The 283,316-nt window shown below is 40.8% G+C and overlaps 3 protein-coding genes and 1 long non-coding RNA gene across 25 annotated transcripts; all 4 read left to right on the plus strand.

The window, feature by feature from the left end:
• Positions 1–5,654: 5,654 nt before the first annotated feature.
• Positions 5,655–58,856, plus strand: LOC124150816 (switch-associated protein 70-like). 8 transcript variants are annotated; one of them, XR_007222581.1, is made up of 11 exons: positions 5,655–5,765; positions 24,080–24,679; positions 28,642–28,788; positions 39,979–40,090; positions 41,488–41,672; positions 44,196–44,258; positions 48,913–49,079; positions 52,192–52,390; positions 56,285–56,884; positions 56,952–56,991; positions 57,059–58,856. XR_007222581.1 is itself a non-coding variant. In XM_048401229.1 (9 exons), exons 1-9 carry the CDS (start codon positions 5,670–5,672, stop codon positions 56,495–56,497), a joined length of 1,782 nt encoding a protein of 593 aa, XP_048257186.1. In that variant the 5' UTR covers positions 5,655–5,669; the 3' UTR covers positions 56,498–56,936. The 8 variants fall into 8 exon arrangements, 1 of the variants encoding a protein (XP_048257186.1); XR_007222576.1 differs by having other exon boundaries at positions 56,925–58,856; XR_007222578.1 differs by having other exon boundaries at positions 56,952–58,856.
• A 55,651-nt stretch (positions 58,857–114,507) lies between these two features.
• Positions 114,508–165,479, plus strand: LOC124150815 (potassium voltage-gated channel protein egl-36-like). Of its 15 annotated transcripts, none has more exons than XR_007222593.1 (4): positions 114,508–115,531; positions 159,521–160,456; positions 162,255–163,832; positions 164,876–165,479. XR_007222593.1 is itself a non-coding variant. In XM_046522892.2 (3 exons), exons 1-2 carry the CDS (start codon positions 115,019–115,021, stop codon positions 160,454–160,456), a joined length of 1,449 nt encoding a protein of 482 aa, XP_046378848.1. In that variant the 5' UTR covers positions 114,508–115,018; the 3' UTR covers positions 162,255–164,840. The 15 variants fall into 15 exon arrangements, 1 of the variants encoding a protein (XP_046378848.1); XR_007222596.1 differs by having other exon boundaries at positions 162,255–163,513; positions 164,847–165,478; XR_007222584.1 differs by having other exon boundaries at positions 162,255–164,817; positions 164,876–165,474.
• An 11,935-nt stretch (positions 165,480–177,414) lies between these two features.
• LOC124150804 lies at positions 177,415–184,060 on the plus strand. Its single transcript, XM_048401060.1, has 4 exons — positions 177,415–177,960; positions 180,241–180,715; positions 182,709–182,825; positions 183,829–184,060. Exons 2-4 carry the CDS (start codon positions 180,277–180,279, stop codon positions 183,990–183,992), a joined length of 720 nt encoding a protein of 239 aa, XP_048257017.1. The 5' UTR covers positions 177,415–177,960; positions 180,241–180,276; the 3' UTR covers positions 183,993–184,060.
• An 18,131-nt stretch (positions 184,061–202,191) lies between these two features.
• Positions 202,192–209,606, plus strand: LOC125382895. The gene is made up of 3 exons (XR_007222555.1): positions 202,192–202,305; positions 207,797–207,940; positions 208,189–209,606. It is a non-coding gene; the product is annotated as an uncharacterized LOC125382895 (long non-coding RNA).
• Positions 209,607–283,316: the final 73,710 nt, after the last annotated feature.

Below are 283,316 nucleotides of genomic sequence, written 5' to 3' on the forward strand. Positions count from 1 at the left end.
CCACCGTTGCCGAACGAGGCTGGAATTTCTGGGATCGATCGTAGCGCCACCAATGCTATTACGAGTTATTTCCCTTGTACGCCCCCCTAAGTTTCCACCTCTCATATCACTTACATTTGCTTCAAACAATATGGCGGCGCCCAGTCAAGACGATCTGATCAATAATCAAGATTTAGATTGTGATAAACGGGTCTTGCTTCACGAAGTGCATTAAATCTCGTGAGCACATTGATTAAAACATGAAAAGATTTGAAAAATATCTGTTAACGCCGAGTTGGCGGTACACATGCCTTGCAAATCTTGCAAGCGACCGAAATCAGCATGGCGGTTTACGAACCGGATGCCCAGTTCGTAACGCGATTTTGATTGGACAATGCATAGACTCCTTAGTCCAACCAAAATACAACACCATAATTCCATCCTAGTTCGGCAGGGGTGGAAACTGGACTTTTATAGTCAGTTAACTCCCTTGTCTCGGAAAGATGTTGTAATTGTGGATAGTAAAAATACCTAATGAGCTGTCTTGATAACCTGCGCTGTTCTACTCTGCGAGTTCATTATTTATAAGGCTGTAAAACTAATTATCATTATATTAATACTTGAACGAGTTGATAAAGGACAAATGTGAGTCTAGGCAATTAATATTAGCCACAGTTGATCCTAGTTAGTTTTTAGTCCTTGTGTCATCAGATAATTTCTTTATAGTTCAAAACATATCACATCTGAGCTCAGTGGGAGACCTTAAATGACCAATAAATATGAATATTGATGTAAAAGCAAACATACTTAAAAAATAATGTCAGTCATTCGACATCGACATCCACGACATCTCACGAGAGAGAGCGAGAGAGAGAGAGAGACAGAGGGAGAGAGAGAGAGAATGAGAGAGAGAGAGAGACACACACAGAGAGAGAGAGAGAGAGAGAGAGAGAGAGGTGTAACGGACAGACCAGGGGTCATAATTGGGCGATGGGATTCGAACCCAAGTTCATGGTGCAGTTGATTGACGTTAGCATTGTTGTCTTCGAAAAGAACCGACTTGTCCGCACTGTAGGGATATGTTACAATATGTATAAAAATAACCAATTTGTTGTTACCAGATGTAGGCCAACAGAAGACACACCCTTTCTTTAGTGATGATGGTGACGGTTTCGAACCGAAGGCAGGTCATATAATGTTGTGTTGGTTTTTTTTATATAGTCTTTTCAAAATTAGTTGATCTTAAACCCTGGTGTTTTGTGTTTTGCTTGGGGTTTCCATGGCAACGTTGTTTACCGGAGTCACGACGTGTTTGCTTGATATATGGTATCAAATATACATGAGGGAGCATCCACTTGTTTTGTGGTGGGGTGTTTTGTTTTCTCAGACAAATCGTTTCTTCCCAGCTGCACCCAACAAACTATTCATTTACTGAGCACAATCCAACTATCAAACACAAAAAAAACATGTTCACTATTAACACAAACATGTTGACATTTGGGTATTTTCCACAAAGCAAACTATTGATTTTTAAACAATCAAATTTAAAACAATGTCTGCGTCAAAAGAAATTGAATGATTTATGACCCTATTTAGGAGATTTATGTGATCATCACGCCGAATGTGCGTGGCGGGTCAAGACAATAATCTAAATTTTAAAGTTTGTTTTCGTGTTTGAATGATATATTGTTCTAAAAACCGTGATGTGGAAATAGAGAGTTGTTTGTTTTTATATTCAAGTTGATATTTCCGCTATTCAAAGTCTGCAGTGAGGCCGTCTTATCAACAGTCATTTCTGATATATAGATGCAAAGAGTAATTGATTAGGTCCACTCGCATTTTTTGCATTTAATTAACTTTCGCGCTAATTTCAAGATTACAGTATATACTATTCAAAAAAGTTAAAGAACTCGATTCTTTCATATGACAATGGTTAATCAGTCGTGAGAGATGCGATAGAGCGAGAAAGCGACAGAGCTAGAAAGTGATGATAATTCTCTATCTATTAAACTGTATGGTGTATCAATTGTGTGTTCTGATGAGGTACGTAATTATCTACCTTATATATACACAGACAGTGAGTCATGCATGCATGCATCCATCCATCCATCCATCCATCCATACCTACATACGGACAACAGTATTATGACATTAACACTGAAACATCATATTCTACTCACTCACTCAGAACACTCACAAGTATAAGATTGTGTTTTTGATACAATCAGCCATGACTGATTAACCATAGTCACGTGAAAGAATCGGGGATTCTTTAACTTCTTTTGAAAACTATGTATTCAGATTTTAAACTGATTTATTTAGAGCGTCTTGCCATGACCGGCCACGCGCTTTCGGCGTGATGGTGACTCCTAAATAGGGCCATTAATCAATTACATTTTACGCAGAAATCCGTGGATTGTTTTTGGAATTAAAATCACCTACGTCTGTACATTTAAATTATTTTAAAGTAAATAGTGAGAAGATTTGAACATTACCTCCCAATTGAAACAGATAACACATGCGACCCCTACAGTGGTCAAGAGGGGCACCGCCAGAATGAGCGAGTGAGTTGGGTTTAACGCCGCTTTTAACAGTATTCCAGTTATATCACGGCGTGTCAGCTTAATGTGGGAGGAAAACCCGAAGTGATGCAGGTCTCAGACGCTTACCACTTCAGTGAAACCCACTAGCAAGGGTATGGTGCTGACAAACCTAGAAACATTATCGGGGCGAACCGGTATTCGAACCCAGACTCATAGGTTGCTGGCGTGCCCAAGGGACGCAACTCTGAACAGCGAATCACGGCGCCTTAGACGACTGGGCCACCCGTGCCCCCTTTACCGCCATAAAGCGACAGAGCGAGAAAGCGAGAAAGCGTTGTCCCCTCTCGTCCACGAAGGTCGAGGGAATTATGAGCATAGACTTGCTAGGGAGTTAATCATACCCATGCTAGCTCAAAAGAAACTTTGATATATTTTTAAAGTATCCCCAAAATATGTATGATTAAACTGATTAATTAAGATGAAATAAAGCTGAATTACATTTACTGTTTACATATCAAAGATTGCTATATTGTTAAAAAAATGTAAAAAAAGCCACAGCAAGGCTACTCATTCTCAACATGCTGGGCACAACATAACATCAGTTAACAATATACCGTATGGCGGAATGAGGGCAGCAAGTTGATGTGACAAATGTGACACAATGCCATATAGAAAGTGGTCAACTGTAACAAATGTCATATTTGGGATAACACTTTCCGAGTAAAGTACAGCTTCTCGTACTTTTTGGGGTTGAGTCCCGTCCGGGATTCCAGAATCTGTACTTTACCAGGAAAGTGTTATCCCAAATATAACATTTGTTACATTTGATCACTTTCTAAAAGGCATTGTATGTTGACAGCCTTCAGCCATGGGAGCCGTGCCAATTTATGCTTGTCACAAGGGGTACACAAGGTACGTGATCTGGACTACCAGTTGTCGGACTTTCACTGTGGAAGCCTCGGTGGCTGAGTGAGTTAGATCGCTAACTTTGTGTGCTGGTGATTAGGTGCCTCGCTCTGGCAGTGTGGGTTCGAATCCCGGACGGGACTCAACCCCCAAAAGTACGAGAATCCGTACTTTACTAAGAAAGTGTTACCCCAAATATAACATTTGATCACTTTCTAAATGACATTATGATGGTACAGATAAGAGAGACAATTTTACAATTCAAATCCTTATCCCCCAAAGTATAGAGGGCGTCATTGGAAAGTATAAATATAAAATTCTTTGGAATAGGCCCATATACAGCCTCAGGCGTATCCAGGCCAACAAAACTGACTTTTTAAAAAACCCATTGAAATCATTTATATCATTTATATCATTTAAATCATTTATATAATTTATACGAATTATCTGTTCCCTTTGGCACGATTCAGAAAAAAAACATGGCAAAAATGCGGACCTCGCCTATTGCAAAATGCCAATCGGTTATATTTACCAGTTATAATGGGAGGGCGTGGTTTGATTAAAGTGGAAGCTTTCCATGATATAATTTTATTGTGCACTTTCATGTATTTATTTGTCTTATGATTCTCTTGGGAAGCATGTCAAGACTCATGATGAAAACAAGGCATTCTTCGGTTTTCTTAAATTTTGTTGACGGTTCTTTACTGCTGGATTGTACAGACAAAATGCCATAGCAAATCGCCCCAGACTCAGTTTTTTCAGGGAGAGGATATATGAACGACCACTGCATCGAGTTCATGTGCAGTATGTTGAGAAGATCAGCAACCCTGCAATGAATTTAATGAAATTGTCCAACACATTGTCAGTGGATGCCCAGCTTTGGCAAAACCAGAGCATCTTAAGCGACACGATAGAGTGACTCGATCATCGCCATGCTTGTGGTTTTGACACTGAGGTCCATCCATGGTACGACCCAGAATATATTATGAAGGGGGCACCATGGAAAATGATAAATATTTGTACAAGTATCACTTGTCCCCAACTTGATTCAAATAAAACTAGTTCCTGTAAAATAAAATATCAAGGGGGGGGGGGGGGGGGGGGGGGGGGGGGGGGATTGCACAACCACCAGTAGCTTAATTGATAACAAATCCTGCTGATGTATCATGCATGAAGTACTGTAAGTCCCCATGATCCCCAGCGAGGTGGCCTAGCTTTGGTTTTTTAGCCGTGTTTTAAAACTGTATACATGATATCATGGACCCTAAATATAGTGTTAAGTGTCCATGATGATATGCGTATGCCCAAATACGTTTGATAAATTATTTTTGAATATAACTTTGTATTCATGTACAAATTGTGTATGTATCAACTTGGTCTCGTCGCTATATGGCAGAAATAATGCCGGTGCGACGTTAAATTTGAACTCACTCACTCGCTAGCATCATCCGCCGCCCGAGGTACGAATCCCAGATTCAACTCGATTATGTTTCTTGATCTGCCAGCACCATATATGTTATTTACCGCTCGTGTGTGTTTCACCTAAGTGGTAAACGCCTGCCACGTCATAATTCCGTTTGCAGAGTTGCTGACCTTAGCGACGCCAGGAAAAGGGTGTGTGTGCACACATATTTCGGGAAACAATTTGCGTTTATTGCCATACATTTGTCAAGAATTTGCTAATTTTATTGAAAATATTTCACAAAATGATTTATTGATATGTCTTTTTACTCAAGAACATAATTAGTATGATTGAAAGGGAGCTCAATTGGGCGCACCCCTAACTTCCCTGAGGGGGCCCCTTGATCAGCGCATGTTGTGACACGAGTAAAATGACACATTCGTGTAATAATATTTTTGTAGGTTGACAATACGTCGTCGTTCAAAACTCAGACAAGTAATGGCCACAACACCTATCAATTCTCCATTATCCGATCACGTACTTTCAAGTCAGATATACTCATAATAATTTTAATATATATCATCTTAAATTCTCTTTTGAATCACTTCGCCTCTTTCTATACCTTTCTTCTCCTTTAAAAGTGAAGATTAAGTGTTTTCATATCTTCGATAATCCTTATTAGCCATAACGTATTTTCTATATTGTTATGGCCCAGTGCTGTAATTACGGTTACTTCCGCGACGCGTCACCGCCACATTAACGTTTTTGTGTGCAAGTGGGCGAAAGTATCCGGGGCATTGTTACCGGTGCTAGAAGTCACATGATCAAAATATGTCAAGATGGCGACAACTGGCGAAGTCCAGAAAAGTTTGTGGCACGCATTCAATGCTTTAGATGCCCAGCAATCAGGGGATGTACAAAAATCACGTCTAAAGGTTTGATTCTTTAATTTGTTTTTATTTAGGTTCGATTGGCGTCGATTTTGAAAATGTTTAATCGCGTTGACGTTACTCTTCAATGCGTGGGAGGCCCTGTTTGGGTTGGATAATGTTTTCGCACGCCGAAGAGAACCAAATACGCCGTGTGTTGCATTGTTTTTCAATGTCGGTCTTGTTTTGTCTAATGTGGTTTGAAATTGATGAATCGATGTATTTTACAAATGCATGAAGTTACCGAATAGGTACAAATAACACCACATCTACGTTCAAGCAACAAGTGAGGCCATGTTACACTGTACTTAGCCTGTTAGCTTTTGTGTTCTATCCATGACCCAGTTTGTCGGATGAAAAAAACGTTGTCACTTTTAAACTGTATTCTAACCCCATGACTAAATGTTTAGTGAATACTCACATGACCGTTGCCCAGTCAGTAATCTACCATTGGAAGTTTAACCGCGTGATTAAATGCATTAGAATTACTATTTTTATTGCTTATTTTATACATGATGAGCCATATCAAGATTTTGTTGCTGAAAACAGCAACATCAAGACTCAAGCAACACTGTACTTTTCGGTTGTCATTAACGTAACTTATTCGTGGCTAGAACCCCAGCCGTGTCATAGCAAAAGACATTCAAAGAACCTATGGGTTGGCTACTTGTTGTTACCCTGCCTGGTGCTCTGCATTAATTAAAGGGATACAACAAGGCCTGGTCAGCTCAGCGTCAGTTAGGCTAACACTTAGTCAATGAAAACATGTCTTTAGAATAATAAAAAAAATTCAAAGAACCTTAATTTCCACATAGTGGAATGAAGCAAACTAGACTTGGTTTAACTTCTTTGATAGGCATTTAAATACTACATCTGATATCTACTCTACTGTATAAACATTGCCTCCTACCTGTATATATACTTGTCAACCACACTCTGTATATCACTTGCTTGATAACAGTGTTAGAACCTACAGGGGCGGTCGGGTAGCCTAGTGGTTAAAGCGTTCGCTCGTCACGCTGAAGATCCGGGTTCGAATCCCAACATGGGTACAATGTGTGAAGCCCATTTCTGGTGTCCCCCGCCGTGATATTGCTGGAATATTGCTAAAAGCGGCGTAAAACCAAATTCACTCACTCACTAGAACCTACATCGAAACATCGCTCTTAATTGTAATAAAGAAGTTGTTCATCCATACATTCTTATCCTTACTTAGACTTGGTTAGTTTGATCTAGACTTGCCTAGGGTTTTAGTTAAAAAAAAAATACCTAAAAAATATAAATTCCACAGTCATGGTGCAGGACTAAGTGTCAGTATGCTGTGTCTGAGTTGAAAGTCCATGTTAAACTGTGGAATGGTATCTCGGTGGGCTAGCGCTATAAAACTGGCATTTAAAATATCCTGGACTAGTACATGCAGACCCCCACACAAACAACCCACTCAGATATGCATGCAGGTTGCTGTATACGTACAATAAACTTGAATGCACCCCATTTCACCTCACCTTTAATATTTACCCCCCTGATTGAGGTTTCCTTGCATCAGCAACAGTTTTGTCATCACACCAGGAACACTTTTTTTGACAATGTGCACAACAAGTAAACTATGCAGGGCTCCAGATAAGAAATAAATCACAATAACCCAATTAATTTCGAGTTGCTTGCGTACAAATGTGATTGACCAATATTCCATTAGTATAGTGTTCAAAACCCTGTGTAATTATAATGTACGGTATTCGACGTAATAAGCCCCCCGCTCTAATAAGCGCCCACGGCGATATTTGCTAATATATTGGCTCGTGAACAATCCCAATTAGCACCCTTTCCGATTGATCAATGTACACAATACGTATTTATTCGCTGATAATACGCACTCTTGTGTTATATGCACCCTTAAGTATGGGCAATTAAATTCTGGAAAAATATATCTCTCCTATATAAACATTTCAGGCTGTCAGCATAAACCACGACATTTATCTTTCAACTCTTTTTTTTTCGACAAAATAATATTCTAATAAGAGCCCCCTATTTCTAATTTTGAGAGCGCCCTAGGCGCTTATTACATCGAATACGGTATATAACAATAATGATAATAATAGTTCACTTATATGGCGATGTACTCCATGCATAAGCATGCTCTAAGTGCTTAAACATTATTACCCCAATCAATGGGTCAGTGTGAACTCAACAATCATTTAGGGGCACAGGTGGCCCATTCGTGTCAGGCGCCGCGATTCGCTGTGTAGAGTTGTGTCCCTTGGGCACGCCAGAAACCTATGATTGTGGGTTCGAATCCCGGTTCGCCCCAATTATGTTTCTAGCTTTGTCAGCACCATACCCGTGCTAGTGGGTTTCACCAAAGTGGTAAACGTCTGAGACCTGCATCACTTCAGGCTTTCCTCCCTCATTAAGCTGACACGCCGTGATATAACTGGAATACTGTTAAACCCAACTCACTCTCTCACTATTATGAGGAGCACAACATTTCGGAGTGCATGCTTACCTGATGAAGGAGTAAGCATGTACTCCGAAACATTGTGTTCCTCATAATAAAGAAGTTGACATCCATAAATTCTCTTCATTAAGTGTTATACAACTTGTTCTTTAATAATTTCAAGCAGCTTCAAATGTATTGGTTTATTATGGGTATTCTGTATTGTACGCAACTACAGCTTATCGGGGGGAACCGTCTAGACCTGATCTGGGGCAGATATTCACCTCCATGTTTGCAGCAAATGTCCATCAAAATTCTCGCATTGCAATAAAAATTCCAGTATATGATTATTTTATTTTTTATTTCTTTGTTAATGATGGTGATGATTATGCTTAATTTTACATTTAAATCATTACATTTAATGAAATGTAAAAATACAATTTTAAAATACCTCTGAAATTGCAAAAATAAAGCTTTAGAAAAGCCCCAATTTTGAACAAATTACGATTGTGTCCCTATTTTGCCTGCCAAGGGTGCGAGGTTGGAAATTCTAACTGTTTTAAAAGCTGACTGAAACTAACATCCCCCATGACCTGGCCTTATTATCACAGCTTTTAAACGATTGCTCCTTTATCTTTGACTGCGCATTTACTAACTGTCAATGACAGGACTTCCTTTTTCCCCCATGTCATTTGCCTTGATAGAACAATTTCACAAAAAATGTGTGTCACCAGTGGAATTTGAAACAACAAATCTGCATAGAAGCTAATGAATGTGTTCTCTGGGATGTTAACAAGGAAGAAATTTTATGAAAAACAACTACCGTATTCGACATAATACGGGCCCTGCTCCAATAAGCACCCACGCCATTATTTGCTAATATATTGGCTTGTGAACAATCCCAATTAGCACCCCTTCCGATTGATCAATGTACACAAGACTTATTTATTCGTGTATAATACGCACTCGTGTGTTATATGCACCCTTAATTATGGGCAATTAAATTCTTGATAAATATATATGTCGTGTATAATACACACAGACTTTTATTTTGTATCATTTCAGCCTGTCAGCATAAACCACGAAATTTACAATCTTTCAACTCTGTTTTTTTTTTCTCCAAAATTTTATTCTAATAAGAGCCCCCTATTTCTAATTTTGACAGTGCCCTGGGCGCTTATTACGTCAAATACGGTAAATATAAACTTACATCAGAGCTCATAGTTTATCTGTTTATAAATGATGAAATATGTGTTTTATGCTGTACGTTTTCTGTTACAGGCCTCAAAGCCTCAAATCTTTTACCAAGTAGTTATATGGCTACAAGTATTTTTTTCCAGGTAGCCAGTGGTAAAATGAAGAAGTCAAGCCAATAGTGTAGGTAGCCAAAAGCATTTGAAATGATCTTTTATCAAATAACTATTATAATATATACAAGTTATAGCTCAAGTCTTGGAATTGTATATTAGTGGAAACTGTACTTGAATTTTGTTACTTGTGACTCGAACGATGATACAATTTATGTTACTAGATTATATCGGTATATCCTTGCTTATCCAATGAGCATTGTCAACTAAAATAAAGTACTAACTACATTATTATTTATATATTTGAGTTCATTGTCGACTTTAGGAGGAATTATTTGCGAGTACAATTATTAGCAGACATATTTTCCCAGATCAGCTGTTTTTTATTTTTGTGTCTACAGATGTGTAGCAATAGAATTTAGTCACCACAAGATATTTTTCAAGGTAGTCATTTGGCTAGCTCTGCATTATAGGCAGTAGTAATTATATTTAGGACGCATTGGCAACAGTATTGGTCGCAACTTTGAGGCCTGTGTTATTCTGTATAATGTACATACTTGTGATTTGGTTGTGTTTTACTCAAAGAATCAAACATAGAAACAAATTACTCTTATCTTGATCTCTATTACTTAACTCACAGGAACCTAACCACGGGCAAGCAGTATTTCGGTGATTGATAAATGTGCTTGTGTTGGTCCTATATGGATTGTATACCGTATTTTCTTGAGTATAGCAGAGCTCCAGATAAGCTGCGTATCTGCGTGAAATACGCATCAGAAATGCAGAAATACACAGTAAAATATAAAATAAGCATATCAAATACGCACCGAACATTACAGATACGCTACAATAATAAAACTTGTGCGTATCATCAAAATATTGTGAAGTAACCCTGCGTATTCGATTAGCAAATCAACAACTTATTTTGAAATTATAAAGGGGCATTCCGTCAACCTTGCCAAACTCAACGATGACAGTTACATCATGATCATTTGCCATCACACTTTCTTGTGGAAGTATCGTGGTGTTTTTGAGTCCTATAAAGCTCTCGAACCCACACGACACCAGTTTGCAGGGACCAGATGAATAGTGTTTTTAAATATTTAACTTAAATACCCACATGTGTAAAAACTAGTGGGTAACAGAAATTTGAATACGCAGGTAGAATTACTGATACCCAATGATTTTAAAATGCATGGGTAAAATACCCACAACACCAAAAGCTTATCTGGAGCTCTGGTATAGTGTACACTTTTTTCCCAAAAAACACAGCTGTGTAATAGGGGTGTGCCTTATACACTCCATAATGAGTTTTGATATTTTTCACCTAACGCAAAGACATTACCGTGAACGTAACTACGGAATTGCCATGTCAACAAATCCATACTGGAGTACACAATGTAATCTTGTAATTACACTGTCTGGTTATAAAAAGTGTTCATTGTATATCTGGACTTATGTTTGTATCGTATTTCACTAATTTTATTCAAAATTTCTTTTAAATTAATTTTTGTTAAATTGTGTGTGAAGCGATCGTATAACTCACCTTAATCCCTGCATGTAAAACAATGCCTAGCAGAACCAAAAATACAATTTAAACAGTAAATTAACATGTCTGGTGAATTTTTATCTCAAATTTGAAATTTGTACTGACCAAGTTTCTTACCCCCCGTTTGTTTTCCGGAATTCGCTGAGGGGGTACAGTGTAATTTTTTTCTGTGCATATTATTCGAAAAAATTTTTTTTTCCAAAATACTAAATCTGTTAGAGGGGGGTGCGCATTATACTTGGGTGCGAACTATACTAAAAAAAATATGGTACTTGCCCCAGAAAGTGCATGTTAAGAGTCGCAAAAGAGCGAGATGCATGTGCAGAGGCTATATTTCTCAAGCACCACAGGCTCTCATTGTGTTCTCACAGTTAAGCATAGTTTTTGCATATCTTTTTAAAATACGGTTATCAAGACAATGTTGAAATTTTAGTTGCTAATGTTCTTCGAATGTTGGGCATGGTTCAAGTAGGTACAAGAGCACTCAGAACCTGATGTCTACTCATTGAAATGGTTAGTTAAAAGTCCTTTCCACTCCATGCCTCGCATTCTGACGAACCATTTCAACGATTAAACACCAGGTCCTCATGTTCAAGCCTATGCATAGTGTGTTGTTACACCTTGACAGCACGGATTAGCTTGTCAACCACTAATTTGTTTGTAAGGCTTACCCAGAAACGACTAATAGTTCTGAGGACAAGAAAAATCCAACGATTGGACTTGTAATCCTCATTGACTAGAGACCCGTGAAGATCCGGGGTAGAATAGGTCTTCAGCAACCTATGCTTGCTGTAAACGGCGCCAGTGCTTGTCGTAAGAGGCGACTAATGGGATTGGGTGGTCAGTCAGCGAGACTTTTTTCAGAGCTCTAGATAACTTTTTGAGCAATTGAGTTTTTACTTGAAGGTTTCTATTTTAATTGGGTTATTACATTTTTCATTTGGTAACAAATATTTTTTCACTCATCTTATCAAAAAAATGAAATAATGTTTTAGATGTATATAATAGTTCTGAATATAGGCTTGACTCTGAAAATATATTAGCTCGTAATTGTGTTTCGGAAATTAGATCCATTTTATGCATGCTGAAAAATCTTCATTGGGTATTTATTGTTTTCAAACAGTTGAGTTTTCAGTTAATGCTTGAGTTTCTGTACGCAAGTTAATTGAAAGTAATTAGGTTTTGAATATTTTGGGGGGGTATTTTACGCATATACGCAGCTTGTCTGTATCTCTATTGGTTGATGCACATCATCGTTCCACAGTCATGGTGCAAACATCATATTCCAATCGCTTGGATCGATGCTCATGATGTCAATCACAGTATTGTCTGGTCCAGACTTGATTGTTTACAGACTGCCGTCATATAGCTGGAATATTGCTGAGTGTGGCGTTAAACAACAAACAAAGAAGCATTTGGAGACAATGATTATGAACTAGTTTCAATGCTTCAATTTATTACAACTGAATAAAAATGACAAAATGTAAATACCAGACATTTTGTTCTTGTTCAAGCAGGACTAGCTTCAAACATTGAAGAAACATGGTGATGCTACCGGTTATGCTAACAAGCTTATTCTGCAGATAATCAAGACTGGTTATTCTCTGGCATTGGCATTTTATTTTTATTTGCACTCGTCCTCGGGACTTGTCTTATTAACAACGAATTTCTGAGGCTGCTTATTTGTTTGTCCCAAACAGAATGACCTGTATGCTTTAGAGATGGATTTTGCAGGTTTAACTTGTATCACAATATTTTCCGATGCACAAGGCCGTATTGAGATATATCACGTTATGTTGTATAATCCTAAGTTTTTATTCAGAAGCAATCTGATACATCATGTACATTAGGTATGAATTAGACTAACATTTAGTCTCTGAAATCTTATATAACACAATATCCTTCTTGACTCTAAAAATAAAAAAATATTCCCTATGCTGATTTCAGGGAATAGCTTGAGCTGGCTAGACTTGCTTTTGTATGCATTTCTAGATTATTTTTTTGTCATAAAATAAATATATTCCACGGTCATGGTGCAGGACTAGGTATGAGTTGAAGTTCATAGATGGAACAAAACAAGATGTTGGTACAACATAATGTGTACTCATTCAATAAATACGCAGCCATCTTGGGGCCCGGATACATGCTGCAGGGCAGTGAAGGTATTTGGCATGTGTATGACCTTAAACACATGATATAAATCGTTAATTGAAATCACCCGACATATCGAGCAGGAAAAAATGATATTGTGATTCATGTCGTGGAAAGAATGAACCTCAGTGTGCCAATATACTGATAATACCACACAACCTTAGTAGGTGTGTTCCTGTCTGCAGCAAAAAGCACCAGTAATTAATGAATAGGAAATGACTGGGTCGATATAACCTACAGGAAAATTGTGGCGCACTTGTTTTTTATCTAATCTTTAAGCTAATCTGTGGTCACATGACTGCTAACAATTGTAAGGCTTAAGGCCAGGGGTTTTATATTTTTCGGATTACCAATTACGGACCCGCCGACTCTAATTTTTTAGAAAATGTAAAAGTAAATAAATAAGATTTCCATTTTTTTCCCCCGCCAATCGCCGCGTAGTCAGTTATTTTATTTGTTATCATCACCTTTTTGTAAAAAACATATGAATTTACCATTGTAAACTAGTAAAGAGATACATAGTTGATCTTTGTTGATCTCGAATCCGAACATGAATAGCCTCCCTTGACAATTGTCTGTGTTGTAAGTGGTAGAATGTTTATTGTTACAAGGGGCTTTATCGTCACAAATGGCGGTCTTTTGAGTACAGTGTATGTTCACAAAGTATGCCAGAGGCATTCTGCATTAAAAAAAAAAGGTATCTGGCTTTTTTTTCTTTTTTTTCCCCCTTCCTCCAACTCTGGACTTTGGGTTGAAAAATCCGTAATCCTAACAATAAAAAAAGCCTGGCCTAAGCTGCAAGCACAATTTCATGATACATGTATTACAAACAATAAGTAACTGAAAATTTGAAATACATGTATGTATGTATGACCTACCAGATGCTTTTATGTAATTTGAAGCCGGAAATATTAAAAGAGTATCAGGAAATACCAGTGAGTTGATATGGTTATAATAGCAGGTTCAGTAGGAAACTATATGTAAGTAGGCACTTATCATCCTTATCAGTGTAGTGGACCCTTATTGGACCGCTCAATGTAACTTAGCAACTGGACTGTTGACTAAATATCGCTGTTGTAGATCCTTATTGGCCCACAGAGTGTAACATAGGAACTGGTCTGTTGAATAAATATTGCTGTTGTAGGTCCTTATTGACCCACACAGTGTAACATAGCAACTGGACTGTAGAATAAATAGCGCTGTTGTAGGTCCTTATTGACCTACACAATGTAACATAGCAACTGGACTGTGGAATAAATATTGCTGTTGTGGGTTCTTATTGACCCACACAGTGTAACATAGCAACTGGACTGTTGAATAAATAGCGCTGTTGTAGGTCCTTATTGACCTACACAGCGTAACATAGCAACTGGACTGTGGAATAAATATTACTGTTGTAGGTCCTTATTGACCCACACAGTGTAACATAGCAACTGGACTGTGGAATAAATATCGCTGTTGTAGATCCTTATTGACCCACACAGTGTAACATAGGAACTGGACTGTGGAATAAATATCGCTGTTGTAGATCCTTATTGACCCACACAGTGTAACATAGCAACTGGACTGTGGAATAAATATCGCTGTTGTAGATCCTTATTGACCCACACAGTGTAACATAGGAACTGGACTGTGGAATAAATATCGCTGTTGTAGATCCTTATTGACCCACACAGTGTAACATAGGAACTGGACTGTGGAATAAATATCGCTGTTGTAGATCCTTATTGTCCCACACAGTGTAACATAGCAACTGGACTGTGGAATAAATATCGCTGTTGTAGATCCTTATTGACCCACACAGTGTAACATAGGAACTGGACTGTGGAATAAATATCGCTGTTGTAGATCCTTATTGACCCACACAGTGTAACATAGGAACTGGACTGTGGAATAAATAGCGCTGTCGTAGATCCTTATTGACCCACACAGTAATGTCAGACACAGCAACTGGACTGTTGAATGAATATCACCATTTGGTGGAGCTGTGATGGTGTTTATATGGTTGATGACTTTACAATGTTCATGAATCCAGTCCTCATAATTCACGCTAACCTGCTTTCCCGACACTACTGAGGACAAGTACAAATCGAATGATAGCAGTCCTCATTGACTGAATATTTGAAGGCTATAATTCTGAACCTGTTCAGAATGTTTCAATACTTCAATTTTACTACCAAATGGAACGGAATAAAACTGATAGCAAATGTAAACATAGTAAGCATATTTGTGTCGTTCAACAGGACTGGCTACAGACTCAATCTCATTAGAATCAGATCTTAGTTTTCGCTACCGCTAAACAAAGATCTGAGGACATCCCATTACGGGTCACGTCAGGATGACCTTTCGCGAATTTTGACCGACCAATGAAATGACTGACAAGAAATCGACATTAGCAAGTCAGAAGGCAGCTCTCTCAAGCTTTATGACACTAGTTTCAAACTGGCGACTATGCTTCGAAACATATTTTGACGTATTCTCGATTAAAAAATTAAAACTGATAAGAAGAACATTCTGGAACGGCTTACAGATGGCTTAGATTGTATGGATTTAATCATAAAACCCGTGACTGTCGTTCAGAATACCCCGTGTTAAATATTTTGTGGTTGCATGATAAGAAAACACATTCCGACAGTCACTTTCATGATCTGGTAAGCGACGCTCTGATTGGTTGGATGAAAGGTCGTTCTGACGTGACCCTTGATGGGATGTCCTCAGATCTTTGTTTAGCGATAGCGAGAACAAAGATCTGATTTTAATGAGATTGCTACAGACTCTTGAGGACGAGTGAAATAAGTTTAACAGTAGTCCTGTGGACTAACATGAAAAAAGGAATTGTTTAGGCAGAAGTGATATTTTTTCAAACTGAGTTATTTTACTTGTCTTTTTTTTTTGTAATATGGAACAAGGGCAACTCAGTCGACTATAAGGACTGCAATGTACTGAGTTGTATCTCTTGGCAATACCAGAATTTGCTCAAATATGGCATTTTGGTTGTTCTTGAATCATTGTAGGATCCTGTTTCCAAGTAGGATTGGGCCAAGAAAGTCTCAGGAGTCGACTATGAGGACCAGTTCATGAGAAGGTCCGGTCAGATCGCCGATTGGGTCGGGTCCGAGGGTCCCTTTTTTCGCAATCTTTTGTTTCGTTATACCGAGTTTAAAGTTTATGAAGCCTTTAATCCGTCCTCTGTTTCATTGCAGTAACTTAGCAGCAAACTGTGAAATGTTATAAAATTATAATACCAGACGCCATCTTGTTTTCTGGCAGACGAGTCAATATTCATCCTATGACTGGTCAATGCTGATCACATGACAAGTCAATATTTGAGGTCAGTGTCAGATACATTATTTGGGGGTCAACATTGAAATGGTTTGTTTCGTCATGTGGTACGGATTAATACGTACAGATAGGAAAAGCGTATTACAATAATCTGGTAATCCCATTCACACGGTGCAGTCCTAGTGTGTATAGGCCTGGACACCTGCCACTCACATTCAGGAATGCATTTCCTTTACTCGCTTCCTCAGTAATTAGCATGACTAAGATCCCACTGACAGCTGCAAAATAGGATTCCCATTAAAATGCTAGTTCATTCATGCACACATGCATGTATTCATGCATACTGAAAAATTAAGTATGTCTGCTCAACTTTCAGGAAGAGAAATGACTTTATGCAAGTGTGCCACAGAGCTCTCATTATGATGTTTAAGTGAGGCCTTTAGAATTAGTGTTTTAAGAAATAGAATAATTATCAACCTTCTGTGAACTCGTTGAATGTCTTTTGTCAATATAATAAGCAGTTGTAATTTTGAAAGTTTATCCTCTTCCTCCTCATTGAGCATATGTTGAGGAAAGTAATTAAGGTCTGGACTTGCCAGGTTTATTCAGTCAGTTTAAGCCGGATCTATGGCAGATCCATGGAGGGACACGGATCTATGGTAGACTTTCACATCTATGGCAGATCCATGGTAGGACTCCAATCCATGGAAGATTCTCACATCTATGGCAGATCCATGGTAGGACACAGATCCATGGTAGACTTTCACATCTATGGCAGATCCATGGTAGGACTCCGATCCATGGAAGATTCTCACATCTATGGCAGATCCATGGTAGAACACGGATCTATGGTAGACTCTCACATCGATGGCAAATCCATGGTAGATCCATGGTAGGACATGGATCCATGGTAGATTCTCACATCTATGGCAGATCCATGGTAGATTCTCACATCTATGGCAGATCCATGGAAGGACACAGATCCATGGTAGATTCTCACATCTATGGCAGATCCATGGAAGGACATGGATCCATTGTAGATTCTCACATCTATGGCAGATCCATGGTAGGACTCCGATCCATGGTAGATTCTCACATCTATGGCAGATCCATGGTAGGACACGGATCTATGGTAGACTCTCACATCGATGGTAGATCCATGGTAGGACTCCGATCCATGGAAGATTCTCACATCTATGGCAGATCCATGGTAGGACACGGATCTATGGTAGACTCTCACATCGATGGTAGATCCATGGTAGATTCTCACATCTATGGCAGATCCATTGAAGGACATGGATCCATGGTAGATTCTCACATCTATGGCAGATCCATGGAAGGACATGGATCTCACATATGTTTCTCAACCATTTTCTTTAAAAATGTAATGGTATTTGGTACAGTATATCAGGAATATTGCGAGTATGGCATTTAAAAACAAACAAACACTCATTGATCATAAGTTAAATCAGTTAATATTCAATGTTTTCATAAAGGTTGTTGTTACATTCATAGCAATGTTCTGGAAGCATGCATTTTTCAGGCAACAAACTTTCTTCTTCACTATAAGTTGATTGTTTTCCTACATCATGAGCCTTAAAGGGGGCACAGGTGGCCGTGTTGTCTGAGGTGCCGCGATTCACTGTGCAGAGTTGCATCCCTTGGGTGCGCCAGAAATCTATAAGTGTGGGTTCGAATCCTAGGTTCACCCCGATAGTGTTTTTAGTTTTGTCAGCGCCATGCATCACTTCAGGCTTTCCTCCCACAACGAACGAACGAACGAACGAACGAACGAATGAATGAGTCTTAACTTGATGCACTATTGATTTACATTGTACTGAACCTTATGGCTATTATAGTAATGAATATAGTGAATGTCTGGTTAGTTTTAGTTGAAGTTAAATTACATCCATGATATATATATTGTGGAGGTATGTCGGGTTGCAGATAATTGTTTGAGACATTGAGTATTCACTCACACGCCATCATTCACATTGGGTATTGATCGTTTTCTATGGGTATTCAATATATTTTACTCCCTTAGGTCATGTCTATTTAGGGTACATATTTTAAAACCAGTAAGTAAACATTTAAAAAAAAAATGAGTTTTTATTGCAATAAGCTGGATGTAGCACTATAGTGCTAGCTCACTGAGATACCGTGCCGCAGTTTAACATGAACACCCCACTCAAACACAGAGTATACTGACTCCGAGCCGACCAGTCCTTGTTTTAGCCCCTTAATGCCGAGCACCAGACAGGGTAACAACAAGTACCGGTACCATCTTTTAACGTCTTTTGGTATGATGCGGTCGGGGATCGAACCCCGGACCTTCCGCTCTCCGGGCGTACACTCTATCACTAGACCACGGAGGCAGTCTTTGTACAGGTGATGTATGTATAGGCGGCATAGTAGAAATAAAAGACAAAAGTACGCAATAATTGTCAAATGTTACAAAAAGACAACATAATGAAAAAAACACCAATGTGTACTAAAGAACATCAGTCTGCCTGAAAGGACACTAAACAAGTTTAATCAACTTGTTCCGCTGTGTATATAATAACTGCATCCCGAGGTGCACAATGTATTACATTTTCATAACATCGGAAAAGTGAATGTTGTGCGAGAACAAGCTAATTTACAAAACTCAGAATGTTTTACGAATTGCAGCACCATCTGGCATTCTTTATTGTCAACGTCCTTTAGCAGCTTAGGATCCTTTCGTGCGTACTGACGTTCTTTATGTATTGGAGAAAACATGCTCACAAGGTTTTGGTAGACAGAGCATGCCCTGGGGAGAGGGAAAAACCAAGGGGGCGAAGCTCCCGCGTTTTTTCCCGACCCCCAGGGCATGCTCTGTCTACCAAAACCGAGGGAAAGAGTTTTTCCATGCTTATAAACCGAAAAAAGAAACTTAAAACAACATTTATCAACATTTTTATGTTTCGAACATACCTTCCATGAATCTTAGGAAACGTGCGTAAAATATCTGTTGCTGGCGTACGGATCTTGAAAAGGACATTCTAAAAACCAGTGAGGCTTATCAACACCTCTGTAGCCTCGTGGTACACTCACTGGGCTACAGATATGAAAGTTGCGAGTTCGATCCTCGGGAATATAAAGAAAACATTTGTCATTTGATTTTACATTTCATTACATGTTACAATCTGAACGGAAGTTATATTAATAAAATACCCAGGACATTATATAAAATCCCTGGGATATTATATAATATCTCTGGGATATTATATAAAATCCCAGGGACATGAGATTTATTTATTTATTTATGTTTATGAGATTTAACCCGACTGGAAAGTAAAACCGAAAGAAGTCTCTTACTTAATAGCGATCCCAATGAATAGGTTTATAATACACATTATTTTTTCTTTTCATTATGACGTCTTTTCGTAACATTTGACTATTATATTGCATACTTTTGACCTTTATTTTGGACTTTGTATTTTTTAACCAGCGTAAATGTACTCGGGTTTGCAAGCTGAAAAGACAACTTTGGGTAATTATGCAATGAGTTGTTACACTAGTAAAGTTTTGAAATTGATCAGCATGTTTTTATGCACGCAGCTCCAAATTAATTGGTTTATGATGATTTATTTTGCGTATTTTTACACAAGTTCACAGCGTATATGGAGCTCTGTATATTTCCTCAGTGCTGGGGACAGATTTATAAGCATACCTATAGGTTAATCCATGGATATATTTATCAATAAAAAAATCAGATATGAAATTTTTTAATTGTCTCAAACCTTATAAATGTAAATGCAGAAACAGTTTGAGAAATTAACGGCCATTCGTGTGTAATTGAGGTGTTTATCTATGAACCTAAGCACTTTCATTTAACCTTAGGGAAAAAACTCCTAAGATTTTAACATCCCAAGCTATGTTTTGTAGACGGAAGAAAAAATAAATTCTCCAGTCTTACTCGGGACAGGATCAGTGAAGGTCAAAGGTCACTTCCTTTACTTGTGTGTGTGTGTAGATGTAAGTCTTGTAAGAGGGTATTAGCATTAGGCAAAGTCTGTGTAAACAAGAGCTGCTTAGACTGACTGACTAATACATGTTCTCCAAGCAGGTTAATGGTGGGCCAAGAGCTTGCAGCTTAAGGATGTAAAGGTCTAGGGTTTTACTTGCAGTGTTTGAAATAATTTTAAAACCCAACAAGACAGTCGGGCAGATGATCCATAAATGTTGCCTGTCCATCTTTAAAGTTACCTGCCCGCATTCAGACATTATAAATTTGGAAAATCACAAAAAATAAGAGACAAATCGCATCTTGATTCAGTTGAAATAATGCAAAACAGTCACTTTAGAATCTACGAGGTAGGGGTGACTATTGGTCTGGAAATCACTATTGCGATAACTATTGATATTGAAAGAAACTATTGCAATAACTAGGGCTGCAACGATACAGGAAGGTCACGATACGATACGTATCTCGATATTCTGGTCACGATACGATACGTATCGCGATACGCAATGATAAAAAAAGATTACTCCAGTACTCAAGCATATATTGAATTTCAAGGCTTGAAGCATGTCAGGATGGGACCTTTCATGATTTTGGAACAGTCAAAATTATTATATAATAACAAGACTACTTGTCAAGCTTCAAAGTGGAGCGTTCGGTTCCAAATTCAATTTAGCGGGGTTAAATCTACAGGTAACCTAGCTCTACATTGAACACAGTATGTTTATCTCCTTAATATATATATATAAAACTGATTGTACATACAGATGCTATTTTCTTCATACTAACGTAAATATTACTCATATTACTCGGCATGGTCAGTTGCCACCAGTTTGTAATCATAGATGCAGGGAGGTTTCAACAATGTGAGAGAAAAACTCACGACTGCGTTTCTGTCGTATTGTCAATTTCGAAGTGAAACATCATTTGTGAATGAAAGATTTTAGGTTAAACGATACAAATAATAACAAATTTTTCTTTACCCTATATACCGGAACAGATGAAATACTGCCATACGTATCGTATGAAAGGTGTATTACATACATAGATGTATAATGTTCTATTTATTGCAAAAAAAGATGTCTACATACAGAGGCAAATTTTAGTGTTTAACTATAAGGACAGCAAGTTGCAACAGCAGCGGAACCACAATTTGTAGAATGACGTCAACAGCTATGACATCGTTTCTTGTGCGACGTCATTCCGACCTCACGTCACACTAAGATTTGAATGATGTCAACAATGCTGTCTGGATGACGGAAACAATACACTGTTGCGTGAGTGAGTGAGTGAGTATGGTTTTACGCCGCTTTTGGCAATATTCCAGCAATATCACGGCGCAGGACACTAGAAATGGGCTTCACACATTGTACCCGGGAATCGAACCAGGGTCTTCCCCATGACGACCAACCGCTTCAACCACCAGGCTACCCGACCGCCCCTCTCGTGATGTGATATGACCCTAGGATGCATATGATTTTTATGAACCAGGATATGTTTCCTTGTGGGTAATAAACCAGAATACCAGTAAATCTGTGCAGTCAAGTGTGGATAATGGCAGATGTATTGCATGCAGGATACTTGATACAGTAGTGAGACGGACATCCTGGTGGTCAGGGAAACTGTATGGTTAATCAGAGCTCCAGATAAGCTTTTGGTGTTGTGGGTATTTTACGCATGCATTTTAAAATCATTGGGTATCAGTAATTCTATCTGGGTATTCAAATTTCAAATTTCTGTTACCCACTAGTTTTTGCACATGTGGGTATTTAAGTTAAATATTTAAAAACACTATTCATCTAGTCCCTGCAAACTGGTGTTGTGTGGGTTCGAGAGCTTTGTAGGATTCAAAAATACCACGATACTTCCACAAGAACGTGTGATGGCAAATGATCATGATGTAACTATCATCGTGGAGTTTGACAGGGTTGATGGAATGCCCGTTTATAATTTCAAAATAAGTTGCTGATTTGCGAATCGAATACGCAGGGTTACTTCACAATATTTTGATGATACGCACAAGTTTTATTTTTGTAGCGTATCTGTAATGTTCGTTGCGTATTTGATACGCTTGGATTTTATTTTACTGCGTATTTCTGCATTTCTGACGCGTATTTTACGCAGATACGCAGCTTATCTGGAGCTCTGGGTTAATGATGCAGAACTGTTCCCAAATATATTTTCAATCACTCGATACTTTCACAGATGTCATCATAGCTAATGTCTGACACTTTTAGCTCACCTGGCAGAGAGTCTAGTACGATTATTTTGTGGTTCTGCATTGTTTATCATCTGTTGTCTGTGAGTGAGTGTTTGAGTGAGTGATTGAGTGAGTGAGTTGGGTTTAACGGCACTTTTAACAGTATTCCAGTTATATCACGGCGTGTCAGTTTAATGTGGGAGGAAGGCCTGAAGTGATGCAGGTCTCAGACGTTTACCACTTCGGTGAAACCCACGAGCACGGGTATGGTGCTGACAAACCTAGAAACATAATCTGGGCGAACCGGTATTCGAACCCACAATCATAAGTTTCTGGCGTGCTCAAGGGACGCAACTCTGCACAGCGAATCGCGGCGCCTTAGACGACTGGGCCACCCGTACCCCGTGTTGTCCGCCATAATCATATTCCCAGGAACCATTGGACCAATGAAGCTGAAACCTCTCTAAATTGCTCCAACCAATAATGTGTTTTTCCGGTAATTACCATTTTGTTACTGATAAAATTAGAATTGGACTGTTAATTCATGTGATTTTCCATCCCTGGACCAACAAATAAAGTACCCTATAAATCTTTGTTGTTGAATATAACTGGAATATTGCTGAGTGCAGCGTTATACAACAAACAACAAACAACAACCAATCATTTGATTGCATCAATGATCATGCCTGAAGATATTTATGTCTTGCAAGTTTGTATGCAGTAGTCAGATGACATGTACACATGAACAATTAAATATTCATTTGATCGTGTCTGAAGCTATTTCATACCAAATGGAAAATGTTAAGCTTCAAGTTTCTATTCAGGTTGTTTGAAAAAAGAATCGGCATAGTTTTTTGCTTTTGTATTTTGTGGACACAGACATATACAGATTCATGAGACAAAATGTTCACAGTTTTTATATACATGTATATATTTGCCAGGCTTCCATCAGGACCTACAGACTTTAGCTGCAGGCCCTGACTAAACTCAACTGGCCCTCATTTAAAATAGATCTTCAACAACCCATGCTTGCCGTAAAAGGCGACTATGCTTGTCGTAAGAGACTTACGGGATCGGGTGGTCAGGCTCGCTGACTTGAATGATGCGACATCGTACCCCAATTACGTGGATAGATGCTCATTATGTCAATCACTGGATGGTCTGGCCCAGACTTGATTATTTACAGACCTCTGTCATATAGCTGGAATATTGCTGAGTGCGACGTTGAACAACAAACAAACAAACAAACAAACAAACAAACAAAACATTTGACAATAGGTCATCAGTCATGACCATGACAGGATAACTACCGGTATATTCATAAGAAAATAGGGTGTTCTTTACCTTCTTTCGAGTAGTATACTTTTAAAATCCACAATTTTAACTGACTTATCAAACGTTTGTTTTTATAGGTGTTAACGAACAATATCGGCCGGGTGTTTGATGTGGAGAAGGCCGAGGAGCTGCTGGACAACATCGAATACTCAACATCGCGGCAGTCCTTGACCTTCACCAAGTTCTATGAGGTCATCGAAAACGACTTACTGTTTCAACTGAACGGCAACCTCAGCAGCAGCTCCACATCGCACATCTTGGAACAAATAGACAATATCTGCTGGATGCTATGCGAAACAAAATACGTGAAAAAGAACAACAATGACACTGGACAGGTGCAGAAGTTGTACGACAAGGAAATATTCAAGCTGGTCAAAGTGTTTAATTTCTGTGTGGAAGTGAGCGAGGATGACCGTAAAGTTATTTTTCCACTGACAATTGACGTAGAGGAGGCTCAGCATGTGTGCTGTATTATGTCCCGAAGCCTGGGGCTGTGTGTCGATCGCAAGCGGGAGTTTTCCAGGAAGGGAGATAATCCACAGCTAGGGGATCAGTTGGTTGGTTTTCCTGCTTTCCTTGATGGACTAGAGGCTTGTTTTCATGATCTGAGTGCGATGGACCTATCACAGGGGATACACGAGGTGCACGATATGATTATTGGAGATACGCTAAAAAAGGTATGCACACTTCACGTTTTTCATATTGTACTGATACTGTTTTAACTTGGTTGGTTTGTTGTTTTACGCCACACTCAGCAATATTCTGGCTATATGACGGCGGTCTGTAAATAATCGAGTCTGGACAAGACAATCCAGTGATTGACATGAGCATCAATCCGTGCAATTGGGATGGATGAAATGTAAACAAAGTCAGCGAGCCTGACCACCCGATCCCGTCAGTCGCCTTTATGACAAGCATAGTCGCCTTTTACGGCAAGCATGGGTTGCTGAAGACCTATTCTACCCAGGATCTTCACAGGTCCCTTTTAAAGTGAAATTATAGCTTGAATGATGCTAAGTGTGGTGTTAAACAGAGAAACAGACAAGGAAATAAAACTTTGTTGTACAATAAAGATCCTGTGAAGATCTGGGTAGAGAATAGGTCTTCAGCAACCCATGCTTGCTGTATGAGGCGACTATGCTTGTCGTAAAAGGCGACTATGCTTGTCGTAAAAGGCGACTAATGGGATCGGGTGGTCAGGCTCGCTGACTTGGTTGTTGTCATTGTTTCCCAATTGCAGGGATTAATGCCTCTTTATGTCATCACTGGATTGTTTGGTCCAGACTCTATTATTTACAGACCGCTGTCATATAGCTGAAATATTGCTGAGTGCGAAGTTAAACAAACAAATAAACAAACATTAATTAATTACATTGTCTAGACTGAGACTGAAAATGGAAACCATATAGTGGGAAATTGTATCTCTTTCAGAGTTAGATACCGTGAGTGACATCTAGCTTGTCTGTTTGTCACATCAGAATTGTTGTTTATGTAACTTTTATGGTGAAAGTTACTGGTCCTTATAGATAATCACTTGTCTTGGATTAGTGCTAGATAGTTGTGTTCATTTTTAGCTCGCCTGGGGGCGGTCAGGTAGCCTAGTGGTTAAAGCGTTCGCTCGTCACGCCCAAGACCCGGGTTCGATTCCCAACATGGGTACAATGTGTGAAGCCCATTTCTGGTGTTCCCTGCTGTGATATTGCTGGAATATTGCTAAAAGCGGCATAAAACCATACCCACTCACTTTAGCTCGCCTGCCTGAAAGTCAAGTGAGCATCTGTCATGGCCTGTCTGTCTGTCATGAACACTGGACCAGTGAAGCCGAGTCAATACGGTACTCGGTACCCACAATGATAACACCCAATTTGTTCAACTGTTTCTTTACAGACTGCCATCTTATAGCTGGAACTGACTTAACTCTACCATGTCTACAGGCCCTCATTTAAAGTAGACCCATGAAGATCCGGGGTAGAATGGGTCTTCAGCAACCCATGCTTGCCGTAAAAGGCGACTATGCTTGTCGTAAGAGGCAAAGAACGGGATCGGGTGGTCAGACTCGCTGACTTGATTGATGCATGTCATCGTATCCCAATTGCGTGGATCAATGCTCATGATGTCAATCACTGGATGGTCTGGTCCAGACTTGATCATTTACAGACCGCTGTCATATACATGATATAGCTGGAATATTGCTGAGTGTGGCGTTATACAACAAACAAACAAACAAACAAACCTTGCATATACAACTATTTTATGATCACACCAGGAACACCCATGTCAGTGTACTTCTCAAATATAATATGCAGGGCTCCAGTTAAAAAAAATCCATTACACAGTTAAGTTAGAATTGCTTGCACACTTGGGCTGGTATGAGTCCAAAATTACTACCAAGGTACTCGACCCCCAATTACCCGAATCTACCTAGGAACCCAGTGTAGGCCTCAAGATTTAGCTGCAAATTTCCGATTGGGAACTGTTTTACCAGGGCACTGGCAAAAAAATATTTAGATACACATAAAAAAAGATCTGATCATAAATACACAGAAGTTGACTCAAGCTTAATCTTTACTCAAACGTCAGTAAACACTTCACTCGACAAGATTTGGAAGGAATGTGTGCATAGTCAGAAAGAAATGCAAACATTAGCGCCTTGTTATGTAACCATGGAGTTTTATTGTTATTGTCATTGAACAATATATCACATGATTAACCATGGGTTTGGGTAGTCCTGTGGGTACCTGGGTCCTACTTAAGACCAGCCGACCCCAGTTACCTGTCCCAGCCCTATTGCATACAAATACACCTTTGAAGATCCGGGGTAGAATAGGTCTTCAGCAACCCATGCTTGCCCTAAAAGGTGGCTATGCTTGTCGCAAGAGGCGACTAAAGGGATCGGGTGGTCAGGCTCGCTGACTTGGTTGATGCATGTCATCGATCCCAATTGCGTGGATCGAAGCTCATGATATTAATCACTGGATTAAACTTGATTATTTACAGACCGCCGTCATATAGTTGGAATATTGCTGAGTGCAGCGTAAAACAACAAACAACCAACCAAGCATACAAATATGCATGTAACATAATCTTGAACACAATAATCTTGACTGTAACCATGGTAACGTTAAACCCCATTTTACCTCACCATCTGCATCCTAATACCTGAAACCATGGAAACAGTTCAACCACCTCTGTGGTCTAGTGGTAGAGCATCCACCCTGAGAGCATCATACCAAAAGACGTTAAAAGATGGTACTTGTTGTTACCCTGTCTGGCGCTAAGTTATTTCTCTATTCAACCATATGAAAAAATCAGAAGGAATGGGTGCATAGTCAAAAAGAAATGCGAACATTAGTGGCTTGTAGTGTAACCATAGAGTTCAAGATAATTTTGGTCATTAAACAATATATCACCTGACTCAGCACAGGTCCGGGTAGTCCTGTGGGTACCTTGGTCCTACTCAGTACCCACCGGACCCGGGGTCCTACTTGCTACCCACCCGACCCGGGTACCCAAGTACCCGAGTTACCCGTCCCAGCCCTAGTACAAGCAGCCACACACACACACACACACACACACACACACACACACACACACACACACACACGTGCATGCACATCGCTATATAAGTTACCCGAGTTACCCGTCCCAGCCCTAGTACAAGCAGCCACACACACACACACACACACACACACACACACACACACACACACACACACACACACACACACACACACACACACACACACACACACACACACACACACACACACACAAACACACACACAAACACACACACACACGTGCATGCACATCGCTATATAAGTGCAATAATCCTGGACGCGACGTTTAACCCAATTTCACCTCACCTCACCTGAAACAGTTCATGATTCATGAACATCTCAGGTAAAGGTGTTTTGAAAAGGTAATGAGTCCTTGGCCCAATTGTGACGGAGACTAGCATGTCACTGAAAACAAATAAAAGATAAAATATTATCAGTTCCATCCTGTATAGTGTTATCCATGACCATGCTGTGGCTTGTTATCAGTGAAATAAGAGTCTCTAAGTATCTCTAAGATAAGCTCACTTCAGTATTTTTTTCTGAGAAAACTTGCCCCCATTTGCAGACACTTCGTGATTTGATGCACTTCGCGATGTAAACCCGTTTTATCACAATATAGATCATAATTATCGATCAGATCGTCCCAACCGGGGGCCACCATTTTGTGTGAAGCAAACGCAAGTGATATGAGAGGTGGAATCTGATTGGTCCATAGGAGAGGCTCAGAAGGGACATAAATGGTAATAGCCACTGGTGGCGCTACGATCGAGCTGAGTAATTCCAGCCTAGTTTGGCAAGGGTGGAAACTGGACTTTTAAAGTCAGTTAACTCTCTTGCCTTGGGAAGATGATCTTAGAGATACTTGTCAAGACTGAAATTTTGTTCTAGAGAAGGGACCTTTAGTGTTTTTTTCACATTTAATCAGTTTTTCTGATGAGGTAAAGCAGCCCAAGTGGCCATCTCTTTTTAACGCTTTAAACGACTTTTTATAGTTAATATTCACTACTATATGAACAAACAAAATTCTAATGTGCTCCATGGCGGGGGATAGTGATAACGCTGTTTTCTTGTTCCCACAGGGTCACATGGTCAAATTTGGCAACCGACTGACAAGTTGGAAGGAGCGCTGGTTTGTGCTGACTGCCCAGGAGTTGCGGTACTACACGGGGTGTGACGAGCGAGAACTAAAGGGGGCCATTGATGTCACAAAGGCCTGCAAGGTCGAGGTAAGCACCGTGTGCGAGATTCGCTAAATGTAATTTATTACATGCGGAAAGCGCACGTTAAATCCCAGAACGAACGAACGGTAAGCACGGATCTTGTTTCACATACCGTATATCGCCATCTATGAAACGACTCCACGTGTAAGGCAATCCCCCTGTAAAAGCCTTCAAAATCGATGCTAATTTATATACCCCATTTATAAACATATGTTAAACATATATGTTGACATATAATTTTCAAACTACAACAGATATGATTTGTTTGTTTCTCACAACAAATATGACTTTCAGCGAGTCAATGTATGGCATTTATGATATATATATATCCATTCTCTATCCACTAAAGTTCGTTTCAAGGCATCAATGGCGGTAATCTGACTGTGGTTGCTATAAATTATGGTGTGTTGTGTGATCTTCCGATCACTTCACATACGATTTCGCCGAAATTAATATAAACTATATTGAATGAAATTTGGAATAAAATGAATAAAATAGATCACAAACAATAGTCCAGATATAAAATGAACATTTTTTATGACCAGACAGTGTAATAACATGATTAGTTTGCAACAGATTTGCTGACATGGTAATTCCGGTGTTACATGCTCTCAGTAATATGTCTGTTTTGGGGAAAAAAACATCAAAACTCTTCATCCTTATGATAAGACGACGCCCCTTGAAAGCCCCCTAATTCTAGGTACGAAAAACTTGCCTTATACACAGCGATACAATAGTTTATATCATAGATATCATGGATATATGGATTTAAAAACAAGTTTTAGTTCATGCAATGATAAATTGATGCAAGTTTTTGTTTCGGTTGCTTGTGTGCTTTTCGGTGATGTAGATATTGTTTTTGTGTTAATTTGATGTTTGTGGACACGGTAGACTTGCATTCTTTTTCATTGAATTTTCTTTGTGTTTTACATGATGCAGAAATCCTGCACCTCTGATTCTAAGTTTGACAAACTACTTGTAGTTATATTTGCTATGTGTCATTGTCGATGCAACATTTTTAACAAAGACTGGTTATTGATCATGAAGTTTGTGAATATTTCGCAAATTGTATGGTACATAAATTACAATTACCATTTTAGTAACAATTCTGACAATCCAGCACATTCGGACTTCTCTACAATCTTTTGAAAATGATATTAGATCTGAATTAAGAATTCTTCTGCTTGAAAATCCTGATATCGATAAATAGATATCTTATATTAATATGCTAGCCAATCACAGAAGAGCATTCTATTCTTCCTTGGACTCTGTGTATTGCATTCAATAGTGTTGCTGAGCATTTGCTAGGCAGTAAACATGACCAAGAAAAAACCATTTGAAATGTGTTGCATTTTGTTTACCATTAACAAACATAGCTGCAAGCAAGTCAAAATTACAGAATGCTTCTAATTCCGATGCACAGGTGTCAACGCACCTAAACATCCGGTAAAACCTTAATTAGCAAAATAAAACAGAGGTTAAGCATGTTAAGGGACCCACCATTAGATATTCTTGTGGGTGAGAAGTCGGGGTGGGGTGGGGTCGGGGCGTGGCGGGGCATGGTGGTGGTGGTTAGCCTAAATATATTTTTTTTAAAAACTCTTGCAACAGTGTTTTTTTTTGTGGTAAATTTTTTTTTTAACATGTATTTTCTGGGACTGTTTATTTTCTTTGATAAAATCCCAGCCCCGCTGAATACCAAATGGTCGGTCCCTAAAGTAGGATCATGAGTGGGAGGTGATGGCCTTGAACAGCTTGAATAGCTGGCAGAAATAATCTGTTTGCGAGTGTTATTGCTACATGTTTTCACAACAATCAGTAGTAGGCCATGAATACTTTCATATTTCAAAGGCTATGTGAAAACCATTCTTTTGTTGTTTTGTGCATTGCATGTTCAGCCCATTTGAACCAGCGGTTCATGTGAGCGGTTGTTGTGGCATGCTGTTGTGGCATGCTGTCTGGCAAGGTGGCAGGAATTGTATATTAGCTGCAGTGCAGGCAGTCATAGTACCATATGAATCACAATGTCAGTCTGGGACTTCAGCCACTAATCGACCGCCTCCGTGGTCTAGTGGTAGAGCATCCACCCGGAGAGCGGAAGGTCCGGGGTTCGATCCCTGGCCGCGTCATACCAAAAGACGTTAAAAGATTGTTACCCTGTCTGGCGCTCGGCATTAAGGGGCTAAAACAAGGACTGGTCGGCTCGGAGTCAGTATACTGTGTCTGAGTTGGGTATTCATGTTAAACTGCGGCATGGTATCTCAGTGAGCTAGCACTATAAATCGGCATCAGTCCGGACTAGTACAAGGAGCCACACAAACACACACACGTACATGCACGTCGCTATATAAGTGCAATAATCTTGGATGCAACGTTAAACCCCATTTCACCTCACCTCACCTCAGCCACTAATCTGAAGCCCAAGTCAAGTAAAATCCTTTTGAAAGCCAAATGTATGTTTAAGGCAGTGAAATTGACTGAGAGAGGATTGGAAATTTTGGACACCTCCCTTTTAAAAATGCTGGATCTGCCTTTGACCTTTGATAGGGATAATCAAATATGTCCGATATATTTATATATTCACTTGTATGAGCATGAGATTTGTGTATCATGGACAGACAGTATCTCACTCAGAGTGAAAGTATCACAGTCCTCGGTCTTGGGACCATTATTGTTTATCATTTATATCAATGATGTTGTTCAACGCATATATCGTGGTATATTAGACAATATGAATACGCTAATATAGACTGAAAATGACGCTAAGAGCTAAGTTCAGGCAATTAGCCACAAAATGTTTTGGCACAGGCTGCGGTAGGATCAACGATATACAAACAAAAATAAGATCAGAGTTGCCTCCTTTGGGCACACCCGAATCCTATGATTGTGGGTTCGAATCCTGGTTCGAACTGATTATGTTTCTAGGTTTGCCAGCACCATAACCGTGCTCGTTGGTTTCACCGAAGTGATAAACGTCTGAGACCTGCATCACTTCGGGCTTTCCCCCCACACTAAGCTGACATGCTGCGATATAACTGGAATTATGTTAAAAGCGGCGTTAAACCCAACTCACTCACTCACTACCCCGATTCTGACAGTGCGTGGCGGCACATGGTCCTATGCACAATGCACAGGTCACAAATCAGGTGAAGTTAAGCAACGTCGGTCTCGGAGGGTCCTTAGATGGGTGGCAGTGTTTGGCAGCTTGGCTCGTGAGAGTTTCTAGGACCTCGGTCCTGCCCCACCCTTGGAAAAGTGACTTTGTTTTAAATGTGCCTCTGTTCACCCAGCAGTGAATGGGTACCCGGTAGGATGGGATGACAGTGTGATTGTTAACCTTCTAGCGCCTAACAGGCAACTTGGGTTGTATACTCCCCAGGGAGCTGAGAATGATTGTTGGGTGCACACTGATCCAGTGACCGGGGTTATAGTAGCGCTTTGAGCATGTCCCTGTGTGGTGTGGAAATATGTGCAATATAAATGGCCTATTATTATTTTTTCAGCACTGCCACCGATTCACTCGAACACTGTGTGAGGGACAATAAATAATATATAAAAGTCGATATTGAACAGACTGATCACATTATATGGAGCCACCATTCTCAGACTGAATAATGGATTGATTCCATGTGATAAGACCAAACAGTTGATAAGCAGCTGTTTGTAGACCATTCATTGTGCACACACACGTGCATGCACGTCGCTATATAAGTGCAATAATCTTGGACATGACGTTAAACCCAATTTCACCTCACCTCACAATTCATTGTGCTCAATTTACATCCAATTTAAAATATGTACCAATAGAGAATGAAGTATGAATTATTTTTGAGTTTAATAAAATCCAATTATTGATGCACTTTTGCATTGATAGATATAAGAACTAGGGTTGTTACTACACATCATAGACCAGTGAAGATCCGGGGCAGAATAGGTCTTCAGCAACCCATGCTTGCCGTAAAAGGCGACTATGCTTGTTGTTAAAGGCGACTAACGGGATCGGGAGGTCAGGCTCGATGACTTGGTTGATGCATGTCATCGATCCCAATTGCGTGGATTGATGCTCATGATATCAATCACTGGATTGTCTGGTCCAGGTTCGGTTATTTACAGACCGCCGTCATATAGCAGGAATATTGCTGAGTGCAGCGTTAAACAACCAACCAACCAACCAACCAACTGCACATCATCAGCTGATCATAGATGTCTTGCTTGACAACGGTATATGGATCTATACTGAAATTTCACTTTTTACAATATTAAAGAAGTTGTTATCCATACAATTGTGTCTACTTTAGCATCCATCAACTTCTAAGTAATGCCTATCAAACAATGAAGCAGTGATATAAAAATAATAACAGCCTCGTCCAAAAACTTTGAGTCTGCATTCTCAGAAGTTCAGTTAATTTGCCCTCTAGTGAAACCCACGATGCCGGGTATGATGCCGACAGACAATAAACGTAATCAGAGGAAATACCTTCAGGATGAATGAAATGGAAAAACACTGGGAGAAAAATAACGCATGGATGTATAACGCATGGACGTATAACAGATGGACATATAACAAGTGGACGTATAACACATGGACGTATAACACATGGACATTTAGAACATGGATGTATAACACATGGACATATAGCACATGGACATATAACACATGGACATATCACACATGGACGTATAACACATGGACATTTAGAACATGGATGTATAGCACATGGACATATAGCACATGGACATATAACACATGGACATACACGGCATGGACATATAACACATGGACATATCACACATGGACATATAACACATGGACATATCACACCTGGATGTGTAACACATGGACATTAAACACATGGACAAATAACACATGGACATATAACACATGGACATATAACACATGGACAAATAACACATGGACATATAACACATGGACATAAACACATGGACATATAACACATGGACATATAACACATGGACATATAACACATGGACATATAACACATGGACAAATAACACATGGACATATAACACATGGACATATAACACATGGACATATAACACATGGACAAATAACACATGGACATATAACACATGGACATTAAACACATGGACAAATAACACATGGACATATAACACATGGACATATAACACATGGACATATAACACATGGACAAATAACACATGGACATATAACACATGGACATAAACACATGGACATATAACACATGGATATATAACACATGGACGCTTAACACATGGAAGTATAACACATGGAAGTATAACACATGGACATATAACACATGGACAAATAACACATGGACATATCACACATGGACATATAACACATGGACATATAACACATGGACAAATTACACATGGACATATAACACATGGACATAAAACACATGGACATAAAACACATGGACATATAACACATGGAAGTATAACACATGGACATATAACACATGGATATATAACACATGGACATGTAACACACGAATGTATAACAAGTGGACATATAACACATGGACTTAAAACACATGGACATATAACACCTGGATGTATAACACATGGACATATAACACATGGACATGTAACACACGAATGTATAACACATGGACATATAACACATGGACATAAAACACATGGACTTAAAACACATGGACATATAACACATGGACATATAACACATGGACATATAACACATGGACATATAACACATGGACAAATAACAGTTGGTGAAATAGCAAGGGGCAGATTACCAGTGGAATAATACCATGGACATAAAACAGGTGGATATTGGACATAGGTTGTTTTGAAATGTTTTCAGAGTTGTTGCAGAACAGCGTTGTTTCCCTGGACTCCCTGGCTGTGTGTGAACAGCTGTATATTGAAGGAAGCACTCATAACATAAAGGGAAGCAAACAGTTGCAATGAATTTGAATGAAGCTCTCATTTTTGTAATTTCTGTAAGATTATAAATATGCGCACAGTTCACAATTCCTACCAAAACCATAACATGATTGAGTGGCAACATGGTAGTTGGCAGGCAATCAGTTAAACAAATTCATATGACGCAAAGTTTGTGGTTTCTGATGAAACGACTTATCCTACAGGTGAGCTTATAATTCTTCTCTTCAAAGGCAAAAAATAAAAAACTTAGTTTTGTAAAACAAGCCAGTGGCAAAGGATTGTGTTGTTTGCAAATAGTGTTGCAATAGCAACTGTTATGTCAGTGCTTGAATTGATGGCACAGCGAAGTGTGCATTGTTCGATTATTGATCAGGTGTACGCAGTGTCTTCAGGATGTGTGTCCTGTTTCTTATGTTGTCTTACATCTCTATTGATTGGTGTTTCTGACAGTCTTACTGCAACCAAAGATGCTACATTGCACTCAGCATCACAGTTGGATGCAGAAACCTGCCTTGTTTGTTTCCTATACAACTGGTACATGGCTGGTATTGAGGGAGTGTGGTTTACTGCTTCATTGTAATTATCACATACTGTGTTCAAATTGACACATACTGGCACCTGATTGACACTTACTGTGACCTGATTGACTCATACTGTGACCTGATTGACACTTACTGTGACCTGATTGACACATACTCTGACCTGATTGACACATACTGTCACCTAACTGACACATACTGTCACCTGACTGACACATACTGTGATCAAATTGACACATACTGTCACCTGATTGCAGACACTGTCACCTTATTGACACATACTGTCACCTGACTGACGCATACTGTCACCTGACTGACACACACTGTCACCTGACTGACACACACTGTCACCTGACTGACACATACTGTCACCTGACTGACACCTGACTGACACATATTGTCATCTGATTGACACATGCTGTCACCTGACTGACACATACTGTCACCTGACTGACACATATTGTCATCTGATTGACACATGCTGTCACCTGACTGACACATATTGTCATCTGATTGACACATACTGTCACCTGACTGACACACACTGTCACTTGACTGACACATACTGTCACCTGACTGATACATACTGTCACCTGACTGACACATATTGTCATCTGATTGACACATACTGTCACCTGACTGACACACACTGTCACCTGACTGACACATACTGTCACCTGATTGACACACACTGTCACCTGACTGACACATACTGTCACCTGATTGACACATACTGTGATCAAATTGACACATACTGTCACCTGATTGCAGACACTGTCACCTTATTGACACATACTGTCACCTGACAGACGCATACTGTCACCTGACTGACACATACTGTCACCTGACTGACACATATTGTCATCTGATTGACACATACTGTCACCTGACTGACACACACTGTCACCTGACTGACACATACTGTCACCTGACTGACACATATTGTCATCTGATTGACACATGCTGTCACCTGACTGACACATATTGTCATCTGATTGACACATACTGTCACCTGACTGACACACACTGTCACCTGACTGACACATACTGTCACCTGACTAACACATATTGTCATCTGATTGACACATGCTGTCACCTGACTGACACACACTGTCACCTGATTGACACATACTGTCACCTGATTGACACATACTGTCACCTTATTGACACATACTGTCACCTGATTGACACATACTGTCACGTGACTGACACATATTGTCACCTTATTGACACATATGTTTATTTGGTTGAGCCATACAGCCACAAATTGTTGAACCGCCCCAATACAGCTGGAATATTACTGACTGCAGCATCAAACAACAAAGAAAGAAACAGACAAACGTCTTGTTTATCCATCAAGTTAATGACTTATTCAGTGACCCAATGTGAACAATATGTTCCTGAAAACAGAACATAGTGGAACACTGAGCTTTTTCATCAAACTAATGAGTTGAACCTCTCAGGACCAGTCCTTTGTTGTTGTGTTCTTTCCATTTCACTGCACAAACTGCACCATGTTGACATGATGTAATTACTTCTTCAGCATCCTTGTTAATAAGTGTGCTATGTTATGTTTTGTTGCCAGTGACAATCTTAACACGTTTCACTTTAAGATTTCACAGGCATTTGCAGTCTCAGGCCAAATTAATTGTTTTTTCCTCATGTTTAGTTTAAAACTGAGGAGTTAAAAATATATATAAATATTAACGTAATGGCTATATGACCACCTTGTAATGTATTATGAAGTCTTGTTTTCCAATATTGCGACCATGTCTGCAATCTGTATATGTGGAAAGCATGTCTATAACATTGCTTCTTATTGCCTTCCCATCCGTGAGGCTGCGGGGCAGAATAGATCTTCAACAACCCATGCTTGCCGTAAAGCCGACTATGCTTGTCGTAAGAGGCGACTAACGGGATCGAGTTGTCACGCTCACTGTGTTGGTTGGTGCATGTCATCGATCAGACCTGTGAAGATCCGGGTCAGAATAGGTCTTCAACAACCCATGGTGCCGTAAAAGGCGACTATGCTTGTCGTAAGAGGTGAATAACAGGATTGGGTGGTCAGGCTCGCTGTGTTGGTTGGTGCATGTAATTGATCAGACCTGTTAAGATCCGGGGTAGAATAGGTCTTCAACAACCCATGCTTGCCATAAAACCAACTATGCTTGTCGTAAGAGGTGAATAACAGTATCGGGTGGTCAGGCTCGCTGTGTTGGTTGGTGCATGTCATCGATCAGATCTGTTAAGATCCGGGGTAGAATAGGTCTTCAACAACCCATGCTAGCCGTAAAGCCGACTATGCTTGTCGTAAGAGGTGAATAACAGGATTGGGTGGTCAGGCTCGCTGACTTGGTTGGTGCATGTCATCGATCAGACCTGTTAAGATCCGGGTCAGAATAGGTCTTCAACAACCCATGGTGCCGTAAAAGGCGACTATGCTTGTCGTAAGAGGTGAATAACAGGATTGGGTGGTCAGGCTCGCTGACTTGGTTGATGCATGTCATTGTATCCCAATTGCGTGAATTGATGCTCATGATGTCAATCACTGGATTGTCTGGACCAGACTAGATTATTTACAGACCGCCGTCATATAGCTTGAATATTTCTGAGTGGGGCGTTAAACAACAAACAAACAAACTATATAAGTACAGTAATCTTGAATGTGACGTTCATCCCCATTTCACGTCACCTTCACATGCTGCAAACTTTCGTACTTTGAGGGGCGGTCAGGTAGCCTAGTGGTTAAAGCGTTCGCTCGTCACGCCGAAAAACCGGGTTCGATTCCCGACATGGGTACAATGTGTGAAGCCCATATCTGGTGTCCCCTGCCGTGATATTGCTGGAATATTGCTAAAAGCGGCGTAAAACCTCACTTTCGTACTTTGATCTACGGATTTGAACCATTTGATCCAATAGTTATAATCCAAAAATATAGATATATTTATTTACCCAAGCTCTCTAAGATTATGAACTGCATATCTTCAGGCTGTCCTGCCACATGAAGTTGACACGCCACGATATAACTGGAACATTGTTCAAACGGCGTTAAATCCAACTCACTCACTTCCTTTATGAACTAGAAAAATAATTAGAGTTAAATGTTTAAATCTAACAAAAACAAATTGAGGAAATGCATGGATCACTGGACTGTCTGGTCTGGACTTGATTATTTACAAACCAACGTCATAATTGCTGGAATATTGCTGAATCATGGCATTGAATAAAGCAACAAAACCCTTTCCATATTCAATAGAAATCTCTGCATAAAGCAGAGTTGTCTGTACCATTCTGACTATATCATGAGCACATGTTTATGAATCACTATCAAATATCAAATATTATAAGGAATTTTGAATAAAACCAATGAAATAAGTTACAAACATAAGTCCAGATATACAAAGAACACTTTTTATAGCCAGACGGTGTAATTACATAATTATTTTGCGTACTTCAGTATGGATTTGTTGACATGATATTCCCGGTGTTTCGTGCTCACGGTAATGTCTTTCCATGGGGGAAAAAAACATCCAAACTCATAATTCGTGTATAATGCGCACCCCCTTCTACACAGCTGTGTTTTTTCTAAAAAAAGTGCGCACTATACTCAAGAAATTACGGTAGTAATAATACCAGGTGTTCGCGAAAAGGTCAGCGTGTCCTGCCCCACTGGTGGCACCTGTCATTTCGATATTTTGGTATTATTTTAAAGCAAGATTGATAAGGTTTGTGTGATATGTCTTATTGGCTGATCATGTGTGAACAGTTGACGCTGTATCAGAGCTCCAGATAACGTTTTGAGCAATTAAGTTTTTACTCGAAGGTTTCTATTCTATTAGGGTTATTACATTTTTCATTGGGTAACTGATATTTTTTCACTCATCTATTCATCACTCTTTTGGGTTTTTCCCAAAATGAGTAAGCATTTTGAGATTTAAAAAAAAATGAAATAAGGTTAATATGTATATAACGGTTTTAATTATAGGCTTGACTCGGAAGTAAATTGGCTCCAAATTGTGTTTCGGAAATTAGCTCCATAGTACGCATGCTGAAAAAGCTTCATTGGGTTTTCAAACAATTGAGTTTTTCATGTAATGCATGCGTTTCTGTACGCAAGTTAATTGAAAGTAATTGGGTTTTGAATAGTTTTGGGGGCATTTTATGCAGAGACGCAGCTTATCCGTAGCTCTGGCTTTATGGATCACTACATCACTGAACAATTCAGTAAATGTGTCGGAACATCTGCAGAGAGGGCAATTAAGTTTCCTGCATCTTCTGGAATTTTTTTTTTTTTCAAAAGTCCCATTTTTCCATCTGGAACTCTTAGATCGAATGCAAAGAGCAGTATTAGGATGTAGGACATCAACTTAGCATCTTCCACAGGCTCACTCACTCACTCACTCACTCACTCACTCACTCACTCACTCACTCACTCACTCACTCACTCACTCACTCACTCACTCACTCACTCACTCACTCACTCCAGGCATGTATATTCTGATCTTACTAATATAAAATATTATTTTAGACTGAATTATGTAAAACAGGTGAGCTTCTGCTTTAATTTGAACTGAAAAATGTAATATTACAAGATATTTGTTTTTGATAACAAAGGTAGTTCCACCTATGAAAGGTGAGCTGCATTGCCATTTTGGCACATCATATATTTTCCTGAGTTGTTTTGATGTTGTTTCCAAATGCATGGATGTTGTTTGATGTTGCATGAACTTTCTTCCTCCTCCAGCCATTGCCAGATAAGATCGGCACCAAAACCAACCGTTTCATCCTGCACACCTCCGGTAAACAGTATGAGTTGTCTGCCCCTGATCTCAAGTCCAGAAATGAATGGATATCAGGTACAATAACTTGCAATGACTCCGTTAGTACTGACTCCAGTTAGTAATGTTTTGTGTTGTCAGTGTGAACTAACAGAGTCAAGAGTGTTTGTCTTATCTTTAAAAAACATGTTGAGGTTACTGGTGTTTGTTTGTTTTCTAACCCTCCACCTACCTACCTACGTACCTACTAGGGGTGTCATGATAAATCAAAATATAGATATATCGCTATTGGTAAGCACTTAAAGTCAATAAATCGATTGTTAAATCAGTTTCCGATCAATAGTATCGATTTCAATTAGGAATATCGATAGTTTCGATTGTTTTACAGTTTCAATAAAATACATGCAATACTGTTCAAATTTGTTTTTCATTTGATCATGAGTGGTAGTAATTTACACATGGTAATGTCGAAATTTCTTTTTCTTAAATTATTAGGGTAAAGAAAAAACAAATCAGTCATATCTCAAACTTTACTTTTTATTTGTTGTTATGGTTATCACATTTAAAGGAAACTTCAGTTCCAAGGTTTAGTTGAACTCTAAAATCCATCTAAAACGATACACTGAAAACTATCGATATTTATCGCAATAGTTGCTTGCAATATCAATAGTTATCACAATAGTGATTTCCAGACCAATAGTCACCCCTAGTACCTACCAACCTACCCTTTTATCTCCACACTTCACTTCAGATGCTCCCAGTGTGCTTTGATGCCAAGGTGATCTGACATATCTTAGTCCCTTTATATCATGCTTGGATGCAGACGGGAGTATAGTTCACCATGGTCCAGTACACTTGAAGATCCGGGGTAGAATAGATCTTCAGCAACCCATGCTTGACGTAAAAGGCGACTATGCATGTCGTAAGAAGTGACTAACGGGATTGGGTGGTCAGGCTTGCTGACTTGGTTGATGCATATCATCGATCAGACCCGTGAAGATCCGGGGTAGAATAGGTCTTCAACAACCCATGCTTGCCGTAAAAGGCGACTATGCTTGTCGAAAGAGGTGAATAACAGGATTGGGTGCATGTCATCGTATCCCAATTTATTAGATTGATGCTCATAATGTCAATCACTGGACTCTCTGGTTCAGACTGGATTATTTACAGACCACCATCATGTAGCTTGAATATTGTTGAGTTTGGCATCAAACAACAAACACACACACCATGGTCACATATGCTTAAAGATACCAGGTGATCTGTCATCCAGTGTGCACAGATACCAAGAGGACATCAGCGCTATGTGGTCCTTTCTCATGGGCTTGTATGCAGATGGGAGATGGATGGATAGATAGATGGATGGAATACACTCATGAAAGGCCTTTTCTATGTTTCTGGAATATTAAGCAGGCAAAAGGGGACAAAGCACAAAATCCCCAGTTCACTTACATGCCACTTGTCTCTGTCACCAGCAATACAGAAGGCCATTGACCACTCGTACGCCAGCAAGGACGAGTCCATCCAGCGGCTGTCATGGTGGGAAAGAAGGAAAGAGAGAGCAGCAAGGCGGAAAGAAGCAGATGAAGAAGCCAAGAGGAGGAAGGAAGAGCAGGAGCTCCTTGTGAAGCAGCAGAAGGAGCTGGAGGAAGAAAAGGAGGTAAGGCGTCTTGGAATTAGCTTGTGCTTAAAACTAACAGATGTCCCTGTGATCTAAGGCACTGCAATTTGATGTGCAGAGTTGTGTCCCTTTGGCTTGCCAGGAACCTATGTCTTTTTGTTCCAACCCAAAATCGGCCCGATTATGGTTCTAGGTTTATCAGCACCATATCTGTGCTTGTGGGTTTCACTGAAGTGGTAGACGTCTAAGACTGCATTACCTCGGGATTTCCTCACACGTCAAGTTGGCATGCTGTGATATAACTGGAATACTGTTCAAACCCAACTCACTCCAAACTGTGTGCTAGACAGTTTCTGTTTCTTAATTTCAGTGGTATTTTAGAATACAATTTGCCTAAAAAAGTAAGTCTTTGTTGCCTGACGCCACACATCAGTACTCCTTTCATGCAACAAAGGCCTGTAAACAAACCAGACAATCAAATGATCAATGGACCAGAAAATCCAGTGACATGATAGTGCACTTACTGACTTTGTTGAGACTAAAACGATGTCAACTAAGGTTCGTTTCACGGTGTCAATGGTGGTAATATGATCTTGGTTGCTGTAGATAACAGTGAGTTGGTAAAGCGGACTTATGGAACGGGGCAAACGGAAGTTGTAAGTCCCGGAGGGACACACGATTTCGCCGAAATTAAAGTAAATATTATTGAATGAAAGTTTGATTAATATTAATGAAACAGATTATGTAGATTACAAACATGAGTCCAGATATACAAATAAACACTTTTTATTACCGATGGTGTAACGACACGATTAACTTGCGACTTGTTGATATTCTATTTCCAATGACAGATCATGATAAGATGTAGTTTTATGTTTGGGTCTGGCTTATCTACCGCATGTAATATTTTGATACAGATTTCTCGGCTTATCTATGAGATCGGCTTATCTATGGTCATATACGGTATGTAAATATTGGATTCAAGAAGGTTACCATGGTACAAGAAGTGGGGATGCAGCTGCTGAAGGTGCAAGGAAGGACACTACCACTTCACTTTTGATGCATCCTCTATCTCCAGGGCTTGCCACTGAACCTACATAACCCCTGGATCCATTTGTGTGGTGTCCGCTTTCTCAGTGGCGGTGTGGTAGCCTAGAGGTTAAAGTGTTCACTTGTCTTGCCGAGTGATTAAAGCGTTCGCTTGTCAATACCTGGGTTTGATTCCCCACCTGGGTACAATGTGTGAAGACATTTCTGGTGTCCCCCACCGTGAAATTGCTGGAATATTGCTAAAAGCGGTGTAAAACCATACTCACTCACTCACTCTCTCGATCTCACATTACTTGGCCTAGATGTTCCTTGACATTTTACCGACCATTCACAGGTTAAAATAACAAAGAAGAAAATGGGTAAGGGAGGTAACTTGAAAACAAAGCCACTGCTGGTTTTATTGGAAAGGAAGGCATCCTTTTTCAGGCAGAATATTTTTTAGGGATTTCTTATGTGTATTAGTTGTTCAGTGTTGAATTTCTTGCAGATTCTATTGAAATCAATGGGACTAGTCGCTATGTTTTTGATATCGCCAATCCATCATTGAGGCTGGTTTGTAGTTCACATTCTGATTGGTCCGTTAGACTGAGTAGCGTAGCCAGTCAAACTGCCAAATGAAAATCAAGTCCAGGTAATTTAGAATTGCGAGAACCTCGAGAATGGACCCATAGGTTAGTGTAGGTTTACCGAAATGCAAGCCCTGTGGATATCGAGGATGCATTTGATAGCTATATGTTGTATCTTCCCATGACACACACAAGTGATTCTCATAACCTATATACTGTAAAACGTGAAATTAATGCGTCTCCAAGAGAATGCGACCGCTGGCCTCCAGCCAAAAATGCGACTCAGTATGAATGCCACACCCCCTCCTCTCAAGCTTCAGTGGATTTATATCTAAACAAATTGTCCTCTGTCAGATTTACAGGCGAATCCTCACATTAATCCAACCTTACATTAATCCAATCACTCACCAAATAGCACCGCTTATTAGCGCTGAGTAGGGTACTTCGCTAAAACAATACATGTGTGCTGGCTCGTGTAGGCCTTTGATGCAGTCGCAAAGAACAAAGACACTGTGTTGGGTAGGTTGCGTCTGTCTGGACTTGCAGGTGTGATCAGTGATGACAAATATGAGTGACAATACACAGGATGTAATTAGCAATTAGTGTTTGAATGACATTGTTTATATACTTGTTATAAGTGCTGCTCAATAAACAGTGTTGTGGAATACATGGTTGTTTTTGTTTTCAGCGTATGTCTATGTTGGTATTTCTGCTATCCAAAATGTCTTATTGTTGATATAAATGCGATGTTTAATAATGTGAGCAAAGACCACTCGCAGCTATCGCATTTAATTCATGCTTGCGTTAATTTCAAGATTTACAGTATTTGAACAGGATGGCACAAGTGATTATTCCTGTCCGCTGATCAAGTGTTGGGTAGTGTATATGAGGGTGTGTTTATATGCATTCTTCAAGCTTGGTCCTACCGCATGTATTTATATTGCAGCGGAACAACAGAGATAAGCTCCTTCTTGAACAACAGCTGCAGGAACTGGAGGCAGAGAGACAGGTCAGTATGGGGTCAGTGGTGATGAGAGAGAGATGAGAGAGTGACAAGAGAATGATGAGAGAGTGACAAGAGAATGATGAGAGAATGACAAGAGAATGACAAGAAAGTGATGAGAGAGTGACAAGAGAATGATGAGAGAATGACAAGAGAATGATGAGAGAGTGACAAGAGAATGATGAGAGAATGACAAGAAAGTGATGAGAGAGTGACAAGAGAATGATGAGAGAGTGACAAGAGAATGATGAGAGAGTGACAAGAGAATGATGAGAGAATGACAAGAAAGTGATGAGATAGTGATGAGAGAGTGACAAGAGAATGATGAGAGAGTGACAAGAGAATGATAAGAGAGTGACAAGAGAATGATGAGAGAATGACAAGAGAATGACAAGAAAGTGATGAGATAGTGATGAGAGAGTGACGAGAATGATGAGAGAGTGACAAGAGAATGATGAGAGAATGACAGGAAAGTGATGAGATAGTGATGAGAGAGTGACAAGAGAATGATGAGAGAATGATGAGAGATTGACGAAAGAATGACAAGAAAGTGATGAGAGAATGATGAGAGAGTGATGAGAGTTGCAAGTGATAAGAGAGTGATGAGAGAGTGGCAAGTGACGAGAGAGTGATGAGAGAGTGGCAAGTGATGAGAGAGTGATGAGAGAGTGATGAGAGAGTGGCAAGTGATGAGAGAGTGGCAAGTGACGAGAGAGAGAGATGAGAGTGATAAGGGTAATAAGAGAGATGAGAGAGAGAGAGAGAGAGAGTGGGAGTGGTGCAAGTGATGAGAGTATGATTAGAAACTATCAAGTGACAAGAGAATGATGAGAGAGTGACAAGAGAATGATGAGAGAGTGACAAGAGAATGATGAGAGAGTGACAAGAGAATGATGAGAGTGACAAGAGAGTGATGAGAGAATGACAAGAAAGTGATGAGATAGTGATGAGGTAGTGACAAGAGAATGTTGAGAGAGTGACAAGAGAATGATGAGAGATTGACGAGAGAATGACAAGAAAGTGGTGAGAGAATGATGAGAGAGTGATAAGAGAGTGATCAGAGTTGCAAGTGATAAGAAAGTGATGAGAGAATGATGAGAGAGTGATAAGAGAGTGATCAGAGTTGCAAGTGATAAAAAAGTGATGAGAGAGTGATGAGAGTTGCAAGTGATAAGAGAGTGATGAGAGAGTGATGAGAGAGTGGCAAGTAATGAGAGTGATGAGAGAGAGAGATGAGAGTGTGATAAGGGTAATAAGAGAGACGAGAGAGAGAGAGTGGGAGTGGTGCAAGTGATGAGAGTATGATTAGAAACTATCAAGGGACAAGGTAATGGTTAGGGAGTTGCAAGTGACGAGAGTGATGAGAGAGAGATGAGAGAGAGACATAGAGTGATCAGAAAGTGATGAGTGACAAGAGAATGGTGAGTGTCATTAGAGTGAGACAAGAGGGTAAAACATTCTAAAACATAAAACATTGATAAGACGTTTCACTTTACAATTTTCCCATGTTTCTGTTTTACTGCCTCTTAGATACTTTCATATTTTTTCAACAGAACATCAAATATTACTATCAGAAAATAAGATAAGACTAATGTGAATTTACTTTTGTTTGCCAAACAGCTGTATCATATTTGATAGATAAAACTATACACCTTAAACAAAAGGTCATTGGTTAGAAAGATTTGATGAAATGCATTGCACATACAGTGGTCCCTCGCTACAACGCTACCAATGGGGTCCAAATAATTGGTGGGCGTTATAGACGATGAGCCGTTTAACCGAGGCCGAGGCGGGGGAGCGCGCTCGGCAAATCTCAAATCATCAATATGTGTTTATCTCACGTCACGTCAAAATAGTATATATTTTTATGGACCTAGATCTACCTGTAATATCATTCATTTATTAAATGTGTCACATTTCACAATGTCTGAAATACGTATTCCATTTCAATTTATCATTTTTTATGTTTTCAAACAGATTATTAGAACTCCTTTCAGCGATAAACGGTTGATTATGCAATGAGAAGCGTTATGTGCAAATGAACAACGAACAATAATACAATTATGTCTGTGTAAAACTCTCAGTAATAAAAGTGTACATAAATTTTGGGAGCCATGCGTTACCGCGCGTAGTAACCAAGGTAGCGCTTTATCGAAGAGCGCAATAGCGAGGGATCACTGTATATTCTTTCCTCTTCAGAGACATTATAAGAGCACTAAACCTTTTCAGACATCAGCGATAAACGAAAATTAATTTACATCACTGTTAAAATATTAACTATCGTTCTCTTTAACTATAACAAAAATCTCTGTTTTCTCACTAAGCTGACTTTAAAAAATGTATGCCAAATATAATTTAATCGATTGTAAGCTATACACATTTATTTTAATGTTTGTTTCCACCTACACAATCTTGATGAGGAAAATATTCTTACCTCTTTAGCTGTAGCCATATTTCTTTTTCATCAGTATGCTGTAAATCTAGAAAGTTTTGTGCCATGATACTGCAAGTGGCTATCAATAGCCTTTACTGTTTGACCACCTCCGTGGTCTAGTGGTAGAGCGTCCGCCCAGAGAGCGGAAGGTCCGGGGTTCGATCCCCGGCCGCGTCATACCAAAAGACATTAAAAGATGGTACTTGTTGTTACCGGGTCTGGCGCTCGGCATAAAGGGGATAAAACAAGGACTGGTCGGCTCGGAGTCAGTATACTGTGTCTGAGTGTGGTATTCATGTTAAACTGCGGCATGCACGTCGCTATATATAAGTGCAATAATCTTGGATGCGACATTAAACCCCATTTCACCTTACCTTTACTGTTTCTGGAATGTTTTGCGACACCCTGTTAAGATTACCAAATATCAAATCTGGTTCTATTTATGTCAACTTCATTATTATGAGAAACACAATGTTTTGGAGTATATACTTACTTACTAACTGTATTTGATGTAATAAGCGCCCCGCTCTTATAAGCTCCCACAGCGATATTTGCTAACATATTGGCTAGTGAACAATCCCAATTAGCAATCTCTTCCGATTGATCATTGTACACAAGACTTATTTATTCGCGTATAATGTGCACTTGTGTGTTATATGCAATTTTAATTATGGGCAATTAAATTCTGGAAACATATGTTTGTCGTGTATAATACGCACAGACATTTATTTTGTATCATTTCAGGCTGTCAGCAGAAACCACAATATTTACAATGTTTCAACTCTGTTTTGTTTTCTCACCAAAATTATATATTTAATAAGAGCCCCCTATTTCTAATATTGAGAGCACCCTGGGCGCTTATTACGTCAAATACAGTATTTGTCATGTGAATTATCACTAGGAAGAAGAGCATGTCAATCTCATTCAAATCAGATCTTAGTTCTCGCTACTGCTAACAAAGATCTGAGGACATCCCATTACGGGTCACATCAGACTTTGACAGACCAATGGAATGACTAACAAGAAGCTGACAATATCCAAGGCAGCTTAATCATGCTTTACGGCACTAGTTTCAAACTGTCCACTACGCAAAACATATTTTGTCATATACTCCATTAAAAAATTAAAGTCTGAACAAAAGAACATTCTGGAATGGCTGATGGATGGTCTAGATTGTATGAATACAGACATAAAGTCCATAACTGTCGTTCGGAATCCCCTGGGTTTTTTTTTCGAGGTTGCAAGATCAAAAATCACATTCCAACTGTCACTTTCATGATCTGATAAGCGATGCTCTGATTGGTCAGATAACTGGTTCTTCTGACATGACCCGCAATGGGATGTCCTCAGAGAACTAAGATCTGATTTTAATGAGATTGGAGAGCATATGTACCTGTAAATTCAACAAAAGTAATAAGATTACAAAGGTAAAACTTGGTGACTAGCAATGGACAAATGGAAGCCAACACATAATAGTTAATTGCAGTAAAAATTCCCCATTAGAAATAAAAAAGTTCCCAATTCCTCAGAATTGACGTTAATAAGAATATTACACAAAAACTTTTTTTTTAATAATATCACAATTTTCCCCCCAAATTTGTCTGCCAAAGGCATTTTGTTTGAAATCCAAGTAAATCCCTGCAGCCTTGATTTATCGCTGTATGAGCAGTGTAATGAGATGGTAGATGCTGGAGGGTATCTTCATGTCTTGACAGCTTGGATTATTCCTCATGGTGACCCGTGAAGATCCGGGGTAGAATAGGTCTTCAGCAACCCATGCTTGCCGTAAAAGGTGACTATGCTTATCGTAAGAGGCAACTAACGGGATCAGATGGTCAGGATCGCTGACTTGGTTGATGCATGTCATCTTGCCCCAATAGCATGGATCGATGATCATGATGTCAATCTCTGGATTGTCTGGTCCAGACTCAATTATTTACGGACCACTGTCATATAGCTGGAATATTGCTGAGTGTGGCGTTAAACAACAAACAAACAAACAAACAAACAAACAAACATTCTTCATGGCTGGGAAAAACTTGCTTTTTTACAGCTATGCAAAAGCTGGAATTTTTGCTGACTGCATACAAAACAACATTCACTTGTATTTTTTGCTTGATTTTAGGAGACCAGACACATCAACGTATATGATACCTTGTTATGGCAATCCTGGTGATACTAAATTTGAGATCATATTTCCTCAGTGACCTCATGATCTCGTTGCAGGCGCGAGCTGAGATCGAGGCTCAGCTTCGAGAGCAGGCTGTGCTCCGAGAAGCAGAACAACAACGACTCAAAGAGTTGGAGGAGATCCGACAACAGATGGAGAAGCTCCTGGAGGAGGAACGCCAAGCCAAGCGGGACGAGGAGATTGTCCGCAACCTGCAAGCAAGGTACCCGCAAGGAGCCGTCCCACTGCCCATTAGGTCGGGGAGAAGGGAAGGGGGTGAGGGGGGTCAGAGTCTGCTGCTGCATCGTCCCCGGCGGAGGCGGCGAGTGAGGCGGGAGGTTGAGGAAATGGAGGAGATGGAGGATGAGCATTATGATACGGAGGACATTGGGAAGAAAGGGAGGAAGAAGCCGTGTGACAACATGCCTCCGTTGTGTAACTGTTACTGCACTCTGATGTAGACACGAGACACACGTCGTGCAAACATGCGCCATCACTGAGGGCAGATTGTTGAAATGATATGTGTGTTAATGGCTGTGTGTTGTATTTATACAGTCATGTCTTTGTTTCTTACTTGGGAAATGGCATCTTTTATATTTTTGTACTTTTTATGTATTTGTTCATCTATATGTCTGGATAATTGGTCTATATTTATCGTATTTCATAGTTGTTGTTGTAAATAATGTGAAATGGAAAACATGTAATGATACAGATACACATGGAATGATACAGACATGGACTGATACAGACATGGACTGATACACACATGGATTGATACAGACACACTTGAAATGATACATGGAATGGTACACACATGGACTGATAAACACATGGATTGATACACACATGGAATGATACACACATGGATTGATGCACACATGAAATGATACACACATGGAATGATACACACATGGATTGATACGCACATGGAATGATACACACATGGATTGATACACACATGGAATGATACACACACAGACTCATACAAACATAGAATGACACTCATGGATTGATACATGGAATGATACACATGGATTGATACACACATAGAATAAAAGACATGGATTGATACACACATGGATTGATACAGACACTTGAAATGATACATGGAATGATACACACATGGATTGATACATGGATTGATACACACATGGACTGATAAACACATGGATTGATACACACATGGAATGATACACACATGGATTGATGCACACATGAAATGATACACATGGAATGATACACACATGGAATGATACACACATGGATTGATACACACATGGAATGATACACACACGGACTCATACAAACATAGACTTACACTCATGGATTGATACATGGAATGATACACATGGATTGATACACACATGGATTGATACCTACACATGGACAGATACAAACAGAGAATGATACACAGGGATTGATACCTACACATGGACTGATACAGAGAATGATACACATGGATTGATACCTACGCATGGATTGATACCTACACATGGATTGATACACATGGACTGATACACACAGAGAATGATACACATGGATTGATACCTACACATGGACTGATACAAACAGAGTATGATACACAGATGGAATGATACACACATGGATTGATACAATCATAGAATGACTCACATGGATTGATACATGGAATGCAACAAGCGTGGAATGATACACACATGGACTGATACAAACATATGATGACACACATGGACTGATACAGTCACACTTGGATAATTACATGGAAAGATACACACGTAGAGTGATGCAGATGTCCACAGAATGATACAGACATGGAATTATACCTACACATGGAGTGATATAGACATGGACTGACACACATGGAATGATACAATGTGGACTGATACATGGAACGATACATGGACTGATACACACATTGAGTGATACAAACATAGAATGAAACACATGGAATGATACCTACACATGGAGTGATACACACATATACACACATGGAATGATACACACATGGAATGATACACACATGAAATGATACACGTGGAATGATACAAACATAGAATGGCACACATGCATTGATACCTACACATGGATTGATACACACATGGATTGATACACACATGGAATGATACACACATGGATTGATACAGACATACTTAGAATGATACAGACACACTTGGACTGATACATGGAGTGATACACACATGGAATGATACATGTGGAATGATACAAACATAGAATGACACACATGGATTGATACAGACACACTTAGAATGATAGACACACTTGGACTGATACATGGAGTGATACACACATGGAATGATACATGGAATGATACACTTGGAATGATACACACATGAACTGATACACACATGGACTGACACACACATGGATTGATACACACACACTTGGAATGATACACACATGGATTGATACAAACAAGGAATGATACAAACAAGGAATGATACACACATGAACTGATACACACTTACTAATGACTGCAATAAGAGGAATGAAGACAAGCAATAATGTATGACATATTGTACTCATTAATGATGTGACCCGTGAAGATTGCGGGGTAGAATAGGTCTTCAGCAACCCATGCTTGTCGTAAAAGGTGACTATGCTTGTCGTAAAAGGTGACTAACGGGATCGGGTGGTCAGGCTCACTGACTTGGTTGATACATGTCATCGATCCCAATTGCGTGGATCGATGCTCATGATATCAATCACTGGATTGTCTGGTCCAGACTCGATTATTTACAGACTGCTGTCATATAGCTGGAATATTGCTGAGTGCAGCGTTAAACAACAAACAAACAAACAACATTAATGATGTGGATGCCTTAACTGTGGGAAATGTCTGTACATCATAAATAGTTTAGCATTTTGTGTGTCTGTGTATCTGTATTATTGATGTTTGCATATTGTATTTAATAACCTTATAAGAATCAAGGGATAGCGTTACTAATTTGCCTGGCTATCTAACCATTGCAAACATGTCAAAGATGTGATTCAACTTATAGTCCAGCTTCATAACTTGTATTTAGTTATATCAAAACTAGTCTAGATAATAAATTAGGCTAATATAGCATCAACGTCAACATTTGGGAAAGATTTATTCTTTCTAAACAGAAACGTATTTGATTTAATAAAAGATTTCATAGGCTATATGTTTAATCTAAGTGAGTTCAGCCACATATTCAACTTGCTTGTGATACTGATGATGACGTCAGTGATTATATGCATCTTGCACACAAATAGCATGTCATGGGGCAGTCACAATTGCATGTAATCTGGTATCCTTGGTAACACCTCCTGGGCGTGGTCCCCCCCTCATGTGGCTGGTGTGGCTGTTGCAGGATCTTGGAGGAGGAGTTTGAGAAGAGGACGGAGTTGGAGAAGCTGAAGGAGCAGCAGGAGGTGTTGCTGGAGGAGGAGCGCAGGCACCGGGCAGGCATGGAGAAGGCCCGGGTAGAGGCCGACTCACAGCTCATTGAGGCCAGAGATAGGCTGAAGGAGCTGGAGCTGGAGGGGAAGCAGGCTGAGAGCCAACTGACGGTGAGTGTTGGAGTTGCTGTTCTCTGTGTACAGTGCTGGAGTTGTTGTTCTCTGTGTACAGTGCTGGAGTTGTTCTGTGTGTACAGTGGTGGAGTTGTTGTTCTGTGTGTACAGTGGTGGAGTTGTTGTTCTCTGTGTACAGTGCTGGAGTTGTTGTTCTCTGTGTACAGTGCTGGAGTTGTTGTTCTCTGTGTACAGTGCTGGAGTTGTTGTTCTCTGTGTACAGTGCTGGAGTTGTTGTTCTCTGTGTACAGTGCTGGAGTTGTTGTTCTCTGTGTACAGTACTGGAGTTGTTGTTTTCTGTGTACAGTGCTGGAGTTGTTGTTCTCTGTGTACAGTACTGGAGTTGCTGTTCTCTGTGTACAGTGCTGGAGTTGTTGTTCTGTGTGTATAGTGCTGGAGTTGTTGTTCTCTGTGTACAGTGCTGGAGTTGCTGTTCTCTGTGTACAGTACTGGAGTTGTTCTGTGTGTACAGTGCTGGAGTTGCTGTTCTCTGTGTACAGTGCTGGAGTTGTTCTGTGTGTACAGTGGTGGAGTTGTTGTTCTCTGTGTACAGTGCTGGAGTTGTTGTTCTCTGTGTACAGTGCTGGAGTTGTTCTCTGTGTACAGTGCTGGAGTTGTTGTTCTCTGTGTACAGTGCTGGAGTTGTTCTGTGTGTACAGTGCTGGAGTTGCTGTTCTCTGTGTACAGTGCTGGAGTTGTTCTGTGTGTACAGTGGTGGAGTTGTTGTTCTCTGTGTACAGTGCTGGAGTTGTTGTTCTCTGTGTACAGTGCTGGAGTTGTTCTCTGTGTACAGTGCTGGAGTTGTTGTTCCCTGTGTACAGTGCTGGAGTTGCTGTTCTCTGTGTCCAGTACTGGAGTTGTTGTTCTCTGTGTACAGTACTGGAGTTGCTGTTCTCTATGTCCAGTACTGGAGTTGCTGTTCTCTGTGTCCAGTACTGGAGTTGTTGTTCTCTGTGTACAGTGCTTGAGTTGCTGTTCTCTGTGTACAGTACGGGAGTTATTCTCTATGTCCAGGGGAATATGGCAATCACCATGTATGTCCGTCCGTCCCTTCATCTGTCCCTCTGTCCATGCCTCTGTCCATCTCTCCTTTATTTTATGTTTTTGAGTTTTTTACGTTTCAATAATGACATGGTGGACTTACACTGAAGATGAGGGTAGTGCTCGTTTTCCTGAATGGAACTCCCAAAATGTTTAATATTTCTTTATGAAACCTTCTATGGAGATCAGTCTGGTGATGAACTGGTGCATTTTGATGATTTGGGATATCAGAGCTCGAAAAATCCACCTGTCCGCTCGTATTGAAGAGCGGTAGCATTTGCAGTAAACCAACAATCGTCCTACCGGGGGAGTACATATTTCAGTCATATCAATTCATCTCTAATCAAATTCAATAAGGGGCGGTCGGGTAGCCTAGTGGTTAAAGCGTTCGCTGGTCACACCGAAGACCCGGGTTTGATTCCCGACATGGGTACAATGTGTGAAGCCCATTTCTGGTGTCCCCCGCCGTGATATTGCTGGAATATTGCGAAAAGCGGCGTAAAACCATACTCACTCACTCACTCACTCCCTCAAATTCAATAAAATACTGTATTGCATTGGCACACGCCCCTCTAGGTTATTCAGTATTTTTGAAAAAAATATTCAAGTATTATGCACAGAAAAAAATTACATCATATCCCTTCAGCAACTTCATCAAACGATCGGGTGATAACAAACTTAAAATTTGAGATAAAACGTCACAAGACAGTATTATTTACTGTTTACATTGTATTACCTGTTGCTAGGCATGTTTTATATGCAAAGATTAAGATTACTGTGGGTATTTTCTTGTAAACGAAGCCAGAAACAGCACTCAGCTGTACACACTGTTTCACTCAATCTACCAGTGATTCGGTTAGAAGTTACCCAATAATGAAAAAAAAGGATTTTGATGCAATGATCAGCAGAATTGTATCTGAAACTACTTTTTATCAGAAATAATATATATTCCAATATAGTTTCATTTTAGTTGCAGCTTTACTATGTATATTTGAAATAATAATAACCATAAGTGAAGCACTTTCATAGGACTGATTGCTATTGCCGGATATTTTTACGTATGGACAAGTCACTGTCGTGGCTCCTGCCATTCTGATGGAGAAAACCTTATGTTGACATAGTAATGTCAAACTACAACAAATATGCCTTTGAACGAGTCAAAGTATGACATTTATGATATAGATATCCATTCTCTGTCAAACAAAGTTCGTTTCAAGGCATCAGTGGCAGTAATCTGACTGTGATTGCTGTAAATATTGGTGAGTTGTGCGATCTACTGATCACTTCACAAACCATTGTGTCGAAATTAATGTAAACAAAAGTGAATTAAATTTTGAATACAATTAATGAAATAGGTTTCAAACATGAGTCAAGATATACAGTGAACAATTTTATAACCAGACAGTGTAATTACATAATTAATTTGCGTACTTCAGTATGGATTTCTTGACATGGTGTTACGTGCTCACGGTAATGTCTTTGCGTCGGGAAAATAACCATCACAAATTATGATGATGTGTATTTGTAATCCATCACTGGAATCCTTTGTTCGTCTGATGTCATCCAATCATAAACCTACTATTGTACAGCTATCAAAATTCATATTGAATGCAATGAAATCGTGTAAGTTACTTTATCAGTAATTGTATTCCTGTAATGTTATGTTCTATGGGGCTGTGGCCTCTAACTTGAAATAAAGGTGTTGTAGAGAACATGAAACTTTATAAAATTTATAAGGGCAAGTGAAAACATCGCAGGACGAGTACAAAATAATATCTACTTGCCCTGTAGGACAAGTTATGTTTGTGAAATTTTTCAAGCCCTGGTTATTGAAAAATACTGAACAGCATTATTTTGTTCTTCACTTAACTGAAGGTATTCAATTGCAATGAACCAAAAGTGGGTTGTAAATAGCCAAACTCCTTTTCCGTGTTGCACTATTTCGGGTGGATAAGGTGTCTCCTGATGGAGGAGGGGCGGTCGGGTAGCCTAGCGGTTAAAGCGTTCGCTCGTCACACCGAAAACCCGGGTTCAATTCCCGACATGGGTACAATGTGTGAAGCTCATTTCTGGTGTCCCCTGCAGTGATATTGCTGGAATATTGCTAAAAGCAGTTTAAAACCATACTCACTCACTCCTGATGGAGGAATGGATGAGTCAAACAAGTCTTTTTATAAAACAATTTACTTTTCGGACCCTCCAGTTTGTCCAGTAATCAATTTATTGTTTGTGTAAAACCTGAAGACATGTTAGCTTTTAAATCATTTTCAGGAACAGAATACCTGTTTAAACATAAGCAAAAACATATAAAACTTTTTGGCCCCCCCATTATGTCTAAAGGAGGTGTTACTTACAGTTGTAGACTTGCACAAGTTGCCAAGGCAATAATCAAAACTTGAATTCATATTTTCTTGATTTTTTATAATAAGAATAAGTTGTCCCAAGAGACTGGCATCCTGACTGTCTACTTATCTGGACTTGCTTATTATTAGGATAGAATTACGCCCGTGAAGATCTGAGGTAGAATAGGTCTTCAGCAACCCATGCTTGCCTTAAGAGGCGACTATGCTTGTCGTAAGAGGCGACTAACGGGATCGGATGGTCAGGCTCGCTGATTTGGTTGATGCATGTCATCGTGCCCCAATTGTGTGGATTGATGCTCATGATGTCAATCACTGGATTGTCTGGTCCACACTCGATTATTTACAGACCGCTGTCATATAGCTGCAATATTGCTGAGTGTGGCGTTAAACAACAAACAGAGAGAGAGATAGAATTACTATCATCCATGGATTTATCATTTCGTACAGACCTATAGCAAAACTACAGTTGGTACCCTCTGCATTGCAGGAAGCAACCAGCAAGTTAAGACTTGCGGAGGAGGAGCGGGTCAAGCTGGAGGCAAGGCTGAAGGTGAAGGAATCTAAGACCATCGGGCTAGCCAGACCCACGTGTGTTCCTGATCCCGATCCCTTCACCACACACAGGGGCAAAGGTGCATTTGTACAGGCAGACTTCCAGGCCAAGGCTGCCCACATTGCAAACACCACCACACAGCTATAGTGAAGAGCATGCTTGGAGGTCATTGGCAGAGACATTGGCAGAGATATTGGAAACATGGTTGTGGGCATAGAGGCACCTGAGCACTGGACCAGAACATGTTTGATGCACTTGATATATTCACGGTTGTTGAGACCCCCAAACGCTATAGACCAATACACAGTTGTAGTTCAGACACCAGAGCACTATAGACCAATACACAGGTGTAGTTGAGACATCAGAACACTATAGACCAATACACAGGTGTAGTTGAGACATCAGAACACTATAGACCTATACACAGGTGTAGTTGAGACATCAGAACACTATAGACCAATACACAGGTCAGAACACTATAGACCAATACACAGGTGTAGTTGAGACATCAGAACACTATAGACCAATACACAGGTGTAGTGAAGACATCAGAACACTATAGACCAATACACAGGTCAGAACACTATAGACCAATACACAGGTGTAGTTGAGACATCAGAACACTATAGACCAATACACAGGTCAGAACACTATAGACCAATACACAGGTGTAGTGAAGACATCAGAACACTATAGACCAATACACAGGTGTAGTTGAGACACCAGAACACTATAGACCAATACACAGGTGTAGTGAAGACATCAGAACACTATAGACCAATACACAGGTGTAGTGAAGACATCAGAACACTATAGACCAATACACAGGTCAGAACACTATAGACCAATACACAGGTGTAGTTGAGACATCAGAACACTATAGACCAATACACAGGTCAGAACACTATAGACCAATACACAGGTGTAGTGAAGACATCAGAACACTATAGACCAATACACAGGTGTAGTTGAGACACCAGAACACTATAGACCAATACACAGGTGTAGTGAAGACATCAGAACACTGTAGACAAATACACAGGTGTAGTGAAGACATCAGAACACTATAGACCAATACACAGCTGTAGTTGAGACATCAGAACACTATAGACCAATACACAGGTGTAGTGAAGACATCAGAACACTATTGACCAATACACAGGTGTACCAAGTTAAATATGTATGTTGTCGATGACTCCCATCTGGGAAACACTGTGGTTTATATGTTTATATGACCTGTGACATCCCCTGAGTACCTGACCAGGTAAGGTGAGGATGCTGTTTATATTTAGATGTCCTTTTAGTCTGTGGATGCTGAGGATACAGCAATTGTGATGACATTATATTTTATATCTTTTACTGTTACTGTTTATTATAAATGATATGGCAGTCTGCCAGGACTTCATGTTTGGGATATATATTTATGTAAATAGATTCTGTTCGGATACTTTACCGTGAATGACTTTGAAAAAGTGTGTGATATGTTATATTGAGTGTATATTAATGAATATACATTTAAGTTTTATGTTGTAGACTTTTGTGGTTAGATCAACATTTTGCCCACAATCCCGAAGAATAGGGTCATCACTGAAGGCACTTGTACTTAAGATTGTTTGTATTTTTCCAAGTGCTAGAAATTAACGATGGTCCGTGATGTTCCCTCTGTGGTACATGTATTTTATTCAGGAGATTCCTCAAGTTTTATTTTGTTAGATGACGTTTGTGTCACGGACCCATCAACATTTTTATCCTTAGTTACAAACATTGTTTCAAAGAACATGATCTTTTGAGAAAGTCAAGAAATATTTTATGTAAGTGTGGGATGTTAACACAGGTTAACATTTGGCAGGGGTTACAATATCTGTGATTTCTAGAATTGGAAAAATATTATACTTGTGTGTTTTTTTCATTTGCTGTGTTTAAAAACACTTGTCTTAGCATATAGCATCTCCTTGTATGGGACTGATCATTTATTATAGAAAGGGGTGGTCAGGTGTGATCAGACAAAGGACTGTATTATATTTTGCTGACCATAACCTTTAACACATCCCCACACCCCCCACACACCCAAACATTTCCCCAATACATGCACCAGTTTGTTAGGCCCCTCCTCCTCTAGTAAATGTCCAGCCCCTCAATAATGTTCAAATATATTTTTTTAATATATTTTCATCCACCCTCAGGGGCGGTCGGGTAGCCTAGTGGTTAAAGCGTTCGCTCGTCACGCCGAAGACCCAGGTTCGAATCCCGACATGGGTACAATGCGTGAAGCCCATTTCTGGTGTCCCCCGCCGTGATATTGCTGGAATATTGCTAAAAGCGGCGTAAAACCATACTCATCCACCCTCAGCCCCCTGCCAATATTTGTGTCCCTCCTCTTCTGCTGTGGGGGCGGTCGGGTAGCCTAGTGGTTAAAGCGTTCGCTCGTCACGCCGAAGACCCGGGTTCGAATCCCGACATGGGTACAATGCGTGAAGCCCATTTCTGGTGTCCCCAGCCGTGATATTGCTGGAATATTGCTAAAAGCAGCGTAAAACCATACTCACTCACTCACTCACTCTTCTGCTGTGTCATCATCACCCCCCTCCACACACACACCTTAATGGTCCTTCATCCCTCTATAATAAATGACCAGTCCCTGATGACCTGAATGTGTGCATGATAGTACCACGGTAATGGCCCTTGGTGTATACCCTATGTATGTTGCTGGGGTGCGGGGTTCTTAGACTCTGTTAAGCATGCTGTGTATGTGGGGGACAACACTATAATGGCAACCAGTAATCTGAACTGTCGTTTATTTGTGACAAAAGTCTTGTACAGTGTTTGAAGGTTTGAAGGGTTATTCTTTTATCATGTAAAATGTAAAGTGATGATGATGATGATGATGATGATGATGATGATGATGATGATACGAGTGCTTCCAGAGGACCCAACTTTGCACCCGGAAGTCAATTATCATAATGTTTTTATAATTTTTAATTTATTTTAGCAATAATTAGCATAATTATATCAAAATTAGACTACAATATGTGATATTGCCAGGTGCAGCTGTTAAGTAGTTTCAACCAGATTAAAACTAGAGATCATTGAAATAATTATAAAGCTATGTAAGGTGTTACCATCTCACAAATTACAACTGCAACACCTGTCCAGCATCGGCCATGTGTGAAGGACGTGGCAGTCTTTGATCAGTAATGTATATTGCCGAAAGAAATTTGACACTGAATCAAAGAAGAATTCTATTCATAATCAACATAGTCAGTTTCACTGTCATTACCAACTTCATAATAACAATATGGTTATGTGAACATCCATCCACGCCACCTGAACTTTGATCCTCCACACACACATCCTCACTCACCCACACCGTTCCAAACACATGCACACTCACCCCCAACTTTCTACATATCCCTCCCCCAACCCTATACAAACAGCAGACATAAGATATTCAGTCCCCCAGCAGGGAAGGCCGTTCCCCCCCACCCCGGATTTTTTTATAGAAAACAGTTTTATTTGAATCATGAAAATACAAGTTGGTGACAAGTGATACTTGTACACATATTTGCCCCCCTGTCAAAAAAGGTTAACTACGGCCTTGGCTGTAGGTACAATGAATATATTGTGCATCCCATGTTTTCTGTGTCCATCCATTCTCTACTTTTGTATCTTGTAAAATCCTCCTCCTCTCTCCCCCCCCATCCCCCCCCCCCCCCTCCAACACCACCACACACACACCCAACCCTCTAAACACACACATACACCAAACACAGTACTTTGTTTTACCTTGTGAATGCTCCAGAGAAACAGGAACTAGTCATTATATAACACAGCTTTTGTTGATAATAGGCGAAGGTGACCAACGTTACTCTTGTCACGTGATAGTAAGGTTGAAGCAAGTCATCGATTCGCCACCATATTTATACACTATATGCTTCCTGCTCCATTGATTCAAACCGTTTCACAAATGTTTGGGGGCCATTCTAACAAGGTGACCAAGTCTTGTAAGGTGTTGCTATGTGCTGCGCAGAGTTGCTTCCCTTGGGCATGCCGGAAACTAATTCATCATGGGTTCGAATCCCGGATCTACCATGATTATGCTTCTTGGTTTTCAGCACCATACCCGCACAATTTTCAAAACAAACTACAGACACTTATATCATATACACTTGTTCATTTAATTTAAGCTCAACTACGGTATTTATACATTGACCGCCTCTGTGGTCTACCATCCGCCCGGAGAGTGGAAGGTCCGGAGTTCGTCCCGGTCACGTCATAATAAATGATGTTAAAAGATGTTATTTGTTGTTACCCTGCCTGGCGGTCAGCATTAAGGACCAATCAAGGACTGGTCGGCTCGGTGTGTACTACTGTGTCTGAGTGGGGTATTCATGTTCTTCTATTCCTGTGGGGTATCTCAGTGGGCTAGCACTATAAAATCGGCATTTGACGGGACTAGTACAAGCAGCCACACACAGGTCTATGCACATCACTGTATGAGTGCAATTTTCTTGAACGTTTCATCTTACCAGCTCATAAATTGATAATCATTTTTTAACAAACATTAAACATTTAGAATCTATGGAAGCAATTTTTTAGTAACATGATTATGAAGAACAATATAGTTATTATACTGTATCCCATTTGTAGAAACCATTTTATTTTATATGGATGAAATATGAGCACAACTATAAATAATAAAGACACTTTTTTCTATTATGTTGATAAGGAATACAAGATGTTTGTATCAATTGTGAGGATATATATTATGTATTTATCAGACGGTTTTCAAACAGATATTTTGTGTTTATCAAAGTCGTTATTTGTTTATAATAGCAGTAGGAAGATAACGCCAAGTGACTTTTTGGCGATAAATATGATTTATTCAAGGTAGTTTACTCCAACCTGTGTATTGTGATAGGTGTCGTGTTACAAACCTTAATGTAAAACTTACTCTGAATGTATAAAGAAATACATTAAGGGTTGAAGTGATAGATAATATTTATTTATATTAAGGGTTATCACTATAACATAATACTTATCGAACATTCATGAAACATCGCAGAATTAATTGATCGTTACTTTGTCAAGATGTGAAAATGGTCAGGCTTCATAAAGGGTTTATGACCCCTAACCCTTTACCGAATTTTATCAAACTTACTGTTTCTGTTTTACAAAGGTTATTTTTCGATACTCTGCAAGGTAACCTCGTTACTATCCTCATACCGTAACGACGGAAAGGAGAACTCAGCCCAAGCAGGTCAGAGAAAGTTGCAGATGGTGGTGGGTTGTTAGAATGGTCCATTAACAGAGTTTTAGGCATAAAACAAGGGCTTGTGGTGCCTTATTAGGGATATGACAGTTAAGCATACACGGAAATCATATGCTATTACAAACAACAGGAATTCCAATGCAATGATGTTTGGTTGAAAAAACACCCGTAGGTTTCCCAAGTACCGTACCTAGTCAAATATAGCCACTTTAAGTATACTTTTTCGGGTATGAAGTCTATACCTTTTCTATAGCAGTTTGGGGCGGTTGGGTAGCCTAGTGGTTAAAGCGTTGGCTTGTCACGCCGAAGACCCAGGTTCGAATCCCGACATGGGTACAATGTGTGAAGCCCATTTCTGGTGTCCCCCGCCGTGATATTGCTGGAATATTGCTAAAAGCGGCGTAAAACCAAACTCACTCACTCACTCTATAGCAGTTTAGCACATCCTGTAGTAAGACATGGATTGTGAATAGATTTCGCATGACGGATGACGCACGCCGCACAAAGACGGATGGCAATACGTCACACAAGCCTTTCGGACATCTTGAATGTATTAATTAAATTAAATGTAAAAATTAAGCCAAAACTTTGCCTTAGATGGCTATAACCTAGAAAAATAAACAAAAAGTGTTATTCATTTTCGATATGATTTAGGTTACAAACTTTACATTTTCTAAATTCACAGGGGCGGTCGGGTAGCCTAGTGGTTAAAGCGTTCGCTCGTCACGCCGAAGACCCGGGTTCGATTCCCGACATGGGTACAATGTGTGAAGCCCATTTCTGGTGTCCCCCGCCGTGATATTGCTGGAATATTGCTAAAAGCGGCGTAAAACCATACTAACTCACTCTTTATTCACAAGGAATATTGAAATGTCGTCCACGTTCAATTTCTATATTGTGAGAACTGAGCCGAAAACGAGTCAATGTGGTCCTGAATTAATTTACAGTTATACTTCTCAAATAATTCTCACATGAAAAGGATGTTTTAAACTTTCATAATAGCCCATTTGGGGGCTTTTGCATAGATCACAATGCCAAACCTGAAAAAAAGTTATAACCGCTGACGTAAATAATTTAAAAATGCGGTTTCATTACCACATGTTTGAAAGCACCAAATCACCAAATCCTAATCTGAAAATAACAGTTTTAAGTTTCGTTACCCAACTTACGTGGCCTTGTTCATCGTACAACTGCAGCATATTGTAACATTTTGGGGCCAAACGAGATTCCGGTATATTATAAAGAGACAGCCAATATTTGACACATTTCAAAACAGCGGGCGACTGAAAAGAACATCTGCCAGTCTCGGTTCTATGTCACCGAGCCCCCAAATTTCAGCCCCGTACAAAAATATTGGTGACTTGTTATCTTTGTATCAAAACATTTGAAGTGAAGGTGAGGCGAGTATGGTTTCAAGGAATGTGTACTAATTAACAGGACCATGAACACCTTTCTTGCCTGAATTGCATTATTATTTAAGCAATCGACCTCAGTAATCTATTGCTACAATACAAGCCAAGATATGCTCGTGGGTTTCACCGAAGTGGTAAACGTCTGACACCTGCATCACTTCGGGCTTTCCTCCCACATTAAGCTGACACGCCGTGATATAACTGGAATACTGTTAAATGCGGCGTAAATCCCAACTCACTCACTCACTCACTCACTCACAAGCCAAGATAACTGTATCCAGTAACTACTTCATACGCATTTCCACCATAATACCATAATAATAACGTGATAACCCTCCCTTATTTTGGAAAAAACAACAATCATATAAAGCAACAATGTCATTTTCAGATACAAGAGAAACAAAGCCAATGTCGGACAGTTTGTTGGTTAAATCTTCGATATTCCTTGCAATGTAAGATATGCTTTTGCATAACCTTTGACCTTGACGGCAGCACCCGCTCCTGATCCACAGTTGACTGTGTTCCACTTGAGACGCGATCTGGGACTGGAGCCGACAACTGATACTGTGTGGCTAGTACTAGCTGGCATGTCCTCAATAACGAGTGTCGCTTATTACGAATAATTGCATGAAACCGAGCAAACACAATAAAAAAAACGTGAAAATAGCAAAATGTATCCTATATTTCCAATCAAACTTTGTTTTTAAGAATATTTTACATTAAGGGGCGATATGTACGATATTAACCCTTAACGTAAAAAAAATTACATTAAGTGTTGCGGGTTGTTACTAAATTCTTAATTTTTAATTACTTACATTAAGAGTAATTTTACATTAAGGGTTGTAACTGTCGTATCAGGACGCCGGTGTACAGTTTCATCCCTGGATCAATGTGATGTGATGTGATCTGTTTTTCGGAGGAGAGAAATACAGACAATTTCTGGGGAAGGGGGGAGGGGGTGTTGTGAGGCAAAACACAGTTTAGGGGTCTTCAAATCATCCAGTGACAAATTTTGTGTGTGTAAAACCCAAGAACTCACTGTTTTCCTGCATTCTTGGGAACATTTGATAAAGGCTCCTTCAAAGGCTCGTTTTATTATTATCCACATCAGTCCACATAGGGATGTTTGTGATATTAGTCGTTATATCTTGCATACTTTAATATAGAGTTTCCATAGTCATGCCCAGGGTTGCTCAGACGAATCGCTTGTGTGTTGGGGAGACATTTACTTTTACCGTTACATTTATCTTTTACTATGATAGTCGAAGGTATACTGATATATTTCAATATATTTTAATACTTAAGCAGGGTTTACAGTTGGGAATATTTTGGGATAGATAAGAGAGGAGAGCTATTGCTTTTCCGGTCAAGGTGGCCTGTTGCTTGTCTGGTCAAGGTGACCTATTGCTTGTCCGGCCAACATATACACGACTTTTGATAGAGATATTTTTTTATTTTTCCATGGTACACAAATCTAATTTTTATAATATGTCAGATGTATATTTAAGTATGTCTGACATGTCTCATATTCCCCATGAAAAGTTGAGTAGTATTTATATTAACCTTGGGATAACAGAACAATATCATAGACACTCCAAATTACTTGATCACAAGATGTTATGGCTATTGAGTGTGTGTTTAATTGACATGTCTTAGAATCTCCGCGCCATACTAGTGCTTTATTTATAACATGAAATCAAAATATATAAATGTAGTTTGAATTAATTTAATTTAATTTAATTTAATATCGAATTGAATTGAATTAAAATATATTTAATTATTTAGATTAAGTTAAAATTGAAGGCATTTCTGGTCGAACAGTCTTATTTGGCAAGTTGATTGATAGGAATGTGTTGCTGAAATCAATTGAAACTAAGAACCACTCGGATTAGTGACATTTGATGTTATTTTGTGGCATTATTACTCACAATTAGTTCTAAAATTACCCTTACTAACACTCATTTCATTGTCGGAAATGTTCCTCGAACCAATGACCTAGATGAATTTGTATTGTGTTGTATATATATTTCACGGCTTTGTGCAATTTATGTCTAAGCATTAAACATTACACGGATGGTGGCTTATTTTTGTTTGATGACATATTATCTGTGTATGACACCATGCAAGGCCTTGAATATTTCGAAGAGCATCACACGACCACATCCAGGTGATGGTGGTCTGTAAATTTCATATTCAGTGAGTGGGTGAGTTGGGTTTAGCGCCGCTTTAAACAGTATTCCAGTTATATCACTGCGTGTCAGCTTAATGTGGAAGGAAAGCTAGAAGTGATGCAGGTCTCAGACGTTTGCCACTTCGGTGAAACCCGCGAGCACAGGTATTGTGCTGACAAACCTAGAAACATAATCGGGGGTAACCGGGATTTGGACCCACAGTCATAGGTTTCTTGCTTGCCCAAGGGACACAATTCTGAACAGCCAATCGCGGCGCCTTAGACGACTTGGCCACCCGTGCCCCCTCCTGTTCAAGACAACCCAGCGATTGACATTATGAGAATTGATTCGTGCAGTTGAGGTACATGTATACAACACTCCATCAACCAAGCAACCGAACCGAACCACCCGATCCATTTGGTTACAACCAGCATAAGTTGTCAGTGACCCTACCCGGAATCCCCACATGTAGGTTCCAAGGCAAAGAGGAGCAGGCGATGCCTCAATCACTCCCTGGTGGAGCCAAAGGCGAGTCTTTATCAATGTCTGAGGCACATTTTGTGTCAGGTTCCCTGATATTACTAAGATAGGCCTAAAACCCAATTCATTCACTCATGGCAATAGTGGTTTCCAGGCTCAATAATCCCCGTCCGTCTCACACCCAAAGACTGAAAAGGAGGTTCTTGTTATATACCCTGTCTGGCATTGGACACTACAAAGGAGATAAATCAAGGACTGGTCGGTATAATATGTCTGAGTGGTGGATCCATCTTAAACTGCGGCATGACAGAGACTGTATAAAGGTATATGGTCTCTTAGCATGGTATCGCAGGAGGCTAGCACAATAAAACCGGCATTAGTCTGGACTTGTACAAGCAACCACACACATATATACACGTTGCTATGTAAGTGCAATAATCTTGTGCTACGTGCTGATTCAAAGACATGGCCGCAGCAATACACAGTAGTGCAAAGTGCATTCAAGAATGTCCTGAATTTGTCTGACATACAAGTCTTGGATTAGGCACTTGTACCGTTCGTAAATCCAGTAATCAGCGCTGGTATGGGAGCAGGCACAATAATCGGTGTTTCCAGTCCGCATTGGGCATGCAGATAACATATAAGTCAAGTCATAGAATTGAAGCCTCGAAACGCCCTCGTCTTGCACTTTTATAAAGGAACAGCAAGCCTTAATTTACAAAAATGCTACCTCGGAGCGTCTAGAAAACGCCCTCTTCTACCCAGAGTTCCGTGCGACCAGCATGGTACCCCTGCCACAGGCCAGCGCCATGTGACGAATCGTCACATCTCACACAGTCCATTGAAGATCTTGCATATGTTTTTCATCGATTTCGTTTTGGACAAGTCTACATATCTAGATAAACATATGTCATTGAATTGTTAACTTTTATTGAGAAAATATACTAAATCGTGAAAAACTATTTCCATTTGCGTTGTTATGCTGTTTACATTGGTTATACGGCTCCACGTGCTGTCATCGAAACCCTACGGGGAGTTAGCGATGTCACTTTGATGTGTAAATATGTAATGTCATGCTACTCACTGTCGCAGCTGTAGTAGCATATCTATATAATTATGCAAAACAATATGTAAAGCGCCCCTAAATACTTGCATTAGTCCGTTCTATTCTGAATTCTGAAAAAGCGCGTTTGTTTACAAACAAGAGAAAAGTCCGGTCACGTGATATGCAAATTAGTGGTGTTTAAAGGGTGTTGTGGCTTTAACCTATCGCTCAGCGCATGTAAATCAAGGTAAGATAAGTATGTTTTCAAAAGAGCGTATTCTAAGTGTAGATATGAAAAACTAGAACATGGTAAGATAGTTCCAAAGCGGGGCAGGTCAGCCGAAATTGATACGGCAGAAGGCGACCTCAGGCACAGCTAATGTCATTATGGCTAATGGGCAACTTCAGATCAGCTTCACCGAGAATTCGTATGGATTTCGTAGCTTGTATAATGGAGCTATAAAGTCATAAAGAGTGAGTGAGTGAGTGAGTGAGTGAGTGAGTTGGGTTTAACGACTTTTCCTGCAAAGTGTATTTGCATATAACTCCCATCATCTGCGCAGTAAACTGATGCACACGCATGACACATGAGCTCTGTGCAATTTAAAAAAAACCTTTGATGTCTTAAGATATTTCCACACCGAAATCCGAGACTCTGAGATTGTGCATGGTTTTGTCACGCTTTTGGTTTTGCGCCTCGGAAATCATATAGTAACGATCTCTCCAAAGGAAAACGGGGCGGTCGGGTAGCCTAGTGGTTAAAGCGTTCGCTCGTCACGCCGAAGTCCCGGGTTCGATTCCCGACATGGGTACAATGTGTGAAGCCCATTTCTGGTGTCCCCCGCCGTGATATTGCTGGAATATTGCTAAAAGCAGCGTAAAACCATACTCACTCACTCACTCACTCCAAAGGAAAACGACGCTAGAAGGCGACATGAGAATGAAGTTATGAAAAAGATAAGGGAGATGAGAACAGAACTTGTCTGCGAAAGGAGCGGGATATGGTGACAGAACATGTAGCCGATAGCTCAAAAGAACAACTTACAGCTTTGCGGCTTTTGCAGCTGGTTGGAAATGAATCCAATACTTAGGGTAATAGTGAGTTTGTGATGAGTTTGGTTTTACGCCGCTTTTAGTAATAATCCAGCAATACCACGCGGGGGACACCAGAAATGGGCTTCACTCATTGTACCCATTTCGAGAATCGAACCTGGGTCTTCGGCGTGACGAGCGAACGCTTTATCCACTAGGCTACCCGACTGCCCCTGTATCTTTGTGGGCCTCTCGTTAAAGACCCGTTTGTTGGACATGCTTTAAGTGCAGTAACCTGTGGATTTTACCATAGATACGGTTGGATGGTTTGTTGTTCAACGCCGTACCCAGCAATATTCCAGCTATATGACGGCGGTCTGTAAATAATCGAGTCTGGAACAGACAATCCAGTGATTGATATCATGAGCATCGGTCCACGCAATTGGGATCGATGACATGCATCAACCAAGTCAGCGAGCCTGACCAACCGATCCCTTGAGTCGCCTCTTACGACGAGCATAGTTGCCATTTATGGCAAGTATGGGTTGCTGAAGACCTGTTCTACCACGGATCTTCATGGGTCACCATAGATTTAAAGTGCCGACCTAATAATAATGGAAGTGGAAAAAACCCAAGTTGATGCGGAAACACCACAAATTGTGAGAGTGACTAAGAATCCCAAGAGGCAACCAGCTATTAAAAATGATCATGAACCAGTCCAGTTAAGATTTGTACCATCAGATCATGCCGCTGGTAAATATATCTGAGAGGTTGGAAGATCGATATTAATTCCAATATGTATGCTAACGATATTAAACCTATCACATAGAGGTTTTAGGTTGGGTTGTGGGTAGAATTGCCACTTTATAGTTAGATATAGCAAATTAATTTTTTTTGAAAGGTGGATCTTACTGGATTTACCCCCATATTATAGGAAGCAAGCCATAATTAACGTTACAAATACTGATGACAACTGTATAAGATGAGCATTGAGGTCTGCTTTATTTCCTGCAAACAAAAATAAAGATTGGCCTTTAATAGAGCCATACTCACAATCTCAAGGTTTGAAGGTATATATGTGCCTACACCAATGTCGCAAATTAATAAGGTAGAAAGGCAAAATAATGTAGCTATAAATGTTTTCAGGCATTCTAAAGGAACTGTACGTGTTGTACACAGGTTGAGCTCTGCCTCAGAAAATTCTTCTAGAATCCATTTATTTCTGGTTGTAGTAGATGGTAAATATTATAAATGGATAAAGAGCTTAAGCAGGCTATTATATTATCAAACAACCCATTAGGAAAATATGCCTGCATGGATACAGCAGACAAAATCTTTAAGAAGCGCAAAAAGAAGACTGTAGAGTCATTAGGCAGACTGCTATCAGGACTGATATGCCTAATGAGGATAAAAATATATTAAAATTTATAAGAGCTTAAGAGCTCCTAGAATCTCCACTAAATAAAGAGAAAATAGTCAGGGAAAAGTTATCACATACGAAGCCTATGTGTATAACAAATGATGATTGGAGAGCCTAAAAGAAGGCAATGAGTTGCCATTTTGTAATAAACCCCTGAATGGGGATTCTGTAAGAGATGATTGTCACATCACAGGTAATTACAGAGGTGCCGCACATAATGAGTGTAACTTAAGACTTTAAAATCCCCAAACAATACCAATCCCTGTTGTGTTTCATAGCCTTAGAGGATATGATTCTCATCTCATCATGCAAGCTACGAGTAACTCAAAGACTGATGATGGTTTAACATGTATTCTGAGTAACATGGAAAGATATATATTATTCTCTTTTGTAACTAATGTTATATTTGGGATAACACTTTCTTAGTAAAGTACAGATTCTCGTACTAATTTCTTAATGGCTTTGTGTATTCATATAATTCTCTTTGACTAAAACTACACATTATACAGACAAGGATGGGAAATTGAGAACAAAACAATGTAATTGACTTAGATTCAGTTTCGTTTATCTTCTCTGGACAACTTCTACACATATATTATATCTCCAGCAATCTGTATTGTTGGGCTATGAGTCGACCTTAACCCACCGGTGGTTTTGAGTGGGTAGACAATATTGATGTGAATGATATTCCCAAAGTTTCTGATAACGTGTACACACTAGAAGTTGACTTAGAATACCCAACATAGTTACATAAACATCATAATAGTTATTCGCTAGCTCCCAAAGATTTATGGTCAATAGAGATTGGATGTCTGAATATCTTTACAACTTGATGGGTAATACTGAGTTAGCTAATGTAGAAAAAACTCTTACCAAATTTGATGGATAAGACAAAATAAACTGAGGGCCAAAAGAAACGTTACCAACATTAACTGATTTGCGACTTTGAAACAAAGATGCCAACCTGTTCAAAAACAGTAAAGAACACATCTCACGAATACAGCCTTCATGTTCTCTGTCGTTCTTTGCACGTGCTTTGCGGATTTGGGGAGATATTAGTGTTTTTCAGCAATTTTTTAAAACATTCTTTCCCAAATCATCGTGCAATTTCCGGGTATAAATTACGCACGGATCTGTTCCCTATCATTGGTTGCGATGATTAACACCAACGAACATGCCAAGACTGACCGCTGTCCAGAGGGAGAGAGCCATAGGTATGCTGCAGATGGGAGCGACACAGACAGCGGTTGCCATTAACATGAATTGCTCCAAGATGACCATTACCAGACTGGTCGCACGTCTCCAACAGACTGACAGAACCGCAGACAGACCACGGAGTGGTCACGACCCCGCAGGACGACCGCTTTTTACGGGTACTTCATCTGAGGAACAGATTTCTTACTGTGACGTCATCAGCTGCCAACAGCTTAGGACATCCGGTCAGCAGACAAACAGTGACCAGACGACTACGACATTATGGTCCCCGGGCTTATCGCCCTATCAAGGGCATGACCTTGACCCGTCAACATCGACGTGCTAGATTGACGTGGTGCAGGAAAACAAAGGGAATGGCGGCGAATTCTGCTTAGTGACGAGCGCAGGTTCGAACTCTTCAAACCTGATGGGCTGACGCGAGTTAATTGACGACGTGGTGAACGTACGGCTCCTTGCTGTGTCCAGGAGGTGAAACCTTACGGGGGCTGAGGTGTGATGGTCTGGGGCGGCATTTACGGGGACGAGAAGACCGAACTTGTCATCATCGAAGGCAATCTGACAATATCTTACGGCCAGTGGTTCTTCCTTTCATCCAGCGTCAACAACGGACGGTCATATTTTATCCTAGAAATATCGTTGGTAACGTTTCTTTTGGCCGTCAGTTTATATAGTCGACTATAGAAACCTCCAGTTATATCTATCATAAGGTATGAAGCTAAAGAAAATAAATAGAGTTAAGTCTGATCAAAGTCCTTGGATGGAGCCCTATCTAAGACTGAACACAGATTTAAGAAAGATGGTTACTAGTGATTTCGAAAAGAACCTAAAAAGCTCATGGATAACTCTGTATTTGGTAAAAGTATGGAGAATCTATTGAAGCGTGTTGGTGTTAAATTGGTAAAATCAAACGAGAAAAAAACTTCGGAAACTGATAACTGGTCCAGCTTTTAATAAAAGTAAGATATTTGATAATTAATTAGTGGCATTACATATAAGGACGAGTAACATACAATTCAACAGACCAGTATATGTTGGTATTAGTATTCTTGACTTGTTAAAATACTTAATGTATGACTTTTATTACAATGAACTTAAGAAGCAATATGGTGATAGATGTTTTGTATACCGATACAGACTCTTTGTTGATCGAAATACATTCCGATGATGTGTTTAAAGATATGGCAGAAAAGATAGATGTATATATGATACAATAAGAAATATGTAGTAAAAACGTATATAAATATAGCGTACAAAACCCTTTCCATATCCAAGAGAAATATCTGCATAACAATGTACAATGTCGACTATATCATGAGCATGTGTTTATGAATTACAATCAAATAGTAATGATTCCAGGTGTTCGCGAAAAGGTGAGTGTATCCTGTCCCACCTGTGGCACGCATCACAAACACATGCAAAGGCAAGTCAATTATTCACCTGAATAAACATGGAACATATGGTACAAGTCAAAATAGGGAATTGCATCGGACATCATTTTTGTCACTGTCAAATTTGGAAATGTCCTCTACATGTCTACCATAACACCTTTTGAAAGCTTTACTCAGGTCTTGAATGTTGTAACCTTGATCAATCAGCTTCTGAGCAAGAGTCGTATGATGCTCTTTGAAATCTTGGTAGAAAGAGTATGCTCCGATTGTATCTCAAAAGTTGCAAAGTGTAAACACCAAGGGCTGGAGCTGCTGGAATATTGCTCGACATGAAGGGAAAGTTGACTATGGAAAAGTTGAAGTCATCCCTCTTGTGAACACGAACAGTAAAAAGAGGCATTATTCAACAGTAGAACATTCAATCATGAGATGAATACTTTAAGAAGTGACAACCACAGGATACATAGATTACGAATTGACAAGAAATCACCATTCCCCTTAGACACAAAGGGACGAATAGATAAGGATAGTAATACTGTATCACCATTGCCCTTAGACACAAAGGGATGAATTGATAAGGATGATAATGCAGTATCGCTCGGAACTGTGAGCAACTCTTCTTGTACATCTGCTTGGCCGATATTTAAGATAATATAGAAAAGGCTTACCTTCTTTCATAACCAGTCAACAAATGTTATATATCTTAAGAGAACAAACCGGATCAGTTGCATGGTGTTGGCTCCTTCGAGTTCACCAGGCTGGTGTAAATATCTTACTCTTACTTGAAAGGAAGGTTTGGTTCTTTACCTCTCCGTGGCGCTGAAGATTCAGAAGTAACAGATTTCATTTTAATAGCATCTAATGGTTTCTCACCAATTTATCTTGATACTTCATGACTGAGCGCTGATACAACAGCTGATAATCACCCATTCTGTTGATCTTAATTGATCTGATTTCATTTCAATCCCATACTGATATCCAAACAATCGCCTCTCTAATGTTCGGTTAATGTTCGGTTAAATTCAACAACAGCTTGTCTACGATCGGCCTCTTTTTCACCACCCCTGATTCGCGTATCGAACATCAGAGCGCCTCCGTGGTCTAGTGGTAGAGCGTCCGCCCGGAGAGCGGAAGGTCCGGGGTTCGATCCCCGGCCGCGTCATACCAAAAGACATTAAAAGATGGTACTTGTTGTTACCCTGTCTGGCGCTCGGCAATAAGGGGCTAAAACAAGGACTTGTCGGCTCGGAGTCAATATACTGTGTCGGAGTGGGGTATTCATGTTAAACTGCGGCATGGTATCTCAGTGAGCTAGCACTATACATCGGCATCAGTCCGGACTAGTACAAGCAGCCACACAAACACACACGTACATGCACGTCGCTATATAAGTGCAATAATCTTGGACGCAACGTTAAACCCAATTTCTCCTCACCTCACCGTATCGAACATCATGCTTTGTTAATAGTTTAGTTACTGGTCCAGGATCTATTTGAAATATGTTTGTCCATTTTACGGGTCCACGTTTATATATGCGGCCCAGTGCATTAGCTCCTTCAGTTGAATCTTTTGAGGTTAATGGTTCAGTCTCTTTGTACCGACTAGCTACATCTGCTACAGTTAAAGTGTATTTACATGTTTTCCGTCTTACCTTATCGTGCGTAACAAACAAGAGGTCAGACTGATGAACTTCGTTAGTTATGGAAATATCAGACTTTTTATATTTGCTACATTGCTTGTTTCCTTAACCAATCCTCAGCAACATCTTTAGATACATCAGCTGTTGTAGCTACTTTTTTGTATTGCCCCTTTACCTTTCCACTATCCTCACGAGATATAGTAATTGTTATCCATTATTCAGTAATATTGACGTTTCTTTATTACAACAAAACTTATCAATTTCACAACAAAGGTCAATTGCAAGCCAACAATAGAAGAATTGTAAAAATCCATCGAAGCATTTTAGCACCGAGACGAAATTATCAAATGGTGAGAATTATCTCAAGGCATATATCGTATAGTGAATGTCAAGCCAACCAAATATGATTATCAATTGTATCTTTCCAATTGTGAAGAAGAGTATACTGTCTGGTGTCCTAGTAAAATGAATGAAGAACTTAGCAGAAATGTTAAATAAAAATATGTTCGAAATAATATCATGCATATGAGTTAAAAAAGAAAGAATTTTTTCATTATTTTCCTTACATAGGGTGTATCTTGATCCAATGATTGTCATCGCATAATTGATAAAACTTAATAACTCCATGGAAGCGTTGTCAGGGCCTAGATCTGGTCCAAGGTGGGATGAGGCCGTACTGCCATCGTCTATACAACTCATTGATTTTTTTTAAGAATGCACCTTCTTTCTGTATATATACGTTGGTTGTCTTGTTTAATTTAATATTATCATCAGGAATTTATCCAGAAGACTGGACATTCGGAGTTATTATTCCTATACACAAGAAAGGAAATATTGATAATACTACTAATTATAGGCCTATAACGCTAATTGAAGTTGGGAAAATCTTTGCAAAAGTAGGTGAGGTGAAATGGGGTTTAACATTGCGTTCAAGATTATTGCAATTATGTGGCGACGTGCCTGTACGTGTGTGTGGCTGTTTGTACTTGTCCGATTTATAGTGCAAGCACACTGATATACCATGCTGCATTTTAACATGAATAACCCTGCTGCCGAGCGTCAGACAGGGTAACAACATGTACTCTCTTTTAACGTATTTTGGTATGACGCGGCTGGGGTTCGAACCCTCGACCTTCCTCACTCCGGGCGGACGTTCTATCACTGGACCACGGAGGTGGTCCTTTGCTTTATTTGAAATTTGTCGTTAATTGAATAGTTTGGGTGAAGAAAAGGTGTTTATATCTGCGTTAAGGAAAGGTTTGAAGACTGTGGATACTATTTTCATACCTTATACAGTTATCTCAAAGTATTGTCACTTCATAAGGGTAGAGTGCTCTGTGTTTTCTATTGATTCGAAGTCTGCTTTCGATTTAACTTTTAGAAAGGGTCTGTTTCATAAAATATGGATTGGAGATATGAAAGGTTAAACATTTCGATTAATTAACAATATGTATAAGAACGTGAAGACATGGGTTTCATTACACAGCCTTTTTTATAATGTCTATTCGGTGTTCGGCAAGGATGCCAGTTGTCACATTCTTATTTTCTTTCCACATAAAAGATATACTTGTAGTTGAATATTTTTCTTTCGACAATGAGAGATGCATTGATATTGATTTGTTGGAATTATTTTTCTTTTTCGGTATTAGGAGAAAAGGTCCAGATAATTGACATGGAGATTGTGAGAATATGTGGGAAGAACAAACGTAATCCACCTGTTCGTAAAACGGATTTGTTCGACATTTGCGAGGTCGGATTCTAATCAGGGAGTCATCAATATTAAATTTTGGGTAAATATTTTTAAAGCTTGTACATTTTATCAATATCCTTAGAGATGCGACCGCCTCCGTGGTCTTGTGGTAGAGCGTCCGCCCGGAGAGCGGAAGGTCCGGGGTTCGATCCCCGGCCGCGTCATACCAAAAGACGTTAAAAGATGGTACTTGTTGTTACCCTGTCTGGCCCTCGGCATTAAGGGGCTAAAACAAGGACTGGTCGGCTCGCAGTCAGTATGCTGTGTCTGAGTGTGGTATTCATGTTAAACTGCAGCATGGTATCTCAGTGAGCTGGCACTATAAATCGGCATCAGTTCGGACTAGTACAAACAGCCACACGCTATATAAGTGTAATAATCTTGGACGCGAGGTTAAACCCAATTTCACCTCACCTCACCTCACCTTATAGATGCTGTACACAAAGACAAGTAAGTTGCAACGATACCTTGTTGGTTTGTAAGTTTGATAAGGCCGCACTCAGCAATATTCCAGCTATATGACGGCGGTCTGTAAAATAATCGGGTCTGGTCCAGACAATCCAGAGATTGACATCATGAGCATCGGCCCACGCAATCGGGATACGATGACATGCATCAATCAAGTAAGCGAGCCTGACCACCCGGTCCCATTAGTCGCCTCTTACGCCAAGCATAGTCGCCTTTTACGGCAAGCATGGGTTACTGAAGACCTATTCTACCCCGGATCTTCACGGGTCTCAAGTGAATGATGACACATACGAAGTAGGGTTATACCATGAAGCATGGATGACACTAAGGGCGTAGTGATAGCTGTATAACATGACATTTAGGTTCCTGTTACATGAGGGCTCATTCTGTTTTAAATTTATGAGTGAGTGAGTGAGTTTAATTAAAGTCACGTCGGCAATATTTCAGCCATAATGTGACTTGAAAGAGTTGGACAAGATTAATAAAAAACTGTCGACGAAGGACAGTAGAATAACTAGCAGTATATCACAGATTGACTTAAAACTAGTTGTAGAACATTAAAACTATTTGAACAGTTGGATACGACACAATATAAAAATGGGGCTATAGATCACCAGCAACAAGGTGAAGGTCACCATACTAGGGACCAAGGGGACTTACTGTACCTCTGCTACCTGCATGGTTCCCCAGCAGGATTTACACCTTTACCCAAGTTACCGGTGATTGTTGCAAGTTTAGCCAGAGATTAAAATCAACAAATATTCTGCAGTTAAAATAGAGGTAGATATAAATATACATTGAAAGAGGTGGTCTTACATACGCTCTCAGGGGGACAATAAGTTTACGCTACGTCAACCCCCGTCAAGGGCATAGCCACGAACAATCTCTGCTAATAATCATACACTACCGATTCATAAAATACATATCAAAATTTGTGAACTAGTTCAATATCTTTTAAAAAGTTAAGGATTAAATATGAATTAACATTGTTAAAAAGGTCCTTAACTGTTTTGACACTGAAATATTGATCCCTTGTGATGGAAAAATCGATACAGTCAAGCAGGACATGCCTGACTGTGATTCCTTCATCACAAGGGATGCAAAACGGAGGATCCTCACCTTTCAATAGATAATCATGAGTATATCTGCTGTGGCCAATACGACATCGTCGCATAACGACCTCATCAAATCTGGACTGACAACCCAAGTAGGTGTAACCAATATTGGGTTGAATGGCATGTAATTTATTGTCTACTTGGGTGTCCCACTTCTGTTGCATTAGATCACGGATGTAAGATCTTATTGCAGGTTTCAAATCAGTATATGGTAGCAGAAGTGGTGTCACAGACTTGTTGAGCGCCGCCTTAGCAGCAGCATCGGCCATGGTATTTCCAGTTATGCCCACATGGCTCGGCAACCAACAAAATACGATGTCGCATTGGCCAGTTGAAAGATCATTGTATAGTTCTAAAATATGTAAAATAATCGGATGAGTAGAAGATACCTTAGTTAACGCCTGAAGACAAGAAAGAGAATCCGACAAAATGATGAACTGTTTACATGAAGACTGTCGTTGTATATATACCAAGGCTGTAAGGATAGCATTGGCCTCAGCAGTGAAAATAGAGCTATTGTCTGGTATTCTAGACGATATAATCTTGGATCCAACGACAGTGGCACTTGCTACTTTGCCACCGTCCTTGGATCCATCAGTAAAAATTGAACGGTGAGTGTCATATTTGCTTCTCAGTTGTAAATATTCCTGTTGATATACTAGTTGATTTGTGTCAGATTTTAGAAAGCGTGTCAGTGAAATATCTACTTCTGGCCTCACCAACTGCCAGGGAGGAGTAGACAAAAGCCGGGAAGGAGAGATAAGATCCAGATCTAGATTTGCATTAGTAATATGGGATTTGAGCCGGATTCCAAGTGGAGGGTTCAGTTTCGGTTTCTTCTGAAATAGATTTTCACACAGGGAATAGAAAACGGAGTCATAAGCAGGATTAGAGGGGTTCGAACGTAATTTAGTAACATATTGAAGAGACAATTTAATACGGCGGTGTTTTAAGGAAGGTTCATCAGCCTCGACATAGATGCTGTCAACCGGAGAAGTTCGAAAAGCACCAAGACAAAGTCTTAATCCTTGATGGTGGATTGAATCCAGTTTTTTTAAATTACTCTTACAAGCTCCAGCATACACAATGGAGCCATAGTCCAGCTTAGAGCGAATAAGAGATCTGTATAAGTGAAGAAGGGTTTTCTGATCCCCTCCCCACTTTGAGTTTGAGACGACTTTTAGCAAATCTAAGGCCTTCAGGCATTTTGTCTTTAGATATTTCATATGTGGCAAAAAAGTTAGATGATGGTCGAAAATTAATCCTAAAAATTTGGCTTCTTTTACAATCTTGATTGGAGTGCCATCTAAAAAGAGTTCAGGATCTTTATGAGGTTTATATTTCCGACAAAAATGGATACAATTGGTCTTGGTCTGTGAGAACTTAAAGCCATTCTCAAGACACCATTTATGAATTTTATTAAGACACAACTGTAATTGGCATTCAATAGTACGCATATTTTTACCACGACATGAGATATTAAAATCATCCACAAACAAAGACCCATCAATTGAATCATTTAATACTTTAGATAAACTATTTAGTTTTATGCTAAACAATGTAACAGACAAAATACTGCCTTGTGGAACCCCCTGATCCTGATTATAATGATCAGACAGGGTTGATCCAACACGAACTTGAAATTGTCTGTCCGTTAAAAACTGCGATATAAAATGAGGCAAACGGCCTCTGAAACCGAAGTCGTGTAAATCTTTTAAAATACCATGTTTCCATGTTGTATCATAAGCTTTTTCAAGATAAAAAAAGATTGATACAGCATGCTGGCTATTTACAATGGAATTTTTAATGAATGATTCTAAACGAACCAGATGGTCAATAGTACTTCGATTTTTGCGGAAAACACATTGAATATTGGTAATAAGATTATTGGTTTCTAAAAACCATACTAAACGGTTATTGACCATGCGTTCCATGGTTTTACAAACGCAGCTAGTTAACGAAATAGGTCGATAGTTAGATGGATCAGTATGATCCCGACCAGGTTTCGGTATAGGGATAACAATGGCATTGTGCCAGGAAGGAGGAAAGTGTCCAGTTGTCCAAATATTATCAAACATATTTAGAAGTGTTTCTAGACATGGATAGGGTAAATGTTTAAGGAGCTGATAGTGGATATTATCAGCTCCTGTTGCGGTATCATGAGCTTGCGTTAGGGCAGTATTGAGCTCATGTAGTGAAAATACTTCATTGTAGTCTTCACCATTATCCGAATTAAAATTAATAGTTTTCTTTTCTTGTTGATTTTTATATTTCTGAAATTTGGGATTATAATTGGCTGATGAAGAGTGTTTGGCTAAAGTTTCACCCAACTTATTTGCGATGTCTACTTTGTCAGTAAGTAGACCATGACCATCTTTAAGATGATGAACGCCAGAATTTGAACCTTTCCCTTTGATTCTTTGTACCATGTTCCACACCTTTGTCATTGGTGTACGGGAATTAATCTTTGATACAAAGTTTCTCCAAGACTGTCGCCGATTTTGTTTGAACGTACGTCGAGCCTTGGCACCATTTATCTTTACATTATTGAAATTGTGAACAGTAGGGTGACGGCGAAAGTATTTTTCAGCCTTCCTCCTATTCTTCCTAGCCTGTTTGCAATCATCTGTAAACCATGGTTTACGAATATGTGGTTTAACAGAGGACTTAGGAAAAGTTACATCAGCAATATTATTCAGCGTGTCCGTGAATAACTGAAGAGGATCAGGGACGTTAATGAAAATGTCAGATGTCAATTTGTCAGTACAAAGTGTCTGAAATAATGGCCAGTTGGCCCTTTTAAAATTCCACCTTGACACAGGTGGCTCATTATTCGTGTTAATAGCAGAAAGTATCGTGGGGAAATGGTCGCTTCCACATAGATCATTGTGGACTGACCACTCAAATTCGTTATATACATTTTGATCTGTGAGTGAAAAATCAAGAGCAGAATAAGTTCCAGTAGCGGGATGTAGATATGTGTCTGATCCATCATTATATATGCATAAATTATTATTTGAAATGAAGTCTTCCAGGAGTTTCCCTTTGTTGTTTGTATCTGTGCTACCCCACAGAGGGTTATGCCCATTCAGGTCACCCATAATGTCACAGGGTCTTGGGAGCTGATCAAACAAATCCTGAAGATCAGACTGCTGAAGAGGAGACGATGGTGAAATGTATAAAGAGCAAAGTGTGAAAGTTATATGTAAAGACAGACGGACAGCAACAGCTTGAAGGTTGCATTTAAGAGGGATGGGGCTATGGATGACATCCTGCCTCACCAAAATGGAAGCGCCACCTGTCGCCTTGTCACCTGGAGGTGAAAACGAATGATACGAATTGTACTGACGAAAATCAAATTTATCTGTATTTTTCAGGTAGGTTTCTTGTAAGCTAAAAGCTGATGGATTAAAATCTTGTGATAGGAACAATTTCAATGATCTACAGTTACTAAGTCCTCAACAATTCCATTGTATTAAATTAGTGGCTCCACTCATGGAGGTTCAACTGGGAGACGTGAACGAGTAGAAGGAACATTCCCATGTACTGGGAGAGAAGGAGTGACCTCCATGTCCAATGGTTCATAAGAATTATGAACCGCTACAGGGCACGCGTCAGGAGAAGGCTCCTCCAAGTGCTGGAGTGCTCTGGCCTTTCTCCTCATTTGCTCTTTGGTCTGTTTTTTAGATAGATGGGCTTCGCCCTGAACTGATTCGATTTCCGTTATAATTTCTGGTTCAGTTGGTTGAATATGCGAAGTTGCAAGTTTTCCGTTTGAGATGAAGACGTCATTGTTGATGGCTTATCCGGAGACAATTTAGGTGCGTCATCTATGATGATCTGGTCATTGTGGACCCAAGAGATTTCAGTTTGACAATGAGTGGATCTCATGGTGATTTTGTGAGAGAAGATTGCAGCTGAATATAATTTATTTGAAGTGGTCTGAGAGGGAACAAGGAGTTTTTTAGCATCAGAGTAGGAAATTTTATTTGTATGTTTGATTTTTAGTATTTTGGATTCATGATCGAAAATCGGGCATGATTTGGATGACGACAAGTGCTCACCGCTGCAGTTAGCACATTTGATCTCATTTGTGCACTCTGTGCCCTCATGAGGACCACTGCAACGGGAGCATCTTGTCTTGTCCGTGCAAGATTTGGCCCCGTGGCCGAAGTGTTGACACTTGAAACACCGGAGTGGATTTGGAACATAAACCTCCACTCCGATGTTAAAGTATCCAGCTTTTATTGATGATGGAACAGTAGATGTTGAAAATGTGAAAATATATGTCTGAGTTTTTAATATATTTCCATCTTCTGTTTTGCGTGTGAATCGCTTGACACCCTGATGCTTAAGTTCTTCTGCAATCTCTTCTTCTGTCATTTCTGAAAGACATCGTGCTCGATCTCGCACGATACCACGACTAGAATTCAATGTCCTGTGCACTGAGACAGCCAGCTGCGTGTTAACAAACTGCTGGAGACCCAGCAAGTTGATAGATTGCTGTCTCCGTGCACACTCCACAAGTATGGAACCAGAACGAAGACGTGTAACGTTCTTCACTTCACCACAAGTACTTTGGATGCCCTTTGATATGGCAAACGGATTAAGTTTTAAAGGAGTTTCATCGACCGATGCGATAACAATGAATCGTGGCCAAGAATCTGCAACAATAGGCGAAACCTCATCGTCAGACGAAACAGAATCGACATGACGACGTTTGTTTGCTTTGAAAGAACCAGGGGATTTGTTGTGAGACATGGTGTGAGTATGTAATTCGACATCTCTGCTCCCCACCCGCCATCGAGTGTCAACAAGGACGATGCTGCAGAGGAAACCAATCTACAACACCAGGGTTACAAAGGTGTTATACTCAAGCAATATAAACATAGGTAGCCATTTTTGACAAACAGAATTTAAAGTCAGGCTGGTTCGGCCCTTGACAGTAATCTGAAGTCACATAGAACCTAGAGGTTGATATACAGCCAGATTGGCCCATGAGCCACCGCCTTCTGGCGTAAGACTCTAGGCAATTTTTCAATCCAAAATTGATAATTCACACAAGTTTTGTACGGCCAAGACCAAAATATACATAAAAATACAACACAGGTGTGCATATACAATAATACGCACAGGGCCTGGCATGACCAGCCGATTGATAAGACCGGGCCCATCTTACCACCCGTCTAGGCGAAGTAAGGGTCGAAGTAGTGTGTTGGGCACAGGAACACAGTTCAAGGAACCAGTGCCCTCAACTACCAGACTCCCGTCCTCCGCCAACACAGGGACGCAACCTACGGCAAACGGGCTGCCCACTTTGGTCGCCTCTTACGACCAGCAATTGGGTGCTTTGGAAATATTCTACCCCGGTTCCACACGGGGGAAGAGCTATTAGCGCTACCCAGCACTCACCACGAGGAGGTTGCTCTTCACGAGTGCCTTTAAATTTATGAAATAAACTTCATTGTTAAAAAAACTAATGCGTTGTTTTGCTGTATACTGACGCATACTAAATTATACATACAGGGTAAGTGTTATAGCGGTTTTGTGTTCAATTTTCATCCGATAGTGTTAATTAGTTTGTACCTTGTTTAACGCCACATCCATCAACATTCTAGCTATATGAGGGTGGTCTGTAAATAATTGGGTCTGGAACAGACAATCCAGTAACTGATGTCATGAACATCGATCCGCGCAATTGGGTTACGATGACATGCATCAACTAAATCAGCGATGCATCGGGTATTGGAACCCGCGATCTCAGGATCTCGGCAGGGGACGTAACTCGGCAACATCGCCATTGATCTAAAGGGAGACAACCTGCTGGAGCTTTCCAATTTAGGTTGTAATTAATGCGCTGCTTCAAACTAAGACATTATATATGGCGCAAAAAGGGCAATTAGCTTATTAACATCTAAGGATACATGGCTGAATAAACAATCTGTATATTTGTGTACAGCTGTGCTTGAATGAAGCTGCCTGTTGAACGGAGCCAGGTCTTCTGTTATCGTGACTGTCCTTATAGCCGATGTGAATCCCAGCGGACGCGCACATCCAGTGTCGTGTTTCATACGGCTGATGTATTATTTAACGTCTGCATCGATCTGTATGTGAATTCAGGCAGTGAAACTAGCTATAAGAGCTATAATATACTGAACCGCAAACGAAACGTCACCCCAAGTAACATAGCATTAAAAGTTGTCATTTAAATATCTGGGTAATTCTTGTCAAAGTTTCTAATATTTAACATTACCTTGTCCGGAAAAATGAAATTTGATGAGAAAAAACAAAGCAGATGACAATAAAACTGATCTCCCAAACGCACGTGAGTTTCGTGCAAATTGAAATGCACATGCGTTCCCCCATTGCTTGCCCCACAAAAATCCACTCAGAACGGATAACATTCATTCCTTACTGAATTGCTACCACATGCCAAGATTGACAAGAAATCAGCGACACCAAGCCTTTGGACGATTGCAAGCTGGACAAACCGCCCGGCAAGTAGCCAATGCATTTCAAGTCCACGTAAGGACAAAATACAGGCTACAACAACGGAACCAGACCATCAACACTACAGATGACCGACCACGCAATGGAAGACCAAGGGTCACCACCCGACGTCAGGATCGCTTTGTTACTGCTGCGGAAACTGCTCGACAGACCATGGGGACACACCCGCGACACATTAGTGCGGACACCGTGCGTCGACGATTGACGAGCAGAATGTTTATTCATTGGATTCATTGATCGAGCCACGCCATCATGTCGCTCAAGATACTGTGTTTGTGCCAAAGCTGGGCATCCACTGACAATATGTTCATTCATTGGATTCATTGATCGAGCCATGCCATCATGTCGCTCAAGATACTGTGTTTGTGCCAAAGCTGGGCATCCACTGACAATATGTTTATTCATTGGATTCACTGATCGAGCCACGCCATCATGTCGCTCAAGATACTGTGTTTGTGCCAAAGCTGGGCATCCACTGACAATATGTTCATTCATTGGATTCATTGATCGAGCCACGCCATCATGTCGCTCAAGATACTGTGTTTGTGCCAAAGCTGGGCATCCACTGACAATCTGTTTATTCAATGGATTCATTGATCGAGCCACGCCATCATGTCGCTTAAGATACTGTGTTTGTGCCAAAGCTGAGCATCCACTGACAATATGTTTATTCATTGGATTCATTGATCGAGCCACGCCATCATGTCGCTTAAGATACTGTGTTTGTGCCAAAGCTGGGCATCCACTGACAAAGTGTTGGACAGTCGCATTAAATTCATTGCGTAATCTACATTTCATATTTACATTTAGACGCAAAATCACGCATTGAATGTTTCGAGTGGAAAGTGACTGGTCCTGAGCAATACACAGGAAGCCTTCTGTTTCACTTTTCAGGCCCGCCGACTTCATCCAAGCTGACCTTATCAACACACTGCACTTAAACTCGATGCAATGGTCGTTCAGATAGCCTATCCTCTTGGCACTTCGCTTGGTTGACACTCATTTGTGTACCGTGTAGCAGTACAGAACTATCAACAAATTCAATATTGACATTGAGATTATGTCCCACATCCGTGGATCGTTCAAGGTAACTGTGTAATGCCATGTTTTCATCATGCGTCTTGACATGCTTCACAAGAGGTTTATCAGACAAACTAATGTGTGCAACATTAAGAAAACAATTCTATCTTGAAGAGCCTCCGCGTTAATCAAACCACGCCCTCTCATAATAATTGGTAAATATAAGCGATTGAGGGAAGGGCGAGGGTGGTGGGATCTATTGTCTCGTGTGAGGTGTCAGTACCATGACTTGTTTCGCCCAATCAACAACACCAAAACGAATACGAAATAAGGGTACATCATAAGTATTTATGGCTTTGGGTTTATTGCAAGACGTTTGTCTTTGATATGGGCATTCTGAAGTTTGTCTCTTACCTGCATCCCTTTAGTACATTCGGCCTGACCTTCCACGAGATCGTCAATAACTACTCCACAAATAAATATACTAATCCTCCCTGTTCTACCTTGCCACGTTTCAGATGAATGTTGCATTTGTCGAGTCCAAAGGACATGCCAATATCATTAGAAAAGGACTCGACCAATAGAATCTGTTTTTTAGAATGGATCCTCCATTGGCAATAAGTTCACGGTCATCAATGTGATGGAGGTGAGTTAGGGGTGCTGGGGATCTGTGCTGGGGAGGACCAGGATGATTACCTTCCTTTTTGCTCAGCAAAAAGCTTAAAAGATTTAGTGACAAACAGAAAAGCAAAAGACTAAAAACATCCCTCTGAAATATTCCTCTTCTAATAGAAATGGGTTCCGAAGACATCAACTGGCCCTACGAATACATCTCAAATTGAGTCGACCAGCAATGCATTAGAGAATTGTGTAAAACAAGTAGCCGCTCGGTGACGTCACGACATTCCAATGACTTTAAAATCTATTCGTGAGGTACAGAATCATAAGCTTTTCCGTAGTCTATCCAACACATTGAGAGGTTACAGTGGTAATTGTTAGCCTCTTCAAGGATGATTGTTTGAACCAACAATTGATCCTTACATCCCTACTTACCTTTTTCTTCAATAGTCTGAAGAATAATTATTTTTTCTATCATTTTCTGAGACAAGTTATTTTTTCGCTAAAAGAGCTTTCTTCTTTAGACGTCAATCGTGAACCTCCCTAAAAACATTACAAATACACGTATGCTATCAATGATATTGAGAATATCCCATGGTCAGAATGTATAATGATTGTACCAAAAATATAAAACCCAACGATATGTTCCACGCCATGGTTGGCCTCAAAGATTGAAAATACATACCAGTATTGCTCTTCGATTCCTTCAAATTGGATGTCCGCTTCTGAATCAGGCTCCAAAAGATCGTATTACAAGTACACGAATCAACATTCATTTGAGAAATATCTCTCAAAATCATAGGATATCCTTTTAAACCGGCCGATGGCTGGACATTTCCATTGCTTTAAGAGATGAGTTTCATTACCGATTTAGGTGTGGGTCCTTTCTCCAACAGCGATATGAACTCATAAATAAAAACATAAACCCTAACTCGACGATGATCAAACCCGATAAAGCCTATTCTCAAAAACACTATCAGACCAACCTTCAGTCACATACAGAGACTCGAATAGAAAACAACTTATCGTTGTTTGACAAAATGTATATATACAAAAATATACCAAGATTGTACTGATTGATATATCCAGTGCTAAAACAAATTCAGTGTTTGCCGGCGCATAAAGCCATTTTTGATCACAGTTAAGATTTGAAGCGCATTAATTGATTTTAATGAAGCAATGAAACGAAGTTGGTGCACATGAACTGATCTGCGGCTTGATGATAAATATTTCATATCGACAGAATGACCTATTGGTGTCGAGAGCATGTCTGGGGCACACGGGTGGCTCAGTCGTCAAAGGCGCCACAATTCGCTTTGCAGAGTTGTGTCCCTTGGGCAGACCAGAAGCATAAGATCGTGGGTTCGAATCCCGGTTCGCTCCGATTATGTTTCTAGGTTTGTCAGCACTATACCCGTGTTCGCGGTTTTCACCAAAGTGGTAAACGTCTGAGGCCTGCATCACTTGGACTGACACTTTGTGATATTACTGGAATACTATTCAAAGCGGCGTTAAACCTCACTCACTCACTCACTCAATCACTCAATCACTCAATCACTCGACACAATCGTTTTGTTGTTGTTTTAGCACAGACAGCGATATTCCAGGTTTTTTTTCCAGCGGTCTGTAAGTAATCGGATCTGGCCCAGACAAACCACTGGTTGATATTAAGAGCAACGTCGCATGCCGTCGAGGTGCGATGACACACAATCATTAATGCAGTCGAGCCTGGTGTCCTGATCCACAAAATCACCTCGTAAAACAAGCAATGTTGTGATTGGAAACCTCTCTATTTCGGGTCACTATAAGTTCGTGGATGTGCGTGAATTATGTCATACTTTTTATTAATAATTGTTGTAGGATTGTTTACAAATTGATAAGTGGTGATATAATAATTATGCTTTCAATCAATCTATCAATTCTATATATGTGGGGTGAGGTGAGGTGAAATGGGGTTTAACATCGTGTCCAAGATTATTGCACTTATATAGCGACGTGCATGCATGTGTGTGTGTATGTGGCTGCTTGTACTATTCCGGACTGATGCCGATTTATAGTGCTGAGATGCCATGCCGCAATTTCACATGAATACCCCACTCAGACACAGTATACTGACTCCGAGCCGACCAGTCCTTGTTTTAGCCCCTTAATGCCGAACGCCAGACATGGTAACAACAAGTACCATCTTTTAACGTCTTTTCGTATGACGCGGCCGAGGATCGAACCCCGGACGCTCTACCACTAGACCACGGAGGCGGTTTTATATATGCATTAATGCTTGTGGAAAGAAATAACCGTGTTTCATAAAAGGTGGTGTAAATGTTAGGTTTTTGAAAATAACTACATAATATTTGGTCATTCGCCTGATCAATATTTTATAATAATATCGACATTGACAAAAGACTTACATAGCAACAGAAAAACAGAGCCACACGCTCTAAAAGAATGGTGACTGTGATACGTGAGTAGTGAGTGAGTGTGGTTTTACGGCGCCAATATCACGGCGGGGGATACCAGAAAAATGGGCTTCACACATTGTACTCATGTGGGAATCGAAGCAGGGTCTTTGGTGTGACGAGCGAACGCTAAATAACCACTGGGCTACCCTACCGCCCCGATGTAAAAAAATCAATTAACAATGTCAATATCGGGTGTTGTCACACAGGCGAGATAGGAGCAGCGCACTGAGGACACCAGATGGTTGAAAACAGCTTTGAGGATGTTGTTCCAAATCAAGATTGGACCAACCGAGCTGGTGTTCCCATCTCGTTCTGATCCTGTCGTATGCGTCTCTCCGTCACTCTCCTTTAAGGGAGAAACAGCCGACCATGGAAGTACAGCAATTTTGTAGTTATGGTATGGGGTGGCATCATAACTCATGCGAGAATAAAACTCATCATTGTACCTGGACATTTGAATGGCGTCTTCCCTTTGTGCAAATGTAGGGACGTGGTAGAAAGGTTGGACCTTTTGCTTGACGGATGTTGTGCTCCCTCAACCGGTTGCGTACGGTTCTGCCACCATGTGCAAGAATTGGACTCCGGTCGCCTGCTGTGCCTCCTGCTCAACGGAGCGTGCAATAAATGACAGCAAAGAAAGACTAGGTTCTTTTTTATTTTTTAAAATCGACAGGAGTAACAGTATCTCCCCACCTATATATGTATTGTACTTACTGTAAGCTTTCTAAAGAATCATTCTATATATTTTTAACTTGGACGTAAAGGGCTTCCATCTTGAAACGAATGTAGCGGGTTGTTATGCTTTGCGGTTACCTAAATGAAAGAAGAATTGTCAGATTTATCCCAAAGTTTGACATTATTATCTTGTTAAGTATAATACATAGATACACTCCGCGTGTCTGTCCTTTGGTGGTTCGAATCATGAGTGTACATGTACTCTCTGTGTTTAAATATTTGTCGTTATGGCGCAATTCTAAATTCCATAGATTCCATAGATTCCATAGATTAATAGATATATTAATTATTGATATTATATATATATATATCTATCTCTATTAATCTATGGAATCTATGGAATCTATGGAATTTAGAATATATAGAATATATATATATATATATATAAAATATATATATACACACATATATATATATATATATATTATATATATATTTGTATATACAATTCTCGACTCAGTGGTATATTATATTGCGAATTAGGTTATAGACATGTTAATGGTAATGATTTATAAATGTGAGCGTAATTATCAGATATGTTTAACTGATATCGTATTACATGACGCAAATTGTACTGTTGTAATGATATTAGTGTTACAATTACAAAATATCAAAATAATGTTGTTACATTGGCTTTATCAAGAATTGAATGTATTGACAAAGAGTGAGTGAGTATGGTTTTACGCCGTTTGTAGCAATATTCCAGCAATATCACGGCGGGGAACACCAGTAATGGGCTTCACACATTGTACCCATGTCGGGAATCAAACCCGGGTCTTCGGCGTGACGAGCGAACGCTTTAACCGCTAGGCTACCCGACCGCTCCATATTGACAAAGAAGGAGCAATTGGTTTGTTTATATATTACTGAGAAATGTTTGGATAATATAAAATTCTGAAAGAAACCGCCATCTTAATTAGTTTTTATTACGAAACAAATTATATTTTGACTGTTACAACTATCGGTTATGCTTTAATTAAATTGTTTTGATAAATTAATGCAATTTATTCAGTCAGATAATCCAACTTGTTGTTATCACACACTTTATCTATTTGAGGACCGCCTCCGTGGTCTAATGGTAGAGCGTCCGCCCGGAGAGCGGAAGGTCCGGGGTTTGATCCTCGGCCGCGTCATACCAAAAGACGTTAAAAGATGGTACTTGTTGTTGTCCTGTCTGGCGCTTAGCATTAAGGGGCTAAAACAAGGACTGGTCGGCTCGGAGTCAGTATACTGTGTCTGAGTGGGATATTCATGTTAAACTGCGGCATGGTATCTCAGTGAGCTAGCACTATAAATCGGCATCAGTCCGGACTAGTACAAGCAGCCACACAAACACACACACGTACATGCACGTCGCATGTCGCATCCACAAATGACGTGGACAGCCTCCGTGGTCTAATGGTAGAGCGTCCGCCCGGAGAGCGGAAGGCCCGGGGATCGATCCCAAAAGACGTTAAAAGATGGTACTTATTGTTACCCTGTCTGACTTTCCAAAACTTTCTGTCTGGGCCAAAACAAGGAGTGGTCGGCTCGCAGTCAGTATACTGTGTCTGACTGGGGCATTCATGTTAAACTGCGGCATGGTATCTCAGTGGGCTAGCACTATAAATCGGCATCAGTCCGGACTAGCACAAGAAGCCATACAGACATGCATGCACGTCGCTATATAAGTGCATCTTGGACGCGACGTTAAACCCAATTTCACTTCACATAAAGTAAAGTAAAGTGCCAAAGCTAGGCATCCACTGACAATATGTTCATTCATTGGATTCATTGATCGAGCCACACCATCATGTCGCTTAAGATACTGTGTTTGTGCCAAAGCTGAGCATCCACTGACAATATGTTCATTCATTGGATTCATTGATCGAGCCACACCATCATGTCGCTCAAGATACTGTGTTTGTGCCAAAGCTGGGTATCCACGGACAAATTGTTCATTCATTGGATTCATTGATCAAGCCACCCCATCATGTCGCTTAAGATACTGTGTTTGTGCCAAAGCTGGGTATCCACGGACAAATTGTTGGACAGTCGCATTAAATTCATTGCGTAATCTACATTTCATATTTACATTTTGACGTTAAACCCCATTTCACCTCACCCCACATATATAAAATAGATAGAATAATGTGGAATATTATTTTACTGTACCCTGAGAATAATAAAGTTAGTATTCACGTACATATATAATGGAAAGCATAAGTATTATCACGACTTACCAACATTGACCTACGTTTCCCACAGCTATTAAAACCCTAGGGTACGGTGCTCTGGTTAGCAGCCTCCAAATGACGTGGACCGCCTCCGTGGTCTAATGGTAGAGCGTCCACCTGGTGTGCGGAAGGTCCGGGGTTCGACCCCAAAAGACGTTAAAAGATGTTACCCTGTCTGTCTCACGTTCGGCATTAAGGGCTTAAAACAAGGACTGATCGGCACCCGCCCGCCCGAACGCCCGCTCGCCCGCCCGCACGCACGCACGCACGCACGCACGCATCGCTTTATAAGTGCAATACTTGGTCGCGACTATAAACCCAATTCCACCTCACCTCCAAATGAGGTTATCTTTAAAGCTAATTCGTTTGAAATGTATTTATGGATTTAATCATGAATATATGTATGCGTTGATGAAATGTATCTTTAGAATGAATAATGCAACACTGATGATAATTTTGAATCTCTGTTCTATGTTCCACGCGTTACTTTGAACTCTCTTGTCGTTTTACCCGCATAAACTACAGAAACTACAACGGCTTGTCAAGCAACGAAACACTTGTTAACCTCTCATGGTTGTGCACTTTGGACTTTCTTCTCGAATGTCTGTTCGGATTGGAAAAGACAAAGCAGGGTGGTATGGACAAGAGGTTTGATTTGGGCTTCGGGTGTGTCGATGGTCAGATATTGTCCAATAACCGTCGAGTGGCCTTTCCCCTTCCACCTATTTACCAACCTAAGCTGGAGGTGAGAGGACTGGTGGGACCGCCTCGTCTGTTCCGTATTTGGATCTGTGCATAAAGATTCAGAGTGGCGGATCACAGTTCGCAGGACTGTGTGACTTCAGCTTCCTGTTGCCGGCTTTCTCTTCATGACAAGCAGTATTCCAGAAACTCCGGCCTTTGGTGTTTGCATTTCAGGACTTGTGGGATGCGTGCTCTTTCTGCCAGACTTTCATAGAGAGTCATACGATTCCCGCTCAGACGTTGTTCGATCAAGGTTGTAAGAATCAGTAAAGCCTCAGTAAAGCTTTAAAAACACTTTTATTGTGGACATGTGGGGGTCGTTTCCGGATTTGGCGCATCAGTGACAAAGTGGTGTCCGATGCAGTTCCCTATTTTGTGAGTGAGTGAGTGAGTTGGGTTTAACGCCGCTTTTAACAGTATTCCAGTTATATCGCGGCGTGTCAGCTTAATGTGGGAGGAAAGCCCGAAGTGATGCAGGTCTCAGACGTTTACCACTTCGGTGAAACACACGAGCACGGGTATGGTGCTGACAAACCTAGAAACATAATCGGGGCGAACCGGGATTCGAACCCATCCCTATTTTGACTTGTTCCATGCGTTCCCTTGTTTTTTCGGGGGAGCGGTTGACTTACCTGTGCATGTGTTTGTGACGGGTGCCACCGGTGGGACAGGATACCTGTTATAATCACTATTTGACAGTGATTCATAAACGCATGCTCATGATATAGTCGGAATCGTACAATCGACTCTAATATAAAAGGGAAAGGGTTTTGTCGCTTATATTCCCACATTAAGGTGATACACAACTGGAATACTGTTCAAAGTGACGTTAAACCCAACTAACTCAGACATCCTCATAGTTGTGTGTTTCACATGGCAAAACACATGACTGTTGTACCGCCCCTTCTCCACGTGGCTATTTTGAACTTGTTTAAGGTTTTATTTCGATCAACAATGCCAGAGATGTATCGCGGTACCGTTGCGGTATAACTTCGGTGCAGTTGCGGAAGTAGTGTTATAGCGATCAACAGTATGAGAGGTGTATTGCGGTACGGTCGCGACACAACCGCGGAGCTTTTGCGGGGGTAGTGTTGAAGCGATCAACAGTATGAGAGGTGTATTGCGGTACGGTCGCGGCATAACCGCGGTGCTGTTGTGGAATAGTGTTGAAGAGAGCAACAGCACGAGAGATGTATTGCGGTACGGTCGCGGCACAACTGCGGTGCTGTTGCGGAAGTCGTGTTGAAGAGATCAACAGCACGGGAGGCTATTTTGAACTTGTTTAAGGTTTTATTTCGATCAACAATGCCAGAGATGTATCGCGGTACCGTTGCGGTATAACTACCGCAGCGAGAGGTGTACTGTGGTACGGTTGCGGCACAACCGCGGTGCTGTTGCGGAAGTACTGTTGAAGAGATCAACAGTACGAGAGATGTATTGCGGTACGGTCGCGGCACAACTGCGGTGCTGTTGCGGAAGTAGTGTTGAAGAGACCAACAGCACGAGAGGTGCACTGCGGTACGGTTGCGGCACAACCGCGGTGCTGTTGCGGAAGTAGTGTTGAAGAGATCAACAGCACGAGAGGTGTACTGCGGTACGTTCGCGGCACAACCGCGGTGCTGTTGCGGAAGTCGTGTTGAAGAGATCAACAGCACGAGAGGTGTACTGCGGTACGTTCGCGGCACAACCGCGGTGCTGTTGCGGAAGTACTGTTGAAGAGATCAACAGCACGGGAGGTGTACTGTGGGACGGTTGCGGCACAACCGCGGTGCTGTTGCGGAAGTACTGTTGAAGAGATCAACAGCACGAGAGGTGTACTGCGGTACGGTTGCGGCACAACCGCGGTGCTATTGCGGAAGTCGTGTTGAAGAGAGCAACAGCACGAGAGGTGTACTGCGGTACGGTCGCGGCACAACCGCGGTGCTGTTGCGGAAGTACTGCAAGAGGGATCAATAGTGCCAGAGGTGTATTACGTTACGAAGCTGTTGCGGGACGAGTACTTCTGTCATTTGTACCTTGATACGTTTAGGTAACACGAAGGACCTTGTGGCAAAACCGCGACTTTGGTTTGTGGTACTGGATGGATTAGTCTGGCGCTACGCATACCCCCATTTTGTGTGGTACAACCACGAACTGCTGTAACACTAAGTTTACCGCGATATGGTTTTGTGGTACTACCATAATATTGTGGAACTGCAGTGGTGTATTTCAGCGAACCTACAACGGTAATGTAAAGTCTTATCACAGCCGTGTCGCCACCTTTCCGAGAAGAACCATGTATAAAGTCTTGGATGACATTTAGAAAGTGAGACACATATTACAGATAATTTATGGATGAAAACTTCTTTATGATGATGAACACAACGCTACGGAGTATATGCTTACTAATCTGTCATTCACCTGATGAAGGAGTAAGCATATACTCTGAAACGTTGCGTTCGTCATAATAAAGAAGTTGACATCCATAAATTCTCACTCCAACAATAAATCAGTCATATCACGGTATATCAAATTAATTGTGGTTATTTTATGTGCTTTGCTCCAAAATCAAGGTGCTATATTTAGTATATTGTGATATAACTGAAGCCTTGGGAGATTAGCACTTTGATTAAACCCACGAGCCACGATGAAAACCAGTGTATACCTTGGATTCCAACCCACGACCATAGGAACATTATACGCCTCAGGAATGCAAATCTGAACAAAGATTTTCGGCGCCAGAGGCGGTTGAGCTATCGTGTCTTGGAGAAGAGAAACTGTTTAGGAGTATATATAAGATTGTATATCGGTACGGTGACATTTCACTCAAGATAATTTGTCCCCAGTCGGACATGTTTGTCAAACTGTCTGTACAGAAGAGGTGATTGCAGTGTCTAGCTAAAATGAGTTCCAATGGATAACCAATCTACAAATTCGACAGACTTTCCAAACGATCCGAATGAGCCATAACTGTGGCTTAAAGCCCAGTATTGATATCTATTATTCATGTGAAACTCTCGTATTAGGAGGTAGGAATTGCAATCCAGTATTTAAGGTAGATATTGAGTAAAATTATTAGATAATAGTTTGGAATTAAATGTTTGTAAAGGATAATTTGTTGGGATTGTGAGACTTCGGGGCCATTTGGTTCACAGAAATTCAAAACCTGCACTAAATAATAAATAAATGATCTATATTTGGGGCCTGTGGAAGCATGAACATCGGTGGAAAAGGTGAAATGTATCTGGAGTCAAGTGACATTTTGGTGACGTCAAGTTGTGCTGGATATCGTATTATATGTTTCAGTGGCAATTGGAAGGGAGGGGGGCATGAAAAAATAAAAGCGAAAGAAGTGTGTGTGTGGGGGGGGGGGGGGGGGATGTAGTCTTCATAATTATCACAACTATAGGGGTGGGGCATAAAAGATGACACGGCGAAAGAAGTTGGGGGTAGGGGATGTAGTCTCCATAATTATCACAACTATAGGGGTGGGTGGGAGGGGGGGGGGGGCATAGAAGATGACACGGCGAAAGAAGTTGGGGGTAGGGGGTGTAGTCTCCGTAATTATCACAACTGTAGGGGTGGGGGGAGGGGGGGAGCATAGAAGATGACACGGCGAAAGAAGTTGGGGGTAGGGGGTGTAGTCTCCGTAATTATCACAACTATAGGGGTGGGTGGGACGGGGGGGGGGGGGGGGGGGGGGGCATAGAAGATGACACGGCGAAAGAAGTTGGGGGTAGGGGGTGTAGTCTCCATAATTTATCACAACTATAGGGGTGTGGTGGGAGTGCGGGCATAGAAGATGACACGGCGAAAGAAGTGGGGGGTAAGGGGGTGTAGTCTCCATAATTATCACAATCACAACTATAGGGGTGGGGTGGGGGGGGGGGGGGGGGTGCATAGAAGATGACACGGCGAAAGAAGTTGGGGGTAGGGGGTGTAGTCTCCATAATTTATCACAACTATAGGGGTGTGGTGGGAGTGCGGGCATAGAAGATGACACGGCGAAAGAAGTTGGGGGTAGGGGGTGTAGTCTCCATAATTATCACAATTATAGGGGTGGGTGGGAGGGTGGGGGGGGGGGGCATAGAAGATGACACGGCGAAAGAAGTTGGGGGTAGGGGGTGTAGTCTCCGTAATTATCACAACTGTAGGGGTGGGGGGGGGGGGGGGGGCATAGAAGATGACACGGCGAAAGAAGTTGGGGGTAGGGGGTGTAGTCTCCATAATTATCACAATTATAGGGGTGGGTGGGAGGGTGGGGGGGGGGCATAGAAGATGACACGGCGAAAGAAGTTGGGGGTAGGGGGTGTAGTCTCCGTAATTATCACAACTGTAGGGGTGGGGGGGGGGCATAGAAGATGACACGGCGAAAGAAGTTGGGGGTAGGGGGTGTGGTCTCCATAATTATCACAACTATAGGGGTGGGTGGGAGGGGGGGGGGGCATAGAAGATGACACGGCGAAAGAAGTTGGGGGTAGGGGGTGTAGTCTCCATAATTTATCACAACTATAGGGGTGTGGTGGGAGTGCGGGCATAGAAGATGACACGGCGAAAGAAGTGGGGGGTAAGGGGGTGTAGTCTCCATAATTATCACAACTATAGGGGTGGGGTGGGGGGGGGGGCATAGAAGATGACACGGCGAAAGAAGTTGGGGGTAGGGGGTGTAGTCTCCATAATTTATCACAACTATAGGGGTGGGGTGGGGTGGGGGTGGGGGGTGGGGCATAGAAGATGACACGGCGAAAGAAGTTGGGGGTAGGGGGTGTAGTCTCCATAATTTATCACAACTATAGGGGTGTGGTGGGAGTGGGGGCATAGAAGATGACACGGCGAAAGAAGTGGGGGGTAAGGGGGTGTAGTCTCCATAATTATCACAACTATAGGGGGGGGGGGGGGGGGAGTCTGGCAGCGTGGAAAAGGTTTACATACAATGGGGTGAGCATCGGCACAAATATGATACATCCCGGACACCGGTCAACCCTTCCTCCCTCCCCCTGTACAAGTGACCAGTCCCATCTTCACCCTACTTCGCCGGTGTATGCACTGAGATCCATATCAACCCAGACCCGTGTAGATCCGGGGTAGAATAGGCCTTCACCAACCCATGCTTGCCGTAAAAGGTGACTATGCTTGTCGTAAAAGGCGACTAACGGGATCGGGTGGTCAGGCTCGTTGACTTGGTTGATGTAAGTCATCGCCCCAAATTGCGTTGATCGATGCTCATGTGTCAATCACTGGATTGTCTGGTACAGTCTCGATTATTCACAGACCGCCGTCATATAGCTAGAATTTTGCTGAGTGCGGCCTCAAACAACAAACAAACAAACAAACACACATAATCACTCGGAGAGGGAGAAGCGTACCCAAATCCCATGAAGTACTGTCGGTTTGCCAATACGAATGTATTGTAAATTCCGACTCAACTGCTACAGGTTTTATTTCAGCCTAGGTCAAAGACGTGCTCCTGTTCAATTTTTAAAAAGAGGTTTTCTGATGTCATCCAAATCAGCATCTGCAAAACTTGTACGTTTTGTGTTTAAGGTGAAACGTGGAAATATTAAACATTACGAACACTATTTATCATTCACAGTAACGCATATACCCTGCCAAAATATTAGGGTATCGTTAAATATAAACGATGTAATAACTGCTGAAGATTTTTGGGGACCCAAACTAACGTGCCAACACATCCGAAACATTGCGTGTGGACCACGTTGCACGTTGGTAGGGGGATGAGCCTTGATTTTGACATTTCTGTGAACGGTCTTCAAATCGCACTGAGCCATTAGTCTGGTTGATTTTCATTATCCACAGTAACACGTAATCTCTCTACTCTTGCTTTGATGTCGTATTGGGGATCAGATTGGGAATGTGCCGTCTTCACAGTGATAGAAGCCTCGGGGCTAAAGGCGTACTTCAGAGTGGTAACACTCAGCGACAGGTAGATACGTTCAGCGTGTCTCAGTTTGTGAGGGAGTTAACTGACTGTGTAAGTCCAAATTCCACCCTTGCAGAACTAGGCTGGAATTTCTGGGCTCGATCGTAGCGCCATCAGTGGCTATAACGAGTTATGTCCCTTCCATGTCCCTCCTATTGACAAATCAGATTCCACATTTCATATCACTTGCATTTGCTTAAGAAAATGGCGTCGACCAGTGAAAAATCGATATGATCGATAATCAAGATCAATTTTGTAATAAAACGGGTCTTACTTCGAGAAGTGCACCAAAGCACGTGAGCACCTTGATTAAAAACATGAACAGATTTGGAAAATATCTGTTGACGCTAAGTTGACGGTACACATGCTTTGTAAGTCAGTTAACGCCCTTGCCTCAGGAAGATGTTTCTTATCCATCTGTTACCATAACTCGATACCGATTAGCATTTCCGTAATTATCTGTAATTTTCCAATATGCCCTACCTTTTTGGAGAGTACACAATAACTTACCCTTTTCGATAACACATTGTGTCATCACAGATTTTCAGCGATCTGTTCATATAATTGTTCCCCACTAATTTGCTTTTACGCCCAAAAGAATCTGTTTCCAAGGATAATTGAAAGTTGGTATTCTTGGTAGAATTTTTATATTTTCATAATGATTTCTAAATAAAAGTGTTCTTCATTACGTCAGGGTTTATAGACATTTTTTACAGCTCATCATCGTTTGATACAAGTAAATATTAATATCTGATAATTATTTTTCATGTGTTTCTCGTTGAACACATTAATCCCGCTATACAGATATTATATTCCTGTTATCTTCTCACACGGCTAAAATACAAAGTGTCATTAACAAAGTGCATCAAATGGTATCTTTATTGGAAGAGTAAAAGAACACGAGTGAGTGAGTTGGGCTTAACGCCGCTTTTAACAGTATTCCAGTCATATCACGGCGTGTCAGCTTAATGCAAGAGGAAAGCCCGAAGTGATGCAGGTCTCAGACCTTTACCACTTCGGTGAAACCCACGAGCACGGGTATGGTGCTGACAAAGCTAGAAACATAATCGGGGCGAACCGGGATTCGAACCCACAATCATAGGTTTCTGGTCTGCCCAAGGGACGCAACTCTGCAAAGCGAATCGCGGCGCCTTAGACGACTGGGCCACCCGTGCCCCCAAAAGATTACGAAAAAAGGTGTTACTTATATACCCCAGACAGTAGTAAAATAATTCTAATCGATGTACATTATCGGATGTGTCTGGGTGTTTCGTTCCGTACATTAATCCTGACTAGCCGACGTGATTAATGAGTTTTAAAATGTCGCTTCGATGCATTATTCAAAAGGAACTCTCAAATTACAAATATGCTTAAATTTATTTCAAGCTGTCACGGAATTTGAAGCGTAATAAGTAGAAATAAATTGTCTTTGGAATGAATATATGTACTCATCTGACTCATCTGCAGATATAATGCAAAGGAATCAAATTTATACGTATATTTTAAGCAATAAAAATACGTAAAAGAAGCAACAAAGGTTTATAAATAACAATTTCTTAAAATTTTCATAGCGCTGTTGGGGTATAGATCCTCCTCATACGGTTGTCAAGCAACACTGATAATAAAGAAGCTGTTATCCATAAACCTCTTTTGTCTTCTTTGTCATCCGTCAACTGCTAAGAAATGCATTTCAAACAATTTAGTAAAACTACGTTATTCAGATTCCTCTTGTGTTTTCAAGCTGATTGTTTTTGAAGCAAGATGGCAAACGTAAATGATGTAGTGGTAGAGCGTCTGTGCGGAGAGCGGGGTCTGTGCGGGGGTTCGATTTTCCGGCCGCGTCAAACCAAATGACGTTAAAAGATGGTATTTGTTGTTACCCTGCCTGACGCTCGATATTAAAGGTCTTAAACAATCTGGTCGGCTCGGAGTCAGTATACTGTGTCTGAGTCGGGTATTCGTGTTAAACTGCGACTCGGGGTACATGTGGTTTTATGCAACCCGCGTTAGGTTTTATACCACGCTATCGCTTGCGAGACAAGGCCGAGGCTCTCGTCTGTACCAATTCGTGTTTTGTCACCATCAGACACAAGAAGAAAGGCTATGCCAGCTGATGTCTTGGTATGAAATGTCTTGAACGGGTTTAACGTCGCGTCAAAGATTATTGCACTTATATAGCGCCGTGCATGTACGTGTGTGTGTTAGTGTGGCTGCTTGTACTAGTCTGGACTGATGCCGATTTGAAGTGCTAGCCCACTGAGATACCATGCCGCAGTTTAACATGAATACCCCACTCAGACACAGTATACTGACTCCGAGCCGACCAGTCCTTGTTTTAGCCCCTTAATGCCGAGCGCCAGACAGGGTAACAACAAGTACCATCTTTTAACGTCTTTTCGTATGACTCGGCCGGGGATCGAACCACTAGACCACGGAGGCGGTCTTGCAACTATGTGATAAGCATGTGTTTATGAATAACTATAAAATTGTTACGACATCAGGTGTTCGCGAAAAGGTGAGCGTATTCTGCAACACCTATGGTGACTGTCTGTTAGTTTTAATATAATAACAATAAATATTTATGAATCTGTTGTTTTCTTTCTTATTCAAACGAAGGAGAGATGAACAAAAAGTGATTGACAATGTGGGCATTTTAATTCGTTTAATGGTCAAAGAATTTTTGCACTGTTCGGAAAGCACACATATGTACGAAGGTCACTCTTCCGTATCAGCGATTCGTTGATCCGATGTTTGATAAATTGATTGATTTCACATGGAAGAATACTGTGAATAAGTGAATGTGTTGGGTCTGACGCCACTGTTAGTAATATTCCAGCAATATCACACCTGAAATTGGCTTCACACATGTGGTCAATTGAACCGGGGTCTTCAGAGTGAGTTAGTGAGTGAGTGAGTGAGTTAAAATTTTAAGTCACATCGGCAATATTTCAACCTGTGACTATCAAGGGTTAAACGTATAAATACATAGGGACTTACATAAAAAACCTGCCAACGGAGGACAGTAAAATAACTAGACTTATAGCAGAAATATATTTAAAACTAGTAAGTAATCATAAAATCAATAGCACTATATATAACTTTACATTATATAAACGGGCTATAGATCGCCAGCAGTTGAAGGTAGATCACCATACTAGGGACCATGGGGACTTATAGTACCTTTGCTACCTACATGGACCCCAGCAGGATTGACATCATCCCTCTCAGTCGCTGGCGATTGTACATAATTTTAGCCACAATTAAAATGACAAATATGCTATGTTTTAAAAGAGTAGTAGATATAAATATTCTTTGAATGACATGGACTTACGATACCCGATAACAGGATATCGGTAAATGTTTTAAGAGTTGATAATGTATATTATCAGACCCTGCGGCGGTATCATGAGCTTGCCCAAGTGCAGTATGGAGCTCATGATTGGAAAAGACTTTATTGTAATCTTCCCCGTTATCTGAATAAAAATTTATAGTTTTCTTTTCGTGCTGCTTTCAGAATCTTCACAGGTCTTACAATTTTAGATTTGTTGAGGTAATGGACCATTGGATGGCGTCGGAAATATATTTCAGACTTTTTCCGTACCTTCCTAGCTTGTCTGCAATCATTGTTGAACCATGGTTTACGTTTGTGAGGATTTGAGGAGGACTTAGGAATACATTCATCAGCTATGTTTGTAAGTTCATCAGAGACAAGTTGTATAGGGATGGAAACATCAATAAATACTTCAGGTTTCAGTTTGTTAGAACAAAGGACTTCGTATAATGCTCAGTTGACTTTAGAAAAATTCCATCGTGATGAGGGAGGAACATCAGATGGTGTAACAGATTTTAAAATGGTAGGAAAATGGTCACTTCTACAGAGGTCATCATGGACTGACCATTCAAATTCATTAAGTAAACTTGACTCTACAACTGACAAGTCCAAACAAGAGTAGATTCCAGTTGTAGGGTGAAGATACGTGTGAGAACAATCATTAAAAAGGCATAAATCGTTATTTAAGAAAAAATCATCTCGTAAGTTTCCTTTTGTGTTGGTGACATTACTACCCCAAAGTGGGTTATGACCATTCAAATCTCCCATGATGACACATGGTTTGGGGAGCTGGTCATACAGTGCCTGAAGATCAGGTTGTTGAAGAAAATAGAATGGTGGTACATACAACGAACACAAAGTAAAAACAATGTTCAATGTTATACGTACTGCAACAGCCTGAAGAGGGGTATTGAGAGGAACAGGACTGTGAATGATGCCCTGCCTCACCATAACAGAAGATCCTCCAGTTGCTTTATTGCCCGGAGGGGAAAAGCGATGGTAAGAATCATACTGTCTTAAATCAAAGTTATCAGTAGTTTTGAGGAAAGTTTTCTTGTAAACAAAATGCAGATGGTTTAAAATCTTGAACTAAAAGCTGTAAGTCATTAAAGTTCTGCCAAAGTCCTCTACAATTCCACTGTATAATATTTTGAGAAATCATGGAGGTTCAAGAGGTGATCTGGGGCAATTTCCACTCCGCCCAATAAGCTGCGGAGTGACATCCATCTGCAGAGGTTCATACGGATTATGAACCTCTACGGGGGTTGTCAAAGGCACTGGAACCTCAACATGTTTCAGTGCCATTAATTCTTTTTTTCTTAACGATTTTTGCTTTTCGTTAAATGGACTGATGTAGTTTGAAGTACTTCCTGGTGTGGCTCTGGTTGTGTTTCAGGCAGAGGGTCCTTTTTTTGCGACTGAGGCAGAGGGTTAAATTGAATCTCGGTCTTTGTTTGAGAAGAGGCTGAGTTTGTCCGAGACCCAGGCAGTCACTATCTACTTTGTTGATAGAAGAGGATACTGTCGCAGAATAAGATTTCGAGGATTTGGTAGTGACAGTTCTGCAACAAGTTTCTTAGTGTCAGAAAAAGAGATGTTATTCGTGTACTGTATTGTATTGATTTTGATTTCTCTTTCAAACTTCGGGCATAATTTGGAAGATGACATGTGCTCACCGTTGCAGTTTGCACACTTAATAACATTTATGCAATCAGTGTTGTCATGTTTTTCACAACGGGCGCAATCTTGTGAGTTTCTACAGAATCTGGCAACATGTCCAAATTGCTGACATTTAAAGCAACGGAGTGAACTATCCACTCTCAGGTTGAAATAGGCGGCTTTGATAGATTTTGGAAGTGTAGAAAGAGCAAATGTGAAAAGGTAAGTATTGGTTTTAATGATGTTGTCCTCTTCTTTTCTGGTGAATCGTTTAACTGCGATAACACCTTGGGGTTTTAGCTTTGGCACAATTTCATCCTCAGACATGTCCGACAGACATTTAGAACGATCCCGGACAATACCATTGCACAAATTCAGTGATTTGTGCACAGAGACAACAATCTCTGTATTAGCAAAGTAATGTGCGTTGAGCAGATTTATAGATTGTTTTTACCTAGCACTACCACCAGTAAGGAATCTCTACGGAGACGAGTGACGTTTTTGACGCTACTACAAATTCCCTCTATTGCCTTTGAAATGATGAAAGGATTGACCTTGATTGGGTTGCCATCTATTCCTTCCACAACCAGAAATCGTAGCCATGAATCTGGATTTTGTCCGATATTTTCATCATCTGATGAAACAGCATCTGTTTCTACATGTCTTCGTTTACTTTTGGAAAGAGAACCAGGGGATTGTAAGTTGGACATGATGAAGAAAGAAGATTCGACATCCCTTCTCCCCTCCCGCCATCGAGTGTCAACAAGGACGGTGTCGCAGTGGAAGCCAGGCTGCAACACTAGTGCTTCAGGAATGCTATACTCCAGAAATATAGACATGAAAAGCTATGAAGACTAAAAGAAGTAATGTCAGGCTGGTTCGGCCCATAACACAATTCCCACGAACCACAGATTTCAGAGGTCTGTATCACCAGATTGGCCCATGAGCCACCGCCTTCTGGCATAGGACTCTAGGCAAAAATATATATTTCCATCAAAAATGATAATTTTTATCATATTTCACGATAAACAAGTTTTGAATGTGATTATTTCTAAGCCAAGTTTTCCATGCACAGGGCATGGCGTGACCAACCGATTGATAGAATCGGGCCAATTCTACCATCCGTCTAGGTGAAGTAAAGGTCAAAGTGGTGTGTTGGGCAAAAGGAACACCTGTTCCTGGCTCCAGTGCCCTCAACCACCAGAATCCCGTCCTCCACCGACACAGGGGCGCAACCCACGGCAAATAGGCTGGCCAATTTAGTCGCCTCATACGACCAGCAATGGGGTGCTGAGGACATATTCTACCCCGGGTCCACACGGGGGAAGAGCTATTAGCGTTACCTAACACTCACCACGAGGACGTTGCTCTTCATGAGTGCCAGTGGGTCTTCAGAAAGACGACCAATTGCCTGAATGACGACGGTCATCCTTATGCGATACAGGACCAGGAAGAGCAAACATTGTTTGCTTGATTCTTTGTTGTTTAACGCCGCAATCAGCAAGATTCCAGCTATATATATATATGTTTATATGAGGGCAGTCTGTAAGTAATCGAGAGTCTGGACCAGACAATCCAGCGATTGACATCATGAGCATCGATCCATGCAATTGGGATACGATGACATGCATCAAGTAAGTCAGTGAGCCTGACCACCCAATCCCGTTAGTCGCCTTTTACGGCAAGCATGGGTTGCCTAGATCAATGCTCATGATATCAATCACTGGATTGTCTGGTCCACGACTCGATTATTCACAGACCACCGTCATATAGCTTGAATATTGTTGTGAGTTTTACTAGTTGCTAAGCAAACATCCCCATCCCCTCACCCCCCACCCCCCACCCTTACACAAACTGACAAGTCTCTAAACTGAACCTAATTTCAAGTTAGATATTCCGTTGAAAACAGATGTTTCTGACTTGGTGATGTACCATGTTATAACGAACACGATTTTAGGCATCTGATCGTTTTTTGTAATTCATCTTGGGGAAAAAGCTGTGCACTACATATTCCAAGTTGAACCGTGAGAGAACAGTAAATGGTCGAATCACCCGAATGCAGTATTCATACGCCACCCTTTACCAACAATATTTTTTCAACATTGAATTTAAATAATGTACACAGTTTAAGTGTGTGATAAATAAATTACTATCCTCGACCCCGTTTTATACCTTTTTAGATCTTCAGATTCGTTTTTAAAGCACTCGTTTTCATATAACGATATCTCAAGGGGAGTCGTTAAGTAGTTTACATTACTGTTCAAAGCCACGGTAACATAATACTTTGTGTATAAACCATATACAGAAACAGCGAGGTCCATCAACTTTCCCTTTATTGGTGGAATATGAATAAAATAGAATCCGCAAAGTTTTCTTCCATGCCATTTAATTGATTAACCAACATTTCTTGTTGGCGTAAATGTTTAAAAAAGAACGAAAGAAAATAAACCAAGCCCACTACTTTCGTCGCTTGTTTTATTATTGCCGATAAGGATGCCATTTAATTCGTATCGCTATTAACCGTTTGGTGTGTTATGATTGAATAAGCAGTTTGTGAAGTTATTATTTTTGAATTACTTTAGTCCATTCTAAATTATGTTTTTATTTGATCAAATTACGATGATAATAGGTAGAGGAAGACTAATTCATAATTTATTATACATTATAGTCAAACACATGCAGAACATTGGATTTAACGCTCCCTGAGACTCGTGAAGATCCGGGGTAGAAAAGGTCTTCGGCAACCCATGCTTGCCGTAAAAGGCGACTATGCTTGTCGCAGCTTCTCGAGGTCCAGTGCTAACCCGGAATACCCCGTGAAACTGAGCAGTCAGGTTCTGACATAGAATGATTGACAAGTGCCACTTATCAACAGTACAAACTGGGATTCGAACCCATGATCATAAGTTTCTGCCACGCTCAAGGGACGCAACTCTGCGATCTGCAGCGCCACGACTGGCACAGGATACGCTGACCTTTTGGCGAATACTTATTGTCATCACTGTTTAACATGCTAAAGATATACTCTATTCAAAAAGAGGTGAGGTGAAATGGGGTTTAACGTCGCGTCCAAGATTATTGCACTTATATAGCGACGTGCATGCACGTGTATGTGTGTGTGTGGCTGCTTGTACTAGTCCGGACTGATGCCGATTTATAGTGCTAGCACACTGAGATACCATGCCGCAGTTTAACATGAATACCCCATTCAGACACAGTATACTGACTCCGAGCCGACCAGTCCTTGTTTAAGCCCCTTAATGCCGAGCGCCAGACAGGGTAACAACAAGTACCATCTTTTAACGTCTTTTGGTATGACGCGGCTGGGGATCGAACCCCAGACCTTCCGCTCTCCGGGCGGACGCTCTAGACCGCGGAGGCCTATTCAAAAAGAAGAAACGCACAGGTAGACTTTTAGTCAATTTATTGTACCTGATAAAGTGGATATATTTATTTTTATATCATAGATACAAATATGACATTTAGGAGCTCGATAGTCACATGTTGTCGTTGTACAAAGGCACTGAAAACTGTTCATTGTCATGTCACATAAGGCCACAGGGTTGCGCTTAACTCACTATCTCGTGTGAACGCACTGGGTAGCAAACACGGCTCTGCATGTCCTCGGCACTGACTGGAATGATGTCCGGCGGAATTCTGCGCCATTCTGCTTGTAATGCGTTGGCCTGTTGTGGGAGTGTGGGCGGCGTGTTCTGACGTCGATCGAGTTCATCCCAGAGAAATTGTCGAATATGATCTTTTGGAGCTCGACAGTCACATGATGTTGTACATGATGTACCAAGGCATTGAAAACTGTTCATTGTCATGTCATATAAGGCCACAAGGTTACATGTACGTCGAACTCAGTATCTCCTGTGACCGCCCCGAGCAGCAATCACGGCTCTGCATCCCCTCGGCACTGACTGGATACTTGTACGAATTCTGTCCTGCGGAATTCTGCGCCATTCTGCTTGCAACGCATTGGCCAGTTGTGGGAGTGTCTGCGGTGTGTTCTGACGTTGACGTACTCGTCGATCGAGTTCATGCAGAGGTGTTCGATGAGGTTGAGATATGGAGATCTCGATGGCCAGGGCAAGATTTGATGTTGGCATTATCAAGATAGTCAGTCTACCGTGACACGAGCGGTGGATGTAGCGATTTGCTGTGAAATGTCCCTGAACCCCAACCAAGTCAAGATCAAGTGGTGTAGGATATGGCCCCCGACACCATGCCATGACACTACCACCACCGAATTTGTCAAATTCAAGTACACAATGTGGGGCAAAACGCTCATTTCGACGACGATACACACGTTGTCTTCCATCTCGCCGGTGAAGAAGAAATCGTGATTCATCGCTAAACCACACTCGTCTCCAGTTTCTCCAATTCCAAGGCTGTAAGGTATGGCACCAACGGAAGCGTCGCCGTCGATGGATCTGTTGCAAAACTGGGACGATAACTTGTCTTCTGGGTCGGATTCCAGCCTTCCGAAGATGGTTCCTGACACTCTGGTCCGATATTCTCCTCAAACCAGGGATGCGCCCTTCAGTCTCCGTAGCTGTGGTATTGCGATGACGTAGGTGGAACAGTAGAATATAGCGGTCCTGTGCAGGAGTGGTAACTCTTGGTCGGCCGGTTCTCGGACGGTCTGCAGTGGAATTGAACTGTGTGTTTCGGTCCCAATGGCGGCAAATGGTGCTGTTGTGGACGTGGAAGTGGCGTGCAAACAGAAGACTACGATTCCCCTCTTCGGATACGTCCTATGTCGATGTTCCGATCGGCAGCGCTGAGTCTCGGCATTTTCAAACTGGAAATTGTTGACAATCGAAGGACAAATTATTGGCTTATGCTTGCCTTTCTATAGCCACTACCACGAGTTACGAATGCCATAACTTGCACGTGTATTTTGCTTTACTGTTATGCTCCATGCTATTTTTAAACAAGTGTGAAAACAATGCCCTTTAAGACATTGCAAATCGACAATAGCTGGGTTTTGCCGTTTGTCGACTACCAGGCCATCAACATTTTCCAATAACATATATCCAATTTATATACCGGATTTTTGGTGTAGTCAGGTTCAATTAACAACATACTTCCTGTGCGTTTCTTTTTTTGAAGAGTGTAGTCGATATCGTGCAATCGATCCTGCTTGGAGTGCAGATTTTTTTATGATTATTGAAATGTCGCTTTAGTTAGACGCCTGGACCCCCCGTGCCGTCTTCTGAGTCCTGAAGACACGGAAATCAGTAAGAAAGCACCAAAACACATCGCCTTGATGTGTAAAATATTATCTCTCAGATATACGACCACTTCAAACATTTTCTATATACTTTTCATCCTATACATTAAAGAACCAACGTATAGCGATTAATGGTGATACAGTATGATGCCTCAGTACTTTCATGATCAAACTGAAACTTTAAATTGTGAAATGAAACTTCAAGCGTAACTTGTTTTTGTTCTTCCTGTTGACACGGAAATAGAGACAATTCCCCCCAGGGCAGATGTATGACGGTGAGGTGAGGTGAAATTGGGTTTAACGTCGCGTCCAAGATTATTGCACTTATATAGCGACGTGCATGCACGTGTATGTGTGTTTGTGTGGCTGCTTGTACTAGTCCGGACTGATGCCGATTTATAGTGCTAGCACACTGAGATACCATGCCGCAGTTTAACATGAATACCGACTCCGAGCCGACCAGTCCTTGTTTTAGCCCCTTAATGCCGAGCGCCAGACAGGGTAACAACAAGTACAATCTTTTAACGTCTTTTTGTATGACGCGGCCCGGGATCGAAACCTGGACCTTCCGCTCTCCGAGCGGACGCTCTACCACTAGACCACGGAGGCGGTCAGATGTATGACGGATGAGAGACAGTTACTTAGAGAGCTGGCGCTATGTTAACATGACAACACCGTGCAGGCACATCTCTCGTTTGTATTGATTATCTCGAGAAAGTGGATATTTGTTGATAAGGCGAATTGCTGTTTGTTTGTTGTTCAACGCCGCACAATGTTACTACTATAACTGTGGTCTGTGAATAATCGAGTCTGGTCCAGAGAGTCCAGTGTTTGACATCATAAGCATCGATCTACGCACCTGGGATACATCTTCCCTAGGCTAGGGAGTTAACTGACTATAAAAGGCCAGTTTCCACCCTTGCTGAACTAGGCTGGCATCATGGAGTTACAGTTTGGCTGGACTAACAAGTCTATGCATAGTCCAATCAAAATCGCGCCCCGAAATAGAAATCCGGTTCGTAAACCGTCATGCATATTTCGGTCGATTCGAGGATTTGCAAAGCAACAGAATATTTTCCAAATCTTTCCATGTTTTTAATCAAGCTGCTCACGTGATTTGATGCACTTCGCGATGTAAGACTCGTTTTATCACAAAATATAGATCTTGATTATCGATCAGATCGTCTTGACTAGGCGCCGCCGTTTTGTTTGAAGCAAATGCAAGTGATACGAGAGGTGGAATCTGATTGGTCCATAGGAGAGGCATAGAAGGGTCATAACTCGTAATAGCCACTGGTGGCGCTACGATCGAGCCCAGGAATTCCAGCATAGTTCGGCCATGGTGGAAACTGGACTTTTAAAGTCAGTTAACTCTCTTGCCTCGGGAAGATGCTGGGATATGATGACCTGCATTTTACCAAGTCAGCGAGCCTGACCACCCGATCCCGTTAGTCACCTTTTGCGACAAACATGGGTTGCGGAAGACCATTTGTAATCCCCCGGATCGTCACTGGGCGCTTTGCATGTGACTGGTGCCATCGGTGGGGCAGGGTTCACTCACCTTTTCGCGAACACCTGGTTTCGTCATTATTTGATAGTGATTTATAAACACAGTCATGCTTAACACTAAGTCGGAATAGTATAATGATTATAATTATCGCAGGGGTTTGTCCCGTTTTGTGTCTGGATGCCAACCCACTTTGTCAATGTTTTAAAACCCCGTGAAGATCCCGGGTAGAATAGGTCTTCAGCAACCCATGCTTGCCGTAAAAGGCGACTATGCTTGTCGTAAAAGGCGACTATCGGGATCGGGTGGTCAGGCTCGCTGACTTGGTTGATGCATGTCATCGTATCCAAATTGAGTAGATCGATGCTTATGATGTCAATCACTAGATTGACTGGTTCAGACTCGATCATTTACAGACCGCAGTCATATAGCTGGATATTGCTGAGTGCGACGTTAAACAACAAACAAACAAACAAAATGTTTTAAAATGGGACAGGGTGTTTTCATACTGTTCCCGAGTATTTGCCATAACGTATAAGATCAAATGCCCCCTGATTACGAATGCCAATTTGGTTGGCAGTCATTGAATTTCTTGCGCTAGCAGATTGAATGTCATTTCGTTGTTAGAATATGCACGAGAATATAGATCCGGTCGATTGTGGATGCCTTATGTTACGTCTGAAAGGACTTGTTATTCACAAGGGCTTCTGGCTTCAACGAGTCTGCTCTTTTAATTAATGTGAGACATTTTATCAATGTGAAATGGGAATTGTGAGGCTGAGGCTCACGTAACAAAGAACAAACCAGGTCCTCAGGTACAGTTAGTCAACGCTTCAAAAACTTACACTTGTTTTCTCTGTTCCGAGGAGTCAAGCAAACAAACACACGTTTACTCAACGTCACAGTATTTACCAGTCCCGTGAAGATCTGGGATAGAATAGGTCTTCAGCAACCCATGCTTGCCGTAAAAGGTGACTATGTTCGTCGTAAGATGCGACTAACCGGATCGGGTGGTCAGGCTCGGTGACTTGGTTGATGCATGTGGACGAATTATTCATAGTGTGTTTATTAGTATGTTTTAAAATCACATATTTCATATTCAGTATATTGACTAGTGCTTGGACACAAATGTGTCTTAGCTCCCCAACATCAACCACCTTTACCAATACGACAGTGAATATTGACTGGCTCTTGTACAAATATGTGTATTGTCTCACCAACACACGTCGCCTTCACCAGTGAGTGAGTGAGTATAGTGTTATGCCGCTTTTAGCGCAATGTTCCAGCAATATCTCGGCGGGGGGACACCAGAAATGGGCTTCACACATAGTACCCATGTCGGGAATCGAACCAGGGTCTTCGGCGTGACGAGCGGACCCTTTAACCACTAGGCTACTCGACCGCCCCTCGCCTTCACCAAAACGGCAGAGTATATTGACTGGCTCTCTTACAAGTATGTGTATTATCTCACAAACACCCACCGCCTTCACCAATACGGCAGAGAATATTGACTGGCTCTTTTACAAGTATGTGTTTTCATCTCACCAACACCCACCGCCTTCTACAATACGGCAGAGGATATTGACTCGCTCTTTTACACATATGTGTCTTAATTAATTAATACCCGAACCTACATCCGTTTGTGAACATTCAACTTGAATGTGAGCGGGGAAGCCGACTCTCATTTCATTTCATGCACCAATGTAGAAGCATAGCATTCATGAATTATCCAGCCAGTGTCTTTTAAATGTCACTCACAGTTGATTAGATTGCAGCCAAAGTGTCCATGTATTATGCATGCCACCTGAATGTTACATTTATAGCAACATGAGAAAAAGTTGTTATGGGGTGGGGCAGGATACGCCCACCTTTTAGCAAACACCTGAAGTAATCACTATTTGATAGTAATTCATAAACACATGCTCATCCAGTCAGAATCCTACAATTCTTATGAATAGGGAAAGGGTTCGTCGCTTTTATTGTCTGTATTTGCAAACAGGATGTTCATATATTGCACTTGCAACCGTCACGTTGACTGATAATACATGCACCCATTGTGTTAACTGTACACGCAACGCGGGGATTAACTGAGTATTTGGGCAACTGGAGAGATGATTGAAACAAGGCGATGATTTTCCAGGGAACCAGGGGGACTATGTTTTGTATATGCAACCAGGCTGTTAACTGATGGGAACAGCCACCAGGGTATTAATTGTTTGTACGTGCAACCTGGATGTTAGTTTATTGCACATGAAACAAGGGTATTAATTGTTTGTACGTGCAACCTGGATGTTAGTTTATTGCACATGAAACAAGGGTATTAATTGTTTGTACGTGCAACCTGGATGTTAGTTTATTACACATGAAACAAGGGTATTAATTGTTTGTACGTGCAACCTGGATGTTAGTTTATTGCACATGAAACAAGGGTATTTATAGTTGTTTGTACGTCAACCGGTAAGTTAGTTTATTGCACATGAAACAAGGGTATTAATTGTTTGTACGTGCAACCTGGATGTTAGTTTATTGCACATGAAACAAGGGTATCAATTGTTTGTAGGTGCAACCAGGATGTTAGTTTATTGCACATGAAATAAGGGTATTAATTGTTTGTACGTGCAACCTGGATGTTAGTTTATTGCACATGAAATAAGGGTATTAATTGTTTGTACGTGCAACCTGGATGTTAGTTTATTACACATGAAACAAGGGTATTAATTGTTTGTACGTGCAACCTGGATGTTAGTTTATTACACATGAAACAAGGGTATTAATTGTTTGTACGTGCAACCTGGATGTTAGTTTATTGCACATGAAATAAGGGTATTAATTGTTTGTACGGGCAACCTGGATGTTAGTTTATTGCACATGAAATAAGGGTATTAATTGTTTGTACGTGCAACCTGGATGTTAGTTTATTACACATGAAACAAGGGTATTAATTGTTTGTACGTGCAACCTGGATGTTAGTTTATTACACATGAAACAAGGGTATTAATTGTTTGTACGTGCAACCTGGATGTTAGTTTAATGGCACATGAAACAAGGGTATTAATTGTTTGTACATGCAACCTGGATGTTAGTTTATTACACATGAACCAAGGGTATTAATTGTTTGTACGTGCAACCTGGATGTTAGTTTATTGCACATGAAACAAGGGTATCAATTGTTTGTAGGTGCAACCAGGATGTTAGTTTATTACACATGAAACAAGGGTATTAATTGTTTGTACGTGCAACCGGTATGTTAGTTTATTGCACATGAAAGAAGGGTATTAATTGTTTGTACGTGCAACCAGGATGTTAGTTTATTGCACATGAAACAAGGGTTTTAATCGTTTGTCCGTGCAACCAGGATGTTAGTTTATTGCACATGAAACAAGGGTTTTAATTGTTTGTACGTGCAACCAGGATGTTAGTTTATTGCACATCAAGGGTATTAATTGTTTGTACGTGCAACCAGGATGTTAGTTTATTGCACATGAAACAAGGGTATTTATAGTTGTTTGTACGTCAACCGGTAAGTTAGTTTATTGCACATGAAAGAAGGGTATTAATTGTTTGTACGTGCAACCAGGCTGTTAGTTTATTGCACATGAAAGAAGGGTATTAATTGTTTGTACGTGCAACCAGGATGTTAGTTTATGGCACATGAAACAAGGGTATTAGTTGTTTGCACGTGCAACCGGTGGTTTAGTTTATGGCACATGAAACAAGGGTATTTATTGTTTGTACGTGCAACCGGTATGTCAGTTTATTGCAAATGAAACAAGGGTATTAATTGTTTGCACGTGCAACCGGTATGTTAGTTTATTGCAAATGAAACAAGAGTATTAATTGTTTGTACGTGCAACCTGGATGTTTGTTTATTGCACATGAAACAAGGGTATTAATTGTTTGTACGTGCAACCGGTATGTTAGTTTATTGCACATGAGACAAGGGTATTAATTGTTTGTATGTGCAACCTCGATGTTTGTTTATTGCACATGAAACAAGGGTATTAATTGTTTGTACGTGCAACCGGTATGTTAGTTTATGGCACATGAGACAAGGGTATTAGTTGTTTGTAAGTGCAACCGGTATGTTAGTTTACTGCACATGAGACAAGGGTATTAATTGTTTGTAAGTGCAACCGGTAAGTTAGTTTATGGCACATGAAAGAAGGGTATTAATTGTTTGTACGTGCAACCGGTATGTTAGTTTATTGCAAATGAAACAAGGGTATTCATTGTTATTTACAGACGGCCGTCATATAGCTGGAATATATTGCTGAGTGCGGCGTTAAACAACAAACCAACCAACCAACCAACCATTACCCTTGTTCATAAAATGGACATGTCCGACATTGCCGAAGTGGGATTGTATTCAGGAAGTCATCGTTATTTAAATACGGGTAAATATTTTTAAAGCTTGTAGATTTTGTTAACATCCTTAAAGAGGCTGTGCATTATGTTGCTATCTCATATTAGAAATAAACGACTCGTGGCCGTATTTTGACGTACCATAAGACACTGGAGGGAGAATAATCACCTTTGGGGCCGCGTACCACATAGTCTATTCTCCCTGCAGCGTTTTCTAGTACGATAAACAACTCCCAGTCGTCGGTTGTTTCTTAAATACATGCAACATGTGTATTAACTGATTATACATACAACCACGATGCTAACTGATAATACATTCAACCAGGTTGTTAACTGATAATACATTCAACCAAGTTGTTAACTGACATACATTCAACCAAGTTGTTAACTGATAATACATGCAACCAGGTTTTTAACTGATAATACATGCAACCAGGTTGTTAACTGATAATACATTCAATCAGGTTGTTAACATATAATACATTCAACCAGGTTGTTAACTGACAATACATTCAACCAAGTTGTTAACTGACAATACATCCAACCATGTTGTTAACTGACAATACATGCAACCAAGTTGTTAACTGATAATACATTCAACCAAGTTGTTAACTGACAATACATTCAACCAAGTTGTTAACTGATAATACATGCAACCAGGTTGTTAACTGATAATACATTCAACCAAGTTGTTAACTGACAATACATGCAACCAAGTCGTTAACTGATAATACATTCAACCAGGTTGTTAACTGACAATACATTCAACCAAGTTCTTAACTGATAATACATGCAACCAGGTTGTTAACTGATAATACATGCAACCAGGTTGTTAACTGATAATACATTCAACCAAGTTGTTAACTGACAATACATGCAACCAAGTTGTTAACTGACAATACATTCAACCGAGTTGTTAACTGACAATACATTCAACCAAGTTGTTAACTGACAATACGTGCAACCAAGTTGTTAACTGACAATACATGCAACCAAGTTGTTAACTGACAATACATTCAATCAAGTTGTTAACTGACAATACATGCAACCAAGTTGTTAACTGACAATACATTCAACCAAGTTGTTAACTGACAATACATTCAACCAAGTTGTTAACTGACAATACATGCAACCAGGTTGTTAACTGATAAAACATGCAACCAGGTTGTTAACTGATAATACATGCAACCAGGTTGTTAACTGATAATACATGCAAAATGGTTAACTGACTATACAGAGTGTTAATTGCTTATACTTGTTTCCAGGGTGTTAATTGTTTGAACATGCAACAAAGTTATAAACTCACTGTACATGCAGCCAGGCTGTATAATGTACATAAACTTGAACAAACAAACTGCACGCAGTCAAGTTGCAACAGCGCGCCCACAATAGAACAATTACCATGTCTTCTTTGAAAGACAATATTAATGCCAACAATCCATGTGCTGACATTTTCAGTTTACCCCGAGGTAACAATGTGCATATACCTTAGTCGCTGCATCCGTCAAAGACCAGCGATCAGTATTGATCTACTTCTAGTGAGCCTCACATCGGCTTAAATGTAAAAGACATTTGAGTCAGGGTGGAATTCTTGGGTAGTCGGCCGTCTGGGTGCTGTATCTCCAGGATACATAATCCACAAACACCGGCAGAGGCTGATGTTAAGCTGGTGTCGAGAGGCAGGGAGCCTCCGTGGCATGTCAGGGTACACAGGGTGGATAAGTCTTAAGCTGTGGGACAAGTAGACAGGAGGAATTCAATCTGATTTTGGTGGCTGAATGGTGTTCTATGTCAAGGGGCAAGATTGATTTTTGATCCTTAGTTCCAGTGTGGTCGGATTGTTGAGAACAGTGTGGTGCCACTCATGCCTCTGGTATCTATCTACCCACACTGGGATGAATCTTTCCATCACATCACCACGGTGTAACTAGAAATCATTTCAAAATGACGGAATCTCGTAGTGCCGGCAAAGCAGGTGGCAAGTCGGAGCCTGCACCATCTATCGTTAAATTCAATATTGGGGGAAAGAAGTTTGAGACACTTTCGTTGACACTTAAGAAGTTTCCCGGGACCCGCTTGGCATCGCTTCACCCCCAGGCAGACGAGTATAACAGGGATACAGGGGAGTACTTCTTTGACAGGGACCCAATTGCGTTTGGGTGTATCCTGAATCTATACCGCACATCGTCCCTCCACTTCCCTGATCATCTATGCGGCAACTACCTTCGCGAGGAACTCAACTTCTGGCGAATTCCGGAGAGTCTGGTCAGCGAGTGCTGCTGGACAGTGTTCTTTAATGCAGAGCAGGACAATCAAATTTTCCGAAACCTCAAGAAGACCTTTTCCTTCCTGGACAAGGATCCGCGACTCAATGAGACAGGGAAAGGGGGCATGGAGCTTTGGATGCATCGAATCTGGCTCCTCTTGGACAAGCCCAACTCTTCTCGTGCAGCTAAGGTAGGTTCTAGTATTCTTCTGATTCAATCGTGACTACGTTTTTTTTTAAAAATATTCAAGTCTAACAAACAGAAAATATGAAGGTACCATGTTTTAATTTTTAAACGATAATAAATTTTATATAGTGGTTATTGGGAGGATCAGCGTATGGTTAACATGCATTTGATCACTTAACCACTGATCCTACCGCAGTTATTAATTAGGGTTGAGGTAAGCAATTCGGATTTTAATTTATAGTTTATTAATCAGATATTGTAGTTGTTGGCTTTACTGATATATAATAATGATAAAACCTTCAGCTGGTTTAATGTCACCACGACTATACATTATTAAGAATTTGCACATAAACAGAGGAAACATTTGTTGTATGTAATAATTCATTGTTAATTACCATCAAAACAAAACTACACTTGATGAAAGACCTTTCAGATCGCCATGTAAAAAAACAAAAAACGGTTCATGTTCAAACGGCATTATTTGGTACCGTTTCCACTTCGAGCGAATTCCGTTTACCTAAACGAATTCTTTGCGTTGTGTGACTCTTTTCTGCGCACACAGGGACGAGGAAGACACCGTAAAAACAACAACATCGCCGATTTTAGCAATATTCCATCAATATCACGGCGGGGGACACCAGAAATGGGCTTCATTGTACCCATGTCGGGAATCGAACCCGGGTCTTCGGCGTGACGAGCGAATGCTTTAGCCACTAGGCTACCCGACCGCCCCCCAATCTCTATGATACACCATGGCATGCTAATGATTTAATTGTGCAGGCGAGGACATGGCAACCGGTTCCATTTCAGTGATAACACCTGTGACCGTTTCCCTAGAGTTTATGTGACATTTATATAATAGTAGTGACTATCGCTTGTATACTTTACCTTGAGTTTACAATGTGTGGCGCAAACCAACCCACATGTCCTGTTTCTGCTGGAGTTTGTAGGAAGAGGGATTATTCTATATATTGTTGCCTTACATACGGCGCTTAAGCGACGTATGGAGCTGCAACATTCATATAAAGATAAGGGGCTGAATACTGCACTTGATTCTGTAAGACATAGCGTCACGGAAGACATTTATAGTCGAAATAATTACTTAAAGGGACACTAGGCTATGGCAAATGTCAGTGCAAGTTTAACTTAATCGATAAACACAACAAAACCCTTTTCTTTATATATCTGCGAAAAGCAGAGTCCATTTGATGTTTCTGACTATTATCAAGACATATGTTTTTGGATCACTATCAAATAGGTGGGTGAAAAGGTAAGAGTACCCTGCCCCACCGTCACAAACACATTCAAAGTCAAGTCAATTGTTCATCTATAAATCAACGAGATCATATGGCACAAGTCAAAGTAAGGAATTGCAACGGACATAATTTTTGTCAATGGCGCATCAAATTTGAAATATCTCACACATGTCAACCATTTTAAAAGTCATACCACACCAAAGCAGTTCTGTTTATCTTCAGACTGTAGTTTTATTATGTACTGTACATCAATTTGTCAGTGAACAATTGCCCTTATCAGACCGAGAAAATGTTTTATTTAAGCACAAAACACTAAACTACAATACATAGACTGGACGTGAGAGTCGTGACTGAGGGGACTAGTCTCCACTTAAGGTCATGCTAAATTATTTGTTCACTTGGTCGTGATAATCTTCTGGTTGATATTTGTATAGCGTAGTTTTGAAATGTGATTTTATAGGCATACTGTTATTTCACATTTGCATTCGCGAACTCACAAGTATTCATCACCTTCTTTAACATGAGTGAGTGAGTGAGTGAGTTGGGAAAGTATTTCAGTTTTGTCACAGCGTCTCATCCTGATGTGAGCGAAAAGCCATCTTCTTGATGTGAGCGGAAAGCCATTTTGATGTGACGGAAAGCCATCTTCTGGATGTGAACGGAAAGCCATTTTGATGTGAGCGGAAAGCCATCTTCTTGATGTGAACGGTTAGCAATCTTCATGTTAGAGGAAAGCCATCTTCTTGATGTGAGCGGAAAACCATCTTCTTGATGTGAGCAGAAAGCCAATATCATTTGAGCGGAAAGCCGTCTTCTTGATGTGAGTGGAAAACCATCTTCTTGATGTGAGCAGAAAGCCATCTTCTTGATATAAGCGGAAAGCTATCTTCTTGATGTGAGCAGAAAGCTATCTTCTTGATGTGAGCAGAAAGCCATCTTCTTGATATAAGCGGAAAGCTATCTTCTTGATGTTTACGGTTAGCCATCTTGATGTAAGCGGGAAGCCATCTTCTTGATGTGAGCGGAAAGCTATCTTCTTGATGTGAGCAAAAAGCCATCTTCTTGATATGAGCAGAAAGCTATCTTCTTGACGTGAACGGTTAGCCATCCCTGATGTGAGCGGAACGCCAACTTGATGTGAACGGAAAGCCATCTTGATGTGAACGGAGAGCCATCTTGATATAAGCGGAAAGCCATCTTCTTGATGTGAGCGAAAGCCATCTTCTTGATGTGAGCGGAAAGCCATCTTCTTGATGTGAGCGAAAGCCGTCTTCTTGATGTGAGCGGAAAACCATCTTCTTGATGTGAGCAGAAAGCCATCTTGATGTGAACGGAGAGCCATTTTGATGTAAGCGGAAAGCCATCTTCTTGATGTGAGCGAAAGCCATCTTGATGTGAGCGGGAAGCCATCTTCTTGATGTGAACGGTTAGCCATCTTGTTGTCAGCGGAAAGCCATCTTCTTGATGTGAGGGGAAAACCATCTTCTTGATATGAGCGAAAGCCATCTTCTTGATGTGAGCGAAAGCCATCTTCTTGATGTGAGCGAAAAGCCATCTTCTTTATGTGAGCGGAATGCCATCTTGATGTAAGTAGAAAGCCATCTATTTTATATGAGGGGAAAGCCATCTTCTTGATGTAAGTTGAAAGCCATCTTCTTGATGTGAGCGGAAAGCCATTTTGATGTGAGCGGAAAGACATTTTGATGTGAGCCGAAAGCCATCTTGATGTAAGCGGAAAGCCATCTTCTTGATGTGAGTGAAAGCCATCTTGATGTAAGCAGAAAGCCATCTTCTTGATGTGAATGAAAGCCATATTGATGTGAGCGGGAAGCCATCTTCTTAATGTGAACGGTTAGCCATCTTGTTGTTAGCGGAAAACCATCTTCTTGATGTTAGCGGAAAACCATCTTCTTGATATGAGCGAAAGCCATCTTCTTGATGTGAGCGAAAAGCCATCTTCTTGATGTGAGCGGAATGCCATCTTGATGTAAGTAGAAAGCCATCTATTTTATATGAGGGGAAAGCCATCTTCTTGATGTAATTTGAAAGCCATCTTCTTGATGTGAGCGGAAAGCCATTTTGATGTGAGTGGAAAGCCATTTGATGTGAGCCGAAAGCCATCTTGATGTAAGCGGAAAGCCATCTCCTTGATGTGAGTGAAAGCCATCTTGATGTGAGCGGGGAGCCATCTTCTTAATGTGAATGGTTAGCCATCTTGTTGTTAGCGGAAAACCATCTTCTTGATGTGAGCGGAAAACCATCTTCTTGATATGAGCGAAAGCGATCTTCTTGATGTAAGCGGAAAGCCATCTTCTTGATGTGAGCGGAAAGCCATCTTCTTGATGTGAGCGGAATGCCATCTTGATGTAAGTAGAAAGCCATCTATTTTATATGAGGGGAAAGCCATCTTCTTGATGTAAGTTGAAAGCCATCTTCTTGATGTGAGCGGAAAGCCATTTTGATGTGAGCCGAAAGCCATCTTGATGTAAGCGGAAAGCCATCTTCTTGATGTGAGTGAAAGCCATCTTGATGTAAGCAGAAAGCCATCATCTTGATGTGAGTGAAAGCCATATTGATGTGAGCGGGAAGCCATCTTCTTAATGTGAACGGTTAGCCATCTTGTTGTTAGCGGAAAACCATCTTCTTGATGTTAGCGGAAAACCATCTTCTTGATATGAGCGAAAGCCATCTTCTTGATGTGAGGGGAAAGCCATCTTCTTGATGTGAGCGGAAAGCCATTTTGATGTGAGCGGAAAGACATTTTGATGTGAGCCGAAAGTCATCTTGATGTAAGCGGAAAGCCATCTTCTTGATGTGAGTGAAAGCCATCTTGATGTTAGCGGAAAGCCATCTTCCTGATGTGAGTGAAAGCCATCTTGATGTGAGCGGGAAGCCATCTTCTTAGTGAGAACGGTTAGCCATCTTGTTGTTAGTGGAAAACCATCTTCTTGATGTGAGCAAAAGCCATCTTCTTGATGTGAGCGGAAAGCTATCTTCTTGATGTGAGCGAAAGCCATCTTCTTGATGTGAGCGGAAAGCCATCTTCTTGATGTGAGCGAAAGCCATCTTCTTGATGTTAGAGGAAAGCCATCTTCTTGATGTGAGCGAAAGCCATCTTCTTGATGTTAGAGGAAAGCCCTCTTCTTGATGTGAGCGGAATGCCATCTTGATGTAAGTAGAAAGCCATCTATTTTATATGAGGGGAAAGCCATCTTCTTGATGTAATTTGAAAGCCATCTAATTGATGTGAGCGGGAAGCCATTTTGATGTGAGCCAAAAGCCATCTTGATGTAAGCGGAAAGCCATCTTCTTGATGTGAGTGAAAGCCATCTTGATGTGAGCGGGAAGCCATCTTCTTAATGTGAACGGTTAGCCATCTTGTTGTTAGCGGAAAGCCATCTTCTTGATGTAAGGGGAAAACCATCTTCTTGATGTGAGCGGAAAACCATCTTCTTGATGTGAGCGAAAGCCATCTTCTTGGTGTGAGCGGAAAACCATCTTCTTGATGTGAGCGAAAAGCCATCTTCTTGATGTGAGCGGAATGCCATCTTGATGTAAGTAGAAAGCCATCTATTTTATATGAGGGGAAAGCCATTTTCTTGATGTAAGTGGAAAGCCATCTTATTGATGTGAGCGGAAAGCCATTTTGATGTGTGCCGAAAGCCATCTTGATGTAAGCGGAAAGCCATCTTCTTGATGTAAGTGGAAAGCCATCTTAATGTGAACGGGAAGCCATTTTCTTGATGTGATTGGTTAGCCATCTTGATGTGAGCGGAAAGCCATCTTGATGTGAGCGGAAAGCCATCTCCTCGATGTTAGTAAAAGCCAATTTGATGTTAGAGGAAAGCCGTCTTCTTGATCTGAGTGGAAAGCCATCTTCTTGATGTAAGTGGAAAGCCATTTACTTTATGTGAGCGGAAAGCCTTCTTGGTGTGAGCGGAAAGCCATCTTGATGTAAGCGGAAGGCCATCTTGATGTGAGCGGAAAACCACCTTGATATGAGCGGAAAACGATTTTGATGTGAACTGAAAGCCATCTTGATGTGAGCAAAAAGCCCGAAGCCATGCGGGTGTTAGACGTTTGCCATTTTGGGTAAACCCATGAACACGGATTTGGAGCGGACAAACCTGGAATCACGAGTCTGGGATTCGAACCAATGATCAAAGAATCCTGAGTGAAATTTGTTTGTGAAGTGCTTTGGATTCGATTATAAATAGCACAGTGCGTTATGTAGGAAAGTGGAAAGGACATTTAACTTCCTGCGTTTTGTTGTTGTTCAACGTCGCGCTCAGCAAAATTCAGCTAAATGACGGCGATCTGTGAATAATCGAGTCTGGACTACACAATCAAGTAATTGAACTCATATGCATCGATCTACGAATTTTGGATACGATAACAAGCATCAACCACGACGGCGAGACTTAACTGGGTAGCTGAAGATCGGTATTAAATGGGGTTCTTCTCGGGGACCTGTTAGTATATTGGTAACGGCAGATTGCAAACCTGGATCAACTGTTTAAAATATACCCAATTACGATTTGAAAAGAAGAGAAGGGTGGATATTGCATGGCATAGTCCTGTAACTTGTATCTTAAAAAAATGCATTGTTCACAGAATAACCTGGACATCATTGAAGTAAAATGTAGAAAGGTTACAATATGCACTAACTTGTTTTTAAGCACACACGGGACGCTTACAGTTTTTTGACTTATAAAAACTTGTTTATCATCATATAAGGCGCTTTCCAGGAGAGATTTATACTAACGGAAAGTAACTATGCTTCAAACATAGTTTCATAAATATAAATGTATTCTGAAATTAAATAATGCATCTTTCAATACATATTTATTATGACATCTCTTCGACTAATGGTGTGACTCACAATTTGCACGGCGCACAATTAGGATGTTTGTGTGTTTGTTGGAAACATGATACTCATACACGTGTAATGTAATGTGAATAGCACACAATTATTGATTAGCTATCAGGTGCTCCTAAAGACGCTTTTTTTAAACCGTAAAACATAGCAACTCTTGCAAAGACATTCATGAGGTGGGCGGTACTCTAGCAAAGACATACATGAGGTGGGCGGTACTCTTGCAAAGACATTCATGAGGTGGGCGGTACTCTTGCAAAGACATACATGAGGTGGGCGATACTCTAGCAAAGACATACATGAGGTGGGCGGTACTCTTGCAAAGACATTCATGAGGTGGGCGGTACTCTTGCAAAGACATACATGAGGTGGGCGATACTCTAGCAAAGACATACATGAGGTGGGCGGTACTCTTGCAAAGACATACATGAGGTGGGCGGTACTCTAGCAAAGACATACATGAGGTGGGCGGTACTCTTGCAAAGACATTCATGAGGTGGGCGGTACTCTTGCAAAGACATACATGAGGTGGGCGGTACTCTTGCAAAGACATACATGAGGTGGGCGGTACTCTTGCAAAGACATACATGAGGTGGGCGGTACTCTTGCAAAGACATACATGAGGTGAGCGGTACTCTTGCAAAGACATACACGAGGTTGGCGGTACTCCAGCACAGACATACATGAGGTGGGCGGTACTCCAGCACAGATATACATGAGGTGGGCGGTACTCCAGCAAAGACAAACATGAGGTGGGCGGTACTCCAGCACAGACATACATGAGGTGGGCGGTACTCCAGTTCAGACATACATGAGGTGGGCGGTACTCTAGCACAGACATACATGAGGTGGGCGGTACTCTTGCAAAGACATACATGAGGTGGGCGGTACTCTAGCAAAGACATACATGAGGTGGGCGGTACTCCAGCAAAGACAGACATGAGGTGGGCGGTACTCCAGCACAGACATACATGAGGTGGGCGGTACTCCAGCACAGACAGACATGAGGTGGGCGGTACTCCAGCACAGACATACATGAGGTGGGCGGTACTCCAGCACAGACATACATGAGGTGGGCGGTACTCCAGCACAGACATACATGAGGTGGGCGGTACTCCAGCAAAGACAGACATGAGGTGGGCGGTACTCCAGCACAGACATACATGAGGTGGGCGGTACTCCAGCACAGATATACATGAGGTGGGCGGTACTCCAGCAAAGACAAACATGAGGTGGGCGGTACTCCAGCACAGATATACATGAGGTGGGCGGTACTCCAGCACAGACATACATGAGGTGGGCGGTACTCCATCACAGACATACATGAGGTGGGCGGTACTCCAGCACAGATATACATGAGGTGGGCGGTACTCCAGCACAGATATACATGAGGTGGGCGATACTCTAGCAATGACATACATGAGGTGGGCGGTACTCCAGCAAAGACATACATGAGGTGGGCGATACTCCAGCACAGACATACATGAGGTGGGCGGTACTCTAGCACAGATATACATGAGGTGGGCGGCACTCTAGCACAGATATACATGAGGTGGGCGGCACTCTAGCAATGACATACATGAGGTGGGCGGTACTCCAGCACAGACATACATGAGGTGGGCGGCACTCTAGCAATGACATACATGAGGTGGGCGGTACTCCAGCACAGATATACATGAGGTGGGCGGCACTCCAGCAAAGACATACATGAGGTGGGCGATACTCTAGCAATGACATACATGATGTAGGCCATCTTGATTGACAGTAATGACAGAACAGTATTACCAAGGATACATTAGACGTCATTACATGACGTCGTCCCATTTTGACGTAACTCAAAAAGGGTACTTTAACGCGGGATAAAATTCAGTCGGCGCCTTTGATCTTTTTGCAAATACATAGAGTACATGATTAATGTGTTATATTACAATTGTTAATGAATCAGAGGAGATGAGCTGATATATTTCGATGAGAACATCAAAGCATTCTGGTCAGATACAGCTGTGTTCTTCAGTCGAGTCATATCATCTCCATGCTGTCATATAGTCATAAATCGTCTTCATAATTGATTATAAATATAATCTTCATTCATCATAAAATAGAAAGAGGAAAGAATCATCAAAATTTATTATGAAATCTAAGACTTTTTAGTATGATTAATGTTAATGTACCATCAAAAGAGAAAAAACGTCATACCAATTACTCCTTAATTTAATTAATATTTCAACTTATAATATAATAATATGAAAATAATGATACTTTACTTAATGAGGCTAAAACAGTTATTAAATCTTATTTTACTCCAAGGATCCAATCACATGACCAACTTTAACATGAAATGGCTTATAAATGTTTAATCTTGAACGTCTTGGCTGCTTTTAGATGGGACTTAATAAAAATGTACATCACTTTTCAATATTAACGTCATTTTATCGCGATGCGTCATGTTGCTACTGTCGAGTTCAGGGGCACGGGTGATCCAGTCATCTAAGGCGCCGCGATTCGCTGTGCAGAGTTGTGTCCCTTGGGCAAGCCAGAAACCTATGATCATGGGTTCGAATCCGGTTCGCCTCGATTATGTTTCAAGGTTTGTCAGCACCATACCCGTCCTCGTGTTTTCCACCAAAGTGGTAAACGACTGAGATCTGCATCACTTCGTGCTTTCACTCGTGATTGCAAACCTACACGCTGTAATATAACAGGAATACTGTTCAAAGCGGCGTTAAACCAAAATACTCACTCACCCCTCTCTGGATCGGGTCAGCATACCATTCCGAATCTATGGCGTACGCTCAAAACTACAATCATAGTTGAACTATGAAAAAAATCACACTGGGAACCGACGTCCGTTTGTGTCAGGATCCCGAATGAATTATTCAATAGTTGTGTCTACTTTCCCAACCAAAATCCCAACCGTTTTCGTAGTGAGGCTTACGAAGCGAAGTAACCTGAATTCGAGGCGGCCCACGTCCAAAGCTGTATGTGAGGTGAGGTGAAATAGGGTTTAACAACGGATTTAAGATTATTTCTTTTTTTTTATAGTGACGTGCATGAACGTGTGTTTGTGTGTGGCTGCTTGTACCAGTCCGGACTGGTGCCGATGTTATCGCACACTGATACCATGCCGCAGTTTAACATAAATACCCCACTAACGCCGAACTCAGGAATATTCCAGCTATATGACGGCGGTCTGTAAATAATCGAGTCTGGACCAGACAATCCAGCGATGGACATCATGAGCATCGATCCACGCAATTGGGATACGATGACATGCATCAACCAAGTCTGACCACCCGATCCCGTTAGTCGCCTCTTACGACAAGCATAGTCACCTTTTACCGGCAAGCATGGGTTGCTGAAGACCCCTGATCTTCACGGGTCAGAATTGACTCCACAACGATCAAACCCTGTCATGCTCGCATCTTTGTTGTCAATACCCCAGCTTGTAAACGCTTCCGTGTTGCATGTGTTGTGCTAGTTTTACAAGCATATTGTTATATACGCGATAGGGGCTGTACTTGATTACTGTTGCGCCCTTATAAGAGAATATAGCAAGTCCTGGTGCAACTGTCGTTTACAGTGATAAGAAGGCACATTCACGCTTCCTTGACGACAATTGTATAGGTTAATACACACAAAGTAAACCATGGCAACAAGACCGGGAGTGGGATATATTTTGGTATTACTTGCACATGCCGTCAAACACAATAGGAAAAATCTGCTGTAAAACCTTCTGTCCCTGGATGGTAGTACACTTAAGTTCCAATCGAGACGATCTGTATAACCATCGAAAACCCATTAAGGCATTTGTTATATTGAATACTCAAGTTACTTAGTTGAAAATTCATAAACTGAATTCAACAAATGGTTCGGACTGTCGCTGTTTCCAGATAAGAACTTGAAACCATGATAACGTCTTGAATTTAAGATAAAATAATAATAATTTTGTAGCCCTTATCAGTCTCCGTACATTGACGTATGTGTGGTGAAAGGGTTTGCTTGTTGAAAATGTCAGGAAGTTTCCAAATCATGATCGTCGACATTTGCCGGAATCTTGCTTTTAAATCGCATTCAAATACATCGAGATGGTCTATGCATTCATTGAGCAACGGAAAATACCATTCTTCACAAAAGACGCAAAAACACGAGTGAGGAAAAACACTGTCACAAGATTATAGTGTTTAGTAAATAATACGAACAATAGTCATCAGATAATGCATCCAAAAGCAATGTGAGATACCATGCCAAGTACAAAAACGGATTACTAATTCATTAAAAAATGGCAGGGTCTAAAACAAGTGTTCAAACAAGTGTAGCAACAAATTCCTACTTCATACAATACGATACCCTACATAATAAATACAAGATCTAATACAACCAAAGAACGGGTCTTCAGCAACCCATGCTTGCGGTATAACGCGGCTATGCTTGTCGTAAATGGCTACTAACGGGATCGTGTGGTCATGCATGTCATCGTATCCCAATTACGTGGATTTGGGACAAATCAGGGAAGAAAAAAAGTAATATCTCGCGTTTCTTATATATATTATTGTTTAAAATATGTGTTGGAAACAGGGTCTACGTCAAGTCTATAATCATGGCAAGCAACCAACCATCCATCCAACCAACCAACAAATTGCAACCAACCAATTACTTTTCATAATAAACACGATTAGGTCTTCAGCAACCCATGCTTGCCGTAAATCGCGGCTATGCTTGTCGTAAATGGCTACTAACGGGATCGTGTGGTCATGCATGTCATCGTATCCCGATTACGTGGATCGGTGTTCATGATGTCAGTCACTGAATTGTTTGGTACATACTCCATTATTTACAGACCGCCGTCATATAGCTGAAATATTGCTGAGTGCGGCGTTAAACAATAACCAACAACAACAACCTACTGTGCCCGGGAACCCGTGAAGATCCTTGTTAGAATCGGTCTGCACCAACCCATGCTCGTCGTAACAGGCTCAATAACTCGGCTGATGCATGTCATCGTATCCCAAAAGCATAAACCGTTTCTCGTGATGTCAGACACTGGATTTACAGGTCCAAATTCGATTATTTACAGACGGAATATTGATAAGTAAGGCGCTATACAACAAACAAACAAAACAACCTAATTTGAATACTGGATGTCTTTATGGGGTTGAAATAGGTTAATTACTACTGATTTAAGATTCAATGCCCTTCGCGTGTGCTTTCAGTCAAGGTACTATGACACGCAATCAACCAAGTAACTGAGTCTGACCATCCAACCCACATATATGGGGAATTGAACCCGGGTCTTCGGCGTGACGAGCAAACACTCTATCCACTGGACCACCCTAAGACCCCATTACGTGTATAGGATACCAAGAAACATCCATGAGTATGATGTTATATTGGTATCTGTGTCAGTGGTGTTTTTTTTTAAGCATCAACACTGCGCCAAATGAGCCATATACATGTAGATCAAACGTTTTCGTTGAAACGTTAATCGCCCAATGAGGATTCCGGGTGAGAATAGGTCCCAAACAACTTATGCTGGTCGTAAGAGACGACTAAATGAATCTGGTGCACAGACTTGGTGATTCAGTTGGTTGCGGGTCATCGTACCCCAACGGGGCGGTCGGGTAGCCTAGCGGTTAAAGCGTTCGCTCGTCACGCCGAAGGCCCGGGTTCGATTCCCGACGTGGGTACAATGTGTGAAGCCCATTTCCGGTGTCCCCCGCCGTGATATTGCTGGAATATTGCTAAAAGCGGCGTAAAACCATACTCACTCACTCACTCACTCGTACCCCAACGGCATGGAACTTTGCTCACAATGTCAATCACTGGATTGCATTGTCCAGACTGAAGTATTCACACGCCGTCGTCTATAGCGACTTGAACGTCCTTAATCATCATTTCTGAGTAAAATATATTGAAATTAGTCTTAGAGATAAATCGATTTATTACCCAGACTTTGCCAAAGAAAATGAACACTCATTAAATATTGATATATCAGGATAATATGCAGTCTGACATGAATTACCAGATAAATGAAGGAATTTTACCTGGCTATGGCTGAACTTCGTATACATCAATAGATGCCATGTAGATGGAAAGTTTGGGATTCGAAACCATGCGATAATTGTCACCTAGTTTACTCACCCAGCAAGAGTTGCTTTTGTTCAGGTGTATGATTGTTCATGACATAGGCTTGGTGTTGACTGTAACTATGGCTAGGTGTTGACTGTAACTATGGCTGGGTGTTGACAGTGACCATAACTGGATGTAGACTGTAACTATGGCTAGGTGTTGACTGTAACTATGGCTGGGTGTTGACAGTGACCATAACTGGATGTAGACTGTAACTATGGCTAGGTGTTGACTGTAACTATGGCTGGGTGTTGACAGTGACCATAACTGGATGTAGACTGTAACTATGGCTAGGTGTTGACTGTAACTATGGCTGGGTGTTGACAGTGACCATAACTGGATGTAGACTGTAACTATGGCTAGGCTTTGACTGTAACTATGGCTGGGTGTTGACAGTGACCATAACTGGATGTAGACTGTAACTATGGCTGGGTGTTGACAGTGACCATAACTGGATGTAGACTGTAACTATGGCTAGGTGTTGACTGTAACTATGGCTGGGTGTTGAATGTAACTATGACTGGGTGTAGACTGTAACTATGACTGGGTGTAGACTGTAACTATGGCTGGGTGTAGATTGTAACCATGGCTGGGTGTAGACTGTAACTATGGCTGGGTGTAGACTGTAACTATGGCTGAGTGTAGACTTTAACTATGACTGGGTGTAGACTGTAACTATGACTGGGTGTTGACTGTAACTATGGCTGGGTGTTGACTGTAACTATGGCTGGGTGTTGACTGTAACTATGACTGGGTGTTGACTGTTACTATGGCTGGGTGTAGACTGTAACTATGACAGCGTGTAGACTGTAACTGTGACAGGGTGTAGACTGCAACTATGGCTGGGTGTAGACTGTAACTATGACTAGATGTAGACTGTAACTATTGCTGGTTGATGACTGTAACTATGGCTGGCTGTTGACTGTAACTATCACTGGGTGTTGACTGTAACTATGACTGGGCGAAGACTGGAACTATGACTGGGTGTAGGCTGTAACTTTGGCTCGGTGTAGACTGTAACTATGGCTGAGTGTTGACTGTAGCAATGACTGGGTGTTGACTGTAACTATGACTAGGTGTAGGCTGTAACTATGGCTTGATGTTGACTGTAACAATGACTGGGTGTTGACTGGAACTATGACTGGGTGTTGACTGTAACTATGACTGGGTGTTGACTGTAACTATGACTGGGCGTAGACTGTAACTATGACTGGGTGTAGACTGTAACTGTGACAGGGTGTAGGCTGTAACTATGGCTGGGTGTAGACTGTAACTATGAATGGGTGTTGACTGTAACTATGGCTTGATGTTGACTGTAACAATGACTGGGTGTTGACTGTAACTATGACTGGGTGTTGACTGTAACTATGACTGGGTGTTGACTGTAACTATGACTGGGTGTAGACTGTAACCATGGCTGGGTGTTGACTGTAACAATGACTGGATGAAGACTGTAACTATGGGTGGGTGTAGACTGTAACTATGACTGGGTGTTGACAGTAATTATAACTGGGTGTTGGCAGTAACTATGACTGGGTGTTGACTGTAACTATGACTGGGTGTTGACTGTAACTATGACTGGGTGTTGACTGTAACTATAGCTCGGTGTTGACTGTAACTATGACTGGCGGTAGACTGTAACAATGGCTGGATGAAGACTGTAACTATGACTGGGTGTAGACTGTAACTGTGACAGGGTGTAGGCTGTAACTATGGCTGGGTGTAGACTGTAACTATGAATGGGTGTTGACTGTAACTATGGCTTGATGTTGACTGTAACAATGACTGGGTGTTGACTGTAACTATGACTGGGTGTTGACTGTAACTATGACTGGGTGTTGACTGTAACTATGACTGGGTGTAGACTGTAACCATGGCTGGGTGTTGACTGTAACAATGACTGGATGAAGACTGTAACTATGGGTGGGTGTAGACTGTAACTATGACTGGGTGTTGACAGTAATTATAACTGGGTGTTGACAGTAACTATGACTGGGTGTTGACTGTAACTATGACTGGGTGTTGACTGTAACTATGACTGGGTGTTGACTGTAACTATAGCTCGGTGTTGACTGTAACTATGACTGGCGGTAGACTGTAACAATGGCTGGATGAAGACTGTAACTATGGCTGGGTGTTGACTGTAATTATGTCTGAGTGTTGACTGTAACTATGGCTGGGTGTAGACTGTAACTATGACTGGGTGTTGACAGTAACTATCCTGGGTGTTGACTGTAACTATAACTGGGTGTTGACTGTAACTATGGCTTGGTGTTGACTGTTACTATGACTGGGTGTTGACTGTAACTATGGCTGGGTGTTGACTGTAACTATGGCTGGGTGTAGACTGTAACTATAACTGGCGGTAGACTGTTACAATTACTGGATGAAGACTGTAACTATAACTGGGTGTTGACTGTAACTATGGCTGGGTGTTGACTGTAACTATGACTGGGTGTTGACTGTAACTATGGCTGGGTGTAGACTGTAACTATGGCTAGATGTAGACTGTAACTATGGCTGGGTGTTGACTGTAACTATGGCTGCGTATTGACTGTAACTATGGCTGGGTGTAGACTTTAACTATGGCTGGGTGTAGACTGTAACTATGGCTGGGTGTTGACTGTAACTATGACTGGGTGTTGACCGTAACTATGACTGGTTGTTGACAATAACTATGGCGTGGTGTTGACTGGAACTATGGCTGGGTGTTGACTGTAACTATGGCTGGGTGTAGACTGTATGGGTGTTTCTTCTATACACAAAACATGATAAGATCTGATGATTTATATCGGTGGTTCATCAGCACAGTACACGCTTCTTATAAATCATGAAAATGTTCAGGGCTGACACTAACAACATAACAACCGAAAGGTTGATATTTTAAAGATGAAATGTTTTGTGTATTTCTGTTCATGACCTGTCATGTACAATTTTGCATTTTTAATTTTTAATATTTCAATTGAAATGTTGATATTTACAGATTAAACCTTTTGTGTGATTGTGTTATATATGAGATATCATGTATGTTTTTGCTTTCTTAATGTTTGATATTTCAATTCAAATGTTAAGACTGGACCTGGGGGATATACCCTCAGGCTCGGAGAGTCATAAAAACACATGTTTACAATATGCATGTTGGCATCAATGTTATGAAACCCTGTTGGGTTAAAACACAGTCCGTGTTCGTATTGGTCTCCAGTAACCCATGCTTGTCCTAAGAGTCGACTAACGACTAACAGACTCGAGGACTTGGTTGATGCATGTCATCGCATCCAAATTACATAGAATGATGCTCATGATCTCAATCACCGGCTTGTCTGATCCAGACTCGATTATTTACAGATCGCCGTCACATTGCTAATATATTGTTAAATGCGGCGTTAAATAACAAACGAACAAAAATAAGGTTATTGATTCCGGTAACAATACCTATTATATAACTACCAATTCCGACGCCAAAGTTATTGATACTGATTAAGTGATAATCCCGAGCATATTCAACTGCCTTTATAATTGTCACGTAAACCCATTTCAACGCCAAGCTATTAACGATATTGATTCGGTGACCATGGTCGATTTCAACAGATTATTCTGTATGTACCACTCGACGTTGAAATACGTCTCAAACTCAATATCAATATCTGGATTGACAGAAATCATAAATGTGCTTGGATTGCCAGCTGATCCGAGTTGGGATGACACGGGTTGTGTTCTCCGTCCACCATTCTCTACTTTTCGGTGTAGTGAGTGAGTGAGTGAGTGAGTGAGTTAGGTTTAACACCGCTTTTAACAGTATCCCAGCTATATCGCGGCGTGTCAGCTTAATGTAGGAGGAAAGCCCGAAGTGATGCAGGTCTCAGACATTTACCACTTCGGTGAAACCCACGGGCACGGGTGTGGTGCTGACAAACCTAGAAACATAATTGGGGCAAACCGGGATTCGAACCCACAATCATAGGTTTCTGGCGTGCCGAAGGGACGCAACTCTGCACAGCGAATCGCGGCGCCTTAGACGATTGGGCCCGTCGGGGCCCCCTTTTCGGTGTAATACACACGGGTTGACGCATGATATCAACGCGTAGATGTGCCTTTCAAAGCATAAACGTGAAATGTCAACAAAACACATATGAAATCATCCTCGATCATCCGGGAGGCACAGGTGGCCCAGCGTCTAAGGCGTCGCAATTAATTCACTGTGCAGAGTTGCGTCCCTTGGGCTCAACAGAACCCTACGATAGTGGGTTCGAATCTCTGTTCGCGCCTTTTATGTTTCTAAGCTTGTGTTCATGGGTTCACCATCACTTCGGACTTTCCCAGTGTGTTAATTCTCCATTCTAGTTTGATAAATACTTAGACTTATACGCCACTGTAAGGTCGTTTTTCGTCCAGTGCAGAAGACATTGCCCTAAAGACATCTATCAAATTATCTTGTTAATTCGTGATTGAAACAAACGCTGATGACATCAGTACTGGTCTTCTGGCTGCGTATCGTCAGTACAACGTGGAACGCCTGCTTGCATTATACTGGAAGAGCTTAGAGCTAAAAGGGGCCAAAATGCACTTTGGCCCTTTTTGCATAGTATTGCATAAATAACATATATGAGTTCTTGTCTACCTGTAGAAGACATATTGTATGTTTTCATTGATGCATTTTTGAAATATAGCTACTTAAAATTATATAAAAGGACCAAAGTCAAGTTCCAAAGGGGCCGGGGGCACGGGTGGCCCAGTCGTCTAAGGCGCCGCGATTCGCTGTGCAGAGTTGCGTCCCTTGGGCACGCCAGAAACCTATGATTGTGGGTTCGAATCCCGGTTCGCCCCGATTATGTTTCTAGGTTTGTCAGCACCATACCTGTGCTCGTTGGTTTCACCGAAGTGGTAAACGTATGAGACCTGCATCAGTTCGGGCTTTCCTCCCACATTAAGCTGACACGCCGTGATATAACTGGAATATTGTTTAAAGCGGCGTAAAAAACCAACTCACTCACTCACACTCCAAAGGGGCCAAAGTCACTTTGCTAGATTTTGGCCGTTTTAGCTCTCCTTTCCGTGTGTGGTTGAGACTGGTTTTCTGGGAGAGATTTTGAAAGTTTGGACACCTTATAATTATGTTTCAACTATTTCAAAACAGTTAGCATTAGTTTAAATCATTTAAAATTACTTCAATAGTATGTGTTTGTACTTTTAATAGTAATTTATCAATCTCACATGTTAAAGCCCATGCAAATGCCTGAGGGTCAAAAAGGGCCAAAATACAGACACTAGCCCTTTCCACCCTTACACAAATTAAAAACGTAAGTTTATTTCCTTTTTTGAATGTTTTTTATAACAACATTTGTATCTCTGCTGTCAGAATGCGTTAATGTCTAGGAATTTATCGGTAAAACAAATGTTCATTAACATACATAATATTAGGTGTTTTCATCACTTTTCTCAAAACAGACTCCACATGACATTGGACCTTATGGCTCTAGGCTCTTCACTTATGTAAAAGCAACAAAATTATTTCTATGTTCATAAGAAACCTCTGCTTAAAGGATTAGTACTTACGGAAATTGTGCCCGGAAGCGCATTTATAAACCATTGTGTTCTTGCCACTCATGGGAAGGTCATGGTTCTCTGAGAACCTGTATAAGGTATCAAGGGTGTCAAGATGTACATAGCACACAAAGAGGTAATGTCAGTCCGGTGGAGCAATAGTGAACCAATATGTACTATAAGCACTCAAGTAAAGGCCATCGTTGTCTACGTAAGAGAGACAAAACCCACTCCATAATCATAGGAAATATCCATTGAACGATTCCGACTTTATCACAAGCATGTGTTTATGAATCGCTAGCCTAGACTCGTGTGTCTTTGCCTCATTCTATCGTTATGATGATAAAACAAAATATTTGATTCGATTAATTGCATCGCTGTCATATGTGGACCCAACTTTGAGATAAAAGGTTGGTTGCGGTCAAATTTGGTTTAACGTTGCGTTCAAGATTATTGCAGATTTATTGTGACGCACATGCATGCGTGGTTGTGCCCGTCTTGTAGTGCTAGCACACCATGCCGCAGTTTATCATGGATACCCTACTCAGACACAGTATACTGACTCCGACCAGTCCTTGTTTTATGACCTAAATTCCCAGCGACAGGCAGGGAAACAGCAAGTTCCATCTTTTAACGTCTTTCGATATTAAGGCGGGGATCGAACCAGCGACTTCTCTTTGTACAGACGCTTTATGCCCCAGACCATGAAGACGGTCACGCATTTTTTAAATTAGATATCTACCGAACGGTGTCATTCAGAAGAATTATATCGAATTGTTGTTGATTTCAAGCAAGTGAAAGATTTATGTGCTGAGATAGTGCTGAGATAGTGCTGAGAGCTGGATCTCGTGACGTCACTTCCGGAACGAAGCCATGGTGCGAAATGTCCATGGTATTTATCATAATAAAATAGAGACATAATGCACTGGTGAGTTGGGGTGAAAAGGGGTTTAACGTCATCTCCAAGATTATTGCACTTATATAGCGACGTGCCTGCACGTGGGTGTGAATGGCTGCTTGTTTTAGTCCTGACTAATGTCGACTTTATAGTGCTAGCCCACCGAGAGTCCATGCCTCAGTTTAACGTGAATACCCCCCTCAGATACAGTATACTGACTCCGAGCCGACAAGTCCTTGTTTTAGCCCCTTTATGTCGAGCGCCAGACAGGGTAACAACAAGTACCATATGTTAACGTCGTTTGGTATGACGCGACCAAGGATCTTCCGCTCTCCGGGCAGGCGCTCTACCACTAGACCACGGAGGTGATCTTATCTTAACGAGGATGACGTTTAGTACGCATAAGTTTCTGTTTTCTTTGGTTAATATGAACAATATGAAAGCCATGTTTTCAGACCAATACTGGTGATGGAAAAAAAACAAAAAATTAAAGTTAAACGTTATTGTCGTTGTTGTTTTTTGTTTAACGCCGCACTCAGCAATATTCAAGCTATATGACGGCTGTCTGTAAATAATCAAGGCCAAACCAGACAATCCAGTGACTGACATCATGAGCATCAATCCACGCAATGGGGATACGATGACTGCATCAACCAATCAGTGAGCCTGACCACCAGATCCCGTTAGTCGCCTCTTACGACAAGCATAGTCGCCTTTTACAGCAAGCATGGGTTGCTGAAGACCTATTCTACCCCGGATCTTCACGGCTTTAACGTCATTTTCAGATCACGGGATAACTGTGCAGTCGGCTGATGTATGTACACTTAACAAGATTAACAGGCTAAATCCGTAGAATCAGACATTGTCATCATCTTGTAGGTGTCGTGTTTATCTTGCAAAGTGTAAATACAGTTGCCGACTGCACAGTTATCGCGTTGCCGAGTACGTATGTACATGTATGACAGTAAACATATGATTGGTCGATAAAGGTTGCTAAATGGTAGGTTAAGCTCAATAATCCTATTTGACATTGTACTGTGTTTTGGATAGTTTTTTATATCAGGTACAAATCGGAGAAATGTTGATATTTAAAAGAATAGTTAAACTTCCCTAAAGTTGATTTAATCTTCTGCTTATAGGTGACTGGCCAGTGTCTCGTCCATGTTTTAATACACGTAGTAAGCCGGTGCATCGGAAATTGAAATGCAAGTTTTGTAATTACAATATTAATAAATAGTACGTTTTCTGATGTGCCGTTGTTGTGTGTTGAATAACATAGGTCCTGTCACGGAGCTGTTCTAAAGATCAGGGGTGTCATTGAACAAGAATAAGTGAGTGATTGAGTGAGTGAGTTGGGTTTAACGCCGCTTTTAACAGTATTCATGGCGTGTCAGCTTAATGTGGGAGGAAAGCCCGAAGTGATGAAGGTCTCAGACGTTTACCACTTCGGTGAAACCCAGGAGCAGGGGTATGGAACTGACAAACCTAGAAACATAATCGGGGCGAACCGGGATTCGAACCCACAATAATTGGTTTCTGGCTCGCCCAAGGGACGCAACTCTGCACAGCGAATCGCGGCACCTTAGGCGACTAGATATAGGAAAGATGCATAGACAGCCAATTCAGTCGGCTACGACCAGTTCAAACCAGAATTAATTAACTCAACACTCTAATGAGTGATCAACCTCGCCTGGGTTTAAATAACGGGAAATAAACACAGAGGGCCTATTCCGAAAATAAGTCACTTGGACAATAAAATAGACGAGAACGCCGGAATATCAAACTAGCCTGATCGACTAAAGATTTAGACGAGAACGTCGGAATATCAAACTAGCCTCATAGACTAAAGATTTAGACGAGAACGCCGGAATATCAAACTAGCCTCATAGACTAAAGATTTAGACGAGAACGTCGGAATATCAAACTAGCCTCAAAGACTAAAGATTTAGACGAGAACGTCGGAATATCAAACTAGCCTGATAGACTAAAGATTTAGACGAGAACGTCGGAATATCAAACTAGCCTCATAGACTAAAGATTTAGACGAGAACGTCGGAATATCAAACTAGCCTCAAAGACTAAAGATTTAGCCGAGAACATCGGAATATCAAACTAGCCTGATCGACTAAAGATTTAGCCGAGAACATCGGAATATCAAACTAGCCTCATAGAATAAAGATTTAGACGAGAACGCCGGAATATCAAACTAGCCTCAAAGACTAAAGATTTAGACGAGAACGCCGGAATATCAAACTAGCCTCATAGACTATATAGAAGATATCACAATGGGTATGAACTTGCCACAATAGCGGTGAAGATATAACAATGGTTGTTAAGTTGCCACAATGTTTATGAAGCTGCAGGAATGGTTGTCAAGTTGCCACAATAGCGGTGAAGAAATAACAATGGTTATGAACTTGCCACAATAGCGGTGAAGATATAACAATGGTTGTCAAGTTGCCACAATAGCGGTGAAGATATAACAATGGTTATGAACTTGCCACAATAGCTGTGAAGATATAACAATGGTTGTCAACTTGCCACAATAGCGGTGAAGATATAACAATGGTTGCCAACTTGCCACAATAGCGGTGAAGATATAACAATTAATGATTGCCAACTTGCCACAATAGCGGTGAAGATATAACAATGGTTGTCAACTTGCCACAATGTTTATGAAGCTGTAGGAATGGTTGTCAAGTTGCCACAAACAGTTTCTTTTATGGTTGTAACTGGCCCTAGAACATGAAAACTGTTAGTTAACCACATATCAGTTCTTATCTGCTGTCTTCTTGTCCACCCTACGACATGCCCAACACACAAATATCAGGCACAGTGGACTCTATCAAAACCGGACTCTCACTAAACGAGATTTCTGTGTGTATCGGTTCACAGTTACGGTCCCGAAATACTTTCATTAATAATTAATTCAACCTCATCTACATTTTCGATTTCTGCATCTCCTGCTATAAACACACTAATCTCGACCTATGTTTAAATCGGACTTTAATTTCGATCCCAAAGAAGTCCGGTTTAGACAGTTTGCACTGTACACAAAACCTCATTTCTACGGAAACCATGAGTGCGATTATTTTTAACTGCCGACAACGTATATTTGATAATGGACTTTATATCTATACCGACCCGGAAGTTTTTAAGCCACACATGGGCGGTCAGGTAGCCTAGTGGTTAAAGCGTTCACTCGTCACGCCGAAGACCCGGGTTCGATTCCCGACATGGGTACAATGTGAGAAGCCTATTTTTGGTGTGCCCCGCCGTGATATTGCTGGAATATTGCTAAAAGCGTCGTAAAATCAAACTCCCTCACTTTAAGTCACACAATCTAAATCTGAAGTAGACTCACTGTATGGAATCTTGAGATGAAATATTTTACACTGACAATGGCGTGTGAAGAGAATTGAACCTAAGAAGATGTGCTCAGGACACCCAGACAAAGTGCCAGTCCGTTAGCGCAATAGGGGCCCATCATATACTTGCTACTTAAGTACAGAACATCGTTGTCTGAGGACGTGCATTAGGCACCAAGGGTGTCGAGATGTGCAGCACAATGTCTGTCCCGTAGAGCAATAGTGGACCATTATGTACCATAGCTACTCAAGCAAAGGCCATCGTTGTCTCCGTAAAAGCGCGTTTGTGAACCATTGCATTCTTGACACTTATGTTAAGATCATGGTTCTCGGAGAACCTGTATCAATGGTGTCAAGATGCACATAGCACACAAAGAGATACTGTAACTCCGGTTGAGCAATAGTGAACCAGGATGTACTATAGCTACTCGCCATCGTTGTCTTCGTGAGAGCGACAAGACTCCATAAGCATTATACATGTCTGCTAAAAACAGAGTCCCTTGTGTGATTCCGACTACATCAGGGGTATCTGTTTACAAGCTATTCAGTTCGCGCAACAAGAATTAACCAAAGACTGCCATTCGTTTTTTTGCGTTGTCTCGACACTCAGCTGCACGGAGATCCAGTCGTCTACAGTTTCACCAGAAACTTCTTTTGAAGAACAGTTGAGCATGCCCGGTTCAAAGAGCGTCATACGAATTTTGTTTAAAGTTGGTTTGCTCAGGTTTGTTTGCTTACAATATTCAAGGTCTTGGGAAATCTTTCAAATTGTTTTATGCTACACATTTGGACAGTTCCAATTTGACGGGTGAACAATTGACTTTCCTTTGCATGTGTTTGTGACGGGTGCCACCAGTGGGGCAGGATATGTCACCTTTCCCAGATAATCGACGTGAGGATTGGGAGAATATGCAGGAAATACCAAACTTAACCCACCTGCTCGTAAAAGGGACTCTATTCAGGGAGTCATCATTAAAATTTGGGTAAAGCTTTAAAGCTTTTACATTTTATCAATATCCTTAAAGAGGATGTACATGATGTTGACATCTCACACGGCCGCGCCCCTCATATTCTCCCAGCATATTCTCCAAGTTGTACGATAAACAACCTCCACGAGTCGTTTATTTCTTTAATAAAGTGTACTAGCGTCAGGTCTGTTTGTGTCATTAACACATGTAATGCTATATATTTGAAACAGTTGAAATGACTCATCACAAAAATATTATTGCGATGATAACCTTAATCGAAAAGGGGGCACGGGTAGCCCAGTCGTCTAAGGCGCCGCGATTCGCTGTGAAGAGTTGCGTCCCTTGAACACGCCAGAAACCTATGATTGTGGGTTCGAATCCCGGTTCGCCCCGATTATGTTTCTAGGTTTGTCAGCACCATACCCTTGCTCGTGGGTTTCACCGAAGTGGTAAACGTCAGAGACCTGCATCACTTCGGGCTTTCCTCCCACATTAAGCTGACGCCGTGATATAACTGGAATAATGTTAAAAGCGGCGTTAAACCCAACTCACTCACTCACTCACTCACTCACTTAATCGAAAAGAACAAATCATCGCTCCGCTCCGCGCACAACCGCAAATATTAATTCGCTAAGCGAATAAATCTCATCGTGTGTTATGCAAAATTCAAATTATTTTTTTCAAGAATTTTCGGTGATAATTTATTTTTTCCGAAATAAATCCAGCAACACCCACAAAGAATATCATATAGTCGACCTTTAAACTTGTGTCGGTGTCTGTCAGTCCAAGAGCTATAGGTAGTTATGTAACATGATCATGCATTGTCAATAGCAAAAGATTGTTACAATTTGTGAGCTAGTATTACATGTACCGTAAGCACCTCATGAGATTAAATGTACCCGGTATACCCCATTTGTCATCCTATAACATACAACACATTTCCTTAGGGATATTTACGTATTTGTTAAGCTATATTAATCTATAATAGTAGATCAAGTGAGTTTGTGTAATCGCCAACCACTGTTTGTTTTGTGGATAATACATTGTTATATATAATTGTAGTGGCTCGTGAGATTTAGTACACAAAGTATACCTTTGTTGTGGCAACATTGTTATATATAATTGTAGTGGCTCGTGAGATTTAGTACACAAAGTATACCTTTGTTGTGGCAATATTGTTATATATAATTGTAGTGGCTCGTGAGATTTAGTACACAAAGTATACCTTTGTTGTGGCAATATTGTTATATATAATTGTAGTGGCTCGTGAGATTTAGTACACAAAGCATACCTTTGTTGTGGCAACATTGTTATATATAATTGTAGTGGCTCGTGAGATTTAGTACACAAAGCATACCTTTGTTGTGGCAACATTGTTATATATAATTGTAGTGGCTCGTGAGATTTAGTACACAATGTATACCTTTGTTGTGGCAACATTGTTAAATATAATTGTAGTGGCTCGTGAGATTTAGTACACAAAGTATACCTTTGTTGTGGCAACATTGTTATATATAATTGTAGTGGCTCATGATTTAGTACACAAAGTATACCTTTGTTGTGGCAACATTGTTATATATAATTGTAGTGGCTCATGATTTAGTACACAAAGTATACCTTTGTTGTGGCAACATTGTTATATATAATTGTAGTGGCTCATGATTTAGTACACAAAATATACCATTGTTGTGGCAACATTGTTATATATAATTGTAGTGGCTCGTGAGATTTAGTACACAAAGCATACCTTTGTTGTGGCAACATTGTTATATATAATTGTAGTGGCTCGTGAGATTTAGTACACAAAGTATACCTTTGTTGTGGCAACATTGTTATATATAATTGTAGTGGCTCATGATTTAGTACACAAAGTATACCTTTGTTGTGGCAACATTGTTATATATAATTGTAGTGGCTCATGATTTAGTACACAAAGTATACCTTTGTTGTGGCAACATTGTTATATATAATTGTAGTGGCTCATGATTTAGTACACAAAATATACCATTGTTGTGGCAACATTGTTATATATAATTGTAGTGGCTCGTGAGATTTAGTACACAAAGCATACCTTTGTTGTGGCAACATTGTTATATATAATTGTAGTGGCTCGTGAGATTTAGTACACAAAGTATACCTTTGTTGTGGCAACATTGTTAGATATAATTGTAGTGGCTCGTGAGATTTAGTACACAAAGTATACCTTTGTTCTGGCAACATTGTAAGATATAGTTGTAGTGGCTCGTCAGATTTAGTACACAAAGTATACCTTTGTTGTGGCAACATAGTTATATATATTTGTAGTGGCTCGTGAGATTTAGTACACAAAGTATACCTTTGTTGTGGCAATATTGTTATATATATTTGTAGTGGCTCGTGAGATTTAGTACACAAAGTATACCTTTGTTGTGGCAACATAGTTATATATATTTGTAGTGGCTCGTGAGATTTAGTACACAAAGTATACCTTTGTTGTGGCAATATTGTTATATATAATTGTAGTGGCTCGTGAGATTTAGTACACAAAGTATACCTTTGTTGTGGCAACATTGTTATATATAATTGTAGTGGCTCATGATTTAGTACACAAAATATACCTTTGTTGTGGCAACGTCTATGACGGTTTACAGATGAGTGAGTGAGTGAGTGAGTGAGTGAGTTGGGTTTAACGCCGCTTTTAACAGTATTCCAGCTATATAGCGGCGCGCCAGCTTAATGTGGGATGAAAGCCCGAAATGATGCAGGTCTCAGACGTTTACCACTTCGGTGAAACCCACGAGCACGGGTATGGTGCTGACAAACCTAGAAACATAATCGGGGCGAACCGGGATTCGAACCCCCAATCATAGGTTTCTGGCGTGCCCAAGGGACGCAACTCTGCACAGCGAATCGCGGCGCCTTAGACGACTGGGCCACCCGTGCCCCCGGTTTACAGATGAACCGTGGTGTGAAAGATAATAACTATCATAGATTTCGGTTTTGAGTCACTACTTCGTGATCAGCTGCACTCAGTTCATGTCCCTATGGTCCTGTCACACTACAACAAATAGCAGTGACGTATGTCGACGTATGAGAATTTTTGCGAAAACGCCGGCAACGCTGAAACCCGCTATGGAGAAGTTAGGTGTAAGTTGTGTACGTTAAAAGCACGCTGGTATTCGTTGTAGTACGCCGATGCTTGAAAACATTTTTGTGCATGCACAAAACCTTCGGCGTATTGGAGTGAGTGAGTAAGTTCGGTTTAACGCCGCTTTTAACAGTATTCCAGTCATATACGTCATATACGGCGTGTCAGCTTAATGTGGGAGGAAAGCCCGAAGTGATGCAGGTCTCAGACGTTTACCACTTCGGTGAAACCCACGAGCACGGGTGTGGTGCTGACAAACCTAGAAACATAATCGGGGCGAAGCGGGATTCGAACCCACAATAACAGGTTTCTGGCGTGCCCAAGGGACGCATCTCTGCACAGCGAATCGCGGCGCCTTAGACGACTGGGCCACCCGTGCCCCCTCGGCGTATGGGAACGTATGAAGGTATGAATTATACGTTAGGCATACGTTGGAGGTACGCTCTACATACGTTTACATACGCCGGGTATACGTTACCCATACGGCCCGTTTTGGGCACCTCCCCCTACGCTTAGCGCGCTAGTCATGCTTTACTCATACGCTGGCCATACGTTGAACACGCCAGACACACGCTGGCAATACGCCTATATACGCTGTCATAAGTTATGAATAAGTCAGTGATACGCTACTGATACGTTAGGGGGGCGGTCGGGTAGCCTAGTGGTAAAATCGTTTGCTCGTCACGCCGAAGACCCGGGTTCGATTCCCGACATGGGTACAATGTGTGAAGCCCATTTCTGGTGTCCCCTGTCGTGCTATTGCTGGAATATTGCTAATAGCGGCGTAAAACCATACTCACTCACTCACTAATACGTTAGACATGCGTTACATATACGGTGAACTCGTTTTATCGTCCAAAACTGGCTCCCACAGAAGATATCGCTTGGGTGAGATCAAGCGATATCTACACTGTAGATATCGCTGCAATGAAATTGCATCACAATGCTTTGCAGACCATTGTGACGTCATCGGTTACCATGACGTCACAATTAAATGACATCACTAATGGCTCTGCTACTGAAGCTGTAAGCAGTACTTTTTACACTTAAGACACTGCTTATTACTGTCTACAAACTCAAAAAGTTGGAACTCAAGAATGATGTTGGATGATAAATAAAATCTCACCCTCGTGTCTTTTGTTTCAAACATATCAACATTCGTTGATAAAAGTGGAAAAAATCCTCGGCGAGCCTCGGAGTTTTCCCACTTTTATCAACTCGACGTGTTGATATATTTGATATCAAAAGACACTCGGGTGAGATTCTCTATATGTATACTCTACGGATACGCCCATGGTTTTTCGGTGAAAGCTCGACGTATGACAGCGTATTAACTGTCTTTTACACGCTAGGTGCAAGTTACCCTAAAACGTTGTAGTGTGACAGGGTCATTGCCGACTTGATTCCAAAAATGATTCCCTTCTCAAAAACTGCTTCACCGAATAGGCTAAAAAAGATTGTAGATGTTTTATTTGTAACTAGGACTAGGTTATCCCCTGGGGGATTTCAGATTAGGAGTGAATGAGTGAGTGAGTTGGGTTCAACGGCGTTTTGATCAATATTCCATTTATATCACGGCGTGTAAGCTTAATGTGGGAGGAAAGCCAGAAGTAATGCAGGTCACAGACGTTTACCACATCGGTGAAACCCACGAGAACGGGTATGGTGCTGACAAACCTAGAAACGTAATCGGGATTAGAACTGGTCCCCGAAATAAATGTTGATCGCTTGTCAGCGTACCCCGAAGTCGTTGATCGTTGTTCATAAAATCAATCACTGGAGTATCTTGTCCAGATGCTATTATTTTCAGGCTGCTGTCATATAGCTGCAATTATTATATAACCGAGTGCGGCACAAAACAACACCAAAAGGACTGCGGCTAAGCGTGAGTGAGTGAGTGGGTTGGGTTTAACGCCGCTTTTAACAAAAATAAGGACAATATTCCAGTTATATCACGGCGTGTCAGCTTAATGTGGGAGGAAAGCCCGAAGTGATGCAGGTCTCAGACGTTTACCACTTCGGTGAAACCCACGAGCACGGATATGGTGCTGACAAACCTAGAAACATAATCGGGGCGAACCGGGATTCGAACCCACAATCATAGGTTTCTGGCGTGCCCAAGGGACGCAACTCTGCACAGCGAATCGCGGCGCCTTAGACGACTGGGCCATCCGTGCCCCCCTGCGGCTAAGCAGCGAACATGTTTACAGACATGTTTCCCATTTGGCCAAAGAAACGCGCCTCTTATTTGGTATACACGTATTCCTCTGTGAATTTCCAAAGTAAAATCCCTTAAAATTACAATCATTACTGACAGTTCTGAGCAATGATGAACACTACATTTATTGTAAGTGGCTACTGTTGCCCACATACAAGCATTAACAACTGCCAAAAGTTTTGAGTAAACCTTAAGGGATCTCCGGTCGACTGACTGACTATGTTTTGTCAAGTTAGGAATTCATTTAGTCTAATGATACAGCGATGCGCATAGAGTATTTCTCAAATCGAATCTTAACCATATCACGTTCACTGTCACTGTGTTTAAATTCTTTGAAAAGAGTTGAATGGCTGTTATTAATAAATAATGAGCCCATATAGAAAACTAATAACCGATGCAAGTCAATTAACAAATGGAAAATGGATTTTTTGTATGTGGCACGCAGGCTATAAAGGTTCGTCTTACAAGACGTTAACTCATGACAGCTTCATTCAAATAAGAATTGTATTGTCTCTATATCGATTAGCTCGTTTGATGTCTGTTGGAGTTGTCGGTCTAACAATGCGTAAGTGGAATGATAATAAAATATACATTATTCTAAGCCATACATATGTTTGACTAAAAGCAAATACAATTAGCTTATTACTTTTTTCACTTGTAGTGTGTTTGCGGTCATTTTATCAACATTTCGTCACACATACAAAATCATGTTAAAGTAATCTTCTTGACAGTTTGGGATTATTCCTATGATTATGGAAGGGGTGTATCGCTATTATTACCATGGCAACTAGTTGTTGGTGGCGTCATTGGTGACGTCCACCGACGAACCACAGACAAATAACTGTTTGTCTCAAGGAAATTAGATAAAAAACACAAATCTACTACAGATCCCTTACAAATTAGCGATACTGACTTCATTGTGTTCTTAAGGCATACAGTCTGTACGTTTGGCCCACACAACATTAATGTGTTTTGGGCATTTAGTGCGCTTATTTTGCTTATAATATTCTTATCATTATACAGTAAAGTATGTTTATAACGAACACGCTTATAACGAACTGACGGATATAACGAACTGATTTTTCTGTCCCGATTATTTGCTGTAATTATGCTGTATATATGCTTATAACGAACTACGGTTATAACAAACTAAAGTTAGTGGTCCCTTCAAGTTCGTTATAACCGTAGTTTACTGTAATATTGTTTTACGAACCTTACTTTATGCCTTGACGCAAAGACCGTTTTTGTATCAGTTGATCAGCATAAGTTTTGTAACGTTTAAAGTTCACACCTTTTTGGTGTTTGCTATGGTTATATTGTAGATTGTTATGACCACGACAGTGTGCGATTATTAAAAGTCACATATGTTGCCCTTTGTTTTTTTAAGTTTACACCTTTACATAATCACTGTGGAATGTCATGTGTTGGATCTTCGAGGGTGTATGTTGCGGTATCTTCCCAAAAAGTAGACCTGCCAAAACGCAGACCCGTTAAAACAACACTCGTTATGTCTGGTTGCATCAGTAAGTAGTAACCTGTACCCTTGATTAAGTAAAATGGTATCACCCATGTGACAAGAAAGAAAGCTGGGTAGATTTCACAATTTTTTATTCAAATGTTATTTCATTGACAGAATTTTTTAAATTTTCTCGCGCCTGTTGTATACATTGCATTTACGGTCGTAGTTTGTTGACTTTGCTAACGATATTAGGCTGAGCCCCCAGAATGTTTTAAACATTTGATTGCATTTTAAGCAATTTCGTACCGTTTGGACAATATTCATACCAACAAATGTAACAGTGGCAAAAGTCAAATAAACAAAGATGTCGGATGCATTAAAATTTCGATAACCTATGTTGCGATACACTAGGCTCAACTCAATCCCACGGGTCATTGGTTTCTCTAGTTTCATTATTTCCCGTGACGATCACACCACATGTACAATTAGTCGGCCGTGATGACCCTTATATAAATGTTACCAATAGCAAATAACGGGGTTCAGGTACATATTTTGTATCAACCATAAGACATATCTAAATCTGGCCTTGGATCTGGAGCTACAGTCCGCCATATCACACAAGACCACTCTTTTGATCTCGGTTAACGGAATATGCCGAGAGGTCCTGAATGTATCTCCAACAACACAGGTCCACATTACCTCGTGTTGGTAAGAGTCGACTGAAGCTGGGTTTTTGTGGAGAAGCACTTCAAAGACAGACTTGTTTCTGGTGATGTAGCCGTTGCATTTCGTTCATGGTGTGTTGAGATGTATCTGTCGTGTTAGAGTATGATGGCCCTATTGTAGTCTTCAGCAATGTTGATAAAGGACATGTTAATAAATGCTATGTTCTTGTTCGCAACACCATGTTTAGAACCAAGATAATGAAGCTGGTCCAGTGGATAGAGCGTTTGACCGGAGATCGGGTTCAAACCAAAAGACGTTAAAAGATGGCACTTGTTACCCTACCTGGCGCTCGGCATTAAGGACCTAAAACAAGGACTGGTCGGCTCGGAGTCAGTATACTGGGTCTGAGCGGGGCATTTCATGTTAACTGTGGCATGGTATCTCAGTGGGTTAGCACTCTAAAATCGACATTAATCCGGACTAGCACAAGCAGCCATACACACACACCATGCACGTCGCTTTATAAGTGCAACAATCTTGGACGCGACGTAAAACCCAGTTTTACATCACCTCTTGTTCATTGAAATACGCATCATGTCATCTTTTTTATGCATACTGAACATATAGTTGACGCCAGTCTTTTTACCCATACATGCTGCCAAATTATGTATATCATATTTCGAAGTTCAATAATTCACGTTTCTAAATATATGTTTGTTGCTAAACACGACAATGGCTTCACTCGTTCCTGCTAGCTCATGAGCATGGAATCATGTATAGAACATGAATACCAACCGATTGCTCTCACGTTAAGAACTACACACGCTACATGGAATACACATACAAACACATACACATATACATACATACACATACACACCCATACACATGCACATACGTACACAAACATACACACATGCACAAGCACATAAATACACGTGTACACATACGCATACACACACAAACATACACTTATACACACACATTCACATGCACACAGACACGCATACACATGCACACAAACCCATACATACTTATACACACACAAACATACACACATACAACCACGCCAACACAAACACATACACACATGTACACACATACACATACACATATACATATACACACGCTACATGAAATACACATATACACATACACATACAAACACATACACATATACATACATACACACACACACACACACACACACACACACACACACACACACACACACATGCACAAGCACATACATACACGTACACACATACACCAACGCCAACACACACACATACACACATGCACACACATACACATACACATACACATACACACATACATATACACACGCTACATGAAATACACATACACATACACATATACACACATACAAAAGGGGGCACGGGTGGCCCAGTCGTCTAAGGAGCCGCGATTCGCTGTGCAGAGTTGCGTCCCTTGGGTACACCAGAAACCTATGATTGTGGGTTCGAATGCCGGTTCGCCCCGATTATATTTCTAGGTTTGTCAGCACCATACCCGTGCTCGTTGGTTTCACCGAAGTGGTAAACGTCTGAGACCGGCATCACTTGGGGCTTTCCCCTCACATTAAGCTGACACGCCGTGATATAACTTGAATACTGGAATACTGAATACATAGACACATACACATACACATGAACATACATACACATACACACACATACGCACACATAAATATACATACACATAAACCAATACCCGCATACACATACACACATACACCCCTACCCGCATACACATACACACATACACATACACCCCTACCCCTACCCGCATACACATACACACATATACACACATACACACATACACATACACACATACCCCTACCCGCATACACATACACACATATACACACATACACACATACACATACACACATACCCCTACCCGCTTGAACATACACACATATACACACATACACACATACACATTCATAGACACACACATATACATAAACATACACACATACATATACACACGCTACATGAAATACACATATACCCATACCCGCATACACATACACACACATAAACATACATACAAACATACACATACCCGCATACACATACATTCATATACACACATACACATACACAAACACACATACACCCCTACCCGCATACACATACACACATATACACACATACACATACCCGCATACACATACACACATATACACACATACCCATACACATGGACACAAAAAATGTAAAAATCTCAAAGCAACATCTTTTTTGCTAGATACAAAGAAGCCAAACGGTTATTTAGAAAACAGCATCGGATCTCACAACAAAAGCTGATAGATGATAGATACAAAGAAGTTTATGAAGCTGCTGAGGTTGATGTTCATGAATACTTCAGGGTAGCTAAACGTTATCGTAAAAACAAAGGTCATACTCAAAAACTTGTCTATTCAGATAAATCATCTGACCCGAAAGATATATGGGATATGTTTGGTGAATATTACAGAAATCTAGCTGCCCCGAATACTGATCTGAAACATGATGTTCTATTTGCCTCTTACGTCAAACAACGTGTTAATGACCTTGAAAATGAGGTATTAGATAGCACTGATTCTTATTACAATAATGGTGTAGCTATAGCATCTCCCCTTTCAAAACCCTTCACTGCTGAAGAATTGATGTATACTGTCAAATCTCTTAAAACAGGTAAATCACCAGGGCATGACGGAATCTCAAACGAACATATTAAAAAAGCAGGTAGATCTATTCATCACCATCTCATGGTTTTATTCAATGCAGTTGTGCACTATGAATATATACCTTGTGAGTACAACATAGGTCAAATCCTCCCAATTCATAAAGGTCATGGTAAAAGCAAGTCGGATCCTGCTAATTACAGGGGAATAACTATGACATCTGCTTTTGGTAAACTTTTGGAAGGGCTCATACTCAACAGAATCGAATCCTGGGTAACATAAAACTGTAATTTCCCACATCTTCTCCAATTTGGCTTTCGCAAGACACTGCGGCCCTCACACTATTAGAAGCAATAGCATATTACAATGAAAGAGGTTCTCCAGTCTACTGTGCATTTCTAGATAATGAAAAAGCCTTCGACAGGGTATGGCTAGATGGACTTTTTCTAAAACTTTATGACCTTGGTATCCCGGGTAAAACATGGCGAATACTACGTAGCGCTTATGTGTCTATGTACTCCTATGTCAGCTTTGCAGGCTATATATCGATCAGACTTGTTTCATGTACGCCAAGGAGTTGGTCAAGGAAGAGTTATATCCGCTTGGCTCTTTACATTATATATGAATGATCTGTTATGCGTGCTGGAACGCTCTAAGCAAGGGCTAAATCTGCCGTGGGCACATACTCCAGGCCAGCTCTTAGCAGATGATACAACACTGTTTAGTAGTTCACCAACAGGCCTTCAAGATCTTCTCAATGTTGTAAATCAGTATGCATATAAATGGCAGCTTAAGTACAATGTCACGATAAGCGCTGTTCTAATATTTGACGTGCAGCGTAAATTTACCTGCTCTCAATCACTGTACTTGGGCAGTATGTGTGTTCCACTTCAGCAATCTATAATGTATGCAGGTGTCAGGATTAGCTCTGATAAGTCTTCCTTAGAACGAACACAATTAGTTTGTGAAAAGTTAAAAATGTTAATCAATAGTAATAATGATACTGGACTAAAGTTTGGAGGCATGAATCCAATCCCAGCAAAAAGGATCTGGAAACGAGTGATACTCCCATGCGGGCTCTATGGATATAATGTCTGGGGACTATTAACCCTCAAAGAATACGATATGCTGGAAGTTATTCAATGTTATTTCAGTAGAAAAATACAGGGCCTTCCAAAATGTACATCAGGTACTGTTCCTGTGGATAATATGGGCTTGATATCTCTCCAATTCTTTATTGACAAACAGTCACTGTTACTACTTGGAAAACTATGCCGGTCCAGTTACAGCTATGTTTTAAAAAAGGTATTCATTACTCGCCTTGGGCAGTTTAGATACGAAATAGCGTTGGATAACTTCAGAAAACGATGTGCTTTGTCACCTGTATATAACATGCTTAGACTTGTCAAAAAATACAATCTCTGTGCAGAAATAGAAGATTATCTAATTAAATGTAGCTTCCCAGGTAAAAGGGCATGGTCTGATATTGTTAAGGAAAGGATTATTTTTGGAGACCAGGAAGCTGTATGCTCTAAGCTGCTATCTAGACTTAACTTAGATAGATATGTTTCGCTACGTAATGATAAAGAACACAGACTCTGGCTGCTTGCGCTTGAACGTCCTGAACAGTTCCCTAACCTGTCTCACCTTGTGCGGCTGGGATGCCTAAATATAGAATCTAGGGAATGTCGATGTAGAATTGTAGCTCATGATATTATTAAGCATGTCTTTTTGTATTGTACATTGAATATGAATGACAGAAATGAACTATTTGAAATCATTTGTGATGTGATAGATGTCTCTACATTTGCAAGGCTATGTAGTGAGGACGATGATATAATCCTGTCTGTACTACTTGGCGGTATGCCTGAGTGTGTTAATTAGCTCTTTATCTCAAAGTCTATGGGGTGACCTTATGGTTATTGTGTCAAGATACTGTAGAAAATGGCTGTATCTGTTACAAAACAGTTATAAGCATGCTTGATTGTCATGCATTTTGTAGTTATCATTTCTCATAATATTGTTAAATTGTACTACTGTACAGCTCTGTAATTATACATACTATCATATATGATATGTATCTTCAATATCTGGAGGAAATAAAGAATATCTATCCATACCCGCATACCCATACACATGGACACAAAAACCGTTAAAATCTCCATGTGTGCCTGCTTTACAAATATATCTTATATTTCACTTGTTAGTTCGTAATGTTGTTAAAAACACTATTTCCAAATATGTCAGCATCCATGTCTTCTTTCGATTAATCAATCACCATATCTAAATTATTACAACAGTTACTATTTCAAGACTGAAAATTGGATTGATGCCATGTATCTCTGCAATACATAGAGGTTATCACGCGAGTGTGTTTGGGGATGGTAAATATCCTGCATTAGGAATAAACATTGTATTTAGCGAGCCTTGGCGAGCTAAATACATAGTGTTTATTCCTAATACAGGATATTTACCATCCCCAAACACACAAGCGTGATAACCTCTTTATCATATAATGTCATTCTTTAATTCTGTGCTTAAAAATCGCTTTCCCTCTCTCATAAACATAAATGAAACATTGTGAGTTTTCCTGCAATGCGCGCATTAATATCTATTACGTCAGAGGGTAAGTGACGTGTCAGTCGGACAGTGACAGTAGCCAATATAGTTCCAACTAAAATCTGTTTCTTATACAGTTGCGAAGCAACATAAACGCAAAACAACAATTGTTTTTAATTGCCTTTTGCGGCAATCCATCGGTCTGTTCGCTGAAATAGCTGCCCTTTGTCAAAGGGAAGCAACTCTAACCCTGGCTCTGAGACGTCACGGCCACGGTCAGACTTTGTTGACAGTCGGTCTGTCCTGTCATAACGTTACGAAGTGTAGTCAGATGTACACACAGCGACAAAACGCAACAAGGTAACAATTCACTTACATTTCGGCCAAATCCAACTATTTTAATTTGTGGAGAAGGTTTCAAGCCGCAGGGGTCTACAAGCACAGATATATGGCTACTGATCCCGCTTGGCTAGGCCTCGTGCACTCGCAAAATTGTTTCGAAATTTATATCTCCAAAGTTGCCAAAACTTATAAAATGCCTTATCTACGTCACAGTTAGACACTGATTTTCAGTATATAATACTGTTCTTAATAATGATAGCAATTATCCCTGTAGTTTATCCAGATTGCTGATGTTTATATCTGACTCGATCCCCGAATGACGAGGGCGACGCCATGTTTGTTTATAAACAGTGAAAGTAGTCCCTACTTGACCTTTGATATTTGCATCTCTATCCGCATATGACCCCAACGGATATCGTTTTTATCCGTTGGCTTTATCCTGCCGAGAAACCTACCCATTATATGATAAATATGAAATATGTAATTGTAAGATCCTAAAATACTGTGTTTTTAAAATAATAATATTTCACCCATATCTCATGGTTTGTATAATGTATAGAAAATTTATCTCAACTATTTTAGTAAGTGTAATATTGACTAATTATGATTAGTTTGCTATTTGGAACCTTTGTCGCAGCAAACGTAGGAAAGTGCAGCTCAAAAGCAAGTATACACCCATGTTTGGTGGTGGCTGAAAATGAAACAAGCAAGACACGGTCAATCGATGGTGATACCTTTCATACGGGTATCATAGTTGTGTTTGGACCCTAAGTTTGGACCCGTGAAGATTCCCATGTAGAAAAGGTCTTCAGCAACCCATGCTTGCCGTAAAAGGTGACTATGCTTGTCGTAAAAGGCGACTAACGGGATCGGGTGGTCAGACTCGCTGACTTGGTTGATGCATGTCATCGTTCACAATTGTGTGGATCGATGCTCATGATATTAAACACTGGATTGTCTGGTCCAGACTCGATTATTTACAGACCGCCGTCATATAGCTGGAATATTGCTGAGTGCGGCGTTAAGCAACAAACCAACCAACCAACCAACCGACCTAAGTTTGCAGTGGTTCGGCCCGACTGCCTAGTTACGTTTTGATAAAGTCTGTATTTTTGGAGGGCAAATTCACTTTTCAAGTGTGTACTTTCTTTTGCCCGGGAGTTTACTTCGAGATGTAGCTTTGACCAACTAGTTCGAACGATGCTGTTCCAAATTAAATCGCGGGGTTTAAAAAAATCGACTTGTGAATTATTGCTCCGAATGATGCCGTTTTCCCCAAACGCTTTGTATCATCACTAGGTGTTGGGGTGATTCCTAAACACACATTAATGAAATAGTTCGAATCGAACAATGGACTTTAGACAGAGATTTCCTATGGTTATGGAAATGTTTTTGTCGATTTGTTAACATGTATATACTCCAAACAGTACTCCTTGATTTATTTTATAATTACCTACTGAACTTGTAACGACTATTCAGACGACATGGGAACATTGATGTCATTTCCAATGACATCTGTTGTACAGAAGATCCATACATGTACATATAAACACTTACTCAGAGTATATCACGTGTGCAGCATACATAGAATATACAACGAGCACACATGGAGGTATAAAGACTACAAAATAGCATGCTCAGTGTACATATTGATTATATGTGTATAGGGAACTGAAGCATGACCTGAACATGTCGTAAAGGATGGCTTGACAAAAGCTCTACTGAAGCCGTAAGCTTTTCATCTGTTGCGTCAAATGCTGAACTAAATTGACGTCAAAAGAAAGTTTACCACTTTAAAATGAAATTGCAAAAATGTTAGAATACAAGTTCAAACTAAATAATAAAAGACACATTTTCCAAGTACAGCAATGCCCTTAGACTAACATTTAGTCTCTGAAATCTTATATTACACAATATCCTCCTTCTTACTCTAAAAATAATTTTTTTCCCGGAATAGAGCTAGCTTGAGCTGGCTAGACTTGCTTTTGTATTCATTTCTAGATTATTTTAATTTTAATAAAATAAATATATTCCACAGTCATGGTGCAGGACTACAATGCCCTATGCAAAAAGTAATACACGTCCCCGGCACGTTTTCTTTTAGAAAATACGAAAAAGTGAAAACACGTGCGGCTTTGACAGTTGAAACTAAATGTGCAGCAGGGATATGTAAATTATATTGACGACACGCCATTCACCCACTCTGACAAAAAAGGTACCACAGTATACCACGACTGACATCTCAGGGCCCTGGGTATGATACAGATGGGTTGCTCGAACTTTTGGCCGCTCCCGTGTTGCTGTAACAAACCTGATGCAACTTTACAGACAGACCGGACAGACGTCAGATAGGTCAATAACAGGCAGACCAAGGGTAACTACGCCCAATGAAGACCGGAACTTGCGTACTGTGCATTTTCGGAATCGATTCGGACAGTGAACATATGGTTAGTTGATAGACAGCGGCCAAGTGACACAGGGCTCAATGAATTAAAGCTTACAGGCCTTACAGAGGACAGTTATTGACAGCGCAACGTCGTCGTCAGAGATTGAGATGGGCCTGGACTGTACGTTGTTGGCAGCGACTTGACTGCAGAGGTCGTCTCCACTGAAAGCCGGTTCTGCCTGTTCGGAGCTGATGGAAAACAGCCGAGAGGGAGAACGAACGGTGGCATGTTGTGTTCAGGAGATCGTGCCGTATGGTGGTGGGGGTGTCATAGTATCTAAGATTTACACGGAATACATTCTTCGCCCGATTGTCCTGCCATTTCTACAAACAGCTGCCACGTGTCCTTTATCAGCATGACAACGCCGGACCTTATACAGCCCGAATCGTTCAGAACTTCCTTAAAGCCAACAACGTCAACGTATTGCCCTGGCCTGCACACTCCCCAGGCATGTCCCCCATAGAACACCTCTGGGATGGCATGGATCGTCGTGTTCAACAGCGACCACATCCTCCAGCCAAACGACAAGAACTGATTCAAGTCTTCCAAGAAGAATGGCGACGTATCCCACGTGACGTCATCAGATGACTGACATTTTCGGTGAACCGGAGAGTTTTTGCGTGTCTTGTAGGAGGGTATGGTCATACGAACTATTAATGTGACGTGTCATTTAACTTGAGCGATTTTAGATGCGTGTGCCCTTGTTCCATAACGTTGAAAGCTTGTTTTTGCTATCGTTTTAAATGTTGATTTCGTTTGATCTTTTCAATACATTTTACTTCAAGCATCTATCTTTTGGTGTTTTCTAAACTGGAGTGATCTAAACAATGGTAAAGTTTTTTTTGGCCGTCAGTTCAGTAGTAAACCTCATCGACCGGCCAAGTATCTAGGGAGAAACAGAGAAGAAGATGACGAAGCAGCAGAAACAAGAGACTCCCTGCGAGCTCCCCTGAGATACCAACATCGTTACACTTGAATCGATATGGACATTAAACATTATGAGTTATTAGAGAACCTATTGTCTCACTGTAATACACTGACACACCTGAATTGGAAACACGCTAATCACAAATCGACAACAAGAGGGACTTTTTACACAGACGATGTCAGTAAGATATAGGTATAGATGATTGTAACAAAATATTGCACAAGACGATTACACATGAATATATGTTAACGAGGATTTCTTTTGTTAATTTAAAACAAATTGAAAATGTACGTATTATTGCCTGTTAAGAAGAGTAACACTTTATTTGTGATAGTGCAGGACCAGGAAGATATCCATTCTCTGTTTTGTATATTTGTTAAAATTCTTGTTGGAACCTTTTATTGAGTATGTTCAAAAATATACCATGGATTCTTTGCTCTGTTGTACATATCTACTTACGTTAGTGAATGGTTCTCTTGTGTAAAATATATGTTAAATGTTATAGGAATAACTATGGCTAAGTATAGGTTAAGCCTACTCTATAATGAAACTTTAATTTAAATTGGCAAACTATTTGAAATTCGTACCATTAAAATACCAATATATGAAAGGTAATATTTATGTAATATTGATTATATTGGTGATGAATCCCAGGATATTGTTAAACGTAAATATTTCTATGGAGAGACAATTGTATACAACAAAATGCTATCTAGAAAAAACAAAACATGTTTGTATTCCAAGACCTTTTTAAGTGTTCCAAACTGTCAGTGTTAAAAATATGTTACATCTTCCGATACTCCCCCATCACACATTGTATAAACTACCGTCTCAAAGAACATGGGAGTCGCAGTTTCACAGAACCATTTCCAATTATATACTTTCTTTCATTAAATCATACATATTTCTACGGTATTAAGTCATATATAACGCTTGAAGCATTTCGTACAAACTCACCCAATGGGTACCTGCACGCCAAACAGACCGCCTCCGTGGTCTAGTGGTAGAGCGTCTGCCCGGAGAGCGGAAGGTCCGGGGTCGATCCCCGACCGCGTCATACAAAAAGACGTTAAAAGATGGTACTTGTTGTTACCCTGTCTGGCGCTTGGCATTAAGGGGCTAAAACAAGGACTGGTCGGCTCGGAGTCAGTTTACTGTGTCTGAGTGGGGTATTCATGTTAAACTGCGGCATGGTTTCTCAGTGAGCTAGCACTATAAATCGGCATCAGTCCGGACTAGTACAAGCAGCCACACAAAACACACACAAGTACATGCACGTCGCTATATAAGTGCAATAATCTTGGACGCGACGTTAAACCCCATTTGACCTCACCTCACCTCACCTGCACGCCAAACTAGTTTTGACATGACAAACATTTATAAAAAATACTGCACGCAGCACAGACTAATTGTTTTCATGTGTCTTAGGGTTCAACTTATATGATTGCTACGCAGCAAAAGTAAATAATTCGGGTTAGGGTTAGGGTTAGGGTTAGGGTTAGGGTTAGGGTTAGGATTATATATAGCCAAAAAACGCCCGGGATTTTCATATGACGATAGCTAATATGTCATGGCTGGTAGGTATAACAACACATAACCTTCCACTTGTGGGTGTCCATGAACTTGTTTTGAATAGTATGTTATGCATATGTAAGAAATAAACGACGAGTGGGATTTGTTTATCGTACAACCAAACACTGTAGGGATAGTAACTCATTCATTTTTCTTTGCGATTCAACGCGAAGCTATCTTATATCATCATTGTAGGATTGACCGGAAGGGGCGGTCGGGTAGCGTAGTGGTTAAAGCGTTCGCTCGTCACGCCGAAGACCCGGGTTCGATTCCCGACATGGGTGCAATGTGTAAAGCCCATTTCTGGTGTCTCCCGCTGTGATATTGCTGTATGACATCCGGATACTCCATTGTGCCACCTAGCGTGAATGGTTCAACCACCAATGCAATCCCTTACCAACTGGTGATAATCAGATATAAGTGTCCACATCGGTATGTGGTCGTTTGTACATTTCACAAAAAGGAATTACATGGATTAATAATACCATCGAATAACATTCTTCAAAGCTGACGACCGCCTCCGTGGTCTATTGGTAGAGCGTTCGCCCGAAGAGCGGAAGGTCCGGGGTTCGATCCCCGACCGCGTCATACCAAAAGACGTTAAAAGATGGTACTTGTTGTTACCCTGTCTGGCTCTCGGCATTAAGGGGCTAAAACAAGGACTGGTCGGCTCGGAGTCAGTATACTGTGTCTGAGTGGGGTATTCATGTTAAACTGCAGCATGGTATCTCAGTGAGCTAGCACTATAAATCGGCATCAGTCCGGACTAGTGCAAGCAGCCACACAAACACACACACGTACATGCACGTCGCTATATAAGTGCAATAATCTTGGACGCGACGTTAAACCCCATTTCACCTCACCTTCAAAGCTGATGAGTGAGTTGGTTAACACCTGGTGTCATCCATATTAGATCATAAACACATTATATAGTCAGCATTGTGCAATGCAAATGATTACGGTAATATTTGTGTCGCATTTGTATAATATGTGTCCAAATAGATAATAGCATTTCCTAACATATTTGTAGAGAATCAAAGTATCTGGCTTGACATGATGTGGTACAGGAAGTACCTCCTTTTTCTAAATGGCAAACTGTTGCTTAATATACAATATCCCGATCCGGTTAAACCTGTTAAATGCAGAATATATCCTGCTCCTGTCAAACCATGACACTATGCACAATACTACTTTAATATAAAAATAATTACTTTTCTACAGTAAAACATCGGTACATCGAAGAACATAGTGTTTGATTGTTTGTGTGTTGTTTAACGCAGCACTCAGCAATATTCCAGATATATGGTGGCGGTCTTTAAATAATCGAGTCTGGACCAGACAGTCCAGAAATTGACATCATGAGCATCGATCCATGCAATTGGGATGCGTTGACATGCATCAACCAAGTCAGCGAGCCTGATCACCCGATCCCGTTAGTCGCTTCTTACGACAAGCATAGTCGCCTTCTACGGTAAGCATGGGTTGCTGAAGAACTATTCTACCCCGGATCATCACGGGTCCGAAGAACATAATGAGTGGTAACATAAGCTGAATGAGTTGGAGTTGACGGGGCTCATTAAACTATACTCTGCTTCTATAATAAATCTCTGAACAGCATAATATTTCTCTGAAGGGTAAAATGATCGTTGGTAATAAATTTCCGATTCTCAATGCAGACTGTATGGTTATCATTTTCATTGTTGTGAAAATACAACATGACGTCATTCATTGTTCATGACGTCACAAATTGATTACATGACGTCATCTGAATAATAGGCTGCCTTATTTGTTTATTTGGAGGGTTGACACTTCATACGTTTTTTCTTCATTTTCTCTCTTAAAATGCCAATTAGGAGAGACACATACTGTGTTTTCAATGTAGAGGTAGAGAACCTCTAGATTGAACCCCGCTAAATTGAATTTGTAACTGAACGCGCAGTCTGCCATGATTAAATGCAACGTGAACTCTTTGGTGTTTGCAAATATACTGAGTGAAGCGGCATGGGTTGAGTCCAGTGTTTTGAATGGGTTGTCGATCTGAATTACGGAAGCAGCGACATCAGTCGTTATGGCGCTGTAAATACTCAAAAAGTTTTATTGTTGCTCGAAAATATGACAGGCATTGAAAGCATATAAGCTCGGCAACTTCGTCAGCCATTATGAGGTGGGCACGCCTAAAGAAATCTGAACAAGCTTTGCAAGCTTTCGTTCTACACCGCGCGTCACAATTATGACGTCATATCGCTAATTGTGACGCAAAAGATATGACGTCACAGTCGTATATACAGAAGAGCCAAATTCCAAGCTCTCTGTTGTCCCCAAAACTTAAAATAAATTCTCTTTAAAGATTTCTACCGTGTTTTCTGCACGAAAGCTATTGCCACACATGTTTTGAATAGTGAAGTAACCGCAACTTTGCATTTTGTAACCTGTAATTGTAAATATAATTATTTACATATGCCTTCCGACAATGACCATCTGTTTCAATCAGAAGGGGTTTATTATGATTTAATAGCCTCTTATTGGTCAATCAGAATCGAGTAATTTCCAAATTCATGGTAGAATGAGTAATAAATAAATCTACTCGAAACACGGAACTACGGAATATCTGTCCCTCATTAATGAATGCTGTTAGTCACTTCGGATTAACACAGTTCCGGATTAAAAATGCTTGTGCAAGATAATCCAAAAGTCCTAGTAGATCGTTGATTATTCTCTAAATGTGACCATACCCGTGCTCGTGTGTTTTACCGTAGTGTTTAACGCTTGATACCTGCATCACTTCGGGCTTTCCTCCCATATGAAGCTGACACGCCGTGATGTAACTGGAATACAGTTCAAAGCGGCCTTAAACTTAACTCACTCACTCTAAATGTAGCCTTTTCCCATGTTAACTTTCAGAACATATTCCAGCTCATGTAAAACCGTAATTTCTCTGTTCCAGATCTGGAGCACCTTCTACATGTTCCTTGTGTTCATCTCAGTGAGCCTTTTCTGCGCGCAGTCACACCCTACGTTCCGAGTGGCCAGGGCCGACGTCAGCCACACCATGCGCAACATCACCAACCCCAAGATCCGCATGTACCACGAGACCAACATGCGCCCTGAGTTGTACTGGCTTGATGTGGCCTGTGTGGTCGTGTTCACTGTGGAGATTCTTCTCTATCTCCTCTGTGTCCCGGACAAAGGCAGGTTCTACAAGAGCTTCACGAACGTCATCAATTTCATCCTTGTCTTGGTTGCATGGGCTGCATTTGCAATGGAGATGACGATGGGGGATGAGCTTCTTGACGGGAAGGGCGTCACCTATTGGACATACGGGACGCTGAAGCTTCTTCTCGTTCTCAGGATACTCCGGTTCTTTCGCCTGTCACAGCGGTACTCGTCCCTCAATGTCATCGTGCTTGCCATGAAGGCAAGTCTTAACGAGCTAATTCTGATGGTGATGTCGTTTTTCCTGACGGCCACCATCTACGGCTGCGTCATCTACGTCGTGGAGATACACAGCAACTCCTTCCACGACATCCCAGTTTCAATATGGTGGGCTATTGTTACCATGACGACCGTTGGATACGGTGACTTTTACCCCTTGTCTGGGCTTGGGCGCACCATAGGGACGTTCTGTGCTATATGTGGTCTGGTTGTGTTGTCAATGCCCATTGCTATTATTGCCGCCAATTTCAACAACTTTCAGTCTCGGAACGAGGAACGACAGCAACGTCGACGGGGAAACCAAAACACCCCCCTGAAGAAGATAGGATGGATGGCAAACGTCCCTATAATCCACCAGTACACGTCCAATCCAATGGACCCGAACTCTCTCTCAACAAAGGCCAAGATTAAAATGATTACAACGAAACCGCAGAATCGGAACAATTAAGTAAGTCTTGGATCCGACCGACAAACACAACACCCTACTTTGATGTCTGACGCAATTCTTTATTTGGACTTGTATCAAATGTTCCCGCATGTATTCAGGTGAACAACTGACTTGCTTTTGCATGCGCTTGACGAAAGCCACTGGTGGGGCAAGATACGCTCACAAATTCACGAATACATGCTATCATCACTATTTGATATTTATTCATAAACACATGCTCATAATATAAATAAGAATAGGATAATGGACTGTTACAGATGTCTCGATCTTATGACTATGGAGACCGCCTCCGTGGTCTAGTGGTAGAGCGTCCGCCCGGAGAGCGGAAGTCCGGGGTTCGATCCCCGGCCGCGTCATACCAAAAGACGTTAAAAGATGGTACTTGTTGTTACCCTGTCGGGCGCTCGGCATTGAGGGGCTAAAACAAGGACTGTTCGGCTCGGAGTCAGTATACTGTGTCTGAGTTGGGTATTCATGTTAAACTGCAGCATGGTATCTCAGTGAGCTAGCACTATAAATCGGCATCAGTCCGGACTAGTACAAGCAGCCACACAAACGCACATACGACTCCTGCTCAGAGGTTGTTTGATCGAGGTTAAAGCATTCAAGGCCTCACTAAAACTTTTATGGTGGACATGTGGAGGCCATTTCCTAATGGACAAAAATGATGTCCGTTGCAATTACATATTTTGACTTGTACCATACGTTCTCGTGTTGTTTAGGTGAACAATTGACTTGCCGTTGCATGGGTTTTCTGACAGGTGACACCGGTGCGACAGGATGCGCTCACCTTTTCGCGAACACCCGATGTCTTCACTATTTGATATTGATTCATAGACACATAAAGTGGGAATCGGACAATGGACTATTAGAGATCTAATGATTATGGACTGCGTTTTGACGCTTTCATTGACGTGCTCATGTGGATAGATATCATCTGCATGGTCTTTCAGGCTTGCCAGGGTCTCAGGTTCGCTCTCGGGTCTTACACTAGTATTACACGTCATATCATTCCTGGTGTGATGAGTAGACACGTGCCAGTGCGTTTAACTGCATCCCGTTCTATTATTCATAATCTCAAACACTAGTAGCAAGTAAGGTAGAAGTTCACTCGGTATATATGTTTATAAACTTTGTGCATGCAGCGCTATCTTAGTGGGCCAGCACTATTATACTGAGACACCATGCCGCTTGGATACCCCACCTAGACACAGTATACTGACTCCGAGCCGACAGTCCTTGTTTTAGGCTCTTAATGCCGAGCACCAGGCACGGTAACAACAAGTACCATCTTTTGACGTCTTTATGTATGATGCGGCAGGGGATCGAACCCGCGACCACAAATTTTGGTTCGTTATAACCGTAGTTCGTTATAAGCATATATACAACAAATGGCCGGGACTAAAAAATAAGTTCGTTATATCGGTCAGCTCGTATAAACGTGTTCGTTATAGCCGTAGTTTACTATAATTTAATTTTTAAATGATATTCCTCTGATAGCGGTTGACGGCAGATACGAGTGGGGAAGGATATGGTAATCATTTCACAAACGATATTTGATCGTGATTCATAAACTCATGCTTATGAAATAATCGGAATCGTACAATGGACAAGATTTCTTATGATTATGGATTATGTCGCTTTTATCGTAAAACAAACACAACGCATAGTTTTATATTTTCGCTAAACCTTGGTTGCAGATCCAGCTGCATGGTCAATGTTCATTTGAATAGACGATTAAGTCGCGTTCTAAAATCTCGAAATCATTTTTGTATGTTGAAAATGTCTAACATTTCAGTATGGGGTGCAGTGGACGGCTAGTGGATCGTTTGCAATTTGCACCAGAATTTGAAATGACTTCTGGCTACTGTGGTCTTTCTGATCGACCATCACATTTATGGATACAGTGGAGAATACAGTCTGCCGTAGGATACCCAACAGCAAAGGTTTCAAAGACATTTTCAGCAATGACTCGGCTGTCGCACGCAGTGTCGTGTCCACATTCGGTTTTTAATATGTTTGGCAGCTGCAAACGTCATCCGGCGACTTGAATCGCCTTCAGCAAGTACAACGAACTTTTGATAGTTGATAATAGACACGTTAACGTTATTGTACGTTGGAATATACAAGTTCAACTGCTGTCATGTGTGTGGAAACTGGTACTGTGTAAATAATGACATATTCTGACAAGTGTTTGTTGGAGGGAGAATCTCTCATGTTGATGCAATTGTCAGTATCCCTGCTGTGATATTGTTTGGCTATTTCCGCTTGTCATTCAAACATTGAAGTGATATGTATTTCTATATATCTTGATATTTGTTGAGCATTTTCTGATGTAGTTTGGACACCCTTCTGTATGATTGTAGATTGCAGATTGCGATAACAACAGTAATAATAATAATAATAATAATAATAATAATAAAAATAATAATAATTAGTAATGACGATACTAATAATTCACGTTTATCATTTTAATCTTTACTTTCTAGCATGTATATTGCATTGCGCTTACAACACATTGCGCGTGCTCTCACCGAGTACAGTTTATCCGTCACATGTACATAACATCTATCCGTCTGAAAGATATATCCGCCGAAACTGATTCAATCACAATTTTACTCTTGGAATTCCTTATTTGTGTTGTAAACCTGGATATATATGTCAGGTATCGGGTATATTAAGGTTATAGGTCAGATATCGGGTATATCAAGGTTATGTCAGGTATCGGGTATATTAAGGTTATATGTCAGATCTCGGGTTTATCCAGGTTATATGTCAGATATCGGGTATATCCAGGTTATATGTCAGGTATCGGGTATATCCAGGTTATATGTCAGATATCGGGTATATCAAGGTTATATGTAAGGTATCGGGTATATCCAGGTTATATGTCAGGTATCGTGTACATCCAGGTTATATGTCAGATATCGGGTATATCAAAGTTATATGTCAGATATCGGGTATATCAAGGTTATATGTAAGTTGTCGGGTATATCCAGGTTAAATGTAAGTTGTCGGGTATATCCAGGTTATATGTCAGATATCAGGTATATCCAGGTTATATGTAAGTTGTCGGGTATATCCAGGTTATATGTCAGGTAGCAGGCATATCCAGGTTATATGTCAGGTATCGGGTATATCAAGGTTATATGTCAGGTATTGGGTATATCAAGGTTATATGTCAGGTATCGGGTATATCAAGGTTATATGTCAGGTATCGGGTATATCCAGGTTAAATGTAAGTTGTCGGGTATATCCAGGTTATATGTCAGGTATCGGGTATATCCAGGTTATATGTCAGGTAGCAGGCATATCCAGGTTATATGTCAGGTATCGGGTATATCCAGGTTATATGTCAGGTATTGGGTATATCCAGGTTATATGTCAGGTATCGGGTATATCCAGGTTATATGTCAGGTATTGGGTATATCCAGGTTATATGTCAGGTATTGGGTATATCAAGGTTATATGTCAGGTATCGGGTATATCCAGGTTATATGTCAGATATTGGGTATATCCAGGTTATATGTCAGGTATCGGGGATATCCAGGTTATATGTCAGATATCGGGTATATCCAGGTTATATGTCAGATATCGGGTATATCAAGGTTATATGTAAGGTATCGGGTATATCCAGGTTATATGTCAGGTATCGGGTAGATCCAGGTTATATGTCAGGTAGCAGGCATGTTCAGGTTATATGTCAGGTATCGTGTATATCCAGGTTATATGTCAGGTATCGGGTATATCTAGGTTATATGTCAGGAAATCGGGTATATCAAGGTTATGTCAGGTAGCAGGCATATCCAGGTTATATATCAGGTATCGGGTATATCCAGGTTATATGTCAGGTATCGGGTATATCAAGGTTATATGTCAGGTAGCAGGTACATCCAGGTTATATGTCAGGTATCGGGTATATCCAGGTTATATGTCAGGTATTGGGTATATCAAGGTTATATGTCAGGTATCAGGTACATACAGGTTATATATCAGGTATCGGGTATATCCAGGTTATATGTCAGGTATTGGGTATACCAAGGTTATATGTCAGGTAGCAGGTAGATCCAGGTTATATGTCAGGTATCGGGTATATCCAGGTTATATGTCAGGTATCAGATATAACCAGGTTATATATGTCAGGTATCAGGTATATCCAGGTTGTATGTCAGATATCGGGTATATCAAGGTTATATGTCAGATATCGGGTATATCAAGGTTATATGTCAGGCATCAGGTATATCCAGGTTATATGTCAGGTATCGGGGGTCCAGGTTGTATGTCAGATATCGGGTATATCCAGGCTATATGTCAGGTATCGGGTATATCAAGGTTTTATGTCAGATATCGGGTATATCCAGGTTATATGTCAGGTGTCGGACATATCCAGGTTATATGTAAGTTGTCGGGTATATCCAGGTTATATGTCAGGTATCAGATATATCCAGATTATATGTCAGGTAGCAGGTACATACAGATTATGTGTCAGGTATCAGATATTTCCAGGTTATATGTCAGGTAGCAGATATATCCAGGTTATATATGTTAAGTATCGGGTATATCCAGGTTATATGTCAGGTATCGGGTATATCCAGGTGGTATTCCAGGTATATACATCGAACACAACGAATACAATGAAAGCACATTTCAACTATCCTCATATCGGAGTTATACAGTACTTAACCAAATCATACCACAACTATAGGCGATGGCCTTACATGTCCAGTGTATTAATACTGAACGCTGTTAGAAGATGTTCTGCAAGTGTAGATGAAAGTGGGTCAATGTGACACAAAAGCACTATATTTTCCGCACACTACGCGCGTCATATACAGCATTGGCTTGCTGCGTGTTAACCAGTTATGACACACAAATAACACGTTAAAACGTTGTTGTCCTTTTAAGATGTATTTTTGAATAAACAATCTGAAACACTAACAACTGGATTTTTTGTCTGGATGTTTAGTAACAGAGAGGAGGGCCTGCACTAGTGAATATTGGAGTGAGTGAGTGAGTTGGGTTTAACGCCGCTTTTAACAGTATTCCAGTTATATCATGGCGTGACAGCTTAATGTGGGAGGAAAGCCAGAAGTGATGCAGGTCTCGGACGTTTACCGCTTCGGTGAAACCCACGAGCACGGGTATGGTGCTGACAAACCTTGAAACATAATCGTGGCGAACCGGGATTCGAACCCACAATCATAGGTTTCTGGCGTGTCCAAGGGACGCAACTCTGTAAAGCGAATCGAGGCGCCTTAGACAACTGGGCCACCCGTGCCCCCTGTTGAATATTGGAGGCCCTTAGTGGTATGTTTAAGTAATCCCCAAGAAGAGGAGAAACTGAATACTCCCAAGGGAGCTGAGAATGTCATTCGAGTGAACACTGATCTATTGACAGGGGTAATACTTGCGTTAGAGCTTTGAACATGCACTACTGTATAAACTCTGTCATTATAATTATTATATTCATCTACAGATTAATTTTTTTAAAAATGCAGCAAAGAGGGTTTGGGTGATCCTGGCACAGTCAGGCTGGTTAGGCTCATCATCACCTCAGGGCCCTCGTCCCCTCTACACGTAGCCCAGACAGTAAAACAGTGTAGTGCATCAAGTACGTCACAATAATATCTTCTTAAGACACTGCAAGAGAAGAACATATGTCACTACTTCCAGTAGAGAGAAGATTCACCGACATGTCAAGTAAAATTGTCACACAGCTATAGGCAAGCACATTCCCAAACAATGCATATACAGTAAACTACGGTTATAACTAACACGTTTATAACGAACTGACGGATATAACGTACTACTTTTTTGGTCCCGACTATTTGCTGTAGTTATGCTTTATATATGCTTATAACGAACTACGGTTAAAACGAACTAAAATAAGTAGTCCCTTTGAGTTCGTTATAACCGTACTTTACTGTACACGTTGCTCTGTCGTGATGAGGATCAACTTTCCTGCTACACAGAACTTCCATCAACTACATCATGGAATTGTAAGTCTACCGTCTTGGTGTGCTGGCTTCTGATTGGCTTTTACAGTTCAAGGGCAGGCATAATCGAATTAAGTCCATGACGCATTTTAGGTCAGCTGTCCAAACCCACATTAATGGGGTGACAAATGTCCTGATGTACAGTATTCCTGTAGTGAGTGAGTGCGTATGGTTATACGCCGCTTTAAGCAATATTCCAGCAATATCACGGCTAGGGACACCAGAAATGGGCTTCACACATTGTACCCATGTCGGGAATCAAACCCGGTTCTTCGGCGTGACGAGCGAACGCTTTAACCACTAGGCTACCGACCGCCCCTTATTCGTATAGATAACCGCATGGGGGGGGGGGGGGGGGGGGGGGGGGGGGGGGGGGGGGGGGGGGGGGGGGGGGGGGGGGGGTGTTAGAGCTGAAGGAGTCGTTGTCGGCACAGATAGGTATCCAAGGTACGTTTCATTATACAGAAATAAAGATACAGAAAACAGATATTTGTTTTTAAACCAATGAGCTAGAATATAGAAAATAGCATAAAATCAAAACCTTGCAAGAACGTAATTTTTGTGGCAGACAGTTTCTTTTTTTGTTTGCAACAATCTGAAGCCTTATTATTATTTTAAAGAGCTTTCTGGAACAATTTATTTGTTTTCGATAAAATCAAATCAAATGATATTATGATGAACGATCACCGGCGTTGGGGCTTGACACGATACCAAAATCGTCACGGCTATAACCATTGCCCACCCGATCCATTGAGGTATCTCTTACGACCAGCATAGGTTGCTTGCGAACAGTCTTAGCCATCAAACCGTAAACATTCTGAATTCTGTATCTTGCAAGTTTTCTGAAGATCAACGAACATATTCTAAAGGACTACACGGTTTCCTAAAGGAATAATTAAGTGAGAAAATGAGAAAATATATTGACGTATTGTATTTACTCATTCAAGAGTTGTACACTGATGTTTTCTTTCTTCAAGGAAATGTGAAAATAAAGAAAATAATGAATATACACACATCTTACAGTCAGTCACAATCATCTCATGAGCACTTACATCTATTGGTACGGCATATGACGACTGCATAATAAAGCATTGATAAAGCATTGATAAAGCATTGTCTAGCCCAAATTGGCGAATGTGTGACTGCTTCTCCAAGTGAGATGCGTTTGTCATTGTTGATGTCAACAAGAGGTTTCTGAGGGCAATTGTCAATTGTTTTCTGGAGTAAGTACAATTTAGGATACCCTTTTTTAAAGCAATAGTGTACTTATCATTGTTATGTCTGGAGTATACACTAGAATGACGCGTGGAGCAATACAATTTAACATACACGATCTGCGTTTGGGAGACTCTTAGATGGTATTATTGATTGAAAGTAAAAGGACTTTTCTCTGCTTCTGCAGAGATGTGAATTGTTACTAAGAATAATACATTGCAGGATGCATTGTCTATCCAAGCCAGCAACCAATCTGTTTGGATCAATGTGCCCACTGAAGTGATTAAGTATATGGAAAAGAATATGTTTCTGTTTTTTCAAGGCTGTGTCATTTTTTCTGCGACTCTTGGATCAGTTCAGTGCTTGGTATTGAATGAATGCCTTTGAGTCTAGAAAGAATTGTAAGGACATATTTCGATTATTTGTAAGAGTCATGCGGTGGTAGGGCATACGACGCGGGTCACGGACCCTTGCGACTTTGTTTCCATGACAACCGACACAGATAAAGAAGGTGGGCGTCTCAGACAGAATCTCTGAGGAATATGTCTTCCAGACCATTCCTGTATATCTTTAGCAACCCATGCTTGTCTTAATAGACGACTATGCTTGTCGTAAGGGGCGACTAACGGGATCGGGTGGTCAGGCCCGCTGACATAGTTTATGCATGACATCGTATCAAAATTGTGTAGCTAGATCTCTGGATTGTCTTGTCCAGACTCGATTATTTACCGACCGCCGCCATATAGCTGCAATATTTCAGCGTTAAGCAACAAACAAACAAAAACCCATTGCGTTTTTCCCTGTAGTCAATATGTCGGAATAATATCTAAAACGTTTTTGTATACAAGTATCTTTTGAACACATTATAATAAAAACTTTCAAATTTCTAACTTTGTTAAAGACGAACGAAAATAAACCACAGATGAACAATTAACGAGCAAAAACTATGCATCCTCGAGCGTGTTCACTGTATGACCACAAGTTGCATTTGCATTTTCGGAAAGGGACGAGGTTGGCCGATTGTGTTTGTACAAATACACAAACAGTTCAACCTCAAAATTCCGGACCCCGTTTGTTTGGATCCTTGGAGACCGCCTCCGTGGTCTAGTGGTAGAGCGTCCGCCCGGAGAGCGGAAGGTCCGGGGTTTGACCGCGTCATACCAAAAGACGTTAAAAGATGGTACTTGTTGTTACCCTGTCTAGCGCTCGGCATTGAGGGGCTAAAACAAGGACTGGTCGGCTCGGAGTCAGTATACTGTGTCTGAGTCGGGTATTCATGTTAAACTGCAGCATGGTATCTCAGTGGGCTAGCACTATAAATCGGCATCAGTCCGGACTAGTACAAGCAGCCACACAAACACACACGTACATGCAAGTCGCTATATAAGTGCAATTATATTGGACGCGACGTTAAACCCCATTTCACCTCACCTTGGATCCTCGGAAATATGACAATCCCGACGATTCCAATAGAACTTATAACATGGTCTCACTGTACATGAACAAGGAGCTTATTTACAACGTCGATTGATGTACGTCACGATCGAGCATAAATTCCGTACATTTCCGTTAAACTCCCCCAAATAATCTTTTTAATAAGAGCTGTTCATAAACGTTTAGTTTTGTTCAACCATGGAAGTTGGAGAAGAATCTTCGTGAAATAGTGAAATTTGAAACTATTTAATATTTTATATATTTTTGTCAGTAGATCTACTTTAATATTTTTACACCTTCATCCTTCGTACTGTCGTCTGAAAATAAAAAAATAATTATTTAACTGCAAAACAAAATAAAACAAAAACATGCACACTCATGCGTTAACATTTTCAGGTAAATCAATTTAAAAACAGTCTATCCGGATACAATTCTTTTTGCACTGACTTACGTACGTATGTTTAAATTTACAGCTTCTCTCACGTTCAGAAAAATCAAATTCCAGATTATTCGGTTCGACTATATACAAATATTATCTAAGTTTCGCAAGAACAAATACGTTGAATAAACAATTGCGGAAAGATGAATTTCCCACACATGATGTAGCTTAATTATTCATGGGATTAGCTGAGCAAACTGTATTGTGATAAAAGCCTGCGCTAACTATGGGAACTTAGAAGGGACATTGTCGCATCGTCGCATTGTCGCAGCGTCGCAGTGTCGCCCTTAAAAACAAGCAAAGAGGCCAACATTAACCAAAGCGCGACGCATTGTCGCATTGTCGCGTTTTGAATAATATTTCTTAGTTTACCAAAGGGCGACAATGCGACATTATCAATATGTCAATGCTACATTATCAGTATGTCGCAATGTCGCGTTGTCGCATTGTCGCGCTTTTGTTAATTTTAGCACATTTTGCTTGTTTTTGTAAGCGCGACAATGTCCCTTCTAGGATTCCATAGTTAACAGTGATAATAGACGTAGTAGATAAGCCTTAAGTGTTCCTCGTCACTTGAGGCAAATGGTAGTATCACAGAGGCATGACTGAGATAACGTTTGCAACTTCCTAATGGAATGACTGAGAACATGTGACGAACTGCGAGATAGTGATACTAGAGGTAATATGTTCCACTTGAAGTACAACTGTCACTTTTAAAACTGTTCATGGGTAATGCTGAACAAAGGAGGGGTTAAATTAATAGAGAGTTAATCATTAACACAGAAGAACTGTAGACAACTATATGAAATCAGTGATAGTGTTTAGCGCATTAACGCACCAGCCTAGCATGGTTCCCTGGGTATGCTGCGCTGGCGCTTCACAGTGTTCCAGGATAGACAGTGTTCCGGTATAGACAGTGTTCCGGAATAGACAGTGTTCCAGTATAGACAGTATTCCGGAATAGACAGTGTAACAGTATAGAAAGTGTTCCGGCATAGACAGTGTTCCAGTATAGACAGTGTTCCAGTATAGACAGTATTCCGGAATAGACAGTGTAACAGTATAGACAGTGTTCCGGTATAGACAGTGTTCCGGAATAGACAGTGTTCCAGTATAGACAGTATTCCGGAATAGACAGTGTTCCGGTATAGACAGTGTTCCGGTATAGACAGTGTTCCAGTATAGACAGTGTTCCAGTATAGACAGTATTCCGGAATAGGCAGTGTAACAGTATAGACAGTGTTCCAGTGTAGCGCCAGCGCAGCATACCCAAGGAACCAGTCTGTGCACCAGCACCGCCCATTCCATTAACAGCTAATCAGGATAAGGTAGGGGCCTTTCTGGTGTATGAAATTGTATGGTTAGTCAATTAAATGCCATGGAATCACATGCGTAATTATTTACAATAATTTGTTTGTTTCTTTGTTGTTTATCGCCTCAATCAGCAATATTCCAGCTATATGACGGCGGTCTATAAATAATCGAGTCTGAACCAGATAATCCCGTGATTGACATCATGAGCATCGATCCACGCCATTGGGATACGATGACATGCTTCAACCAAGTCAGCGAGTCTGACCACCCGATCCTGTTAGTCGCCATGTAACATTGCGCCATGTACTCTGCAGCGTCGGCTCTGCTCCTAAATAGATAATTTTCTACTCGTGACCAACTCGTGTTATTCCGGGACAAGCAAAATAGCGACTCGTGCCTCTCTCGTGGCCCTTTTTGCGACCGGGTTCTGTCTTGGGGCAAACGGGCATACCTAAAACAATTGTCAACTCCTTGCGTGATGGTTCACATATATTTCCCCATATATTAAATATATTTCAGATGCAAGTTACAGCACAGCGGGACATGCGGAATTATACAGTATGATTGAACACATTTAACTGTGTCTTGGGTATATTTTAAGATGCAAGACATATATAAAAAGACATTATTTTTTAGGGATTCTTTGACGAAGAACTTGAAAGCATACGCGCATTCTGATTGGTTTGTCGTATTTTCGCACATAACATTCATCGATAGGGGTATGAGTCTTCTTGCAGGTTACGACAAGGGGCGAGTGGTGACGAATGGTGTCGAGCTCGCGAACAAGTACGTTTGAAATAGAGGGATCATATGGACTCTGGATTTGTAGAAGTCAAGTATCGTGGCTTTGTTAAAAGCATCACTAATAATAGATACCTTTTGACGAAGCATCACCACAGCATTCCGCTTGAACTTACGACCTTGGACGTCGTGTTGCAAATGAGAATAGCCCCTTGGGCCAAGTGAGGTGAGGTGAAATTGGGTTTAACGTCGCGTCCAAGATTATTGCACTTATATAGCGACGTGCATGCACGTGTGTGTGTGTGTGTGTGGCTGCTTGTACTAAACCGGACTGATTCCGATTTATAGTGCTAGCCCACTGAGATACCATGCCGCAGTTTAACATGAATACCCCACTCAGACACAGTAAACTGACTCCGAGCCGACAAGTCTATGCTTTAACCCCTTAATGCCGAGCGCCAGACAGGGTAACAACAAGTACCATCTTTTAACGTCTTTTGGTATGACGCGGCCGGGGATCGAACCCCGAACCTTCCGCTCTCCGGGCGGACGCTCTACCACTAGACCACGGAGGCGGCCTTTGGACCAAGTGAACAGTCGTCGAAACAGTCATTGTAATAAAACACCGTATCAATATGCGTTGCATTATTAAGCTTCTTGAACCCCAAATAGCGAGTTAATGTTCGTGAAATATTAATGAGGCCGTGTAGATAAAACAAACATTAATAATTCGTCCTTGCATTACTTTGATTCTCCTCAGATAAATTCAGAGAACAGATATGAGCTTGGTATGGAACGATGGACAGACGGTTAACCTCCACCTTATCGCTGCTTTATGGGCCGCCACAATGGTCTGGTGGTTTGAGACCGCCTGCGTGTTCTAGTGGTAGAGCGTCCTTCCGGACAGAGAAAGGTCCGAGGTTCGATCTCCGGCCGTGTTATACCAAAATACGTTTAAAGATGGTATTTGTTGTTACCCTGTCTGGCGATAACATTACTGATCGGATCGATGTTAGTATACTCTGTCTTAGTGGGGTATCCATGTTACACTGCGGTGCGGCTGGCTCTATAAAGTCGATATTCCGGACTAATACAAGCAGCCATACAGACCCTTGAGTGCACGTCGCTTTCAGTGCAATAATCAACGCGACGCTAAACCCTATTTTACCCCCCCCCCCCCCCCCTGCCCCCCACCCCCACCCCCACCCCCCACCCCCCACCCCCCCCGAGGATGGAGCTTCTGCTCTGAGAGCGAAAGATCTGTGGTTCCATCTCCGGCCGCGGCATACCAAAAGACATACCAAAAAGGGTTATTGTTGTTTCCATTCCTGGCGCTCGGCATTAAAGGAATAAAACAAGGACTGGTCGGCTTGAAGTCAGTACATTGAGTCTGAGCGGGGTATCAATCGATATATCAATCGTGTTGGTATAACAGCTAAGAAAACATTGATACATCCAGATCAAGCATTCTTCAGACAGCATCGTCAGCAATACCTGCAAGTTCCAAACGGAAGCTGAGAGAGCCATTCATTCATCAAAGCCAATCGTCTTAGAACCGGTAGCATCCATCCCCGACAACGACCCCAGGTACAGATCCCAGCAGTCATTTCAGCGCGCCATCGACTACAGCAGACAGAGCAAATAGTCACTGGCGTCAGTAGCAGTGGATAAAACTCCTCTCCTCTCCTGAAATGACCCACTGCAGGTCCACAACAGATGTCAGAATGAGGAGAGTCCCATACGGATGCTTGTCCTGTAGAGAGAGATGAATTGGGTGGTCCAAGCATTAGTAATGGGTAACACTACCTTAACATAGCCACGACTGTCGTATCGATGCGATCGGGATGTGAAGCTTGGCCACAAATTGTTGTTTTGGCGGTGCTCAGATCGTTCGTGTTCGTCGTTAAATGGACCAAGTACCAAGACCCCGCATTGTGTCATAGTTTGCTTCACACCAACAATACGTATGTCAGCAAGGTACTAACCCCACCCCCACCCCACAACAAGTCCACCTCTCCAAATCTCTCTCTCTCTCTCTCTCTCTCACACACACACACACAGACACACACAGACACACACACACACACACTGCCACACACTGCACACACACACACATACACACACTGCACACACACACACACACACACACACACACACACACACACACACACACACACACACACACACACACACACACACTGTACACACACACAGCACACACACACTGCACACACACACACACACACACTGCACACACACACACACACACACACACTGCACACACACACACACACACTGCACACACACACACACTGCACACACACACACACACTGCACACACACAGCACACACACACACACTGCACACACACACACACACTGCACACACACACACACACACACACACACTGCACACACACACACACTGCACACACACACACACTGCACACACACACTTGCCACACACACACATGCACACACACACACACACACACACACACACACACACACACACACACACACACACACACACACACACACACACACACACACTGCCACACACACTGCACACACACACACACACACACACACACACACACACACACACACACACACACACACACACACACTGGAAGACTCGTTTGACAGCATCCTTCTCAGCTCCATCCTCTCCGTCTCATAACATCAGCAAACTTCGACACATTCTGGACTTGTGGTGCAAAGACTTCAACCCCCTATTCTTTAACGTTTTATCATCCTTACTAGCAAAACTGCAAAGATCCCAAACACAACAGCTAGGGTTGTCACTCGTACTCGCCTCACAGACCACATATCACCCGTCCCCGAAACCCCCCACTGGCTTGCGGTCAAACAACTGATACAATTTAAACATTCTGTTTCTTGTCCATAAATCTACGACAAAACCTGCCCTTACTTTCTTTACTTGAGACATCTGATCAGTCAATATAAACCTAGTCTTTCTCCTTTCTATGACCCCAGCACCTTCTGACACCACCAAATAGCAAAATTGCAAATTTCAACATCAATAGGTGCATGCTGTATGTATGAGCAGCAGTCGATAGTGCCAACATGTGTTGTGGCAAATTTGTGCAAACAATGTTGATTAACGAGAGATTCGTCTATCACAATTAAATGGTGTGGCAAGGTTTTTGATGGAGGTTGAGGTCTGGTGTTTCGTTTTGTACGTTTCTCCCTCGAGAATACTCATACAAGTCTAACTAGGACACTGTCTATAGTGGGAAATTGTCTATACTGGAACACTGTATATTCCGGAACACTGTCTATACTGGAACACTGTCTATACTGGAACACTGTGTATTCCGGAACACTGTCTATACCGGAACACTGTCTATCCTGGAACACTGTCTATACTTGAACCGTATCTATACTGGAACACTGTCAATACCGGAACACTGTCTATACCGGAACACTGTCTATACTGGAACACTGTCTATACCGGAACACTGTCTATACCGGAACACTGTATATACCGGAACACTGTCTATACTGGAACACTGTCTATCCTGGAACACTGTCTATACTTGAACCGTGTCTATACTGGAACACTGTCAATACCGGAACACTCTCTATACCGGAACACTGTCTATACTTGAACCGTGTCTATACTGGAACAATGTCTATACTGGAACACTGTCAATACCGGAACACTGGCTATCCTGGAACACTGTCTTGACTGGAAATCAAAACATCAATGGTCGAATATCTACTGAAACAGATTCCATAGGGTATAAAAGGCAAAATAAAATTATATCACTGAAAATCAGGGATCAGTGCCACAAGGTGTTCATTTTCCTGAAAAGGGTAAGTTTGTTTGGCCATGCCACTCACACAATTACCAATACAGTTGACCGCCTCCGTGGTCTTGTGGTAGAGCGTCCGCCCGGAGAGCGGAAGGTCCAGGGTTCGATCCCGGGCCGCGTCATACAAAAAGACGTTAAAAGATTGTACTTGTTGTTACCCTGTCTGGCGCTCGGCATAAGGGGCTAAAATAAAGGACTGGTCGGCTCGGAGTCAGTATGCTGTGTCTAAGTGGGGTATTCATGTTAAACTGCTGCATGGTATCACAGTGAACTAGCACTATAAATCGGCATCAGTCCGGACTAGTACAAGCAGCCACACACACACATACACGTGCATGCACGTCGCTATATAAGTGCAATAATCTTGGTCGCGACGTTAAACCCAATTTCACCTCACCTCACCAATACAGTAAACTACGTTTATAACGAACACGCTTATAACGAACTAACTGATATAACGAACCTATTTTTTAGTCCCGACCATTTGTTGTATAAATGCTGTATATATGCTTATAACGAACTTCGGCTATTACGAACTAAATAAGTGGACCCTTCGATTTCGTTATAACCGTAGTTTACTGTACACTGAAATAATGTGGACGCGCGAGCTCTGGTTCTTGTCTGAGAATGTACCTACCATACCAGGGACACACCACCATAACACGGGGTACACCTCAACACTGGGACAGTGTCTACAACAACGTGGAAACTGTCGTCACAGTGGTCAATAATACCTAAAACATAATACGTTATATTTAGCTAACATGTGTTACGTGAAATTCAATAAGGCCTACTTCACGGTTGGACGCAATCCGTGACTCAAGTCGGTCAAGGTTACAGCTCAACATTTGTTTGCGATTCGTTGACTTTAAACCGAATCTGGTGGACTATCAGCTCTCGGGAAGTACGCTGGAGACATTGGTATGTTGACCGGTCACTGTGTGGGTCTGATACTTATATTGTAGTCTATATGTTACCATACTCGTCAACGCCAACTTCATGTACGCCTACGCATGTGTTAAGGTAGTAGCCTGAAATAGTTCACGACAGCAGGTTCTTTACTTGAAATATTTATGTGTAAATCAGACACACGTGCACACAAGGTACGGCAGTATGTTGGCCATAACTACATATGTAGCGTTACTGAAATGCATATGGTGATTGTGCTACTGCGTCAAACACTTCAAACTCCGCGAATATGCGAGTGAAAATTCGTCTTCCGCACCCCCTGCTTGTCGTTAGAGGCGACTAACGGCATTTGGCAAAGAAACAAACAAACGTTTAGTGTCACACAGTGAAGCGGCCTTTGTGTTGTCAGAACATTTCCCGTATCGTGATGATGATGACGATGACGACGACGTTTTAAATGATGATGATGATGATGATGATGATGATGACGATGATTATGACGACGACATTATTACGTGTACACATCATTATGTATGCACATTCTCTGTTTACCACCCAAGCTGTCTGACTGGTGCTTAAAAGTTGACAATCGTATTACTATCTCCCCCTTCCTTCACTGCTGGGTCAGCAGAGGTATATAATCACTTGCCTACAGCAACACCACATGTGTTTCAGTGTTGGGCACGACATAAGCCCCAGATGCCATCCATGTAATCTCCACGACCAACATTGCTTGATGTCTCCACTATAAAATTGTCTCCTCTATAACATTGTCTACACTGTAACATTGTCTCCACTATAACATTGTCTCCACTATACTATTATCTACACTGTAACATCGTTTACAATATAACATTGTTAACACTGTAACACATCTCCACTATAACATTGTCTACACTGTAACATTGTCTACACTGTAACATTGTCTACACCATAGCATTGTCTACACAATAACATTGTCTACACCATAACATTGTCTGCACTGGAACATTGTCTATACTTTGACATTGACTGCACTGTAATATTGTCTACATTGTAAAACTGTAAACGTCTACACTATTACAGTGCATGTTGTTGTCCAACATCTAGCGTAGGGCGGAGCCTGTCCTAATACCTATTCTGCTGCACTATGTACATTCTTTCACAGGAGACATGTAGAGAAAGTATAAGTGTTTAACGTTTCCTCACAGCGGCATTCATGAATGAACGGAAATCCTTTGATAAAACAAATAGGACAGCAAAGAGGGCGTATCAGCTAGAACAACAGAACGAACAACAGTACTTCTTTTAACACTATACCCTGTATGTTTCGGGACATGACGGAACTGTGACAAGTGACAATGACATTGTGCTAGGACACTGGCGAGCCTCGTACAGCACGTTGTATAACGGGACTGACGGTTCGACAGGCAGCACTATAACAGTGTGTGTGTGGACGCGTGTGTAACGGTACAGTGGGGGCACATGCAGGTTCAAGTGTAAAAACGCTCCGGTGAGTCTGAGGGCGTCGGAACAGCCTGTGTTGCGGACCAAGAAGGGCAAGCCTGCCTGTGTAGATGGTATACCAGTAGAAGCTTTACAGAAAAGTCATTGCATAAAGTTACTTCATCGAATAGTAAGTTACTGTTTGTATTATCCCATGTCGCCATCTCAGTGGGGTGATGGACTCAAGCCAACACCGTAGAACAATGGTTTTATCTTTTAGCCCGCCATCTTTTAGGTGAGGCGAAATGGGGTTTAACGTCTCTTCCAACATTATTGCACTTATATAGCGACGTGCATGCACGTGTGTTTGTGTGTGTGGCTTCTTGTACGTGTCCAGACTGATGCCGATTTATAGTGCTAGTGCTAGTGCTAGTGCTAGCGCACTGAGATACCATGCCGCAGTTTAACACGAATACCCCACTCAGACACAGTATACTGATTCCGAGCCGACCAGATTTTTTTAGCGCCTCAATGCTGAGCGCCAGACAGGGTAACAACAAGTACCATCTTTTAACGTCTTTTGGTATGACGCGGCCGGGGATCGAATCACGGACCTTCCGCTCTCCGGGCGGAAGCTCTACCACTCTCTACACCGGATTCTCTACATATAATTATGTATGTTTTGTTGATGTTATGAAAGATTTTGACACTGTTGATCGAGATCACCTATGGCTAAAACTCATGTCTATTGCAGTGTGTGGCAAAATGCTTAACGCTGTTCAAGCATTATATCAAAATGTGGATTGTGCTGTCCGACTAAATGATTGATGTACAACTGATTCGTTTCCAGTATCACAAGGCGTGAGACAAGGCTGCTAATTCTCACCAGCACATTTTTCAGTGTACATCAACGATGTTGTAATTGTGATAAATAATTTAAAGTGTTGTATAACTATTGATGAAGAGATGCTGTCTAGTTTGTTAAATGCTGATGATAAAGCTTTTTAGACCCCGATGAAACGTCCTCCATTGTATGACAAATGATTTAAGCATTTGATGTATAAATGGCGTCTAAAGGTTAATGATGACAAAACCAACGTTTTTCTTTTTAGGAAGAAATCCTGCTATAGTTTTCAGTGTGGGGAAGCGTTAAAATCCGGGTTAGGATTGGTCTTCAGCCGCCCATGCCTTTCGTAAGAGGCGAGTAACGGGATCGGGGGGTAACTTGGTTGACGCATGTCATCGTATCCCAATTGCGTGGTACGATGCTCATGATGTCAATCACTGGATAGTCTGGTCCAGACTCGATTATATTCCAGACCGCCGTCATATAGTTGGAATATTGATGAGTACGGCGTTTAACAACAAACAAAAATATTTCAGTGTGGTGACATTCCGATTGCTTATTACAGTGTTTCCCATTGCTTGGGACTGTGTTTTAATGAACACGTGAATATGCATGCACCAGTTAAGGAACTGTGTAAATCAGCAGGTACATAGTTTATTTATGCAGGAGGGATGTCATTTGTATATGTCTCTTATTGAGCCTATATTACTGTATGGTGCCAGCATTTCGGGGGTAAATAAGTACAGTGAGTGAGTGAGTGAGTTTGGTTTTCCGCCGCTTTTAGCAATATTCCAGCAATATCACGGCGGGGGACACCAGAAATGGGCTTCACACATTGTACCCATATCGGGAATCGAACCCGGGTCTTCGGCGTGACGAGCGAACGCTTTAACCACTAGGCTACCCGACCGCCCCAAATAAGTACAGAGAAGAATAAGGACTGTAGGATGTTTCTTGGAGTAGGCAAGGATTCCCAAAGCATTGCAATTAGGTGAGATATGGGATGGTGTTCTGTTAATGTCAGTCTGAAAACATAGTGTTTTAGATATCTCTTTCGTCTTAAATTCATGTGACCTACACGCATTCCTATTCAAAATTCATTAATGTTCTGAACTTAACAGGGGATCTTTAAACTGCAGTGTTTTAAGTATCTTATCCAAGTTTAATGAGGAACTGTTAATTGTAAATGTTTGGGGAGCAAAATGTTGTGTTAATTGTGGGAAACAATTTTTAATAAACAGCGATGTTGAAAATTGGCATATTCCGTTCTGGAATGATACAGGTAAACTAAATGGTGATAAGCTTCGCACATATAGAACTTATAAAGCAACTCCAACTGTTTCTGTTAAACATGTGATGTACAGAGGCAACAGTCGTGTTTTATCCAAATCCAGATTTTACCCTTGTTTATTGAAACCAGCGGATATGCCAAGCCTCTTGTGCAACTTTTTTTTCAGAGATAATTTGTAAGGATTCGTTTACTCCGAAATGTGTCAGTCGGGGCGAGTTCTGGGAGAGCATTACTGTCCGGTGTTTCACAGTATTTGCATATAAAAATGGATCATGAAAACAGGAGAAATCGTACACATTCTCGAAAGGTGAAGTTTTTTAAATTTATTTCAGATATCTCATGTTGAGGTATTCTCAGTACTGGATACAATGGAAAGGGCAAATGATACTGAAGTTATTGAACTCATTAAACTCGTCGTAGACAATCAGAAACGCATAGCGACTTCGATGAACGCCCTTATGGAGAAAATGTCTACAATGGCGAGAGACGTGACGCCAAATGAACCACGGCGAGCCCAAATAAGCCCCAAGGAAGACAGCCCACATAACTCACGTCAGCTGCAGGAGTTGAGGGCCCAGCTTGATGGATTAGAACAGAGGGTTGCCGTATTAGAAAACAGTCGCACATATTCTACAGGGGACAAGACATCACATAGTCGAGACACGGACGCAAGGCATCACCTTGAGGGAACCCTTCCTGAAGACTTGTCAGAAGCTCTGTCGACTTGGTGCAGTCTAGATTCCATTGAGAGCATCAGGACATCTGCCGAGGAGGGGAGACTTGAAGATCCCCTGGACCAGCATAAAGGTATGTGCACTTTAGGGATGCAGAAGTCACATTGCAGGGATGGATACAAATCCACAAAATTCTAAGTAGCGAGTCGGCATAAAAAATCGCTTCAATAGCAATTTAGATTAACGTCCCGCGACAGCATATATACATCCAAATTGCTCGTGATGTCTACTATTTGATGCCTGGTCGCTACGGGGATGACGTTTTATGTTTTTATTTGTCTCCTATACAATAGAGATACATGTATCATTGTTATTCCCGTGAAGATCTGGGTTAAACGTGATCTTCAGCAACCAATGCTTGTCGGAAGAATCGACTAACATGATCGGGTGGTTAGGCCCAATGACTTGGTTGATGTCATCATATCCCACGGGCGGGCGGGTAGCCTAGTGGTTAAAGCCTTCGCTCGTCACGCCGAAGACTCGGGTTCGATTCCCGATAAGGGTACAATGTGTGAAGCCCATTTCTGGTGTCCCCCGCCGTGATATTGCTGGAATATTGCTAAAAGCGGCGTAAAACCATACTCACTCACTCATCATATCCCAAATGCAGATGCTCATTACGTCAACCACTGGATTGTCTGACCCATATTATTTACAACATATAGCTGGAATATTGCTTAGTGCATACGGTGTTAAACACACAAACAAATAAACAATCAAACAAACAAAACAATAAATGGTCCTGTCCACCATGTAAGGCAAGGTTCCCAGTGTGTATGCTGCTGTATAAAGCTGGCTTTTACAACAAACATACACTATAAATGTCCTACATTATAATTTCCCTTCAGTCTACTGAAAGAGTTTTAATGCTTTTTCCGTGCCCTACTTGAATGTGGGTTATGAACATACGCTCTGACATGCTGTCCTGGGAGTCGCTGCTTCAACGGGTGCCAACCGTTACTCTGACCTCGCGTCATACTCGTTATCCCATCATCCACAATTTCCCCAGATGAATACACACATTCTCCTCAAATCGAATATGGAACTTCACAAAGCCTCGTGCCATGTATTAGACATATATGGCATTAACATTGTAGACAAATGCTCTCCACGATGGTAATTTTGTCAACACAACCTGCATTTCGAGCCGTCCGCTTGACATACAGAATGTTGTGATTATTTTCAAAAATTAAATCTGTTAAAAAAGATGATGAAAAAAACCTACACTCGGGCTTTGCAAACAACAACATATCTTTCACTGGACAGGATGGATGATTTAATATTTTTTGTGGGTCCCAAAAAATTGCTCAGCTTCTTTCAGAGGAAAAAAAAGTGTACATCTTGAACCACAGATACCTGTGGTTAAAATTCTCTTCTGGATAATAATGCAGTCTAAGGCGTCGCTAATTTACTGGGCAGAGTTGCATCCCTTAGCTGGTAGTGGATTCGAATCCCATGCACGTTCCGCTTATAAACCTTAGCTTTCCCAGCGCACAGATCACAAATCAGGTGAAGTTGAGCAGCGTCGGTCGCGGAGAGTAGTTTGATGGGTGACCGCGTTTCGGCAGTTTGGCTCCTGAGAGTTTCCATGGCATCGGTCCTGCCCCACACTGAAGCACATGTACCACATGTGGTGTCTCCTCATGCAGGATCCTCATCGGTGAATGGGTACCCGGTAGGATGAGATGGCAATGTGGTTGTTAACCTTCCAGCACCTAACAGGCCGCTTGAGTTGTATACTTCCCAGGGAGCTGAGAATGATGGTTGGGTGCACACTGATCCAGTGACCGGGGTTATAGTAGCGCTTTGAGCATGCCCCTGTGTGGTGTGGAAATATGCGCAATATAAATGGTCCATTATTATTATTATAATTATCATAATTATCATAATTATAATAATTATTATTATTATTATTATTATTATTATCATTTGAGTTGTAAATGCGTCTCTTTAGATCTTCCTCTTACATTACGCTGTCACGCTGAGATATAAGTAAAATAATTTGGGGCCAACTCACTCACTCACTCACTCACTCACTCACTCACTAGTTTCTTTCTTTGTTTTAGGTTCTCATTTCAAGGCTGTCACTCTGGCCATAGTGTTTGCTATCCGTCTGGCTGCCTCGGATACCCCTCCGGTTAATGGGGAGGAAAGAGACACACCTCCGATCGAGGAGAAGACAGGTGACTTTACAAATCATATAGTTCCAGCTTAACATCGTCAATACTTCACTGTCATTTATACGATATCTGTCCTTTCTTTCATGTGATTGAGAACCGCCACCGTGGTCTAGTGGTAGAGCGTCCGCCACGGTTTCGATCCACGGCCGCGTCATGACAGTTACCCTGTCTGGCGCTCGGCATTACATTAAGGGGCTAAAACAAGGACTGGTCGGCTCCTAGTCAGTATATAGTGAGTGGGGTATTCAAGTAAAACTGCTAGGTGTCTCATTGAGCTTGCATTATAAAATCAGCATCAGTCCGGACTAGTGCAAGCAGCCACTTACATACACACACGTCCATGCGCGTCGCTGGATAAGTGCAATAATACCTCAACTCCGGTGATTGAGGATCGTTGTGTGTACAAAACGGTGGAGAACTGACGATGTATGATGTCATGGTTTGGTTATGTTATCAGTTTCTGTAAACTGAGGTGTCGCCATTCACTTAGTCGAGTTGCGTCCCTTGACCATGTCAGGATGTACCGGTCGTGGACGCGAATACCAAGTTTTGTACTAATACAACTTTAGTTCAAAGGGAAATTGATATGAAATATCAACAGGCCTTTTTTCGTAAATACATAAGTGAGAGTACAAGAGCATAGTGAAATACAGTAATCAAGTCGTTTACATGTAACAGATCTCTAATTTACAAGATAACCAGGGCCCACTTGCACAAAGCAATCTTAGCACAACGACTATTATAAGCCCAAGTTAAAGTTCGAGAGTTACGATCATCTTAGCGCTAAGATCGCTTTGTGCAAGTGGGCCCAGGTAGCACATGTATTGGAACGTGATATTGACGAATAGACATGTTCTTACAATTATATTAAAACATACGTATTTCACACAACATCACTTGAACATCAACTCATTTCTCACCATAGCAAAATAATTTTCCACTGTTCACAGATGTAACTACATGTGAAATTAATTAGTGTTACAAATACTGATGGCACATGTTTCAGGTGGTGATCATTTAAAAGCAACAGCTCTGGCCATCGTGTTCATGATCAAGCTGATGAAAGCCCAGGAACTGCCTCTTGTGCTGGACAGTCAAGGGGAAATAACTCCAGGCTCACACGATCACAGTCGACCAGTGAGATATCCGAGCACTGCAGTCATGCCCTGAAACGGGGAAGTTATGAATCTGTGTGTGTGTGTGTGTGTGTGTGTGTGTGTGTGTGTGTGTGTGTGTGTGTGTGTCTGCATGTACTAGTCCGGACTGATGCCGATTTTGAGATACCATGCCACAGTTTAACATAAATACCTCACTCAGACACAGTATACTGACTCCGAGCTGGTCCCTCCTTGTTTTAGCCCCTTAATGACGGGCGCCAGACAGGGTAACAACAAGTACGATCTTTAAACTTCTTTTGGAATGATGCTGCCGGGGATCGAACCCCGGACCTTCCGCTCTCCCGGCGAAGCCCTACGACTCGACCACGGAGGCGGCCGCTAAGTCAATATGTTTTTGCAATCTACTGACACGTTAATAAGTTATTAACTCCAGTGCGTCGATACATTTCATTGTGAGCAACGGGTACTAAATTACTCTTTATTTTATCAGGTGTCAGGTTCGTCAGATACCTGTCTACCATTTGGTATGACTGTTGGAGTATAGGTAAGCCATTTTGAACAATATTTTAGTTATGTAGGCATTGGTGAAACCCAGATGCACGGGTATGGTTGACAAAAACCTTGAATCATTATCAGTGTGGATTTGTCATTGATAATTTTCTGTCACTCCTATGTCCCGCGACTCTGCACGGCCAAAGGCGGGTCCTCAGACGACTGGGACACCCATGCCACATACAATGCATGTTAAGTTAATGGCGTCACTATAACCATGATTAAATCTAGTATGTGATAACGAAATTCGAATTCTGAGATTGACCTTCATGGCAGAGGATTGTACCAATTGTTTAAAAGGCATTACTTAGAAGTTGTCGGATGACAAAGTAGACACAATTTATGGATAGCAATTTCTTTATATACTGTAAAGGCGACGTACAACTTCTTTATTTACCGTAAAGCCTATTTACTGTAAATCCTCCGCCTACTCTATATATACTCCAGCCTTGCCAGACAATGGTATATGAATCAATACCGAAACGTCGCCTTTACAGTAAATAAAGTTGTTATCCAAAAATTGTGTCTACTTTGTCAAAGGATTGTACCGTACCTGCAATATGTGATCAGCATCGTCAACTGTGATCTCCCTGTTGTGCGTGTTGAAGACGCGAAGATCAGGAATCCACACTTTAGCCCTTGGTACGTTAAGTGTTCTTACGTTCTGGTACTTCTGGCTGTTCCACGTCAACCTGCCGTCAACCACGAGACGACTAGATCCAGCCATGTCATCAGTCTTTCACTGGCAAGACCGCCTCTATGGTGTAGTGGTAGAGCGTCCGCGTCATACAAAAAAAAAGGTTTAAAGATGGTACTTGTTGTTACCCTGTCTGGCGCTCGACATTAAGGGGCTAAAACAAGGACTGGTCGGCTCGGAGTCAGTTTACTGTGTCTGAGTGGGGTATTCATGTTAAACTGCGGCATGATATCTCGGTAGGCTGGTACTATAAATCGGCATCAGTCCGGACTAGTACAAGCAGCCACACACACTCAAACACACAAACGTGGATGCACGTCGATATGTAAGTGCAATAATCTTGGATGCGACGTTAAACCCAATTTCACCTCATCTCACCTTCACTGGCCACGTCAAGGTTTACAAACTTGGACAAGGAGGCATGCACTGACATGGACATTGTATCAGAGGATTCATTGATTGGGCTGATGTGTGGTTGATAGTCATGTAGAAGATTCGTCTGGAGGCTGACCAGGTCCTTCTAATGAGCACCCGAGATGTGGATTACAAGATAAAGGCAAAACAACGTGAACACAAACATATTTTAGAATACGTTCTAATATCATAGAGGCGCATTTAATTTCCTCTCGTGCTTTGTGTGGTTCTGATTAGGAACCCTGGCTGATTTCATAGGTTCTAATATATGATTTTTGACATATCAAATTGAAAACCATTTTATCGCATGTGGCTTTTCTCTGTGGAGCCTCTGTTTAAATGGTAGCAATGGGTGTAAATACCATCCACTGTGTCTACACAGACGTTTTGGAAACGTTTACTGATTGGGAAGTGTTAGATAAACACATTTATTTTCATGCAATAACAGTTTTGACAGTGCTCTCTGAAGTCTGATTTCAGCAAGGCATTACATGGATAAACCACACGAAGCGTCATTTAGTATTTTAACAGCATTGATCAGCAAATACTCTTATCCCTTTCCATCATCTGCACAAGGATTGTGTTAAGAATGAACCTGAAAGCTAGGCCGTGTTGACATGTTAAAGTACTGCGGAATTGCTAGAAATCTTTATCTTGCTTCATTAAAATACGAATCACGGGGCAATGGAAATAGCATATATAAAATAACGCCAATCGATCTAATCTAGCCTATCCCAACTAACACTGGGAACAGCCGTTAAAGGTACTTTTAAAGGTAAAATGATGATAGACTTAGAAACTATTCGTCTGTTGTCATGCATGTACCAAACGGCCTATATCATGAGGTAATTCCCAAACATCTGTTCCGAGGCGAAATGTCACCAAAGAGTTGGGGGTGGTCTCAATATATATCTGTTATTGTACTTCATTGAGATGTGCAATGACGGGGTAGCAATTAAGATACATTGTATGTACTGCATTATATTTGCTTGGGAAAATGATGGAATGGTTAAACGCTATGAAACGGGATGAGTATTGGAAGGTTGGGGCTTATGAATCAAGAAGTATTTGTTGTTCTGCAGATGATGTCTTTAGCCGGCAATTGACTCAGATAATTATAATGATTATAATCTGAATCTGTACTATCACTCAAAGGTATGATAACTAGTGCCATAAGGTTGATATCTACGCCGTCATCTTGGCGGAACTGACGTTCTATTTCAAAACATGATCTTCAGCCATTCGCCATAACTCTGGTATGATTCTAACAAAGGCTGCGTTAATAAACTCTTTGACATGAATGAGTTTGAATGTTGTGTTCTGTCTTGCACAGTAAGCCAGGAAAAACTCAGTAGGGTTGAGCTCACAATGTTCGAGTGGCGTATGAATGTCATCAATACTGCGGAGTTAATGTGACGTCATAGACAGGATGGAATATTTTCCTCTCGAAACTGCACGGTCATCGCCACGTGCACGATGTCGAAATCCCATCTCGTGAAGAGCACTAATTAATATGGCCCGGGAAAACATTAATTGTCTTTAATTTCCTCACGAATTCTACTACAAGTAGGGGGTACCATCTGCATAAAACTTAGACACGGTACGTCTAATCGCCCCTGTACAAAGCTGTATAATATAATTTTACGTCACGGTTTCGTTTTTGAGACGACCCCTACCTTCTCTGTTTTTAAATATCATACGGTAGAGCTTATGGTATGAAAGCCCCAGAACTTGGGCAGTTAGGTAATACACCCTGTCTAAACTAATAAATGGTTCCCTCTATCTCTCTCATGTCTAAAGAACTTGTATACATTTCCAAACACATACTCCATGTCGTGTGTCATGACTATGGCTTTGCAAATGTAATGCAACATCCGTCGTGGTAGCAGTGTTGACAAAACAAATGCAGCATAATTTGTTTTATAATATGCACATCTATAATTTACTCCAAAAGACTTGTTTTCGTTGATTAGATGTTTTATGAAAACTACATTATTAGTATTATAACGGAGTCACGCGAGCATTCTATGGGCCGTCTCAGACCTTGTTGGACTTGATCTGAACTTGTTTGCGTTCGACTTTTTCTCCTGTAAAATTGTCGATAGGACACCTTGTGACTGAAATACTTCAAATCACAGGTAATTAGATCGGTAGTTACTCGATATTTCAATAGCAACAGTTGGGCAAAAACTCCAACCCTTTTTCACGGGCAAAAAGCATTTTTCTAGCATTTCCGACTGCAGTACATCAGTGGATGTGAGCAACAACAACTAATGGATAATGTTACGTGTCGATTCCCAAATTGAAACAGTATGTTCATCCAGAAATCTGTACGTGAAAAGTATGTGTTAAACCAACAAACAACCAACAAGTGGTACACAATCAACAAATCTATTACAAAATTCACTAAATATACAAATCAGCAAAACTGCACAGCAATTATAATGGCAATTACCAATAGAGCGGTAGTACAATATTAAATGGCAATAAATTATACGATGGCAGTGGTCAGTATCAAACACAAACATACGTGGTGATAGCAAAAGTCAGTGACAATAATGTATATTCACCAAGCGGCGACTGTGGCCAAGCTTCTTCGGTGGGCTAGGCAGGGAATCGGGGACGATGAGTGATCCTCACATGAATATGCGTGTGAGCAAGAGACCAAATATGTGAGAGATGCGTAAACATGCTACTGTCCCCTTATATACAGTTCAAGTCGCTTCAAGAACACCAGAAACCGCCCCCGTGGTCTAGAGGTCAGTCAGTATACTGTGTCTGAGTGGGGCATTCATGATCATATTAAACTGCGGCATGGTATCTCAGTGGGCTAGCACTGTTAATCGGAATCACTCTGGACTAGCACAAGCACACACACTCACACGCACGCACGCACGCACGCACGCACGCACGCACGCACGCACGCACAAACACGCACGCACGCACGCACGCACACACACACACACACACGCATTCACGTCGCTATATAAGTGCAATAATCTTGTACGCGGTCAACACACCACACTCGTATCTAAATATTGTAACTTCCTAACGACTGCTTAGATTAAATGCCACTACATTACCGACTAATCACTGCCTAAATACAATGCCATGAGCGTTTACTGAATCTCAACCAAACCAATGTAATACAGTTAAAATGATTGTTAAACAATAAAATTTACTGCCATATAACAATAATAATATTAGGTCTGTGATGACAGACAGAGTTGTAGACAGACAGATAAGTACGCATTCCGTATACAGAGAAATATCGATAGTCCGGAATCCCCGTTATTCCGGGCGAATACTCTCAGTCAAGTGGTCAAGTAGTGGAAGGGAGTTGGCTACTTGACCATTATTGAACGATGGGTGATATACCTCAAGACAATATTACATTTCTTGCCCAAAATTCACTTGATTTTTGCCAATATGAGCAGACAGAACAGTAAGAAGGGGAGCACGATTGGCGACCATTGGCATGCCTACTTCTTGCCTAGATGTCTTATCCCAAAATAGTACATGGATTTTATAAATGAAAAAGTTCAGTATTTCACGTACTGTTTTCTCAGTTTACTTCAGACAACATTTTGATTTTTCACAATTTGTCCTGAACCTCTGTGGTCACTACGTTTAGTAACACATGTCCAGTGGATCCAAGGAATGCCCAAGGAATGACGTTTTTGTTCCTGATCCTGAAGTTTGTCGTGCGGGATAATCGTGTACACAGGTAACAAAATCAAGCCTAACAGAATCTCTTTTCTGAGATTGCAAAACGTTCAAGCAATTCCTTTGAGATTTTGAGAATCCACATGGTACATGCTTTATTTCCATTTGTCTTAAAAACTTTCTGTGAATAAACAACATATAACAACTACGTATCATACCTCAAGTCACAGGAGACCTTTTTCAACAACGCCTGTGACCACTGAACAAGCCTTTCAAATTCCACCATCAACGCATTATTCGAACGCATACTAAGGGTCTATATATTGATCATTCACAGTCTGAAAGCTACATGTATAATACATTTAAAGTTGACTTTTAAAAAAGCGTGATTAGACATATGTTAAATACAAGTGTAGAATTACGATATCAATCAATCTGTTTCGGAAATAACTTTGGCTGTGGGGCTGGTTAATGGACTTTTGTTGACATTCCGCGTAACGTTATCTGAAACTGTCTGTTGATTGACGTGTCCATTAATGTCTCCATGACTTTGCGTACAATTACCATGCAGTGCTGTCAATAAGGGAGACATTGTGATCATATCACTAATTCCACCTGCAATGACGACATTTTCCTCATCAGCACTTCGTGATAGAGATGGATTGAAGTGAGCAGGGATCCGTGTACTGATGGTGGTAGTTAAATGGTGGTAGTGAAATTCGTATTTTCTCCACACCTTCAAATCACCTAAGGATATGAGTATTCTTCATACTGTCACCATAATGGCGTGCCTCTCCCCGTCTGTCGGGTCGGATATTTATGCAGAAGCACAAAGGTTACACATGTCGCTTCTCCAGCAATACAACCTATTGATCCTCCCTGTCCACAACCTGTCACAACCTGTGAATGTTAGCGTTACATTTGATCTGTCCAGGATCAAGAAGGTCGATGTTGTCCTTGGGCTTCTAACTGCAGATTTGTGGATACAGTTTCAATGGTATGACGCAATGATAAAATGGGATCCTATAGGACATGGAAATATTACGTCCTTGAGATTTGAAAGAAAGACGATTTGGACGCCGAATATTGTCATTCAGGATACTCTCGATCCAGCTCCGTATCTTGGCTCTGATGAACAGCAGGTTGTCATTACCAACCAGGGACGTGCAGATATATATGTCCAGACTAGCGCACGAATCCCTTTCAATATGCGTGTTACTGCGTTTCCCTTTGATCAACATTTATGCAGGCTAACATTTGCCTCCGATACTTACAGAAAGGATGAGTTGTATGTGTATTCTTTTCATGAAAAAAATAATGTTGCACGACCTGCAAATGGTGAATGGGATGTCGACGTAATTACTTTGCACAACGAGCCTGAACTGACTGATGATGTACATTTTCAAAGTGTGTCAATCACATTGAGGAGAAGGCCTCTCTACTACGTGGTGACTCTCCTTCTACCCATCCTTGTCATATCCACAATCAACCCCTTCGTGTTCCTGGTCAAGGCGGAAACAGGAGAGAAACTGTCCATATCTGTCACTCTCTTTCTCTCTTTCACAGTCTTCATCACACTTCTTAGCGGTATACTACCCCAGACTTCCAGCAGCATCTCGCTTATCTCCCTTTACGTTTGTGGCCAACTCAATCTGAGTGGTCTGTATGTTCTCCTCTGTATCGCCATCCAACGCATCAGTCTCATGACGGAGCACAACAGGCTAACACGATTCATCGCCAAAATGGGATGTGCACAAACTGTCAGTCGGTATGACAGCCACGACAACGCCTCAATCCCTCATGCCACAGATATTCCTCTGACTGAGGTGAGCAGTAAATTGGACATAATCTGTTTCGTTATGTCACTCAGCTTGAGTCTCATTCTTACCTTAGGTACAATGATTTACATTGCCTTTTTTGTTTGAAATAGAAATGCACTATTGGTTGTCTTATTGCGGTTTCCAAAACCTATTGTGATAAATATATTGAGTTTTTTTATTGCTTGATTTGGGGATTTCTTTTCTCAAAACCTAAAGCCGGTGGTCGAAAAAACCAAAATGCTTTCACATTTTACAGTGGTCTCTTGTGAAAACATGTTCACGTCTTGTGGGTCGTGCAAAGTTTTGGGACAGGACTGAAAACAATTTGTAATATTGTATTGCTAAAGCGGTTTTTAGAAAAATGTTAATTGAGAATATATTTTTTCTACTTTCTTGATTATGACATACGACCGATCCGTAAACCAATTATTAAAATGAAGACGCCTTAGTGCGTTCAGTCCGTATGAAACAGTCATTCCTCAAGGCTAAATGTTGGATCTACGCCCCACGCTAACAACTTCCACGTTCAACTACTTCACCTTCCTCGCCAAGGTAGGTATCATCAGTCCATGTTAATAAGTTTCGTCTTCGTCTTCATCACATCAATTAGTTGTATGGTATCTCCCTTGTGCACCAAACTGTATTGTATGTCATCTGTGGAGCATCAGCACACATTTCAACACATGGTCACATATGGCACCCATAGCCTTGTCTCGTGAGAAGGGTTCCCAAATACAAAGTCAGGATACCAAATTGAATTCAGTCGTACCAACACAAGCTATGGTCCATGCCAACGTGACCTTTAAAAGTTTAATTTTAACTTTTGCCCAAAGGAAGCTACAGGAAGTCAGTTGAACATTTTACTACATATTACTTCTTTTTTCCGTTTTTGTCTTCATGTGAATTGTCAACGTTGTCGTAATGTTCACAAAATTGTTAATGTTATGATATTTTTAATGTAATCTTTTACCATGTAACATGAACGTTGTTCCCCAGACATGTTAGGGACAGTGCTCTGTCTGATCAAGCACAGACTACTAGTAGGGTAACACACTTACGTTTTGGTGGACAAATTGAAATCTCATCCATTGTAATGTTTTCTTATTTGCACATGCTCAAGGACAGTGTCAAATAGAGTGACCATTGGTGGCACCCGTCACAAACACATGCAAAGGAAAGTCAATTGTTAACCCGAAAATAGAGAATTGCAGCGGACATCATTTTGGTCACTGATGCGTCTGATTTGGTGAAGTCATCCACATGTTTACCATAGAAAGTTTTGAAAGCCTTATTAAGACCTTGAATGTTGTAACCCTGATCAAACGAACAGGGGATCTAACATCCGGATTAAGTGATAATCGGTACATTGTAATGTCACATAAAACATCTGTAGACCGCGCTGAGAGTATTCGCCCGGAATAACGGGGATTCCGGACTACCGATATTTCCCTGTATATGGAATGCGTACTTATCTGTCTGTCTACAACTCTGTCTGTCCTCACAGACCTAATATTATTATTGTTATATGGCAGTAAATGTTATTGTTTAACAATCATTTTAACTGTATTACATTGGTTTGGTTGAGATTCAGTAAACGCTCATTGCATTGTATTTAGGCAGTGATTAGTCGGTAATGTAGTGACATTTAATCTAAGCAGTCGTCAGGAAGTTACAATATTTAGATACGAGTGTGTTGTGTTGACTAGAATATTCTGTGGTGTTCTTGAGGTGAGGTGAAATTGTGTTTAACGTCGCGTACAAGATTATTGCACTTATATAGCGACGTGCATGCGCGCGCGCGCGCGCGTGTGTGTGTGTGCTTGTGTTAGTCCGGAGTGATGCCGATTAACAGTGCTAGCCCACTGAGATACCATGCCGCAGTTTAACATGAATGCCCCACTCAGACACAGTATACTGACTCCGAGCCGACCAGACCTTGTTTTTGCCCATTAATGCTGAGCGCCAGACAGGGCAACAAAAAGTACCATTTTTTAACGTTTTTTGGTATGACGCGGCCGGGAATCGAACCCCGGACCTTTCCCTCTCCGGGCGGATGCTCTACATCTAGACCACGGGGTTCTTGAGGCGACTTGAACTGTATATAAAGGGACAGTAGCATGTTTACGCATCTCTCACATATTTGGTTTCTTGCTCACACACATATTCATGTGAGGATCACTCATCGTCTCTGATTCCTTGCCTAGCCCATTACGGAAGCTTGGCCACAGTCGCCGCTTGGTGAATATACATTATTGTCACTGACTTTTGCTATCACCACGTATGTTTGTGTTTGATACTGACCACTGCCATCGTATAATTTATTGCCATTTAATATCGTACTACCGCTCTATTGTTAATTGCCATTATAATTGCTGTGCAGTAATTTGTTCTGATTTGTAAACTTATATTAGTGAATTTTGTTATAGATTTGTTGATTGTGTACCACTTGTTGGTTGTTTGTTGATTTTACACACACTTTTTTACGTACAGATTTCTTGATAAACATACTGTTTCAATTTGGGAATCGACACGTAACATTATCCATTATTTGTTGATGCTCACATCCACTGATGTACTGCAGTCGGAAATGCTAGAAAAAATGCTTTTTGCCCGTGAAAAAGGGTTGGAGTTTTTGCCCAACTGTTGCTTTTGAAATATCGAGTAACTACCGATCTAATTACCTGTGATTTGAAGTATTTCAGTCACAAGGTGTCCTATCGACAATTTTACAGGAGAAAAAGTCGAACGCAAACAAGTTCATATTAAGTCCAACACGGTCTGAGACGGCCCATAGAATGCTCGCGTGACTCCGTTATAATACTAATAATGTAGTCTTCATAAAACATCTAATCAACAAAAACAAGTCTTTTGGAGTAAATTATAGATGTGCATATTATAAAACAAATTATGCTGCATTTGTTTTGTCAATACTGCTACCACGGTTGATGTTGCATTACGCTTGGATGTTGCAAAGCCATAGTCATACTACACGGCATGGAGTATGTGTTTGGAAATGTATACAAGTTCTTTAGACATGAGAGAGATAGAGGGAACTATTTATTAGTTTAGACAGGGTGTATTACCTAACTGCCCAAGTTCTGGGGCTTTCATACCAAAAGCTCTACCGTATGATATTTAAAAACAAAAAAGGTAGGGGTCGTCTCAAAAACGAAACCGTGACGTAAAATTATATTATACAGCTTTGTAGAGGGGCGATAAGGCACCGTGTTCAGGTTTTATGCAGATGGTACCCCCTACTTGTAGAATTCGTGAGGAAATTAAAGACAATTAATGTTTTCCCGGGCCATATTAATTAGTGCTCTTCACGAGATGGGATTTCGACATCGTGCACGTGGCGATGACCGTGCAGTTTCGAGAGGAAAATATTCCATCCTGTCTATGACGTCACATTATCTCCGCAGTATTGATGACATTCATACGCCACTCGAACATTGTGAGCTCAACCCTACTGAGCTTTTCCTGGCTTACTGTGCAAGACATAACACAACATTCAAACTCATTCATGTCAAAGAGTTTATTAACGCAGCCTTTGTTAGAATCATACCAGAGTTATGGCGAATGGCTGATGATCATGTTTTGAAACAGAACGTCAGTTCCGCCAAGGTGACGGCGTAGATATCAACCTTATGGCACTAGTTATCATACCTTTGAGTGATAGTACAGATTCAGATACGTCATTATAATTATCTGAGTCAATTGCCGGCTAAAGACATCATCTGCAGAACAACAAATACTTCTTGATTCATAAACCCTAACCTTCCAATACTCATCCCGTTTCATAGCGTTTAAGTATTCCATCATTTTTCCAAGCAAATATAATGCAGTTCATACAATGTATCTTAATTGCTACCCCGTCATTGCACATCTCAATGAAGTACAATAACATATATATATATTGAGACCACCCTCAACTCGTTGGAGACATTTGCCTCGGAACAGATGTTTGTGAATTACCTCATGATATAGGCAGTTTGGTACATGCATGACAACACATGAATAGTTTCTAAGTTTATCATCAGTTTACCTTTAAAAGTACCTTTAAAGGCTACTCACAGTGTTAGTTGGGATAGGCTAGATTAGATCGATTGGCGTTATTTTATATATGCTATTTCCATTGCCCTGTGATTCGTATTTTAATGAAGCAAGAAAATATTTCTAGCACTTCCGACAGTACTTTAATATGTCAACACGGCCTAGCTTTCAGGTTCATTCTTAACACAATCCTTGTGCAGATGATGGACAGGGATAAGAGTATTTGCTGATCAATGCTGTTAAAATACTAAATGACGCTTCGTGTGGTTTATCCATGCAATGCCTTGCTGAAATCAGACTTCAGAGAGCACTGTCAACACTGTTATGGGAGTTATGCATTGCATGAAAATATATGTGTTTATCTAACACTTCCAAAACTTCGGTAAACGTTTCCAAAACGTCTGTGCAAACACAGTGGATGGTATTTACCCCCGCTGGTATAATTTAAACATAGGCTCCGCAGAGTAAAGCCACATGCGAAAAAATGGTTTTCAAGTTGATATGTCAAAAATCCTATATTTGAACCTATGAAATCAACCAGGGTTCCTAATCAGAACCACACAAAGCACGAGAGGAAATTAAACGCGCCTGTATGATAACAGAACGTATTCTAAAATATGTTTTTGGTCACGATGTTTTGCCGTTTTGAATCCTCTGATACAATGTCCTTGTCAGTGCATGCCTCCATGTCAGAGGTGGCAAACCTTGACGTGGCCAGTGAAAGTGAGGTGAGGTGAAATGGAGTTTAACGTCGCATCCAAGATTATTGCACGTATATCGACGTGCATGTGCATGTGTGTGCGTGCGTGCGTGCGTGCGTGCGTGCGTGCTTGCGTGCGTGTGTGTGTGCTTGTACTAGTCCGGACTGATGCCGATTTATAGTACCAGCTCACTGAGATACCATGCCACAGTTTAACATGAATACTCAACTCAGACACAGTATACTGACTCCGAGCCGACCAGATCTTGTTTTAGCCCCTTAATGCCGAGCGCAAGACAGGGTAACAACAAATACCATCTTTAATTTTTTTTTTGGTATGACGCGGACGCTCTACCACTACACCATGGAGGCGGTCTTGCCAGTGAAAGACTGATGACATGGCTTGAGTTTGCTTTAACGCCGGTTTTAACAGTATTACAGTTATATCACGGCGTGTCAGTTTAATATGGGAGGAAAGCCCAGAGTGATGCAGGTCTCAGACGTTTACGACTTCGGTGAAACCCACGAGGACGGGTATGGTGCTGACAAACCTAGAAAACATAATCGGGGCAAACCGGGATTCGAACCCACAATCATAGGTTTCTGGCGTGCCCAAGGGACGCAACTCTGCACAGCGAATCGCGGCGCCTTAGACGACTGGGCCACCCGTGCCCCCTAACACAACTGGAAGCTTTCGAAAGCATATATGGCTGCGGATTTTAATAAACAACCTAACAACCTGGGTCCATCATAGTGGCCGTTGGCATCAACACAAAGGTATAACTTATTACCTCAGAGTCAGCAATCGATTCAGGCAAGTAAGGCAACTGTGACAAATTTGATAGTTTCAAAACTTCATACCGTTAATGTGTTACAGTTAATAGCTGTATACCGTAAATGTGTGTTACAGTTAATGGCTGAAAACGTAAATATGTTTTTCAGTTAACAGCTACAAAGCTATACCGTCAGTGTTTCCTATAGCGTCAATGTTGAGCAGTCAACAGATGCATAGCGTCAATGTTTTACAGGTAACAGATTTTGGCGTCCATAGTTTACAGTTAATATATGCATAAAGTAAGTGTTTTACAGTTAACAGGCGCATAGTACCACTGTTTTACAGTTTACAGCTGCATAGGGTCAATAGTTTTTAGTTAACAGTTGCAGAGCGTCAATGTTTCACAATTAACAATTTTAGCATGATTAACATATAAAGTTAACAGATGCATTGCGTCAATACTTTACAGTTAGCAGACCAAAGCGCTAATGATTTACAGCTAGCATATGCGTAGCTATAGCGTCAATGTTTTACAGCTTATAGCGTCGATGTTTCACCGCGTTCAGCTTCAAAACGCCGTGATGTTGTAGCAAGTTAACAGGCGCATAGCGTCAATGTTTTACAGTTAACAACTACATGGCGCCAATGCTTTACAATTAACAGATACGTAGCAATAGCGTCAATGTTTTACAGCTTAGAACTTCGTAGCGTCCATGTGAGTGTGTTTGCTGCTGAAACATTTATGGCGACAATGTTTCAAAGAACAGCTTCAAAACATCAATACTTTCCAGTTTACAGATTCGTAGCTTCAATAGTCTTTCAGCAAATAACTTTCAGATTCATAACTAACATCTTGATAGCGTCAATGTTTCACAGTTAGAAACTTCATAGCGTCTGTTGCCACCTGCTAACCTCTTCATGTAACTAATGTGACAAAACTTCATGGAGTCAATCTTCCATAGTTTCACCGAGTCAATGTTTCACGGATTTGTAGGTTTAATATTTCACAGATTCATAGCTTCCCCGTTTCAGGGCATGACTGCAGTGCTCGGATGTCTCACTGTCCGACTGTGATCGCGTGAGCCTGGAGTTATTTCCCTTTGACTGTCCAGCACAAGAGGCAGTTCCTGGGCTTTCATCAGCTTGATCATGAACACGATGGCCAGAGCTGTTGCTTTTAAATGATCACCACCTGAAACATGTGCCATCAGTATTTGTAACACTAACTATTTTCACATGTAGTTAAAGGCCTGTTGATATTTCATATCAATTTCCCCTTGAACGAAAGTCGTAATAGTACAAAACCTGGTATTCGAGTCCACGACCGGTGTATCCTGACATGGTCAAGGGACGCAGCTCGACTTAGTGAATGGCGATATCTCAGTTTACAGGGGGCCGCTATGCCAGAAACTGATAACATAACCAAACCATGACATCACACATCGTCAGTACTCCACTTTTGTGTACACACAACGATCCTTAATCACCGGAGGTGAGGTGAAATAGGGTTTAACGTCGCGTTCAATATTATTGCACTTATACAGCGATGCGCATACACTACTCCGGACTAATGCTGATATTATAGTGCAAGCTCAATGAGACACCTAGCAGTTTTACATGAATACCTCACTCACACACAACTAGTATACTGACTAGGAGCCGACCAGCCCTTGTTTTAGCCCCTTATGCACGTGAGGTGTTTATGTCAAAATTAGAAAATGTCAAATGTAAAAGTATGGGGAACTTACCGTAAGTTGCTGAAGCTGTGATACAAACTGAAATAAACGAACTTTGGGAAACTGTTCAACATGGTTGGACAACTCCCGACTCCATTCTTAACACGTTGTGGTGGAATAACACAATACTTTTTTGCCTTTGTTATGTTCGTCCTCTTAGAAATATGGATATGGTGATGTTGCACTGAAGATTGATAGTGATGGTCAAGAATATCTCGAGCTCATCAACACATCCATTCATTTTAGATATTTTAGAACTATAGCATGACCTTGCTACTGGCCAATACGACATCGTCTTTTGCTGGTTGCCCAGTCATGTTGGAATCACTATGGCTGATGCTGATGCTGATGAAGGGGTGGTCGGGTAGCCCAGTGGTTAAATTAAAGCGTTCGCTCGTCACGCCGAAGACCCGGGTTCGATTTCCAACACGGGTACAATGTGTGAAGCCCATTTCTGGTGTCCCCCGCCGTGATATGCTGGAATATTGCTAAAAGCGGCGTAAAACCATACTCACTCACTGATGCTAATGGCTGATGCAGCAGCAAAGGCAGCTCTCAACAAATTTTTGACACCACTTTTTGTACCATACAGCAAGTACAACCCTTTAATTAAATGCTATATCAAAGACCTAATGCAAAAGAAGTGGGACACCCAAGTAGGTACTAATAAATTACGTGCAATAAAACCAACTAACGGTTACACCTATTTGGGTTGTCAGTACAGATTTGAAGAGGTCATTATGCGACAATGTGGTATTTTCCATTCTCGTTGTACACATGAGTATTTATTAAAAGGTGAAGATCCTCCATTCTGCATCCCTTGTGATGAAAGAATCACGGTCAAGTACGTCCTGCTTGACTGTATTGATTTTTCCATCACAAGGGGTCATTATTTCTAGGTTTCATCCATAAAGGATCTTTTTAATGTAAGTTCTCGTTTAATTCTTGGGTTTTTAAAAGAAATATAGTTGATTGATAACTTTTGATCATATGTTTTGTAAAAAGTAGGTGATTTTAATTTGATAGAATGAATTGATAACTGAGATTGTTAGTTGCTGTACCTTCAAAGGCTGTTGAAGTTACGTACAATAATTGGCCCCTTGAGAGGGTACGTAAGTCCAATTTCATTCAAAGTATTCTTCATTTTTCATGGTTTTAATCGTAGAATAATTGTAGGTTTTAAATGTTTTGGCTTAAACTTTCTAACAATCACCAGTGGCCAGTGGGATGTTGTAAATTCTGCTGGGGCACCATGAAGGGAGCATATGTACCTGGTCCCTAGTTGCTGGTGATCTCTAGACCATATTTACAATGTCTCGTTTGTAATAGTCACATTTTTAATTCTACAACTGTGATAATCTAGTGCTTTCACTGTCCTTTGTCGGCAGATTGTATCAACTGTAATTATGTAGTATTACTGAACAACCTGATATAGTCACGATGTGTCTGAACTATTGCCGATGTGAATATAAATCTAAAGTCACTAACTCACTCATAAGTGTCTAGCCCGTAGTCAAACTGTTGACTTGTTACGTTAGTTCCCCATTGACAAGGTTAAAATATTACAGATGGTCATTTCTGGAGTTAATGTCGGTTCTTGTCGTTTGGTTTTCTCTTTAAAATGTTTTGTTATAAACTGTATATTTCTCATTTAACTCCTCAATCGAGACTTATAGTTTCGCACTGCGCCATTTTTGTTTCTTGAAAAAAGTGTATTCTTTTGCTTCGAAATGCAGTCTCGTAGCTTTTAAAAGAATATTTTCTGTTAAAGTTGATTTTGTATATAATCATATCTAAATGCATGATAAAGAATATTCGTGACCTTAAATATTTTTTGTTAATACAAAGGGTGGTGAAACGTCCCTGTGTGTTAGGTAGGGAGAACTTACACTTCAAAGTTTTACATTTGTAATGAAATAATGTAATTTCCAACTACGCAAAAAAGCATATGATAAATAGGGTGTTTCCTGTGTCTCGTGAAATATCACGTTTCGCTCAAGTCATGACGGGAAAAGGCGATATTTCCACTCGTGGCTAAAATATCTCCTTTCCCCCGTCACTCGATGAGAGACAACCGGATATTACACTTGACACATAAAACATGCTCTATAGGATCAATATAAACAAATTGTATTCATATTACTATATATGTCCCCCCTAATGGAGTGTAATGCACAATCAAGGTCTTTAATAATAGCTATTCCAACTTATGTTGTCATGTCCCAGTGAATATCCATGTCATATATCAATGTCTGGTCCATTAACATAGTACTTACAGATGGAATGAGACCTCATACAGCTAGCCTTGAGGCACCTATTGTTTCTACCGAGCCATCCAGGGGCTGTGATATATTCTGAGGAGGTAGTGCATCTGTGTTGTAGGACATCGACGGCAGCATCGGGCTCCTACTGATTAGCGTCGTTCAGAGAGGCCTGATATACTCTGAGACTGTAGTGCAATTGAACCTAAGAAGCGTTGAGAGGATGGTACTACTAGCTGTACTTCTCAGTTGCTTTTCCCTCACCCTTGGACAATCGGCAGACAAAAAAGTAGTGCTTGGTATTGGAATCAAGCTTTGCTCCGTTAAATGTATCCAAAGCGGCCTATGTATGAGTTTTGCGTATAACATTGACAGACTAGCGTGTCATTTTTCTCACGACGATGTAGGGAGTTGGTCGATTATGGAAACTGTTACTTACCCGAAGAACAAAGATCAAGTAAGTTTGTTTTTAAGTTTGAAAATCAAAATCTACTCCCTGTGAGCTGCATTGTTTTTGTCGAGATGCAATAGAAGTTCATAGCATTGTGTTTGCCAGGGATGTTTATAAATGTGTAATAAGGGGGCATGGGTGGCCCAGTCATGTAAGGCGCCGCGATTCGCAATGCAGAGTTGCGTCCCTGGGGCATGCTAGAAACATGTTTGTGGGCTCGAATCTCGGTTCTCCCCGATTATGTTTTTAGGTTTGTCTGCACCATACCCGTGCTCGTGGGTTTCACCGAAATGGTAGACGTCTGAGACCTGTATCACTTCGGGCTTTCCTCCCACATTAAACAGACACACCGTGATGTAACTGGAATAATGTAAAAAGCGGCATGAAAGCAAACTCACTCGCTCACTCACTGTGTAATGTAAGCAGTGATGTAAAGGTTACCATATTTAAATACTTTTGGAGTCAATTGACTAATCCAGCGTGGTACAGAACCTTCTAGGAGGTATACAGACTATATAAGGGGGAAGGGATGTCTCTCTCATCTCACATTACATCAAGACCAGGAGTTGTGTGAATATCATTGTTTTCACCCTTGATATCCAGCCAAGGTCTACTTTGGAAACCTTAATACTTTTGCTGCCAGCTGGAAAATATTATCACTGACATTTTTGCTTTCGCCACTGCTATAGTATTTTATACTGCCATTGCAATTGCACTGCCACTCTATTGTGTTCTGCCATTGTTATTACTTTTGCAGTAATTTATATTGATTTGTTAACCTAGTTAATTTTATAATATAATTGTTAATTGAATAGCATGCCCTTGTTGTTTGTTGGTTACACCATCAATTCATTTAGATTTTTCATTTGGAAGTCGGAACGCAACACAAGGAATTGATTCGGTAATTATATGGAACATCATCTAAGTTCAAACATGAAATTCAGCAATAAAAGTCCACAGTACAAAACAGTTCTGCTTTTCTCCTGCCATATTTTTGGTATACCGTACACTTATTGAAGCATTGGAAGGTATTAAATGAGAAGATTATATAGAAGAAAACTTGTTCTTCACAAACATCGACTTCTATAATATGACATCATGGACAAGATCAATAGCATTACTGGAGCTGGTTTTATAACATCTTTGTTTTAGTTTTCAGCAGGTGCGTGCTCCCTGGTGAACTGCAAATCGAATACTCGCTGTGTGGAGAGACGTCGTGGTGGCGCAGTCTGTGTTGAGGGTAAGACTACTTTTATTACCAAGCCATGGGGACTTTAAACTATGTTTGCTATATAAGACATTCTCGATATCAGTTTTAGAATATTAACATACAAAACGCTGTATCTGATAAATACTTTCTGCCCAACTGTATTGTAAGATTTAATGAAAGTTTCGATTTTCGAATCCATGAGAAGGACATACATACACCATTTATTCATCAGATAGCATTGTTTCCTTTGATAAACGATTCCGGGGTAGAATAGGTCTTCAGCAACCCATGCTTGCCGTAAAAGGCGACTATGCTTGTCGTAAAAGGCTCGCTTACTTGGTTGATGCAGGTCATCGATCCCAATTGCGTGGATCGATGTTCATGATGTCAATCACTGGATTGTCTGTTCCAGACTTGATTATTTACAGACCGCCGTCATATAGCTGTAGTATTGCTGAGTGCGGCGTTAAACAACAACAAACCAAACCAAACCTTTGATAAACGTGAGACCAGGAAGTCACATGGCGTCATTATCATTCCAGAATATTTCCTTACATTCTGTTGACAGCTCTGTCAAACAAGTGAAGTTCTCTTAGCTTCTTTCTTTGAACTTCACATGTGCACTTGACATGTGAATTTGCAAACATAAGGTCCTGACTTACATGCCAAGCTGTGTGAAGATCCGATAGAAAACCTTGTCTTTCATGGATGTCATTGACAAATATAATTATAGTAGAGCCGGTTAGGCAATACCAGCAACTTCAGCCTCCCGATTGTACACATCTGTGTACCTCGAAGCTTCAGGATTTTCACAAATGGGGTAGAATCTCTAAAGATTTGAGTATGGTTTGCTTAAGGACAGCGCTGTCCTTGTCTCGTACCAACTGCCGATTCCGTCGAGGGCGCACCTCCTGTTCTTTATAGAAGAGGTTAAGCCTGCTCCATCAGGCATGTATTATTTATTGTGTCTCACATTTTCTCTGGCTATGTCCGCTTCAATGGCATCAGTGGAAAAGACTGTGATACCTTGGCCAGAAAACAGATAATGTAACGCAAATGTTAGTTCTGTTAGCCATCAAAGTATCAAAATCAAGTTATGTGTGATTGTATTTCATTACATATTTATCCTTTCTATCAGTTGTGATCAGTATTTAAATGGATGCCAAACATTGATCTATAGAATATTCGAATCTTCAAAGATTTACGTTTTGCCTGTTGTTAAAAGCTAAAGGTGTAGCTGAGGGTGAGGGTTTAGCTGAGGGTGAGGGTGTAGATGAGGGTGAGGGTGTAGATGAGGGTGAGGGTGTAGATGAGGGTGGGGTGTAGATGAGGGTGAAGGTGTAAATGAGGGGTATGTCCAGATGAGTGCGAGGATATAGATGTGGGTGAGGGTGTAGATGAAGGTGTAAACGCAGGTATGGGAGTGAATAAGGGGTACGTGAATATGAGTGTGAGGATCTCGGTGACGGTATAGATGTGGTTGTAGATGAGGTGGAGGGTGCAGATGAGAGTGGGATGCAAATATGGCTGTGTACAGATGTGGATGAGGGTGTAGATGAGGTCGAGGATCTAGGTGATTGAGTAGATAATTGTGAGAATGTACATTTGGGTGAAGGTATAGATGTGGGTGAGGTTGTATTCGGATGCAGACATGGCTGAGGGAGTAGATGAGGGCGAGTATGTAGATGGGGATGCAGATGATAGTGATGCGGATGAGGATGTCAATGAGGTTTAGGTTCATTGACGTTGTAGACGATGTAGGTGAGGTGAGTATGTAGGTGAGGATTTAGATAAAGGTAAGTATGTAAATAATATTTAGGATGTAGGTGAAGCTGAGGGTGTAACTGAGCGTTAAGGTGAGTTGAGGGGAAATGGGGTTTAATGTCCCATCTTTTGACGTCTTTTGGTATGACGCGGTAGCGGAACGAACCCCGGACCTTCCCCTCTCCAGGAAGAGGCTCTACCACAAGACCATGGAGACGGTCTGAGGGTTAAGGTGTAGATGAGGATGCCGTCATGCTTAAGCGTGTAATTGAGGTGTGCCTTAGAAAATGGCGAGGGTGAGGGAAAAGATGTGAGTGAGGATGTAGATGGGGGAGAGGGTGAAGGTGCTTGTGTGTATGACGTTCAGGGTGTAGGTGAGGATGTATATCTAGATGTAGATCCCTTCCGAGATTCAAACCAATACTCCCAGAGTGAGGCACCTAATCACCAGCACACTAGGTTAACGATCAAACCCACTCAGCCACCGAGGCTTCCACAAATTGAAATTCCGACAACTGATAGTCCAGATCACTACTTTGTGTACTCCTCTGACAAGTGTAAATTGGCACGGCTCCTTTGGTCGAAAGCTATGAACACATAGCGATGCCATTTTGAAAGTGGTCAAATGTAATAGAACCTAGGACTTTACTGAGCAAGTGTTATCCGAAAGATAACATTTGTTACATTTGACCACTTTCTAAATGACATTGTATATTAATACCGCATATTGATTATATGTGAACGATATGCCATTATAAGAACAAAACACTTCCCACCATATTACACTGAATATCCATCTCAAATTTCACACAGCTCACATGGGTTATACTTTGCAAAAACCTCCAAATTAAAAAATACGAAATACCTATTTTTCATGAATGAAATATATACTAGCCACAAAATGATGCTGCACCAAGGACATCAAAACATATATCGGAACTACATGTGTACACACATACAGATGCAAACACATTAATTAGAGAATTGAATTGAACACACATGCGTGTGATACGTTTCGTGACGTCAGTGGTTTCGGCATGGGAACGTGCAACACGTTTGTGCATGTGCATCTCGATACAATTCGTGGGGCAGATGAATGTCAAAAGCTGCTGTCGATTTGGGAAGGTTAACAGTTTGACGCTTGATCATTCGGAAAGTAAACGGCTTATGCACCGCACATCATGCCCCGACTCACCACTGCACAATGTCATGAGGCGGTGGTGCCGAAATCACCTCGGTTGTAGTTGAGGACCGTTGTTTTTAAAGACGAGTCCAGACTTAACATTTCCAACATGTGCTCAATCCTGTGTCATGGAGAGGAATCTCTTCGGGAGATTCTTCCATGATGATTTGGGGTTGGATAAGTGCACTTCAGAAAACCTCTTTAGTTGTTGTACAGGGCAATATGACAGGTGTGGGCTACAGAAATCAATTTCTCGGACCACTGGCAACTCCGTTTCTTCAACGTGATGGCCCAGGATTGACATTCCAACAGGATAATGCCCGGACTCACGTGGCTAGGGTTGCTATGGCTTTTCTTCAACAGCACAATGCTCAGGTACTGCCATGGACTGCTAATTCACCGGATCTCTCCCCAACAGAGCACGTGTGGGATGAAATGGAGTGACGTCTCGCCGTGTACCAAATCCGCCAGATGACGTTCGTAATTTGGCAGCAGAGTTACAGAGAATATGCCCAGACATTCCGCAATGCCCATTAGATAGACTCGGCGCCTGCGATGCACTGCTGTTATCGCTGCACACGTTGGGCATATCCTTCACTGAGTTTGTGACATTGTTGCTTGACCCCTGCCCCGCAATTTGACTCGTAACGTCAACGTCATGGACATTAAACATGCTGTTCTGCCGTCTTCTTATGATCTCAATATCCACCTATTTTAGTTTACATGGAAACTTTTCATCGTTGTTATATTTTCGAATTAAGAAATAATTCAGACAATACACAGATTCTTTTTTGTGGCTGGTATATATTACTGAACAACAGAAGTTCCTGTGACATTGAATAAGATTTAATGCAAAGTTAAGTTTTACCAAATCTGAAACAATTTCGGCTTGCAACCGATAAAAGACTCCTGTAAGTGTTCAAATGCTTTAATTTGCCATACTGACAGAAAATGCTTGATTTCATAAAAAAACATGAACATGCCAAAATGTCAATTTACAAATCAATAGCGTGTGTGTCCACAACAAGCAAGCAACACATCTTCGTCTCATGGAATGGACAAGGCGTCGCACAAAGTCCTGTGGGATATCTGTCCATATCTACTGGAGCATGTTTCGAGGTTCCTGGAGTGTCTTTGGAACACGTGGTTGACGTCGACGGCGCCGATCCATCTCATCCCACATGTGCTCGATTGGTGAGAGATCAGGGGAGCAAGTCGGTCAGGGGATGACATTCACGTTGGTTTGCTGAAGAGAATCCTGAACAAGTCGAGCAATATTAGGCCGGGCGTTGTAATGTTGAAGGGTAATGCCTGGGCCATGACAACGCAAAAACGGTAGAACAACAGGGCCGATGATCTCGTTGCGGTAGGACTGTCCATTGAGATTTCTACCACTATCAAACGTGTCCTCTGTCTTGCTGTAATCCAACCCCATACCATAACGCTGCCGCCCCCGAACTGATCTTCTTCCATGAAACAATGACTGACGTCCGTACACTCGGATCCGTCCATCGCTGTGGCTGAGGTGAAAACGAGACTCGTCAGTGGAAAGAACTTGGCCCCACTGCATGGCCGTCCCAGCGTAGACGCTGTCTGCACCACTGTAGACGTGCTTGACGCTTGTTTCCTGTCAAAATGGGACGTCTGGCGGGTCTTCTGGCGACAATCCCTGCACATCTGAGACGACGACGTACGGTTTGTGAAGATATTCGTCGAAGGCCAGGGATGCTTCTTGCAGTCACTGTTGCTGGCTGGGATCGATTTCGTAGGTGTGTTGTTCGAATCCAATTGTCTTGTCGATTATTGGTTACTCGTAGCCTGCCACTCCGAGGATGGTCTCTGACGGCATTCGACTGTTGCCAACTTTGCCATAAACACCAAATGGTATTTCTGTAGACGTTAAATTGTCCTGCAACATCATGTTGACTCGATCTTGCTTCAAGCATACCAATGGCTCACAGACGCTCATTTTTGGACAGGCGAGGCATTTCGTAATTTTTAATAATTGTGTAATTTTGTTGTTTTTCTGACTGGTTGTTGTCGGCACGATGCTAAACAATGCATATCGAATCCCGTTAACGCACATGTTTTATACCCATTCTTGGGTAGTGAAATGAATGGGGCTTGCATAAAAGTCAACTTTTGCATGGAATGCATGCTTTTCTGTAACAGTTACGTTTTTGTGACTTGATTCCATACTAAACCAAACTTTACTTGAAAAATACACAAAAATATTGGTGTCACAGGAACCTTTGTTGTTGAGAACATATGTGCGTGTGCGTGTGTATTTTACTTCAGCATGCGTGATTTATCATTCTATATTATTGTATTATCGGTCGGTGGCCTGTAACTAAAATAAATTGTCTGTCAAGAAAAGTTCATCATTGAATATAATTAGAAATCACAATCGTGCATTCTATTTCATATCAAGTTTAGTCTTTATTTTTTTCGCTCGGGACTGGACAATGTGAATTAAAGTTTAGTTTGAATATGAATAACGTTTGCCATTCTAAATATATTTGTATGGTTAATGACTGACATACATCAGCCTGACACAACTGCGGATATGCACAGGTCACACTGTAAGCAGCACCCTGGAATCGGGATGCTTAACGAACTCTGATTGTCCAGCAGCCAGGAACTTCGTGTGCTTCACCCAGACCTGCAAGTGTGTACCAGGGTACAGCTTCAACCCTGACAACAACAGTTGTGTAAGACGTGAGTCAGTTTTTAACATACATGCCTAATATAATAAGGCCTTTGTGGCTGCGATTCTGATGACGTACACAGAAATTGTCTGAGCTTGTCAGCAGTACTAATGATCATGTCAACTGTGTTAGATCACTCAATGAGATGAACATGTCATTTGATCGGAAAGGTCAAATGTGTTGTTCATGCTATTCTATTTACAAATATTCTCACTGTGCTTACTTGCAATATTGTTTGTTGGACAATATATTTTCCAGGTTGCAAAAAGTATGGCAATGGATTTACCACATACCAAGGCATATGTATACACGACAACAATGACAGAACAGAAAGAAATAAAACTGCAAAGGAATGTTCTGAAATGTGCAGCAGTGAGAAAGCATTTACATGTCTTACCTACGATCGCTCTCATGAATTTGGTGGCGATGTCTGTCACCTTTCAAAATCTGGGTACCTAGATGTTTCTTGGTTCATGAGAGAGAAGGGAGAAGAAGGCTGGATGCTTGCGGTGAGAAACTGTGCGTAACAGCAGAGGCGTCAACATTGTTGCTATCATATGAACATGTTCCTCCTTTTACTCTTTATGATTCATTGACCCGTGAAGATCCGGGATAGAATAGGTGTTCAGCAACCCATGCTTGCCGTAAATGGCAACTATGCTTATCGTCTGCATGATGGCATGTCCAAGGTGGGGATTCTGGGTGAAAATTGATGCTAAGCCACATATGCTGGTCGTATCAGCTGACCGATGGTTCATCGATAAGATTGAAGATCAAACCATGTGATGTTTCATGTAGGAATTGGAAAACACATATTGTAATATTGTATGCCATATTTTCTTTATGTCTTGTTGTTTGATTGTGAAAACGTCATTAACAATAACAGGATGCCTTAACTTCATTCATGACTCATTTACTAATCCATGATAATGTGGAAGCAATCCAATGATAAATACATAATGTCCAGAATACTCTTGTGATAAATGTGAAATGTCCTTTCTCTGTTAATTCCTTTGTAACTCAAAGTACTCTCTCACGAGCATTGTATACCTAATGCAACTCCTCATTGCAGTTTTGAACGGTTGAATTTGCTACAATTAACCTTATAACAATAGTATCTATTTGCAAATATACTACCAGATTTACATAACTATCAAAGTTTACTGTTTTATCTGTGGACTGTAATTTTTATGTTGCATATCTTGATCATTTTTGATTTATAGATACTATATCAGTGACATTGAGTCGCATAAGCTTCAGTTTGGAAAATGTGCATGTACAGTTTGAATAGTTTTTATGTATGTGGAACACGAATATCAGTTGCTCATAGTGTGCACCAGACCTAGGTCTCCACAATAAGTTTACTATTTTCTCCAGATATGTTTACTATTGTAAATTATAAATTAACAATATCCCAAATTAGAGAATTGGATTGTAAGTAACACGACACAAAGTAAATGTCACTGACACTGGAATAGTTTTGTCTGTTTTTACCCAAAGATATACTTTGTAACTTGTATACATTCAAGATTGTATGTGAACTATATACTGTAAACGCATTGATTGTGTACTCCAAAAAGAAATAAATTAAAAAAAACACACTAAATGTCACGTCGTCATTCTATCCGTTGCAGTGAGTGAATTTAGCTTCTAGCAATATTCCTGCAATATGAATGCAGAATGTAACCATGTGGGGAAGCAAACTTGGCCTACGGCGTGACGAGCGAACGCTTCAACCAGTAGGCTAACCACAACCCCTCTATCTGGTGTAAACTGAGTTTCCTCTTTACTGATATTGCTCTCTGTCGAAATATATGTTTGGTACAGAATTATATATGATAAATATGAGTAAGTTAACTAATAATGAACAACAATTGTAACAAAATGATGGACAGAGAACACGCGATGAGGAAGTCAATTAACAGGAAGCCATTTATACCAGATTAAATTACTTGGTGGTATGATTGCAAAAACTGTTGCTTTATGAGTTCATCGCACGCGGATGGGATGACATAGCCTTGATCTCTATTTACAGAAGGCTTGTGGCGTCAAATGTGGACTGCTTCTGCTAGTTTCGTTTAAGAGACGTCAGGGAGGTTGCTGGAGCAGATTTGGATGTTTTCCCAATTGATGATGTGATGGGGGCATTTTCTGATTTACTGTCTGATTTGATGGATGAAGTTTTGTGCTCTTTAATGGGGCGGGATGCTTCACCTACATAGGATTGTCCACATCCACAGTCAATGTGTAAACTACATCTTTGTGTTTTGGGGCTTTGGTTGTGTTTCTGCCGTTGGCTCTAAGTAGGGTAATGTTTGTTTGTTTGATTGTTTGTTGTTTAACGCCGCAATATTCCAGCTCTTTGACTGTGGTCTGTAAATAATCGAGTCTGGACCAGACAATCCAGTGACTGACATCACGAGCATCGATCCACCAAATTGGGATACGATGACATGCGTCAACCAAGTCAGCGAGCCTGACCACCCGATCCCGTTAGGCGCCTCTTACAGCAAGCATAGTCGACAAACGACAAACATGGGTTGCTGAAGACCTTTTCTACCCCGGATCTACCCCGAGTGAGTAGGGTAATGAGGGCGATGAAGCCAGTGACGTATATTGGCTGGATGAGGAAAGCTTTTCCTTTGAAGAGGAATGTGATGCGGAAGGGCGCGGATTCACGTTAGAAGGTCGTAGACAAGGGTCTGGGATGGAGTACAGAGGAGATGACTTTGTCGATGAGTTTGGGTGTCAACGGAAGCACACATAGCAGTTTGTAAAGGAGTAAAATAGCAAATTGTCAGGATACATACGAGTATGTGGCATTAAACCTTCCTGTAATTTGATTTGCTGAGACCATCAAATTTGACCTTTCCGGGACTATTTTCATCTGTTTCATTCATAAGCTTTTATTTTAAAAATAAATTATCCAAAAAGGTTTTAGAGATGTTTTCGTGGAGACATATATCGATAAAATACACCTGAGATTAAAATATACATATTTCGCTTGCAAACATCCAAATAATTATGGCTGAACGACTAACCCCACCGATTACGCCCTTAAAAGCAATGATTTAGTGAAAAGAAATGGCAAAATTACTGTAAGGGTTGTGAATGTATGTTTGTTTGTTGTTCAAAGCCGCACTCCAGCTATATGACGGCGGTGTGTAAATAATCGAGTCTGGACCTGAAAGTCCAGTGATTGATATCATGAGCACCGATCAACGCAATTGGGAGGGAGGTTGCTGGAGTAGATTTGGATGTTTTCCCAATTGATGATGTGATTGAATCTCTTTGAATCTGATGTTGATACTTCACCTACATAGGATTGTCCACAGTCAAAGTCAATCTAATAAACTACATCTCTGTGTTCTTGGGCTTTGGTGGTGTTTCTGGCGTTGGCTCTAAGTATAGTAATGTTTGTTTGTTTGTTTGTTTGTTGTTTAACGCCGCACGCGGCAATATTCCAATCTTTGACTGTGGTCTGTAAATAATCGAGTCTTGACCAGACAATCCAGTGATTGACATCATGAGCATCGATCTACCCAATTGGGATACGATGACATGCGTCAACGAAGTCAGCGAGCCTGACCTGTTCTACTCTGATCTTCGCGAGTAAGTAGGGTAATGACTGGCGGTGGAGCAAGTGAGGTAGGTATCAATATTGGCTGTATGAGGGAAGCTTTTCCTATGAAGAGGAATGTGATGCGGAAGGGCGCGGGTTCAAGTTAGAAGGTCGTAGACAAGGGTGTGGGATGGAGTACGGAGGAGATGACTTTTTCGATGAGATTGGGTGTCGACGGAAATTCTGGATCTCAGGTTTGTGGTCAGCGGAATGGTTAGTTGTCAGGAATGTAGTACTATCTAATGTAAGCAGTGGTGTGGAGTCAAGTGTAATCTGAAATCTTCTAGAACAGGGAGACTAACCCAGCATGGTCACGAACCTTCTAGAAGGTATTTAGACTATATGAGGGAGCAGAAGCGTGCTTCTCTCATCTGACATTATATCCAGATCAGCAGGTGTATGAAGGTCATTGTTTTCACCCTGGATATCCAGTCTAGGCCTATTTGACAAGCTTAACCGATGTTGCTACTAGGTGAATATTGACATTTTGCTATTGTTATAAGGTTAAAATGCATCTCAATAACATCAGAAAATGGTAACAAAATTGTAAGAAATCGAACCGTTGATAACTGCAATGATATAGCTGCATTATATATATAACGTTCGTGACAGAACTATTAGCTAGAAAGGAATTAATAGAGAAATGACGTTTCACATGATTTATCACCAGAAAGTTTCCGAACACTTTGTATTTATCGTAGGATTGTTTCAACATTATCTTCGATTAATTAATGAATCATGAATGAGGTAGGATACTTTTCATTTGCAGAATCAGGAGGTGAGTTACAAAATCAATAGAGAGCTCGAGATGCTCAATCTGGCACGATTACGACACACATGAGTTCATGGTCAGATCTAACTTTTATCGAATCAAATTGAGGCATCGCTACATGTGACAAAGAAAGGTTAAACTCGACCTCATTCAAAAGATACGTTTAGCACTAGTAGTGGTGCTCGGTGTTTGGCAGAGACTGCGGCAGATCGATACCACTCTGTTTGACCAATCTATGATGAGTCTAGCCTGTCTTATGTAGAAGTTGTCTTTGATGGACTGGAGCGGTATTAAAAGTATGTGAGTATAACTTATGTTTTGTGTTTACTCCAGGCGAGTGCAAGGGCCGGTACATGACTGTTGGTAGAGACAGTTTAGAGTAAGATAAGAGTCGATAGACCAATCACTCCTTGAATAAGATGACCCAATGCTGACCAAACGAGTTGCTAGGTCATGGCTTACCTTGCCTTTGACGACATGGAGCGACAATAAAATAGATAACTGTAGTAGGACTCAGTTAACCCCAAAACACAGTTACGACACTATTGACACTGCTATTGTATTTTATACTGCCATTGTCATTGTACTGCCACTATATTTTGTACTGCCACGATATTTTGTACTGAGCCAGAAGACCAGTCAAACGTCCCTTGTTCACTCATGCCCATAAAGCGGCGCATTTGGTATTGTCTTATCAACGTCTAAACTGGAATATCGCATCATGGCGAAGAGTTCGTTTTTTTATGAAAGTCAATTTCACGTGTTTTGAGGCAGGAAAATACAACCATAACGACACTCAAGAGAGACCTTTCCGTTTGGTGGGGGATCGTGAATGGTATGGGGATGAGGTTCATTCAATTATCATCTTGACATCATCACTGTCTAGGGTGATCTGAACGGAGCTCGACATCAACATGTCATCAGGGAGACTGCAGTTATCCCCTTTTTGAACAATCATGCGTTGGAAACTAGACCTGTAACTGATGATAATGCTAGACCTCACAGATCACGTGTTCTGGTATTCTTACGGAGGCATGCCATCGCTACACTTCCTTGGCCAGCAAGAAGTCCAGATCATAATCCCATAGAACATATGTGGGACATATTAGGCCGTCAAGTTCGACAATTCACCTGGAGCTGCTGCAGTGGTGCATACGGAATGGGCAATGTTACGTGTCCACCTCCAAATTGTAACATTAAGTTTTCCCAGACATCAACACGCAAAAGAATTCAGTGTGAAACCAATACATAACAAAGAAATGTAATACAATTTACAAGTGTATTATAAGATTAACTTGGTTTACAAATTAATGCAAATAGCTACATAGTTATTTCAACAGCAGTACACAGTGGAGTGGCAGTACAAAATATAGTGGCAGAACAATGACAATGGCAGGATAAAATACAATAGCAGTGTTAATAGTGTCGTAACTGCGTTTTGGGGTTAACTGAGTCCTACTACAGTTATCTATTTTATTGTCGCTCCATGTCGTCAAAGGCAATGTAAGCCATGACCTAACAACTCGCTTGGTCAGCATTGGGTCATCTTATTCAAGGAGTGATTGGTCTATCGACTCTTATCTTACTCCAAACTGTCTCTATCAACAGTCATGTACCGGCCCTTGCACTCGCCTGGAGTAAACACAAAACATAAGTTATACTCACATACTTTTAATACCGCTCCAGTCCATCAAAGACAACTTCTACATGAGACAGGCTAGACTCATCATAGATTGGTCAAACAGAGTGGTATCGATCTGCCGCAGTCTCTGTCAAACACCGAGCACCACTACTAGTGCTAAACGTATCTTTTGAATGAGGTCGAGTTTAACCTTTCTTTGTCACATGTAGCGATGCCTCAATTTGATTCGATAAAAGTTAGATCTGACCATGAACTCATGTGTGTCGTAATCGTGCCAGATTGAGCATCTCGAGCTCTCTATTGATTTTGTAACTCACCTCCTGATTCTGCAAATGAAAAGTATCTTAGCTCATTCATGATTCATTAACTAATCGAAGAAAATGTGGAAATAATCCTAAAATACGAAGTGTTTGGAAACATTCTGGTGATAAATCATGTGAAATGTCATTTCTCTATTAGTTCCGTTCTAGCTAATGGTTCTGTCACGAACGTTATATATATAATGCAGCTATATCATTGCAGTTATCAACGGTTCGATTTCTTACAATTTTGTTACCATTTTCTGATGTTATTGAGATGCATTTTAACCTTATAACAATAGCAAAATGTCAATATTCACCTAGCAGCAACATCAGTTAAGCTTGTCAAATAGGCCTAGACTGGATATCCAGGGTGAAAACAATGATCTTCACAAACCTGCTGATCTGGATATAATGTCAGATGAGAGAAGCACGCTTCTGCTCCCTCATATAGTCTAAATACCTTCTAGAAGGTTCGTGACCATGCTTGGTTAGCCTCCCTGTTCTAGAAGATTTCAGATTACACTTGACTCCACACCACTGCTTACATTAGATAGTACTACATTCCTGACAACTAACCATTGTCGAAACACAATGCTATGAACTTCTAGTAAATCTTCATAGACAGAATGCAATACAATTACAATACTGTTTAGTAATAAATTACACTGCAATACACCAGCTACAATATCCCGAATTCAAGAGCAACTCATGGAATTAGGAGGCGTCTGGCGGCAGTCGTTCGTGTGCAGGGTGCTTACACCAAGTATAGAAGAGAACTGTGTTTCTTGCATCTACTGACATTTTAGTTTAGGATTCCGTCGATACAGACTGGTTGGGCAGGTTAGTATTTATTGTGTGACAAAAGTAATTTCCACTTTGTTTTTAGTGCATTTAACGTCTTTCTTCAAAATGACAACAATTCAGAGTAAATGTCAATGTTTCAGTTCAAACTTTTGTTTTCTTCACGATTAATTACTCCAGTAAGCAGTAAACAGCATTCCATACTGTTACTGACTATGCATCCATGGTGTAGTGAACAGAGCATCTGCCTGGAGACTGGAAGTATCATATGTCTGAGTGGGGTATTCATGTTAAACTGCGGCATGGCATCTCATTGGGCTTGCACTATAAAATCTGGATAAGTCGCGACTAGTTAAAGCAGACACACCCCATACATGCTCCACACACACGTTCATGTCATATAAATGCATACTCCTGAAAGCAACGTTAAACCTAATTTCACATTGCCTCATCTCTTTATAGTGAAAGTACGTCAGTCCAAAAGCAACATTTGTAGTGTTATTTTATTATTTTACCCCTGAAAGAATTACATTGGCATCAGGCTAGACTGGTCTCATGGAAGTCATAACAAGAGGCATGTGTACAATAACTCGAGAGTGTTTGAGCAAGTGTGTTCCTCACAGACGTCCAACAAAAGCTATAAGATATTGATAACAGTTTCTTTGCTTCAAGAGCAGCTCGTTCAAGGGGAATCTCAAGAGGGAGGACTTGACGTTCTGGCCACCGTGTCTAAATAGACCCATGGTGCAGGGTAGATCACTACAGAACATTACATGATGTATTCGGACATGTCTATCCTATACACGTTTTACCGGCATGTCGACGTGACACAGAAACACAATCAGGTATACTAGAACTGCTCTATCCGTTTTAAGTACTACTGGCGTGACGAGGTTACACCAGAACCTCTTTATCCGACAAATTAAAACTGGCGTTTCGACGTTACGTCAGAACACCATCAGGTACACTAGAACTATTGTACGTTCTATAATTATAACCCGCATGTCAAGGTTACAGCAGAATACAACCAGTTATATTAGAACAAGTCTATCCTATACACGTATTATCGCCATCTTGAGGTAACGCCGAAACATTATCATGTTCATAGTCTGACAAAATAGATGTATTACCATGTAAATAAAAGCGACATAACCCTTTCCATATTCAATAGAAATCGATTCAACAGAGTCGATTGTACGATTCTGACTATATCATGAGCATGTCTTCATGAATCACTATCACATAGTTTAAATACCAACGGTTCGCGAAAAGTGTTTGCTGCCCCACCAGTGGCATCCGTTGCAAACACATACAAAGGCAAGTCAATTGTTCACCGGATACAACACGAGAACATATGATACAAGTGAAAATACATCATTTTTGTCACTGATGCGTCAAATTTGGAAATGACCTCCACATGTCCACCATAAAACTTTTTGAAAGCTTTACCGAGGACTTGAATGTAACCTTGATCAAACGACTTTGAACAAGAGTCGTATAACGCAGTTTGAAATCTTGGTAGAAAGAACATGCGCGATTGTACCTCAAACGTTGTGAAATGTAGACATCAGGGCTGGAGCTGCAGCAATATTGCTCGACACAAAGGGACCGGTGACTAATGGAAAGCTGAAGTCATCTCTCTTGTCATACAGTCTTGTGGATAGTGTTTTGTCACTCTGAATCTTAATGCATAGATATAAACAGATGAGGCGTTCTCACTGGTCTCCTAACTATCTTGTTTTGTCGTTGAGTGTTTGAAGCATGGTCTTAAGGGCACAATGGTTAGTCAGACGTCTTTCAGCTTTTTTACATGTTTGGTCATGTTTTTCATGATGCTTCCAAGTTTATTTTCCCCACTGGTTGACGCTTAAGCTGCTTCACCAGCCCGAGGAACCCCTTTAGTGTGTGAAGCCAAATAGAAGGGGACAGAATAGGAGAAATTCGTAAGAGAAATGTTGTACTTCTTGTAGAGTGCAAATCATTCAGACCAGAGAACTTTTTCGAACATCAGTTGGATTCCAACATGTTCGTGCTCTAGTATGTCTCTCATTGTACAAGATATATTCTTGATCATCACTATCAGTCTTCAGTGCAACATCGCCCCAATACATATTTCTAAGAGGACGGACATAACAAAAGCAAAAACGCATTGTGTTTTTTTCACCACAAAGTGTAAACAATGGAGTCGGGGGCTATCCAAACATGTTGACCAGTTTCCCAAAGCTGGTTTACTTCAGTTTGTATCACAGCTTCAGTAGCTTTCGGTAAGTTCCCCATACCTTTACATTTGGCATGTTTTAATTTTGGCATAAACACCTGACGTGATTTAACAAATTCTGCATCAAGTAGGATTGACTTTGGATAGTTAAGCCGTTTCAAATAGCGAGCGATACTCGACTGAAATCCCCTTATATGCATCGCCGCTTGGTTTCTTTGCATACATGAAACATTTTGACAAAACTTGGTTCAATTCTACTGAGTGTATACATTAAATAGATCCGGTAATGTGTGTGCATGTAATCTGTGACCGTTTGCACAGCACATTTGGTTTTCTTGGCCATGGTCTCATTTTCCTCTTTGGTCAGAAAATCGCCAATTTCCTTCTTCCAAATCATATGCGTTGCATTCTTATTTGTCATAGTGTCTTGTTCAATGTCATCTTCTCGAAATACTTCATGCAGAAACTCCCGAGATAGGTCCAATTGGTGATTTGACACAGTTTGCATTTCTCATAGGGTTGTTTCTACAACAAACATGTTGAACGTGTTCAAAGGTCTAATAATGTCCCAAACCCTTCCAATCCCATAAAATCCGGGGTAGAATTCTGCATTCATATTGCAGGAATATTGCTAGAAGCTAAACTCACTCACTGGAACAGATGGAATGACGACGTGACATTTAGTGTGTTTTTTTAAATTTTATTTCTTTTGGGAGTACACAAACAATACGTTTACAGAATACAGTTCACATACAATCTTTAATGCAAACAAGTTACAAAGTATATCTATGGGTAAAAACAAACAAAACTATTCCAGTGTCAGTGACATTTACTTTGTGTCGTATTACTGATAATCCAATTCTCTAATTTGGGATATTGTTAATTTGTAATTAACAATAGTAAACATATCTGGAGAAAATAGTAAACTTATTGTGGAGACCTAGGTCTGGTGCACACTATGAGCACTTGATATTCGTCCTCCACATACATACAAACTATTTAAACTGTACATGCACATTTTCCAAGCTGAAGCTTATGCGACTCAATGTCACTGATGTGGTATCTATCAGTCAAAAATGATCAAAAATGATCAAAATATGCAACATCAAAATTACAGTCCACAGATAAAACAGTAAACTTGGATAGTTATGTAAATCTGGTAGTATATTTGCAAATAGATACTGTTATAAGGTTAAAATGCATCTAAAAAACATTTGGAAAAATGGTAGCACAATTGTAGCAAATTCAACCGTTCAAAACTGCAATGAGGAGTTGCATTAGGTATACAATGCTCGTGAGAGAGAACTATGTGTTACAAAGGAATTATTAGAGAAAGGACATCTCACATTTATCACAAGAGTATTCTGGACATTATGTATTTATCATTGGATTGCTTCCACATTATCGTCGATTAGTAAATGAATCATGAATGAGGTAAAGGCATCCTGTTATTATTAATGATGTTTTCACAATCAAACAACAAGACATAAAGAAAATATGGCATACAACATTACAATATGTATTTTTCAATTCCTACATGAAACATCACACGGTATGATCTTCAATCTTATCGATGAACAACAACCAGTCCCTTTAGGGTACGCTGACGCGCCATCAACCAAGTAGTCGAACCAAACCACTCATCCTCTGATACGACCGGCATATGTGGCTTAGCATCAATTTTAACCCGGAATCCCCACCTTGGACATGCCATCATGAAGACGATAAGCATAGTCGCCCTTTACAAGCATTGGTATTCTTGACATAATGTATTTATCATTGGATTGCTTCCACATTATCGTCGAGTAGTAAATGAATCATGAATGAGGTAAAGGCATCCTGTTATTATTAATGACGTTTTCACAATCAAACAACAAGACTCGTACGATAAGCATAGTCGGCTTTTACGGCAAGCATTGGTTGCTGAAGACCTATTCTATCCCGGATCTTCACGGGTCAATGCATCATATAGAGTAACAGGAGGAACATGTTCATATGATAGAAACAATGTTGACGCCTCTGCTGTTACGCACAGTTTCTCATTGCAAGCATCCAGTCTTCTTCTCCCTCCTCTCTCATGAGCCATGTAACATCTAGGTACCCAGATTTTGAAAGGTAACAGACATCGACACCAGGGCCATAATAGCGGTCGTAGGTAAGACATGAAAATGTTTTCTCACTGCTGCACATTTCAGAACATACCTTTACAGTTTTATTTATTTCTGTTCTGTCATTGTGGTTTTTGATACTCATGCCTCCGTAGTTGTGTCAGGTTGATGTATGTTAGTCATTTACCACACAAATATATTTAGAATGGCGAACATCATTCATATTCAAACTAAACACTAATTCACATTGTCCACTCCCGAGCGAAAAAAAAGACTAAACTTGATATGAAATAGAATGCACGATTGTGATTTCTAGTTATATTCAATGATGAACTTTTCTTGACAGACATTTTATTTTAGTAACAGGCGACCGGCCGATAATACAATAATATAGAATGATAAATCACGCATGCTGGAGTAAATTACACACGCACACGCACATATATACTCAACAACAAAAGTTCCTGTGACACCAATATTTTAGTGAATTTTTCAAACAAGTAAAGTTTGTTTTTCAATATTGTAGCACATGTATGGAATCGAGCCACAAAAACGCAACTGCTACAGAAAAGCATGCATTCCATGCAAAAGTTGACTTTTATAGAAGCCCCATGCATTTCACTACCCAATAATGCGTATAAAAACATGTGCGTTAACGGGATTCCATATGCATTGTTTAGCATCGTGCTGACAACAACCACTCAGAAAAACAACAAAATTACGCAATAATTCAACTTTACGAAATGCCACGCCTGTCCGAAAGTGAGCGTCTGCGAGCCATTGGTATGCTTGAAGCAAGATCGAGTCAGCGTGATGTTGCAAGACAATTTAACGTCCACAGAAACACAGAAACACCATTTGGTGTTGGCAATATGGCAAGTTTGCAACAGACGAATGCAGTCAGAGACCATCCTCGGAGTGGCAGGCCACTTGTGACCAATAATCGACAAAACAATTGGATTCAAACAACACACATACGAAATCGATTCCAGCCAGCAACAGTGACTGCAAGAAGCATCCCTGGCCTTCGACGAATATCTTCACAAACCGTACGTCGTCGCCTCAGATGTGCAGGGATAGTCGCCAGAAGACCCGCCAGACGTCCCATTTTGACAGGAAACCACCGTCAAGCAGGTCTACAGTGGTGCAGACAGCGTCTACGCTGGAGGGCCATGCAGTGCGTACAAGTTCTATTCACTGACGAGTCTCGTTTTCACCTCAGCCACAGCGATGGACGGATTCGAGTGTACCGACGTCGAGGTGAACGTTACGTCGATCATTGTGTCATGGAAGAATATCGGTTCGGGGGCGGCAGCGTTATGGTATGGGATGGGATGGGATTACAGCAAGACGGAGGACTCGTTTGATAGTGGTAGAGGGAAATCTCAATTGACAGCGCTACCGCGACGAGATCATCGGCCCAGTTTTACCGTTTTTGCGTCGTCATGGCCCAGGCATAACCTTTCAACATGACAACGCCCGGCCTCATATTGCTCGACTTGTTCAGGATTCCCTTCAACAAAACAACGTGAATGTCATCCCCTGGCCGGCTCCCCGGCTCTCACCAATCGAGCACATGTGGGATGAGATGGATCAGCGCCTTCGACGTCAACCACGTATTCCACAGACACTCCAGGAACTTCAAAACATGCTCCAGCAGATATGGACAGATATCTCACAGGACTTTGTGCGACGCCTGGTCAATTGCATGAAACGAAGATGTGTTCTTGCATTGCAACCATTGGTGGACACACTCGCTAATGATTCGTGAATTGACATTTTGGCATGTTCATGTTTTTTATGAAATCACGCATTTTCTGAAGTCAGTTTGGCAAATTAAACCATTTGGACACTAACATGGGTCAGTTGCAAACCGAAATTGTTTCCGATTTGGTAAAAACTTAACTTTCCATTAAATCTTATTCAATGTCACATGAAATTTTGTTGTTCAGTAATGTATACCAGGCACAAAAAGAATCTGTGTATTGTTAAAATTCTTTCTAAATTTCAAAATATAACAACGCTGAAAAGTTTCAATGTAAACTTTCATAGGTGGATATTGAGATAATAAGAAGACGGCAGACCAGCATGTTTAATGTCCATGACGTTACGAGTCCAAATGAGGGGCAATGGTCAAGCAACAATGTCACAAACTCAATAAAGGATATGCCCAACGTGTGCAGCGATAACAGCAGTGCAACGCCGGCACCGATTCTATCTAATGTGCATGGAATGCTTGTGGAATGGCTAGCCATATTCTCTGTACGATATCAATCAATCTGTTCGGAAATAACTATGGACTTTTGTTGACATTCCGCGTAACGTTATCTGAAACTGTCTGTTGATTGACGTGTCCATTAATGTCTCCATGACTTTGCGTACAATTACCATGCAGTGCTGTCAATAAGGGAGACATTGTGATCATATCACTAATTCCACCTGCAATGACGACATTTTCTCCATCAGCACTTCGTGATAGAGATGGATTGAAGTGAGCAGGGATCAGTGTACTGATGGTGGTAGTTAAATGGTGGTAGTGAAATTCGTATTTTCTCCACACCTTCAAATCACCTAAGGATATGAGTATTCTTCATACTGTCGCCATAATGGCGTTCCTCTCCCCGTCTGTCGGGTCGGATATTTATGCAGAAGCACAAAGTTTACATAAGTCGCTTCTCCAGCAATACAACCTATTGATCCTCCCTGTCCACAACCTGTCACAACCTGTGAATGTTAGCGTTACATTTGATCTGTCCAGGATCAAGAAGGTCGATGTTGTCCTTGGGCTTCTAACTGCAGATTTATGGAAAAAGGTTCAATGGTATGACGCAATGATACAATGGGATCCTATAGGACATGGAAATATTACGTCCTTGAGATTCGAAAGAAAGACGATTTGGACACCGAATATTGTCATTCAGGATACTCTCGATCCAGCTCCGTATCTTGGCTCTGATGAACAGCAGGTTCTCATTACCAACCAGGGACGTGCAGATATCTATGTCCAGACCAGCGTACGAATCCCTTGCAATATGCGTGTTACTGCGTTTACCTTTGATCAACATATATGCAGGCTGACATTTGCCTCCGATACTTACAGAAAGGATGAGTTGTATGTGTATTCTTTTCATGAAAAAAATAATGTTGCACGACCTGCCAATGGTGAATGGGATGTCGACGTAATTACTTTGCACAACGAGCCTGAACTGATGATGTACATTTTCAAAGTGTGTCAATCACATTGAGAAGACGGCCTCTCTACTACGTGGTGACTCTCCTTCTACCCGTCCTTGTCATATCCACAATCAACCCCTTCGTGTTCCTGGTCAAGGCGGAAACAGGAGAGAAACTGTCCATATCTGTCACTCTCTTTCTCTCTTTCACGGTCTTCATCACACTTCTTAGCGGTATGCTACCCCAGACTTCCAGCAGCATCTCGCTTATCTCCCTTTACGTTTGTGGCCAACTCAATCTGAGTGGTCTGTATGTTCTCCTCTGTATCGCCATCCAACGCATCAGTCTCATGACGGAGCACAACAGGCTAACACGATTCATCGCCAAAATGGGATGTGCACAAACTGTCAGTCGGTATGACAGCCACGACAACGCCTCAATCCCTGATGCCACAGATATTCCTCTGACTGAGGTGAGCAGTAAATTGGACATAATCTGTTTCGTTATGTCACTCAGCTTAAGTCTCATTCTTACCTTAGGTACAATGATTTACATTGCCTTTTTTGTTTGAAATAGAAATGCACTATTGGTTGTCTTATTGCGGTTTCCAAAGCCTATTGTGATAAATATATTGAGTTTTTTTATTGCTTGATTTGGGGATTTCTTTTCTCAAAACCTAAAGCCGGTGGTCGAAAAAACCAAAATGCTTTCACATTTTATAGTGGTCTCTTGTGAAAACATGTTCACGTCTTGTGGGTCGTGCAAAGTTTTGGGACAGGACTGAAAACAATTTGTAATATTGTATTGCTAAAGCGGTTTTTAGAAAAATATTAATTGAGAATATATTTTTTCTACTTTCTTGATTATGACATACGACCGATCCGTAAACCAATTATTAAAATGAAGACGCCTTAGTGCGTTCAGTCCGTATGAAACAGTCATTCATCAAGGCTAAATGTTGGATCTACGCCCCACGCTAACAACTTCCACGTTCAACTACTTCACCTTCCTCGCCGAGGTAGGTATCATCAGTCCATGTTAAGAAGTTTCGTGTTCGTCTTCATCACATCAACTAGTGGTATGGTATCTCCCTTGTGCACCAAACTGTATTGTATGTCATCTGTGGAGCATCAGCACACATTTCAACACATGGTCACATATGGCAACCATAGCCTTGTCTCGTGAGAAGGGTTCCCAAATATAAAGTCAGGATACCAAATTGAATTCAGTCGTACCAACACAAGCTATGGTCCATGCCAACGTGACCTTTAAAAGTTTAATTTTAACCTTTGCCCAAAGGAAGCTACAGGAAGTCAGTTGAACATTTTACTACATATTACTTCTTTTTTTCCGTTTTCGTCTTTATGTGAATTGTCAACTGTGTCGTAATGTTCACAAAATTGTTAATGTTATGATGTTTTTAATGTAATCTTTTACCATGTAACATGAACGTTGTTCCCCAGACGTGTTAGGGACAGTGCTCTGTCTGATCAAGCACAGACTACTAGTAGGGTAACACACTTACGTTTTGGTGGACAAATTGAAATCTCATCCATTGTAATGTTTTCTTATTTGCACATGCTCAAGGACAGTGTCAAATAGAGTGACCATTGGTGGCACCCGTCACAAACACATGCAAAGGAAAGTCAATTGTTAACCCGAAAATAGAGAATTGCAGCGGACATCGTTTTGGTCACTGATGCGTCTGATTTGGTGAAGTCATCCACATGTTTACCATAGAAAGTTTTGAAAGCCTTATTAAGACCTTGAATGTTGTAACCCTGATCAAACGATCAGGGGATCTAACATCCGGATTAAGTGATAATCGGTACATTGTAATGTCACATTAAACATCTGTAGACCGCGCTGAGAGTATTCGCCCGGAATAACGGATTTAATCTAAGCAGTCGTCAGGAAGTTACAATATTTAGATACGAGTGTGTTGTGTTGACTAGAATATTCTGTGGTGTTCTTGAGGTGAGGTGAAATTGTGTTTAACGTCGCGTACAAGATTATTGCACTTATATAGCGACGTGCATGCGCGCGCGCGCGCGTGTGTGTGTGTGTGCTTGTGTTAGTCCGGAGTGATGCCGATTAACAGTGCTAGCCCACTGAGATACCATGCCGCAGTTTAACATGAATGCCCCACTCAGACACAGTATACTGACTCCGAGCCGACCAGACCTTGTTTTTGCCCATTAATGCTGAGCGCCAGACAGGGCAACAAAAAGTACCATTTTTTAACGTCTTTTGGTATGACGCGGCCGGGAATCGAACCCCGGACCTTTCCCTCTCCGGGCGGATGCTCTACATCTAGACCACGGGGTTCTTGAGGCGACTTGAACTGTATATAAAGGGACAGTAGCATGTTTACGCATCTCTCACATATTTGGTTTCCTGCTCACACACATATTCATGTGAGGATCACTCATCGTCCCCGATTCCTTGCCTAGCCCATCTCGGAAGCTTGGCCACAGTCGCCGCTTGGTGAATATACATTATTGTCAATGACTTTTGCTATCACCACGTATGTTTGTGTTTGATACTGACCACTGGCATCGTATAATTTATTGCCATTTAATATTGTACTACCGCTCTATTGGTAATTGCCATTATAATTGCTGTGCAGTAATTTGTTCTGATTTGTAAACTTATATTAGTGAATTTTGTAATAGATTTGTTGATTGTGTACCACTTGTTGGTTGTTTGTTGATTTTACACACACTTTTTTTACGTACAGATTTCTTGATAAACATACTGTTTCAATTTGGGAATCGACACGTAACATTATCCATTATTTGTTGATGCTCACATCCACTGATGTACTGCAGACGGAAATGCTAGAAAAAATGCTTTTTGCCCGTGAAAAAGGGTTGGAGTTTTTGCCCAACTGTTGCTATTGAAATATCGAGTAACTAGTCACAAAGTGTCCTATCGACAATTTTACAGGAGAAAAAGTCGAACGCAAACAAGTTCATATTAAGTCCAACACGGTCTGAGACGGCCTATAGAATGCGCGCGTGACTCCGTTATAATACTTATAATGTAGTCTTCATAAAACATCTAATCAACAAAAACAAGTCTCTTGGAGTAAATTATAGATGTGCATATTATAAAACAAATTATGCTGCATTTGTTTTGTCAATACTGCTACCACGGTTGATGTTGCATTACACTTGGATGTTGCAAAGCCATAGTCATACTACACGACATGGAGTATGTGTTTGGAAATGTATACAAGTTCTTTAGACATGAGAGAGATAGAGGGAACTATTTATTAGTTTAGACAGGGTGTATTACCTAACTGCCCAAGTTCTTGGGCTTTCATACCCAAAGCTCTACCGTATGAAATTTAAAAACAAAAAAGGTAGGGGTCGTCTCAAAAACGAAACCGGGACGTAAAATTATATTATACAGCTTTGTAGAGGGGCGATAAGGCACCGTGTTCAGGTTTTATGCAGATGGTACCCCCTACTTGTAGAATTCGTGAGGAAATTAAAGACAATTAATGGTTTCCCGGGCCATATTAATAAGTGCTCTTCTCGAGATGGGATTTCGACACCGTGCACGTGGCGATGACCGTGCAGTTTCGAGAGGAAAATATTCCATCCTGTCTATGAAGTCACATTAACTCCGCAGTATTGATGACATTCATACGCCACTCGAACATTGTGAGCTCAGCCCTATTGAGCTTTTCCTGGCTTACTGTGCAAGACATAACACAACATTCAAACTCATTCATGTCAAAGGGTTTATTAACGCAGCCTTTGTTAGAATCATACCAGAGTTATGGCGAATGGCTGATGATCATGTTTTGAAACAGAACGTCAGTTCCGCCAAGGTGACGGCGTAGATATCAACCTTATGGCACTAGTTATCATACCTTTGAGTGATAGTACAGAGTCAGATACGTCATTATAATTATCTGAGTCAATTGCCGGCTAAAGACATCATCTGCAGAACAACAAATACTTCTTGATTCATAAACCCTAACCTTCCAATACTCATCCCGTTTCATGGCGTTTAAGTATTCCATCATTTTTCCAAGCAAATATAATGCAGTTCATACAATGTATCTTAATTGCTTCCCCGTCAACGCACATCTCAATGAAGTACAATAACATATATATATTGAGACCACCCCAAACTCGTTGGTGACATTTGCCTCGGAACAGATGTTTGTGAATTACCTCATGATATAGGCCGTTTGGTACATGCATGACAACACATGAATAGTTTCTAAGTTTATCATCATTTTACCTGTAAAGTACCTATAAAGGCTAATCACAGTGTTAGTTGGGATAGGCTAGATTAGATCGATTTGCGTTATTTTATATATGCTATTTCCACTGCCCTGTGATTCGTATTTTAATGAAGCCAGATAAAAATTTCTAGTAATTCCGACAGCACTTTAATATGTCAATACGGCCTAGCTTTCAGGTTCATTTTTAACACCATCCTTGTGCAGATGATGGACAGGGAAAAGAGTATTTGCTGATCAATGCTGTTAAAATACTAAATGACGGTTCGTGTGGTTTATCCATGCAATGCCTTGTTGAAATCAGACTTCAGAGAGCGCTGTCAACACTGTTATGGGAGTTATGCATTGCATGAAAATATATGTGTTTATCTAACACTTCTAAAACTTCAGTAAGCGTTTCCAAAACGTCTGTGCAGACACAGTGGATGGTATTTACACCCACTGCTATAATTTAAACAGAGGCTCCACAGAGTAAAGCCACATGCGATAAAATGGTTTTCAACTTGATATGTCAAAAATCCTATATTTGAACCTATGAAATCAACCAGGGTTCCTAATCAGAACCACACAAAGCACGGGAGGAAATTAAACGCGCCTGTATGATAACAGAACGTATTCTAAAATATGTTTTTGGTCACGTTGTTTTGCCATTTTGAATCCTCTGATACAATGTCCATGTCAGTGCATGCCTCCATGTCCGAGGTTGTAAACCTTGACGTGGCCAGTGAAGGTGAGGTGAAATGGAGTTTAACGTCGCATCCAAGAAGGACAGGTTGACGTGGAACAGGCAGAAGTACCAGAACGTAAGAACACTTAACGTACCAAGGGCTAAAGTGTGGGTTCCTGATCTTCGCGTCTTCAACACGCACAACAGGGAGATCACAGTTGACGATGCTGATCACATGTTGCAGGTACGGTACAATCCTTTGACAAAGTAGACAATTTTTGGATAGCAACTTTATTTACTGTAAAGGCGACGTTTCGGTATTGATCCATATACCGTTGTCTAGCAAGGCTGGAGAATGAACATGTTACAGAATATATAGAGTAGGCGGAGGATTTTCAGTAGATCGGCTTTACGGTAAATAAAGAAGTTGTACGTCGCCTTTACAGTATATAAAGAAGTTGCTATCCATAAATTGTGTCTACTTTGTCATCCGACAACTTCTAAGTAATGCCTTTCAAACAATTGGTACAATCCTCTGCCATGAAGGTCAATCTCAGAATTCATATTTCGTTATGCCATACTAGATTTAATCATGGTTATAGTGACGCCATTAACTTAACATGCATTGTATGTGGCATGGGTGTCCCAGTCGTCTGAGGACCCGCCTTTGGTCGTGCAGAGTCGCGGGACATAGGAGTGCCAGAAAATTATCACTGACAAGTCCACCCCCAGTTGTACACTGATAATGATTCAAGGTTTTTGTCAACCATACCCGTGCATCTGGGTTTCACCAATGCCTATATAACTAAAATATTGTTCAAAATGGCTTACCTATACTCCAACACTCATACCAAATGGTAGACAGGTATCTGACGAACCTGACACCTGATAAAATAAAGAGTAATTTAGTACCCATTGCTCACAATGAAATGTATTGACGCACTGGAGTTAATAACTTATTAACATGTCAGTAGATTGTGTAAATCTATTGATTTAGCAGACCGCCTTCGTGGTCTAGTCGTAGGGCTTCGCCCGGAGTGCGGAAGGTCCGGGGTTCGATCCCCGGCAGCGTCATTCCAAAAGACGTTTAAAGATCGTACTTAGTGTTACCCTGTCTGGCGCCCGTCATTAAGGGGCTAAAACAAGGAGGGACCAGCTCGGAGTCAGTATACTGTGTCTGAGTAAGGTATTTATGTTAAACTGTGGCATGGTATCTCATAAATCGGCATCAGTCCGGACTAGTACATGCAGACACACACACGCGCGCGCGCGCGCTCGTACACGTCGCCATATAAGTGCAATAATCTTGGACGCAACGTTAAACCCCATTTCGCCTCACCTTTTAACTTATCAACATGTCAGTAGATTATAAAAAGAGACGAATAGAACTATATCAGAAAGAGGCATTAAGAAATCACACTTTGAAATGTAAGATGTTTTGGATGTAACTTAGTTTACAGTGAATATACACAGTGAAAGTGTAGAGTATATACACCATTTGAACAGGGCATTTATACGCACACAGTAACAGGGTAGAGTATGTAAGACATTCAGACAGGGCATATACGCATATACAGAAACAATGAAGAATTTGTACATCATTTTGAGAGAACATTTTAGCACACACAATAACAGCATGGGAGTGAGTGAATGAGTTTGCTTTAACGCCGGTTTTAACAATATTACAGTTATATCACGGCGTGTCAGTTTGATATAGGAGGAAAGCCCGGAGTGATGCAGGTCTCAGATGTTTACCCCTTCGGTGAAATCCACTAGCACTGGTATGGTGCTGACAAACCTAGAAACATAATCGGGGCGAACCGGCATTCGAACCCACAATCATAGGTTTCTGGCGTGCCCATGGGACGCAACTCTGCACAGCATATCGCGGCGCCTTAGACGACTGGGCCACCTGTGCCCCCTAACACAACTGGAAACTTTCGAAAGCATATATGGCTGCGGAGTTTAATAAACGACCTAACAACCTGGGTCCATCATAGTGGCCGTTGGCATCAACATAAAGGTATTACTTATTACCTCAGAGTCTGCAATCGATTCAGGCAATTAAGGCAACTGTGACAAATTTGATAGTTTCAAAACTTCATACCATTGATGTGTTACAGTTAATAGCTGAAATTAATAGCGTAAATATGTTTTTCAGTTAACAGCTACAAAGCTATACCATCAGTGTTTCCTATAGGGTCAATTTTGAGCAGTCAACAGATGCATAGCGTCAATGTTTTACAGGTAACAGATTTTGGCGTCCATAGTTTACAGTTAAAATATGCATAAAGTAAAGGTTTTACAGTTAACAGGCGAATAGTACCACTGTTTTACAGTTTAGAACTGCATAGAGTAAATGGTTTACAGGTGACAGTAGCACAGCGTCAAAGTTTTACAGTCAACAGATTTAGCATAGGCGCATAGTGCCAATGATTTACAGCTAGCAGATTCATAGCTACATCGTCCATATGTTTTACAGCTGAGAGTCTTTAAGCATCAATGTTTCACCGAGTACACCTTCAAAACGTTTATGTTTACCGTTAACAGGCACATAACGTCAACGCTTTAAGTTAACAGCTGCAAAGCGTCAATGTTTTACAGTTAACAGCTGCATTGGGTCAAATTTTACAGTTAACAGCTCCATCGCGTCAATGTTTTACAGTTAACAGCTGCATAGCGTCAATGTTTTACAGTTAACAGCTGCATATCATCATTGAACTACAGTTAACAGCTGCATAGCATCAATGTTTTACAGTTAACAGCTGCATTGTGTCAATGTTTTACAGTTAACAGCTGCATAGCATCAATGAGCTACAGTTAACAGCTGCCTAGCGTCAATGTTTTACAGTTAACAGCTGCATTGTGTCAATGTTTTACAGTAAACAGCTGCATAGCGTCAATATTTTACAGTTAACAGCTCCATAGCGTCAATGATTTTGTTTAACACATGTATAGGGTCAGTGTTGTAGAGCTGACATATTCATAGCGTCAGTGTTTTACAGTTAACAGATGCACAGCTTCAATGTTGTGCAATTAACAAAAGCATAGCCAATGATTTACAGTTAACAGCTTCATAGCTTCAATGATTTACAGTTAACAGCTTCATATCTTTAATGTTTGACAGTTAACACCTGTATACGTAAATATGTTTTACAGTTAACAGCTACAAAGCTATACCGTCAGTGTTTCCCATAGCGTCAATGTTTAGCAGTCAACAGATGCATATCGTCATTGTTTTACAAGTAACAGATTTGGCGTCCATATTTTACAGTTAATATATGCATAAAGTAAATGTTTTACAGTTAACAGGCGCATAGTACCACTGTTTTACCACTGTTATACAGTTGCATAGGGTCAATGGTTTATAGTTAATAGTTAGAAAATTTATAGCGTCTGTTGCCACCTGCTGACCTCTTCATGTAATCAATGTGACAAAACTTCATGGAGTCAATCTTTCATAGTTTCACCGAGTCAATGTTTCACGGATTTGTAGGGTTAATATTTCACAGATTCATAACTTCTCCTTTTCAGGGCATGACTGCAGTGCTCGGATCTCTCACTGGTCGACTGTGATCGTGTGAGCCTGGAGTTATTTCCCTTTGACTGTCCAGCTCAAGAGGCAGTTCCTGGGCTTTCATCAGCTTGATCATGAACACGATGGCCAGAGCTGTTGCTTTTAAATGATCACCACCTGAAACATGTGCCATCAGTATTTGTAACACTAACTATTTTCACATGTAGTTAAAGACGTGTTGATATTTCATATCAATTTACCCTTGAACGAAAGTCGTAATAGTACAAAACCTGGTATTCGAGTCCACGACCGGTGTATCCTGACATGGTCAAGGGACGCAGCTCGCCTTAGTGAATGGCGATATCTCAGTTTACAGGGGGCCGCTATGACAGAAACTGATAACATAACCAAACCATGACATCACACATCGTCAGTACTCCAGTTTTGTGTACACACAACGATCCTTAATCACCAGAGGTGAGGTGAAATAGGGTTTAACGTTGCGTTCAATATTATTGCACTTATACAGCGATGCGCATGCACTACTCCGGACTAATGCTGATTTTATAGTGCAAGCTCAATGAGACACCAGCAGTTTTACATGAATACCTCACTCACACACAACTAGTATACTGACTAGGAGCCGACCAGCCCTTGTTTTAGCCCCTTATGCACGTGAGGTGTTTATGTCAAAATTAAAACATGTCAAATGTAAAAGTATGGGGAACTTACCGTAAGTTGCTGAAGCTGTGATACAAACTGAAATAAACGAACTTTGGGAAACTGGTCAACATGGTTGGACAACTCCCGACTCCATTCTTAACACGTTGTGGTGGAATAACACAATACTTTTTTGCCTTTGTTATGTTCGTCCTTTTAGAAATATGGATTGTGGTGATGTTGCACTGAAGATTGATAGTGATGGTCAAGAATATCTCGAGCTCATCAACTCATCCATTCATTTTAGATATTTTAGAACTATAGAATGACCTTGCTACTGGCCAACACGACATCGTCTTTTGCTGGTTGCCCAGTCATGTTGGAATCACTATGGCCGATGCTGATGCTGATGGAGGGTGGTCGGGTAGCCCAGTGGTTAAAGCGTTCGCTCGTCACGCCGAAGACCCGGGTTCGATTTCCAACACGGGTACAATGTGTGAAGCCCATTTCTGGTGTCCCCCGCCGTGATATGCTGGAATATTGCTAAAAGCGGCGTAAAACCATACTCACTCACTGATGCTAATGGCTGATGCAGCAGCAAAGGCAGCTCTCAACAAATCTTTGACACCACTTTTTGTACCATACAGCAAGTACAACCCTTTAATTAGATGCTATATCAAAGACCTAATGCAAAAGAAGTGGGACACCCAAGTAGGTACTAATAAATTACGTGCAATAAAACCAACTAACGGTTACACCTATTTGGGTTGTCAGTACAGATTTGAAGAGGTCATTATGCGACAATGTGGTATTTTCCATTCTCGTTGTACACATGAGTATTTATTAAAAGGTGAAGATCCTCCATTCTGCATCCCTTGTGATGAAAGAATCACGGTCAAGTACGTCCTGCTTGACTGTATTGATTTTTCCATCACAAGGGATAATTATTTCTAGGTTTCATCCATAAAGGATCTTTTTAATGTAAGTTCTCGTTTAATTCTTGGGTTTTTAAAAGAAATATAGTTGATTGATAACTTTTGATCATATGTTTTGTAAAAAGTAGGTGATTTTAATTTGATAGAATGAATTGATAACTGAGATTGTTAGTTGTTGTACCTTCAGTATGTAGAAGTAACGTACAATAATTGGCCCCTTGAGAGGGTACTTAAGTCCAATTTCATTCAAAGTATTTTTCATTTTTCATGGTTTAATCGTAGAATAATTGTAGGTTTTAAATGTTTTGGCTTAAACTTTCTAACAATCACCAGTGGCCAGAGGGATGTTGTAATTTCTGCTGGGGCACCATGAAGGGAGCAGATGTACCTGGTCCCTAGTTGCTGGTGATCTCTAGACCATATTTACAATGTCTCTTTTGTAATAGTCACATTTGTATTGTTATATACTAGTTTTAATTCTACAACTGTGATAATCTAGTGCTTTCACTGTCCTTTGTCGGCAGATTGTATCAACTGTAATTATGTAGTATTACTGAACAACCTGATATAGTCACGATGTGTCTGAACTATTGCCGATGTGAATATAAATCTAAAGTCACTAACTCACTCATTAGTGTCTAGCCCGTAGTCAAACTGTTGACTTGTTACGTTAGTTCCCCATTGACAAGGTTAAAATATTACATATGGTCATTTCTGGAGTTAATGTCGGTTCTTGTCGTTTGGTATTCTCTTTAAAATGTTTCGTTATAAACTGTATATTTCTCATTTAACTCCTCAATCGAGACTTATAGTTTCGCACAGCGCCATTTTTGTTTCTTGAAAAAAGTGTATTCTTTTGCTTCGAAATGCAGTCTCGTAGCTTTTAAAAGAATATTTTCTGTTGAAGTTGATTTTGTATATAATCATATCTAATTGCATGATAAAGAATATTCGTGACCTTAAATATTTTTTGTTAATACAAAGGGTGGTGAAACGTCCCTGTGTGTTAGGTAGGGAGAACTTACACTTCAAAGTTTTACATTTGTAATGAAATAATGTAATTTCCAACTACGCAAAAAAGCATATGATAAATAGGGTGTTTCCTGTGTCTCGTGAAATATCACGTTTCGCTCAAGTCATGACGGGAAAAGGCGATATTTTCACTCGTGGCTAAAATATCTCCTTTCCCCCGTCACTCGATGAGAGACAACCGGATATTACACTTGACACATAAAACATGCTCTATAGGATCATGTAAACACATTGTATTCATATTACTATATATGTCCCCCCTAATGGAGTGTAATGCACAGATCAAGGTCTTTAATAATAGCTATTCCAACTTATGTTGTCATGTCCCAGTGAATATCCATGTCATATATCAATGTCTGGTCCATTAACATAGTACTTACAGATGGAATGAGACCTCATACAGCTGGCCTTGATGCACCTATTGTTTCTACCGAGCCATCCAGGGGCTGTGATATATTCTGAGGAGGTAGTGCATCTGTGCTGTAGGACATCGACGGCAGCATTCGGGCTCCTACTGATTAGCGTCGTTCAGAGAGGCCTGATATACTCTGAGACTGTAGTGCAGTTGAACCTAAGAAGCGTTGAGAGGATGGTACTACTAGCTGTACTTCTCAGTTGCTTTTCCCTCACCCTTGGACAATCGGCAGACAAAAAAGTAGTGCTTGGTATTGGAATCAAGCCTTTCTCCGTTAAATGTATCCAAAGCGGCCTAGATATGAGTTTTGCTTATAACATTGACAGACTAGCGTGTCATTTTTCTCACGACGATGTAGGGAGTTGGTCGATTATGGAAACTGTTACTTACCCAAAGAACAAAGATCAAGTAAGTTTGTTTTTAAGTTTAAAAATCAAAATCTACTCCCTGTGAGCCTCATTGTTTTTGTCGAGATGCAATAGAAGTTCTTAGCATTGTGTTTGCCAGGGATGTTTATAACTGTGTAATAAGGGGGCACGGGTTGCCCAGTCATCTAAGGCGCCGCGATTCGCAGTGCAGAGTTGCGTCCCTGGGGCACGCTAGAAACATATGTTTGTGGGCTCGAATCTCGGTTCTCCCCGATTATGTTTTTAGGTTTGTCTTCACCATACGAGTGCTCGTGGGTTTCACCGAAATTGCACTACCGCTCTATTGTTATTACTTTTGCAGTAATTTATATTGATTTGTCAACCTAGTTAATTTTATAATATAACTGTTAATTGAATAGCATGCCCTTGTTGTTTGTTGGTTACACCATCAGTTCATTTAGATTTTTCATTTGGAAGTCGGAACGTTACACAAGGAATTGATTCGGTAATTATATGGAACATCATCCAAGTTCAAACATGAAATTCAGCAATAAAAGTCCACAGTACAAAACAGTTCTGCTTTTCTCCTGCCATATTTTTGGTATACCGTACACCTACTGAAGCATTGGATCGTATTAAATGAGAAGATTATATAGTAGAAAACTTGTTCTTCACAAACATCGACTTCTATAATATGACATCATGGACAAGATCAATAGCATTACTGGAGCTGGTTTTATAACATCTTTGTTTTAGTTTTCAGCAGGTGCGTGCTCCCTGGTGAACTGCAAATCGAATACTCGCTGTGTGGAGAGACGTCGTGGTGGCGCAGTCTGTGTTGGGAGTAAGACTACTATTATTGCCAAGCCATGGTGCCTTTAAAATATATTTGCTATATAGGACATACTCGATATCAGTTTAAGAATATTAACATACAAAACGCTGTATCTGATAAATACTTTCTGCCCAAATGTATTGTAAGATTAAATGAAAGTTTCGATTTTCGAATCCATGAGAAGGACATACATACATCATTTATTCATCAGATAGCATTGTTTCCTTTGATAACCGTATGACCAGGAACGCACATGGCGTCATTGTCATTCCAGAATATTTCCTTACATTCTATTGACAGCTCTGTCAAACAAGTGAAGTTCTCTTAGCTTCTTTCTTTGAACTTCACATGTGCACTTGACATGTGAATTTGCAAACATTAGGTCCTGACTTACATGCCAAGCTGTGTGAAGATCCGACAGAAAACCTTGTCTTTCATGGATGTCATTGACAAATATAATTATAGTAGAGCCGGGTAGGCAATACCAGCAACTTCAGCCTCCCGAATGTACACATCTGTGTACCTCGAAGCTTCAGGATTTTCACAAATGGGGTAGAATCTCTAAAGATTTGAGTATGGTTTGCTTAAGGACAGCACTGTCCTTGTCTCGTACCAATTGCCGATTCCGTCGAGGGCGCACCTCCTGTTCTAGTAGAGGTTAATCCTGCTCTATCAGGCATATATTATTTATTGTGTCTCACATTTTCTCTGCCTATGTCTGCCTCAATGGCATCAGTGGAAAAGACTGTGATACCTTGGCCAGAAAACAGATAATGTAACGCAAATGTTAGTTCTGTTAGCCGTCAAAGTATCAAAACCAAGTTATGTGTGATTGTATTTCATTACATACTTATCCTTTCTATCAGTTGTGATCAGTATATAAATGGATGCCAAATATTGATCTATAGAATATTCGAATCTTCAAAGATTTACGTTTTGCGTGTCTAGATGAAAAGCTAAAGGTGTAGCTGAGGGTGAGAGTTTAGCTGAGGGTGAGGGTTTAGCTGAGGGTGAGGGTATAGATGAGGGTGAGGGTGTAGATGAGGGTGAGGGTGTAGATGAGGGCGGGGTGTAGATGAGGGTGAAGGTGTAAATGAGGGGTATGTCCAGATGAGTGCGAGGATATAGATGTGGGTGAGGGTGTAGATGAAGGTGTAAACGCAGGTATGGGAGTGAATAAGGGGTAAGTGAATATGAGTGTGAGGATCTCGGTGACGGTATAGATGTGGTTGTAGATGAGGTGGAGGGTGCAGATGAGAGTGGGATGCAAATATGGCTGTGTACAGATGTGGATGAGGGTGTAGATGAGGTCGAGGATCTAGGTGATTGAGTAGATAATTGTGAGAATGTACATTTGGGTGAAGGTATAGGTGGGTGAGGGTGTATTTGGATGCAGACATGGCTGAGGGAGTAGATGAGGGCGAGTATGTAGATGGGGACGCACATGATAGTGATGCGGATGAGGATGTCAATGAGGTTTAGGTTCATTGACGTTGTAGACGATGTAGGTGAGGTGAGTATGTAGGTGAGGATTTAGATAAAGGTAAGTATGTAAATAATATTTAGGATTTAGGTGAAGCTGAGGGTGTAACTGAGCGTTAAGGTGAGTTGAGGGGAAATGGGGTTTTAACGTCTTTTGGTATGACGCGGTCGCGGAACGAACCCCGGACCTTCCGCTCTCCAGGAAGATGCTCTACCACAAGACCATGGAGACGGTCTGAGGGTTCGGGTGTAGATGAGGATGCAGTCATGCTTAAGCGTGTTATTGAGGTGTGCCTTAGAAAATGGCGAGGGTGAGGAAAAAGATGTGAGTGAGGATGTAGAAGGGGGAGAGGGTGAAGGTGCTTGTGTGGTTGACGTTCAGGGTGTAGGTGAGGATGTATATCTAGATGTAGATCCCTTCAGAGATTCAAACCAATACTCCCAGAGTGAGGCACCTAATTACCAGCACACTAGGTAAGCGATCAAACCCACTCAGCCACCGAGGCTTCCACAAATTGAAATTCCGACAACTGATAGTCCAGATCACTACTTTGTGTACTCCTCTGACAAGTGTAAATTGGCACGGCTCCCTTGGTCGAAAGCTATGAACACATAGTGATGCCGTTTTGAAAGTGGTCAAATGTAATAGAATCTAGTACTTTACTGAGCAAGTGTTATCCTAAAGATAACATTTGTTACAATTGACCACTTTCAAAATGGCACTGTATATTAATACCGCATATTGATTTTATGTGAACGATATGCCATTATATGAACAAAGCACTTCCCACCATATTACACTGAATATCCATCTCAAATTTCACACAGCTCACATGGGTTATACTTTGCAAAAACCTCCAAATTAAGAAATACGAAATACCTATTTTTCATGAATGAAATATATACTAGCAACAAAATGATGCTGGACCAAGGACATCCAAACATATATCGGAACTACATGTGTACACACATACAGATGCAAACACATTAATTAGAGAATTGAATTGAACACATATGCGTGTGATACGTTTCGTGACGTCAGTGGTTTCGGCATGGGAACGTGCAACACGTTTGTGCATGTGCATCTCGATACAATTCGTGGGGCAGATGAATGTCAAAAACTGCTGTCGATTTGGGAAGGTTAACAGTTTGACGCTTGATCATTCGAAAAGTAAACGGCTTATGCACCGCACATCATGCCCCGACTCACCACTGCACAATGTCATGAGGCGGTGGTGCCGAAATCACCTCGGTTGTAGTTGAGGACTGTTGTTTTTAAAGACGAGTCCAAATTTAACATTTCCAACATGTGCTCAATCCTGTGTCATGGAGAGGAATCTCTTCGGGAGATTCTTCCATGATGATTTGGGGTTGGATAAGTGCACTTCAGAAAACCTCTTTAGTTGTTGTACAGGGCAATATGACAGGTGTGGGCTACAGAAATCAATTTCGCGGACCACTGGCAACTCCGTTTCTTCAACGTGATGGCCCAGGATTGACATTCCAACAGGATAATGCCTGGACTCACGTGGCTAGGGTTGCTATGGCTTTTCTTCAACAGCACAATGCTCACGTACTGCCATGGACTGCTAATTCACCGGATCTCTCCCCAACAGAGCACGTGTGGGATGAAATGGAGTGTACGCCGTGTACCAAATCCGCCAGATGACGTTCGTAATTTGGCAGCAGAGTTACAGAGAATATGCCTAGACATTCCGCAATGCCCATTAGATAGACTCGGCGCCTGCGATGCACTGCTGTTATCGCTGCACACGTTAGGCATATCCTTCACTGAGTTTGTGACATTGTTGCTTGACCCCTGCCCCGCAATTTGACTCGTAACGTCAACGTCATGGACATTAAACATGCTGTTCTGCCGTCTTCTTATGATCTCAATATCCACCTATAAAAGTTTACATGGAAATTTTCATCGTTGTTGTATTTTCAAATTAAGAAAGAATTTAAACAATACACAGATTCTTGTTTGTGGCTGGTATATATTACTGAACAACAGAAGTTCCTGTGACATTGAATAAGATTTAATGCAAAGTTAAGTTTTTACCAAATCTGAAACAATTTCGGCTTGCAACCGATAAAAGACTCCTGTAAGTGTTCAAATGCTTTAATTTGCCATACTGACAGAAAATGCATGATTTCATAAAAAACACGAACATGCCAAAATGTCAATTTACAAATCAATAGCGTGTGTGTCCACAACAAGTAAGCAACACATCTTCGTCTCATGGAATGGACAAGGCGTCGCACAAAGTCCTGTGGGATATCTATCCATATCTGCTGGAGCATGTTTCGAGGATCCTGGAGTGTCTTTGGAACACGTGGTTGACGTCGACGGCGCTGATCCATCTCATCCCACATGTGCTCGATTGGTGAGAGATCAGGGGAGCAAGCCGGCCAGGGGATGACATTCACGTTGGTTTGTTGAAGAGATTCCTGAACAAGTCGAGCAATATGAGGCCGGGCGTTGTAATGTTGAAGGGTAATGCCTGGGCCATGACAACGCAAAAACGGTAGAACAACAGGGCCGATGATCTCGTTGCGGTAGCACTGTCCATTGAGATTTCCCTCTACCACTATCAAACGAGTCCTCTGTCTTGCTGTAATCCAACCCCATACCATAACGCTGCCGCCCCCGAACTGATCTTCTTCCATGACACAATGATTGACGTCCGTACACTCGGATTCGTCCATCGCTGTGGCTGAGGTGAAAACGAGACTCGTCAGTGGAAAGAACTTGGCCCCACTGCATGGCCGTCCCAGCGTAGACGCTGTCTGCACCACTGTAGACGTGCTTGACGCTTGTTTCCTGTCAAAATGGGACGTCTGGCGGGTCTTCTCGCGACAATCCCTGCACATCTGAGACGACGACGTACGGTTTGTGAAGATATTCGTCGAAGGCCAGGGATGCTTCTTGCAGTCACTGTTGCTGGCTGGGATCGATTTCGTAGGTGTGTTGTTCGAATCCAATTGTCTTGTCGATTATTGGTTACTCGTGGCCTGCCACTCCGAGGATGGTCTCTGACGGACTTCGACTGTAGCCAACTTTACCATAAACACCAAATGGTATTTCTGTAGACGTTAAATTGTCCTGCAACATCATGTTGACTCGATCTTGCTTCAAGCATACCAATGGCTCACAGGCGCTCATTTTCGGACAGGCGTGGCATTTCGTAATTTTTAATAATGGCGTAATGTTGTTGTTTTTCTGACTGGTTGTTGTCGGCACGATGCTAAACAATGCATATCGATTCCCGTTAACGCACATGTTTTATACCCATTCTTGGGTAGTGAAATGAATGGGGCTTGCATAAAAGTCAACTTTTGCATGGAATGCATGCCTTTCTGTGGCAGTTACGTTTTTGTGACTTGATTCCATACATGTACTATAATATTGAAAACCAAACTTTACTTGAAAAATACACTAAAGTATTGGTGTCACAGGAACTTTTTTTGTTGAGTATATATGTGCGTGTGCGTGTGTATTTTACTTCAGCATGCGTGATTTATCATTCTATATTATTGTATTATCAGTCGGTAGCCTGTAACTAAAATAAATTGTCTGTCAATAAAAGTTCATCATTGAATATAATTAGAAATCACAATCGTGCATTCTATTTCATATCAAGTTTATTTTTTATTTTTTTCGCTCGGGACTGGACAATGTGAATTAAAGTTTTGTTTGAATATGAATGACGTTTGCCATTCTAAATATATTTGTATGGTTAATGACTGACATACATCAGCCTGACACAACTGCGGATATGCACAGGTCACACTGTAAACAGCACCCTGGAATCGGGATGCTTAACGAACTCTGATTGTCCAGCAGCCAGGAACTTCGTGTGCTTCACCCAGACCTGCAAGTGTGTACCAGGGTACAGCTTCAGCCCTGCCAACAACACATGTGTAAGACGTGAGTCAGTTTTTAACATACATGCCTAATAAGGCCTTTGTGGCTGCGATTCTGATGAAGTACACAGAAATTGTCTGAGCTTGTCAGCAGTGCTAATGATCATGTCAACTGTGTTAGATCACTCAATGAGATGAACATGTCATTTGATCGGAAAGGTCAAATGTGTTGTTCATGCTATTCTATTTACAAATATTCTTACTGTGCTTACTTGCAATATTGTTTGTGGGACAATATATTTTCCAGGTTGCAAAAAGTATGGCAATGGATTTACCACATACCAAGGCATATGTATACATAACAACAATGACAGAACAGAAAGAAATAAAACTGCAAAGGAATGTTCTGAAATGTGCAGCAGTGAGAAAGCATTTACATGTCTTACCTACGATCGCTCTCATGAATCTGGTGGCGATGTCTGTCACCTTTCAAAATCTGGGTACCTAGATGTTTCTTGGTTTATGAGAGAGAAGGGAGAAGAAGACTGGATGCTTGCAGTGAGAAACTGTGCATAACAGCAGAGGCGTCAACATTGTTTCTATCATATGAACATGTTCCTCCCTGTACTCTATATGATTCATTGACCCGTGAAGATCCGGGATAGAATAGGCCTTCAGCAACCCATGCTTGCCGTAAAAGGCAACTATGCTTATCGTCTGCATGATGGCATGTCCAAGGTGGGGATTCTGGGTGAAAATTGATGCTAAGCCACATATGCTGGTCGTATCAGCTGACCGATGGTTCATCGATAAGATTGAAGATCAAACCATGTGATGTTTCATGTAGGAATTGGAAAACACATATTGTAATATTGTATGCCATATTTTCTTTATGTCTTGTTGTTTGATTGTGAAAACGTCATTAATAATAACAGGATGCCTTAACTTCATTCATGACTCATTTACTAATCCACGATAATGTGGAAGCAATCCAATGATAAATACATAATGTCCAGAATACTCTTGTGATAAATGTGAGATGTCCTTTCTCTGTTAATTCTTTTGTAACTCAAAGTACTTTGAACGGTTGAATTTGCTACAATTAACCTTATAACAATAGTATCTATTTGCAAATATACTACCAGATTTACATAACTATCAAAGTTTACTGTTTTATCTGTGGACTGTAATTTTTATGTTGCATATCTTGATCATTTTTGACTTATAGATACTATATCAGTGACATTGAGTCGCATAAGCTTCAGTTTGGAAAATGTGCATGTACAGTTTGAATAGTTTTTATGTATGTGGAACACGAATATCAATTGCTCATAGTGTGCACCAGACCTAGGTCTCCACAATAAGTTTACTATTTTCTCCAGATATGTTTACTATTGTAAATTATAAATTAACAATATCCCAAATTAGAGAATTGGATTGTAAGTTACACGACACAAAGGAAATTTCACTGACACTGGAATAGTTTTAACCCATAGATATACTTTGTAACTTGTATACATTCAAGATTGTATGTGAACTGTATACTGTAAACGCATTGATTGTGTACTCCAAAAAGAAATAAATTTAAAAAAACACACTAAATGTCACGTCGTCATTCCATCTGTTGCAGTGGGTGAATTTAGCTTCTAGCAATATTCCTGCAATATGAATGCAGAATGTAACCATGTGGGGAAGCAAACTCGGCCTACGGCGTGACGAGCGAACGCTTCAACCAGTAGGCTAACCACAACCCCTCTATTTGGTGTAAACTGAGTTTCCTCTTTGCTGATATTGCTCTCTGTCGAAATATATGTTTGGTACAGAATTATATATGATAAATATGAGTAAGTTAACTAATAATGAACAACAATTGTAACAAAATGATGGACAGAGAACACGCGATGAGGAAGTCAGTTAACAGGAAGCCATTTATACCAGATTAAATAACTTGGTGGTATGATTGCAAAAACTGTTGCTTTATGAGTTCATCGCACGCGGATGGGATGACATAGCCTTGATCTCTATTTACAGAAGGCTTGTGGCGTCAAATGTGGACTGCTTCTGCTAGTTTCGTTTAAGAGACGTCAGGGAGGTTGCTGGAGCATATTTGGATGTTTTCCCAATAGATGATGTGATGGGGGCATTTTCTGATTTACTGTCCGATTTGATGGTTGAAGTTTTGTGCTCTTAAATGGGGCGGGATGCTTCACCTACATAGGATTGTCCACAGTCACAGTCAATGTGTAAACTATATCTTTGTGTTCTTGGGCTTTGGTTGTGTTTCTGCCGTTGGCTCTAAGTAGGGTAATGTTTGTTTGATTGTTTGTTTGTTGTTTAACGCCGCAATATTCCAGCTCTTTGACTGTGGTCTGTAAATAATCGAGTCTGGACCAGACAATCCAGTGACTGACATCACGAGCATCGATCCACCAAATTGGGATACGATGACATGCGTCAACCAAGTCAGCGAGCCTGACCACCCGATCCCGTTAGGCGCCTCTTACAGCAAGCATAGTCGACAAACGACAAACATGGGTTGCTGAAGACCTTTTCTACCCCGGATCTTCACGAATGAGTAGGGTAATGAGGGCGATGAAGCCAGTGACGTATATTGGCTGGATGAGGGAAGCTTTTCCTTTGAAGAGGAATGTGATGCGGAAGGGCGCGGATTCACGTTAGAAGGTCGTAGACAAGGGTCTGGGATGGAGTACAGAGGAGATGACTTTGTCGATGACTTTGGGTGTCAACGGAAGCACACATAGTAGTTTGTAAAGGAGTAAAATAGCAAATTGTCAGGATACATACGAGTATGTGGCATTAAACCTTCCTGTAATTTGATTTGCTGAGACCATCAAATTTGACCTTTCCGGGACTATTTTCATCTGTTTCATTCATAAGCTTTTATTTTAAAAATAAATTATCCAAAAAGGTTTTAGAGATGTTTTCGTGGAGACATATATCGATAAAATACACCTGAGATTAAAATATACATATTTCGCTTGCAAACATCCAAATAATTATGGCTGAACGACTAACCCCACCGATTACGCCCTTAAAAAGCAATGATTTAGTGAAAAGAAATGGCAAAATTACTGTAAGGGTTGTGAATGTATGTTTGTTTGTTGTTCAACGCCGCACTCAGTAATATTCCAGCTATATGACGGTGGTGTGTAAATAATCGAGTCTGGACCTGACAGTCCAGTGATTGATATCATGAGCACCGATCAACGCAATTGGGAGGGAGGTTGCTGGAGCAGATTTGGATGTTTTCCCAATTGATGATGTGATTGAATCTCTTTGAATCTGATGTTGATACTTCACCTACACAGGATTGTCCACAGTCAAAGTCAATCTAATAAACTACATCTTTATGTTCTTGGGCTTTGGTGGTGTTTCTGGCGTTGGCTCTAAGTATAGTAATGTTTGTTTGTTTGTTGTTTAACGCCGCACGCGGCAATATTCCAATCTTTGACTGTGGTCTGTAAATAATCGAGTCTTGACCAGACAATCCAGTGATTGACATCATGAGCATCGATCTACCCAATTGGGATACGATGACATGCGTCAACGAAGTCAGCGAGCCTGACCTATTCTACTCCTGATCTTCGCGAGTAAGTAGGGTAATGAGGGCGGTGGAGCCAGTGAGGTAGGTGTCAATATTGGCTGTATGAGGGAAGCTTTTCCTATGAAGAGGAATGTGATGCGGAAGGGCGCGGGTTCAAGTTAGAAGGTCATAGACAAGGGTGTGGGATGGAGTACGGAGGAGATGACTTTTTCGATGAGATTGGGTGTCGACGGAAATTCTGGATCTCACGTTTGTGGTCAGCGGAATGGTTAGTTGTCAGGAATGTAGTACTATCTAATGTAAGCAGTGGTGTGGAGTCAAGTGTAATCTGAAATCTTCTAGAACAGGGAGACTAACCCAGCATGGTCACGAACCTTCTAGAAGGTATTTAGACTATATGAGGGAGCAGAAGCGTGCTTCTCTCATCTGACATTATATCCAGACCAGCAGGTGTATGAAGGTCATTGTTTTCACCCTGGATATCCAGTCTAGGCCTATTTGACAAGCTTAACCGATGTTGCTACTAGGTGAATATTGACATTTTGCTATTGTTATAAGGTTAAAATGCATCTCAATAACATCAGAAAATGGTAACAAAATTGTAAAAAATCGAACCGTTGATAACTGCAATGATATAGCTGCATTATATATATAACGTTCGTGACAGAACTATTAGCTAGAAAGGAATTAATAGAGAAATGACGTTTCACATGATTTATCACCAGAAAGTTTCCGAACACTTTGTATTTATCGTAGGATTATTTCAACATTATCTTCGATTAATTAATGAATCATGAATGAGGTAAGATACTTTTATAATCCCATAGAACATATGTGGGACATATTAGGCCGTCAAGTTCGACAATTCACCAGGAGCTGCTGCAGTGGTGCATACGGAATGGGCAATGTTACGTGTCCACCTCCAAATTGTAACATTAAGTTTTCCCAGACATCAACACGCAAAAGAATTCAGTGTGAAACCAATACATAACAAAGAAATGTTATACAATTTACAAGTGTATTATAAGATTAACTTGGTTTACAAATTAATGCAAACAGCTACATAGTTATTTCAACAGCAGTACACAGTGGAGTGGCAGTACAAAATATAGTGGCAGAACAATGACAATGGCAGGATAAAATACAATAGCAGTGTTAATAGTGTCGTAACTGCGTTTTGGGGTTAACTGAGTCCTACTACAGTTATCTATTTTATTGTCGCTCCATGTCGTCAAAGGCAATGTAAGCCATGACCTAACAACTCGCTTGGTCAGCATTGGGTCATCTTATTCAAGGAGTGATTGGTCTATCGACTCTTATCTTACTCCAAACTGTCTCTATCAACAGTCATGTACCGGCCCTTGCACTCGCCTGGAGCAAACACAAAACATAAGTTATACTCACGTACTTTTAATACCGCTCCAGTCCATCAAAGACAACTTCTACATAAGACAGGCTAGACTCATCATAGATTGGTCAAACAGAGTGGTATCGATCTGCCGCAGTCTCTGTCAAACACCGAGCACCACTACTAGTGCTAAACGTATCTTTTGAATGAGGTCGAGTTTAACCTTTCTTTGTCACATGTAGCGATGCCTCAATTTGATTCGATAAAAGTTAGATCTGACCATGAACTCATGTGTGTCGTAATCGTGCCAGATTGAGCATCTCGAGCTCTCTATTGATTTTGTAACTCGCCTCCTGATTCTGCAAATGAAAAGTATCTTAGCTCATTCATGATTCATTAACTAATCGAAGAAAATGTGGAAATAATCCTAAAATACGAAGTGTTTGGAAACATTCTGGTGATAAATCTTGTGAAATGTCATTTCTCTATTAGTTCCGTTCTAGCTAATGGTTCTGTCACGAACGTTATATATATAATGCAGCTATATCATTGCAGTTATCAACGGTTCGATTTCTTACAATTTTGTTACCATTTTCTGATGTTATTGAGATGCATTTTAACCTTATAACAATAGCAAAATGTCAATATTCACCTAGCAGCAACATCAGTTAAGCTTGTCAAATAGGCCCAGACTGGATATCCAGGGTGAAAACAATGATCTTCACAAACCTGCTGATCTGGATATAATGTCAGATGAGAGAAGCACGCTTCTGCTCCCTCATATAGTCTAAATACCTTCTAGAAGGTTCGTGACCATGCTTGGTTAGCCTCCCTGTTCTAGAAGATTTCAGATTACACTTGACTCCACACCACTGCTTACATTAGATAGTACTACATTCCTGACAACTAACCATTGTCGAAACACAATGCTATGAACTTCTAGTAAATCTTCATAGACAGAATGCAATACAATTACAATACTGTTTAGTAATAAATTACACTGCAATACACCAGCTACAATATCCCGAATTCAAGAGCAACTCGTGGAATGAGGAGGCGTCTGGCGGCAGTCGTTCGTGTGCAGGGTGCTTACACCAAGTATAGAAGAGAACTGTGTTTCTTGCATCTACTGACATTTTAGTTTAGGATTCCGTCGATACAGACTGGTTGGGCAGGTTAGTATTTATTGTGTGACAAAAGTAATTTCCACTTTGTTTTTAGTGCATTTAACGTCTTTCTTCAAAATGACAACAATTCAGAGTAAATGTCAATGTTACAGTTCAAACTTTTGTTTTCTTCACGATTAATTACTCCAGTAAGCAGTAAACAGCATTCCATACTGTTACTGACTATGCATCCATGGTGTAGTGAACAGAGCATCTGCCTGGAGACTGGAAGTATCATATGTCTGAGTGGGGTATTCATGTTAAACTGCGGCATGGCATCTCATTGGGCTTGCACTATAAAATCTGGATAAGTCTTGACTAGTTAAAGCAGACACACCCCATACATGCTCCACACACACGTTCATGTCATATAAATGCATACTCCTGAAAGCAACGTTAAACCTAATTTCACATTGCCTCATCTCTTTATAGTGAAAGTACGTCAGTCCAAAAGCAACATTTGTAGTGTTATTTTATTATTTTACCCCTGAAAGAATTACATTGGCATCAGGCTAGACTGGTATCATGGAAGTCATAACAAGAGGCATGTGTACAATAACTCGAGAGTGTTTGAGCAAGTGTGTTCCTCACAGACGTCCAACAAAAGCTATAAGATATTGATAACAGTTTCTTTGCTTCAAGAGCAGCTCGTTCAAGGGGAATCTCAAGAGGGAGGACTTGACGTTCTGGCCACCGTGTCTAAATAGACCCATGGTGCAGGGTAGATCACTACAGAACATTACATGATGTATTCGGACATGTCTATCCTATACACGTTTTACCGGCATGTCGACGTGACACAGAAACACAATCAGGTATACTAGAACTGCTCTATCCGTTTTAAGTACTACTGGCGTGACGAGGTTACACCAGAACCTCTTTATCCGAAAAATTAAAACTGGCGTTTCGACGTTACGTCAGAACACCATCAGGTACACTAGAACTATTGTACATTCTATAATTATAACCCGCATGTCAAGGTTACAGCAGAATACAACCAGTTATATTAGAACAAGTCTATCCTATACACGTATTATCGCCATCTTGAGCTAACGCCGAAACATTATCATGTTCATAGTCTGACAAAATAGATGTATTACCATGTAAATAAAAGCGACATAACCCTTTCCATATTCAATAGAAATCGATTCAACAGAGTCGATTGTACGATTCTGACTATATCATGAGCATGTCTTCATGAATCACTATCACATATTTTAAATACCAACGGTTCGCGAAAAGTGTTTGCTGCCCCACCAGTGGCAGCCGTTGCAAACACATACAAAGGCAAGTCAATTGTTCACCGGAAACAACACGAGAACATATGATACAAGTGAAAATACATAATTTTTGTCACTGATGCGTCAAATTTGGAAATGACCTCCACATGTCCACCATAAAACTTTTTGAAAGCTTTACCGAGGACTTGAATGTAACCTTGATCAAACGACTTTGAACAAGAGTCGTATAACGCAGTTTGAAATCTTGGTAGAAAGAACATGCGCGATTGTACCTCAAACGTTGTGAAATGTAGACATCAGGGCTGGAGCTGCAGCAATATTGCTCGACACAAAGGGACCGGTGACTAATGGAAAGCTGAAGTCATCTCTCTTGTCATACAGTCTTGTGGATAGTGTTTTGTCACTCTGAATCTTAATGCATAGATATAAACAGATGAGGCGTTCTCACTGGTCTCCTAACTATCTTGTTTTGTCGTTGAGTGTTTGAAGCATGGTCTTAAGGGCACAATGGTTAGTCAGACGTCTTTCAGCTTTTTTACATGTTTGGTCATGTTTTTCATGATGCTTCCAAGTTTATTTTCCCCACTGGTTGACGCTTAAGCTGCTTCACCAGCCCGAGGAACCCCTTTAGTGTGTGAAGCCAAATAGAAGGGGACAGAATAGGAGAAATTCGTAAGAGAAATGTTGTACTTCTTGTAGAGTGCAAATCATTCAGACCAGAGAACTTTTTCGAACATCAGTTGGATTCCAACATGTTCGTGCTCTAGTATGTCTCTCATTGTACAAGATATATTCTTGATCATCACTATCAGTCTTCAGTGCAACATCGCCCCAATACATATTTCTAAGAGGACGGACATAACAAAAGCAAAAACGCATTGTGTTTTTTTCACCACAAAGTGTAAACAATGGAGTCGGGGGCTATCCAAACATGTTGACCAGTTTCCCAAAGCTGGTTTACTTCAGTTTGTATCACAGCTTCAGTAGCTTTCGGTAAGTTCCCCATACCTTTACATTTGGCATGTTTTAATTTTGGCATAAACACCTGACGTGATTTAACAAATTCTGCATCAAGTAGGATTGACTTTGGATAGTTAAGCCGTTTCAAATAGCGAGCGATACTCGACTGAAATCCCCTTATATGCATCGCCGCTTGGTTTCTTTGCATACATGAAACATTTTGACAAAACTTGGTTCAATTCTACTGAGTGTATACATTAAATAGATCCGGTAATGTGTGTGCATGTAATCTGTGACCGTTTGCACAGCACATTTGGTTTTCTTGGCCATGGTCTCATTTTCCTCTTTGGTCAGAAAATCGCCAATTTCCTTCTTCCAAATCATATGCGTTGCATTCTTATTTGTCATAGTGTCTTGTTCAATGTCATCTTCTCGAAATACTTCATGCAGAAACTCCCGAGATAGGTCCAATTGGTGATTTGACACAGTTTGCATTTCTCATAGGGTTGTTTCTACAACAAACATGTTGAACGTGTTCAAAGGTCTAATAATGTCCCAAACCCTTCCAATCCCATAAAATCCGGGGTAGAATTCTGCATTCATATTGCAGGAATATTGCTAGAAGCTAAACTCACTCACTGGAACAGATGGAATGACGACGTGACATTTAGTGTGTTTTTTAAAATTTTATTTCTTTTGGGAGTACACAAACAATACGTTTACAGAATACAGTTCACATACAATCTTTAATGCAAACAAGTTACAAAGTATATCTATGGGTAAAAACAAACAAAACTATTCCAGTGTCAGTGACATTTACTTTGTGTCGTATTACTGATAATCCAATTCTCTAATTTGGGATATTGTTAATTTGTAATTAACAATAGTAAACATATCTGGAGAAAGTAGTAAACTTATTGTGGAGACCTAGGTCTGGTGCACACTATGAGCACTTGATATTCGTCCTCCACATACATACAAACTATTTAAACTGTACATGCACATTTTCCAAGCTGAAGCTTATGCGACTCAATGTCACTGATGTGGTATCTATCAGTCAAAAATGATCAAAAATGATCAAAATATGCAACATCAAAATTACAGTCCACAGATAAAACAGTAAACTTGGATAGTTATGTAAATCTGGTAGTATATTTGCAAATAGATACTGTTATAAGGTTAAAATGCATCTAAAAATCATTTGGAAAAATGGTAGCACAATTGTAGCAAATTCAACCGTTCAAAACTGCAATGAGGAGTTGCATTAGGTATACAATGCTCGTGAGAGAGAACTATGTGTTACAAAGGAATTATTAGAGAAAGGACATCTCACATTTATCACAAGAGTATTCTGGACATTATGTATTTATCATTGGATTGCTTCCACATTATCGTCGAGTAGTAAATGAATCATGAATGAGGTAAAGGCATCCTGTTATTATTAATGACGTTTTCACAATCAAACAACAAGACATAAAGAAAATATGGCATACAACATTACAATATGTATTTTTCAATTCCTACATGAAACATCACACGGTATGATCTTCAATCTTATCGATGAACAACAACCAGTGCCTTTAGGGTACGCTGACGCGCCATCAACCAACTAGTCGAACCAAACCACTCATCCTCTGATACGACCAGCATATGTGGCTTAGCATCAATTTTAACCCAGAATCCCAAACTTGGACATGCCATCATGAAGACGATAAGCATAGTCGCCCTTTACAAGCATTGGTATTCTTGACATAATGTATTTATCATTGGATTGCTTCCACATTATCGTCGAGTAGTAAATGAATCATGAATGAGGTAAAGGCATCCTGTTATTATTAATGACGTTTTCACAATCAAACAACAAGACTCGTACGATAAGCATAGTCGGCTTTATGATATGATAGAAACAATGTTGACGCCTCTGCTGTTATGCACAGTTTCTCACTGCAAGCATCCAGTCTTCTTCTCCCTTCTCTCTCATAAACCAAGAAACATCTAGGTACCCAGATTTTGAAAGGTAACAGACATCGACACCAGGGCCATAATAGCGGTCGTAGGTAAGACATGAAAATGTTTTCTCACTGCTGCACATTTCAGAACATTCCTTTTCAGTTTTATTTCTTTCTGTTCTGTCATTGTGGTTTTTGATAGCTATGCCTTGGTATGTGGTAAATCCGTTGCCATACTTTTTGCAACCTGGAAAATAAATTATCCGACAAACAATATTGCAAGTAAGCACAGTAAGAATATTTGTAAATAGAATAGCATGAACAACACATTTGACTTTTCTGATCAAATGACATGTTCATCTCATTGAGTGATCTATCACAGTTGACATGATCATTAGTACTGCTGACAAGCTCAGACAATCTCTGTGTATTTCATCAGAATCGCAGCCACAATGGCCTTATTACGCATGTCTGTTTAAAACTGACTCACGTCTTACACATCTGTTGTTGGCAGGGTTGAAGCTGTACCCTGTTACACACTTGCAGGTCTTGGTGAAGCACACGAAGTTCCTGGCTGCTGGACAATCAGAGTTCGTTAAGCATCCCGATTCCAGGGTGCTGCTGACAGTGTGACCTGTGCATATCCGCAGTTGTGTCAGGCTGATATATGCCAGTTATTAACCACACACATATATTTAGAATGGTAAACGTCATTCATATCCTAACTAAATTTTAATTCACATTGACTGGTCCCGAGCGAAAAAGATTTGAAATGAAATTGAATGCACGATTGCGATTTCTAGTTATATTCAATGATGAATTTTTATTGACAGACAATTTGTTTCAGTAACATGCCACTGACTGATAATACAATAATATAGAATGATAAACCACGCATTCTGGAGTAAAAATACACACGCACACGTACGTGCAAAAAACTACGGTTATAACGAACTCAAAGGGGCCATTAATTTTAGTTCGTTATAACCGTGGTTCGTTATAAGCACATATACAGCATATATAGAAGAAATGGCCGGGTCTAAAATAAGTTCGTTATATCGGTAAGTTCGTTATAAGCGTGTTCGTTCTAACCGTAGTTTACTGTATATATACTAGCCACAAAAAGAAAGTATTGTTGAAACTCTTTCTATATTTGAAAATATAACAAAAAAGCGTTTCCATGTAAACTTTAATGGGTGGATATTGAGATCATAAGAAGACGGCAGAACAGCATGTTTAATGTCCATGACGTTGACGTTACGAGTCCGAATGCGGGGCAGGGGTCAAGGAACAACTGCACAAACTCAATGAAGGATATGCCCAACGTGTGCAGCGATAACAGCAGTGTATCGCCGGCGCTGTGTCTATCTCATGGGCATTGAATGCTTGTGGAATGGCTAGCCATATTCTCTGCAACTTTGCTACCAAATTACGAACGTTATCTGGCGGATTTGGTACACGGCGTAGACGTCACTCCATTTCATCCCACACATGCTCTGTTGGGGAGAGATCCGGTGAATTAGCAGTCCAAGGCAGTACTTGAAGAGTGTGCTGTTGAATAAAAGCCATAGCAACCCTAGCCATGTAAGTCCGGGCATTATCCCGTTGGAATGTCAATCCTGGACCATGACGTTGAAGAAACGGAATTGCCACTGGTGCGAGAAATTGATTTCACACCTGTCATATTGCCCTGAACAACAACTAAAGAGGTTCTCTGTAGTGCACCAAATAATCAAGGAACAATCCCCCAAAGCGATTCCTCTCCATGACACAGGATTGAACACATGTTGGATATGTTAAATCTGGACTCGTCTCTAAAAACAACAGTCCTCAACTACAACCGAGGTGATTACGGCACCACCGCCTCATGACATTGTGCAGTGGTGAGTCGGGGCATGATGTGCGGTGCATAAGCCGTTTAATGTTTTGAATGGTCAAACGTCAAACTGTTAACCTTCCCAAATCGACAGCAGTTTTTGACATTCATCTGCCCCACGAAATGTATCGAGATGCACATGCACAAACGTGTTGCACGTGCCCATGCCGAAACCACTGACGTCACGACACGTAGCACACGCATATGTGTTCAGTTCAATTCACTTATTAATGTGTTTGCATCTGTATGTGTGTCCACAGGTAGTTCCGATATATATTTTGATTTCCTATGTGCAGTATCTTTTTGTGGCTAGTATATATTCCATTCATGAAAAATAGGTATTTCGTATTTCTTAATTTGTAGGTTTTGCGAAATATAACCCATCTTAGCTGTGGGAGTTATATAAGAGATGGATATTCAGTGTTGTATGGTGGGAAATGCTTTGTTCTTATGGTGGCATATCTTTCAATGCCATTTCGAAAGTCGTAAATTGTAACAAATGTTAAATTTTGTATAACACTTTCTCAATAAAGTACTAGAATGTATTACATTTGACCACTTTCAAAATGGCATTGAGTGTTCATAGCTTTCGGCCATGGGAGCCGTGCCAATTTACACTTGTCAGAGGGGTACACAAAGAACGTGATCTGGACTACCAGTTGTCGGGACTTTCAATTTGTGGAAGCCTCGGTGGCTGAGTGGGTTAGATCGCTAACTTTAAGTGCTGGTGATTAGGTGCCTCACTCTAGGAGTGAAAGTTTCAATCTCGGATGGGATCTACATCTAGATCAACATCCTCACCTACACCCTGAACGTCATCCTTTCAAGCACCTACACCCTTGTCTAGATCCTCACCCTCATCTACACCACCACCTTTATCCCCATCTATTACCTCACCCTCATCTGCCCCTCGCCATTTTCTAAGGCACACCTCAATTATACGCTTAAGTATGACTGCATCCTCATCTACACCTTAACCCTCAGACCGTCTTCATGGTCTAGTGGTAGATCATCCTCCTGGAGAGCGGAAGGTGCTAGGTTCGTTCCACGGCCCCGTCATACCAAAAGACGTTAAAGGGTGGGACGTTAAACCCCATTTCCCCTCACCTCACTATCATTTACAGACTTACCATTGTCTAAATCCTCACCTTCATACTCACCTCACCCACATCTATACCTTGACCCAAATGTACATTCTCACAATTATCTACTCAATCACCTAGATGCTCACCCTCATCCACATTTTTACCCTCATCTTTTCCCAAATCCTTACCTACACGATCACCCTCGGCTACACTCTTACCTACATCTACTTCCTCCCCAATGGCATTGAAGCTGACATCGCCAGAGGAAATGTGAGAAACAATAAATTATACATGCCAGATAGAGCAGGCTTAACCTCTACTATAAAGAACAAGAGGTAAATTCACATGTCAAGTGCACATGTGAAATTCAAAGAAAGAAGCAAAGAGAACTTCACTTGTTTGACAGAACTGTCAATAGAATGCAAGGAAATAATCTGGAATGACAATGATGCCATGTGCGTTCCTGGTCATACGGTTATCAAAGGAAACAATGCTATCTGATGAATACATAATATATGTATGTCTTGCTCATGGATTCGAAAATCTAAACTTTTATTAACTCTTACAATACAGTTGGGCAAGAAAGTATTATCAGATACAGCGCATTCAATGTTACTATTCTAATAATGATAACGAGAATGTCTCATTTCGGAAACATAGTTTAAAGTCCCCATGGCTTGGTAATAAAAGAAGTCTTACCCTCAACACAGACTGCGCCACCACGACGTCTCTCCAAACAGCGAGTATTCGATTTACAGTTCACGAGGGAGCACGCACCTGCTGAAAACTAAAACAAAGATGTTATAAAACCAGTTCCAGTAATGCTATTCTTCTTGTCCATGATGTCATATTAAGGAAGTCGATGTTTGTGAAGAACAAGTTTCTACTACATTCTCATTTCATACCTCCTAATGATTCAGTTGGTGTACGGTTTACCAAACCATATGGCAGGAGAAAAGCAGAACTGTTTTGTACTGTGGACTTTTATTGCTGAATATCATGTTTGAACTGAGATGATGTTCCATATAATTACTAAATCAATTCCTTGTGTTACGTTTCAACTTCCAAATTGAAACAGTAATTTAACACAGAAATCTATATGAACAAGAACTGAGATTGAAACCAACAAACAACAAAGAGTGAGTGAGTGAGTGAGTTAAATTTTAAGTCACATCGGCAATATTTCAGCCATATCGTGACTATCAATAGTTAAATATAATACATACATTGAAACTTGTATAAAAACCTGCCAACGAAGGACAGTAACATTACTAGATTCATCACAGAAAAAGATATAAAACTAGTACGGAATTATAAAAGAGAATAGTACTATACATAACGATACAAGATAAAATCAGGCTACAGATCGCCAGCAGCTGAAGGTAGATCACCATGCTAGGGTCCATGGGGACTTACAGTACTTTTGCTACCTGCATGGACCCCAGCTGGATTTACATCATCCCTTCAGCTGTTGGCGATTATGACAAATTTAGCCAAAGTTAAATGCACATATATACTACTATTAAGAACGTTGTAGAAATAAATATACTTTGAAAGACGTGGTCTTACATACCCTCTCAGGGGGACAATAATTTTACACTACTTCAACCCCCTTCGAGGATACAGCCACTAACAATCTCAGTCATCAAATTTATTTTACCAATTATAAAAACTATACTATATACAAAAAACTACATATCAATCAAAATTTAAGCAACAATTCAATTTCTTTTAAAAAGTCAATAATTAAATGAACACTAATATTAAAAAGATCCTTTAAGGATGAAACTTTGAAATATTTATCCCTTGTGATGGAAAAATAAACAACAAAGACATGTTATACAATTAACAATTATATTATAAAATTAACTGGGTTTACAAATCGATATAAGTTACTGCAAAAGTAATTACAATGGCAGTGCACAATAGAGCAGCACTGCAATTGCAATGGCAGTATAAAATACTAAAGCAGTGGTAAAAGCAAAAATGTCAGTGATAATATTATCCACCTGGCAGCAAAAGTATTAGGGCTTCCAAAAAAGATCTTGGCTGGATATCAAGGGTGAAAACAGTGATATTCACACAACTCCTGGTCTTGATGTAATGTGAGATAAGACAGACATCCCTTACCCCTTATATAGTCTATGTACCTCCTAGAAGGTTCTGTACCACGCTGAATTAGTCCAGCTGTTCTGAAATATTTCAAATTACAATTGACTCCAAAAGTATCTATACTCAACCACAAAAGTTCCTGTGACACAGGCGTCCAATTTTGACAGGAAAACCATGGTCAAGCACGTCTACGGTGATGCAGACAGCGTCTACGCTGGACGGCCATGCAGTGGGGACAAGTTCTATTCACTGACGAGTCTCGTTTTCACCTCAGCCACAGCGATGGACGGATTCGAGTGTACCGACGTCGAGGTGAACGTTACGTCAATCAGTGTGTCATGGACAAAGATTGGTTCGGGGGCGGCAGCGTTATGGTATGGGGTGGAATTACGGCAAGACAGAGGACCCGTTTGATAGTGATAGAGGGAAATCTCAATGGACAGCGCCACCGCGACGAGATCATCGTCCCTGTTCTTCTACCGTTTTTGCGTTGTCATGGCCCAGGCATTACCTTTCAACATGACAACGCCCGGCCTCATATTGCTCGACTTGTTCAGGATTCTCTTCAACAAAACAACGTAAATGTTATCCCCTGGCCGGCTCGCTCCCCTGATCGCTCACCAATCGAGCAAATGTGGGATGAGATGGATCGGCGCCTTCGACGTCAACCACGTGTTCCAAAGACACTCCAGGAACTTCGAATCATGCTCCAGCAGATATTGACAGATATCCCAAAGGACTTTGTGCGACGCCTGGTCCATTCCATGAGACGAAGATGTGTTGCTTGCATCGCAAACCAGAGGTGGACACACACACTATTGATTTGTAAATTGACATTTTGGCATGTTCATGTTTTTTTATGACATCACACTTTATGAAGTCAGTATGGCAAAATAAACCATTTGAACACTTACAGGAGTCTTTTATCTGCAAACCGAAATTGTTTCAGATTTGATAAAAAACATAACTTTGCATTAAATCTTATTCAATGTCACAGGAACTTTTGTTGTTCAGTATAAATATGGTAACTTTCAGATCACTGCTTACATTACACAGTGAGTGAGCGAGTGAGTTGGGTTTAACCCCGCTTTTAACATTATTCCAGTTATATCACGGCATGTCTGTTCAATGTGGGAGGAAAGCCTGAAGTGATACAGGTCTCAGACGTTTACCACTTCGGTAGAGCCCACGAGCACGGGTATGGTGCAGAGTAGATTTTGATTTTCAAACTTAAAAACAAACTTACTTGATCTTTGTTCTTTGGGTAAGTAACAGTTCCCCAAATCGACCAACTCCCTGCATCGTCGTGAGAAAAATGACACGCTAGTCTGTCAATGTTATACGCAAAACTCATACATAGGCCGCTTTGGATACATTTAACGGAGCAAAGCTTGATTCCAATACCAAGCACTTCTTTCTGGTCTGCCGATTGTCCAAGAGTGAGGGAAAAGCAAGTGAGTAGCAGAGCTGGCAGAATCATCCTCTCAACGCTTCTAAGGTTTAAGTGCATCACAGTCTCAGACAATATCAGGGCTCTCTGAGCGACGCTAATCAGTAGGAGCCCGATGCTGCCGTCCATGTCCTACAACACAGATGCACTACCTTCTCAGAATATTTCACAGTCCCTGGATGGCTCGGTAGAAACAATAGGTGCCTCAAGGCTACCTGTATGAGGTCTCATTCCATCTCTAAGTACTATGTTAATGGACCAACCATTCAAAAATGACATGGATATTCACTGGGACATGACAACACAAGTTGGAATAGCTATTATACAGACCTTGATCTATGCATTCCATTCCATTAGGGGAGATATATGTGGTAATATGAATACAATGTGTTCATTGATTATGCACATATCCATACATTCGCATGCTTACATAATTATGAAGTGTTTGCTATAGCACGTATTGCTTGTGTATGACCATGATTATAGGAGAACCTGAAAGGCTGCAGCCCGAGAAATATACGGAGCATATTTGATGTGTCGAGTGAAATATCTGGTTGTCTCTCATCGAGTGACGGGGGGAAATGTCGCCTTTCCACCGTCATGAGATGAGAGAAACGTGATATTTCACGCGACAAATGAAATAGCCTACTTATTATATACTTTTTGCGTAGTTGTGTCCCGGAAAATTAAATTATGTCATTACAAATATAAAACTTTGAAATGTAAATTCTCCCTACTTAACACACAGGAACGTTTCACCACCACTTGTATTCATGAAATAAAAACAAAAGTAAAAAAAAATGTATTTAAGGTCACGGACATTCTTTATCATGCATTTAGATATGATTATATACAAAAAAAGAGACATAAAAAGACAAACATTTCCAACATCTTGTATAATCCATGCATAGCCAAAGCCAAACTGGAATAAGATATGTTTTATTTAAGTGGCAACGGGAAGTTCTGTTTATGCAGTCCAATCCATACAGCATTAGATACGTTTGCTTCGGAAGTCGGCGATTATTCATAGTGACTAGTTTAGCCCAATATTTTTCACAATACATAGACATATATACATATTTCTTAAACCAGTTAAAATATGTCCATGTATTCCATAGCTAAGTCGATGTCAAATTATGGTGTGATTTACGCAATCAAGGACTTTTGAGAGGTCTATGAAGAAAACACATAATTGGCCACCTGTTGATTTAGAGAGGTATTTTCTAATCATCCCATAAATAGAGAATACTACACTCATTCTCGTTAGATACCATTTTTTACGAATCGAGTGGACTTTCTATGGTCTCCGACCGAGCGAAAGCTGTTGTGTTTGCAAACATAACAGTACCGACGCTCAAGAATCTTTTGGAAGAATTTCTTCAACGTATGGTAGTTCAAGTGCAATGTTGTTAGTACGCAGGACACCTATAATTTTTTTTGAAAGTCACATTTGCGCGGCGCTTTGAATATCGGACCAACAGTCGGTCTGTCACACTGCCGGGGTCCCGTCTGTGTATTTAAAGTGGCTCGGTTTCCTTGATCTATCAGCGAAATTTATATCCTGTCCGTACCATTTTGAAGGAGGGAAATTAGAGTGTTCGCCAAAGACATTCATCTTAATTGTACCACCCTGTACTGAAGGCGTTAAAATCAACAAACTCAAGTCTGCTTGCATGTCAGTGACAGCTTCGAACGAAGGGCAAGGTCCCCACCGGAATAAGAAAAGACAACCGTGATAGATAGGGATATTCACATTTATTGTTCACATTTCGGATTTTTTGGGCCACATAATCAGAAATCAGACACACTTCTACGGAGTTTTCGAAAGATTTGTATCAGAAATGTTCTATGTTCAGTCAGTAATCTGGTCGTGCAGTCGTGAACAAACAACTCCCGAAACAATGCCACAAAATACGCTTCGAAGGGGAGACTGATGGCACAACCGGATCATCCCAAGAAAGTCTACATATCTGTCCAGATAGTTTAAACTGACTTCATTTCACCACGCTTATCCTTTTACGTTAAATCAAATTGAAAGTTGCGTTTGGTTTCATAAAGTGTTTGTAAATATCTCTCGCTCTCATGAGATTGCTTCAGTTCTGCCTGCCTTGTTGCAAAATGAATGACGTCTCGCGATTTTTTATGAATGAAAAATGTAGTCCCGGTCTGACAGAGGTCACGGTTATCCAATCAAACGAATAAAACAAGGTAAACCTTGTTCGACACACGTGTGACGTACGGATTCAGTATCTTACCACCTGTATCTTCACCACGTGGGTAATAAAGAGAAAACATGATGTCCACCGTCGAATACGCTTTCCTGAATCCAGCTTGATTTTCATAAATCACATTACATTCATGAGACCAATTTTGGAGTCTATGGTTTAATATTTAGGTGAAGACCTTTGCAATCACTGGTCAGATCAGATAAAGTGCCTTTTTTATGAAGATAGCATATGATTGCTTTGCACCAATCAATCGGGAAATCGTTTTGGGACCCAAAAATGATTTCTTTTGTTTATAAATTTGCAAATCAAATGAAGCTTCAGTCAATCTAAATTTGTCTAAGGCTCCATACTTTTCACGCTTGGCTGTCTCACACTGCATGTTCCACCTCGCGGGCTGTCGGGCGGGTATAGAGTCACGTGACCCATGCCGTCTGCTCATTGAAGCTGCTGCCCGCTCAAAAAGATGGGATATCTTATTGACGGCGTTATCAACATCCTTATAAATTTTAGCATTTATATCCCTAATCAGTGATAAGGAAGGTCATTGCACAGTTCTAAAATATCTAAAATAAATGGATGAGTTGATGAGCTCGATATATTCTTGACCATCACTACCAATCTTCAGTGCAACATCACCCCAATCCATATTTCTAAGAGGACGGACATAAAAAAGGCAGAAAAAAGCATTGTGTTATTCTACAACAAAGTGTTAAGAATGGAGTCGGGGGCTGTCAAACCATGTTGACCAGTTTCCGAAAGTTGGTTCACCTCAGTTTCTTTCACAGCTTCAGCAGCGTTCGGTAAGTTCCCCATACCTTTACATTTGACATGTTTTAATTTTGATATAAACACCTCACGTGAGTTAACACATTTTGTATCAAGTAGGATTGATTTTGGGTAGTTGGGTAGCTGTTTGAAATAGCGAGCGATACTCGACTGAATTCCCCTCATATGTATCGCCTCTCTTTGCATACATGAAACAATTTGACAAAACTTGGTTCAATTCTGCTGAGTATATAGTTTAGATAGATCCGGTGTCATGTGCATGTAATCTGTGACCATTTGCACATCATATTTGTTTTTCTTGGCTATGTTCTTGTTATCATTTTTGGACAGAAATCCTTCTTCCAAATCATATGTGTTGCATTCTTATTTGTCATAGCGTCTTGTTCAATGTCATCTTCTCGAAATACTTCATGCAGAAGCTCCTCGGACAGGTCCAATTGGTGATTTGACACAGTTTGCATTTCTCCTAGGGTTGTTTCCACAACAAACATGTTGAACGTGTTCAAAGGTCTAATAATGTCAACAACCCTTCGAATCCCTTAAAATCCGGGGTAAAATAGGTCTTCAGCAACCCATGCTTGTTGTAAGAGGCGATTAACGGAATCTGGTTGTCAGGCTCGCTTACTTGGTTGAATTATGTCATCGTATCCCAATTGCGTGGATCGATGCTCAGGATGTCAATCACTGGACTATCTGGTCCAGACTCGATTATTTACAGACTACCGTCATATAGCTGGAATATTGCTGGGTGCGGCGTTAAACATCAAACAAACAAACAAACATTACCCTACTTAGAGCCAACGCCAGAAACACCACCAAAGCCTAAGAACAAGATGTAGTTTATTAAATTGACTGTGTCTGTGGACAATCCTATTTAGGCGAAGTATCCAGCACCATCAACACCAGATTCAAAGAGGACAAAACTTCAACCATCAAATCAGGCAGTAAATCAGCAAATGCCCCCATCACATCATCAATTGGGAAAACATCCAAATCTGCTCCAGCAACCTCCCTGACGTCTCTTAAACGAAACTTGCAGAAGCAGTCCACATTTGACGCCACAAGCCTTCTATAAATAGAGATCGAGGCTATGTCATCCCATCCGCGTGCGACGAACTTTTTTCCAATCATACCACCAAGTAATTTAATCTGGTATAAATGGTTTCCTGTTAATTGACTTCCTCATCGTGTGTTCTCTGTCCATCATTTTGTTACAATTGTTGTTCATTATTAGTTAACTTACTCATGTTTATCATATAAAATTCTGTACCAAACCTTTATTTCGACAGAGAGCAATATCAGCAAAGAGGAAACACAGTTTACACCAGATAGAGGAGTTGTGGTTAGCCTAGTTGTTGAAGTGTTCGCTCGTCTCGCCGTAGGCCGAGTTTGCTTCCCAACATGGTTACATCCTGCATTCATATTGCAGGAATATTGCTAGACGCTTAACTCACGCATTGCAACAGATGTAATGACGACGTGACATTAATTAGTGTGTTTTTTAAATTTTATTTCTTTTTGGAGTACACAAACAATACGTTTACAGAATACAGTTCACATACAATCTTTAATGCAAACAAGTTACAAAGTATATCTATGGGTAAAAACAAACAAAACTATTCCAGTGTCAGTGACATTTACTTTGTGTCGTATTACTGACAATCCAATTCTCTAATTTGGGATATTGTTAATTTGTAATTTACAATAGTAAACATATCTGGAGAAAATAGTAAACTTATTGTGGAGACCTAGGTCTGTTGCACACTATGAGCACTTGATATTCGTGTTCCACATACATAAAAACTATTCAAACTGTACATGAACAATTTCCAAGCTGAAGCTTATGCGACTCAATGTCACTGATGTGGTATCTATGAGTAAAAATTGATCAAAATATGCACAACAAAATTACAGTCCACAGATAAAACATGTCTGGTAGTATATTTGCAAATAGATACTATTGTTATAAGGTATAAATGCAACTAAATTTTTTTGGAAAAATGGTAACAAAATTGTAGCAAATTCAACCGTTCAAAACTGCAATGAGGAGTTGCATTAGGTATTTAATGCTCGTGAGAGAGTACAATGAGTTACAAAGGAATTAATAGAGAAAGGACATTTCATATTTATCACAAGAGTATTCTGGACATTATGTATTTATCAATGGATTGCTTCCACATTATCGGCGATTAGTAAATGAATCATGAATGAGGTATAGGCATCCTGTAATTATTAATGATGTTTTCACAATCAAACAACAAGACATAAAGAAAATATGGCATACAACATTACAATATGTATTTTCCAATTCCTACATGAAACATCACACGGTATGATATTCAATCTTAATCGATGAACAACCACCTGTACCTTTAGGGTACGCTGACACGCCATCAACCAAGTAGTCAAACCGAACCACCGATCGCCTGATACGACCAGGATATGTGGTTTAGCATCAATTTTAACCCGGAATCCCCACCTTGGACATGCGATAATGAAGACGATAAGCATAGTTGCCTTTTACGGTAAGCATGGGTTGCTGAAGACCTATTCTATCCTGGATCTTCACGGGTCCATGAATCATATAGAGTAAAAGGAGGAACATGTTCATAAAAGAAACAATATTGACGCATCTGCTGTTACGCACAGTTTCTCACTGCATGCATCCAGCCTTCTTCTCCCCTCAGTCTCATGAACCATGAAACATCTAGGTACCCAGATTTTGAAAGGTGACAGACATCGACACCAGGGATATGAAAATGATCGTAGGTAAGACATGAAAATGTTTTCTCACTGCTGCACATTTCAGAACATTCCTTTTCAGTTTTATTTCTTTCTGTTCTGTCATTGTGGTTTTTGATAGCTATGCCTTGGTATGTGGTAAATCCGTTGCCATACTTTTTGCAACCTGGAAAATAAATTGTCCCACAAACAATATTGCAAGTAAGCACAGTAAGAATATTTGTAAATAGAATTGCATGAACAACACTCATTGAGTGATCTATCACAGTTGACATGATCATTAGTACTGCTGACAAGCTCAGACAATCTCTGTGTATTTCATCAGAATCGCAGCCACAAAGGCCTTATTACGCAGGTCTGTTAAAAACTGACTCACGTCTTACACATGTGTTGTTGGCAGGGTTGAAGCTGTACCCTGTTAGACACTTGCAGGTCTTTGTGAAGCACACGAAGTTCCTGGCTGCTGGACAATCAGAGTTCGTTAAGCATCCCGATTCCAGGGTCCCGCTGACATTGTGACCTGTGCATATCCGTAGTTGTGTCAGGCTGATGTATGTTAGTCTTTAACTACACACATATATTTAGAATGGCAAACGTCATTCATATTCAAACTAAACTTTAACTCACATTTTCCAGTCCCGAGCGAAAAAAAAGAAAAAGACTTGATATGAAATTGAATGCACGATTGTGATTTCTAGTTATATTCAATGATGAACTTTTATTGACAGACAATATATAACAGGCCAGCGACCGATAATACCATTTTATAGAATGATAAATCACGCATGCTGGAGTAAAATACACACGCACACGCACATACAGTAAACTACGGTTATAACGAACTGAAAGGGACCACTAATTTTAGTTCGTTATAACCGTAGTTCGTTATAAGCATATATATAGCATATATACAACAAATGGCCGGGGCTAAAAATAAGTTCGTTATATCGGTCGGTTCGTTATAAGCGTGTTCCTTATAACCGTAGTTTACTGTATATATACCAGCCACAAAAAGAAACTGTATATTGTTAAAATTCTTTCTATATTTGAAAATATAACAACAAAAAAGGGTTTCAATGTTAACTTTAATAGGTGGATATTGAGATCATAAGAAGACGGCAGACCAGCATGTTTAATGTCCATGACGTTGGCGTTACGAGTCCAGATGAGGGGCAGGGGTTAAGCAACAATGTTACCAACTCAATAAATGATATGCCCAACGAGTGCAGCGATAACAGCAGTGCATCGCCGGAACCGAGTCCATCTAATGTGCATGGAATGCTTGTGGAATGGCTAGCCATATACTCTGCAATTCTGCTGCCAAATTACGAACATTATCTGGCGGATTTGGTACATGACGTAGACGTCACTCCATTTCACCCCCCTTGCTCTGTTTGGGAGATATCCGGTGAATTAGCAGTCCAAGGCAGTACTTGAACAGTGTGCTGTTGAATAAAAGCCATAGCAACCCTAGCCATGTGAGTCCGGGCCTTATCCTGTTGGAATGTCAATCCTGGGCCATTACGTTGAAGAAACGGAGTTGCCAGTGGTCCGAGAAATTGATTTCTGTAGCCCACACCTGTCATACTGCCCAGAACAACAACTAAAGAGGTTCCCTGAAGTGCATTTTTCCAGCCCAAAATCATCAAGGAACAATTCTCGAAAGCGATTCCTCTCCTTGACACAGGATTGAGCACATGTTGGAAATGTTAAATCTGGACTCGTCTCTAAAAACCAACAGTCCTCAACTACAACCGGATGTGATTTCGGCATCACCACCTCATGATATTATGCAGTGGTGAGTCGTGGCATGATGTGTGGTTCATTAGCCGTTTAATGTTTTTAAATGATCAAACGTCACAACTGTTAACCTTCCCAAATCGACAGCAGATTTTGACATTCATCTGCCCCACGAATTGTATCATGCACAAGCGTGTTGCGCGTGCCCATGCCGAAACCACTGACGTCACGACACGTAGCACACACATATGTGTTCAATTCAGTTCCCTTATTAATGTGTTTGCATCTGTATGTGTGTCCACAGGTAGTTCCGATATATATATTTTGATTTCCTATGTGCAGTATCTTTTTGTGGCTAGTATATATTCCATTCATGAAAAATAGGTATTTCGTATTTCTTAATTTGTAGGTTTTGCGAAGTTTAACCCATGTTAGCTGTGTGAGTTATATAAGAGATGGATATTCAGTGTTATATGGTGGGAAATGTTTTGTTCTTATAGTGGCATATCTTTCAATGCCATTTCGAAAGTGGTCAATTGTAACAAATGTTACATTTGGGATAACACTTTCTCAATAAAGTACTAGAATTTATTACATTTGACCACTTTCAAAAGGGCATTGTGTGTTCATAGCTCTTGGCCATGGGAGCCGTGCAAATTTACACTTGTCAGAGGGGTACACAAAGAACGTGATCTGGACTACAAGTTGTTGGACTTTCAATTTGTGGAAGACTCGGTGGCTGAGTGGGTTAGATCGCTAACTGTGTGTGTTGCTGATTAGGTGCCTCACTCTAGGAGCGTTAGTTTCAATCTCGGATGGGATCTACATCTAGATCAACATCCTCACCTACACCCTGAACGTCATCCACTCAAGCACCTACACCCTCTCCCTCATCTACATCCTGACTCCCATCTTTTCCACTCTCACCCTTGTCTAGATCCTCACCCTCATCTACACCACCACCTTCATCTTCACCTTCATCCCCATCTATATCCTCACCCTCATCTGCCCCTCGCCATTTTCTAAGGCACACCTCAATTAAACGCTTAAGCGTGACTGCATCCTCATCTACACCGTAACCCTCAGACCGTCTCCATGGTCTAAAGGTAGAGCATACTTCTGGAGAGCGGAAGGTGCTAGGTTCGTTCCGCGGCCCCGTCATACCAAAAGACGTTAAAAGATGGGACGTTAAACCCCATTTCCCCTCACCTCACCTTTACGCTCAAGTACATCCTCACCTTCACCTACATCCTCACTATCATTTACAGACTTACCATTATCTAAATCTTCACCTACATACATGTACTCACCTCACCCACATCTATACATTCTCACAATCATCTATTCAATCATCTAGATGCACACCCTCATCTACACCCTCTTCCACATTTTCACCCTCATCTTTTCCCGAATCGTTACCTACTCGATAACACTCGGCTACACTCTTCCCCACATCTACATCCTCCCTTATGGCATTGAAGGTGACATAGCTAGAGTAAATGTGAGACACAATACATAATACTTGCCATTTAGAGCAGCCTTAACTTCTACTTTTAAGAATAAGAGGTGGCCTTATGTTTGTAAATTCACATGTCAAGTGCACATGCGAAATTCAAAGAAAGAAGTTGAGAGAACTTCACTTGTTTGACAGAACTGTTAACAGAATGCAAGGAAATAATCTGGAATGACAATGACGCCATGTGAGTTCCTGGTCATACGGTTATCAAAGGAAACAATGATGAATGCATAATATATGTATGTCTTGCTCATGAATTCGAAAACCTAAACTTTCATTAAATCTTACAATACAGTTGGGCAGAAAGAATTATCAGATACGGCGCATTCAATGTTACTATTTTAATAATGATATCGATAATGTCTCATATAGGAAACATAGTTTAAAGTCCCCATGGCTTGGTAATAAAAGTAGTCTTACCCTCAACACAGACTGCGCCACCACAACGTCTCTCCACACAGCGAGTATTCGATTTACAGCTCACGAGGGAGCACGCACCTGCTGAAAACTAAAACAAAAGATATTATAAAACCAGTTCCAGTAATGCTATTGTTCTTGTTCGTGATGTCATATTAAGGAAGTCGATGTTTGTGAAGAACAAGTTTTCTACTATATAATATTCTCATTTAATACCTTCTAATGCTTCAGTAGGTGTACGGTTTACCAAACCATATCGCAGGAGAAAAGCAGAACTGTTTTGTACTGTGGACTTTTATTGCTGAATTTCATGTTTGAACTTAGATGATGTTCCATATAATTACCGAATCAATTCCTTGTGTTGCGTTCCGACTTCCAAATGTAAAATGTAAATGAATTGATGGTGAAACCAACAAACAACAAGGACATGTTATACAATTAACAATTATATCATAAAATTAACTAGGTTAACATATCATTATAAATTACTGCAAAAGTAATTACAATGGCAGTACACAATAGAGTGGCAGTGCAAGTGCAATGGCAGTATAAAATACTATAGCAGTGGTGAAAGCAAAAATTGTCAGTGATAATAGTATCCACCTGACAGCAAAAGTATTAAGGCTTCCAAAATAGATCTTGGCTGGATATCAAGGGTGAAGACAGTGATATTCACACAACTCCTGGTCTTGATGTAATGTGAGATGAGAGAGACATCCCTTCCCCCTTATATAGTCTGTATACCTCCTAGAAAAATCTGTACCACGCTGGATTAGTCAATTGACTCCAAAAGTATCTAAATATGGTAACTTTCACATTACTGCTTACATTACACAGTGAGTGAGCGAGTGAGTTTGGTTTACCGCAGCTTTTAACAGTATTCCAGTTACATCACGGCGTGTCTGTTTAATGTGGGAGGAAAGCCCAAAGTGATACAGGTCTCAGACGTTTACCACTTCGGCGAAACCCACGACCACGGGTATGGTGCAGACAAACCTAAAAACATAATCAGGGCGAACCGGGAATCGAATCCACAAACATAGGTTCCTGGCGTGCCCAAGGGACGCAATTCTGCACTGCGAATCGCGGCGCCTTAGACGACTGGGCCACCCATGCCCCATTATTGCACAGTTATAAACATCCCTGGCAAACACAATGCTAAGAACTTCTATTGCATCTCAACAAAAACAATGCAGCTCACAGGGAGTAGATTTTGATTTTCAAACTTAAAAACAAACTTACTTGTTCTTTGTTCTTCGGGTAAGTAACAGTTCCCCAAATCGACCAACTCCCTGCATCGTCGTGAGAAAAATGACACGCTAGTCTGTCAATGTTATACGCAAAACTCATACATAGGCCGCTTTGGATACATTTAACGGAGCAATGCTTGATTCCAATACCAAGCACTACTTTTTTGTCTGCCGATTGTCCAAGGGTGAGGGAGAAGCAAGTGAGAAGTACAGCTAGTAGTATCATCACAACGCTTCTTAGGTTCAATTGCACTACAGTCTCAGAGTATATCAGGCCTCTCTGAACGACGCCAATCAGTAGGAGCCCGATGCTGCCGTCGATGTCCTACAACACAGGTGCACTACCTTCTCAGAATATATCACAGCCCCTGGATGGCTCGGTAGAAACAATAGGTGCATCAAGGCCAGCTGTATGAGGTCTCATTCCATCTGTAAGTACTATGTTAATGGACCAGACATTGATATATGACATGGATATTTACTTGGACATGACAACATAAGTTGGAATAGCTATTATTAAAGACCTTGATTGTGCATTACACTCCATTAGTGGGGACATATATAGTAATATAAATACAATGTGTTCATATTGATCCTATAGAGCATGTTTCATGTGTCGAGTGTAATATCCGGTTGTCTCTCATCGAGTGACGGGGGAAAGGAGATATAGCCACGAGTGAAAAAAACGCCTTTTCCTCGTCATGACTTGAGAGAAACGTGATATTTCATGAGACACAGGATCCTGTATGGGTGAAACCTAGAAATAATGATCCCTTGTGATGGAAAAATCAATACAGTCAAGCAGGACATGCTTGACCATGATTCTTTCATCACAAGGGATGCAGAATGGAGGAACTTCGCCTTGTAATAAATATTCACATGTATAACGAGAATGGCCAATATACCACATTGTCGCATAATGACCTCTTCAAATCTGGACTGACAACCCAAACAGGTGTAACCGATAGTTGGCTTTATTGCATGTAATTTATTAGTACCTACTTTGGTGTCCCACTTCTTTTGCATTAGGTCTTTGATATAGCATCTAATTAAAGGGTTGTACTTGCTGTATGGTACAAAAGGTGGTGTCACAGGTTTGTTGAGAGCTGCCTTTGCTGCAGCATCAGCCATTAGCATCAGGGAGTATGGTTTTACGCCGATTTTAGCAATATTTCGGCAATATCACGGCGGGGGACACCAGAAATGGGCTTCACACATTGTACCCATATCGGGAATCGAACCCGGGTCTTCGGCGTGACGAGCTAACGCTTTAACCACTGGGCTGACCGACCGCCCCGTCATTCCATGAAGAGACAGACGACAGGGCTCGAGTCATCACTGTCAACTTCAGTGTCACTTTACACATCGTCGATGTCTTTGTCAAAGAGACATGGATCTTCCTCCTCATCAACTATAAAACTATAAAACTATAGGAAATAGGAAATATGTATGCAAAAGTAAAGTCATGTGTCTCGCTTGAAAAGGGTTATACTCCATTCTTTGATTGTGCATTTGGCGTACGTCAAAGGTGCCAGTTATCCCCCTTTTTGTTTTCTTTCTTTATCAATGATTTGGTGGAATTTCTAGCCCTAGACGGTCAAAGATGTATAAGTTTAGACTTTATTGAGTTGTTTATTTTGCTTTTCGCAGACGACATTGTTTTGTTTGACAGTACACCATTGGGATTGCAATGAGAATTAACAAACTAGATTCATATTGTCAGAAATGGAAGCTTAAAATACATACTGATAAAAGTAAAGTTATTGTATTCAGAAAAGCTGTCAGATTGAGGAAATATGAGAAATTTTATTTGGGTAGAGAAAACCCAGAAATCGTTAAATCGTATAAATACTTGGGCGTAAATGTTTTGACTTCTGGCAGTTGGTATATTGCACAGAAAATATTAGCTGAACAGGCATGGAAAGTGTTATCATTAACTAGATCATCAATTGAGGATTTTTATAGTTTACCACTTAAGGTCTTATTGCATATTTTTGATGTAAAAATTGTACCTATTTTGCTATATGGAGCCGAAGTTTGGGGTTTTCACTCTTAGCCTAATATTCTTCATGTTCAGGATAAGTTTTGTAAACAAATACTAAGACTTTCTGTCTCGACTCCGAACATTGTAGCTCTTGGTGAGCTTGGCAGGTACTCTTTGAATGTCAATATACACATTAAGATAGTTAAATATTGGATGAGGTGCATAAGTCAAAGGGAAAATATAATATTGTACAATGTATATAGATATCAGTATAGTTTAGCAGAGAAAAATATAGATTGCTGGGCACTAAAAGTAAAAAACCTATTGTTCACTTGTGGTTTTGGACAGGTTGGATGGAGCAGCTTGTTGTCAATGTCCAACAATTTCTAGTCGAGTTTAAACAAAGATGTATTGACATTGACGTTCAAAATTGGCTATCAGACCTTGGTAAATATTCTAAACTTGAAATGTACAGACAAATTAAGGTGCAGTTAAGCGAAGAAGATTATTTTAATGTAATTAATGTAAAAGCTTATTGCATAGCGTTATGCAAGTTCCGCTGTTCCAACCACGACCTAATGATTGAGTACGGTCGACGTCTCAAACTTGACCGTAAGAATCGCCTTTGTCCCTTTTGTGTAATACCTAATATTGAATCAGAACTACATTTTTGTCTTGAATGTCCATTTTATCAGAACTTAAGAGAAAGTCTTATTCCAGAATTGTATTATAAATTCCCATCGAACAATAAGCTTATTTTATTATTCACATCACGGAAAATCACGGTCATAAATAATTTGGCTAAATTTATCTTTTTAGCTTTAAAGAAACGTAGTAAATATTTTGCATAATATGGATGTCCATCATTTAATATTTGCATAAACAGAAACTGTAATCATATTATGTGGCGCTTCAGCGCTTATTATGTCAAGTTTCATGTATAATGAAACACACTCTCACTATAAGTGCAATAATCTCTTACGCGACGTTAAACCCCATGTCACCTCACATTATCCAAGACAATGTGCAAGACAATATAAGAATGTGTGTCAAAAATTATAAATTAAAAATATCCCAAATTAGAGAACTGGATTGTCAGTAACTCGACACAAAGTAAATATCACTGACACTGGAATAGTGTTTTGTTAGTTTTTACCCATAGATATACTGTGTAACTTGTATGTATGAAAGATTGTATGTGAACTATGTTCTGTAAACGTATTGTTTGTGTACGCCAAAAAGAAACGAAATTCAAAAACAAAGTAAACGTCACGTCGTCATTCCATCTGTTGCAATGAGTGAGTATAGCTTCTAGCAATATTCCTGCAATATGAATGCAGAATGTACCCATGTGGGGAATCAAATTCGGCCTTCAGCGTGACGAGCGAACGCTTCAACCAGTAGGCTCACCACAACCTCTCCATCTGGTGTAAACCAAGTTTGATCTGTGCTGATGTTGCTCTCTGTCGAAATAAAGGTTTGAAACATACCTAGGTGTATATATTTTTTGTTCCTGGTCTCGAAAATTGGTTCAGTATACAAACATACACACAGATGTTGTTACATTTTTAAGTCAAGCAGACAAAAACGTTTTTATGGATAACAACTTCTTTTCAACTGCAATTGCGACGTTTCAGTATAGATTCTTATACCGTTGTCAAGCAAGACTGACTGATGAGCACAGTACAGAATTATATATGATATGATAAACATGAGTAGGTTAACTTATAATAATAATAATTGTAACATCAGGATGGAAAGAGAACACGCGATGAGGAAGTCAATTATCAAGAAGCCATTATATCCAGATTAGTTTACCTGGTGGTATGATTGGAAAAAAACTATTGATTCATGAGTTCATCGCAGGCGGATGAGATGACAGAACCTTGAGATCTGTTTACAGAAGGCTTGTGACGTCAAATCTGGATGCTTCTGCTAGTTTCCTTTGTCTGACGTCAGGGAGGTTGCTGAGGTTTGACCTTTGACCTTAGACATGTCATGTCTGCATCAGAGACTAGTGTTAAGTGTTGTAGCGTGTGTTATATCTAAACATTCAGATGCTTTCCGTTGATCCATAACATGAATTCATCAATGTGTATTTGTGTTATTGTTTAAGGGAGTATAAGGGACCGACCGATAGTTTAGGGTTGTGTGCGGGGTTTGTGCTGTGACTTTGTATCGAGACGAGATATGTCTTTGGCTGCAGCTGCAAAACCAGATATTTTGTTTAATTTGGCCCCAAGTAGCCAACTGACCATTTTCGGGGCGGGACTCTGGTGGAGGATTTTGTTCCCGGGGTCTTTTGTCCAAGGGGGTTTTGTCCTAAGGGATATGTCTATGAGAGTTTTTGTCCTACAATCTCTGGTACCATAGCCTGACGGCGTGAATCTTTGCTCATAATATCAATCACTGACAGGATCTTTTCACAGGCAGCCATCATATACAGCTAGAATATTGCTGATTGCGGAGTTAAGCATGAAACACCCTTAGGCCTTGTACACATTGTTCAGTAATATACACGTGTATAATATCAATATGTGCTACTAAAAATTGAAGAACACCCAATTTCACATATGACGACAGTTAAACTGTCTTGGCTGGTGAATATTGCAACAAAGATAAGATAACAGTGTCACTTTATTAACCCGAACGCAATATTGATAAACGCACATACAAGAGCATCCCCAACCCAATCAACATATAATATGGCACTAGCGAATTGATCGCCTCCGTGGTCTAGCGGTAGAGCGTCCGCCCGGAGAGCGGAAGGTCCGGGGTTCGATCCCCGACCGCGTCATACCAAAGGACGTTTAAAGATGGTACTTGTTGTTACCCTGTCTGGCGCTCGGCATTAAGGGGCTAAAACAAGGACTGGTCGGCTCGGAGTCAGTATACTGTGTCTGAGTGGGGTATTCATGTTAAACTGCAGCGTGGTATCTCAGTGAGCTAGCACTATAAATCGGCATCAGTCCGGACTAGTACAAGCAGACACACAAACACACACACATGTACATGCACGTCGCTATATAAGTGCAATAATCTTGGACGTGACGTTAAATCCCATTTCACCTCACTTCACCTCACTAGCGAATTAATGCTGAATAATCCTTTTTATAAAGCCTGGTACCAGCTGGTATGAATGAATTCCGGGCGTTGTATCTTCTCAACATCGGCAAATCGGCATCGGCTGTTCATAAATACAGAAGAGCACGGATATAACGAATACGGCTATAACGTACACACGGATACCACAAAATGTTACGAAATCTCCAATTGATCTCCCCTATATCATCAAATAAAATGCACATTTAACGAACTGTCTACAGCGAACAAACGAATTTAACTAAATCACATCTGATCACCGAAAACCCCCAAAACACTAATTAGTGACGTGTATAGCGAACAGAGAAATCTCACTCAGTGTCAAGTGTCACTGACAATTTGTAATCAGCGGTCAATCAGTACAATCAGGATGAAACAACACAGCCAGCGGTGACAATTCACCCTTCCCAAACTTGCCTTATGTTAATCGTACCTGTAAGTATTACACGAGATTGGGTGGAAGTATCAGTTCCCTTGCACATGGCGGCCAGTAGTGAGATTTTTGTTTGTTGTTGAACGCCGCATTCAGCAATATACCAGCTATATGACGGCTGTTTGTAAATAGCCGAGGCTGGATTAGACCATCCAGTGATTGACATCATGATCAAGAGCATCGATCCACGCAATGGATACGATGACATGCATCAACCAAGTCAGCGAGCCAGACCACCTCTTACAAGCATAGTCACTTTTTACGGCAATCGGTCTAAATACGAAATTGCGACTCCTAAATGCACTGTCGATGTCCTGGAGATATGCCAATGTTTTTATTCACCGTGTTTCAGATTTTGAACTGTTTGTTTTTCTTTCCAACAGACAGGTTTCCGAACCAGCTTCTGAAGTTAAAAGTCAGCATACTTCAAATAAATGTTTCATAGTACTTTAACGCGATGGTAAAGTCAGTTTGAATTAGGAGATAAACATACTGTGTTTTCAATGTAGAGCTAGGTTACCTGTAGATTTAACCCCGCTAAATTTAACATTTGAAACCTCAAGCTGCGCGTTCGGTTCCAAATTCAAATTCAACACACTCGGCACTCGTGAAGATCAACCTCCCCGTGGTGAGTGCTGGGTAACGCTAATAGCTCTTCCCCCGTAAAAGGCGACCAAATTGGGCAGCCTGTTTGCCGTGAGTTGCGCCCCTTTGTCGGCGGAGGACGGGATTCTGGTGGTTGAGGGCACTGGAGCCAGGAACCGGTGTTCCTTTTGCCCAACACAACACTTCGACCCTTACTTCGCCTAGACGGGTGGTAGAATTGGCCCGATTCTATCAATCGGCTGGTCACGCCATGCCCTGTGCATGGAATAGTGTCACTTCAGAAATATATATCAAATCATTTTATGATGAAATTTGATCATATACTTATGCATATGTAAAAATTGCCTAGAGTCCTATGCCAGAAGGCGGTGGCTCATGGGCCAATCTGGTGATGTCAACCTCCGAATTCTATATGTCTCCAATGTTCTGTCATGTGCCGAACCAGCTGGACATTTCTTTTGGTAGACAAAAGTAGCTCTCCGTGTTGTATTTGCTGGAGTATGCCACCCCTGCAGCCCTGGTGGCTTCCGCTGGGGCATCGTCTTTTTTGTCACTCGATGGCGGGTGGGGAACAGGGGTGCTGAAAAAACTTCCTTTCACCATGTCGCAACAACTATCTGGTTCAACTCGTTATGAGAAAAAGAGAAGACTTGAAAATGACAGTTCACCTGAAAATATGTTTCAAAACAATGATTCTTGGGCTCGTTTCCTAGTGATCGAGGCTGCTGATCATCAACCCTTAAAACTGAACTCTTTTGCCATTTCCAAAGCTGTTTCTGGAATCTGTGGTGCAGTAAAAAATGTAACCCGTGTCCGGTCTGGCTCCCTTCTTGTGGAGTGTGCACGGAGACAGCAATCTGTGAATCTTTTATCAATTACTCAGTTTGCCAATGTTGATGTTGCTGTGTCCGTGCACAGAACACTGAACTCGTGTCGGGGAATCGTTCGGGACAGAGCTCGATGTCTGTCTGATATGTCGGAACAGGAAATTGTTGCTGAACTTGATGATCAAGGTGTTACGTTTGTTAAACGTTTCACCAAAACCAAATATATCCCAAATCCGCTCCGATGTTTTAAATGTCAAACCTTTGGCCATGGTTCTAAATCATGTGATAAACCTGTCAAATGTCATCGTTGTGCTGGCAGCCATGAGGGTGGAGACTGTGAGGAGGACATCGTTTGTGCAAACTTTGGTGGCCAACATTTGTCTTCTTCCAAGTCATGTCCTGTGTGGCAACTGGAATCAAAAATCAATAAAATGAAGTATGAAAACAACATTTCTTTTGCAGAGGCAAGAAAGCAGTTCAATAAACAATCAACGAATCAACCAATTCTAAATTACTCTGCTGCAGTTACCCATTCTGCACCTGTTTCAGTTACCACTGAGTCAATCACATGTCAAACAGATCTCTCATGGGTCCATTCTGAGCAACCCATTAATACCGTTGGAATCAGTCAGCCAACATCCGATTTTCAGACCTGTTCATCAACCCAGAATGCAACCCAGACTGGCACTCAGACTGCGACTCTGACACAGTTGTTCCAGTAACAACCAAAAAAACAGAACCAAACCCAGCTTATTTAAACAAAAAAGAGAGAAAGAAATTAAGTAAGTGACAAACATCTCCGGCAGCCTCGCCACCAAAGCTATCTCTTCATAACTCCTTTGAACCTCTTGATACGGAGGTTACTCTGTCTGTACAGGACAGTAGGAGTAATTCTTCGTCACGTTCACGTGAGAGATCTCCAATTGAGCCTCCATGACTCAATTGTCTAATATGAAACAATGGACTTGCAGAGGGCTTAGGAATAATTTTAATGACATTCAATTATTGATACAGGATTTTAAACCGTTTACTTTATGTCTACAGAAGACATACCTTAAAAGTACAGATACATTTGATATCAGACAGTATAACTGTCATCACTCATATTCCCCTCCAGGTGACAAAGCAACTGGGGGGTCGTCTATCCTGGTTAGACAGGGCGTGATTCACAGCCCTGTTGCTCTCAATTCAAATATTCAAGCTGTTGCTGTTCGTTTAACTTTGAACATTGTCTTTACTCTGTGTTCCTTGTATATTCCTCAATCTACTTTGCTTCGACAATCTGATCTTCAAAATCTGTATGATCAGCTCCCCAAGCCATGTATTATCATGGGTGATCTCAATGGGCACAACCCCCTGTGGGGAAGCGTTACCACAAATAATAAAGGGAAAATACTTGAGGAATTCATTTCTGATAATAATTTATGTATCTGTAATGATGATTCGACCACCTATTTACACCCTGCCACTGGAACATACTCAGCACTTGATCTGTCTCTCACAGATTCAGAACTATTAAATGAGTTTGAATGGTTGGTCCATGATGACCTCTGCGGAAGCGATCACTTTCCCACCATTCTTAAAGTTGTAAACCCGAATCCTGAAACCTCCACATCCATGTTGAATTTAACAAAGGCCAATTGGTCATTGTTTGAAACATTGTGTACTGCAAAATTAACCCCTCATCATTTTCAAAATATTGAAGATCCGATTCAGTTGTTGTCAGATCAGCTCAATGAAATAGCTGATCAAACAATTCCTAAGTCCTCTGCAAATCCTCATCTTTGCAAACCGTGGTTTACTTACGAATGTAAACAGGCACGGAAGTGTAGGAAGAAAGCGGAAAAGTACTTCCGCCGACATCCTACAGTTCATAATTTAGATCAAGTAAAAATTACAAATGCAAAAGCCAGGCGGGCTTATCAACACAACAAGCGTCAATCTTGGAGGAAATATGTCTCCAAAATAAATTCCCGTACTCCTATGTCCAAGGTATGGAACATGATACAAAAAATTAAAGGCAAAGGATCAAAGTCTTCTGTTCACCATCTTAAGGAAGGTGATCAGTTATTAACTGATAAATCAGACAGTGCCAATAAACTTGGTGAAACATTGGCAAAACATTCGTCATCGTCTCATTATGTCCCTGAATTCGTAAAATATCAGAAACATCAGGAAAAGAAAAATGTTAATTTTCATTCTGATAACGGGGAAGACTATAATGAAGTGTTTTCCTTCCATGAGCTACATACTGCCCTTGAGCAAGCTCATGATACAGCGGCTGGTGCTGACAATATTCACTATCAGCTACTGAAACATTTGCCTAAATCATGTCTAGAAACACTTTTAGATATATTTGACCAAATATGGACGTCGGGGAATTTTCCTCCTTCGTGGCATAATGCCATTGTGGTCCCTATCCCAAAGCCTGGTCGGGACCATACAGATCCAATATCTTTAACCAGTTGTGTCTGTAAAACCATGGAGCGAATGGTAAACAATAGATTAGTTTGGTTCTTAGAAACCAATAATCTATTAACAAATATCCAATGTGGTTTTCAAAAAAATCGAAGTACTATTGATCAGTTAGTAAGATTGGAATCTTTTGTGAAAAATGCTATTGTCAACAAACAACATGCAGTGTCAATATTTTTCGATCTTGAAAAAGCTTACGACACTACCTGGAAGCATGGCATTTTAAAAGATTTACACGAGTTTGGTCTGAGAGGCCGCTTACCACATTTTATATCACAGTTTTTAGCCGGCAGGCAATTTCAAGTTACTCTATTTAGTATTAAAATCAATAGTCTTTCAAAGGTTTTAAGTGATGCACTTTTCGTAGATGATTTTAATATCTCTTGTCGTGGTAAAAATATGCATACTATTGAGAGACAGCTACAATAATGCCTAAATAAAATTCAGAAATGGTCACTAGAGAATGGGTTTAAGTTCTCTAAAGTCAAAACAAACTGTATCCATTTTTGCCGCAAATATAAACCGCATAAGGACCCTGAAATATTTTTGGCTGGTTTTCCTCTTAAAGTTGTTAAGGAAGCCAAGTTCTTGGGCATTATTTTTGATAATCTTCTAACATTTTTACCACATATAAAATATCTGAAGACTAAATGTCTGAAGGCAATTGACTTGTTGAAAGTCGTTTCTCATTCAAAATGGGGAGGGGATCAGACAACTCTCCTTTATTTATATCGTTCTCTCATCCGTTCCAAACTCGTTATGGCTCCATCATTTATGGCGGAGCCTGTAAAATCAACTTAAAATTATTAGATTCAGTACATCATCAAGGCCTGAGGCTTTGTCTTGGTGCCTTCAGAACATCACCAGTTGACAGCTTATATGTAGTGGCTGATGAGCCATCTCTCAAACAACGTCGAATTAAACTTTCATTACAATAAGTGACTAAATTATATTCAAACCCGTCGAATCCAGCATACGATTCTGCATATTGTGTGTTTAATGCCATGTATGAAAATTTATTTCAATCAAAACCAAAACTTGTTCCTCCTCTAGGGTTCAGAATTAAACCACATATTATCGCAGCTAATATTGATCTATCTACTATCTCACCATACCGGTTACTGTCTACACCTCCTTGGCAACTAGTCAAACCAGAGGTAGACCTAACACTAACTACTCTCAAGAAAGCTGACACAAACCAGTTGGTCTATCAACAAGAATATGCCCAATTGCGGTCAAAATATGATACCCATCGCTCTATTTTTACCGATGGCTCCAAGGATGGTGGCAAAGTTTCAAGTGCCACAGCATTGGATCTAAAAGGGTGTCTTCCAGAATCCCAGATGATAGTTCTATTTTCACAGCTGAGGCCAATGCTATTTTTATAGCATTGGACTTCATTCAAAACCAATCATCTCAACAGTTCATCATCTTTTCTGATTCCTTGTCATGCTTTCAGGCAATACATAATTGTTCTTCAGATCATCCGCTGATTCTTAATATTTTAGAATTGAATAATGTTCTCGCCACTGCCCAATACGACATCGTCTTTTGCTGGTTGCCCAGTCATGTTGGAATTGCGTGTAACACTATGGCTGATACTGCTGCAAAGGCAGCACTCAACAAATCAGTAACACCACTGCTTTTACCATACAGTGATTAAAAGCCCATTATTAGATGCTACATCAAAGATCTAATGCAAAAGAAGTGGAACACCCAAGTAGGTATAAACAAACTTTATGCTATAAAACCAACAATAGGGTATACCTACTTGGGTTTCCATTCAAGACATGACGAAGTTGTTTTGCAACGATGTCGTATTGGACACAGTCGATATACCCACGAGTTTATTTCAAAAGGTGAGGATCCTCCATTCTGTGTTCCTTGTGATGAGAGAATCACAGTCAAGCATGTTTTACTTGACTGTGTTGATTTTTCTCTCATAAGGGACAGATATTATCATTCAACATCTTTAAAGGATCTTTTTTATAATACCAGTGCTCATTTAATTCTCGGTTTTTTAAAAGAAATACTATTATTTGATAAATTATGAATTGTTTTAGAATAGTTGGATATTATTGTCAACTGATATGTATGAAGGCAGTGCCACTCGGGGTTAAAGTAGTGTTAAATTATTGTCCCCCTGACAGTGGCACATGAGTCCATCTATATTGAAGTAATTAATATCAACTAGTGTTTTACTTCCTTGACTGGTTTTGAGTTTTAATATAGGTTAATATTTCGTACAACCACTCGTGATCAAAGTGATGGCATAAATCCTGCTGGGAATCATGCAGGAAGCAAAAGCACTGTAAGTCCCCATGATCCCCAGTTAGGTGGTCTAGCTTTGGTTATTAGTGGTCTATAGCCATGTTTTAATTGATATGACTTAATCTATGTATTGCTATATGTTTAAAAAAAATTATGATCTGGTTTGTCTTATTAAAAACTGTGATATACCTTACTATAATACTGTCCTTTGTCGACAGATATTTTAAATCTAATACCTTGTTCCCATCGCTATTTGGCTGAAATATTGCCGATGCGATGTAAAATTAAACTCACTCACTCACTCACTCACTCACTCACTCACTCACTCACTCACACGCACACACTTTTACAACATTGTTTAACAATAAATTACACAGTCACATAACAATAATATTCTATGAAGCTGCTAGGTTTATCAGTGGGACACGTTATCCAGGTTGCTATTTTTCACAAGGAACAAAACGTCTGAGCACCGTCGCGCCTTTTCACAGTCTCAAACTGAACTGCTTCTGACTATACTATACGTTGTAACACACTCAGAGGCGGGGCTGAACTCTTACTGATCTCAGGTAAGTGGCATCAATGTACGTGTCATCATATTACACAGTCAACGCATACTTGACCTCGTCAACATGATCGGAACTGTGTGACCGTCGATCGGAGAGGAAGGGGTGTATTTACTGATTGGCTTTTACCGCAACCATACTTTGGACCAGAGACACTGGAAACCCGTTTTCAAAAGCATTATATAGCATGCAGAAATCTTTCTTTATCTAGTGTATTTTGCCCCGTGTAAAGTTGACCCAGTCAGGTTTCCATATGGCAGTCTTTAGACTGACTTATGTTTTTATCATAAATACATCTTCTGATTATTTTCAATATCCTTTGATATATTGATCATCATTCACTATTATCATATTATAATCATATTTGTCAATCTACATTACGTGCAGTGGCTTTAGTAATTAATAACACACACACTGCATAATACAGCTTCAAAGGAGTACCCTATTTGATCTGTCTGTCTGTATGCATTTGTCACTATCAAAACGTTTACACTTGTATTTAGAAAACACCACTGTTTATCACAGAGACACTTCATATTGTAAGGGATTCGGGAAGATCCGGGGAAGAATGGGTCTTCAGCAACCCATGCTTGCCGTAAAAGGCGACTATGCTTATCGTAAGAGCCGAGTAACGGGATCGGGTGGTCAGGCTCGCTGACTTGGTTGATGCATGTCATCGACCTCCATTGCGTGGATCGATGCTCATGATATCAAGCATGATATCAGACTCGATTATTTACAAACGGCCGTCATATAGCTGGAATATTGCTGTGTGCGGCGTTAAACAACAAACCAACCGACCAACCGTTCGCTGATCAACGGTTTGCCTAGTTCAAACTCATAGGGAAGGGTCGTTTCCATATCATAACTCACAAACCCTCAAAGAGCTTTTCGTGAAACGTTACACGCAGTAGTGTTTCATAAGATATTCCCTTTACTTCACTTTCTGACAATTTACACTTCCATGCATTTATAACCCCTCTCTTGTGACAGTTGAGGATGTCAGTCATAAAGATCCCGGATGCTGGCGGAGAAAACATCACTTTCCTGGATGTGGATGGTCATTTGTACCCAAATGCCGACTTTGGTTACCCCGTTGACGTTGCTGTCAAAGGCATGCGCGACCTCCCCATCAGAAAGGATGACGTCTTTGTCTGCGCGTATCCTAAATGTGGTAAGCACTCGAGAAATAGCTTCTTCTTTTTATCCCTTGCAAATGTGGTGAGCAGTTGAGAAATAACTTCTTTTTTTCCCTTGCCAGTGTTTATCCCGGATTTTTTTACCCATGTGAAACCAAGCACATCTCTTACTTATTATGAGCGATACTTTGCCTTCAAACAGTTGAAACTGTATTTGATGTTCATTAGTTCTGAGAGAGTGAGTATGGTTTAACGCCCTTTTTAGAAATATTCCAGCAATATCACGGCGGGGAACACCAGAAATGTGCTTTACACATTGTACCCACGTGGGGAATCGAACCTAGGTCTTCGGCGTGAATGAGCGAACGCTTTAACCACTAGGCTAACCTACCGACCCTCGTCATTTGTAACTCGCATTATGAATTAGTTAATGTTACTGAAGAATATATACCCACGCGCAAAAGAAACGCAGGTGGTTTTAAGCAAATAGGTAACAAACACGGAACCATAAATTTATACTTGTTTTAGCATGCAGTGAAGCCTGATGGTGTTATCAATATTTTTGGTTGCATTTTGGAAGTCCCGTGTAAAAACGCAACATAAAAAACGAATCGCCAAAACCCGCCATTTCAATGAATATGTGGGTATCATGCACCCATTTCTCGCGAAATCGAAAATGCACGAACTGTCACGAACTGTAGTGGGTATAAAACTGTGGCCGATTCTTGGTCCTACCACTCCTTGGTCAACAATGCCACGCCTAACTCAAATTCTGAGAAACCCGGCTATCGGACGCTTGGAAGCTGGAGAGTCTGTCCATGATGTTGTCCGTCATTTCAACGTTAACTTTACCACAATTAACCGTCTCCTGCATCGATACAATGCTACACAGACCAAAGACGACCTTCCTCGGAGCGGTCGTCCTAGGGTCACCACACCTCGACAAGATCGGCAGATTACCCGTCAACACCAGCGACATCCGTTCCTAACTGCAAGTGAAAGTGCTCGACAGACCATAGGAACACTCAGTCGACACATTAGCCGGGACACTGTGATCCGACGTCTCCGTTCCAACAACCTAAGATGTCGCCGACCAGCACGTCGTCCTGTTCTCCAACCACGGCATCGACAAGTACGACTTCAATGGGCACAGGGTCATCACAATTGGCGTCATCGTGAGTGGAGGCGTGTCATCTTCTCTGATGAAAGTCTCTCATTCGGACGGAAGAGTCAGAATTTGGCGGCGTCGAGGTGATCGTTTCGCTGACAGAAACGTTGTGGCAAGGGATCCATGGGGTGGACCTAGCGTCATGATATGGGCAGGGATTGGACTTAATGCGAGACTTGGACCCATGTACTTTCTGAATGTTGGTCAAGGTCGGGGACACCGCGTCACTGCTCAGCGGTATATCGACCAAGTGATCAGACCCCACGTTGTTCCATTTTTTGCACAACATCAACAACACATTTTCCAGCAGGACAACGCTCGTCCCTATGTTGCCAGAGCTACCATGGCCTTTCTGCAACAACACAACATCCGTGTTCTACCGTGGCAAGCCCTCAGCCCTGATCTGAACCCCATCGAACACTTGTGGGATGAGTTTCAAAGGCGTCTGCACAATGTGTGCCCAGTCCCTACAACTGCTGATGAACTACGCACAGCTGCTCTGGGTGTGTGCAGGAGGATCCCTAGGGCCTTCACTGATCCACTTAATGTACGGGAGATGTGTGGCAGTGATCAATGCTAATGGTGGTCACACCAGGTATTGACTGACATTTTGAGTATTGACCCGAAACTGTGTAAGCCCTTAACATTTGAAAAAAACAATTATGTCATCTGCCTTTTAATCCATTAAACTGTCTTCAGTCATTTT

The sequence above is a fragment of the Haliotis rufescens genome, unplaced genomic scaffold, assembly GCF_023055435.1.
Source record: "Haliotis rufescens isolate VD_foot unplaced genomic scaffold, xgHalRufe1.0.p SCAF_21, whole genome shotgun sequence".
Taxonomy (NCBI): Eukaryota; Metazoa; Mollusca; class Gastropoda; order Lepetellida; family Haliotidae; genus Haliotis; species Haliotis rufescens.

Coding starts and splice junctions, on each gene's coding strand:
- LOC124150816 (XM_048401229.1), top strand. CDS start 5,670: ATGGCGACAACTGGCGAAGTCCAGAAAAGTTTGTGGCACGCATTCAAT. Junction 28,789..39,978: donor CAAAGGCCTGCAAGGTCGAG/GTAAGCACCGTG, acceptor TTCCTCCTCCAG/CCATTGCCAGATAAGATCGG. Junction 52,391..56,284: donor AGGCTGAGAGCCAACTGACG/GTGAGTGTTGGA, acceptor TCTGCATTGCAG/GAAGCAACCAGCAAGTTAAG.
- LOC124150804 (XM_048401060.1), top strand. CDS start 180,277: ATGGAAAGGGCAAATGATACTGAAGTTATTGAACTCATTAAACTCGTC. Junction 180,716..182,708: donor TCCCCTGGACCAGCATAAAG/GTATGTGCACTT, acceptor TCTTTGTTTTAG/GTTCTCATTTCAAGGCTGTC. Junction 182,826..183,828: donor TCCGATCGAGGAGAAGACAG/GTGACTTTACAA, acceptor CACATGTTTCAG/GTGGTGATCATTTAAAAGCA.
- LOC124150815 (XM_046522892.2), top strand. CDS start 115,019: ATGACGGAATCTCGTAGTGCCGGCAAAGCAGGTGGCAAGTCGGAGCCT. Junction 115,532..159,520: donor ACTCTTCTCGTGCAGCTAAG/GTAGGTTCTAGT, acceptor TCTCTGTTCCAG/ATCTGGAGCACCTTCTACAT.